Source organism: Ooceraea biroi, chromosome 4, assembly GCF_003672135.1.
Source record: "Ooceraea biroi isolate clonal line C1 chromosome 4, Obir_v5.4, whole genome shotgun sequence".
NCBI lineage: Eukaryota > Metazoa > Arthropoda > Insecta > Hymenoptera > Formicidae > Ooceraea > Ooceraea biroi.
The window spans coordinates 8,995,380-9,239,172 of record NC_039509.1 but is presented as its reverse complement, the minus strand read 5'-3'; the positions used below and the strand labels follow the sequence as shown (position 1 = coordinate 9,239,172).

The 243,793-nt window shown below is 37.5% G+C and overlaps 11 protein-coding genes, 5 long non-coding RNA genes and 2 pseudogenes across 41 annotated transcripts; 9 read left to right on the top strand and 9 right to left on the bottom strand.

Moving 5' to 3' along the window:
• Positions 1 to 8,621: 8,621 nt before the first annotated feature.
• LOC109610710 lies at positions 8,622 to 17,330 on the top strand. Its single transcript, XR_003406451.1, has 2 exons — positions 8,622 to 14,653; positions 15,078 to 17,330. It is a non-coding gene; the product is annotated as an uncharacterized LOC109610710 (long non-coding RNA).
• Positions 17,331 to 17,870: 540 nt separating this feature from the next.
• Positions 17,871 to 27,591, bottom strand: LOC105275105. Of its 5 annotated transcripts, none has more exons than XM_011331757.3 (6): positions 27,499 to 27,591; positions 23,033 to 23,298; positions 22,510 to 22,527; positions 20,928 to 21,035; positions 18,292 to 18,417; positions 17,871 to 18,038 (listed from the first exon to the last, which is right to left on the bottom strand). In XM_011331757.3, exons 2-6 carry the CDS (start codon positions 23,196 to 23,198, stop codon positions 17,950 to 17,952), a joined length of 507 nt encoding a protein of 168 aa, XP_011330059.1. In that variant the 5' UTR covers positions 23,199 to 23,298; positions 27,499 to 27,591; the 3' UTR covers positions 17,871 to 17,949. The 5 variants fall into 5 exon arrangements, with proteins under 5 accessions (XP_011330059.1, XP_026824850.1, XP_011330058.1 ...); XM_026969049.1 differs by lacking the exon at positions 27,499 to 27,591 and adding an exon at positions 26,155 to 26,542 and having other exon boundaries at positions 20,928 to 21,029; XM_011331756.3 differs by lacking the exon at positions 27,499 to 27,591 and adding an exon at positions 26,155 to 26,541.
• On the top strand, positions 26,490 to 27,487 carry LOC105275106. The gene is made up of 2 exons (XR_893177.3): positions 26,490 to 26,581; positions 26,908 to 27,487. It is a non-coding gene; the product is annotated as an uncharacterized LOC105275106 (long non-coding RNA).
• A 233-nt stretch (positions 27,592 to 27,824) lies between the features above and the next one.
• LOC109610709 lies at positions 27,825 to 29,886 on the top strand. Its single transcript, XR_002192989.2, has 2 exons — positions 27,825 to 27,929; positions 29,213 to 29,886. It is a non-coding gene; the product is annotated as an uncharacterized LOC109610709 (long non-coding RNA).
• Positions 29,887 to 35,713: 5,827 nt separating this feature from the next.
• Positions 35,714 to 52,830, bottom strand: LOC105275103. Of its 2 annotated transcripts, none has more exons than XM_011331754.3 (2): positions 51,650 to 52,830; positions 35,714 to 38,345 (listed from the first exon to the last, which is right to left on the bottom strand). In XM_011331754.3, the coding sequence occupies exons 1-2, from the start codon at positions 51,685 to 51,687 to the stop codon at positions 37,691 to 37,693; spliced, it is 693 nt and encodes a 230-aa protein (XP_011330056.1). In that variant the 5' UTR covers positions 51,688 to 52,830; the 3' UTR covers positions 35,714 to 37,690. The 2 variants fall into 2 exon arrangements, with proteins under 2 accessions (XP_011330056.1, XP_011330057.1); XM_011331755.3 differs by lacking the exon at positions 51,650 to 52,830 and adding an exon at positions 41,913 to 42,079.
• A 2,772-nt stretch (positions 52,831 to 55,602) lies between these two features.
• On the top strand, positions 55,603 to 56,673 carry LOC105275097 (transmembrane protein 70 homolog, mitochondrial). The gene is made up of 3 exons (XM_011331746.3): positions 55,603 to 55,854; positions 55,961 to 56,317; positions 56,422 to 56,673. Exons 1-3 carry the CDS (start codon positions 55,729 to 55,731, stop codon positions 56,653 to 56,655), a joined length of 717 nt encoding a protein of 238 aa, XP_011330048.1. The 5' UTR covers positions 55,603 to 55,728; the 3' UTR covers positions 56,656 to 56,673.
• On the bottom strand, positions 56,667 to 128,153 carry LOC105275101. Of its 3 annotated transcripts, XM_011331751.2 has the most exons (5): positions 127,540 to 128,153; positions 113,458 to 113,756; positions 113,304 to 113,372; positions 109,271 to 109,363; positions 100,750 to 100,860 (listed from the first exon to the last, which is right to left on the bottom strand). In XM_011331751.2, exons 1-5 carry the CDS (start codon positions 128,126 to 128,128, stop codon positions 100,810 to 100,812), a joined length of 1,101 nt encoding a protein of 366 aa, XP_011330053.2. In that variant the 5' UTR covers positions 128,129 to 128,153; the 3' UTR covers positions 100,750 to 100,809. The 3 variants fall into 3 exon arrangements, with proteins under 3 accessions (XP_026824844.1, XP_011330053.2, XP_011330052.2); XM_026969043.1 differs by lacking the exons at positions 100,750 to 100,860; positions 109,271 to 109,363 and adding an exon at positions 56,667 to 56,832; XM_011331750.3 differs by lacking the exon at positions 100,750 to 100,860 and having other exon boundaries at positions 108,697 to 109,363.
• Positions 72,834 to 74,320, bottom strand: LOC105275099. The gene is made up of 3 exons (XR_893175.3): positions 73,564 to 74,320; positions 73,221 to 73,455; positions 72,834 to 73,133 (listed from the first exon to the last, which is right to left on the bottom strand). It is a non-coding gene; the product is annotated as an uncharacterized LOC105275099 (long non-coding RNA).
• On the bottom strand, positions 86,109 to 86,875 carry LOC113561395. Its single transcript, XM_026969048.1, has one exon. It carries the CDS (start codon positions 86,846 to 86,848, stop codon positions 86,165 to 86,167), a length of 684 nt encoding a protein of 227 aa, XP_026824849.1. The 5' UTR covers positions 86,849 to 86,875; the 3' UTR covers positions 86,109 to 86,164.
• Positions 128,154 to 134,879: 6,726 nt separating the features above from the next.
• On the top strand, positions 134,880 to 193,181 carry LOC105283067 (protein ALP1-like). Of its 8 annotated transcripts, none has more exons than XR_894624.3 (6): positions 168,228 to 168,358; positions 168,709 to 168,973; positions 191,880 to 192,015; positions 192,091 to 192,343; positions 192,432 to 192,606; positions 192,742 to 193,181. XR_894624.3 is itself a non-coding variant. In XM_011345524.2 (5 exons), exons 1-4 carry the CDS (start codon positions 168,291 to 168,293, stop codon positions 192,303 to 192,305), a joined length of 684 nt encoding a protein of 227 aa, XP_011343826.2. In that variant the 5' UTR covers positions 168,228 to 168,290; the 3' UTR covers positions 192,306 to 192,343; positions 192,432 to 193,181. The 8 variants fall into 8 exon arrangements, 4 of the variants coding, with proteins under 4 accessions (XP_026824837.1, XP_011343826.2, XP_011343829.2 ...); XR_894623.3 differs by having other exon boundaries at positions 192,432 to 192,650; XR_002193564.2 differs by having other exon boundaries at positions 192,413 to 192,650.
• On the bottom strand, positions 143,576 to 160,545 carry LOC113561440 (annotated as a pseudogene).
• On the bottom strand, positions 162,041 to 165,068 carry LOC105283063 (ninjurin-1). Its single transcript, XM_011345517.3, has 2 exons — positions 164,385 to 165,068; positions 162,041 to 162,623 (listed from the first exon to the last, which is right to left on the bottom strand). The coding sequence occupies exons 1-2, from the start codon at positions 164,715 to 164,717 to the stop codon at positions 162,423 to 162,425; spliced, it is 534 nt and encodes a 177-aa protein (XP_011343819.1). The 5' UTR covers positions 164,718 to 165,068; the 3' UTR covers positions 162,041 to 162,422.
• LOC105283064 (mediator of RNA polymerase II transcription subunit 15-like) lies at positions 168,183 to 179,445 on the bottom strand. 6 transcript variants are annotated; one of them, XM_011345520.2, is made up of 3 exons: positions 178,345 to 179,445; positions 177,690 to 177,926; positions 168,183 to 168,277 (listed from the first exon to the last, which is right to left on the bottom strand). In XM_011345520.2, exons 1-3 carry the CDS (start codon positions 179,018 to 179,020, stop codon positions 168,273 to 168,275), a joined length of 918 nt encoding a protein of 305 aa, XP_011343822.2. In that variant the 5' UTR covers positions 179,021 to 179,445; the 3' UTR covers positions 168,183 to 168,272. The 6 variants fall into 6 exon arrangements, with proteins under 6 accessions (XP_011343822.2, XP_011343820.2, XP_026824847.1 ...); XM_011345518.2 differs by lacking the exon at positions 168,183 to 168,277 and adding an exon at positions 168,358 to 168,943; XM_026969046.1 differs by lacking the exon at positions 168,183 to 168,277 and adding an exon at positions 168,358 to 168,943 and having other exon boundaries at positions 178,378 to 179,442.
• Positions 179,486 to 180,116, top strand: LOC105283066. The gene is made up of 2 exons (XR_894622.3): positions 179,486 to 179,647; positions 179,724 to 180,116. It is a non-coding gene; the product is annotated as an uncharacterized LOC105283066 (long non-coding RNA).
• Positions 184,391 to 184,901, top strand: LOC113561810. The gene has a single exon (XM_026969052.1). It carries the CDS (start codon positions 184,415 to 184,417, stop codon positions 184,784 to 184,786), a length of 372 nt encoding a protein of 123 aa, XP_026824853.1. The 5' UTR covers positions 184,391 to 184,414; the 3' UTR covers positions 184,787 to 184,901.
• Positions 193,182 to 194,402: 1,221 nt separating the features above from the next.
• LOC105283093 (odorant receptor 85f) lies at positions 194,403 to 219,353 on the bottom strand. 7 transcript variants are annotated; one of them, XM_026969038.1, is made up of 7 exons: positions 218,282 to 219,340; positions 217,746 to 218,148; positions 217,361 to 217,667; positions 217,171 to 217,270; positions 195,096 to 195,203; positions 194,856 to 195,011; positions 194,403 to 194,769 (listed from the first exon to the last, which is right to left on the bottom strand). In XM_026969038.1, the coding sequence occupies exons 2-7, from the start codon at positions 218,134 to 218,136 to the stop codon at positions 194,719 to 194,721; spliced, it is 1,113 nt and encodes a 370-aa protein (XP_026824839.1). In that variant the 5' UTR covers positions 218,137 to 218,148; positions 218,282 to 219,340; the 3' UTR covers positions 194,403 to 194,718. The 7 variants fall into 7 exon arrangements, 6 of the variants coding, with proteins under 6 accessions (XP_026824839.1, XP_026824838.1, XP_026824840.1 ...); XM_026969037.1 differs by having other exon boundaries at positions 217,361 to 218,148; XM_026969039.1 differs by lacking the exon at positions 194,403 to 194,769 and having other exon boundaries at positions 194,905 to 195,011; positions 195,089 to 195,222; positions 217,361 to 218,148; positions 218,282 to 219,353.
• A 1,983-nt stretch (positions 219,354 to 221,336) lies between these two features.
• On the top strand, positions 221,337 to 224,090 carry LOC105283098. Its single transcript, XM_011345562.2, has one exon. The coding sequence runs from the start codon at positions 221,337 to 221,339 to the stop codon at positions 224,088 to 224,090; it is 2,754 nt and encodes a 917-aa protein (XP_011343864.2).
• A 2,416-nt stretch (positions 224,091 to 226,506) lies between these two features.
• LOC105283097 lies at positions 226,507 to 229,126 on the top strand (annotated as a pseudogene).
• Positions 229,127 to 243,793: the final 14,667 nt, after the last annotated feature.

Here is a 243,793-nt window from a genome sequence, read left to right as displayed (position 1 = left end):
CTTCACATATTTACGCACATGTCCCGTCGAAATCGACGTTCTTACATAATTCGCGCCTCTTATCCCCAATGGGATGGAACCATTTTGGTAGAATGTTGTTTCGCAAATTACATGCAGTTGCGTCACCAACCAATATCGACAGTTTCATGCAAATAAGATAGTCGATCATTATAAATATTTAAAGGATATCCACGCTTGACATCAAGCGCCGTAAATAGTCGCAGAAAACATTGTTTTAACTCCAAATGTAAATTTTGTATTCTGGCATTTGTATGTAGATTACGCGTTTTTTATTTCGGTTCTAGCAACTGAAAAGGGAGATGCCCATTTCGTTATCTTCTTTAAACATTGATTTTTTGTGATGCGCGAGCGACCTGTCAGGTATTTCCGGTATGCACGCGCGGCGATAAGTGGTCCTCGTACACGTGGAAAAATGTGCGAAAGACTCATGCAAAAAATAACTAGGTATCATGTTATATGTCATATGTCAGGTATTATAATATCATGTTTCATCGAATCGCCGGATGTAAGCTTTCTACCATTGAGTTACTAAAACAGCGCTGTTTACGCCATATTTGCAATTTCGCATCAAGTATAACGCAAAGTTGCAATACCTATTGCGCCTTTTTTTCAGTCTCAACACGATTATTTAAAACACGATTGTTTATCGTTTATTATTATTAACTTATTTACTCGATTTTCTGTTATTTCATTTTAATATTTACTAATCTCTATCGATATTTTTCGCGTGCGTGCATTTATCTCCTGGCATATTTATATGATACGCATATTTTTAAGATATATGTTAATATATCTATATATCTTTATATATAAATCTTTATTTATATATCTTAATATGGCTCTTGATTTATACATATTAAAAAGAAAAACAGGGAATCGCAATTGCAACTCCTACACTTTCACTTCTGTCGTGCCTCTGGTGCGCACATCAGAGGTCTTTCACGGAACGATAAAGCCACGTGTATGACCTCAACCACTCCTGCAATCCATTTTTCGCGAGAGTGTCCTGAACAGATCAGGGCTTTCGTACTGTATTACGTAATTAGATGTCCTCGTGTGATCATGTGTCAAAAGAGCACGAAAGTTACGGGGCCATTATTATTCTTCTCTTTCTCCGCCTTTTCCTCTGTCTTTTTCTTGTCTTCTATGTTTGCCAAGTTATCCGAGGAAGTATCCAGCGATCCTCGAGCGATACTCCTAATCAATATAATTGATTGATGTCGCTAGTTGTTTGCGCCAAAACTCCGAAGTATCAATATGTTATAAGAAGGATTATATGTATACACGTCGAAAGTAAGATAAACGTGATAATTTCACATGTTTTTATCATGTTCGAAATCTGAATTCGCCACTGATAGTCAATTTTTTGTTTTTTTCTCCGTTTGATCCTTTTTTTCGGCGGCGTAATGAAAATAAAATGCATGAAAACGATAAAATGCGATGTACAATCGAAGGCATAGATAAATTTGTCAATATTTAGACTTCAGAAGATTTCAAAAAATTCGGACTTCGATAAGCTGCCAAGATTCTGGTAAACAGATACAACTGAATGAAGTTTAAAAGTTCTCGTAGTTGCATCGACAGAGTTGACTCAACGAGTATTATGCAGGAATCTGTTTACTCCTTTCGTTTCAAAGTGCGCGGTTAGTCATTCCTGTTGCATAGATTTTGCTTTTGAATGATCCGCCGAAAAAGATTAATGTGCATTTTAGAATAATAATTTTTCTACAATCGATCGGCTTCTGCTAGCGCACTGGAACCTAATCAAGCGAAATTCGAGTTACGGAATTGCCACGAAGTTAGAATTTCTGGTGTCTGAGTTCGGCGATAAGCTGCACCGCTTTACCCGGAGGTGTAGTTCAAATCGATCATGTAATAATGGCTTAAGTTTACACCGATTGTTTAATACGCGTATCAAATAGTAAATAACTAGTAAATTCGTTTAGTCATTTGGCTCAAATGTATTATTTGATACGCGTATCAAACGATCAGTATAAACTAATGTGTAAACTAATGTGTAGGCTAATGTCCGCCGCAGTTCGCGATCGTGATGACATGTAAAAAGCGTTAATCCTTGAAATTTTGAAATGGTATCGTCGACAAATATGACCACGTATATTTCGAAATAAGAGAGTAGAACCAACGACATATATAAATAGACCAAGTAAACCTCAAAAAGTGAAAGCGGAAGTTGGCAGCGAGACTGAGTGAGAGAGCTGCTTTGCGTCTACTGCTCTCTTACTTCGATGTACACGAAGAGAGCAGTAGACGCAAAGCAGCTTTCTCAATCTCACTGCCAACTTCCGGTTAGGGTCTGCTGTAGAGAGAATGCTTGGTCTATTTATATATGTCGTTGAGTAGAACGATCATGTATGTATTGCATATGTATCGTATAACTATCTCGAAGAGCTATTATTCAAAAAATAAAGTCGGCATTCCCTTACACATGCGCATAAGGTCACACCTCCACCGAGGTTGTTCTTTGTCATCGGATGTTTTGTAACGATGATTGAATATGATGTATCGATAGCGGGCAGGCCGTCTCGCTTGGCAGGAAGATGTCTAGTTTTCTAACATTACATTTACAGCCGCGGCCGTCTCGCATAATAAATATGAACACTAAAGAAAAAACACTCTTGGCGCACGTGGCTCTTTGAGCGTGAAGAGACTCGACGCGACCTCAGCCGCATTTCTCTTATGCTCTCTCAGGATCTCGGAGGAAGGACGCGATTCCATGTCAGATATTGCCCCCACAACGGTGAATCCGTAAATTGATTCATTAATAGAATAAAAAAACGTGCATGTGCACGACGGCTGCTGCTGCTGGATTCTGTAACTCGTTAACTATCGCTATTTTTTATTAGCGATGATTTTCGGTAATGTTATGGACATCGTTAAATGATATCGATATAAGCGATTCTTTAAGTTAAAAATAACGTAATTTATCGATAACATATCGCGTTACTGAAAGTCGTTAGGCCTGATTCAGACAGGCTGCGTCAAGCGTCAAAGCAGCGAGCAAAAACCAATCAACGAAGCGATATTTTCTAAACATCAATGAATGGAGTGGAGTACTGACTTTATTTATGCGAAGTTATCTGGTGAAGTTTGATAAATGATATATATAAATGATATGATTATAGACTAAACTCCTATGATATCTGTGCTCTTGTACAAAAGGTCAATTTACAGAAGATAATTATAGAATCGCATATTATACCACGAGAAGAAGAGATATTGTTCTAACGTCAGTTTCTTGAAAACCTCATTTTTTGTACTACTGACTACTTGCTTGTGCATATTATATTTCACAATTCAAATTTACATTTGTTTTGTTAATTAATATTTTATTACTACTGCTAATTACATCTCACATGCCAGCTGGCATCTGAGTGAAATAAGTTTACTGAGTATCGATCGTGTAACTTCGAGTGAAACTTTTCATTTTTCACTTTCCACTCTATATCCATTTCGTGTGAACTTTTTCAATATTCACGCGATTACGTAACTCTGTTTCAGAAAAATTTCTCACTAATCACGCCGCGAGGGAATCGAACCAGGAATCTATTACGAAAGTTCATGAAACTTTCATCACGAATATTGAAGTATCGAGAAGAAGTGGCCTTGAAGTAGAAGATATTCATCGCGCGTAGGACGCGCGCATAAAACTTCATTACCTAACAAGGTTGAATTTGAAAGGTCCTTCCCCTTAGCTCCCATGAATATTGTCCGGCTGGCATTTCCGTATAATATTCTCGTAGTATACGTCAAATCTCCAATTGATGAGCCAAATCTCAAATTTGATGAGTCGATGTACGATGTATGAGCGACGGTATACGTGGGAATTCTTATGAAGAGACCCCAGCGTGTCCGGGATCGCCGGTACGACCTTGACTTTGCTCCGCCATGTTTTATCATATTATTATTCATATAATAACTTTGTTTATTGGCATAAATGCGCATATTCGACGCGCGTTTATCGTTCATTTAGCGCCGCTGAAATGTGAGTGTGCGGCCGTTCGCCGTCATCCGATATTGTCACTGACGTCACTGATGTGATGCGGTTCTTCAGTGAGGCCATTGGGACACCACGGCGGATTGCGTTGCTCGCGTTTCACCGCATTTTAATTATGAATTACTCACGCATAATAAATAGCAGGTTCCCATTGATCATTTGATTCACAGTATCGAATGTGATTTCTTTTGACTATATTTTAAATAGACATCTACAAACGTGCTTATATGTAAAAACGATTTATTAAAAACGATTAATGATTAAACAATCACAAAAGATGATAATCCTCATGCATGGTGACGATGCGGGACTTCGGGTTTCTCTCTCTCTTTCATACACTCACACACACATTATCAGTCTCACGGATAACCGGGTAGAGAAAGAGGTAGAGGAAGAGAGGAGGGAGGGAGACGTCGGGTTTATGCCATGAACTTTACGGCATTCAGCAATGTCTAGGCGCGGCCGGTCGCCAGCCGGTCGGGAACGTTTCAAGAACAGTCGCCATTTATCTACGGCTGTCGCAACGCAAAAGTGGGGGTGCACGTGGACTCAAAGTCTCGGGGCCCGACACGTGTACGACCTTGATGTTGACCCCTTCGCCAAAAGAGCACCTACCTCATGAGAGGAACGGTTTCATCTCGCCGAGTACCCGACGAATCATCGTGTCATTGCGACTCCTCCTGACCTCTATCGTGATGAAGACAAATTACTTCTGTCAGAAGTATTGATCGTCGCGACCAGGGTTGGCTCGTTAAGCTGTTAGAGCAGTTTTCTACATGTATAACACATGTATAATACATGTAAAACAGGTATTAAACCAGATATAATACGTATAAAACATGATACTTCATTCATTCATTAGACTTAACGTATTATACCTGCCCAATCCTGGTCGTGACTGATCGGATTTCTTGACAAAAAGGGAGAGAGGGAGAGAGGAGGGAAAGAGGCTTTAGGGAACGGGCTCAACTTCACATAATCTACCTGCGAGAACTGCTACTCACGTTACGCGGGAATATGATAGGGTTTTACCCATGTTTGCTGATGTTCTTCGAAGTTCGTTTGTAAAGCTAATATTAGATTTTCTTGATATTAATGTACTACGTATTATATTCTTATCACATTCTTTTCTTATCAGTTATATTGTCATAAATGTTTTTCCCTGGTAGAAATTTCGTGCATTTATTTAGTAGTTATTGAACAGTTTTGTTACATTCTGCCCAGTAATTGACGAGTAAAACTGTTGGGATCCCGATCAAGATGTAACGTTTTTCCTACAGTTACTGGCCACAAAAGATGCACAAAATCTGAACTCATTTACTGAACAAACACTAGACAAAGAAACTATTTAACCTATTACTAAGCAAGTTTACTGCTCATAAAATGGGCTTAGTAAAACTCTATCTAGTTTTTGTCCATTTCCTACACAGTATTGATACAATTTATGAGAATACAGTAATACTAGACAGTAACTGCTTGGGTGTCTAGAAAAACTGCACAGATTTCTGTCAGGGTTTATAATGCATTCTGTCCTAATAGGTGAAAATATTTTTCTCAGATTATTTCCACAGTTGCATTTTATTTTTATGACTTTTATTACTAATTACTCGTTGCGCAGATTTCTACAGTTGAAACCAAGTGTAAATTTTATTGTACATTTTACTGCTACTAATTACTGTTACTCGTAATTCTTGTTAATAATAATGTTGATATTTGTGATGTGCGATGGATTTATCCTTGCGCGAGACTTTTCAGGATAGCGCGATAATCGTCGCTGCAACAGCAATTGGCGATCAGTGTTCCCTGCAGGTACTGGCGTGCAGAAATCGGCAGTCTGCCAATCTGCATTGATAAGGTAAATTGTGATGAGACTCTGTGCAACAGCAAGCATCGTGCAACAATTTCTCTCCGCAATAGAGATAAACCGAACTGTTGTACAAAGGACACCTATAACAAAAATAGAAAACTTACTGATATTTCACGCACATGTATTATTTTAATTTATTATTAATAAATTTTAAAATAATATTTAATATGATACAGGGTGACCATTAGGATTGTGTTGAAAGTAAATGATTATTACTTCGCCACAAGTAAGCCGAACGAAATGAATCAAACGTCATTTTGTAGAGGAAACTTGTCAATTTTATTACCATACGTATAAAAAAAGTACATAATATTTAAATAATGGCAATACACATTTTAAAAAAGAGACAAAACTTTGCTTGCGCGCATGAGCTAATGGTAAATGTTTTCAAAATGTTGTCCATCGGAATCGACACAGAACTGCAACCGTTTTCGAAAACTTTGAAATACATTATCCAACATGACTACAGAAATGTTACGAATACATTTTCGAATGCTGTTTTCCAGTTCTTCGATATTTTTTGGTTGTTCAGCGTAACATTTGTCTTTGAGGTAACCCCAGAGGAAAAAATCACACGGGTTTAAATCGGGTGAGTAGGGAGGCCATTCCAGACCTCCATGAGCAAATTTTGGATATCCTAATCCAATTACCCTGTTGCCATAAACTTTATGGATCGATTCAAACACATCGCGAGTACGGTGTGGAGTCGCTCCATCTTGCATAAAATAAAATCTGCTTACTAATCCTCGTTTCTTTGCATAAGGAAAAAATTTATTCTCCAACAACTCTTTATAACTTTCACCGGTAACAGTTCCTTCAAAAAATTGCAGGTATACTCCTTTCACAGAAATCGCAGTCCACGCGGAGACTTTTTGGGGGGTGAAGAGGAACGGCAATCGACACATTTGGATTTTCTTTTCCCCAAAACCGATAATTTTGCTTATTGACATAACCGTTCAACCAAAAATGAGCTTCATCTGTAAAAATAATCTCTTTTTCATCGAGTTCCTCATTCTCAAACATGTCGATTATCACTTCGCAAAATTGAACCCATTTTTCCATCGCTTTCTTTGTCAGCAATTGATGTGTAGTGATTTTATAGGGATGCAGTTTAATGACATCTTTCACAATCTTTCGAAGAGTTTCTCGCTTCAAAGTCATAACCAGAGTTCGGACTTCGGTGCCGCTATCCCCACTCGAGGCGCCCGAGCGCCGCGAGAGACAGTGCCGACTACGTAGGTGGGGCAGCCTATCGACAGATGACTCATCTGCCTATAGGCTGCCCCACCTACGTAGTCGGCACTGTCTCTCGCGGCACTCGGGCGCCTCGAGTGGGGATAGCGGCACTGAAGTTCGAACTCTGGTCATAACCTGAGCAGCTTTTCGAATTGAGGAATTTGGATTTTCTTTGAAATATGCTTCGACATCATCAATTGTTTCGTCCGTTGTTAGGGTTGCACGAGATACCAAGACTAGTCTTGGTATTGTCTTGGTCTTGTCACACATTCCGAGACAAGATCAAGACGAGACTTTGTAATTAATTATCAAGACAATACCAAGACGAAAGTGTCGAGATTATTGATCTTGTCAAGATTCTTGGTTTTAAAAAAAGGTAAAATTAAATTAAAAGTTAGCAATATCTTTCCCAGTATGCTTTCCATTTGATGGTGTAATGTAATGAAAATCTAATGTTAATGACTGAAACTTCCAATTGTTATCTATAAAATGTATAGTAACTCCGTAATATGATTCAAAATTTGGCGCAGTCCAGCCATCAATTGTAAAAGAAAATTTACTTTCTCTTTCATAGCATTCTTTTAGGCATATTTATATTAGAATTTATTCTTCGAAAAAACTGTTGCGTCAATTCGTCATTGAAAAATGTAAACGGAAGTCTTTTGTAACTTCACACGTATAATATAACAAGCGAAAATCGCGTACATGTGAGCTCGGCTCTTGGGCTAGCTTGGAATAGCAGAAGAGGATAGATATATTATTTTTCTGTCTCCTACCAAGCGGGTAACGTTACATGTAAATACATATACAGGGTGTCCCAGACCTACCGTACCACCGGTTAATGGTAGATTCCTGAGGTGATTCTGAGACGAATGTTCCTCTTGCAAAATGTCGAGGGTGGCGTAGTTTCGGCGCTACGAAGGGTTGTAGTTATCTTATCCTTGTGTAGAATTTTCCCGCGTTCAGTGACGGTGGATCAAAGGGGTCCCGCGCATCGCGCACACTTCAATTTGATCTTAATTTTTCGCGGCTGTTCAAATTGAAGTGTGCGCGATGCGCGGGACTTCTTCGACCCACCGTCACTGAACGCGGGAAAATTCTACACAAGGATAGGATAACTACAACCCTTCGTAGCGCCGAAACTACGCCACCCTCGACATTTTGCAAGAGGAACATTCGTCTCAGAATCACCTCAGAAATCTACCATTAACCGTTGGTACGGTAGGTCTGGGACACCCTGTATATGTATTGTTTTGAGAAGAGTAGACAAATGACATAAATATATATAATTATGCCGTGGTGTCTCGTCCGGATGGATAAAGAACTGTGTAGTCATGCTTCTCTGACTGCATATCCAACAGAGGTTTAAAAATAAAAAATAAAATAGAAAAACGGAGCCCATTTTGCCCCGCCGCGCTGCGCACGGCCCGCGGCCCTGCGCGCGGTCCGCGGCGCTGCGCGTGCCCGTAACCTCATTGTGTTTTCTGTTCTTGCAGAGTCCACAGAGTTCGTTGTATTGTGTGTTTTTTCTTTCGTTTTTCTTCGTTCCTCGCCTTAGTATTGACCATGTCACGACATCAGAAGGAACGCTCACTGATTTCATCGAGGAATCGCATGCATACACATCAGGAAAGATCCCGTGAGCGTCAGCGGATTGTGTCCGCGATCCTAACCTCTCTCGAGGTTCGCCCGGTATTTCTCACATACAGATTGCATTACCTATTATTAATTAATGTTTGTTCTTTTCTCATACTGTGTCCATTGTCGCAATATTATATCGAATGTCGATATTTATCTGCTGATTTTGGGTGAGCATTTACGTCTTTTTTACTGACTATCTACCGCTTCCTGTTACCGGTATATATACACATGTATGATTAGTGTAGCAGTGATTAGTGCAGCATATGGCGCGTAAGGTGCGCACGAGGATCACCAAGCAGACTTATAGTCTCCGCGTCGTTATACGCGAGCGCTTTCTAACCTCGCAGAACTTCGCGGGATCTTCGCGGGATTTTCCTGTTCTACGCCTTGTGGCCGCTTGGTGCAAGCCGTGAGCAAAATTTTTCGCTTACGCAGTGTCGTAACTCCCCGACATCCAGCGAGGTGTCGAAGGATATTCAAAGACCGGCGAGTCTTGTCCCGCATACGGACTTTACGACACTCTCGGACGGGCCCGGCGAGGTATCCGTACCGTTGACTCTCTGAACGGAACGTAGACGAGCAGCCGGCCCTTGCTGGCCGAGGCGGCGACCTAGGTATGTCTCCTTGCCATAAGGAGATCATAACCGACTGCTCACTTCTACTGTGTTCCGCTTCTCTCTCCCTTTTTTTTCCTTCCCTTTTCAGTGACTGCCTCCCCGTTAGCGTTGGAGGACCTCACACTGTTACCGTTCTCGACCCTGTGGCCAGGGCGACGATCGGGCATGGCGGACCTGCGGAGTTTCAGGTCCAGGTCGGCTTCTCTCCATGAGAATAGCCTGCATCACCGTTACAGCATCGGGATTGTATATCTTCTGGGATGCTCTCGCAATCGTGGTATATTCCAGTCTTAGGGAAGGATTGAGGACTAACCTCTTCGGTGAGCGTGGCTTCTTTTAGCAGTGCACCGAAACCAGGCCGGAAAAGATATGGTAGATTTAATCAGCTCTTCTATGGCGACTGCTGGCTCTCGTCCAATGACAACCGCGGTTCATTCCGTCCGTGTGACTTTGAACTGTTGGGACAGTGACCTTACGGGGCTCTCGAAGGTCGGATCTCCGTCTCCAGATGTCAGTAGACGGAGAAAGCACTATCAGCAAAATGGAAGTATCCACTCGTTGGCGGAATACCTTGTTTCGTCTTTCTCAGACGACGAGGGTTGTTTCAGCACACCCTGTCTGACAGCCTCTACCACCGGCTCCCTTTTTTGACAACGGTCTTGCTCTTCGTGTTGACCCGCCGCCAAGCGCGTTCAGCAGTAAAGCGAGTGACGGGCAATCGGCTGGCCAAGCCGAATCAGATGTTTTCTGTTCCGCCAAGCATCCCCTTTAGCTTCTTCGACTTCACGGGTGAAATGATCTTCAGGTGACTCCAGTGGATCCACTTTTTCAATCGCAAGCGGCTATCGCTAATGGCTTGCAGAAACGGTTCGAGCGGCACCATCTATTATGCAGTGTCTCCGAAGGTGGCGAGTAACAGCCTTACCTGCAGGTTCGTCCACCAGCTTGTATCGCCCGACACGACTCGAACTTTCTCTCCGTGCAGTGTTACGATGGCAGGGACACAACAAACAGCCCCTCCGCGTAATGTATCCTTGCATCCCCAATCGAGGAAGGATTTTTTCATGGTGGGCCGCACCAGAAGGTCGGCTTCCTGCTCCTGAGTTCGCACCCGACACTACACCCGGCAGAGTCAACGGATTGTTTGACCGTCTGCACGAATCGAGAGCGAGAGATAACATCTGCTCTCAGCTATTCGGCTTACCGTCTATACGAGTTCCTTCTTCCGCTGTTCGATTCTTATCTGTCGGAATGGTCTCTGTCCGCGCGGAGAGCCGCTCACTGCATTGCGGATATTTAGCGGTTATGAGCCTTCGCTGATACTTATCACATTTGGCCTGTGAGCTATTGTCTTTTTGCGGAGGAATGCATTTCTTTTTAAAGTTACGCGAACTGAACGCATTCCGGTCTCCATCTTATATATGGAAGATTGACGTACTATAGCCTCAGGATGCTAAATTGTACGACATTGTGCATCTTGAACGCATCTCAGCTGGTATCGTTGCACTCCTCTTTTTCTCTGTTATTAGTAACGAGCTTTATGGTTTTGTCTCGTGGCCTGTCTACGACACCTTCCACTTTTCCTGCGACCGTCTGCCCCCTGGTTAGGGCATTGCGACGGAGGAATTCTCAATCCATCGTATTTTTACACGATTTTCGGCCTTTAGACGCTCTGGAAGAGGTCTATCGACGAAAGATGTCAGCCTTCTTGGATCTATTCTTCTTTTTGGGCGCCAAATGTAGCTTGGGTTGCAGCTACGATTCTATCTACCGATCTGCCAATGATACTGAATGTGTCATGAGATCCTCGGTGCTCTATCCGAGATTTCACACACATAATTGCTTGCTTCTAGCGATTTACCCTATTCCGTTTATGCGGCTCTATATGACCTGCTTCATTTCAAGACAGCCGAGAGGCAGAAGCTTTTGGTCCTGGAGACTCATTCTCAAACCTATGGCGTGTGGATGTCACCCTCCGGATATCTGAGTTCAGATTACAATCGGATTGGCGTTTTCTCTAACGTTATTTAGTGCGCTGCAGCTCGCTCTGGCTCCGAGGGTTCTCTGTTCTTTGATGTACCTTTAACGAGCTGGCGAGCTCCATAGAAGGTAACACCCCATGTGGATGGGTTTGGTGCTTCGGAACGGCTGTTCCTAGCACTTTTTACGTTCACGCTCTTGTGCTAATAGTGTGCTATGCTTTAGCGTATTTTGCCGCAGATTTTCAAGTCTGCAATATCACCGGAGATAGACGGAGATGGCGCGCACAGCGCAATACTTACTTTTCTCGTTTTTTATATTGCCTTCCTCGGCACTGTCATTACAGTCGCCGCATCAAGAGTTCCAGTCATCGATGCTGAGTTACTACTGCCGACTCGGGCGTCCAATCGGGCTGAGACAGCATTTAGTCTTCTCGTCGCAGAGTTGGTTGCATTAATAGCAACCGTGAAACGTTGAGGCTTCCTGGTTCTTCGCCCCTGATTTAGAAGCGATTGCTGTGTTTATCATATCTCGATAGTATGATCTGCCTCAATTACTGGGAACTCCATAGGACGTTCACCTTCACAGTGTGAAAGCAGATTCGTTTACGCGATATATTTGCCGATTCTTGCACTGTACTCTGCTATTGTATACTACTTATACTATATCTCTTGTTACGTCCCGACAAGTCTCCTTTTTCTTCCGGATTCCTTTTTTTTCATTTAACCGTCATATGCCGATATCACTGCCTTCAGACAAACTTTCTCTTTTATGATCCATCCCAAAATTCCTTTCCTAACAACCTCTCAAAGGACCAAGGTTGCACGCTTAGTCATCTTCCCCGACATAGCGCCTAACTTACACTTACTTAGACTTACACACGAGATATATTTTTATAGCATTTTAATTATAAGTAAATATTAAGCAGGTCGCGCGTCCTGGAGGCGAAGCGTGACCATATCTCTTGAATTGTTTTCTCATATATCGATATAGTCACTCTTCAAGGCTCGGTTTAAAACGATATGTCTATTGCATAATGTTAACGCACAGATTAACGATACCAATATTTGTATTCCCGTTGTTTAAAAACAAGATAAAATCATATATAAAATACCATAAGTATATATACGTATAAGAATCGTTAGAACTTTCGCGAAGATTCTGTAGGCCAAGAGCGGGGATTTGCGCGGGATCCTCCCTCTTTGTCTATGCCTGTTGCAGCCGTTTTCGAGATCTCCCATTGGCTAAAGAAAAATTCTGTTGCTCACGATTTTTGGTATAAAAGGAACCAACCAAGGTTCCTGGCTCTCTTCTCTTCCTGGTTCTCCACCGGCTCTCTTCACTCATATCGCGGTTAGAAAGAAGTACAGCAACGAGATCTCCAAAACAGCGTCAACGCGATCACAACTCAAGGTTCATATTTACTTCTCCCTCACTCTAAATTCATTCAACATTGTCGATTAATCAACTCGAATAAATCCAATATCTTAGTAATTAACTATCCAATTAGTAATTGAATCTCCGACTCTCACATTCCTTTTCCGACCATTTAAATTATCCTTAAATCGCAAAACGCACACGACTTGAGTCCCTGGGGTAAATTGCTTAAATGCATTGATTCCAAAAACTAAAATATTAACGTTACATCCCGTAACACTCTACTTCGATACAGTCTTTCTCGGTTGCCACACGCCCAATAATCTCATTCTATCTGTATCTGCGCCCGTTGGCCAAGTTGGCGTCTATATTTTCTTCTGTCTGTACCGCTGTTACTATGACACTAGTCCTTCTTCTAGCGCCAGGATCCGATCAATATGCTACTCTCTCACAGTCGTTATATCTCTGTTTATTGTTCGCTATGGGTCAAGCCGTCATTCGGATGCCGGACATTCGGATAATATCAGCCGCCAGTTGCGCGCAACTGCTATCTATTTTTCCCGGTTTTTTCCGTCGTCTGGATCTGTGTATTGTTCCTTTTGCTTGCGCTATATCTCGACTCCGCCAGGAATCTTCATACGGTCGATTATATTTCTTTACTCTATCCTGCGTGATAACAACTTATTATTATAAGACTATCATCACGAGCCTTTTGGATTTTGTTTTATCAAGAAATCTTTATGTTTCTTACTCCGAAATTTATGCCTCGTCATGAGGGCTAATTGTCTTGGTTCTTGTAGTTATTTCCGTCTCCCGTCTTTTCGTAAGACATACGGTTGGTTCCGACGTGTGGCACTTATCGGCCCTCCTGTATAACCCGTTCGCTCGTAAGCGGAATATCACTCAATTCGCGGTACTTCCTTGTCGTCCTGACCCAACGATGTCGCTCCGGCGGCACGAAAACGAGCGTGAGCAATGTTTTCGGTTTGTTTCCTTTTTCGTTACCGCAGCTACTTTGCTTGCAGATTGATCGTTCTTCTTATAATACTATTTTTATACCAGTCTCAGGAGTCTCCTATCGTAGACTGGTTATGACCCTTATTTGTCTGTTGCTGTTCTAATTCCTTTGGTTGGTTTTTTGCGCCCACAGGTGCGCCCAGTTCCTTTCTTTGGAGGATGTACAGGCTTTATAATGTACCTGCTTCCTTGGATTTTGTACCAAGCGTTATGATAATTTGGTACTTCTCGGCAAAGCGCGGTTTGAACATCTACACAGTTCTTTATCCATCCGGACGAGACACCACGGCATAATTGTACAATTAAACGAACTTACCAAGTGAAGTTCGATTGTAATTATGCCTGGTGTTTCGTCTGGATGAACTTTCCCCACCCAAAGCCTTTGGCTTCTTTCCTCCCTTTATATTAGGCGATTTGCCTCGCAACTTTGAAATAATGAGGTTACGGGCGCGCGCAGCGCGGCGGGGCAAAATGGGCCCCGTTTTTCTATTTTATTTTTTATTTTTAAAACTCTGTTGGATATGCAGTCAGAGAAGCATGACTACACAGTTCTTTATCCATCCGGACGAGACACCAGGCATAATTACAATCGAACTTCATTTGGTAAGTTCGTTTAATTGTACAATTATTTTCAATTATATTATAAAGAGTAACACGCCTTTTTTAGAATAAGATTATATTAAATATTATTGTAAATAATTTACAATACAATAACGGTTAAAATGCCTACTTACTGCCAAAGAAAGACTGATAGAATACATGAAGACAATACGTGACGTGCAGAGAAATGCGTCCGCAATCGGCTGAGATCAGCAAATAAGTGAGACCAAATTGAAAACAAGCCTACAACTTAGTCAAAACAAGATCATACATATCCGAAAGGTCCGTGTCTTTGTAAATAATTGTTGAGTATACAATTGTTAATATTTATTAACAATTGTTAGATAAAAATTGTTAATTTCGATTAATTGTTAAAATCGAGACAAGACAAGACAAGATTTTGGTCCAAAAATTCACTCAAGATCAAGACAAGATTAAAATTTTCAAGACCAACACAATATTTTCACGAATATTGTCTTGTCTTGGGTCTCGTGCAACCCTAGTCCGTTGTAATTGTTCGAGATGGACCGGGTAAATCATGTCTGCGATCATTCAAAGTGCCGTACGTTCTAAAATTATCAATAATTCTGCGAAAAATATTGAACAATAAATAAAATCTCAGATTAACAGCATAATGTTAAATTAGGATAGGTTAGTTTCGCGATTTCATACTTTCTGAGTATAGTTTCGCTTGAAACTTTTTTAGATCCATATTTACTACGAAATCCACGATACGCCTCGCAATAAGTTTTGCCTCTACTGTAAAAGCACTCAATAAGAAATACTTCTTCTTCGATGCTTAGAGCATTCATCGTGACTCGTAATTTGGCTTGTACAACGACTCAAATAAAATTGACGAATCTCAAGTACCAGACTCTAATGAGTAAAATGATCGCCGAAGTCAAGGAAGTGAAATATAAGCAGTTACTTTCAACACAATCCTAATGGTCACCCTGTAAAATTTTTCTAATTTCCATACTCATATTTCAGAATGTATTGATGTATCTATTTATGTCAACAATAATATTTTAATGTCGTTGTTACGTGTAGAATTAAGATTAATTATTTGACAACGTTAAAATATCAAATATCCGATATTATATGTCAATCATTTGAATATTTGAACCTTTCAAACCTTGACAATTTTAAATTCAACTTTATTCAAAAATGAAGTTTTATACGCATTCTACGCGCAGCAAATATTTTGAAGCCGACAGCTTTTCGATATTTTGCTACTCGTGATAAATGTAAACCGCATAACGTTTTTGCGAACTATATCGTTTGTATATGTACAACTTGTACCAAAGTCAGCAAATTTACGAGAAATTTACTTACTTTTGTGGTCTGTATCCTGGTGCGAATGAATAATTCCCTTGGAACTGTTTTGAAACTTCATTCAAAGCAAAGGCGTCAATAGTAAAGCTGCCCTTGATAAATGATCTGCCTGCTATTTTTCTCATGCTCGTCTGGAAGACACTCCCAGGGATTTTTATTAAACAATATCATTACTTAAGTTATAATATTTGTTAACTTTCAAAGAAAACCCTGTGTTATATATTCAATATTTAGAATTAAAAAATTGTAATCTGTAATATTACTATAATAAAATAATTTTTATACAAAACATTTATATTATTACGATTATTTATATTATTTTATAAATTGTAAATAAAATATAAAATATCTCTAAAGAAGTGAGAAATACTTAAAGTACTGTATTTCATTTTATCTATTATAATTAGAATTAAAAGTTTACAATCTGTATTGTTATAAAAAAATAATTTTTATCATCAAATCATTTTATCTAACATATTAGAAAATGTTTACTTAAAAGTACACAGTAACATCTGTTTCTTCAATATCTTTTTGTTATAGATTTTTCTCCTTTATAGCGTACAAGAAAAAATAATAATCTCTTTTTTGGGCACGATAATGTAATAATCAAATAAGCTACATGAATAATATAATAATCGGCGTACCTGATGCACCGGTTGAGCAGCAATGTAACAGAGCACCGATTCCAAGTAAAACTATCAGGAACGACAGTTTTAGCTGCAAAATCCAACAAACTCGAAGCTGCTCTCGACACGATTCGTACTTGCTATCAACACGACAGAGATTTTTCAGAGGAATGAGATCGCTTGCGACTCTTGCTTCGATTTCTTTCATAAAACCACACAACTTTTAGTCACGAATCTCGCCTTCGTTGTAGAACGCGGTCGATGTGTCCGTTACTCGTAACTGGTCGATGATCATCCTTCTCTTCCTATGTGCCGGCAAATAGAGAGAAAAAAAAGAAAAAATGCCGTCGCGGATGCTGATCTGGGATTCATGAAACAATTGCAAATTTCACAAATAATATATTTATAAATTTTGAAAAAAAGATCGTACCACAAAAAGAAACTTTATCTTGAGTAAAGAGGGGAATTCATTCGTTCTCTCATTAGTCTAGATAGATATTTTAATTTAAGTATTTCTAACTACGCATTTTTTTATATTAATATTATAAAATTTTATTAAGGATAAGTCTCTGTAAAGATTGACTTATATTCTTTCTTCACTTCGCAATAACATTTTTTTACTTTCTGTTATTTTGATTGCCATGTTGACATCACGAGAAAACTTGTCATCCAGAGGAATCTAAATTAGAATCTAAATTAGAAGGACTGTGCGCGTCAAATTGAGAAATGTAGGTCAGAACGAAGCGATAATTAGAAAGCCAAGAGAATCATTTTCCTACTGATCTACTTAAATCGTTTCTACCTAAATGACGCAGCGTTCGTGAAGTTCTTCATATAAAAAAAATTAGATATATTCACGTTTGAAGCATTTTATGATTTACACGTAGAATGTAATTTATGTCATCACTGTTGCATTCTCTAAATGCATTTCTACACCGCAGTTTGCGTGCGCATCACACTGATTATTTAATTAATAAAAGAATCTCGGCCTCCGTAAACATGTCTCTTATTTACCACGATTGCAACAAATACTGTCGTAATGCAATTAAATCTAGAACAATAGATAACGTGTCACAAACAGTCTTACTTTCCGCCACATCACGTCTCCTACCATTTAATTTTACATGACTTTTCTCTGCGAGCATAGTTTTAATTAAATAAATTTCGCAACGTATTTTGTAAGACTTGATAGAAATTAGTTGCATGTAATTACGATAATTTCTAGTTTAGAATTAAGATTATAAAGATTCGCGCCAAATATATTTACAGATACAGATGCTTATCGCAAGCATACATAATTAGAATGATTACAATATATAATTAATAATGATTACAAATAGCGATTGTCTTATTATTGAAAAACGTGCCTCAGAAAACTGTATATAAAATAATAAAATCATTAAATTTTTCTTGTTAAATCCGTTTATCTTACAGATTATTATAAAAAATCTTGTAAATTCGTTCTCCTAATTTAATTAAGTCTAATATTAGACTCTCGTCGATACGCTATAAGGATCAGCAGTATAAGTATCATTCGATCGATGGAAAAATAATTTATTAAAATAATCGGTATTATACAAAATATTTGGTATCATAAGTGTAGTTTTAGGTCAACGACTAATGTAATTTGAACACTGTTAAGATTGTCAGGAACTTCGTAAGATTTGTGCTGGTACGCGATCTCGCGCCGATCGCCAAATACTTCCCTGTAAAAAGAATTCGTCATTGATTACAAATAATTACAATATTAAAATAATGATTAAAACAATGTATGTACGAATAAAAATAATTACACGGCCACAGGATATTGCGAAGTCGCAAAGCGATCATCGCCGGATCCAATTAAAAAGTCGACACCGAGCGCGATAAAAAAGGTTTATAATTCTAGCACGGATCGAATGAGTACTTGTATACTTTTTATACATTTGATATTCCCGCATGGCACTTCCAGAAACTTACAGACGGAGGCCAGGTACGAGTGGCAACAGCAGTCCCGCAGTCTCGTATATTCCGCGTAGTTTCCAGCCTGCACTTTGCATTCCTCTGGTCCCACGCGACAAGTGTGCTCGACGAAGGGAAAGACATCTGAAACAATAGACAAATGAATCCGTGAATAGGACATCAAACGAGTAATTAATCATTATTAAGAAAATTCGAATCATTAAAGATTCTAAGATACATATGCATTTTCTATTATATTTGTAAAAAATAATAATTTATATATATATATATATATATATATATATATATGTTAATTAAGAACGATATTTTCTGCGTCAATCTTTTTCATAAAACTTATTATTTTTTACAAATTTTCAGAATTATCCCTAATAATAAATAATAAATCGCTATTGCTTCTCTCTCAATCTTTTAATTCAATATTACTTGATTAATTACGTTTGTTTAGTAGAATTGCGGCGAATTTTACCAAAGCAAAATTCGCTAATCTTGAAGTCTTTTAGAATGCTACATGTCGTCCGATGTAGCGGTAATTAACCGGTTTCGTACGTGGGTTGACGATTAATCTGTCTAACGTAGCGAGATAGCGACGGTTTCCGGATGCACTATCAGTTCCGGGGACGGCGATGCAACTGGAACGAGCAGCTTGAACGCTTGGCGATCTGGAGTTTTCGAGAGATGCACAAAAAGCGGACTATGATGGAAATCAGTCTCGAGGAGGAGGATATGACTGGTTCTCAATCGCTATGAGCGATTAGGATGAAGGAACCGGTGACTCACGAAGACGTGATCGAAAGGTGATTTAAGATTTCGGTATTCCACATGCGTGGCCGCTGCGTGCAACAATGCATCTTCGTGCGCCAGCAATGACGACGGACTTGATGCCTTGAATAAGGAGTGAGCGATAATACATACAAATGGTCGGCATTCGCTATCAGTATCTTCTATTCCAGAATCGAATGCTTATTTTTCTTGTATTTCAATAATATGATTAATTATACATAGAAGAACGTAAAGCGCAATCCCATGCTAATTTTCGAGAAGTCAGCAAGATGAATAATCCTTACTATTTATGTACATGTTGATGAAAAAGACACATTTAGTTATTTTGAAGATGATTCGATTCGATAACATTTATATTTACGTCTACGATACAAATCACCATTGAACCTTAACAGAAAGTATCTAGTAGATTGATGAATGATAGTTCTGCAAGGAGTTCGAGAAGCTCATGAAATAATCAAATAATCTGCTCGACGAATCGCACAAGTCACTCGATGGGTCCTGCTCGCACATTAACGCGTGGAGCGTTAAGATAATTCATTACGACGGGCGATGATTTTTTGAACAGGTGACTGCCCTTCCGTTCAGCTAAAGGAAGCCAGCCTCTCTTTGCGCATGAAAATAACTTCACTAAATGACTTTCATCGTGTGCCGAAATTTATCTATCCACAATTAAGCAAAACTAGAAACATTTAACAGTTAGATTTAAATGATTTAAATTTATATACATATAATTCTCGACTTTCTATCAGTCTTCTAAGCAAAGGTAAATTCTCTGAAAAAATCGAAGAGATATTTGTAACATGGACAATGGAACTTCATCGTTTCCACGAGGTCTCCCGAGGGGTAAATACGCGGTTCGTGTCTGTAACGGCACGTAACGCATCGACTAAAAATAATTGCGGTTACGTGGAACCGTGCGCGATTCGCGATACTATTGTGCAAATCGCGGAATTGCAGCAAATCGCTCGCGCGCGCTATCATTGCCGCTGCTCTAAATCCCCGTGAAGCAGCGTGTTGCACAACGCTCGCATGCTCGTCACGGCCGATCGTTCACGCACGAATTCGCCGACTGGAACCGACGTGGTTTTTGCCGATGTACGACTTGTCGCTCTGTGAACAAACGAAGGACGAGAGCGGAAAATGCGACTTCCGTCGCCGACGAAGGCTGAGCCGATTTCGATCGGCTCATTATTGCTAAATTATAGCGCATCGCTTCGGCAACACTTCATAAATAAGCTGCAGCAACTTGCACGCAACTTGCTTGACTCATCTAAAACGTATTATTTTTAAATAATATATACAATATATCAAAAAAGAAAAAATGATAGATAGAGAGAGAGAGAGAGAGAGAGAGAGAGAGAGAGAGAGAGAGAGAGAGAGAGACAGAGAGACAGAGAGACAGAGAGACAGAGAGACAGAGAGACAGAGAGACAGAGAGACAGAGAGACAGAGAGACAGAGAGACAGAGAGACAGAGAGACAGAGAGACAGAGAGACAGAGAGACAGAGAGACAGAGAGACAGAGAGACAGAGAGACAGAGAGACAGAGAGACAGAGAGACAGAGAGACAGAGAGACAGAGAGACAGAGAGACAGAGAGACAGAGAGACAGAGAGACAGAGAGACAGAGAGACAGAGAGACAGAGAGAGAGAGAGACAGAGAGACAGAGAGACAGAGAGACAGAGAGAGAGAGAGAGAGAGAGAGAGAGACAGAGAGAGAGAGAGAGAGAGACAGAGAGAGAGAGAGAGAGAGAGAGACAGAGAGAGAGAGAGACAGAGAGAGAGAGAGAGAGAGAGAGAGACAGAGACAGACAGACAGACAGACAGACAGATATTTGTTGAATCACTTACTGTTGTAGCCGCTGTCGCAGCAGCAGTGATCACTGATGACGCTTCCATTCTTGTAGTAAGTCATCTCGGAACTGGTGCAAGGCTTGCATCCTGGGATGGGTCCTGCGACTAGAAAAAACAATTAATTAAAAATAAAAAAGCAACGGATTACGCGTGCAGCTAAAGAGATCAAGCTGGCAAACAAAAGTTATTTCGGTACAGTACTCTTATGTATGTTGCAGGATGAGCAAAGTAAGGGGCACGAATCGAGCACCGTTCCTCGGATATACAAGAACTTCAACCGCTTATTAATTAAGGATCATACTTATTACTTTACTCTCTACGCTATCAACCGCGATTGAAATACATGACAATCGCGTCGAATCCGCGTCTCTGATTCACGTTAATTAGCCATCTCGAGGCTTTCTTACATAATCCTCTCTGAAATCGTGTCGCGGACGCTCGCGGATGCAAGCGGGCTATCTGCGTGCGATGATAGCAACGATAGCACCATAGATAGTATTAGCACCGATCGCGAAACGTCGTATAAATTATACAAGATGCGCAATCGCACAAGTCTCGCCTTTGGGGATCGAAGTCTGTGTTAAATCTAAAATCGCGATGAGCAACAGGTGTGCCGTATCCGCTGATGCGACGCTTGATGGAGCCTTCGTTAATAAAATTGATCGAATCGAAGGATGACACAGTGGGGGATGGAGTGGGGATGGTTTCACGCCGCACACTATCTATGTGTAATGTCGGTGCGTGGCGAAACTATCCCCACTCCATCCCCCATCTAATGCCACCGTATACTACCGTATCCCATTTCTGGCATCACTGGGATGATATTGACCGAGATGCGACTAATCGATTAAATTATAAAAATGCGGATCGACAGTTTCCAATTGCCGCGAATGACATCAGACGATAACCGTTCACTTCCTCAGTCATCCTCGGTTCAAATCCGTATCGTAATAAGAACCGCGTGGACGTGCTCGTTTTGCCTAATCGTTGATCAAGCGACGTCGTCAGGTGCTATACGATATAATATAACTGCATGACATTCATACATGCATAACTGCCTCGTACTGCAGGAAAAAGAAACGTGAAAAAGCACGATGTAGCACATGAGAAAAATCGCTGCGAAAAGCTGGAAAATTGAATTTGCAAGTTGGCATTAACGATAAAAAGTAAATAAAATTTAATGTTTTATCTCGATCCATCATGCTTGATAGTTGATAATTAGCAATGCTAATTCTGGCCTTAAAGTAAGTATGCAGAAACAATGCATGAAATTATATAACAATTTACTTTAAGAAATGATTCAAAAAATAATTGAAAAAGTGACTTTGATATCTACAGTTAAGCAAAGGTTGCTCTAAGAACTGAGTTCGTTGGCGAATTATTCAATCTAATTTCTCTGTTACTTTACTAAACAAAATTTTTTGCACGTTGAGTGTATATGAAAGAGCATGCGAGCTACAAAATTAGAATAGTACATGTGTGAAGGAAATCCGCATATGGTACTAAAATAGCATGCAATGCTCAGAATTCGCGTCTCGAAGCAGCGTGACTTCTCTGTGACAGAATCACTCATACGTACCTTTCTTGCCCATGCCGACTGGAGTGCGATTGACAAAAGAAAAATTTTGAGACGTCAATCGTACGATGCTGGTTAGATGGATCAAAGCAACTATTCTCGGCGGTAAGATAAATACATTTCGTGTCTCATAAGGACGCTTTATAGACTGGCCGTAGAAGTCGGACAAGAAGTCCGAAGAGTTAATGCGACGCTTTTAGCATCCGGACTAAATTGGAAAAGGTCACGTGCTATCGATGTTGTTGTAAGGGGTTGAGTCTTATTAAAAGACACCCTGTATTTCTAAGGCAATACGTAAACTTTAATTTCGATGTCCGAGCATGAAGCTCGTTGCCGATTGATTATTTTCTTAGATGCTAAACTTTTAAGATTACTCTTCAATGCGAGACAGTGTTATCTTCGTGTAAATAGAATAATATATATCGAGCACTGAGAAAAATTCTACCGACATACTTCTACTTAATTTCCTCATCTCTCTTATAGCAATTGAAATAAATTACTCGAGGGGAAAAAAATTCATTTTTACCAGGATATATTTCAAGTTTCTTCGCCTCAGCAAGTGCATCCTCGCGAAGCACTTCATGTTCGAGGACATACTCATCGTCGGGATGATGGTTCACGACTGTGACTGTCTCGAGATTGTCGAAGATCAGGAAGAGTGTCAGGATACCAATCGCACCGATGTCGGTCATGCTAGCATCGTCCCATTTCTCATCTTTGATGAGATTCGCTCTCTTCTCAATCGTCACGAACGGCTTCTGTCTCAGTTTTGCGTGGTGGATGCAATCATTTCTGTTGACAGACAAAATTATCGTCAAGTATAATTTAATGTAATTGTGCTGCAGAAAAATTGCTTATGTCTGATATAATTTTTAATTGGAAGAAATATTTCCAATCACAGTTTACAGTTGAATCTTTCCCTTAACATTTAATAATTTTAAGCAGAATCTAAGACATCTCGCAACAATCAATGATAATTATTAAATGTGTATAAGTATCTTGAGTAATAATAAAATTGGATACGTGAAAGCCTACTGTCTGCATTAAATGTATGTCCATTTTTATATCATATCCATGCATCGATCTTGGATGAAACAATGCAAAGGTAAGATCAATTGCGACTTGGAACTCTCTGTATGCTCCCCTTTCGGCATACGGAATTTCAGGCGGGATCCCGCACAATAAAATCACTGTCGCAACCGGAAGTGTACGGAAGATACAAAAGCAGACGCGACGACGCCGTCCAGGTGATAAAGATTGTACGGTAGAACTTTCAGTTACGTTATACAGAAATCCTGTTCTGACAAATGAAATCTGCCTGCTTGAAGGAAATCATTCACTGTCGTTTCATTAACTCTTTGCTACTCATTTCTTTAGTCTTTAAAATATTGAGACTTTTTATGTCGAGCACTACACACAACGATGCATCGCGCGAACAGCTCGCTCGATTCCATCGAGCAATCGTCAAGCTCGTTTCTTCAGTCGCATAATTAATCAATTATTACACCTGTTCTTAGTATACGGGATCGATACTCGTGTTAATATTCAAACCTGCACGCGGAAAAATACCAGCCGGCAGCGGTACTTTTGATATTGATCGCCTCGATTCGCCTACGGGGATGATTCATTCCCCTCTGGTCGTCGGACTTAATCCGGCGCACCTTCCCTCCCCTTCATCTCGGCTTGGAATCAGTTCGTTTTCCCGTTATTGATCATGAAAAACTTATTTTTTCCTTGAATATCTACTAAGAACGAAAACAAAGTAAGCAGTTCCCATGAAAAACTTATTTTTCAATTGAATATCTAGTAAGAACAAAAACGGAATAAGCAGTTTCCATGAATCCTTTATCCTTAAGACGATTAAAAAACGACTCTTCCGAATCTAATCTTACGGACAAACGATTTCATCATCGCAAAGCGATTTATATTGTCAATCAATATAACGATTAGAATAAATAATGTGAGATGTAAAGAATGCAAAGAATGCGATCGCGATGTAAAGAAGCCAGTGAATATAAGTGTTATAATAAATGATAAGCATCGTACGATATAATTACGATTGTTATATGATTATAAAATTTCACGGAATGCAAATCAGAATATTTCGCAAGTAATATTTGATTTTTCTGCAGTCGTTTATAGAAGTTCATGAGATTCATATCGAGAAAATCCAGCCAAACTCGTCTTCTTTGTTAGTTGTCTTTTCGATCTGATACGTTCAATAGGGTTTGCGATATTGTTTGTTATGAGCAGGCTAAAAATTGTATTGATGTAATCAGTTAACAGCTGCATTAGTCTCTTCCAACTTTACATTATTATCAACTAAATTCATAGCGGAAGCCGCTGCAGAGTATCAGACGTCGAATAGCTTGTGTATCTCCCGAGGATCTCAAATAAACGCGCAGTATAGCGTAAAAAGGCGGTAACGCTAGAATTCTGCTCGAGTTGCAAGCGTCGTGAGTCACGGAGTCTGATGATGACGGTCGGTCATTAATTAGAGTCAATTAAGGGCGACCAGCGCGAAACGTAAAACGTTTGTCTTGCCCTCCGAGACGAGAAGGTGGAATCCCGGTGTCTCTTCCTGTCGATCCTATCATACGCGTCGCCTTTATTACGTTGTACGTGTGGAAACCCGGCAAAGTGTACTTAACACGGGCGCGAAACGTAATTAAGAGCGTTTGACTTTTTAATGAGAGGCAGGATATGTTTCATCTAGTTTAGGAAATTGCGTCGCCTGAGTGCGCTTTGTCAAGGGACGCCGAGTGGAAGGCAGGAAGCGATATGTCGCGATATTTTAGAGATTAGAAAAAGTGTTCTATCAAGTTTAGTTAATTATTATTATTATAGAAATTATTAATTTGCCAGTAAATCATTAAAATTGCTCATATTATTTAAGTGATTAGTCGATCAATTCTGACAATAATCTCGATGTTCAGATAATCGTGTGATGTTTAGATAATCGTGTGAGATGTTATAAAACTTCTAACTTTAAGAAACTGCGCGTCAACGGGATTTGTTAGACTTTTAAAATAATAACTGTGTTTTAAATATGAGTAATTTTAGTTCATTATATCCTAGCTGTAATAAAGTGCAAAATAAAAAATCGTAAAATTTTATGTAATGCATTTCGATTAACTTAGTGGCATGGCCTCGAAATGCACACACACACACAAATCTTCATAATAATTGTTTATTTTGAGAAAATGTACTGTACTATACTAGAAAATAAGTAATTGAATTACGTATATAAAACGTTATTAGTCTACAAAACAAAAACAAGACAAAGGTCGTAGATTTATAAAAATCGTGAGTTAGTTCACTACTATCTCCTACATTTTATTTATACATCGGAAAATACGTTTAATCAGAAACCACGTGATCATAACTCTTATCACGTCTGGAAGTTCGTATCATGAAAAACTTATTTTTCAATTGAATATCTAGTAAGAACATAAACAGAATAAGCAGTTTCCATGAATCCTTTATCCTTAAGGTTAAAAAACGACTCTTCCGACTTTTCCGACTTATACGTCAAAAGATGTATCACAGGCAGCTCCATTTTCTTTTTGATTCGCACGCTCTTTCGGAAGGCTGACTGCAACAGACACTCAGTCTACAAATCACCGTTAAAAAAAATAAAACTCTCACCAGCATCTCACCGTGGGATGACTAGGAATAAAAAATCCAGGTACGTCAACCGTATTACTCAACATCACTCCTCGAGCACTTTGAGAAATTTTCACGTACAATCAATCGATGATTTCCAATGATATCTAAATTAGATGGAGAAACTGCACTTCAAGTTGTCTTCACCGCGCGCATCTAGCACAATTCATTCACTTTTCATGTCACATTCCATTCCCGCGTTCAACTTAATGTTAAATAATTAATGATGAGTCCGGTGTAATCAAACAGCAATGCGGACTAGCGTGTACAGAATGACATACGCCGTTCACTAATTAAGATCACGAGAGATCGCGGTGAACAAGCGACATTGGAAAAGCGCAGCGGACGGATGCACGATCCATCGTAGACAGCGGCTCACGTTGAACTGCGCTCTCGAGGGCTGAAAAGAGTAAGTAAACTTTAGTAAACCGCTTCACTGCACCACTTTCAAGAGTCGTCGCTGCTGTGCTGCCCCACGCTGCAAATTTTTAAATACGCTCCGGATGTGAAACATCCTTCTTCTTGATCTAACAATTCACGAAATGAGTAAAAACACATATTTCTACATTTTTTAATCGAAAATACTAAATGAAACGGTGCGTTGATGAAATCTCTCGAATGTATTATCATTTGCAAATTCACTGTCGTTTAATCACTCCAACTATTAACATAATTAAAATTTCATAGAAATCACGAAAGGATATTTTATCAACACCCCATTTTTTGTCTTTTCAGTGTTACGTCCAAACCACGTACCTCTCGCGTAAGAACGCGAGTCGAGCCGACAAGGTTAATTCTAGAAAAAGGTTAACGGCCGAAGCCACTCTTACACTTATTCCGAATAAAAGTCTGCTCGTTGGCCCTTTTTATGTAAGGGAATCGAATCCCTATTACATGGGATAGGACCTCGTGCGATTAATTGAGGGAAGAAAGGAGTAAATAAATTAAGCTTGAATTAACATAAAAAATTAAAAAAATGACTTTATTCAAACGGTCGAATGATGATTTGATAACCGTAAATTATACTCTTAACTCTCGGAAGTTATACATAATTGAAACGAAAGGTTATACAAATATAACTATAAAAATTGATACTTAGATTAATTATCAGTTAACTGGGACTCTTCGGCGACCGCAGTGTACGTTAATGATGGTGAAAGGGTTGATGGTACATCAGAAGAAAAAGGTGGAAGATGTGAAAAGAGTGGAAATGTGTAATTAAAAGGGAAGAAAAAAAACAAAGGAAGAGGCAAAAGTAAAACTGACAACCAGTCGGAAAGGCACAAAAAAAACAAATAAAAATAATCAATTTACAAAAAAACTTACTTTTAAAATGTCCAAACCAAATTGACAAATGAATGGAGAGTGGTGACTAGATCAGTGTGCTGCGGCTCCTCCGATTTGAGGTGGAACGAGTGGTTGTTCAATCGCACTGACTCTAAGTTCTGAGTGATGACTCTCGATATTTTGAATAATGACTTCACTTAATGTATTGAATTGAAATGGCAACTAGTGCGTCTGATCGTCTTGAAAGAAAACTAAAGAATGCTTCAGGGCGGTTTCTCTGCCCTTTTTATAAGATAGGAAAAATCGTGTAGGAGGGGATTCTTCTAGAACATTCGATGAAGGAAAACGCCCGAAGTTAGGTAACGGGAGGACACGTATAGCTAAAATCGAAGGGCCACCTTTGGACCTTAATAAGTGGCCGAGAGCGTGATCATGGTCATGGTGACGAAGTGCACGTGTTCACGACCAAGGTGACTCAACAGTCGTAGTGATAAGGTAGATGATGCGCTAACGTTCAGGGTTGCTGCAAGAAATGTTTGTTTAATGATCACGCGACGACCACATGTACTGCGTGCCTTACGGTTCCCGTAAGGTTCCCACTTGATATCGTGTGTTGGAAAAAATAAAATTCAATTAAAATTGTGCAACAACCGTGAGTGTCTTGGCTCAATAATGCGTGCGTGATAAGTAACACGCGGTAATTACTAAACGAATGTAACTCTATTATCTATTTCTTACGAAAGCAAGGGACTGTGGAGTCTGGACGTAACATCAGCTTTTCGAAAAATAGGATTTGACGTTAATTTTACTTTATCTGAACTGGCGAATGGATTGAATTCTGATTTAAGTACCCTGGTAGAAATCTGTGCAGTTTTTCTAGACACCCAAGCAGTTACTGTCTAGTATTACTGTATTCTCATAAATTGTATCAATACTGTGTAGGAAATGGACAAAAACTAGATAGAGTTTTACTAAGCCCATTTTATGAGCAGTAAACTTGCTTAGTAATAGGTTAAATAGTTTCTTTGTCTAGTGTTTGTTCAGTAAATGAGTTCAGATTTTGTGCATCTTTTGTGGCCAGTAACTGTAGGAAAAACGTTACATCTTGATCGGGATCCCAACAGTTTTACTCGTCAATTACTGGGCAGAATGTAACAAAACTGTTCAATAACTACTAAATAAATGCACGAAATTTCTACCAGGGTATCTCCGTATGTTATAAGAGTCCATCAGACTCTCATGCATGAAACCGGGGTGGTTTGCACGGAGATAGAGAAAGAGAGCACGTACGCGATGCTACCAAAATAGCGCCTCTTATTGTGCGCACGAAATAACATAAACGAGAGGGCCGCTGGTGTTATGTTGCAAATTCAACTTCGCGAAAGAGAGTTTAACAATGTTCGACTATGCGCCAAAGTGTACTTCGTTTCTATTAACAACATGAATAGCATAGTTTATTCTACCAAACTATTTGTATAATTTTTCATTCGGTTTATTAAAGTTTTTAATCTCGTGCCTTAAGTCTAACAGCGCGCTATAAAATAAACTCGACAAAGAAAATAAGAGGAATAGAAAAAAATATCTGAAAATAATATTTGATAATTATTTTACACGATGATGATTATTAAGCATGAAATATCAATGCAAAATATCAAATTAAAATTAGATTTTCATGCTTAATATCAATGCAAACATCAAATATGTAAACCTCAATTTTTCGCAGAAATTATAACTGCATTCTTTCCCATTTCAGTTTTACAAGAGGTACATCCGGAGTCGTAGGTGAGACGCCTTGTGTCGTCAACGGTCACTGCCGAGGCTGTGACGATGCGCACGCATACACGGGCGTATATTTTCCCCATTCAACCGTTGGCCCTACCTGCGAATGAATACGATGAATAATAGACAGAGCAAGCCTGCATGGATATTCACGTATATAAAGGAGTGATATGTATGCGACACGCATACTGGCGCAGACACACACCTAGCCATAGTGGAGATCTGTACATGGTGGTGAAGCCCGCAAGGGAGTTCGTTTTAAAGGCTCGGCTCTAAGGAGGATTCCCTTCACATTTGTTATTGATCCTGACAAGACTTCTTACTTTGCTCCAATCCTGATGAAAATAAGGCGATGGAATTTCTCTCAATATTCTCCTGTTTGCTCTTGCTCGGATTCTTTTCGAATTTTATTAGCAATGCGACATAATTGGACTATGTAAAATGTTTTTGTTATTGATCTGTATTATATGGTGGTGAAACATTGCAAGAAAGTTGGTTTTGAAGACTCAGCTCTGAGGAGGGTTTCCTTCAGGGTTTGTTATTGATCCTGCCGAGACTTCTTACTTCGCTCCAATCCTGATGAAGTTAAGGCGAAATTTCGCTGCATGTGTGATACATTGGAAGGTTCCACAATATAATTCTAATAACAGACTTTTTCTAATGACAGATAAATTCCCAGTCTTCCTGAATAGTCTTCAAATTCCATTTCCTTTTTAAAAACTATAACTATAGTTATAGGTAAGTACAGTTAAACTATGCTCTTTCGCATAAAGCTTCGATCCAGTTAAAGTCTTCCAAACAGAATCACAATCAATATTATTGTCGAAAACAGAATAGCAAGGACATAAAATATGATATTTGCGAAGATGAGATATTTACGTAGCTCTTGTAAGTTCGAACATCGTTTGTTTGAGGATACGTCAACCGAGCGAAAATTCATATTGATTTTGGAAGTCCTGCCGCCACTTGAGCAGCGATATCGACAAGGATACGTCTTAAGGGTCGACACTGTTTATTCAACAATTATTGCGTTTTTGGATCAAGGGTCGACAGGAATAACGAGCGATCTCCGGATTGATATTGGGGGGGGGGGGGGGGTCTCATATGGTGAACACGCGAAGCTACATCATGCTGCTATCCTTATCTCTTGCCATGCTTTTAAAGCTAGCATTCCGAGAAAGATATCAGAGAGTTTTTGCAATTAATGTTATTGATCGAAAGGCTAAACTGTGCTCAATAACGTGACTTTACCCAATAACGTCACTTTAGCGTTCATTATATCTGAAAAAACGGTAATTGCAAAAACCTATTACCGTGCGCGAAGAGATTGAGCTATAGGATGTCGTAAAAGTAATCTTAAAAATTTATGCTAAACACAAATACAATTTATTCGCCTCTACGTTTTCTGAGTTGAATGGATTTTCAACTCACCTACCCGCATCTCTCGTCTCATGACACAGTTACGTACGTGATAACGGCTCGACATGATAATGCGGCCGAAAATGCTAATTACACGGCGATTGCGTTCCTTTCATGGTTTGTATTCGCATTCCGCGTTTAAACGAACGCTGTTTAATTAATTCAGGCTGCGGCGCGATCGTTTTACCATAAGGCGAGCATCGAATCATCGATGCGCGTCACGCCTATAAATCGAACGTGTGGTGATGATTGGGGGAGTAAAACGTACGTATTTTATATTTATTGTGGGTGCGTCAGACGGCCCAACCCTATCACACTCCAGATATCCTTTGTTCCGACACACCTTGCGTGTACGTTCTTTGATAATGCTAAAACCATTTCCAATCTGTCCGCAATGTGATTTTGAAATCATTGATAAGAATAATTAATTGATAATGCTATTCAATTACATGGACCTGATTTGAAAAATATGATCGAACTATATACAGGGTGTCCCAGACCTACCGTACCAACGGTTAATGGTAGATTTCTGAGGTGATTCTGAGACGAATGTTCCTCTTGCAAAATGTCGAGGGTGGCGTAGTTTCGGCGCTACGAAGGGTTGTAGTTATCCTATCCTTGTGTAGAATTTTCCCGCGTTCAGTGACGGTGGGTCGAAGAAGTCCCGCGCATCGCGCACACTTCAATTTGAACAGCCGCGAAAAATTAAGATCAAATTGAAGTGTGCGCGATGCGCGGAACCCCTTCGACTCACCGTCACTGAACGCGGGAAATTCTACACAAGGATAGGATAACTACAACCCTTCGTAGTGTCGAAACTACGCCACCCTCGACATTTTGCAAGAGGAACATTCGTCTCAGAATCACCTCAGGAATCTACCATTAACTGGTAATACGGTAGGTCTGGGACACCCTGTATACACACCAACAATATTCATATCTTCGTGGATTGTAAGCAATAACGAAACGATGAAATATCCTATAAATAGATCTAAGAAAAAGTTTTTAAGCAAACTGCACAAAATATTTCAAATACTTCAAAAATGGTAAAATCAGAATATATGGAATAACAAAGAAACTATTTCTAAATTGTTAAAAATCATGAAAATAATGGAATATTAAACAGGTAGCTCTCGACATTATTTTGCAGATTTACAAATCTTTTATCTATGCTTTTGAAGATCTATGAGAAGAAGTGAGCTGCAAAGAAGTGAGCAGAGTAAATAAATGAAAAAAAGAAAGTCCGTTTTTTCCATAGACGTATAATATATAGACCGCGCGTTCGGCTTGGAAAGGCGTCACAGATTGAAAAGAGTTAGCATGCTTTGGATCACCATTCTGTCTTTGTCTAACAATGCAGAGTGGGGATCTCTTCTCGACAGTTCTCTATGTTGTTTCCCCACTCGAAGGGAGGGCGTCTCTCCCACTACGCGTCGTTAGAAGAAGACAGAATGGTGATCGTACAGAGGCTTTCTCTTTCTATTCTGTGACGCGCTCTAACTGCGGGAGACATAGGACCGCGCGGTTTATATATTATACGTCTATGGTTTTTTCAGATTAAAAGCGATTCGGAAACAAAATTCTGCCGAAACGTTCAACTACTCTTTCGAGATATTCCATGTATCTAATTTTCCTTCGAGATATTCCGTGTATATGATTTTCTTTTCGCGTTTTATTGTTTCAAAGACGCGTCTGCGCATTATTAATCGTTCCACATCCGTTTGTATTTGTTTCTCCACGTCGGGGAAAACGGACTCTCCGCGGCGCTGTACTGTTTCATTCCGTACAGCTCGGTTTATTTAATTTCGTCGGGTATTAAACAGTGAATAGACGAAAATGAACGTAGGCGATAGCACGCGCGCGCTACGCCATAAAGTGCCAATTAATTGCGCAACCTTCCCGGGATCGTCTCTTTCATGTCCCTTTTCCATCGATTCTGCCAGAAATATTTAAAAGAATAGAATAAAAAAATAACATATCCCAAAATGAACATTAATATTGTAAGTATAATGAATATTCAATATTCAATCTTAAAATACAACATGTTGACAAATTATTATATTATAAAACAATTTTATAAATTTATTTTATTCCAGATCTACATATATTATTAATATTTGCCAGATTTACATCTGTTTTTATTCAATCTCAGGCTAAAATATTATGCTTTCTTAATATCTCACAATGCAGCATCCGCGATGCGCTTATCTTGTTTTTTATCTATTTAAAAAGATCGCCAGAAATATTAAACACACTCACGCGCAGGTCACGGTTGACGATAGCGGGGAGGGGAACGTCGCGCTACGCCCATTGTTGGAACGCTGTAAAAACCAGCGTTGAAATCCATGCTGGCGTAAAGGTACTATTTCATGCTGTCGCTCGTCGCTCATTTTTAGCGTCAAAACAGATCACGTGATCAAAATTGACCATTAGCCAGCATTAATTTTAATCACGTGACCTGTTTTGACGCTAAAAATGAGCGACGAGCGACACAATGAACATTTACTTTAACGAAATAGGCGTAAAGCCTGTGATTGGCCTAGTTTCTTTACGCCATACGCCGGTACGCCGTACGCTGGCTCCATGGGACTTCACCTTCAGTCTTTCTGTTTTCGTCTCTTTCTAGCACATTACCATCCCATACAGCACAAGATCGTTCTATGATCATTCATAGAATAATATCGGAGAATGTTTAAAATATTCTTATATAATGCTTCAGAGTTTCTGTGAACCTTTCATGGAACATTTGAAGTAGACAAAAACTCACATTCTCTGAATGTTCTATAAATATTCTGTAGCATATTCTATGAACATTTTGCGTATGTTTATGGACTGTTTCTATATATACACTCTAAATAATAAGTGTTTGAAATTTCAAACACTTTCGTTGTCGCCGTATTCAAGATGTTTATTAATGTTTGACATTTCAAACATTTATAAGTGTTGGGTTTGTGGTTGGTATTTAATTATATTACACGCGCAAGGTGTTTGATTTTCTACTTAATTGAAATTTCCTGCAAATCAAATGTTTATATGTTTTAAGTCTAACGAATTTGTTAGCGCGTAGTGGATGAATTGGTTCCTAAAGCGAGAGATTACTGCATCTTAGTCCGACCATCAGATTATCAGATATTCCTAGTGTATCGCGATTTAATAAATACCTTATTAGGCAACTCTTGCTCGCGAGAAACTGCGCCGCGAGCGCCATCTGGTTTGTTGAAATTTTGTAAGAATTCAGTGCTTAAGTTTGTAAGTGTTTGTTTCATAAGTGTGTAATTAGAAAGTGTTTGAAATCTAATATAAATCTGTTTGACTTTCTAATAATCAAACACAAATTGTGTTTTATTTTGTTCCCGTTTAAAAATCGAACGTATATATCTGTTTAATTTGACTCATGTTTGATTTTAGCAAAACAATTTTAATATATATATAGCAATGTTTGATACAAAAGTGTTTGAAACTCAAACGCTTTTCCACTTGCGTTTGATAAGTCAAACATTATTTCTGCTTAAATGTGTATAATTCAAACACTTACGATGAAGCCATTTTTAGAGTGTATAGGATATTCTAGGAATATTGTGGGAAATATTATAAGAAATAAAATATTATAAGAATATTCATTGAAATATCATTAGAATATTCTGAGTACTTACCAAATAACAGACCAATAACATTTAGAACATTCGTGGAACTGTTTATGAATATTCTTTTCGAATATTCTCAGAATATATGGAAATCATGTTGTTAGAATATTCTCCGAATATTTTGTGCTGTATGAGTATTTACTTCAAAAAAGTCCAAAAGAAGAGAAGAAGAAAAGAGTACTGGATCGGTTTTCCGGATTATTTATAAGGTGATAACGCAAATGTTTCTTGCGAGAACGTCACGCCTGGCCTGGCCATCTATCGGTCGCTTGGTGAACCAGAGGCTGCCTGGGATATATGTTTTTAAACGTCGTAGAGATATTTCAGAGACGTCTTAAAAATATTTATGCTTTTCGATCAGGTATGAATAAAGATAGTCATGTGCAAATGTTGCACAGATATCTTTTTCAAAGAAAACTGTGATAAGAGTTATGAGATATCCTACAGATATTCTGTGAATATCTGAAAATAAAATATCTCAGATATGACTTAAAATTGTAGGCATATACATATGCGATTATGTCAGCTGATATATTTTGCTGTGTGGGATATCACGTATATCGAGGATTGTAACTATTTCTTTAATCTCACGGTCAATACCCTTTCCATTCGGAGAAGTATGTTTCATCAAAGTTAAACGCTTTTCTAGCAACAAGACACACAAACACACCCTATTGCAATATAAATTTAATACAAACTTATTAATTAATAAGTTTGTACTACCTAATCCTGGTGTGAATGTGTGTAATGCAAATTGCAAAATGAAAAGATACAAAATGAGAATTATACAAATATTATACAATCCATTCCTCAAATATTGTACATTAACAACAGGCATTATAAGTAATTACAATTAACATTCGGTTTAGGCCGCGCCTAAGTTTTTTGAATAAAATATTTGTATTAAATTTGCTTGCTTTATATTATATATTATTATCTCCTTTATTTCTTCTGAGTTTTATCTAGAAGTTCATTTTTGCATATTTTCTACTTGGTGCAATTTTTTTATTTCAGTATTTAAAAAAAAACATTTTTATGAAACCAAGATATGATTAAAACAGTTTTGTGAAGTTCGTTTTTGCGCATACATTCGGCGCCTTTTTTTACCTTTTTAAAAAAGGTAATTTTGTAATGATATCATTATACGACGTGCAGTAACTAAATCTATAAGCTATTCAAGCAAAATTCTATACTCTTCCCTTTATCACTTATGTGTTTCAACACGCATCAATCGTTAGAAATAGATGGGGGAAAAGTTCCATATTAAAATAAAAAAAGGAATAGAATGCCATCCTTTTGCACAGGTTTTTCGGAATCATTAAAGTGAACAAGTATCATTTAGCATAGCAATAGTAATAGCAAACAACAATTTGAAATACTCGCGTTTTTTTACCAATAATTACTACCAACTATCGATTTTTCCATCAATTTATTTACATAAGAATATCCAACATTGCCAATTGTTCAGTTACAATGATGATTCCGCGCAAAGAATGCATCAACTGCGATATCATCAACAGCGTTCATTAACTAATGGTTACTCTCTCTATACATGCGTTGATTACCATTTACGTAATTAATCACAATTTACGCAACTTTACATAAGTTCAGGAATTCTCAAATACTTCGGAATACCGAAGTAAAAGTTTTCGCATCCGGAATGTACCAAATGAGAGTGACGTCAATTATTGTTGTTGTCAAGCAGGATATCATATTATATTCGATTAACTGCTTTTATTTTCTTTATTTTTCATGATGATACACGTGATATTATTTGAGAATCCCTGCTTTAGGTATCTCGTGAGAATTACCAATCATGTAACTCGCGCACGGGAATGAATATAAAATTATTAACTTTACCGAGATAAATCATCTGTGTACGAGAGAACTGTAATCACAAAAGGCATAAAAAGGAAATACGAATATTTTAGAGGGCTCATCAAGGAAAATATTTTGTTCACTCGACAAAAAGAAAGCGCGTACAGATTTGATTGATCATATTTAGCCAAAATCGTTCGTACTGTACGTATATAATTTTTTGGAATGCGGCGAAATGTATTTCTAACAGGTATGGCACTATACGTATTATAATCACATGTATACTCTACACACTTTTATGCGCACATTGCATATATAAATGAAGAACAAAAACAAATATTATTTTAAATGTAGAAGAAACAAATGTCCAATAATACATATGTAGGACTAAAAAACACGTACCCTCTGAACAGTGTACCATTTATTACGAATTATATATATATATGTTGCCATCTTCTTTGTCACTTTAATAAATAATTTTGCACGTAACTTACAATATTCCTTCGCACATGATTTTTTTATCTTTTTTCTGTAATTTCTAGTCTCTCGTTTAAAAGATTTTTCGCCGTTCTTCTCGACGATTCGCCGCGAATGATCGGCATGCATTTGCAATTCGCATAACTTATGAATTAATATCGAGTTTGACAGTTTTTATTAACTTTACAAGCCATAGAAATAAATAATGGTAGCATTACGTATATATATTTACATGTCAATGTCAATCGCCGCTGCGACATCGAATATATGAATACATTCGATATACTAATAATACGCTCACAGAAGAAAAAGAGGAAGTTCGACAAAGTTTTCCGATGCGACATAATTTTCGTTTATCTATCAGCGCTCGTATGAATCAGCGGATACATAATTTGTACAACCTCACTTAACCGCGACTTGTTCCTTCGATGTAACTGTATTTACAATAATTTAAAGGTCTTCCACCATAATCCGAATACAGATCACTAGCCATGAGTGATGACTTACATAAATCACAAATCACATCCTATCGTGTAACAATGAATAACAATATATACAATACACGAGCTACTTCTCGGTGCGTTCTAATTCTGATATATTTTTCTCCATAATTTACACTTTTCTCTTTTTTCCTTTAAGGAAGGAGGGTTGAGAGATGTTTACGGATATCACGGATTTCGACTTTATTTGAGAATCGATAGGTTTTTGTTCACGAGCGCAACTTTACATAACCGACAATGACTTATCGCCTCCCGAATATACAATATGTATTATACCGAAACTACGTAACTTCATCTGTCCATAAACTCGGCATATGGACCCACATAACTTCCTCCTCGGAGAATGACACTCGGCGGCCCACACTCATCCGGGGGAAACTTGGGGCGATGTTCGTAATCTGTGTTCCATCACTCCGCGAGCTTCTACCCTGTGTGCCTGGCGAGGGTCCGCTGGGTTCTATAAAGCCAGCATAACAAAGTCCACGAAATTGACTACGAGGAAAACGCGCGGACGTCCGCACGCGATTTGACCAATTGATACGATCAATGCAAGGTGCAAGCGGCGATGACTATGGCGATGGCAGCGGTGGCAAATCAGACTTGCCCGCCCACGTCGGCCTGGTACCGCAACGTCAAATACTCGGCGGCCTCCGTCATGCGGGCGATGCTGCGGTGAAGACCCCGCAAATGACGTCTAAAGTTCTCGGCAGCGATGCTCGCAAGATTGGCGGGGCATTCCTCACCCTCGAGGCCGCTATCGATCTCGATACCGACTTCGGAGTCCGAATCCGACGTAGAGACGATCGAGGATGCGCTTTGCACGCTCTGCATTGATGTAGTGCTCGGGCAACGCACGTGACCCAGCCTGCCGCCGGCCACAGGATGATGATGGGTCAGCTCAGTAGACCCGGGACTACCGACCGGGTGACTCCTATTCAGCGCCTGCTCGTCCATCTGGATGCCACGCGTCGGTTCTTGCGACCACAGCAGTTCGGTCTTCATCTGATTGATGATGTTGTAGAGCCGGTATAGGTCAGTGTTGGCCAAAGTGTCCTTCACTGTGCTGCCGCGTTTGCCCTTCGTGCAGATCGCATCGCCCGCGTCACCTACGGACAAGTCCAGTAGGCGACTTGGCACCAAGATCGTGTCCTCCATCTCGCTTACAGTGCGCACGAACTTCTCCATGCTGTTCAGGATGCTGGCATTGCTGAACTCTGGCTCGTCATGCCGGGCAATCCTGCGCAGGCTTCTGCAAAGAGAGTTGCACGTTACTTTTTTTCGTTCTCTTGTTTCAAACAGATCGGACATTAGAAAAATTCCATTTTAGAAAATTAAAAATAAGTGCATTTGATACATCGTCGGTAGCGATGTTGGTCTTCAAGATCGACACGTATGAAAAGTTGTGTATTGATATATTAATAAATAAAAAGCTAAACGGCTGGAACCTATTCTTCAATTTCATTAATTATTCTTCTATTTCGTTAATAAAAATCCTTACATAGTTTCGTTGAAGATCGTTTTTGAAAAGAGAACTCAGTCAATTCGCTGCTTATGTGACAAAAGATATGCATCAATACTTGCATTTAAATAACTAAAATTTATGTTAACTATATTTGGACTGAGCATCTCCGTTACGTCGCGGAAATGCGTTGAATATTGCGTCGTAAGAACTGCGACGTTTCGATTATCTTGGACTGACATTGGCATATCGCTGGAAAACATATAAAATATCTGACAAGTAGGTGAATAAAGCGACCTTTGCTCGACGGCTTGATGATACTCGAAAAACATTACATATGGACAATTACTCCGAGTAATTCCCATTTTGACGTTACACCGTGGATGGAAATCTGGAGATTTCTCAAATGGCTAATTTGTATGCGTGCGATTATATGTGTCTGACAGGTGACGTAATGAGCGAGTATGATGTAATGTCGCACGAGAGTGACACTTTAAGACGAGCATCCGGTAATCAGTCCTGATTCTCGATTTTTACACGGTACAACTTTCGTGAATCGCCGATATATCCACGATTTGATATGATGATATCGACCTTTGTGTGTCTGCATATCTGTACAAAATTTCTCCTAAATCTGTCGGGCTAACTTGAACCAAGACACGCACTACCTATATCGCTCGTTATGTCGTCGTCATTGATCGGCCGGAACCGTTGATAATTGCTACATTTTGAGATAGTTACTTGAAAAGAACCGAAATTGTTGGTCGAAACGTTGTGACGGTGTTGTTTGTATTAGCCAATTCGATCGAGAATAAAGAGGATTGAATTGCTATATATTTCCCAAGAGGTGTAGAAACATTTGAAAACTGACATTTGAACGTGACAAGATAACAAATAGTTGTTTGTTATGTATCTAACGTAATTATCTGATATCGTGCTCGCGATTTCTCGTATTTGCGTTCGCATTGACATTGCGGATCTTTTTATAATTAACGCCAATCTTGATATATTATACAATAATATCCGAGACAAAATAACGAGGAAATTATATTGCGTATATTGTTCAAAAACAATCATACGTATAATCACCGATTGCATAATATTTATGCAGATTATCCTATTTATCGAGCACGGTCGTACTGCGACGAGAAATTTTCTATCGCATCGATATTTCTATTCCGGCATGGACGTACTTCAGCAAAGTTTATTCAATCATGCAAATAAATTCTTAAAAAGCAAATGTCTTACAGATAAAAGATGCGTGGAGTTTACATAATAAATGTGGCATCTATTATCTATGACGGAAGCAAAGACGGATCATACATATATACAGTATTGATAGTTGTTTAAATGAATTAGCTAGTTTAAATGAACGTAGTTAACGTTCCGAGAAGCAAAGAAACATTTACCTAGTTTTTTATTCAAATAGCAAACCATATGTTTAATCATACGTTGAAACGATATTCTTTCATTCATTGAATCAAATTATCAGCCATAAAGATATATCAGATAAGTATCGATATTTTATTTCGTGATTTCGTTCGAATATTATTGTCCTCCATACTATTTATTATTCGTGAGAGCTATATTTGGAAAAATTGCTTGCAAGAGATTCTGCAATAAGCTTGCAAAGATACAAATAATACAAATTATTATATTTCGAAAAAAATTGAAACGCAATTATCAGCAGAGAGTGAAAATATGATTGGAAAAATCGTTTGTAGATTTCGTTACTTGAATGATTTTTATTAACGAAACGATACTAGTGTGATGTGGGGAACCTATCGTACCAGCATGGACGACGAATTATGCATCAACTAACGGTCACTGAAACTTCGCGATAAAATGTCCGTCTTATGAATATTCGATTATACGCTTGGACTCTGTTGGTCGAATTCATGAAATTACTTTATATGTTAATCCGCGTCCCCACGTACGTAAGCACGCGCACGAAGTGGAAATTTACAACAAATTCACTGACAAGGCAAATTAGAAAAATGGAGAATCATGGAAAATTATAAGAACGGCATATCTACAATGTTAATTCGCCTTTATTTTTTGAACGGGAGATAAGGAAAACACTGCGCAATTTTATTTCTTTTTGTTTGCAAGGGTTAATTTGCGTGCACGATTCACGTTTACGTCGACGAGGTTTGCGCTCGAATCGAGAAGTATATTATTAAGTATATTATATATTATTTACGAGAATGCAACGCGCGATATGACGCGATATGGCGGGATTCGCGGTGACGACTCGTATATATCGCGCGCCTAACACTTTAAGGCCTTCGAGAGAAATAGGGTTCAATGAGGAAGATATTGTCATTCTAGTGTTCGATCGATTCTCGACTCATTAAGGACACGTGCCACAACGAAATTAAGTGAGGTGTCTCAGGTAACGGTGGTTAAAAATAGTTACTGTAATGTAGCGTTCCACTTACAACTATAGGCCTAGTCTGTCCTACTTGCGGTTCTGATCCAGCAGAGAAATCCAGTCCCCAAAATCGAGAGTTTCTCGTGGTTCGCTCGGTGCTTGTCAAGGGGAAATCGGTGTGCGTTCATCGATCTTAATGTTCTTTTTTTAAAAAGGAGATGTGGAGACAATTGTCTCCTCTATGGCGAAACTGATTATCGCATTGCGAGATTATTGAAAGTGGAGTCATAAAAGCCAATCAATTTAATAAAGATTTCGCAATCCGATTACTGCGTTTGGATACAAAGAAACAAAAAACAGGAAAAAGGAAAAAGAAATACAACCTTTAGTTGAAATTTTGATGGGGGGAATAACGTTGCCGAGAGCAACGCCGGAGAAAAGTCCGTGCTACTTTTCCGCAGATATTCTACTCGAGGTACCGTTCCGCATACCTTTTTTTTCTTGTGCCGCCGTCTCGTTTAGGGAAATGAGGAATCTGCTCCGAAGTAAGTCACGACCCGCCCGAGGCATCAGAGATCAGAGGCTAAATTCCTCAGCTAAAATCATCGATGATGACGATGTTCGCGATTCGATCGCGATCTCGAACGATCGTCTCACAACAAGACACTTTCTTAATGTTCGGTCCAGGGTCCCAATAAATAATCTCAATAAATGACGAATGCGAAAGAAATATTTTATGCCAACAATCATAACTACGTACATCAGCCTACTGCACTTCGCGTATCGGGTCTCTCATACCTCCTTATACTTACAAAGAAATTGTTACGAGACGAAACTGAATGATTTCACAGAGAGTACGTTGCGTAACAAGAACATGTTCGGGGATTAAAGAGGAAAAGAAACACGGTAGGCAATGTTGAAGCAATAATCACGTAGCACAGTAACGATCCTCACATTCGATTTGGATCCTGTATCGTACGTACCGCTTAGAATCCAACATTCTGCCTCTGAAGCAACGCTCCCTTGATACGAATTGAAGGATCGAGAGTTGTCGCGCGAGTCCGTCTGTGATCGCGTTAATCACCCACTTCACCCGGAGGACAGAGGTCTGTCTCGCTGATCGATGTCGACAGAGGGACAGAACCCCACGTACGTCTGTTAAGAAGGTATCTACGGAGACCCACACGGCGGTGGTCACTAATGAATATTCACGCGTGCAGTTTACATCTGCTACGCAAGACCCAGCGTGTTGACCCCGCGAGCGTTCGTATTATGTGATAATGTCGCGTGAGATCGGCAGCTTTATCATTGTTATCCGCTATACCTGCCCCTTGGAACTTGGATGATCGCGCGAATCAGTATTGATTCTTCAGTCACGTTTCTATCTATATTTTTCATTCCTGTTCCGCGTTTTCTTTTTTTGTCGCCAATTTTTTCGATATCAGTTGGCACACATGCCCACAGTCCTAACTGTACACATGCACAGGTCATCTCTGGATACTTGTTGCAAGGTTCTCTGTTGGAAAACGGGAAGAAACTTCTGCTGCTTCTTTTCTCTTCTATCTGCTTCTTAAAAAAACTACTCGATGATGACGATAATCGATATTACGATAATACGGTAACTCGGTAAGAGATTGGACGATTCAATTGGATGCCCGATAGTGACCTGTGGGATACCAATATCGCGGCGAGTGCCAGTCTAATATTACCCTACACATAAATCGCCAAGTCGTGGAGGAACAATGATATGAGACGAGTGTAAAAAAGAAAGCAGGTCAAAGCTAAAGGATCTCACTTTTTGCTAATTTAAAACACTGTATCATACACGCGCGCGCGCGCACGCACACACAAAAACGTATATTATACGTGACATTGTGCATGACGCCATTTCTCTACGCGCGTCAATCAGTATTTGCAATTTAACGACAACTCGCTAACGACGCGGAATTATTCCGTGGACTCTGAATTCTCAACATTTACATTCAATGAGATGTAAACATTTTTGCCGAGACTATCTGTCCGGTGCTTGCGTTCGTTGAATGTCATCAATGATAATTAAATCCGTGGAAATCGTGAATGTATAGTCGTGCAATCGGTGCAACGTTCGTTCAGTTTCCTGGACGAAAGAAAAAAGAAAAAAAAAGGAAAAACTTTAGTGTACTCGCAAAGTTTATTTGATCATATGATCACGTTTCTTTGAGTTGTTACTTAGAACGTTGTTAAAACAGACGTCATCTCACAGGAAAGAACACATTACATTAGATTAGATTGATTATACACACCTACTATGCATGTTGCAAATATGGATTTGGAAAAGCCCCAAAAACTAGACGTACTCTCTTAATCCTTGAATCAATAAAAATTTCGCTGAAATCTTCGGTAAAGATAAAAGGGTGCGTCTTCTATTAGCCAGGACTGATTGAAATCCGTACCGTCTATATAATATCTTGTAAGTCATAGCCCACTTTTCACATCGCTACCAGCTTCAATAAACTTTCTAAGACTTACGAGACACACGTAACGCTTTACCCCATCATTTCGCTGCTCTCTCTCGCAATGGTGTACCATCGGAGGAAATGCACGCGCTTTTATATCGCTATCCAAGAGTATCGAGGAGAAAAAGCTATCGACGTGGTTCGAGATAGCGTGCAGTTCCGCTGTATCTCGCTGACATTCCTAATGAAACTCTTTCATTTTTGCACGTTATATCGATTTACGATATTCGTGTTTTTTTCAATGTGTTTTCAGCTTATTCTTAATTTGCTTACGTAAGAAATTGACGTGAAAAGAAACTCAGAACTTTGACATGCATAGGAATTTACATTTAACGTTTTTCACTGCTCGACATGTTTTTCTCGTTCTTATCAACGTTTTGCTCTAATTTTATTAATATTAAATAAGTACTGTTACAAACGACGTTACGCATGCGCATAATTACAGTGTTTTTTGTATATTGTACGAGATCGTGGGGCAATACTTGAATCTTTGCAGGTTTAATATCAGGTGCGAGCCTGAAAAAGAAAAAAAAGAGAAGAAAGAGAACTACGAACCATTTATTGTTTATTGAAATCGCACGTAGTAACAATCGAATAGAGGATCGTACGCAATTATCATGTTGCTGGACATCTGTTATCTGGTCATGTCATATCGATAACACGTATCGCGTAATATTGCGTGCAGAAATGTGTCAATACTACGAAATTTTATAAATGCACGATGCAATATGTAAAACATATGTATTTAAATAAAATAAATATAAATTGACTATATTGTGCCATTTTCATTACGTTTGCTAGGAGTTTAACAACGTCTGAGTCTCATAGTGATATTTCATCTAACAGAAAAGTTCAGCTTATTCGAAAATACAGAAAGATATTGTCAAGTTTTTTAACATGAATTTATATATAAAAAGAAAAAAAGAAGAGAACTGGGAAGAGTAAACATTAAAACTGGCGTTCGGATAATTTGGCTATTTTATATCGTTTATTCTTCATTTCGATTAATGTTAACGATTAATAAAATACGCCAAATTCTCGTGTGCATTCTCATACAGATAATCTCTTCTACGAAAATTTTTAAATTAAAATACGTACTTGGATCCAAGCTTTATCCGAAACTTCATTTCTCTAACTAATTCAAGATCACAGAATTTTTCTGGACTGTAACGAATATCTGCTTAGTTTCCGCAACTTTGTTGCGATCGTCTCATCTATCGGTATGCACTGAAAAATTTTGCTCGAACAACAAAAACACGTAAAGATCATCGACCGCTTTCGCTGGCCGCTAATGAGATTTTCTTCGACATGCATATCCACGTCCGAGGTGCATTAAACCCGATTTGATCGCACTCGCCCGAAGGTTCTGGTGAATCTCGAAGTCAAGACAGTCGAGCTCGCGTAGATTGATCGACGGACACAACACTTGGATTTCTCACTGATGCTCGACGTTATGCCAGGACATTCCACGTTACGTCATACGCACGCGATTTAGTCTACCGAAAATTTATCGCAACGCGATTATTTCATGATCAATTTTCCAAGTAGCAACTATCTTATCTAAAAGAAGTCGATCTTGCTCATGATATTATAAAGAATAATACGATGATGGTGCACGCGTTCACACATTTAATTACACATACACGAGGCACAACTAATAATCCGTATTGGACTATTTTTCCAATCGAGTGTTCATCAGATACTGTCATTTTATTATCAATAAATATTTTTGATATAAAGATGTTATATTCTTAACTTCGCCAGTAAATTATTATTAACGTAATTAATAAAGTAGAGTTGGCTAAGACACCCGCACGGTATGAGGGAGGTCCCAGGTTCGGACCCTGGCTGAGGTGATATTTTTCACAGTGAATATTATTTATTTAAATTACTCCTTATTAGGTAGGATTGCTTTCTACCATAGGAAAAATGGCTGCGTTGTAAGACTGACAAATCCCGTTGGCGCGCAGTTACTTGTGTTAGATGTGTACATCTTACACTTGAAAATTTAATCTAAAACAACATCTAGATGAATGCCAGTTATGATCGAATAAATAAAGTCATCAATTAATTACATTAATAAATATTTTGTTGTTTTATCGTGCTTTTATTTTGTTTTCCTCGTTATTCTGTTTGCCTCTGCGCCGATCTGATGTACATATTACACGCACGCTAAATGAGTTTGATTTTGTTTTGGATACTAAATTACCTTCTCAGAAAAGATTTCTGATAATAAGATAAAAATATTCTCCATAAATTTTATCGTATCACAACCTCCTGCGGTATAAAAATAAAACAATAATAAGATACAATAAATAATTCATGTTCTCTTCTATCGAATTAAATAAGATTGACTTACTATCTTAAGATAAGAGTAACATGTATACATTTATAAGTTTATACATATATTCTTACATTTAGAATAAAACGTCATTCGATATTAAAGCGCATGACGCTAGCATTACAATATGTGACGCAAAACCGGCATAACGTCTTCTTCTTTATTTTATTCTAAATTTAAGACTTTTCCATTTAAGATTAAAATACTCCTTCTCTTAAGAATGAATATGATTGTCGCTATACCCTATCCTATTTTATGATAGACTGAAGAGTAATAGAATTGCATCCAGAAATCTTTTCTGTAGGTATAGATATCAGTTTATACATCGTATGCACTATATATATATATAACGTGTTGAAATAAATAACGTTCGATTATCAACCACTTATACAAAGCACATTAACATGCTTGCGATGTATGTTGTCCAATATTTATTTTGGAATGAGACGTTGTACTTTGGACGCATCTTGTGCAATACGATGCCGATAAAGAAAAAGAAATTCGCATAAATGAATCGTATCAGAATTAATGTAATTCGCATAGATTTATGGTTCGGTAATTTATGGTAAAGAATGCTCACAATTAGCGTAAGCCGTCCCTAATGTAATCGATTCTATTCTATTCTATTGATTCCTGCATCGAACTTGTCTCGAAACACGAAAATTATCGTACAGAAGACTTTTGTTCATTATCTTTTCGCACAATTCGATGATTATAAAGAAAGACAATTTGAGAATTTACGTGTTCAAATTCTATTGTAAACAGCAGGCTTTCACTCGCGCGAGTATCATTTGCCGCAATTACGAGACTTTAAAACACATTAAACGTCTTGAAACGTAATGTAATTGATTTTATATCTCGAGGAAAGAATTAAATTTTGTTGGAAATTCACTTATCTTATTCTTACAACAATCGAAGAAATGTTGGAAACTATTTTATTTTGTCTCTTCTTCCATCCCGTCTTGCGGATGGACGCACTTGAGCAAACATCTAATTTTTTTTTTAGAAAGATAATTGATTCCACAGGCAACTCTAAATTATCATCTGCTTTGTTTTCGAGACTTTGTATCTGTCGTTGGACATATGCATATAACGAATTTTGATTACCATACATAAAATCGCTTCAAGAGGAGTTTGCGTGTCATTCTCGATCAAGAATCATCTGAGAACGCAGGTCTCACGTGATCTCTCGTGACGAGCAACGATGCATTTAATGCACACGTCACCGACGGCTAGAAAAGAGAAATCGTGCATATGCGATTCACGTTAACCGATTACAGCGTGCGATCATCGTGCGACCGGATTGTGCGGCTGGCCGAATGAGTATCGAGTCTCAATGATTTTCTAAATGACTAAATATCCGCGCCATTGCTATTTCCAATTCTGCATTTTGACGTCGCGTATCGCGACGAAGAGAGAAAGGAGAAAGAGAAGGCAAAGTATCCGTGCGTTAGCAAACTGAGAAATTCGAACATCGTGATTCAATTTGATATTATATTAAAGCAATGTCAATGTCATTCTACATATTTGGCAGAGACTACTCGACGACCCTGATCAAAGTTCGCACATATCTGCCGCCGCCATCCTAATATCCATTATCGTCGATCATGTTGAATGCTATCATGAAAATTATTCAAGTGTCAAACACGTCTATTATTGCACGAATCTCTTCCTTTTTTCGTGGAGAAGAGGGGGGGAGGGGAATCATCGGATCATTCTTGGGCGAGTCTTGGCAATGATTTTGTACATTTTTGGAAGGTCATTAACTTGAATGTCAATTTGGACATGAATGCCAAAAATAGTACTGCAACGTCTGGTATCCGGACGAGTATGGTAATGACAAGTATGGTGTGACGTATCGGCTGTTTGAACCATCCGACCAGATGGATTATGCAACGTCGAAATGCGTGATTAATCGCTGAAACGTTTCTCCGCAAGGTCAACTTTTAACGCAAGAAATCATGCTTACGTAGACATCACTTTTCTGTGAACGTTTGCATGTCTCGGGAAAGCATGGTTGCGTACGTAGTGACGAAATCAAGTAAGAAACATGGTAAAACAGTTATCTTATCTAATTATTTTACAGTGACTCTCAAATGAGACGGTAAATCGCAAGCTTATATAACGCTTTCTCGATCATATTTGCTTCGTACATAGCGATACTATTTAGTTAGTACACGCAGCAGCAAATACGTTACCATGACATTTTTCTTTCGTACATTTCATAAGTCATTAAACATTATAGAAAAAAATCATTCAGGACTCTTCGACTCAGTTTTTCATGAGAAATATCACTGTGTAAATAGTGGGCGCGAATTAAATTACACCCTGTGCATATATCTTGCTATAATATATATTCATGATTTAAGAATGGGAAAATACGGCTAATCAGCGCGCACCTTGTACAATTATACGCTTTGCTGACGAATGTTAACCAAACAAATTGTCGATCATTGTACCGGGTCGAAGAGTCGTTCGGATAACCTCTTGATGCATCTTCTTCTTGACAAAGTCGTCGCTGGTACGATGATGCTCGCGGCAAGCACTCGAAAACAATTAGCGGTAATCCCAAGTGGACTTTATGTTTGAGACACGCACCATCCGCGTGATCACCAAGAATGGTTCGAGTGGATTGAAGTATCTTTCCGATCAATCGATGTTATTGGGCAGATTTATCGGTCGACCGATCGAGAACAGCGCATGTTGCTCGCGACAATCTCGCTTAATTCCCGATAAGACTAAGCACGCATCTCTCGTGTGCCGCCTTATGTTATGAGTTGCTTGATATTCGGTAAAACAAAGAAAGACTTCTGCTATCGCAGGAAATGTCGTCCTGATAATATGTTTTTGCTTTTCTAAAGAGATCGATTGCTAATTGCAAGAAAGAAAAAGCAAAATAGTCTATTATAACACACACACACGCACGCACGCATCATCATACAAACGCGCTAGCAAAATGTGAGCGACATTTACGCGCGATTCGCGTGCTTGATCGAATTTTCAATTCAGTATTTCATATAGCTGAAGTTACGATGAAGAAAATTCTAAAATATCGTCGTCAACTATCACTGTCCTGCAAAATATAATTTTCTAATGCTCATTCTTTTTTTTGGCTTTTGGATTGGGTTTACGTCGCGCGGTTACTCGATAGGCTCGTTACATACGCACAGTGCGTTATGATGTTTGGTATTGCAAGAAGACGATGCGGGTGGAGGCAAAACGGTCGCGGCAATGGTGTCACGGGTAAAGCCGCAGCTAATGCCAAACTTTCTACAGATGATGACTAAGATCGAAAGGTGGGACGTGCTTCGCGTAAAATCGCACCGTGATTCTCTCGAAATTCTCATCCCTCCGAGCACAACTTTACACGAGCGCAACTGTGCGTGTGACTGCGTAAGTGCTACATTCCTTTTGACATTTCCACTTTTTCTCATCTTCTTGATTTTCAATCGCTAGCCATAATGTATATAAAATAATCACAAATAATATAGTAAAATAGAATAATATATTATAGAAAGCACATTAAAATATAGATAGATATCTTTGTTCGACACAGAATCTCTCCCTCCCTCCCTCTCCCTCTCTCTCTCTCTCTCTCTCTCTCTCTATATATATATATATATATAAAGTCGTTAAGCAGGAAATAATCAAACTAAATATTAAAGAAAAAGAAATAAAAAAATACACACACACACAGGGTGTTTCTTATTCATCCACTAAGTACATAACGTTATTCTTTATGGAAAATGGAGTCGAAAAATCCTGAATTATTTTTTTCTGCCTATTATGCCTAATGAAAGAGATATTGGTTAAGTAAATTCCAGCTAATCAGCGCCGTCTTTTAGAAGTATACATGTTTGTGAGACGTGTACTTGATAGTGTGCACTCACGCATATCTCTTTCATTAAGCATCGCAGAGAAAAATAGTTCAGGACTTTTCGACTCAACTTTCCATAAGGAATAACACGGAATAATGTATTTACAATAGTGGACGGTAAATAAGAAACACTCGGTATATATATGTATATACCGTGTGTTTCAGAAATAGAATTTCATTAAAGAAATTGCTGGAAATCATTTCCTTCTGCATCAATGCAAGCCATCCGACTCTCATGGATTGAAGATCAAAGACGTTCAAAAATTCCTAGGGACATTTTAAGACTCTCGTTTATGATCCTCCTCCTAACTCCTGTTGCTACTTTTATACTATCATATTCGTGTGATAAAATATGAAATATTGCAGGAATTTTTGAACGTCTTCAACAATCTATGAGACCCCAATGTGAGACTTGCATTGATGCGTAAAGAAATTATTTCCAGCAATTTCTTTAATGAAACATTCTTTTTTTACCAGTTTGTTGTAAAAGTGTTTATAACTTGGAAATAAAGTATTTCCGGGCTCATACTGATATGACTTTTTCATCCTTACAATGAGTAAAATGTGCTCTTAAAGTTTGTCCACCTTTCTGTACACCTTGTATATTTTGTATATACACTTAACATATTTTATTTGATCCTTGCATAACATATATTGGTGGACCGTAAATTTTCAACTATGATTTTTTTAATTAATAAGTGACCGAAGGAATCGGAAATAGAACTTGGAAATGATATTGTAAAAGTAGGTGATCGTCATGTACTAGATGTACGAGAAACCTTTAATATTAATGAGTATAGTTATGTTATAGTATCTATATCATTTTCTGAGAGAGAGAGAGAGAGAGAGAGAAAAAGAGAGAGAGAGAGAGAGAGAGAGAGAGAGAGAGAGAGAGAGAGAGAGAGATGTAATGCTCAATATAATCTATGCTGCTATAATAAACAAAATGCTTTAATTACAAAAGGCTAATTGGATATCTTCGAGGAAATCGATAAAGACTAATTCGTCGATAAGATGACGTAATTAGATGAGTTGTTTCTGTCATAAAATGTACTTTTATCTTTTTCTTTGTTCTCTAGGCATGATATTTGTATGTAATAAGAATATATTGAAAGTTGCTTTTTACAGAATGTCAAAATTAAGTTGAAAAGATATTTAATGTTTTCGCATGGAAAAGTATGATGCCATATACGTAGATAATGCAATCATGCAACTTGGAATTATATACATATTTATTATAAATATATAAAATAACTATATAATTTGAAATGTAATTATATTTCAAGTTTTTAGATCACCTCCCCCCTCTCTCTCTCTCTGCGTACATAAATTTCGACGAAACGAGTGTTCGGCATTATTTATTAATCGGTTAACAAAATTAATACTATTTAATACTATTCTTTAATACTATTCTTCTCCTTCTTCCTTTTTTCTTCTTTGTTACACTTGATATATTTACTATAATTATGTATAATACGTAGTATATATGTTCACTACTTGAAAGTATACCATTGGACGGAGCTCCGTATTCGCACTTTAATCCATGCGTTTAATCCGAAAATGCTTGAACCGAAACTAGAATACATTAATATAACACCGAGATTTTGCATAGAAAGTTGTCTCAATATTTTCATCATTATATGGATGTAAATCTCGTGATTTGCTAACTCATGTCGCGACAGCGTGACCAACACTCGATTCTCGCATACGCGTGTCATAATCTCGTAAATGAAGTCGCGTAAATGGATGTATACGGTGGTGTATGATCGTACGTAGTGATTATATCACCACGATCATGTGCAATTTTATTTTGTTCGTCCATGTTGCTTAAAAATCGATCGTTCGTGTGCTCGCGTAAAGATACAGAAGATACGAATTTAAATAGAATTGTATCGAGCGTTCACGATATCCAGTTGCAGTTGAACGCATATAAAAGCGAAGCATATGTGCACGTATACAAACTAATAAATAAGTAATTATATATAAGTATATTATATAGATGAGTACCTGGCAGGATCGACGTTCGACATATCCCCGTAGTTCATTCTGCAATTCGACGTCGGGATGTGCACGAGCACGTAGCTGTCACTGGGAGAAAAGCGGAAACAGTCGGTCGTGTCGCGATTGTACGCCTAGAGATGGATGACAGATCGCGATCGCGATGGACGAGTTTTTCTAGGCACTTTTGACAACTCGAGTTTTCACCCCGTGCAAGAAGTGCGAGGCCTTCGAAACGGTGGAGGATCACGGCGTCGTCGGCCGTCGTCGTCGTTTGATCAACGAAGAGCTAACGAGAAGCTGCTGGATCAATGAAAAGCCACGCTCACGTACAGCGCATCGTGCACAACGGAACTGGTAGGTACTCTCGGCGCCGCGTAACCTCTCCTCTATGCTCCACCTACTGCACTTCTATCCTTTTCTTTTCTATTTTCTTTAGGCGTGTCGAGAGTGGAGGACGTCCAACGAACTTTTCTTTCTCTTATCACGCTGCTGAAACATGCGCCCAGTTAATAGACAACATGAAGCAGGTTACGGCGATGAGACGCGCTACAACAAAACGTACACCCGGCCTCACGCCTTACCGAGACGATCACGCGATAAACGGTGACAAAACGGCGCGCGCCACGCCACTCCGCTCCGCTCCGACCAGCTGGTCGTACTTTCCCCTACTTAGACATCACGTCGGACCACAATCCACGAGCGTGATTGGCTACCGCGGACCACGCGAGCTTCTCGTTTCCTCTCTGTCGGCATCGATGCGTGTCCTTCTTCTCCCTTTTCCGCATTCAGCACCGTACCCACACACGGTTATTTACGAGTAAGTTAATGTGTATGGTCCGATGCGCAACGATCCAATTTCCTCTGTGATATTTAACGATCGTGTTCTTCTCTCCATTTTTATTTACTTTATTCGTTTGCACAAACTAAACCGTACAAATCGATACTTCGCGTTTCTAGAGTGAGTTCCGGTGGATCGCGCACAGTGTTATCTTTGATAACAAAAATGCAGTGATCCCCTCTCACTGCGTAGTAGGGAGAAAAAAATAAATAAATAAAAACACCATAAAATATAATAAAATGAAATAAAGTAAAAATAAATAATTTCATTTATTCACGACCAATTCTGGCAAATTAACAATGGTAATCACAACGTTTCAACCGATATATTCGGTCATTTTCAAGTGACCATCAGTAATCACGGTCGCTTTCTAAAAAATATTACAAAAATATTATAAAAATAAATAAATACATAAGTCAAAAACAGAAAAAAATGAGGCGGAGATTTAATTTTTTGTATATCGGCAATACGTAATCGGCAGTCTTAATATGCATCCACAACATAAGTGACGTCATTTATCGTTATGCAAATAGATATATTTCTCACAATCGTATGGGTAATAAATAGGTACCCACACAGAACAAAATGTTCATTAAATATCTAATAAATATCTACATATCTATTTGATGTCCATATCTATTATGGATAACGTATCGATATTTAATAGATATACAAAATATCTATATCTCTAGAATAACTAGGGGGGATATCTCTTGGATATTTATATATTATTTATATATCCATATTCGCTAAGTAATTATTGAAGATATCTAGTAGATATTTACATATTATTCACATATCCATGTCTATTACGAAGCTATCAAAGATATCTATAAGATGTTATTTATATCCATGGTCCATGGAGATTCCCGCCTCTGATTCACCAAGCGACCGATAGATGGCCAGACCAGGCGTGACGTTCTCGCAAGAAACATTTGCGTTATCACCTTATAAATAACCATCCGGAAAACCGATCCAGTACTCTTTTCTTAATATTTCTTAATAAATCATGGTGACATTATAATCACATTTCTGTCATATAGTATTTCTGCAATCAAAATTCTGTTTATGTTATTTTGCAATTTTAGAGTCATGTTCCATTTATTGTCTTACACTAACGATATCTTGAATGGATATCCACGGAGAAATCCACTGAATATTAATATATATGCACTAGATATCTATTATATATATAAATATCCCGAGGATAGTGATGTAGATGTTCAATAGATATTGGTCTACATATCCCATGGATATTTATGCAACCTCGTATTGCGGACATTTGGATATTTAAGGCATGTCCACTGGCTGTTTCCTACATATTCATGGATATCCATATATCTACCAAAAATATCCAGTAGATATCTAATACAAATTATTTTCTGTGTGGATATGTTTCAACAATCTACTTTGTTCCTGTTAATTTCATCCCACATCTTAAAATTATCATTTTTCTTTTTATATTTCGTTAACGGTGCAACTACAAAACGAAGTGCTGTCATTTTTATATTCAGAACTTGAAAATCTTGAAAGTGGTGGGCAGAATTTAATACGTATATTCCTATCCATCACTTTCAAGATTTGTTAAGTTCTGAATACACAAAATAGTAGCATTTCGTTTATAGTTCTTCGCAGTTTTAAAAATAGTTTTTATTGTGATATGCATTTTGTCATTTAAATTTAGAGTAAGACATTTATAGATTTAAAAGTTGGCGAGATTGGCGCTGTTATAGTAGAGTTGTAAGGCGTGAACGCGGTTATACAATATTATTAGTCTTTTTGCTTGCAAGTGTATCTTTACTTTGAAGTTCTTTGTTAATTATAACAAAAATAAATCGAAGTGTAATTAAGTTATAAACTTTGAGTTTCAATATGCCACGAATCAAAGAACGTAAGTTTTGAACAACGAAGAAGCGAGAAGCAGAATAAAATGTAAAAGAGGAGAAGAATTGCGCACCTACAATTATAATAGTTTTGTTTGTAGTTTAACGCAAAAAAATTATAGCGCTTAGAAAATGCATTGAGATTGAGTTGGTTAGCAACTAACTTGAACAATAAGATAAAATAATTTTGATATAATATATGATATATGTCGATTCCGTTTGTAGTTGTTTGTACTGCTTTTACATTCGTTTGATGATATACGAAACATCAATAACGATGAGAGATGAAGTATTATAATTAACCAAATATTATACAAATATACAGGGTGTTCAAGTTTTATTGATTACACCCAAAAATTTTTATTTATGGTTCTAGAAAAATTTGAAATAATAAAATATATTTATTCTGATGAATGTAATGTAAAACTAAAATCATGTTATATTAATTCGCTTTACTCTTTATGTAACTTCCTTATCACTGTCATTATTTCGTATCTTTTTCTTTCAATTATATCTTTTTCTTCGAATAAATTTTTGTAACTTCTTTATCACTCAATATCTTGTTCTTTCAATAAATTATAATATACAGGATATCCTGTTTTATCTTCTTCTTTCAATATATTATACTATACAGGGAGTCCCATTTTATACAGAGTGTCCCATTTTAATTTACTATCACAAAAAACTTTATTTGTGATTCTAAAGAAACTTGAAATAATTGCTATTATCATTAATAGCCTAGTAGGTGTACTTCAGATAAAATATTCTTTGTATTAAGTATTAATACAAAGATTTGTGTTTGAATTTTGCTAAAAAAATCCGCACTTATTTTCCGGTTAATCCAATATTGAGCAATAGAGACAGTATTTTATTTTATTTTATTTTATTTTATTTTATTTATTACTATCCTTATTGTAAAATTTTAATAGTCTTGAATTAAATATGCAGCAGTATACTTAAAATAAAGAAAACAATTATTTGGCTTACCTTTGGATGGAAACAATTTGTTAGAAAGTTAGGAACAATAAAACAATGAATTCATAACCTCAATAACATGTGCTTATTTGTGCCTCCTTTTATTATTCGAAAACACTTTAGTGTTTATATTACCTTTTATCTCATTTTCTCTTCTTATCTCTCATTTTTTCTTATATTACTTCTCCAGCTGTAGCTGTTAGAATACTACGAAGTGCTAAATGGACGTTTAAAGTTGCAAATGCTTCGAAACATTCATAGCGCTAAGTGGACCGCAGATAAAGTTCAGTGGTTTTTATGACTGACTGTATTGAGTATTACGTGTATCAAAATGCCGTAAAAATTGCAAATTTTTATTTACAAATTTATTCTTGAAGTAATTCTTAAGGATGGCATTAATTATAAGAGCTTGTGCATTTGCCCAAAAGAAACTTTCAAGACTTACTTACTTTCAAGACTTCAATAATTGGAGTCCTGTTCTAACCTATATTACACACAACGGTTATAATCTTCAGGTTTGTTCAGTTTGTTAATCAGTTTAATTTGACTTTATGAAAAATATATTAGTCATGATAATTAGAACAATTTTGGTAACGTTAATCGATATTTATAATCTTTTAGAGATTTTCTGCAGCACATGATATAAGGTATTTATCAACAAATAATCAAGAAAGCTCTAAAAAAAGAGTTGAGATTTATTATGGAAGCTTAACAAGGCAAATTAAAGCTCTCAAGCTTTTCTCATTGTTGACATCCACTGGTGGCTTATTGGCTCAGCCGTTTCTTTATTTAAAAGCGATAGAAAGTGGTAATACAGGAGCTGTTTTAGGAATTTCTGCTTGTATTGGATTTTTGGCTGTGACTACTCCTTTTTTAATACATATAATAACGAAGAAATATGTAACGCACTTATATTATGATACGGAAGAAGACAAATATATTGCAAATACATACAGTTTATTTGCTCAGAAGAAGGAGGTATTTATATATGCTCACATACACACACACACACATTTCTGTTTTTTAAAATATATTTTTTACTTAAATATATTTTCCTGTAATAACAACAGATTATGTTTTAGATTACGTTTACACCAGAAGATGTAGTGGTACCAGATATAACTGGCATGTTCGCAAATTGTATTGTGAAGGGTACACCTTTATTTTTGGAACAAGGCTTTTTCTATGACTGCAATCATTATATCCGAATAATGGGATATGATAAACCAATAGATTTTAAATTGAATACTAATAATAATCTTAATCAAACCATTGCAGTAGATAGTAGATACAAAAATCATATGAATAAAAAATAATTACGGTGATATTGCAAACATATTGCATTTATTCCGTAAATTCCTTTTCTGCACATTTGCATACAATGAACAAAATTTTCATACATATAATACACTTTTATATTTATATAACAATGTAAATACAGGGTGTCCGATAAGTAACTTCTATCCCGAAAGAGGGTGGTAGATTGGGTCCAACTGAAAAGAAAAGTCTTATATCATTTTCTAAAATTCGCAATAATAACCGAGTTATTAACCGATTAATATTAATTAACATATAAGAGCGCGAGAAGCGAGAGGCCGGACTCAGTAGGTATTTACTTCTTAGATCTTCTAGCAACGACGGACGCGTCTGATAGCGAGAGACGGAGTAACGCGGCTGCGAGCGGTGAGCGGTGAGGGGCGAGCGGTGAACGGCGAGCGGCGAGCGATGCATGACATAATAATACTGCGCCGAAAAAAGTGTCCTTTCGGTGACAGCAAGATGATATGCTATCTTTTCCACACCACCTTGCGGTAGATAGCTTGGTGCGTTTTTTTTATAGTGGTTTCCCCGGTAGACCTAATCCACTCTCGTTATTTATCACTCTCGTTATTAATGATCATTAATGTAAAAGTTGCTCAAAATGCCTTCCTCCTGCTTGTACACAAAATTCGGCCCGATATGGCGCACAGCGCAACGCGCGACATTGTTCGAAGGACCGAATTTTTTTATGTGGAAAAGTACTAGGTGACGGGCGAAGCCCGTCTCCTCGTGCTCTTCCACCCAAGCATATACTTTCCCAGTATAAAAAATTAATAATATTAAAGTAAGAAAGTTTATATGTATTCTATAAAGGAGAATACACCTTTCTTTTTTATTACGCTTCTAAAATCACTTCGAAAAGCTTCATTATATTCCTTTATTTTATTCCGATACGAGACCGCCTCAATTTTGTGCGTACAAATTGCCAAAGTTTTGTAAAAAGCATTTTAACTGTACTTTTTGTGCAAATGGCAACATTGTTTCACTAGCAACTCCAGCATCACCTTAAAAAACTTATTTCCCAAACTCTAAAAGTAGTTTCTTAAACTTTCCCAAACGATTCCCAAATTATTGAAATGGAAAACAATGAGAAATATCAAAGATTATAAACGTTTTTCCATTATATAGCCTATAGTCCAACAGTCCCTAGATTCTGACTGCACGTCTGGTTGATGACTTTAAACTTGATTTTGAGGGAAAATCATTATTTCCCAAACTCTGAAAACATTATAAGCGTATTTCCCAAATGGTTTGGCGTTGAAAGAAACGAAAAAGAACGAAAAGATATTTGGAATGATGTCTGCTAACTATACGCTCAACTAATTTTCATTAATTATTAAAAAACTATTATTTCCCAAACTTTAAAAGTGGTTTCCTAAACTTTGCCATACAATTCCCAAACGATTGCAATAAAAAAATAAGATTTATCATATTTGTCTGCTAACTATACGGAGGTCCATATTCGAATGAAAATTATTTATTTATATTTAAAAAAGTAAATGTTTAATGAAAAGTTAATGAATTATAAATAATGTACAAACGATGTACAAACGATTAAGCACGATAAACACATAAATATGCAATAATTATAGCACAGCGGGGGGCTAACTATCATTCGTCTAGATACTAAAACTTTGTTATTTTTTTTTCAATTAACCAGAAATGTACAAATAATAAAAATTGTGGTACATTCATGTACAAACGATGTACAAACCGAATATACTAAGGGTGCCTTCCATTTCACGCATGGAACGCATAAAGTGCATAGAAAACCGTTCCGTTTTAGCTAATGCGCGCATTGGTGGCACATAAGATTCCCTAGATTCCTCCCACCTCTACCGCATCAAGCGCGCATCAGCTACTACAGCTCAGACTTGAAACAGTTAATACGCGCATGCGCAGATTGTCAATTTCGTATGGTGTATACATAATACACGTGCCTTTGATCAAGGACCTTTGATTTACATAGAAAATAAGAAAATGTTTGTTTTCGCACATCACAATTTCGTACCATAGCGGCATTTTATATTTAACACTTTATTAAAAAATGTTTATATATGTTCAAAGGTTTAACTAGTTTAGTTTTTAAAAAGTGCGTGCAAGATATATTTTGGTAAATATATACAATAACGGACCCAGCCTCAATGACCTTGACCTTGACATATATTGTAGAGGTCACCTCCCTGAGTGACCTTCAAGAGGTTTTAGCCGTCGCTCGTTGTTTATTAAAAAGTTATTAACAAAAGAAGTTTAATAATTTTGCACGAATTTTCAGCTGTCCACGCGAAGCAAGGACTTGAGTTTGACATATATTACAAAGGTCACCTTCCTGAATAACCCGCACTAGGTTTCACCCTTCGCTCGTTGTTTGTTAAAAAGTTATTAACAAAAATGTTTAATGAATAAAGCATAATTTTACGATACCATATACGTTTACGAAAGAGTATATTTGATGGAATTGTAGCTTTAAATCAGAAATAGGTTTGGGTTAAGTTATATTTTCCGAAACTGGAGCCCCGGACACATATGCTCGTTTTCAGCCCGCTTCGCGGGAGGGCGGGGGGCTTTGCCCCTCCCCCCGCCGGGATCCGTGGCGTGTATCAGGTGACCAAAATCTGCACGGTGAAATCTGTTACACTGGCCCCGGCGGGGGGGAGGGGCTTTGCCCCTCCACCCGCCCTCCCGCGAAGCGGGCTGAAAACGAGCGTATGTGTCCGGGGCTCCAGTTTCGGAAAATATAACCTAACCTAATCAGGTTAGGTTAAGTTAGGTTAGGTTAGGTTAAGTTAAAGCAGAGAATACTTTGTATTTAACTGTTTGTGCTTTTGGTTAAAGTGAAGAATACTTTGTACTTATATTAAAAGAAACTATTCTATATATTAACAATTCACTGCTTTAAATGACTTTCCTTTCTTCGTTCATATACATATTCGTCGTTTATATCTTTCAATATTCAAAATAACTACTATATTTTCGAAACTTCTTTTGTTAATAACTTTTTCATAAACAACGATCGACGACTAAAACCTAGTGCGGGTTATTCGGGAAGGTGACCTTTGTAATATATGTCAATATCATGTTCTTGCTTCACGTGGAGAGCTAAAAATTCGTGCGAAATCATTAAACTTTTTTTGTTAATAACTTTTTAATAAACAACGAGCGACCGCTAAAACCTTTTGAAGGTCACTCAGGAGGGTGACTTCTATAATATATGTCACGGTCAAGGTTATCGGGGCTGGGTCCGTTATTGTATATATATATAATAATAATAATGCTGTTATGTCATATTGCATAAAAACGGTTTATTAATAAAATAATACAGTTTTCCATTACATTCTTATTCTACAGTAATGTATTATGTAAATTAAATGCTGCAAGTTTTTAATTAACATTTGATATATATATATATATATATATATATATATATATATATTAAATATACCTGTAAGAATCAGTTGTAGCCATAAACCAGATGACAATGAGTAATTGTTTTTCTTCTGATATTGTTTTTCTTCCAGCTGATGCATTATTGATAGCACGTAATCCAGGACCAATTGTTCGAAGCACGACTTCGAAGATTGCAGGAAATATTCTAAAATATAGAAATTCAAGTAATGAAAGCCAATAAAAGATCAAAAAATAAATTTGTGCTGATTTACACTGCTACTTTTCTGTAGTGTATTATTATTCATATTATTTATGATTTATATTATTTGGAAAAAAACTTGTTCTCTTTTTTCATAAAAGATATGTAGGGCTACCATATATATATCGAGCATATATCGAGTATAAGTAAGTCGGCGAAGCACCAGAGAGCGATGCGTCATGACGTGAGCCGCGAATGCATAGCGTCGCAGTGAGTAATTGTAAGATGAGACTGCGAGTGAAGGAGTGAGAGAGAGTGAGTGAATTCCAAAAAGCGTTTTATCTAATCGAGCGATGCGGATGTTATAAGATGATAAAGAAAGAGTTGCAGAGCCGAACGGCAGAATCGATGAGAGAAGAGTCTAGCGAGAGACCCCGTGAGAGTAAGACCGTGCGAGAACGGAGAATCGGTTGCGTGTGGTGTGACGAGTCTTTATCTTGTATTAACATATATATCATTTTTATATTTCATGTCTACAACGTATATTACAAAAACTATATACTGACATACACTTATATAATTTTGTGCATGGAATACCACAGATATAATTATTATTCACCGAAAATGTTCCTTAAATATTGTTCTGGAATAGTTTGGAATAACTCGTTCCACATAATCTGTCAGTTTTCCTGTAGTTATCATTTCTCCACGTGTTTCTTGATCCATTAATATGGAATACAATATTTCTAATTCTGTATTCCAAGCTATGTCTTCATCTTCGTCCTCATTGCTAGATCCACTGCTATCATTTTCTAAACAGGCGCTAACTATTACCATTAATAGTTCCTTATTAATTTCGATAGTATTCATATTATCCATATTGTTTTGCATGAAACGCATGAAACGTTATTCCGTTTCAAACACTGTATCTGCGCGAATATGGAAACGGAACGAAATCAATGCGCGCATCGCATTGGTTGTGAACTATGCGCTCAATGCGTGAAACGGAAGGCACCCTGTGGCCATTTCAATGTGCACTGCGGGGGTTGAAAAACAGACAAATAGAATTAGGAAACCTTTATAGGTGCGACCGGAGCGACCGTGCCAAGTTCTGAGAGAAAATGGTCCAGCGTAGTCAACCCCGGAGTTGAGAAACGGTCGCGAAGGAGTGACTCGTGAGGCTGGTAGTTGCCCCATGAGCTCCTTCGCAGCGGCGGCTCGGTATCGAGTGCAACGGATGCATCGTCGTGCGACTGCACTGACTGGGTTGCGATCGCCCAAAATCCAGAAACGCTGGCGGAGGACAGAGAGCATTACTTGTACGCCACCGTGTAGTGTTTGACGATGGGTGTCTTCAAGAAGAAGTCGAGTGAAGGTTGAGTCCCTAGGCAGAAGGATAGGATGCTTAGTGTCGGGATCAATAAGAGCGTTCCTCAGCCGCCCGCCAACTCGAAGCAATCCAGCTGCATCTACAAAGGGAGCGAGACGAATTAGCGAATGAGAATTTGAGATATGCCTCGAGATAAAGTTTCGATTTCAGAAGTAAAATAAGCCGATTGTATCTGTTTTAACCAGAACAATTTCGTGTCATTCAGCTCAGAAGACGTCATCATGTGAGGTAGAAAGCTTGTCGACGAGGATCGCCGAAAGTGAGTTATTGACCTTTTGAGTCACGCGGTGACCCTGATAAGGCGAGGGAGTCTGGAGTATCTTTCCACCAGATCCCAGACTTCGAGTGGTTGTGACACCGCGAGATTGGCTTGGCGCGGCCTTTCCTCGAGGTCGTATGCAGGCGTATGCGATGGACTTGACGGCCACGATGTCGAGGGCTAAGAGAGCCAGGCTGAGCCGTGCCACCACAATGAATGCTCGGCGAGCTCTCGTGGCGACAGACCGCGAGAGGCGCAATCCGCCGGATTGTCGATGCCTGGAACGTGATGCCATCGTACCGATGGACCTAGCTCTTGTATGAAGGCGACTCGGTTGGCAACGAACTCCTTCCACCGCGACGGATGTCCGTTGATCCACGTTAGCGCGGTGCTTGAATCAGTCAACAAGTGCAGCGGCGTAGTGTCTGGAATGAGCGCTGATCGAACTTGAGTGGTCAATCTTGCGAGGAGAACGGCGGCTGACAGCTCCAGTCGTGGAATCGTGATGGTCTTGAGAGGAGCTACTTTGCTTTTAGCCGCAACGAGAGAGACTCGAACTTCTCAGTTCTCGTTCAGTATGTGGAGATAAACGACTGCACCCAGAGCGTGTTGAGATGCGTCGGAAAATCCGTGTAACTCGACGGCTACGGCGCGCGAAGAATGGCCAAGCCATCGCTGAACGACGAAGGTGCGGGTGGAGCACTCTGTCTCGGACTCTTTCCAGCGCTTATTCGGAATTTCCGGTACCTCATCGTCTTATCCTATTTTGAGTCTCCACAAGTCGTGTATCAAGATTTTCGCCACGATTGTGATCGGGGTGATCAAGCCGAGAGGATCGTAAATTTGAGCGATTCTTGACAAGACACTGCGCTTTGTGATCCGGTCCGACGAGGATGAGAATTTCACTCAAATGGCCAGGATATCGTCCGATGGTCGCCATGCGAGTCAGAGAGCCCAGGAGAAATCGTCGGATCCTATTTCGCGAGATGAAGCTGTGCTTTGTCGGTCGGCTGGAATGTCCTCGAGCACTGCTGGTGCGTTGGATGTCCATTTGTGGAGCGGGAAGCCACCCGCCATGAGAAGTCAATCTAGTTGCAACACCTCTCTAGCAAGCGACATGGTTTCATCGCCGGACAACACGTCGTCGACGTACATGTCTTCAAGCACTACTTCAGAAGCGACCGGATAACTAGAACGCTCGTCGTGTGCTAGTTGCCGCAGGATTTCCAGCGAGAGATATGGAGAACATACGAGGTCATACGTGACGGTGTTCAGCTCGTATATTAAGGCCGTGCCAGCGAGGCTCCAAAGAATTCGTTGGTAGCTACGATCCTCTGGATGCACCCGGATCTGTCTGAACATTTTGGAGATATCGGCGGTGAAGACGTAGGCGTGTAATCTCCATCTGAGCAGTACGTCGAAGATTTCTTTTTGCAGCTCCGGCCCTACAAGAAGACAATCGTTGAGAGACAAGTTGTTAAATGTGCGACACAAACCGTTGAAGACTACGCGGAGTCAGTAGTGGAACTACTCTCTTTCAATACTCCGTGATGCGGCAGGAAAAACGTGTGCGAATCGGTAGGAGAATTCGGTGCCACTGGAGACATGTGGCCGAGATCTTCATATTCGCGTAGGAACTCCGTATACAAGCGAGACATTGTTGGATTTGCTGCCAACAACGTTGTAACGTGACCAGTGCGCGAATCGCGGCGTAGTACGACGATCCGAGAGCTGGCCTGGCATCGCGAAACGGGAGTCGCACCACGTATCGACCTGACGAGGTGCGAGTGTGCATCGCGAGGAAATATGTTCTACAACGTTCTTCTTCTGCGGTAAGTTTTTGCTTTTTACTGGACGGAATTTCGTCCTGAGCCCAGAATTTCACGAGTATGTCTTTCAGCTCGTCATCCGGAACTCCGTGGAAGGCGTGGTTCACTTGGCTCCCGGTAAAAGGTTGCGAAGAGTCGTCTGTGGGTCCAAAGATGATTCACCCCAGTCGAGTATGCTGCGCCGTGGGCTGTCCAGCGAGATCCGGCACGAGGGATGGTTGTAGCAGCGACCCGATTACGTCTGCGCCGAGAACGATGTCTACTTTGACTGGTTTTGCGAATGCAGGATCTGTGAGTCCGAGATTCCGGATATGACTCCATACGTCCGTCGAAAGTGGAGTCGCGGGAATGCGTCCCGTGAGCGTAGGCAAGACAGCGCTGAGGTTCAACTCGAATGCGGGTTCCACGCAAGAGCGGATACGGAGCGAGACAATTCCACGGGTTGAGCCGCGAGCCGAAGCCGAGGATCGGAATAGCTGCACTCTTTCGTGGAAGCCGCAGAAATTGTGCGAGAGACTCGCGAATGAACGAAAGTTCTGAACCACAATCTATCAGTACTCGCGCCGATACGGGTTCTCCGTGTTCTGATACAAGCTGCACTTGAGCCGTCGGCAGCAGCGTTGGAGATCGTACAGAGCCTAAATTCGAGGCAGCGTGTAACGACGTAGCCCCGCTTGCCTCAGATTTAGTGGTTGTCCCGGAAGCGCGATTTGTATCGTTTTCGACCGAGGTAGCCGCGTTGCTCGGAACGGGATTCGGAGTTCCGAGATGGATCAATGTATGATGCTGTCCCTGGCAGACACGGCATCGTTTCAGTATGCGGCATTCCGTCAGTTTATGCGAACCGAGACAGTTATAGCACAGGCGCTTGGCGTTAACAATCTCGCGGCGATTGGTGATGGATTTAGCCGCGAATCTTAGACATCGCGCGATATAATGCTCTTCGTTACAAAGTGCACATTTGCCGGAAGAGACAGTCACGGCGTTCGCACGAGCAGATGGCTTGGACTTGGTTCCTGTTTTTCCGATACGTGAAGCTCTGTCGGAGACGCACGGTGCGACCATTTTGAAGGCTCGAGTTCGTCCGTCCAAAAATTCCTCGAGTTTGGTAAAGGCAGCGGGTTCGGTGGTTGTTCCTTGCTGTAATTCCCACGCTTTGCGGGAGTCGGGGTCCAAATGGCTGACGACGAAGTAGACAAGAAAGTAATCCCAATGCTCGACTGGCGCATCGAGGGATCGCAGGTAGCCGAGAGCCTCGTTCACGGTAGCGAGTAATTCTTTAAGATCTTCCGCGGATTTCCGAGTCAAGGTTTTTATCCCGAACAAAGAATCAAGGCACGAACAGATAAGAACACGCTTGTTATCATAACGGGATACTAGAGTGTCCCAAGCTCGATTAAAATTGTCCTCGGTGGCAGCGATGTTCGCAATGCGACGAGCGGCTTCCCTGTTTACATGATTTTTTAAGTAATGTAGTTTTTCGACGAATGGAATGTCTGAGTTATTAATAATCATCGACTGGAATAAGTCCCGGAAAGACGACCAGGACTTGTAATCTCCCGAGAATTTAGGAAGCGAGATTTTGGGTAGCGCTCTAGCGACGGTGCTACGAGAGCCCGACATGGAGGTATCCAAAGAATCACTTACCGCGGAATCGGACGCCGGAGTCTTACTGTCTTTCGTAATTCTAAAAGTTCGTCTTTGTTGGAGAAATACGCTGTTTCACACACGTCGTAGAAATCCTTCGAGAAATAGTCGTGTGCGGATAGCTCATCGATGCACGCGGCGACGAGAGCGGAGTGAGACTTTTGAAAAGTCTTCCAGCGTCCTTCCAACACTTCGAGGCGAGTAGCAATTGTAAGCGGAGTAATTTTAACCTTACCGCTTTTCTTGAAGTTGTCTACCGTATGGCTGCTTCGGTGATGAAGATCTCGCTGCGTTTTGACGGTAGCTTCGAACTTCACCATGATAGGCATTGAACAGATCAGGTAGCTGGATGAACTGCGTTGAGCGATGAAGAGAAGACTGCTGGATGCACGTGCCCGAGGAGAAGATGTGGAGGTTGCACACTGGTATTCACTATCACTCGCGAGAGAGAAAACTGAGAAATTCGAGATATACCTGCGGTCTTTCTCAGCGAATCACGAGAGATGACCGTTTAGATTTAGAGAATGTATCTGTTGTGGAGTGTCGAAATCCGGCTCGAAGGACCAAAATTTTAATGTATAGAGAGTTTTGTGCTGAGTTCGTGTCTTTATTGTAAATTGCTAAAGGAATTTTGTGAAATGTAAGAGCTCGTTTCTGAATAAATTTTGAGTGCTTTATTTCGAAATTTTAGATGTCCGCTACCGCCTGACTGTATTGATCGGTTGCTCGGTACGAAGTGAGAACAATATTTTCCGGGTTCTTGATCATTGTCTTGACGAGAATCGCGGACAAGCAATTCGTGGGTTTTCGTGATTGGAGCGAGTTGAACAAACACCGAGAGCGCGACAATAACACGTCGATATTGCGGATCGAACCGTTGCTTTAAAGAGCGATAGCTCCTTATAGATCTATCGACCTATCGCTAGAAAAACAGGGCAAATATTGAAGCGCGATAACTTACGACGAATTATCGGAACACTGTCAAATGGCCGTCCAAGAAGTGTGCCCCTACTACATGTCCATTCACTAATCCACACCATACGTTAAAAGACCATTGATGTTGATGCGGTATTTGCCTAAGCCAGTGGGGATTCTGATTAGACCAATAACGGTAATCATAACGATTTACTTGGCCTCGGTTATTAAAATTAGCTTCATCCGAAAACAGTACGTATGAAAAAAAAATTGGCATCTTGATTCATTTGTTGACGGGCCCATTGACAAAAGTGAAATCTACGACAGTGGTCATTATCATTCAACTCTTGATGCAGGGTAATGCGATATGGATGGAATTTATCTCAAATATCGCGATGCAGATGAACGTGGCACATTATGAAGACGTTCAATTTGTCTGAGGCTTGTATTAGGATTTAATGTAGCAACTCCTAACACACCAATTTCAAGGAGAGATGAAACTTGACGTCGACGACGACGTCGTTTTACATGACCATCCTTTACTCTTTGAACACAACGTTTAATTGTTTTATGATCTGGGTGTCTTCTTCCTTGGTGTCGCTCTGCATAAATGCGTGATGCCTGTCGAAAATTACCACCACTTGCTCCTAAGCAAAGGGCCATGTCTACAATTTCTTCGGAAAGAAAATCGGGCATTATAAAACTAATCAGAAATACAATTGTGGGAATGACCAAAATACAAAAATAAGATGTATCAGTGAGAGAAAGTGCACTAGGCGAATAGTAATATTTAGCGCCCTATGTCGATAAGAAATTCGTACTAGTAGCTCGGTGTACAGACGGGATCGTGTGATTACATAGGCTGTGCGCATATGCGTAAAATAGAACGCAGCCATAAACATCGCCTGTCGCTGTATGTTTGGTATGTGAGGAATCACATACACAAGTCACACGGAGACATTAACGCCGGCGTGCGTACACCGCGGAGAGGTTGAAGTACTGTCTATTGTCTCTTATTAGTAAACACTGTGAATTTCATTTCGAGCTACTAGTACTAGTACTGCTTAACACCCACCCCCACCCCCACACTCAAAATCGGCCCTTTTTAAGGCCATTATGATGTACAAATCCAACCGAGCAACCTCCTCGCGGAGTACATCGGGTAATGCGAATACCGGCGGTATGTCAACATTGAAGCTTCATATCTTTGGAACTGCTTGGGCAAAAAACAAAAGTAGGTAGTGTTTTGAAAACGTCTCGACAAGAGCTACAAGAATATGCAATAAAAAAGGGAGGGTTCCATTTAAGAAAACATCGATTACATTGACCTGACCTTGAAAAGGTCACTCAAGGTCAAGTACATATTTTCATCAGGTGGTCCCCTTCAAACGATACAACTTTTGTTCGAAACATTTTTCCGTATCTTCCATATTTTTCGAGATTTTTGCCTGCGGCATTTAAAATGGGACATCCTGTATAAGTATGTATAAATAAATAACATATCATATTAATCATCGCTTTTGTCATCGGTATAATATTTGTGTGCATGTAGAAAGATACAAATCGAAAACGATGAGTAATATCATATGTTCTTTACGTATATGAGGGCTGTATGATAAGTACTCGTGTTAGGGAAGGAAACGCATTTTTTTTACTTTTGTTTTATTTATTTCTCAACATAGTCTCCTTTCAGCTCGATACACTTAGTCCAGCGATATTCCAACTTTTTTAAGCCATCCAAAAAATATGATTTGTCGAACTCCGCAAAATAAGCCTCTGTTTCGGCGATGACTTCCTCGTTTGACGTGAACCGCTTTCCGCCAAGCCATTTTTTCATGTTTGGAAACAAAAAGAAATCGCATGGGACCAAATGTGGAGAATAGGGTGGATGAGGCAATTCGTAGCATAATTCGACCAGTTTTGCTATAGCGATTGTGGACGAGTGAGCTGGTGCGTTATCATGGTGAAAGAGCACTTTTTTCTTCGCCAAATGAAGCCGTTTTTTTTATCAATTCAGCGCTGAATCGGCCCAATAAATCAACATAGTAGTGCCCCGTGTCCTTCCCTTCTCCAAATAGTCGGTGAAGATGATGCCTCGCGAATCCCAAAAAAAGGTGACCATGACCTTTCCGGTCGGTGGAACCGCTTTCACCTTCTTTGGAGCAGGTTCGCTGCGTGAAGTCCATTGTTTTGACTGTTCTTTCATTTCTGGCGTGTAATGATGGATCCATGTTTCGTCAACAGTTACGAAACGCCGCAGAAACTCTTTCGGAATGCGCTTAAGGGGGCATATACACCTAGGAAGGTAAAAAAAATCGATTTTTGGATTTTTACATATTCATAATGTTTAATATTTCGAGAATGTCTTGTGCAAATTTCAGGTCAAAATTCCAAAAAATGACGAAGTTATTGCCTTGACCGTACATTGTTGGCGCGCCGCTGAGATGTTGTGGTTGGACCACGGCCCGTCCCTTCGGTTTCGTGTCTAGGTTTTTTGTGTTCTTCGGTATAACGGTATTGTATTGTCCCGCTGTAGCCTGTTTAGGCAACAGGAATGAAAGTTTTAATAATATAATTTGGAAAATAGACTCAAAAACAATGCACAGCGGTGCTATTATAGTAGAAATTGCTGCATACATAGCTGCTTGCATATTCAACAATGGTATGATTTCAATATTACAAATAATGAACATTATGGGCATCTCGGACCGAACGCACACCAGTATGCTGCGCGCGAAGATGATCGCCGCATAGCGCAAGCCGAGGCATGCGCGCAGGAACAGATGAAAGAAGCGCGAATACGTCGCCGACAACAAAATTTAGACGATATTGACATCGCATCTACTGCAGAGGACTTATATTATGGGCCTGGAATTGACGACTCTGTGCAAGTTAACAAACTTTCATGTTTTATTAACAAAAATATATGTTGAATATTCAAACGCGTTTTTTTCGAAACGACATTTTTCAAACTGATTCCAGAAATATCTCGAAAACCACTGAACCGATTTGTTTGAAATTTATAGGGGTTATTCTGCACATAATTATCTATCGCGTATCGTAGGGGTTTTTTTAGGACTCATAGTTTTTTTGGGAGAGTGAGAAAACGAACTGATTTTGTCTTAAGAATCGCTATGTTAAATTTAAACACCCACCATTTTGTCAAAAATCGATATTTTTGAAATCGGCTACGATACGCCAAAACTATTGTTATATATTTTTAATATTCTATGTCATTTTTTTGTTTCGGTTGATTTTTGACGAAGGTACATCTGGTACCGTTTTGGATGATTTTTTCTGGACTGCCTCTTCACGACGCCATATCTCCAACATTTTGCAATAATTTCTAATAAAAAAATCATGAAGCTTCTTCAAAGTGTATATTTTTAACTAAAAAAAACCACAATTCGATAACTCCAACAGTTTCCCAGAAAAATTCCAGAAAATTACCATATTTTCGGCCTCCTAGGTGTATATGCCCCCTTAAACATGTCCAAACAGTGCTCCGAAGTTGTCATGCGATTCCGTTTTTGCTCCACTGTGAGCAAACGCGGTACCCATCTCGCCGATAGCTTTCTCATGCCCAATTTTTTGTGATATTGTGTACGCGTTCAATTGAGATGTTTACAATGTCAGCAATCTCTTTGATCTTCACCCGGCGGTCTGCTAACACAATATCATGGATTTTGTTGACCATATCTTCCGTAGTCACCTCAATCGGACGGCTTGGGCGCTCTTCATCAAAAACGGATGTTCGGCCACGCTTGAATTCATTAAACCAATATCTAATGGTAGTCATCGAAGGTGCATGGTCCTTATAAACAGCATCCAAATTCACTTTGATTTCCTCACACGTCTTCCCATCCAAAAAAAGGAATCGAATCACTGACCAATATTGCTCTTTTTCCATGGTTGCAAACAAACACGAACTTGCCCACTTTCAACAGCTATCAAAACAAAACTACTCGATAAATGTTTAGTATTGTTACTATAATTCGTTTGTACCGTTTGTCTGCGTGTAACTCGCGCAGCGCGCCCGCAAGCGATTCGGGCATTTTCGGCCCGCCTCGGCTTAATTCGTTCGCCGTCGCGGTTCGCGAAGCTGTCGTCTTTTTGTTTTCGAGTCTAGTCCTTCGTTGCTGTGCCGTAAAAAGAGCACGATAACCTGTACGAGGTGATAAAGTGTTACGAGACGCATTGTATTCGGAAGAAGACTGTAAGGAAGGCTGCTATCGCCCGAAGGGATTCTTGGCTGTTCAATAAACAATTAATCAAATTAGAGAAGCAAGTTTCTCGACCACGCCGATCGCGAAAGACTCACGCCGCAGATCACCGCGTGGAGGCTTGCAAAGCCGTCATAACAATAAATCTGTCTGAAATTTTGACAGGTATTGTTCGAAAGATGGCGTTAAACGATGGTATACAGATTTTGCGTCAGTGGCGCTATCAGTCGTTAAACACGGATACTTATCATACAGCCCTCGTATATATGTATGTACAGTCTGTTCAACAAGGAAGTGTCGGTCATTATTTCGAAGAAAATCACCGCAGCGCCATCTGCTTTAGACTGTTTGAATCTTCAATCGATGCTCTTTTGCACAGTGTGTAGTAAACTAGTGCCTGCAGTTATCGTTAAGTTTAAGTTGTGTTTTCCAAAATGAGTGCGAAATATTTAAAACGCTATGGATTGGCCTGTATCGTCTCCGGATGCAAATCCGATTGAAAATGTTTGGTCCTTCATTAAAATGAAGCTTAGAGAAAAGCCAATTTTCACACTGAAGCAGCTATCATACAGGATTAGAAAAATATGGTGCTCTCTACCACTCCAATATGCTGAAAACCTGAAACCTGTTGAAAGTATGGCCGTAATTACGTAATTAAATGACGGCGATTGGATCAGCTATTAGGTAACTGTGCATTAGCAAATAACAACTATTTTTATTTTAAAGAAGCAACTTAACTCTAACATTTCTTGATTTCAAATTATGGCCGACACTTTCTTCTTGAACAGAGTGTATATGTAATCAAATTTAGTTTTCCGTAATAGTTTAGTAAACAAATCTACTATTTGTTTGTCACTCTGGCAAAATTCTACACTTAGTATTTTCTCTTTTAGTTTTTCGTGTATGAAATGGTATCTCACATCAATATGTTTCGATCTTCTATAGATTACATCGTTTTTTACAAGTTTTATCGCGCTCTGATTATCTATTTTCAAGTTCGCTTTTACCGTTTCATTCAACAATTCTTCGATCAATGATCTCAATTACAATTTCTTTACAACATTCGGCAGCCGCAATATATTCTGCTTCCGTACTTGATGTCGCTACTAATAAGCTTTTTTAATCTTTTTACATCTACATCCTTAAGGTAGCTGACAAGGAGACCTTACGACGTGGTACCAATCGATTTTGATATAATTCGTTGTAGCGATAGGTCGTCATACACAGTAATAGAGGGTGAACGGATAAGATGCAACACTCAAGCGTTTGCGAGTAATTGCGGTTTACAAATTGCGAGCGCATTATAGCGCGGCATAAGCAGTTGGCATAGAAAATTTCGTTGAAGAGTGCGTGGCGCAGCAGCCAGCATTCGGGACTCGTAGCGTCGACGTTGATGGTTCGAGTTCCGATGAGTGTTTTATTTTCAAAAAACGTTTTTTTATAGGAAAATACAATTATTACACCAAATAAATGTACATTACACGTATCAACCCACACAGCACACTTTATCTGAGAGATATCCCATAGATATCATTTTGGGATATCGCAATAGCCATAAGATATCCCAAGATGATCTCATTGTCAGTTATCTGTGGGATGTACAAAATATGCACAAGTGTCCGCCTAAAATCCGCCTAGGGGATATCCTACAGATATCGCAGACGATCCAGAGGATGTCCGAGTGATGCTATGAGATATCCTATACAGCACAAAAGTTCGAGAGACATCGAAGGGATGTCTTAAGGACATTTTATATCCTGTGGACATCCCTTCGACGTCCTTCGGACTTTTGTTTTGCTGTATGAGATGTAGCATTCAATATCGTATGTATAGATATTCCACATAGCACAGAGAGTTCAAAAAGAATTCATTTGTATGTCACAAATGCTAAGTTCATTTTCAGAAGCAAAAAGAATAGAAAAAATGTTATGGAGCGTAAAAGAATTATTTTTGCATCTGAAAATTAACTCACAATTTGTGACATACAAGTGAATTTTTTTATCTCTCTGTGCTATCTGGGATATCTAATATCTACGATATTGAATGCTACATAATAATACATTTCTGGCATTTCATAAAATAAAGAAGGGGATGATGATATATGAAAGAAGTTTACATTGCAGAATAAATGTTTATTTATATAATCAGTCTTTCAATGTAAAAATCGGCTGTAGAAGTATATATTAATCTTATATAATAGTAACAAATCTCTTTAAAAAAACATAAAGTTTACAATAACATAACTTTTCATTTATAAAAGGAAACTTTATAAACTTTATAAACATAACTCTTAACAGTACCTCTTAAAATTATTACAAGTTAATTTAATTACAAATTTCTAAGTGTTAAAAGTAAATAAAAAATTCTTGTAAGTTCTTGCAGCACAAAGAAAAACTTTAAACACATACCTCCGATATGACACGAAACATAAACATAATACAAAAAGTAATAAAATACGAAATAATACGAAAAGTAATAAAAGTAATATTGTTTATGGTCTTGCTGCTTCCTCATTGTCATTGTTCGAATGTCTTATGTATCTTTCTTTGGCATGTCTTAGCCAGTCTATAATACACTTTTTTATTCCCAGTAGAGTTGCATCATTATGCAACTGTATTATAATTGCTGAAAAATAAAATAATATCATTGTTTTATACTTTACTGAAAAAAACTGGATGATGTATATCTTTTTCAATTATATGTTAAACTTACACTCTACAATTTTGCGAAATGGTGATAATAATTGTTGCGGTTTAGAAGATGGTAGTGTTATAATTGTTCAACAAATAGTACAACATGTGCAGTTGAATGATTTTGTGATAATAGGAAAGAAGTTTGTACGAAAAACATATTTTTACACTACTCCTTGCACATCTAGTTTACTAGACACGTATGTCGTTTCAGAAATCGGAATCAGCGTTATCGCAAACTAGAATGTGGCTATTGTCTAAAGTAAAACGAAAATTTTTTAAAATACCATGTGGAAATGATAAATACGTTATCGTACCATTACTGCACAATGAAAATGATTAATTAATGATTGATTAAAGCTCACCTGTAACTTAACCTCGCTGCGAATTGTATAATATTGTTATCATTCAATTATTCACTTCACTTATTTCGCTTTCTCTCTCTCTCATACACACATACATCACGTACGCACATCACATACTTATTCTCTCTTACTCATTTAAATAATTCACTCCTGTACTCGATCACTCTCTCGCTGACTGTCAATCCCTTGTTCTTTCACTCGATCTATAACCATAACCTACAAAGGTCTAGATCATAGATCTTATATACCTGGATAGGCCTTTCCCTGTAGAGAGAAAGAGTGAGAACATGTCCATTCATCGTCCATCCTTCACTTTACAGTATACGAAACGCATGCGCGAAATGATGTATTAAAAATGGCCAACAGTTTGATTTCACGTATGTATCATGAATGTAACTTATAAAAGTGATTTATTCATTTGTTACGTCCAGAGCTCTATAAGCTCGAGGAAGGGCGCAACCAGACGTCACTTGAGGTTCTTTGGCACTTAGCCGCAGAGCCTCTAGTCGATCCGACCAATACACTCCGTTGTTTCTGGGTCAACGACCAAGGTCGATTTTACCCGTACAATTGAAACGGTCAGCTTGTCGGTCCCTTTTAGGTAAGGGAAATGAATCCCTATTACCAGGGATTGGACCCGTACGATTCGTTGCGAAAGGGAGAGATGGATACGAGGTGAATTGCAAATAAATTATTTCTCCTTTTTTATGAAGTATATAACATTATTTATTTCTAAATTTTCTTTGGAATTAACATTATAAATTTGGGTTAATTTTGATTAATAATTAAAACCTTAATTCAATTGAATTAAACACTAATTTGTATGTGTATATAAATGTGTAACTAAATTCTACGCGTTATGAGGAATAAATGATGGGTGGTTAATGAGAAAGGTTTGGATATATGATGCAGGGATCAATACAGGGTGTTCCCTGTTGCGAGTTATTAGAGGGATTACCGTGCTAGGTGATATATTGGTGATAGCACTCCTGAGAGCGGTTAAATCTATCGGTTCGGGACCAAGGACGAAAGCAAAAGGAGGAAGGGGAAGAGTGAATGAAGGGAAAGAATCTAAGATGCGCTCTCGCAGGGCTTCGAGCCCAGTCTCGTAGAGCTCTCTTAGTTCACCGAAGGAAGGGAAGGAAACGTCGATGATATCGTCAGGTAACGGGATGGGAGATACTGGTGGAGGTTCCGGGTATTCTTCGTGATCAGCTAGAAGGAGGTAGCGGTCGAATTCGGAAGGAGATGGGATGGGAGAATACCATTCAGGCAATACTTCTGGAAGAGTATCAATGGTGTATTGGAGAGGAGAGGGTGATTCGAAATATGATGACAAAGGTGAGTGCACAATTCCGCAGACAGTGCAGACGTTATCCGGGAGACGCGGTGTAAATTGAACTAAATTATTGGGTTGTTCGGAAAGTAATTTCGTTTTTCACAAAGCGATGTCGTTAGTCGCGTTCCTCGATACTTAACGGGGCAAATTCGTTTTATATTTTGACAACTGACATTTCAGACGTCATTTAGTATCTTATTGTGTTGCGATCTGTCAAGTAATTTTTGTTTGGCATCACATCAAACATGGAAAATCAAAGTGAGCATTTTCGTAATATTTTTGCTTTTTTACTACCGAAAGGGTAAAAATGCAGTGCAAGCGAGAATAAAATTGTGTGCCGTGTACGGAGAAGATGTATTGAGTGAACGTCAGTGTCAGAATTGGTTTTCGAAATTTCGTACTGGAAATTTCGATTTGAAAGATGTACCACGTTCAGGTCGGCCAATTAAAGCTGATGACGAGAAAATAAAGGCTCTGGTGGATGCAAACCGTCGCATAACAACACGCGAAATTGCTGAAAAGTTAAATTTATCGAATTCGACCGTTTACGATCATTTGAAACGCCTTGGATTCGTTTCAAAGCTCGATATTTGGGTTCCACACAATTTAAAGGAAATTGACTTGATTCGACGCATTACCATCTGCGATTCATCGTTGAAACGTGAAGAAAATGAACCATTTTTGAAGCGAATCATAACTGGAGATGAAAAATGGATTGTTTACAACAATGTTAAGCAAAAACGATCATGGTCCAGGCAAGATGAACCTGCTCAATCGACATCCAAGGCAGATATTCATCAAAAGAAGATCATGCTTTCTGTATGGTAAGATTGGAAGGGAATCGTATTTTTCGAGCTACTACCAAGCAACCAGACGATTGATTCGAAAGTGTGTTGTCGTCAGCTGGATGAATTGGATGCTGCCATCAAGCAGAAGCGATCAGAATTGGCGAATAGGAAAGGTGTCGTATTCCATCACGACAATGCCAGACCACACACAAGTTTGGTCACTCGCCAGAAGCTTTTACAGCTTGGATGGGATGTGCTACCACACTCACCATACTCTCCTGATCTGGCACCATCCGACTACCATTTGTTCCGGTCTCTACAAAATTCTTTGAACAATGTAAACTTCGATTCAAATGAAGGCGTCAAAAATCACTTGCTTCAATTTTTTGTCAATAAGGAGAAGGACTTCTATGAGCGTGGAATCTTAAAGTTGCCAGAAAGATGGCGAAAGGTAGTGGAACAAAATGGCCAACACATCACTGAATAAAATTTATTCTAAATATGAAAAAACCGCCTTTCATTTTTCCTTGAAAAAGCGAAATAACTTTCCGAACAACCCAATATCTTGCGCGTGATAAGCCTCTGATGTTTCAGGGGAAGCTGCCCCTTGGTTGTTCGTAAAATGTTCCGACAGCGAAGTTGCGTCTCCGCAGTTTAAATGAGGCACTTTAAAAAAAAAGGGGAGAAGGGAAGATAAAAACTTTTGCTCGCTATATAATAACTGAGAGTAGTAATCGGTGAAGAGGGAACCGTGGAGAGACTAAGAGTGGAAAAAGTAAAATCTGACTGCCGGTTTCGCTTACTTGTTCGCTGCAGGTACAATCTTCGGATGAGGTTGGAAAAATCGGCTCCGCCCTGAGAGTCAACCCGTCCGGAGGATCTTCCGTTACAGTGACACTGATTCTAATTGTCACGGCTTTCCGGACAGAAACGGGCTACTGGATCCAGACGAAGAGTTTAATAATTCGGATTGACGCGGCTTTCCGTGGTCGGAAGCGAAACTTTTCGGTCAGAGTAACGTACTACTGGATCCAGAAGAAGTGCAAAGAGAGCCTCCGGAGCGGATCACTCCCTTTATATAGGGCTAAAAGGCTTAGGGTGGGATATTTTTGATTCTGGGAATTGTTTTTTTTCATGAACCAGCGTCCTCGTTGTTTTAATAATTATTACTGCATCGTTGGACAGTTTTATGATAATTATTTTCGGGAAATCAAGTGCGGTGCTTGTGAAGACCACCCTGTGACACCCCGAATATGACAGTTCAGGCGTTAGTTACGTTAATTTGGATTTATTTATAACGAGTAACTGGTTCATGTGTGGCCATGAGTGCTCTAATTCTCGGTATTAAAGTTAGTCGAATAAATTTATGGCCTTCTTACGGGTGACACTTTTTAAGTGCCGCCTCTATTTTTCCCAGATTTGGAGCATTCTTCGTAGCTAAATATGCCTCATCTTTTAAGTGTTCCGGCGGTGTACAGGCGCCTCGTCTCTTGCCCCCCTTTGGTTCAAGTGGTTTCGTCATTCGTTTAGACATTTTTACGGTGGACACGTGGCCCCCCTGTACACCGCGTCCGCACTTATCGCCGCGTGTATAGAGATTCATTCAACTATTTAGATTTTCCTCGAAATGTATTATTCCTTCTGGGAGCAAGGAACCGTGGAGTCTACTGGACGTAACACATTTATCGATAAAATGACGATAAGATGTAAAGTATGCGGCAGATATATTGGAAAAAAAATGACAATACTTCTTTTCATTCGTAAGTACACACTTATAATAAACGGTTATGGTTAAAAATGTGATAAAAGTAATTGAAAATATTTAGACGTATATAAAGGATATGTATCTGCTTTGTGCTATAATCGGATTTAGAATAAGTAAAGTAAAAAATTCAGTTAATAAAGTTGTTTTCACTGAAATTATTACAGGTCACTCTCAGGGCCAAGATTTTTATTGTAATCACAGAAATCAGCTCATAAATCTTATTGTTTCTACTTACATAGACATAAGATTTCATCACATAGCACGTGAAAATAACGAAAAGCCAAATAAAATACGTACAAAATTAACTAAATTAATTTTATTTTCTCATGACTGATTCCTTGTAAAATCATCCCACAAAGTTTGATGTAAAAGTACGTACTACTATACGTTTATAGATACTATAAGTTAGAAATAGTATTTATATTATATTAATATTGTTTATATTATACTACTAAATAACATGCTAATGATATTTGCTATTATTTCTTTTCTCAATCATACATTAATTTTTATATCTTCTCTTGTTTCCTTTTCCCGGAAAAATAATTCCTTCCTTCTTACATCCCTATAAAATATCTCCAGGTATTCCACTTTCAATTTCCTTAATTCTGAAGTTTTATAATTATCTGTTTGTTTAATAACCGTAAAAGTCCTTGCCGCTTGATTTTTTATTATACTTGTTTTATTTATATTCTTTAATATATCATTTGATTATATTTCTAATGCTTCATCAGATATTACGTTCCTGCGCCTCCGCGCTTGCGCAGTCTTTCCTTTTCCAATAGGACAGAAAATATATTGCTCTCTCGCTCTGGCATCTCGGTCCCCGATTTTCATCAACAAGGCCTATCCAGGTATATAAGATCTATTTTTTTATTGGACAAAAAGGGGGGGGCCTTGGCAGCGCCATCCGGCCAGCTGGTGAACTACAAAGTCATTACAACGCCGATAATAGAGGTTTCTGCGTGCCTTAAACGCAGTAAAGTTTAAATGAAAAAAGGCACTAATAAGTAACATAATTAGAATTTAAGTACAAAGTAATGCTTAGAGTAAAGTAAGCGAAACAAAGCAAATTTAACAGAAATAGACTTTGGACATGTTTTTCGCAGTCGCGGCTACGACGCCCCTTACGTACCATAACTATAAATTAACATATTGCTTAAATTAATAGTCGCATAAATACTTTGGTCATTCTAGAATAACTTTCTAGCATGTATGTGTAACACTTAAGATTCATAATTATTATAAGCGTAACATTGGCTTAAACGTGAACAATTGCACGAATATGATGGCGCTGTTGGCAATTTCCTGAAGATTGAACATGTTATGATCGAGCCAAGCTCGATTAACGAAGGCCTTATTATTTCGCGATAACATACGACTAGTTTGTTCCTTTCCTTAGCCTAAAGTCGCAACTGCCCCTTTTAGTCGCCTCTTACGACAAGCAGGGGATACTGTGGGGGTATTCTAGCCCGCCCGCCACACGAGCAAACTACTGGTTAACGTTTGTTATATACGGCATGGGATAGATTCAATAAATTGCGCCATCGCAGCATATAAGATCTATTTTTTTTTTATTGAATATATGAAGGGGTACAGCCAGGAGGAACAAGCCTATTAATAGAAAGGCTAGACCGGTTCTAATCCACTTTTGGGGAGGGGGTAAGATCGGTCCCAACCCAGGTCGGTTCTGGGTCGGCGGGGGTCCTAACCCGAGGGAGGGGGTAAGATCGGTCCCAACCCACTTCGGTTCTGGGCCGGCGGTGGTCCAAACCCGAGGGAGGGTGAGAGTGAGGGGGTATGACGTTACGAAGGGTATGTTTTATTACCCTGTGGCACTTTCTATCTTTATTCTAGGAATTATTGTTTAAGATTATGTTCATGACCATGCGGTACTTTTGCTATTGAAGCGCAGACACTCGGCTGCTGGAATGTTTAACTCTGATTTTAATATATCGTAAGATAACGTTCAGCGGATAAGCTATGTGTAGTATAACATTTAAACTTTATTGTAACCTGCGTGGTTCAGGTGATTGAGTGAGTGGTCATATGGGTGGCCCGCCCCAGGTTCGATCCCGACATAGGTAAGTTATTTTACATTATATCTTAACAATCTCTTATAATAATAATATGAACATATTCTTATACGACTGCATTCTTTCAGGACTTTTTTTGCTCGGATGTACGTTCTGACATCCTACTGGCGCCAGCCGCGAAAATTGTCTAGACGTTTATCGCGATTCGCGATTGATTGAGTTCATAGCGAATCTCATCGAACATGAACGCTATGCAATTGTTCTCCAATACAGCACGCTTATTCGCTGTGGGGTTTTTTATCGTTAATTTACCCTCGACGTATAGAAAACTCTCACATGGTAACGTATACAAATCTTGATGTTGTATAGGTATTCGTATCTCATCGCTGTATCCAAACGTTGTGTTGGCATACGGATTGTACGTGTGAGTCTCGATTTTGACGGTGCGATCGTCAAAGATCGGTTTGCCCCTGATGTTGAGAATCTCTATCATTTTAGATATTTCGTACTGCGAAACCCAAAGATCTCAAAAATGCAACGTTCGATGCGGTGAGCTTCCTTCTTTTATCAAGTTGTCGAGTTGTATTATTATCACGCGATACCGTAACAGCAATTGACTTCTTCGGAAAAATATTACCTCTCACAAAATTGTCGTTTAACACGAGCATCACCAACGCTCCCACGTTCTGTTACTCTTGCCGCCGCCGCACGTGTAATCTGACGGTAATCTCCTCACCGCGAAAATCGAGTAGTCGTCCCTCTTGATCTACAACGCGTATCGTTAGCTCCGTAAAGCTCTTGACGATGATCGGAAGGTAAATGATCTGCGCAGGTGTTTCTGATATCTTATATCCTGGTGTCACCCTCGGCGAGAATTCATGTATCGTGTGCACGCGTCTGCCATTGCTGTATGCACCGGCAGTCACGCTGCATTCCACACGAATAATGTTTACATTCATTATTTTTATCGGTACATCCGATTCGTACCATTTTCCAGGTTGTAAGATACGATTCGCAGAGAATCCTAGCAGTGATCCTATGTTGTTAGGCTTGCTGAAATTCACTCTGTATGCGCACTTGATTTCACTCTTCATCGTGCTGTGATTAGCGCGCAGTACTCTCGAATAATCCTCATCATTGTCATCCTCTCGTTTCGTCAGATGCGTGACGCTGCGCCGTACACCATCGACGGGACGTTTCATACGTTGCGAGTGTATGAGCGTGCGTTTTAGATATTGGTTTATGATGTTCAATTCATATGATCCGTCGGGAATCGTAATCTCCTTATCATCATCACCATAGTAGAATTTATTGTTCGAAGCGTTCACGTTCGGTATCGTGTGATACGTTTCGAAGACAACCAGACCGAGTTCATAATCACCGTCACTCAAATCTATGGCTGGAAAGTAGTTTGCCGCGAGGATGCTACTCTTGCCTGTCAATGTAAACGTCAACGACGTGTTTCACAAAATGCAGAGAAAATACTGAACCACTGCACTGAATCGTCAAGCCTTAAATTCATCAACTGTCTGGAGAAACTGTAGACTCAATTGACCGCAAATTCTCTGATTATACTTCTGATAGGGTGTGCGGTTGTACTCGATCTTCACTGCATTGCCGCCAAGATATTGGACTAACTCCTTGGACGGTTGAAGATTACCGAAACTGTCGAAATATAGGACGCGGTCGCCTCTCTTTGCATACGCTACCCAATGAGTACCGGGGCCATCCGCATCATCCAAATTCACGATACCACTCTCATTTCGATGTACACCGCCCATCGGTAAAGAATTGCGCATGAAAACGCCGCGAAAGAAAGGCACGCGTATACGCCTTGCCAGTTGATCCAATTGTACGTTGGTGGTTACACCCATAGGCATCTTTAAGGCCTTTTTGACGTTTATTTTTTTCTTCTTCGTTACCGCGCCGTCCTCGTTTGTACGGGGCGAAATACAGTCCGCGACCTTTCATCGCACGATGGTGACGCTGCATTTCCTGCAGTTGACGCTGCACGGCTTTGCTATCGTTCACCGCTTTCGCAATCCCCGCTGCCCCGGCGGCCAACGATCCGAGCGTACCCAGCATCGGTAGAATTGGCAATACACCGCCGCGTTTCGCTATCGGAAGTATCCGTTTCTTCGTCGATCTTTTCTTCTTCGTCTTCTTCTTCGTCGTCCTCAGATCCATACCGAGCTTCGTCTTGGCCTTCATCGTTACCCAGACAGCCGTGAAGGCGGCTCTCTCTCCCGGAGTCGAATTCCTCGCGAAAATGCGTTCTCGCGCTCTCTTGGCGAGTATCTTGTCAACCGCGTGTCTCTCGGTGAGATCCTTACTCCGAGAATACTCTATGTTGTGCTCGCGGCACGCTGTATCCAACGGATTTATACCCGGATCACCTCTGGCTAACCGTTTCGCGAGTCGTGTACCCGGACCGCAAAACTGATAGCCGGGGATGTGCAGCTCGAAAGGAAGCGCGTTTATCGCACGATTCAGCAAACTTCCGCCTCTCACTGATTCGTTCGTCGCGAGCGCTGACATTCACCGCAATCCCTGATCAACGGTGCTGGACCGTCGATGTGCGTTCGTTGCCACGGTTGATTGTAATGTTCGTAACAACGGCGGTAAGTTTGCACCTCTGCATCCACCTTTATATGTTCCGAAAGCTTGTTCCACACGTGTTCGATATAGTCCTCGCACTCCCGCAACAGAATTACCTTTGGCACAAATTGCAACTGCTCAGCGGTTAAACCGAGTATATCGGAAGGACTCGTCAGCGTGACAAACATTTTGACACTGAGCGATCTGCGGTTTCACGCGCCTATAAATACGAGTGCGACTCCTCCACCTAGAAGTGACAAAATGAGATTCGTGCGGCAACCATTGACGATACGGGTTACAAACTGCGACGATAGATTACGACAGATGGGGGACAATGAGGCGATACGTAAACATGGTCTGATGCTGCCGACCACTATACGCGCGATTATCTGCGGTCCCTCGAACTGTGGTAAAACCAACGTTCTGATAAGCTTACTGGAAAGTCCGCACGGTGTACGTTTCGAGAACGTGTACGTGTACTCGAAGTCGTTACAACAGCCGAAATATCAGTACCTAGAGAATCTATTGACATCAATCGACGAAATCGGTTACTTTACGTTCTCCAATAACAGTGACATCATTCCACCGTGCGAGGCACGTCCAAACTCGATCTTCGTCTTCAATGATGTGGCGTGCGATAAGCAAGATACGGTGAGAGAATACTTTTCGATGGGACGTCACTCGAACGTCGACTTCTTCTATCTCTGTCAGACGTACGCGAGAATACCGAAACATCTTATACGCGACAACGCGAACCTGCTGATCCCATTCAAACAGGATGGTACCAACTTGAAACACGTGTACAATGATTATGTGAATACCGATATGCCGTACGGTGATTTTTGTTCATTGTGCCACAGTTGTTGGCAACGCGAGTATGGATTCTTAGTGATAGACAAGGATAGTGCGCTCACTAACGGGCGGTACAGAAGAGGATTTAACGAATTTGCGGTACCGCAGAGCGGTTAGTCGTTGTTGATATTCTGTCGGGGTGAAACGCGAGCGATCGACAATATAGTTGGGAGCAGTGATATTCGTGAGCGTGAAAAGATCGCGAGAGCGATTGAGAAAACGAGTGAATCAATCCGCAAGAAACATCGTGCTCTGAAGACCGGTATGATCGATGACGATATCGCTGTGAGAACACATCTCGGACCTATTATCGAACCGCTGCAAAAGATCGTTGACAACTCGAGCATACGTGCGGTCAAGGATGAGCCGGACGTGGCGGTTGAAGTACCCTACACCCCGAAGCGCGAGCCAGACGTAGGGCTTGAAATTCTACGCGCCCCGAAGCGTGAGAAGAAGATTGTGATAAGGAGTGGGATAAAGAGGAAACTAGTGGGTCACAAATCACATAAACAAAACAGCCTCGAACCGAATCGAGCGATACAGCGGATGCGTCAACGATAACCTCTACACCGCTTACGACGATTGGAACCATACAATCGCCGATGAATCTTCTAACCGATGACGAGAGCATTTTCGAAACCACGAACGAATCGTTCGCAACGTCCGTTCAACGAGAAGTGCAAACGCCAGAGGGTCAAGAAGTGTTGCGAACTCATTTGGGTTCGCTGAGTCAAAAGTATGTTGAGGCTGTCATACGCAGTGACAAAGACATAGATACCGTTTACGGAGTTTATTTGAGCAACGGTGGAATGAAGTTCGGTTGTAAGCCGTTCGATGTAGACCACGAAGATCACATAATTCTCGACAATGTTCGATACAAAGGTACACCTGGTCTGTACGAGCTGATTTTCAAGAGAATGCCCGATGACATCGTGTACTCGGATGATGATTTGGAAAAGTACAGGAGCATGCTGCTGGTGACGAACGCGTATAGACGCGATCACAGCGCGCGAGGTCAGGTAAAGAGTAACAGGGGACACAAGTATAAATACATAATCGCACCGTTACTACCAACTGAACCTAAGACGAAATCCGGAAGAGGATTACCCCGCGCTATGACACTGAACGACAATGCGATCGATTACGTGCACTGGGACGATCCCAACGAGCTGGTGGATCGCCTGCGATTGCTCAACGCTTCGCGTCAGGCTGGACACAACTCTCACGACAACGAGATGCTGTCGATCATCGAGGAACTTCGAGAAGCTGTCCTCATAATAAATTGACTCGTGTATCGTCAGAATGAATCAATCCGTCAACATCACTCGCATCGAACGTGTATCAAACGTGTATAAACGGCTCAGGAACGGCTTTCGAACGTGGGTGAACGGGTCAAGAACGAGTCAAAAACATGGAACGAACGAGAACGTAAGTTTTAAGAACGTGGAACGAACTTCGCGAGGCTGATATCATTATAAATTGAACGTACCATTGAGCACGTGAGTCAATCGAGCGGTGTTACTTGTAACGCGAAGATGACGATCAACGAGTCTGAAACGTTATTGCAGACGAGTGATAACATTGCTACGAAATCTAATATGGAGAAGAGCATCGATACTTTAAGAGTTAAACATGAAGAGCTCGAGAAAAAAATCATTGATATGCAGAAAAAAATCGCCATGTTAGATTTCTACCGAGACAATGCTGACCGGAAAATAGATAGAAGAGTCGCTGAATTAAATGAAAAAATAGATATGATGGATAAAAGATTCCCTACCGTCTACAGTACGCTTAGAAATCATGTGACAAACATCAACCATGAAACACGGGTAGGCTTCATTGCGGATTTGCAAAACGTTAACGCCCGTTTGGATTCATATCAAAAAGAATCTAACGATAGAACACGTGAGCAGGAAAAGATTAATGCAGCTCAAAAAGAATTTAACAATATGGTGCATGAGCAGAGAAAGGTCAATGTAGGAAACCTAACTGCAATGGAGAAAAACGTTTACTCGGTATGGGATGCTATAATGGAGCTCCGATCGAAGCATCCGAAAAATTAAATATAAACGCAACAGTGCAATGGAAAACAGCGTCATTACGAGCTGATTGGTCGATAGCTCTTCACTCTCTACGATATGACATCGGTGAAATCTGCTGTCAAAAGTTTCGAAAAGCGTCGACTCGTCGAAGAACTGCATGCACCAGCGAGAAGAAATTTCCCACGAAGACGGGTCATTGTGCGTGGATTTGACGATCTGTGGCAGGCTGACCTCGTTGAGATGCGTCCGTATTCTCATGTCAACAGAGGATACTATTATATACTTACTATCATCGACGTGCTGAGCAAGTACGCATGGGCCGTGCCGCTCAAGAGCAAAGGTGGAAGCGAGGTAGCTGCTACGATCGCCAGGATAATTCGAGAGAGCAAGAGATGTCCAAAAAACTTGCAAACCGACTAGGGAAAGGAATTTTACAATACCGATGTGCAACGACTCATGCGGAAACATAACATCAATCACTACTCCACGTATTCGGTGTTGAAGGCTTCGGTCATCGAGCGATTCAACCGAACGTTGAAGAATAACATGTGAAAGATGTTTATATTCAACGGAAATTACAAGTGGGTTGACGCGCTACTGCGCCTCGTTGCGGAGTACAACACCCGAAAACATCGAACGATTGGCATGCGACCCGCCGACGTTACTCCCGCGGACGTTGAGAGACTCTTGAGTACGGTGTACAGCGCGATAAAGATAGCGGGTCCAGCCAGGTTCAAAGTAGGCGACTCGGTACGCGTCAGCAAGTACAAGACGATCTTTGAAAAGGGTTACACACCAAATTGGACCACCGAGGTTTTAAAATCATCAAAGTGCAACATACCAATCCCGAGACCTATATACTTGAGGATTATCGTGGAAAATCTATCTCTGGAGCGTTCTACGAGCATGAGTTGCATCGCGCGAAGTATCCGAACGTGTATCTCGTGGAGAAAGTACTGCGCAGGAGAGGTGACAAGGTCTACGTGAAGTGGTTGGGATTCGATGGATCGCACAATTCATGGATACACAAAGACAATGCTGTTTAATACATTTATTTCTTTCTTCACAAACATAAGGATATATAACAATATGATGTATACAATATATGAAAATATAAGAAAATACAATGAAATACAACTCTTTATTATTATTATTATTATTATTATCCTATGATACATATTTTATAACGGTATGTGGTAATGTCCCCATGGTAAGGTGTTTGTAGACTTAGGTACGATGTATCGTTTATCGTCATGCGGACTCAGAGCGATTTTCGTCTCGCGAACGGTGTACACGTTATGCAGCTTTGACTGTATACGGGATTGATCTCGAGTCATTTCTATGAGATCTTTCAAACACTGCATATAATCGTCGAACGTTATTGTTCGTGCGACTACATTGGTCTTAATACCTTTCACTTTCTTCGTATCTTTTTTACCGTCTACCTTCAAAGCATACATTTTCGCTCTAAGTCTAACGAATGCGGTCATTATCGCGCCGTTGTTCTCGTCTTTCATTAAACCTGGCACTTTTTTGTTCATGCGCGGAATATTGTACATGTTGTCGGGCGCGTAATCACTCGCGTCGAATCTCGGAATGTCGCGTTTCATTTGATCGTATACGTCCTCACATTCGATATGGGAAATTAAACTATCGGTATCAGTGTACACAACTTTGCATTTATCATGATAAAGAGGTAACATGTACTCGTGATGAAACTCATACAAATAGACTTTGGATATGTCGAGGATGCACATACCCACGTAGATCGGTTTGTTGAATTTCACCTCGAGCTTACGCATTTCGATCGTGACCAGGTTTTCCGAAAAGACGCTCCGACTATGGAAATTCGGTTTAGCGATCATCGCCTCCGCGCCGTACCTTCCGTTCCATTATGTTACAAGGTTAACATCAACATGTTTGCGCACGTTCTCCATGGTTTTTCCAAATACCGCGTTGTTCATTAGTTTATATAAATTTTTCTCAAAATCGTTTTTAGCAGCGGTTCTAAATCGCGTATTCAGTTCGATGTACTCGCGGAGCCATGGAGATTGTGTAAATTCTAAGATGCGATGAATTTTTGTGACGTGAAGACCGTGACGCGTACACTGTTGCAAGTTGCGGTAATGAATGACGTACCGCTTCTTGTCGCATAAAGTTGCGAGCAACTTATCCTGCCGACTGCCCGGCGGCTTATCACGCATCGGACAGAACGGTAGGTCGGCGTGCGCGTCGTGGAGATGCTGCGGATACTCGAGATCGACTTCGAATACGTATCCTTTTGACGAATCGGGAGCGATAGCGTTCACGTTGAAATTGGAAATATCATTGACCCATCGAAAATCGGCATAGGGCCAGTGGCTGACACATCGCCCAACCGTATAAATTATTAACATCAAAATACATGAGATAAGATGAAGGTTTCGATGGATTATACGATTGCATGTACTTATTGTTGGCTTGTGCGTACCTGTGCGAACATTGGCTCAGGCCGCCGCGTATACCGCGTTCTATGAACATGACCATATCAATATCGGTAAGGAGTTCGAAATTTATACGCGTATGTTTGAGCATCGCGTCCCATGTAAAACCGGGCAAAGTGTAATAATACGCGGGATCAAGACCGTAACTGTTGATGCAACTATCGTGGAAATTTTCGAATACGTCGGCCAACAACAAGACATCCGTTTTTAGATATAGGTCGCTGTACTCGCCGAGCGTTCGAATGGCGAACCGTTGCCACACGTTGACAGCGTGCGCGTAATCGCTCTCGGATACCGTATTACCGGTTAGCGAATTGTAAAACGATTCGCGTGGGGGTAGGCGAGTATCCTCCAACTGTTCGGCGCAATCCACATATTCGTATGGGAACACACCCTTTCGCGTAAGTAAATCAAAGTCGTCGGTAGAGAGGTGCGCAAATTCGGACCGTACGATCTGAGTTTTTCTTTATTCAAAAATGATGACAATTTATCCAGACTGCTATTCAGAAATCTTAACGAATCGATGAACCGCAATTGCACGTGGTTACGCCATTTTTTGTCATCTGACTCGTTAACGTGTTTTGTAAAGGAAATATATTTTTCTTTGTTTATTGGTAATACATCAACATTGCCCTCGAACGCGGTAGCTATTTCTTTAATGATAAAATGCGCGTCGTAGTCGGATAAATTATGAAACACTATCGGAATGGTATAAGAATCTTTGTAATTTAAATTGCAATTAGAACGTGCGGGACCTCTGTACCGACCGGTGAGATGACAATGATCGCGTACTCGCGTGCCGTCTGACGCAAACGGTTTCTCACAGATATGTCAATGTGTTGCACTATTAAATTTTTCACGCTATTCATATCGCGCTGTGCCATTCTATTATTACAGATGATAATTTATTTTTTGCCTATTTGTGTTTTTGCTGTGTACGTTAACTATTATTATGTATAAAATGAATGAAACAATATGAAACAATTCTTTAGTTGTTTAATTAGATTTATTACGAATACTCGTTTCTTCGTTATCTCCTACTGTGGAAAATCATAATGAAAAAAAGAGACTGTTACCAAGTAACCAAGTAGCCAAGTAACGAGCCGATAAGATTGGTGCGGACAGCATACGTATATGTATAAGGGTGTCTCCAATTATTTCTCAAAAATATATTTTCGGAATTTTATAACTTTGTTATATATGGTTGAATTTGGCGTAAAATAAGTTTTATTGTAGTTGCAAAAAGATTTTAAAATTTCCAAAAAAGGGTGAGTGGTGGGGGTATTTAAAACAATTTAAAATTTTTGAAAAATCTGTATATACAGATATAAAAGTTGTATGGCTATCCTAGATCTGTATACAACTTTTATTCGAAACATTTTTTCGTATCTCTCATCCTTTCGACGATATTCGCTTAGAAAGAAAAAATCCGAATTTTTTGAAGGGATGTTTCCACCCCTAAAAGTGAATATCAGCCCCAACAGAAAATTGTTTCCTTATTAGGTCCATCTACTCTATATTTATGCAAAGTTTCAGATTTTTTTGAATTTCACAGTTGCCGATGTTCCCTTGTTAGTCATATTGAAACCAACTTGAAACTTTATTGCCAAAACGTAAGACCAAAACACTTTATTGCCACCACCAATTTTAGTGTACGGTTGAGGTTACATCTCTAGATAGCAGCGACGCATGGTGACGATAGCACGAGTGACAAACTGCTTCGTTAAGCTGACTTGCCCCACCACTGAGATTTGGCCTCCTTGCTAAACCTGTATGTAAGACCGTGACCTAGTATACCTTCCCACAATAGCGTATTTTACACCGATTGTTTAATACGCGTATTAAATAGTAAATAACTAGTGCATCCGTTTAGTCATTGGCTGATTAGCTCAAATGTACTATTTGATACGCGTATCAAACGATTGGTGTAAACTAGGCTAATATCCTATAGAATATATATAGAAACAGTCCATAAACATACGCAAAATGTTCATAGAATATACTACAGAATATTTATAGAACATTCAGAGAATGTGAGTTTTTGTCTACTTCAAATGTTCCATGGAAGGTTCACAGAAACTCTGAAGCATTATATGAGAATATTCTAAACATTCTCCGATATTATTCTATGAATGATCATAGAACGATCTTGTGCTGTATGGGTTTACTTTCCAAACGGAAAAAAATCGAAAATTACAGTTATCATATGAGCTTGTTGGCGAATGTCGTATAATAATAAAAATTTGGCACTGTGTACATACCATAGACGTATAATATATAGACTGTGCGGTCCTATGTCTCCCGCAGTTAGAGCGCGTCACAGAATAGAGAGAGAAAGCCTCTGTACGATCACCATTCTGTCTTCTTCTAACGACGCGTAGTGGAAGAGACGCCCTCCCTTCGAGTGGGGAAACAGCATAGAGAACTGTCGAGAAGGGATCCCCACTCTGCATCGTTAGACAAAGACAGAATGGTGATCCAAAGCATGCTGACTCTTTTCAATCTGTGACGCCTTTCCAAGCCGAATGCGCGGTCTATATATTATACGTCTATGGTACATACGAATTGACTATCATCCACACTGAGGACACAATAAACGAATACGAGGATGCTTTTAGAAGTGAATTTAGAAATGTAATAAAAAAGATTCATTTCTTTGAAAAGTATGTGTCTGCAATCATGGCCAAGCAACGGCAGATATGCCTTCTGTATATCCGTGTGACGCACACAATGACCGACTCCGTCTATCGGTAAGGTAGAGGGTCGGTAATGAGTAATGGGTCGGTAACGGCATATAGCACGATCACGATAAAGAATATTTTTTAATATATATACAGGGTGAGTCTTAACGACTGTCTCAATGTTTTACCATGAGATATAGGTTACCGACTGCAACTCTAATATCGGCACGCCACAGAGATGGCAGTTGCTTGGATCTACTGTAGCGAGTGTATTGTTTATTTAATTGTTATGCTACATTTAAGATAGTTTTAACGTACGAGGAACTATGAAAACACTTCGGTTTAGGTGAAAATATATAAAGATACTGACTTTATTTAATACAGACTAGAACTGATTACTTAATGCACGTGTGACTTATAGCGCGAGCAATTAGCTTCTGATTGTGCTCTGATTCCTCCAAAGCTCTCAATCTCGATTTTCGTGTTGCCCTCTCATTAATCGGACTAGTTCTGCCTTGTACTCCTTAGATGCCGCCACAATACTCCTCCCCGAGGGCGTATCCCGTTTGCACACGGAACAATTGCACACCGCACGATTGCACACGTTGTATTGCACACTGTTCTATTGGACACAGCACGATTGTACACCGCACGATTGGCCACCGCACGATTGCGCACGCACATTGCACGATTGGACACCGCACTATTAGACACCGCACGGATAAACTTCCGAAAAGCTCCCACACCCGATTTACATATCCTTTGGTGAAAATGCTTGAAATGACTCAAAATGAATACCCTTAAATGGATTTGTACCGACAAAAAGGATAAAGGCATAAAAAGTTCAAATAAAATAATACGTAGTGATTGAATATTTTCAGCTGGATTTCTGTAGATGTACGGTTTTCTATGCATCATTATATATTTCTACATGAACTTCTAATGTGTTTATTGTGTATCTCGGATGTTTTTTGTACGGTACGGAAAATAAAGACATATCAGGCACACTGTATCCACGCATGTACTGTGCAAAATAAACAACAGGGGATGGGTTGGGTTAGGTTAGACTTTTTGGAAGTGGAGCCCCCCGCAGGGGGGCGGAACACACTGTATCCACGCATGTACTTTGCAAAATAAAAAACAGGGTTGGGTTGCTTCGTCTTGCAAAGGAGTAATATTAGTTTCAACTTTTTAAGCCTTTATCCTTCTTGTCGTTAAAAATCCATTTAAGGGTATTCATTTTGAGTCATTTTAAGCATTTTCACCAAAGAATATGTAAATCGGGTGTGGGAGCTTTTCGGAAGTTTATCCGTGCGGTGTCTAATAGTGCGGTGTCCAATCGTGCAATGTGCGTGCGCAATCGTGCGGTGGCCAATCGTGCGGTGTACAATCGTGCTGTGTCCAATAGAACAGTGTGCAATACAACGTGTGCAATATTGCGTGTGCAATCGTGCGGTGTGCAATCGTGCGGTGTGCAATCGTTCCGTGTGCAAATGGAGGCGACCCCTCCCCGAGTGCCTAATTCCTCACTTTAGGCGCGAAATTTGACCTGCTTCCGAAAGTACGTTCTTGGCTGGTCCGGCCTGGAGGTGGAAGGTTGGTCGAGTCTATTCGAATCATCCCATGCAGTCTCACATTCCGCAAATGTCTCTGTGAATGCTGGTTTTAACCTCTCGATTGGAATATTGACAGCTTCCTCTCTTAAGCGAATCTGAAACAAAGAATCAGAAACTCTCCGAAGGATTTGATAAGGTCCTTCATATGGCGACTCCAGGGGTCCTCTCGTTTTGTTGACTCGTAGGAATACATGTGTACACGTGTCCAATTCCTTATGTACAAATGCTCTTCTCTTTATATGATGTGCTGTTGGCGTTGCCGTCACATCTTTCATCCGTTCCCTGAGTCTCTCGGCAAAACGTGTATGCTTGTGCTCTTGGATCTTCGTTAATTTCGAAATAATCTGCTGGCAATCTTAACGTTGTACCGTAAACTAATTCCGCTGCTGTAGCCTTGATGTCTTCTTTTAAACTTGTACGTAAACCCAAAAGTACTATTGGTAATGCTTGAATCCAGTTTTTATCTTGATGACAACGAATGGCGTTTTTTAGAGATCTATGCCACCTTTCTACAATTCCATTAGACTCTGGATGGTAAGCTGCTGTACGCATTCGTTTGCTTCCTATTAATTTCATAAGCGAGTTGAAAAGTTGCGATCCAAATTGTTTTCCTTGATTCGTTGTAATTGTCGCAAGACTTCCGAAACGTGCTATCCAACCATTTAATATTGTTTCTGCTACAGTGTCTGCTGCAATATTTTGAACAGGAACCGCTTCCGGCCATCTTGTAAATCGATCGATTATTATGTGGAGACCGTGCAGCGATTATCGCCGTTTAAATCGCATCACGGTACCGGATAAGTACCCTATTCCTCATAAGCCAAAAGTGTTCGATTTGCTACCTAAGAATTCAGACCGCTCTGGAGGGGGGTAGTATGGCAATCGCCATAACCAAAGCGACGGCAGCGCCGCCAACCAATAGGAGCGTACTTACAGATGTCCAATTTAGCTAGTAGTAGGTTAGAGGATATGTTGAGAGAAAAAAAGAAGACTGTTAACTTGTAACGAATTCGCGCCAAAAAAAGAAGAGAGTTCAGTTTCGTTTTGTACCAGAGACATAGTATTACAATAATAAAGAGTTAAAAGTTATTTTCGCGATCATTAATCGTCCCGAAGAACACCGCTACAATACCGTGATGTACAGGCAAGTGAAAAATGTATTCAAATCACAAATATCGCACGGAGAAAAATAATTTAGATGCACATAGTATATTTTATGCTGTTTTAAGTAAATTTTGTAAAGTTATTGTATGAATAGCAATACCATTTGTTAAGAATACTAATTTTATTGAAAACTAATTTCGTTGAATTAGCAAAAAGTGTTTACTGTAAAACTAAAATGAACTATAAAAATAAAATAATTTCTGTTCTACGTTCTGCTGTAATGTTGAATAATTTTATTAAGTTATAATATTATATTATCTTATAATAGAGAAATTTGTCGTTATTACATCAAATATGCAACATTAGTAACAACAGCAGTTTCATTGCAACAGTAAAATTATTTTTTTTCGTGCGTATTATTGAAACTATACATAAAATAAATAAAATAAAATGTGGCGTACATAAAATCAGTGATGCCATGTGATTTCATGCAAATTGTTCTCTCGCCCGAGCTCTAGATATTACAAGAGTAGCGCAAACGTTTGATCTTGCCGATGTTGCCATGTTGGACCTATCACCTTGGCGTCCAATGAGAAGACAGAGTCACTTGTAACCTAACATAAAACTGCACCTGCAGTTAGGTCCAACATGGCGGGGTTTGCGCTACTCTTGTAAATATCTAGAGCTCTAGCCCGAGCGAGACTGAGACATTATGCTCCCAAATGCACGAAATCAAGCATCACTGTAAATATGAACATAAAAAATTAACATAAAAATAAGAAATGTTTGCATGCTGTTATAACTTTACGATGGACTTCCACACCACCCTTGAGGTTCCACTAATGGCACGTTAGTTTTTTTAACATTTTTTATTTTTATGTTAATTTTTTATGTTCATATTTACAGTGATGCCTGATTTCGTGCATTTGGGAGCATACTGTCTCAGTCTCGCTCGGGCGAGAGAACAATTTGCATGAAATCACATGGCATCACTGATTTTATGTACGCCACATTTTATTTTATTTATTTTATGTATAGTTTCAATAATACGCACGAAAAAAAATAATTTTACTGTTGCAATGAAACTGCTGTTGTTACTAATGTTGCATATTTGATGTAATAACGACAAATTTCTCTATTATAAGATAATATAATATTATAACTTAATAAAATTATTCAACATTACAGCAGAACGTAGAACAGAAATTATTTTATTTTTATAGTTCATTTTAGTTTTACAGTAAACACTTTTTGCTAATTCAACGAAATTAGTTTTCAATAAAATTAGTATTCTTAACAAATGGTATTGCTATTCATACAATAACTTTACAAAATTTACTTAAAACAGCATAAAATATACTATGTGCATCTAAATTATTTTTCTCCTTGCGACCGTTTCTCAACTCCGGGGTTGACTACGCTGGACCATTTTCTCTCAGAACTTGGCACGGTCGCTCCGGTCGCACCTATAAAGGTTTCCTAATTCTATTTGTCTGTTTTTCAACCCCCGCAGTGCACATTGAAATGGCCACAGGGTGCCTTCCGTTTCACGCATTGAGCGCATAGTTCACAACCAATGCGATGCGCGCATTGATTTCGTTCCGTTTCCATATTCGCGCAGATACAGTGTTTGAAACGGAATAACGTTTCATGCGTTTCATGCAAAACAATATGGATAATATGAATACTATCGAAATTAATAAGGAACTATTAATGGTAATAGTTAGCGCCTGTTTAGAAAATGATAGCAGTGGATCTAGCAATGAGGACGAAGATGAAGACATAGCTTGGAATACAGAATTAGAAATATTGTATTCCATATTAATGGATCAAGAAACACGTGGAGAAATGATAACTACAGGAAAACTGACAGATTATGTGGAACGAGTTATTCCAAACTATTCCAGAACAATATTTAAGGAACATTTTCGGTGAATAATAATTATATCTGTGGTATTCCATGCACAAAATTATATAAGTGTATGTCAGTATATAGTTTTTGTAATATACGTTGTAGACATGAAATATAAAAATGATATATATGTTAATACAAGATAAAGACTCGTCACACCACCCGCAACCGATTCTCCGTTCTCGCACGGTCTTACTCTCACGGGGTCTCTCGCTAGACTCTTCTCTCATCGATTCTGCCGTTCGGCTCTGCAACTCTTTCTTTATCATCTTATAACATCCGCATCGCTCGATTAGATAAAACGCTTTTTGGAATTCACTCACTCTCTCTCACTCCTTCACTCGCAGTCTCATCTTACAATTACTCACTGCGACGCTATGCATTCGCGGCTCACGTCATGACGCATCGCTCTCTGGTGCTTCGCCGACTTACTTATACTCGATATATGCTCGATATATATATGGTAGCCCTACATATCTTTTATGAAAAAAGAGAACAAGTTTTTTTCCAAATAATATAAATCATAAATAATATGAATAATAATACACTACAGAAAAGTAGCAGTGTAAATCAGCACAAATTTATTTTTTGATCTTTTATTGGCTTTCATTACTTGAATTTCTATATTTTAGAATATTTCCTGCAATCTTCGAAGTCGTGCTTCGAACAATTGGTCCTGGATTACGTGCTATCAATAATGCATCAGCTGGAAGAAAAACAATATCAGAAGAAAAACAATTACTCATTGTCATCTGGTTTATGGCTACAACTGATTCTTACAGGTATATTTAATATATATATATATATATATATATATATATATATATATATCAAATGTTAATTAAAAACTTGCAGCATTTAATTTACATAATACATTACTGTAGAATAAGAATGTAATGGAAAACTGTATTATTTTATTAATAAACCGTTTTTATGCAATATGACATAACAGCATTATTATTATTATATATATATACAATAACGGACCCAGCCCCGATAACCTTGACCGTGACATATATTATAGAAGTCACCCTCCTGAGTGACCTTCAAAAGGTTTTAGCGGTCGCTCGTTGTTTATTAAAAAGTTATTAACAAAAAAAGTTTAATGATTTCGCACGAATTTTTAGCTCTCCACGTGAAGCAAGAACATGATATTGACATATATTACAAAGGTCACCTTCCCGAATAACCCGCACTAGGTTTTAGTCGTCGATCGTTGTTTATGAAAAAGTTATTAACAAAAGAAGTTTCGAAAATATAGTAGTTATTTTGAATATTGAAAGATATAAACGACGAATATGTATATGAACGAAGAAAGGAAAGTCATTTAAAGCAGTGAATTGTTAATATATAGAATAGTTTCTTTTAATATAAGTACAAAGTATTCTTCACTTTAACCAAAAGCACAAACAGTTAAATACAAAGTATTCTCTGCTTTAACTTAACCTAACCTAACCTAACTTAACCTAACCTGATTAGGTTAGGTTATATTTTCCGAAACTGGAGCCCCGGACACATACGCTCGTTTTCAGCCCGCTTCGCGGGAGGGCGGGTGGAGGGGCAAAGCCCCTCCCCCCCGCCGGGGCCAGTGTAACAGATTTCACCGTGCAGATTTTGGTCACCTGATACACGCCACGGATCCCGGCGGGGGGAGGGGCAAAGCCCCCCGCCCTCCCGCGAAGCGGGCTGAAAACGAGCATATGTGTCCGGGGCTCCAGTTTCGGAAAATATAACTTAACCCAAACCTATTTCTGATTTAAAGCTACAATTCCATCAAATATACTCTTTCGTAAACGTATATGGTATCGTAAAATTATGCTTTATTCATTAAACATTTTTGTTAATAACTTTTTAACAAACAACGAGCGAAGGGTGAAACCTAGTGCGGGTTATTCAGGAAGGTGACCTTTGTAATATATGTAAAACTCAAGTCCTTGCTTCGCGTGGACAGCTGAAAATTCGTGCAAAATTATTAAACTTCTTTTGTTAATAACTTTTTAATAAACAACGAGCGACGGCTAAAACCTCTTGAAGGTCACTCAGGGAGGTGACCTCTACAATATATGTCAAGGTCAAGGTCATTGAGGCTGGGTCCGTTATTGTATATATTTACCAAAATATATCTTGCACGCACTTTTTAAAAACTAAACTAGTTAAACCTTTGAACATATATAAACATTTTTTAATAAAGTGTTAAATATAAAATGCCGCTATGGTACGAAATTGTGATGTGCGAAAACAAACATTTTCTTATTTTCTATGTAAATCAAAGGTCCTTGATCAAAGGCACGTGTATTATGTATACACCATACGAAATTGACAATCTGCGCATGCGCGTATTAACTGTTTCAAGTCTGAGCTGTAGTAGCTGATGCGCGCTTGATGCGGTAGAGGTGGGAGGAATCTAGGGAATCTTATGTGCCACCAATGCGCGCATTAGCTAAAACGGAACGGTTTTCTATGCACTTTATGCGTTCCATGCGTGAAACGGAAGGCACCCACAGACTACTTAGCACAAGGGTTCCTGGCCGCTAACAAACGGTTCGCTGGTCGTCGCGGCGTACCGGCCTCGTTAATCAGCGATTGTGGTACAAATTTTGTTGGTGCTAATGCAGAACTCAGTCGCTTATTTGACGCTGCCTCGTCCGAATTCGCAGAAATCGCCAACACTCTGGCGTCCAATCGCACAGAGTGGCGCTTCAATCCTCCCGCTGCTCCTCATTTCGGAGGGAAATGGGAAGCAGCGGTAAAATCGGTCAAGTTCCACCTACGAAGATTAATCGGAGATACATCACTGACGTACGAGGAGTTCAACATCGTCCTAATACAAATTGAAGCTATCCTAAATTCACAGCCACTCTGCCCGTTATCCGACGATCCTGCAGACCTTGAAGCATTAACTCCCGCTCACTTTCTTGTAGGTAGTTCTCTTATGATGACTCCGGAGCCGTCTTTAGAAACAGAGCCAGCATCACGATTATCCCGATGGCAACTTCTTCAGTAAATTACACAACGCTTCTGGAGACAATGGACGCGGGAATATCTGCAGAGGCTTTAAGCGATCACGAAATGGCAACAACCCTCTCGCCAAATCTCCATCGGCTCGCTTGTCCTACTAATAGACGAACGATTGCCTCCGACCAAATGGCCACTCGGACGAATCACCCAGACGCACACGGGAACTGACGAACTGATTGGCGTTGTGACAGTTCGCACGGCGACTTCCACTTTCAAACGACCCATTGTAAAATTATGTCCGCTACCTATTAAGACTTAATTTCACGTTTAGTGTTTTTTATCAAATCTATACTAATTTTACTCTTAGTTTTTTTTTGTATTTTATTTGATCAAAGGTTTGTAATTTTTTCATTCTCTTTGTCATACACGAATGCGATAAGTAGTTAATAATGTTAAAGGGCTTATCGAGAAGTGATTATTTCGGATTCATTTCGGCATTGCGTCCGCAATACCGAGGCGGGCGGAATGTTCCGACAATTCGTCGTAAGTTATCGCGCTTCAATATTCGCCCTGTTTTTCTAGCGATAGGTCGATAGATCTATAAAGAGCTATCGCTCTTTAAAGCAGCGGTTCGATCCGCAATATCGACATGTTATTGTCGCGCTCTCGGTGTTTGTTCAACTCGCTCCAATCACGAAAACCCACAAATTGTTTGTCCGCGATTCTCGTCAAGACAATGATCAAGAACCCGGAAAATATTGTTCTCACTTCGTACCGAGCAACCGATCAGTACAGCCAGGCGGTAGCGGACATCTAAAATTTCGAAATAAAGCACTCAAAATTTTTCGGAAACGAGCTCTTACATTTCACAAAATTACCTTAGCAATTTACAATAAGGACACGAACTCAGCACAAAACTTTCTATACAGACAGCTAACCGTTATAACAACTTTCTTTAAAATGAATCTCTCTTTTGGAGAATGTTGATTTGCACACAAGACAACACCTATGGTTTCAGCAGGATGGCACACCTGCACATAGTGCTCGCGCTGTTCGTAGAACGCTGAATAACGTTTTTTCGAAACGGCTGGCTTGGCATAGAATTTCCACCACGTTCACCATACTTGATCGTTTTGGATTTTTTTCTATGGGGCTATTTGAAAAATGTTATTTATCAAGTTGAGCCTACGACACCCGGAGATATGAAACGTCGTATTGTGGAAACATGTCGAAATATCTCAGCATTAACATTCCAGAGGATAGAGAACAATTTTCGAAATCGGGTGAACTTATGCATTGAAGCAAACGGCCAAGCATTTGACATCTATTGGCCTAATTTACATCTACCATTTCTGCTTAACGCCCACACCCACACACAAACACACACACATATACACCACACACGTACACGCACATGCACACGCACACGCACACGCACGCACGCACACACACACACACACACACACAATCGGTCCTTTTTAGGGCCACTATGATGTATAAATCCGACCGAGCAACCTCCTCGCGGTGTACATCGGGTAATGCGAATGCCGGCAGTATGTCAACATTGAAGTTTTATATCTTGAGAACTGCTTGGGCAAAAAACAAAAGTAGGTAGTTTTGAAAACGTCTCGACAAGAGCTACAAGAATATGTAATAAAAATGGGGGGATTCCATTAAAGAAAACATCGATCACATTGACCTGACCTTGAAAAGGTTACTCAAGGTCAAGTACATATTTTCATCATGTGGTCCCCTTCAAACCATATAACTTTTGTTCGAAACATTTTTCCGTATCTTCCATATTTTTCGAAATTTTTGCCTGGGACATTTAAAATGGGACACCTGTATACATTTATAACTATACAGGGTGTCCCAGACCTACCGTATAAGCCGTGAATGGTAGATTCCTGAGTTTATTTGGAGACGAAAATTCTAATGCCCAAATGTCGAGGGTGCTATAGTTTTTAAACGGGAAATGTTTAAAGTTTACCAATAAGCTTGTCAAAATTCCGCGCGCTCAGGGACATCACACATCAAAAGGGCCCTTCCACATCACTTCACTCAACTCGATAGAAACATGTTAATGTGTTCGAATGTTAACTCGAAATTATTATTCACTTTATTTCTTTGTACACTGTTCACAAGACCGACGAATATCAGGATGATAATAGTTTCTAAATTATACGGAAACGCGATGCGCGTCGAACTTTCAAAGCATTCGTGCGAAGCGTGCAATGAATAAATGACGTTTCTTCTGTGATGAGAATCACGTCGTAATTGATCTTTCTACATTCTGGATGTACTCGAGCGCAGCACGATACTTGTTCCTTTAAATAAATTAATAAATTAGTAAAAAATATTGCCAACTATGTTAATATTTTCTTTTCCTATAAAGTTTTTTCTTTAGCGACATTTCATGCAGAAAACCATGCAGAAAACTTCATACCGATCGTATAGATTTTCTCTCATCACAGAAGAAACGTCATTTATTCGTTGCACGCTTCGCACGAGTGCTTTGAAAGTTCGACGCGCATCGCGTTTCCGTATGACAATGTAGAAATTATTATTATGCTGATATTCGTCGGTCTTGTGAACAGTGTACAAAAAATAAAGTGAATAATAATTTCGAGTTAACACTCGAACACATTAACATGTTTCTATCGAGTTGAGTAAAGTGATGTGGAAGGGCCCTTTTGATGTGTGATGTCCCTGAACGCGCGAAATTTTGATAAGCTTATTGGTAAACTTTAAACCTTTCCCGTTTAAAAACTATAGCACCCTCGACATTTTGGCATTAGAATTTTCGTCTCCAAATGAACTCAGGAATCTACCATTCACGGCTTATACGGTAGGTCTGGGACACCCTGTATGTACCGATAAAAGAGATTTGAAAAAATTACATCTTTTTTACTTAATAATTGTTATTTAAAACATCATTCTTATTGGCTCATCCTGTACTAATAATGTTTAAAATGGAATTAAGGTAAAAAAGATTGATTATTGGCAAACATATTTTGGCATTAAGTTAATTCTTTATTTAATATTATCCTTCCTTAAAGTCATCATCCAAGTTCAATGTATCGATGATGCTAGGATTACATACATCAGTATAACGCCAAATGCCTATATAAGAAATATATTAATATATTAATAAATAAATTTTGTGTGTGTGTGTGTGTGTGTATGTAGGGTGTACGGTGTAGGGCGTAGGGTGTAGGGTGTAGGGTGCCTCATTTTAATCAATTTGAATTTCTGTCTTGAATTTTTCCGAAATTTCATGCAAGATATCGAAATCCTGTTATTATGAGGTTGTTTATGGAGAGGGATAAATTTTGGTTGAAAAACTTTAACCTTGAACGCAGGCATCAAAGTCAAATAAAGGTCAACTTTAGTTTTTTAAATGGCAACATAGTTTTCTAAACACTACGCATGTAGTACTTCTCATTGTCAATTCAACGCACTATGATTCAAGATCGTCGAAGTTCAAATGCCTCGAGAAATCCATAATTTGATGCAACAAAACTCAAATCGATTATAATTTTATTGTCACGTAGTAAACTCTTTGAAATTTCAAGGCAGTTTCCTCATCGTTCAAAGCATCAGAAATTCGCACAATTTTCTAAAAATTAGTCGTGTAATAATTTACGGCATTAAAGCCATCCTCATCGTGTGATTATCGATTGCAGAGGAAGCGCGAGACCAAGTTTCAGGTAAATTTTGGAAAATCTGTACCCTCAAGAGAGCTTTTAAGAATACCTTTTTTACATTAGAGATAAGGCGATCAACTTTAATATACAGGCTCAGTATTTGTTCGCATACACAGTGAAGACCATGTGCAACGCAAGTCAAATGTGTTACTTTTGGGTAAAATGTCTGTATTGCTTGGGGTGCTTTTATCATATACGGCGCAGCATCTAAAGAGCAAATAAAGAGTAAAATCAAGTCTTTATCAAAACTTTCGGCCACGATTTTGATAGAATCATCGAAAAGTCATGCAATGGTGTTTTGATTTACTTTATCCAGGATTACAGTATTTAACAAGTATTTTCACTCAACTCTTCAGAATCCAAAATACCAATTGTTGTGATTTTTAATTGAATAGACAGCAGGTTGCGATTACAAAGTAACTTTATTAGACAAAGGACTATACGTGTGTGCTATACGACGGCTCAAGCAAGAGTGAGCTTACTTTGGGCGTAAGGATATCACGAATATGATCGGCGCATGATCAGTTTATCGATCTAGATATTCTAGATTATTCGGGAATAATCGATAGCTGTCGTCATATCCGTTGAGCCTACAGCCGGGAAACATAGACAATATTATTCGACTCTTAAGTTCTTTCATTCAAGCTCTCTCTCTCACTCATTCGCATCACACGTATTTACACACATTCGTTCGACTTATATGTAAGATTCCTGAAGCGCGAATAAACATACTTATTTAACACCAATAATGACATATTCATCTGTCAGTTGCGTCCGTAGTCTCATTGATTGACAGCCACAAAAAATGATTTTTGACGCAGCTTTTGATGTTCTCAATGGTCGCTTTATAAGATCTTTTAACATTGACATATAGAATGGACCGCTGATCGCAGTAGTGAGGGGACTAATCATGTTTGGAGAGGCAGACAACTGGAGACACTTCCGTCTCTGTAATACCATACTGTAATACCGCGGTAGCCAATCAGGCTTTACAAGAAAGAGACGGAAGTGTCTCCAGTTGTCTGCCTGTCACTCCAAACATGATTGGTCCCTCCACCACTGCGATCAGCGGTCCGTTCTATATGTCGATGTCTTTTATACGAAGCTATTTATACGAAGAGTGGTCTTCGATGTTACTTTATGTTACGTATACTTTTCTAAGACACAAAGTTTTGATTTCGCATTTTATGACGGTATATCCGCAGAAATAAGAGCACTACACAAATCTTTTATGAATTGAATATTGTTCATCTTAGAAATGGAAGATTCTCCAAAGAGTTGCTGTGTACTTCTTATCGCTTCATTCTTGTTAGCAAGCTCAATATGTTTTTTACTTGTCAGGTATTTTACTGTAAATATTTTCTCAGCTGATATAACTTTATTGCATATTTTGCAGAAAAGAACCGCCATCAGATTTGAATAATGGAAATTCACACACATATTGCGACAATCTGTTTGAAATTGATGTCTTTATTTTTGGCATAATCTATAAACAATTTGAAAATTGAATATGATTTACAATTTTAATTGAATTTTTTATAAACTTATTTTTGCCATTTATTTACAAACACAAAAACAATATCAGTAAATTAGCACTTTTGTATATGAATATTGTAGGATGTCGAATTCGGTGTTTACCAGTTATTATTCGTGTGGGGAAGATATTTGCGAGGAGATCAGCGTTCGCGAGGAAGGGGGTGTTTGTCGAATTCGGTATTGTCGCAGGGTCGCGAACAAAGCAGTCAAGAGAGAGAGAGAGTCTCGAACTGTCATGTAGTAAAGTTGTTGCGAGTCAAGCGTGTTACGAACAGAGTATTGCGAGCGAGCGAGTGCGATTCGGCGAGTAGCGAGAGTGTAAAAAACAAGCACCGCGTGCCGGAGTGTGGTACCGTTGGTGTGCTGTACTTTTATTGTATTATATTTGCATTAAACTAATAGACTGTGAACTACAAATCTGCCTACCGCTCTACCCTAACAACGAACATACTATAATATTAAGGAAGTAGCTATAGCGTAGTGTTCTCATCGCGTCGAGGATTTCTATCTTCTATCTCCTACGATAGAGATCGGCAGCTGAACGCCGAAACAATTGAAAGTGATAACGAGTTTTCTATTCCTAGCATATTAAAAAAAGCTGCCTCTCGGTGCATACTAGTGCGCGGCGCGTGATTTAAAAATTACCAATCTAGTCAATTCTTTTATCAGTCGAAACAAAAAGATATGCCACAGCATAATTTTATTTTAATTATCCTGTTTATTACCAACTTAGGAAAAATAATAGAAAAAAAGAATTTAAATCAGGAAACAATGTGAAATGTAAAAAATTGGTAAAATATGTAAATATTATGCACAAATGGGTGAAATATGCAAAACTATGCACTTATGGATGAAATATGTAACAATACTATAGCATATATGGCTTCAAATGCACAGTTTTTTCTGAAACGCATTTATATGTAATTAATTTCTTTATTAATCAAATAAAAAAATATATTCTCTAGCATATTTTAGTTGCCCTGGTGATAAATGAATGATAAGTGATGAGTGGTGTGAAACTTATATCTCCTTAATATTCGCGAAACAGTTGATGACAGTCGAAATATTGTGGATGATATTTATTTTGCGGAGAGTAATGTGGCCTCTATAGCGCCTAACAGTGCGAGCTCAGTAATTTCGGATGATCCTGGTCGTGTATGTATATGGATTCTATTTATTCTAGAAGTCTTAAGCAATTTCGAATTACAGTGTGATTTGAATGGCACCTATTAGGATATCAGTCGGAATACAAGCGCGCAGCTGCCTTTCCCGTTCATCTAAAATGAACAACATATCCACTATTTTATTTGGTGTGCAATGTGCCATTGTAATATTAAATCAGAATAAAGGAATATAAATGCCGGTAAACAAAATCAAATTCGAGTTCAACTTCTCGGTGTAGCTTCTTAAATAGCCTAACTGGAAATTTCTTATCACTGAGTATTTGTGTGCGGCTGTGACCGTCTAGCAGTACTGCCACTACAGCACAACTGATATAAGCTTCTTATACTTGATCCTCAGACTTGATATTATAAACTCGTGTTTGATCATTCGTCCTTCGACGACATTAGATCATAGTGCCTTGAATTAGTAATGAGAAGGACTACATGTATAACTTTTTAGAAAGCTATGTTTCCATTTAAAAAAATTAAGTTGCTTTTTATTTGACACCTCCGTCCAAGTTCAATTTTTTAACCTTAAATTTCCCCCAATAACCTCGTCAAAATCGGATTTTGATATTTTGCATGATTTCGGAGAAATTCAAGAGGATTTATTAAAATGGGACACTCTATACATATAAGGTGTCTCATTTTAAATGGCCAAACTTGAAATATGAATTAGAACCTCAAAACAAAAAACAATTTCCTTTGGAAGTATATTCGCAAACGCTTCGTTCAAGAAATATCGATTTCTGAAATTGCAGACATATAGGAATGAATGTCGAAATATGGACCCCACAAAATTGCACACCACAAAGTTGGACACCGTTCATTTGGACACAAAAAAGTTGCACACCGTTAAGTTATACACCATAATCTAACCTAATCTAACCTAAACTAACCTGCAATTTCGCGGTGTCTAACTTTTTTGTGTTCAAATGAATGGGAGTGTCCCGTTTGACCACGTTAATATTGGACACAGGCCAATCAAATTGCTTACTTTGGTTGAGTTGGGTTAAATTTGACTAATTGTATTGGCTGTGTCCAATATTAATGTGGTCAATCGGGTGCCACCCCAAATGAACGGTGTCCAACTTTACAGTATTCAACTTTATGGTGTGCAAATTTTTTGTGTCGAATGGTGTCCATCTGCACTATGTCCAATGTTAAACCATGTGCAAAGTTTCGTGTCTAATTGTACTGTACCAAAATGCACCGCTCCCCAATTCGTGAACAATATTTTCAACACAACAAGTATTTTTAGTATAATATGTGATTAGGAATAATGGGCAATATTTTAATTGGACTACATTTTCTATCAACTCATTTGAATGCAAACAGATTTTTCGAATTTTTGAACAATGAATTTTATGATATTTTGAAAAACATTCCGTTGAATATAAGAGAGAACTTTTTTTGTTTTTAGCTACTAAATTCATATTTCAAGTTTCATCATTTAATCCAGGGGTATAATTTACACATATATTAGGTGTGTGTATAAGTTTCCAGCGTTTCTTATGGAAAATGAAAATTACGTTTTTAGAAAATGGTATACAAATCTTAATCATCAAAGTATTTTCCCTAACTCTCTATCACTTTAGCCTTTATAAATCAGGTAGCTTTCGTATTCCCTGCTCAAAGAAGGATTGAGGTTTAGAGACGATGAAGTTGTCGATGCAATTTTTGATATTATCGATGTTTGCAAAGCGCTGGCCAGAAAGTGTGTGCTATAGAGATCTAAACAGATGATAATCTGAAGGAGCGAGATCAGATGAATATGCTGAATGTGGGAGAACTTCCCAGCCCAGGTCGAAGATTGTTTGTTTTGTCGTTAAAGTGACATGTGGACGAGTATTGTCATGCAATAATATGACAATATGTCGCTTTCCTTGGCCAGTAAACGGTCGTTTCTCCTCGATTTTGTCGCTCAAACGGAGCAATTGATTGCTGTAGCGTTCGGCATTGATGGTTTCACCAGGCGTTAGCAATTCGTAATAGAGCACGCCCTTCATATCCCACCAGATGCACAACAATATCTTTTTGCCATGGATATTCGTTCTAGCGACGGAAGTGGACGGCTGACCTGGATTTACCCACGATTTTCGACATTTAGGGTTATCGTAGTAAACCCACTTTTCATCTTCTGTTACGATTTTCCACAGGAAAGACTTTCTTTTATGGCGAGAAGTGACACGCAAGTGTTCAGATGATTCTCGATGTTGCGTTCTGTAAGCTCGTGGAACCCATTTACCAGCTTTCTGGATCTTACCAAGTGCATGCAGACGATTGTCGAATGGTCAACTCCAAGCTTCTCACCCAGTTCCTTAGTTATTTGGTACGGATCTTCTTCGAGTAGTGCTTTCAGATTATCGTTTTCAAATTCTTGAGGTCCTCCACTTCTTGGCTTGTCCTTTAGGTCGAAATCTCCCTTCTTGAACTTGGCAAACCATTCACCGTACTTGTACCAACTGTCCTGCCCGTATGCTTCGTCGATTGTTTTTTTGACTTCTGCAGCAGACTTTCCAAGGTTGAAAAGGAATAGCATGCAATGTCAAACGTGTATCCTGTCGGCAGCCATGACTAATGAACTATGAACTCGTTTTATTGAGAAACTAGATATCAATCTATGTAATCCCACTTAGTTTTCTTACTCTCTCTTCCCAGATAGCTTTACTCAGATGTTCAAAGGTAGCGCTGAAAACTTATGCACACACCTAATAATTATAGTATATATAATTAATAATTAATAAAAATTAATTAGTATGTAATTAATAATTAATAAATAAATTTATTTGGTAATTATGCATAATAGGGGAGCCAGCCCCGATGACCTTGACATTGACATATGTTATAAAGGTCACCCTCCTGAGTAACCTTCAGAAGGTTTTAGCTGGCGGTCATTGTTTATTAAAAAGTTATTAACAAAAGAAGTTTCGAAAATGTAGTAGATATTTTGAAGTCATTTAAAGCAGTGAATCGTTAATATATAGAATAGTTTCTTTTAATATAAGTACAAATTATTCTCTGCTTTAACCTAACCTAACCAAACCTAACCTAACCTAACCTAACCCAACCTTTGTTAGGTTATATTTTACGAAAGTGGAGCCTCGGGCACATACGTTCGTTTTCTGCCCGCTTCGCGGGAGGGCTGGGGGCAGGGGCTTCGCCCCTCCCCCCCGCCGAAGTCAGTGTAACAGATTTCACCGTACAGATTTTGATCACGTGGTACACGGCACGGATCCCGGTGGGGGAGGGGCGAAGCCAGGGTAGGGTAGGTTAGGTTAGGTTAGGTTAGGTTTTTGTCAAGAAACCTCAAGAATAAAGATATAAACAATTTTTATTTAATTTAAGTTTATTCATAAGCTAGAAATGCATAGAAATTAATCTTTCACGTATTAAATGTTAATCGTACGACAACCTGTCCTATACTGGCTCATTCTATTAGCTGAATTCAGAGGAATGTAGAAAAGGTAAACACAACATAATATCAGCGCACAATATAGTAATACAAACACGTATACTCTATATAAGGTGTCAAATACACAAATATATAAACTAATTTGAACTCTGTACGGTGAAATCTGTTACACTGGCTCCGGCGGGGGTGAGGGGCGAAGCCCCTGCCTCCCGCCCTCCCGCGAAGCGGGCTGTGAAAGAGCGTAGATAGCTGAAAATTTGTGCAAAATTATTAAACTTCTTTGGTTATTAATTTTTTAATAAACAATGACCGCCGGCTAAAACCTTCTGAAGGTCACTCAGGAGGGTGACCTCTATAACATATGTCAAGGTCAAGGTCATCGGGGCTGGCTCCCCTATTATGCATAATTACCATTTATTTATTTATTTAGCTACAATGTGCGCCATTGCATTACATTACCATTTACCACCTTAGTGATAATTTCATATTTCCTATTTTTTAGTAAATTCATCTATCCTCTCTCCCTTTCTCATAAAAAAAATTAAATAGCACTTTAACTTTTTTAACTTCTATTACAATCCAATATATTTGTACACAAAAATTGAAAAAATTTTATAAATTCATGAATAAAGTATTTTAAAAATATTAAATGTTTGAATAATGTGGTTATCATATCATACTAATATAATAAAAAGGTAAAGTTTGTTCCATTGTTCGGGGTAATCTCAGAAACTATTAAACCGATTTGAAAAATTCTTTCACTGGTGGATAGCTTAGATCTTCCTGAGTAACATAGACTATGTACAATCGTCTTGCAACTTCTAAAAATGTGCGCGTCACAAAATACGTTCTTTATACTTTATATTTTCCAAATATACCGAGCGCACGAAGCGCGCGAGGAGCAAGCGCCAGCTAGTGCTATTATAAAGTGCATTAGAAACACTGAATCTTTTGTTTGAAGCAATTTTTGGTAATTCTTCGGACTAAGGGATCTCGCTCCAATTACCTTGAGCTTGATACATGTTATAGAGGTCATCCTCCTGAGTGACCTTCAGAAGGTTTTAGCTAGCAGTCATTTCAGCAAATGTCTTTTACTTTTTGTTATATTGCAGCAAATTCAAGATTAATAAAAATGGAGTGAAATGGACATTTCTTTATGTTTTCTTTCCAATTCTAATTAAGAACTATATGTATACATATTTCTTATTATATTTTTGTAACAATTTGAAAGTTATGCCAATTACGCTCTTTCTTGACAGATTATAAAAACAAATAATTAAAAAATTTTAGATTCTTCGTAAAAATAACAAACTAATTGTAATATTTACATAAATACAAAAAACATGATAGAAGCAAATAAATCATAAAGAATGTTAAGCATCGGAGTTCGAACTTCGGTGCCGCTATCCCCACCAGGCGCTTGAACGCCGCAAAAGATAGTGCCGATGATGCTAGTGGACCGGCCTATCGACAGATGGGGCATCGTCTATTTTGACAGATAGACGCCAAAGTTTTAAGTTCGACAATTTATGTTAATAATTTATTTCTCATTGTTACAAATGTAACAAATAAAGCATGTTTCTGCTCTACGCGGCAGTTCCGTATCTGGCGATAGGCCGCTCTGCCGACATAGTCCACACTGTCTCTCGCGGTGCTTGGGCATCTGGAGTGAGGATAGCGACACCGAAGTCCGAATTCTGTATAATCATTACCGAAAATATAAATCGGCTGTCCAAATTAAACAAGTCACAGATTCTAACACGTAATGGATGCGTTCGAAGGAACACTCCTAATTCGATTGCTTCCTAAAAAATTAATATTAAATTTTCACAAGTTAAGCTTAAAGAGTTAAATAAATAACAATAGATCTTATTTTTTCTTCAATTTCAATGAGATCATTATGTTACATTAAATATTTACAAATATTTGTATGATGTTTAATATGCATGCATGCACGCATACACACATACACGGTGTGTTCAAAAGTTCCCAGACTGATACAATGAAAACTCGAACTCCATAGATGAAAATTTTATGATTTAATTCTGCACATCTCCCTTCTCACCACACACTCAGTAGAGCCGTTGAAAGACCTTAGAAAACTCCTGAGAAATCTGATTTAAATGCTCTGTCACAACACATTAAATCACTTTCATCTTCATAGCGAATTCCTTTCATCGCCAATTCGATTTTGGGGAACAAAAAAGTCTGCAGGTGTCAAATTGGCGAGTACGATCACAGTAGAATAAGAAAGAAGTATAAGAAAGTAGTATAAGAAAGAACAATAGGTTGACTCCGTCTCGGTCTCTTTGATCTTTGTAGAAACCATCCAATGTTGTTGATTGTGCGAGCGCGGTTTAGGTTGAATAACAGAAACTGTTTGGCACTTGCAAATAACAGTGTGTGTCAAATGTTTTTGCAATGTTTGAATAAATTGTGAAATAATAAATAATAAATGTAAATGTAAAATATTTAATAACTGAGAACTATCAATATTAGAATTTGAAAAAAATATACCAATGATTGTTTCCAAGAATGGCATATCCTTCTTGTTGGGTGCAGTGGCGAACAGGATAAAGGCAAAAAGGAATCGTACAAACGCGAACGAGTAATATGTTTAAACGAACGGTTTATTCTGTTGTAACGGTCGGCCGTAGAACGTACAATACGCGCAGCGGCGCAGGGCCGTACAATATGTGTTCCGAGATACTCGCGATTTCTAATTCATCGCCAACACTTCTGACTTGAATTACAGCCACATTACATGCAGATAAACATTATTCAGTACATATGTTATCCAACTCTATACAGGGTGTCTCATAACTCTGTTACCACCGGTTAATGGCGTATAGTTTGGACTTAGCTGAGTCGAAAAGTCCTGTACCATTTTGCGATTTTCGCAATAATAACTGAGTTATTAAACCCGATTAAAGTAACCGAATGAGAGCGCGGCTCGTGCAGCGAGGCCGTCGGTAGGAAGGCCGCGCGCTCGTGGTTGGTTACGGCACAGTGAGGCAGCGGTGCCAGAAAGCGTGCTTTGTAGCATGCGATGAGGGTGGAGTGGGAATGGTCTCGCGAATCGTCGCATGCTTTCTGTCATCACTGAATAGAGAGTGTGTGGCGCGCCTCAGTGATGCCGTCGAGAGTCCACATTTAAAAAACATTAATCTGGGGATCTTTTGAACACACCATATATATATACAGGGTGTCCCAGGTTTTAACCGACAAACTGCGGGAGCATATTCTACTAGTGGAAATAAGAAAAAATTCTTATATCGAGTTTGCTTAGAAATGCTTTATTACAAAGTTATAAACCAATATTGAAAAGAAATATGAGATAAGTAACAACGGATTTTTTCACAAAAATAAAAATTATGTACGCAATGATTTAGTGACGCATTTCAAAATGTTGTCCTTGCACATCGATACAAGCTAGACATCGACGTAGTACAGAATTTGTTACAGTACGACATTCCTGAAAATTTTGTTGCATCTCAGTAACTGAATTAGTAATTCGTTGCTTTAAATCTATCTGGTACTCTCCTGTTAGGAAATCTACGTTGATACTCTCGTACGGCAGCTCGTGCATTTCCGTCACAGAATCCGTACACGAAATGAATATCAGTGTATTCCTCATTTGAAAACACTTTTGGCATTCTGATAGTAATTGCTAGTTCACAAGACGATTGAAATCTAACAGCTACTGTTGTGAAAGTAACAATCATACTGAATCGTTTCAACATAGTGAACATGAATACATGTGAATACACATAACATAAACATCTTTGACCTTCCAAATTCTACACTATGTTCCGTTGTTACTTATCTCATATTTCTTTTCAATATTGGTTTATAACTTTGTAATAAAGCATTTCTAAGCAAACTCGATATAAGAATTTTTTCTTATTTCCACTAGTAGAATATGCTCCCGCAGTTTGTCGGTTAAAACCCGGGACACCCTGTATATACAGGGTGTTTCCTAAGTAAGTAGACAAACTTAAGGAAGATATTCCTTAGCTTATTTTAAGAAGAAAAGGTCATATAAACATATGTCCTAAACTGCTTTGTTTTCCAAAAAAAGTACATCACTGTTTTCGTTCACTTTTCGTTTATTATAGAACAGTTTGTGTTATTGCAAATGAAACAAATGAAAAACTTTTTGATTGGTCCTGTCTTTCTTCCCTTGAAACTTAACGGTGCTTCGTATCTACATTTTCTTGAAGATGAGCTACCTTTGGAAGATATTCCACTCATGCTCAGAAATAGAATGTGGTTTATGCATGATGGCGCTCCACCCCACTTTAGCTTAACAGTTCGTCAATTTTTGAACAGGAAGTTTGCCAATCGATGGATCGGTCGAGGTACTCAAAGACCAAACCATTTATGGCCTGCAAGATCCCCAGACTTAATCCAGTAGATTTTTTTCTATGGGGACAGCTTAAATCTTTAGTTTACGCTACACCTATTCAAAATGAAGAAGATCTCAGAAATCGCATAATAGATGGATGTGAAAGAATACGTAACACTCCAGGTATTTTTGAGCGTGTACGTCAATCAATGGAAAGGAGAGTTGAGGCGTGTATCATGGCTGCAGGTGGACATTTTCAGCAGTTACTGTGATGTTATTTTTCTTTTTAGTTACTATTTTCTTTTTCGTTATAATTTTTCTTTTTGGTTACTATTGTTTTTCATTTGTTTCATTTGCAATAACACAAACTGTTCTATAATAAACGAAAAGTGAACGAAAACAGTGATGTACTTTTTTTTGGAAAACAAAGCAGTTTAGGACATATGTTTACATGGCCTTTTCTTCTTAAAATAAGCCAAGGAATATCCTCCTTAAGTTTGTCTACTTACTTAGGAAACACCCTGTATATATATTTTCGTTAAAACAAGTTTTTTAAATTGTTAACACACATTTCTTCAAGGTTGGACGATTTATTTTAATTAGGGATGTGCCGGATAGTGAATTCGCCGGATAACCGGATACCGGATAATTCGGTACTTATTGTTAACGGATAACCGGATAACCGGATATTATCCGGCAATTACGCGAAAAATTAAAAAAATTGATTTAATTATGTTTTACATTAAGAAAGGATTATAATTAAAGTTATATATACATTTTACTTATTTCGCACACAATTGACTATATTATATTGATATTATTGATGATATGAACCATTTGAACTATTTTTGAAGCAAATGCAGCAAGCGCTTGCTTGTTCTTTTAGTTGCACATGTTTTATTCCTACAGAGCACAATGTGGTAATACAAAATTCGCTTGGTAATAGCAGCCCTGACGTATCGACATGATTTACCTGTTGGGTCGATATCAATCATCATTATCGATCCAATATAATCGGTAAGTCATATCGATACGTCAGTACTCCTATTACTAACCGAACATTTGCACTGCATTGTTTTATGGCTCGGACTTTTATCAATGTATCTTTTACGCGATTATATACGTTTCGAATTCGATTTTATGTATTATTAATTTATTATTTATTTAAACTTAAAATTTTTAATATAATTAATTAATTACCATTCAATTGGATGAAAAATGGTCGAATACGCCGGATAGCCGGATAGCTAATCATTATCCGGCTATCCGGCCGGATAGTAAAAAAGTAGTCGAATAGACCGGATACCGGATACTTGCCGGATATCCGGCACATCCCTAATTTTAATATACTAATATGACAAATTTTATATAATATTTTATTTTCTATTTATACTCACGGTGCAGGATTTGATGTATTTAAATGAGAATGCTTGTACTGAATATACTGTCTCTGCTAATGCATTTGCCTGCAAAAGTTTTATGGACATTAGAAAAATCATTGTGTTAAATTTTATTTATTGGCATTCACTGCATCTCACAGTTCTAACATACCTGATCGCATGTCAGATGAGAAACACGACTAATAGCGATAATTTGAAGTGTTAATTGCACAAGTATAATACATCGAACGCAAATTAGCAACGTGTTATTTACTCCGTAAAGTATAGTAAAGATGAATGTTAAAATATCTATTAACAAGCATGAAATCCAACAAAGCAACTGTATATTATAATAAGAAGTGAGATAGTTTGTTGCATTTGTGAGACAGCAATGCAATCGTTGAAGATTCGGAAGTGTAAGACGCTTGGCATGTAGTCCAGATACACCGATATCAATGTTCACACCTATCCCTATATATAAATACATATATAATTTTAATTTGTTAAGATTATATTATTTCTATTATAAAAATAATATTATATAATACCATTTGTCCAAAAATAGTTTAAAAAGCTTATCCCATTTACTAAATACTACATATTAAATTTATTACATTTACTGGATTATTTATTTACTAAATCTTATTATACATCTTTATTATAACATATATTAATTTCCTTCAAACGAATGATTATATAGTGTCTGCATTTGAGAATCATGATTAATATTTTATTAAGTTGAGTTACAAGACAATTCATGAAAATGTTCCCTTCTGATTTTGATGAAGTTAAAATATATTGTAACGTAAATTAAAACAGGAGACACGTATTTTTTATACATATTCATACGTATTTTTAAAGGGTAAAATCTCTGAAAAAATTGGTTTTTGTTTGGAGCATATATCATCGAAATTAAAAACTTTTGAAAAACTTTTATCATAAAAACTGAATTATTTCTCATAAAAACTGAATTATTTCAAAAGCACTTGAATACACAATGATATTTCTAGATTTCTGGAAAATGTCATAACTTTTACACATCCCCACCACTCATTATATTTTTTAAACATAAAAGTTCTATTTTAATCAAATAAAAAGATATTTTATGCCGACTACAAACATGCATAACAATGTCACATTCCCAAAGATGGATTTTTCAAAAAATAAATGGAAAAAGAGTGGTGCAATTGAACACGTTGCAAATGGACACGGTGCAAATGCACATGAAATTTTACCGTTATACCGTTCAGTTGGATACTATTCATTTGGACACACGAAAGTTGTATACCGCTTGTAAGTTGCACACCATTTATTTACACACTATTCAAAATTAGGTTAGGTTTATACAGGATGTCCCATTTTATATTTGTCAGTCAAATATTGCGATATTCGTTGTTTCAGAGACAAATGTTTCAAACAAAAGTTGTATGGCTTCGAGGGGGCAAGATGATGATATTATCACTTTAATTGCAGATAGCGTCACTTTAGAGATTTTATCATGACGGCCATTTTTTTCTCAAAATGGAAGTTGTAGCTGACAATGAGATGAATACAATGGTTTTTTGTTTTTTGCAATTGGATCATTTTTCAGTGAGTTACAGCGATCCAAAGTATAATACTGTATAATTTAAGTAAAAAGCTTCCATCTCCATACAGTGTGCGTATTTTGTGACTCCAAACCATCCTCCACCTCTGTGTGTGTGTGTACGCGGGCGCGCGTGTGCTGCGTGTATGTTGTTCCTATCCGTTATCCTGTCCTGGACTGATTCTGTTTGATAGTTAACCAGCTCCAAACTTATTGACACGCATTTTGCCGTTCTTATCATTACCTAGGATGAACGACGTGCACGTGACGAGGCTTTCATCAAGCTTTGGGGTGTTTGATTTACGTAAATCCCCTTACTTCTCACGATTCAGGGTGCTTGATTAGCGTGAGTCCCCTTGCCTCTCACGATTTTTTATAAACATATTACAAAAGATGTTCAAAGATGTTGTTCCATTTTCTTGAACACATAAATGCGATTCTTTGCTCACAACGGCTAACAATTTCTAATAATACGGCCCGTGGTATGTTTGTACAAGCAGTTTCGATACTCTGAATCATGTCTTCTCGAGTTGTGATTGACATTTAAAAAATGTCGTGTACGAGCGCAAACCCACATCTCGAGAAGATATGATTCAGAGAATCGAAACTGCTTGTACAAACATACCACGGGCCGTATTATTAGAAATTGTTAGCCGTTGTGAGCAAAGAATCGCATTTATGTGTTCAAGAAAATGGAACAACATCTTTGAACATCTTTTGTAATATGTTTATAAAAAATCGTGAGAGGCAAGGGGACTCACGCTAATCAAGCACCCTGAATCGTGAGAAGTAAGGGGATTTACGTAAATCAAACACCCCAAAGCTTGATGAAAGCCTCGTCACGTGCACGTCGTTCATCCTAGGTAATGATAAGAACGGCAAAATGCGTGTCAATAAGTTTGGAGCTGGTTAACTATCAAACAGAATCAGTCCAGGACAGGATAACGGATAGGAACAACATACACGCAGCACACGCGCGCCCGCGTACACACACACACAGAGGTGGAGGATGGTTTGGAGTCACAAAATACGCACACTGTATGGAGATGGAAGCTTTTTACTTAAATTATACAGTATTATACTTTGGATCGCTGTAACTCACTGAAAAATGATCCAATTGCAAAAAACAAAAAACCATTGTATTCATCTCATTGTCAGCTACAACTTCCATTTTGAGAAAAAAATGGCCGTCATGATAAAATCTCTAAAGTGGCGCTATCTGCAATTAAAGTGATAATATCATCATCTTGCCCCCTCGAAGCCATACAACTTTTGTTTGAAACATTTTTCTCTGAAACGACGTCATATCGAAATATTTGACTAACAAATATAAAATGGGATACCCTGTATATACATTATATATTATATACAGGGTGTCCCATTTTAAAGGATCCACTCAAATTTCTCAGAAACATTGCGTTAAATCGAAAAATGTTTCAGACAAAAGATGTTTGGTTCGAAGGGGGACATAAGATGGTGCCATTGGTTTGACCTTGAATAGTCGTTTGAAGGTCACGTAAAGGGCACTTCTAATTTTTTAAATTGAAACCCCAACTGTCTATTGCAGATTCTGATTCTCCATCGAAAAGTAAGTAACTTTTGTTCGAAACAGTTTTTTAAAAATGCCCTCCTTATCCCGAAAACTCAGGTTCAATCTTTGGCGGACCAATGATAATAACTCACTTTATAATAGACATTGAAGTTTTTTCTTTAGTATTTTACTGTTTACCGCCGGCATTAGCATTATCCAAGGTGTACCGCGTGGAGGTTGCACGGTCGAATTTACACCTCTTGTGTGTTCGGAGAATGTTCCAGCCAATCAAGGCAAGACCCGAGTGTGATCCGGCCAATCAAGACAAGACCTGAGTATGATGAGTTGAGCGTAAATGAATGATTAGATTCAATAATAAGTAAGAATCAATGGTTAGCAGACTGCATTCCGAAACCGATCGAAGAAAATATCATGTAGCGTTGAAAAAGGCTGATCAATTAATGCAGTCTGCTAACCATTGATTCTTACTTATTATTGAATCTAATCATTCATTTACGCTCAAACTCATCATACTCAGGTCTTGCCTTGATTGGCCGGATCACTCTCGGGTCTTGCCTTGATTGGCTGGAACATTCTCCGAACACACAAGAGGTGTAAATTCGACCGTGCAACCTCCACGCGGTACACCTTGGATAATGCTAATGCCGGCGGTAAACAGTAAAATACTAAAGAAAAAACTTCAATGTCTATTATAAAGTGAGTTATTATCATTGGTCCGCCTAAGGTTAAACCTGAGTTTTCGGGATAAGGAGGGCGTTTTAAAAAAACTGTTTCGAACAAAAGTTACTTATGCTCCTTACCTTCGCCAGTAAAATAAATAGAACGAAAGCGTAATTAGTCGACCAAACTGGCAGTGTATTTAAAAAACTAAATACACAACGTTTCGACCATTGGTTCTGGTCCTCTTTAGGTGTAAAAAATATCTAAAAATTCGTATAATTGTAATATAAACCATGTAAAATACAACACAATACGCACAGAAATCAATAACTTACAATTTTTCTAATCCAAAGGTTATATAATAACTTATAAACAACAAACAACTAACATTCGAGATCACTCTCCCGTTGTCAGCATAAAGGAAAAGAACACGTCCGTGGCATTCGAAGACAAACAATACAATGGCACAGCGTCTAAGTAATTCGAATGATGTTATCGTATATCTCCGGCAAGCTGTCCGTGTCATTTTGAAGGTTGATCGAACCGCTATGTTTTTTGATGAGAAACATCTCGGCAATCTCTCTCTGGTAAATCTACCGATTAACGTACCCACCTCCTATCACCTTGTCCTTGACATATATTATAGAGGTCACCTCTCTGAGTAACATGCAAGTTTTAACCGTCGGTCGTTGTTTAATAAAAAGTTATTAACAAAAGAAGTTTAATGATTTTGCACGAATTTTCAGCTGTCCACGATAAGCAAAAGAAGTTTCGAAAATATAGTAGTTATTTTGAATATTGAAAGACATAAACGACGAATATGAACGAAGGAAGGAAAGTGATTTAACCTAACCTAACCTAACCTAACCTGGTTAGGTTAGGTTAGGTTATATTTTCCGAAACTGGAGCCTCGGACAAATACGCTCGGTTTCAGCCCGCTTCGCGGGAGGGCGAGAGGGAGGGGCGAAGCCAGAACCAGTGTAACAGATTTTGATCACTTGGTATCACGGCACGGAACCCGGCGGGGGGGGGGATGGGCGAAGCCCCTCCCCCCGCCCTCCCGCGAAGCGGGCTGAAAAACGAGCGTATATGTGTCCGGGGCTCCAGTTTCGGAAAATATAATCTAATCCAAACCTATTTCTGATTTAAAAGTAAAATTCCATCAAATATACTCTTTCGTAAACGTATATGATATCGTAGAATTATGCTCTATTCATTAAACTGTTTTGTTAATAACTTTTTAACAAACAACGAGCGACGGGTGAAACCTAGTGCGGGTTATTCAGGAAGATGACTTTTGTAATATATGTCAAACTCAAGTCCTTGCTTCACGTGGACAGCTGAAAATTCGTGCAAAATCATTAAACTTCTTTTGTTAATAACTTTTTATTAAACAACGACCGACGGTTACAACTTGCACAATGTTACTCAGAGAGGTGACCTCTATAATACAGGGTGTCTCGATGACCCCGTGCCACCCGTTAATGACGTGTAGTTTGGACTTAGCTGAATAGAAAAGTCGTATGTCATTTTGCGATTTTCTCAATATTAACGGAGATATTAATTACAATAACAAGGACGCGCGGTCCTTGTTATTGTCAGTATCTAAGACACTCATTCTCCCTCACCGCGCACCGCCCGCCCAGCTCGCGATGTATCAATGAGCCCTCCTACCGACCTATCTCTCTGCACGTACCGCCCTCATTCACTTATATTCATTAATTAATAACTCCGTTAATATTGCGAAAATCGCAAAATGACATAGGACTTTTCTATTCAGGTAAGTCCAAACTACACGTCATTAACGGGTAGCACGGGGTCATCGAGACACCCTGTATATGTCAAGGACAAGGTGATAGGAGGTGGGTACGTTAATCGGTAGATTTACCAGAGAGAGATTGCCGAGATGTTTCTCATCAAAAAACATAGCGGTTCGATCAACCTTCAAAATGACACGGACAGCTTGCCGGAGATATACGATAACATCATTCGAATTACTTAGACGCTGTGCCATTGTATTGTTTGTCTTCGAATGCCACGGACGTGTTCTTTTCCTTTATGCTGACAACGGGAGAGTGATCTCGAATGTTAGTTGTTTGTTGTTTATAAGTTATTATATAACCTTTGGATTAGACAAATTATAAGTTATTGATTTCTGTGCATACATTGTGTTGTGTTTTACATAGTTTATATCAAGCAACGCGGTAGCGTCGCGACGCCAAGTACATAATCAAAAATAAGGTTCCGAACAATGAGAGTCACTGTATAATATCGAGTGTTACCAATTTCATTGCATAAACGTCGCGCGCTACCAAGTAGCTTATTTGCAATTCATGCCATTTGACAGGTCATATCAACTTATGATTAAAATATCTCAGGAATTAAAGCCGTAATCAAAAATCTAACGGCACTTGTATAATAAAATGTGAGTGCGAGCTTTCGATCGCGACCAGTTCGATTAAGATTGGTGCAGTCAATCCTGAGATATTATAATAGTACGTTAGAATCGTGACGTTCCGTTTTCCGTATTCTGGTTCAGACTCACGTACGTATGTTCGCACATACACATGCAAAGCGATTTTGTCCCTCAAGCTGCTGTTCACACATGCATGATTTAATTTATTATGAATTAAAAATGATTTTAATAATACATGGGAAATGTTTTATTTTACGATAAAGATATAAATCGCAAATACTATAAAAACTGTGATACATAGGAAATGTTTTATTTCAGGAATTGTTTTATTTATAAAGACATAAATTGCAAGTAATTACAAACAACATCATCAACGACGACGACGACGACGTTGCACCACGTCGACGACGGCGACAACGACGACGATGACGTTGCACCATGTCGACGACGACGACGTTGCACCACGTCGATAACGACGACGACGATGGCGACGATGACATTGATGTGGTGCAACGTCGTCGTCGTCGTCGATGTGGTGCAACGTCGTCGTCGTTGTTGTCGCCGTCATCGACGTGGTGCAACGTTATCGTCGTCGTCGTTAACGTGGTGCAATGTCATCGTTGTCGTCAACGTGGTGCAACGTCGTCATCGTCATCGACGTGATGCAACGTCATCGTCGTCGTCGTCGTTCGTCGTCGTCGTCGTCGATGTGGTGCAACGTCGTCGTTGTTGTTGTCGCCGTCATCGATGTAGTGCAACGTCATATTAGTTAGTGAGAAAGGGATTGATTGCATCAATAGCACGAATTTCATTGCATAACGTCGAGCGCTACCACATTCATTGCATAAAATTAAAAACTCGTAAAAATGATTTACGTGAAAGTAAAGTTATATTGTTAAAGTTATAATAAAAAACATTGTAAATCACATAGAGAAATTTTGTTAGCAAAACAGAAAAAAGTATAAAATATATAAAAATAATTTACATTATATAAAAATCAAAAGATTATTCTTAATAAAGCTTATTACAAATAGCATCGGAACGATGTACGTGTTAGCATGCAAAATAATTGATAATAAAACATAAAAAGAGATTATGTAATACTAATTATATGTTCAAAAGAATGTAAAACTAAAATATAGTCAAATTTTAAAAATTTACAAAAAAGTGAGATCCCTAAAAAACCTTTTTAAAAAAAGAAAAAATATATACGCCAAGTACATAAAAACTCCCAACTTGTCAAAACTCAAAACTAAATATGAAATCAATAATTAACTAGCCAAGTATCTAGAAGCAGTTTGAGTATTTTACCCAAACGTTTTCCATGCATACTTTTTTATCGCATGACGACATTGAAGTACTTGGCGTGCCCGAATCGCAGTGGTCATGTATTCTTGTATTTTTGTACAATATCTTGATTTGTATTGTATCTTCATGATTTTCAATAATGACTCGCAAATGATTTTGTGTCTCTTATAGGTAGGACAGGACGTTTTAATGTGATTCGGGCACGCCACCAATGGCACCATCTTATGTCCCCCTTCGAACCAAACAACTTTTGTTTGAAACATTTTTCGATTTAACGCAGTGTTTCTGAGAAAGAGTGGATCCTGTAAAACGGGACACCCTGTATATAACATGCTAGGGAAATTTAGACGACGGATTCGCGTTTAGCATACTAATAACCCACCTATTTTTATTGTCGGTGTGCGATTTTGTTACGGATTTATGATTAACGATTTGTATGGTTTGTATTGATATCGATAGTAGCGACACATATATTAGCGTTATGTATTAATGTTTAAGTTGTTCATAGTTGTGTTTCTACTATGTGATGTCTTTCTTTAGTTAGTTATTTTATGGTTCCTTTTGTTCGTACAGTTTCTCAGTAATGGCTACTTTCGAAATACACGTTTGTCTTGCGAGTTAATACGAATTCTAATTTAAAATCCTCACCTACGGCTCACGCACTGTTCTACATTGGTTATGGGCCCAGAGGTTGCCGATTGTGAGTGATTTTTATTCTTTTTCGAAAGCGAAAGTAAACTTTCTTCTTTGGTGTAAATAGAAGTATAACGGATAACATGGCCGCGACAAACGCATTTCTGCCCATTACAAGATTGAAGGGTCGAGAAAATTATCTCACATGGAAGATAGCCATGGAGAACTTATTGAATATCGATGGCCTGTGGAATTCGGTGCTCGGAACTGAGACGAACACGGAGAAGATAGCGAAAGCTAAAGTGAAAATAGTGTTGAGTGTGGACGAATCGTTGTACATCCACGTGGCGCAAACGACCACGGCGCAAGAGGCATGGAAGAATTTGAGCAAAGCGTTCGAAGATACCGGGCTTACTCGTAAAGTGGGCTTGCTGAGAAAAATCACAACGACAAGACTTGATAATTGCGAATCCATGGAGAAATATGTTAACGAGATCATGTCCGCTGCACATCAGTTAACAGTCATCGGATTTGAAATCAATCAAGAATGGCTCGGAACGGTCCTATTGGCGGGCCTCCCAGAACATTATCAACCAATGATTATGGCGCTTGAAAGTTCCGGCATGGTAATAACCGGCGATCCAGTGAAAGCAAAGTTACTACAAGAATCGAATTGTCCCGATAAATCGAAATCAATGGTTAGCAAGGACTCGGCCTATCACGTGAAGCGGCAAGCAAGAGGTACGAAATATAAGTCACGACCGAAAGAGGTTAAGTGTTGGACATGCGGTAAGCAAGGACATATTTCCAATGAATGCAATGATAGAAGAAAAGAAGAAAAGGACAATAAAGACATGAAGCGACACGAGCGCGAGAAGAAGAGTGAAATGAATGCAAAGGTGGCGTTCATTACCAGAAGTTCTTCAGCCAATGCGGACGCTGGATGGATCATAGATTCTGCAGCTTCTGTGCACATGTCACCAAATAAGGATTTGTTTGATACCCTTGACACGCAGAATCAATCGGAAGTAATTATTGCAGACAACAAAAGATTAGTTCGAGGTAAAGGTGAAATAATAATACCTGTATCGATAGATGGAGATATTCGTGAAATAACGGTGCGAGACGTGTTACGTGCCTACACTCGATATAAACTTATTATCAGTAAGAAAAATAACTGAGAAGGGTTATACAGTAACGTTTAGTAAAGATATGTGCAAAATATCGGACATTGACGGTAATGTAGTGACGCTCGCAAAACCGGTGAACAACATTTATAAAGTGATACAGCTCGTTGACACAGCATATAATTGCAGAGACAATAGCACCAACATGTGGCACAGACGACTCGGACATATGAATACCGAAAGCATGAAGTTGTTACGAGACAAGCATGCGCGCGGTTTGGACTTTGCAGATCCGGACGGAGATTCGTGTGAAGTATGTTTGCGAGGCAAGTTCGCGAGACAACCATTTTCCAAGAAAACTGGATATAGAAAAGGAATATCAAGGCCTTTAGAATTGGTTTACTCGGATATATGCGGACCAATGGAGGAAACGTCCATCGGAGGTTCAAGATATTTTATTTTATTCGTTGACGATCATACAAGAAAGTTAAGTATCTATTTTCTGAAAAGAAAAGATGAAGCTTTGGAGGCGTTCAAAACTTATAAAGCTTATGTTGAAAAGAACACAAGTTATCGGATTAAGGCGTTGAGGTTCGATAATGACCGTGAATACGTGAATGAAGAGTTTGGACGATTTCTTCGACAGAAAGGCATACGGCATCAGCTAACGATCTCGTACACATCGCAGCAAAATGGCTTAGCGGAGCGCTGCAATCGAACCGTGGTGGAAAAGGCGCGTTGTCTGTTGGAAGATCTGCCGAAGAAAGTTTGGGCAGAAGCTTGTTCGACGGCGGTGTACTTAATCAATCGTTCACCTGCGAAAGGATTACAAGGACGGACCCCTCACGAATTTTGGTCAAAAGAAAAACCAAATCTATCGCATCTGAAGGTTTTCGGCTATAAAGCTGTGGCGTATATACCTAAGGAGCAACGACGTAAATGGGACGAAAAGGCGAAGCTCTGTTTGTTTGTAGGGTATTTGGAGCATACGAAAGGATACCGATTATATGATGAGAAAGCAAACAAGGTATTCCGGAGCAGAGACATAGTATTATTTGAAGACAAAGCAACTGAAACGAAGCATTTAATACTACCTACAAATCGACCCGAAATTGACGATGGGGCTAGTGAAGCAGAGGATTCCAGTGAGTCAGAAGATAATTTTGAGACGCCAGACAACGAAGAAGCATCCATATTTGTGGACGAAAGGTCAGGTGACACGGATGAAGACACAGTTGAATTAACAGATGATGGCGACCTGAATCATGATAAACCCAACGTAGAGTTGGAACGTCGTCGTAGTAGTCGAGTGCCGAAGCCAAGAAAATGGCCAGATTACGTGACGTATAAGGTATCAGCAGAATTTACAAATGAAGAACCAACAACCGTTGAAGATGCACTAAATGGCCCTCACGCTGATCAATGGTGGACAGCGATGAAGGTGGAACTTGATGCATTAGCACAAAACGAAACGTGGGAACTGTGCACACCACCCAAAGACAAAAAGATTTTGAAAACACGATGGATATTTAAAATCAAAAACAACCCTCAGGATGGATCACAACGATTTAAGGCGAGATTGGTGGCCAGAGGTTACGAACAAATACCGGGGGTGGACTATCATGAGACATTTTGCCCGGCAGTTAGATGGAGTACATTGCGATGTTTATTTGCATTGGCAGCCAAAGAGGACTACGATATTCCGGGGAGGATCCGACCATTTGGATGTAGTGACGGCCTTTTTGAATGACAAACTGGACGAAGAAGTGTACATTGAGCAACTGGAGGGACTTAAGAAGATAGGAAGCAAAGGCCAAGTTTACAGACTCAAGAAAGCGCTTTACAGTCTTAAGCAAGGGGCGCAAGCCTGGAACAGAAGGCTAGATAAAGCGTTGCGGAAACTAGGATTCGAACGGTCACAAGTGGATCCAGGTTTATACATAAGAAAGGAAGGTGATAAAAGGGTTGCGTACATCGCTACGTATGTAGACGACTTACTTTTATTTACAAACTAGCTGGCGCTTGTTCCTCGCGCGCTTCGCGCGCTCGATATATTTGGAAAATATAAAGCATAAAGAACGTATTTTTTTGCGACGCGCACATTTTTAGAAGTTGCAAGACGATTGCACATAGCCTATGTTACTCAGGAAGATCTAAATTATCCACCAGTGAAAAATTTTTTCAAATCGGTTTAGTAGTTTCTGAGATTACCGCGAACAATGGAACAAACTTTACCTCTTTATATATTAGTATAGATATAGATAATCGAAGTTTGAAACGATTAATAATAAATAAACTTGAAATGGAATTTAAGATGAGAAATTTGGGTCCGGTTTCGCGAATTTTAAGTATTACGTACGTAGAGATAGAGATAAGAGAGAGTTAGTACTTGATCAAAAGGATTATATCGAGGAAATTTTGAAAAAGTTTCATATGAAAGATTGTAATCCAGTTAAAATACCGTTAGATCCGAATCAAATATTGTCGAAAGACATGAAACAGGAAGAGAAATTTCAATCTAGCGAAATGAAAAAGGTCCCGTATAAAGAATTGCTTGGTAGTATTATGTACGCATATGTAGCTACACGACCCGATTTAGGTTGTGCGATAAGTACGTTAAGTAAATTTGCGGAGAATCCAGGTAAACCACACTGGGATGCATTAAAACGGGTATTACGTTATTTAAAGGGGACAAAAGATTACCAGTTAAAGTATGGTAAATCTGGTATCTTAAAACTGGTTGGTTATAGCGATGCGAGTTGGGCCGGAGACCCAGACAATCGTCGCTCTACGAGTGGTTATATTTTCTTATTAGGTGATAGTGCAATATCTTGGTGCTCTAAACAACAACGGTAGCACTTTCAACGACTGAATCTGAATATATGGCGATAACACTAGCATGTCAAGAAGTGTTGTGGTTGAAAGAATTATTGAAAGAAATAAATAGCTCGTGCGTTGGTACTCCAATAAAGTTATTTTCAGACAGCCAAAGTGCAATAAAGCTTATACATTCAAATAATTATCGTGCTAGATCGAAGCATATCGATACGAAATATAATTTTGTGAGAGAGAATGTATCGCGTAAAGTGATAGATTTATTGCATGTATGCAGTGGCGAAATGTTAGCGGATGCACTTACAAAGCCAGTAATAAACGATAAGCATACGTATTGTAATGTTAATGTAGGATTAAGTGAATGATATAAGTTGGTTGTTAATCGTTACGATCTCAAGTGGGGGATTGGTGGTATGCGATTTCGTTACGGATTTATGATTAACGATTTATATGGTTTGTATTAATATCGATAGTAGCGACACATATATTAGATAGCGTTATGTATTAATGCTTAAGTTGTTCATGGTTGTGTTTCTACTAAGTGATATGTCTTTCTGTAGTTAGTTATTTTATGGTTCCTTTTGTTCGTACAGTTCCTCAATAATGGCTACTTTCGAAATTGTTGTATGTGTGCAATTTGAATCATTTGAGTTTAGCGCCAGATAAATGGTTATTTTAGTTTTAGTATTAGGCTAGGGAAGAGAAAAGCTTTTCTAGTTATTTTTGTGTTGTGCGCGCAGGAAGTAAGTTTAGGTTTGTAACACTGTGTCTTGTTCGCTTCCGATGCAAAGTCTCGCATCACGCTTTACTGCTCGTGAAATACGTATCGTTTTCGTTAATAATAAGTTATATCATTTGCTATTAAATACAGTCAGTTTTTAGTTTATTCACACGGTGCTCGAACGCATATATTACGAACATTAACAGAAGTACACGTTTGTCTTGCGAGCTAATACGAGTTCTAATTTAAAATCCTCACCTACGGCTCACGCACTGTTCTACAATTTTGATGCTGGGTTATAAAAGTTGTTGACCTGTGTATTTCGATCCATTAAATTTTGATATATTTCGCAAATCAATTGAATCCATCCTATATGCACTGAAAAACACACAAGGTTCACTAATCTCTATGAATGTCCGACAAAAACGAGCGTCAAGTATAAATGCACTTCTTCAGGCGTTGCCTGGACCCATAACTTTAGGGTGACACAAAATCACGCTTATTATAAGTGCAAATGTTTATTAGAAGTCTTACAGACAACGTCAGACATAAAACTGTATAAAAGTATAGATTATTGAGTGTTTTAAAATAAATCAAGGGTGAAAAATGATGTATAGGTAACATGCATTGCGAGCCGTCTTCGCGGGCGATACCATATAATAACTAAAGCAAAAACACAACTACTAATTTCACCGCGTATCTTATCATGTATTATAACTACGCACGCGTATTTAGCTTAAAAACACCATCCCTTACTAAAAGAAAAAGCTCGATAAACCAATCTCAACAAGTTTGTTTCAATAAATAATAACTATTCAACAAAATAACATTATACAATATATGAATGACGTATTACTATTAGTTTATATAGCTTTTCTACAAAGATCATGCAAAGCACGAAAAAGCCAGTAGCTTTTGGATGTGCGGCTATGGATAGCGAGCGTATAAAGATATTTCTACCTATTTTTCAACAAATCCATCTTTTAGGATGTGACATTGATATATATGGTTAAATTCTCTATAAGATACAGTTTTATTTTTATTTTAAAATAAAATTTTTTATTAGAAAACGAAATAGTAAGTGATTGAGACTATATTAAAAATTATGACATTCTCAAAAATTTGGAAATGTCATTATGTTTTTGAAACTATTCAATTTTTATAAGAAAAGTTTCTTCTTTCATAATTTCGATGATATATGCTCCAAACAAAAAACAAAGAGATTTTTTTTAAAGAGATGTTTCACCCTCTAAAAATGTGTATGACCACGTATAAAAAATATATACGTGTCTCTTATTTTGCTCTACATTAAAACATATTTCAAGCTCATTAAAATCAGAAAGGCATATTTCCGTGAGTTTCCTCGTTAGTTGATTTGAAATCAAGCTTATTGATGATTCAATCAATGATAGAATACCAGCCAGTTCACAACACAGTCCATTGAGGCGATGAAATCTATGTCGCAATGCGTTATATAAGAAGCAAAATTTTGCGATTTCTATTGAAAATGTGGAGCGTGTTATGCATTGTATCACAATTATATGCAAAGCCATTTGAGGTACGGCAAGTTTCCTTAATACACCAAACACACTCCAAGTAATAATGATCACCATCATAAAGAAATACTGTGTATAATGGTTTATTTGTACGTTATTAATGCTCCAATGATAATGCCGCGTTAAGTCGTCAAATTTACAAGCGGCTGCAACGGCACGTTCGAATTCTATATGTCGCAGACACGATAACAATATTGACAAGATTATGTAGATACTTTGGCTGTATTGATTAATACGTTGCAGAGTACAACCTACGATCATCGCGTTTTTGGCAATGCAGCTGCTAACATCAGTTGCATAATATGCCATAACGCAATGTAAGCTGCACATGGTCAACGAATACACTAACAATAGATGAAAATGTTTTAGTATCGATCGCTCGTTAATTGTATGTGGATGACAACCGTAGAAACGCGACGCGTATAACAACCATCGACAGTTTTCCAGCATGGTTTTACAAGAACTAACTTTACTGCGCTGATTCGCACTTTGCCATACTAATGATTAGATAAAGTGCAGATAAATTTCTTTATTACCTCAAATGCGATCGATAAAGTAATAATAGTAATTTGTTTCTGTATCGTACCCTAGATCTTTCACAGATATAATATATAATGACCATAAGACTATAGCATATCTTTTTTAACTATTAAGTTCTTTTCTTCGGAAATTATTTTAGTAATTTAAGTCAATCGATTAGATGAAAGAGAAGAAAGATATTTTACGATTTTCTTTCTTTTTGCTATATAACTGACTGATTATATTAAAATATACTCGTCCAAATAATGTCATACAAGGTGTGTCCGAAAAGTAATGAGACTAAAAATATACTGGACCTAAGGGTGTTTGTACGGAGATCGTGACGCAAGGTCACAGCTATCACGATCCCATGTAGACGACGAAACTCACCCTAACCTCGTACTAACACTCGTTGAGTCCGTGCACTAGTTTTTGTGGACCCCGGTCATTGACCCTCGTCGTGAGAAAAATGGAGGCTAACATAGAAAAACGTTACGCAATTAAATTTTGTGTTAAACTCGGTAAATCAACGACGGAAACCATGGAAATGTTGAAGAAAGCATACGGCAGTGATTCCATGTCAAAAGCACAAATTTTCCGTTGGCACAAAACGTTCAAAGACGGTCGGGAAAGTGTCGAAGATGAACCCCGTTCAGGACGTCCTTCCACTACAACAACTGAAGAAAATGTGAATGCTATTTTGTCCGTACTGAACTGTGATCGTCGGATGAATGTGAGAATGATCGCAGAAGAGGTGGGAATCGGTAAAACAATCGTTCATGAAATTATAACGGAAAAATTGCACATGCGAAAAATTTGTGCCAAACTCGTTCCCAAAAATTTGGGCGCTGATCAGATGGAACACCGTTTGCTCACAAGCCAGGAAATGTTGGACCGTTTGACGAATGAACCCGATTTCCTCGGAAAAGTGATCACAGGAGATGAAACATGGGCGTTTGAGTATGACCCCGAAACAAAAAGGCAAAGTGCTGAATGGCACACAAGTCAATCACCTCGTCCCAAAAAAACTCGAATGAGCAAATCAAAAATCAAAACGATGCTGATTGTTTTCTTTGATTGTCGTGGAATCATCCACAAGGAATTCGTACCACAGGGCCAAACTGTTAATCAAGCGTTTTATCGGGACGTTTTGGAACGGTTGAGAAAAAGGGTTGTGCGTGTGCGTCGTGAAATCGCACAATCATGGATCCTCCATCACGACAACGCTCCAAGTCACACGTCTTTGCTTGTGAGAGAGTTTCTCAATGGAAAATCAATTACCGTTCTCCCCCACCCACCTTACAGCCCGGACTTGGCCCCGTGCGACTTTTTTCTCTTCCCGAAGTTGAAATCTCACTTGAAGGGAAAACATTTCAGGACCATTGAGAATATTCAGAAAGCCGTGACCGACGCCCTAAACAGCCTGACGGAAAATGACTTCATTCATTGCTACAACGAATGGAAGAATCGTTGGGAGCGGTGTGTGCGCTCCCAAGGGTCATACTTTGAGGGAGATAATATTAATTTGTAATTTTTTTCAATACACGATTTTTAAAAAAAATCAGTCTCATTACTTTCCGGACATACCTCGTATGTCAATGCATAATACTTATTACATTGTAACTTACATTTATAATAATCAGATCGAAACGTATACGATTCGTTGACTTTAATGATAGTTATCTTCATTGTTATTAAACTTTTATGACACAATAAAATAAAAAATAATGATACACAATAGCAATAAAGAACAAAATAATGTTATTTCTATTGTATCTTTATCATTATTATTGTTTTATTCAAAATTGTTGTGCTTTATATACTTTATATATTATGTAATATTATTATATATCTACTGTATTATAATACATAAACATATTCTATAGATCGCTAATGACTTTTTCATATAATTTCTGAAGGAGAATTCTCTAAATTAGAGGTTTAGAATTTAGAAATTTAGATTAATTAGATCATCGCGATCGCAATGCGCGGATTTTCAAGATTTCACCACGGGTGGCGCGCCTAGCAAACGCAAGACTATCACGAGACAATCGCAGATCAATCGCGAACAAGAAAACGTGCAATTTATTCGAATAAAAAAATTGAAGAAATTCTGTTGCACCACGATAACGTGCAGCCACATGTCGCGCAAGCTGTCTCCCAATTTTTAAAGGCTAAGAAAATTAACACATTCCTCATCCTCTGTACAGCCCGAATTTGGCATCATAACTTTTGGTTGTTACTAGAAGTCAAAAAGAAGATTAAAGGACGAAAGTTTAGCGAGAATGTAAAAGAAGTTGTAAAAGTAGGTGGCGCAATGCAAACAACTTTCCAAAGATGAATTTCGTCTTCTAAAAGTAGATAACGCTGGGAAAAGTTGCACTTAATGGGAATTATTTTGAAGAGAAACATGTGAATTTAGATTAAAAATTTTTTGTATTTTTTAGCATTTGTCTCATTACTTTTTGGACCGCCCTCGTATATAATATAAACACTTATATTTCAATTATATTAATTCATTTCCATTATATTCAATTAAATATATATTATAGGTACTTGCAAAATTCGTAAGGTCTCAAATAGATGGCTATAGCAACTTAATAATTAATTTAATAATTTTTTAAGTAGCTAAGTTTATATCGCCAGGCAAAATATAATAATAACAATCCTTCCTTCCAACCAATCTGGCAAAATTTTATTGATGTTACGTACACAACGTTTCGGCCGACGATTCGACCCTTATCAAGTGTATCAACTTTCAATATAAAATCTTAAGTCATTTGCTGTGAACAATTACAAGGAAACTTAAAAGAAATAAACGTACAAAAACAAAAATAAATACATTATGTGACTTACTGACTAAAAATAACTTTTAAGATAACGCACAACAGATGTTCATGACCAACAATACATTCTCACATCACTGAAGCTAGCAAACAAGTGGCAAGCACGAGGTAATGCTATTTGTGTTTTTGAGAAGTGTGTCGTAAACAACAGGTAGATTATCAGTATCTCTTTGTAAATTTATCGAGTTAGTGTGTCTTTTAATAAAGAACATTTCGGCAATCTCTCTTCTCCTAAGATGACTCTCATGGTGCAAAATATTAACATTTTGCCAGTTAAAATCGTGGTTAGTTAAAAGTCTATGTTTACGGACCACAGAGTGATTGCTGTCATGCTTTTTAATATCTGACATATGTTCCCTTATACGCGTGTTTAAATGTCGTTTGGTCTGTCCAATATAACAGGCGTCACAGTGCAAACAATTAATTTTATATACAATTCCAGTTTTTAGGCCGTTAACGGTCGCATCCTTGCCACGCTTTACAATAATATCAAGTTTATTGGAAACAGTATATACAGTATTCAGCTGATAGTGTCTTAACAATCGTCTGATATTGTCACATAAATCTTTTACATAAGGAATGGTAATAAAATTGTATCTAGTATCAGGGTCAATTCTGCAAGCAACGTCATTATATCCAACATGATTATTTCTGCAAGCAACGTCTTTGTAATGAATCTCTTTAAGTCGTTTCGTAATCTGTTTGTCAATGAAATCTAAAGGATAACAGTTATTTAATAAAATGGAGCGTACCAATTCAATATTAAACATATGAAATCTCTTGTGAGATAAATGTATAGCCCTATCAACTAAACCTGTGATAACATTAATCTTATATTGTAGCGGGTGGTTGGAAAAATAATTAGTGTAATGGCCCGAAAACGTAGGTTTACGATACCAGTTGGTTATCAATTTACCATTCTCTCTGATTACCGTGGTGTCTAAGAAATTAATAGAGTTGTTGTGCTCTATCTCAAATGTGAAGTTTAATCTATGGTGATAATCATTGAAAATCCTAAGTACATCGTCAATTTTACTGTTAGAAAGTATGGTGAAAATATCATCGACATATCTGTAGAAAACCTTAATATCAAAATTAAGCGCCTCAATACAATATGTCTCAAGATCATCCATAACTATGTCGGCTAAGATGACAAAGGGGAGCCCATAGGACATCCAAAAGTCTGTTCAAAGAATTGTCCGTTAAAAGTAAAACTGGTTGAGCTCAAAATTAGGTCTATGGCATATAAAAACTGTTGCAAATGAAATTTAGTATTAACACTAATCACATTCCATCTTTTTTCAATACCCTTCTTAACGAGATCCTTAAGAATATTTGTAAAAAGAGCAGTGACATCCAACGATATCAATGACTCAGAAGGCTCAATCTCTATATTTTGGATTTTCTTGACAAATGTCCAACTATCCAATATGTAAGAAGCTAGCTTCGGAATGGACTCAGATAGAATTTTATGAAAAAAGTACGATATATTGTACAATGGACTCCTAATAGTCGAGACAATGATACGTAACGGGTAACCAGCTTTATGAATCTTATGGCGAATTCGGTTGATGTACACTCGCTCCGTGCCAGTGGCAACTTTTTGTTACTAGGTGCACGTTCTCGAAATGCATATAGTTTTGAGTGCGACTATTTGCGCTGACCTATGACCTAGGAGCAATTACTTGACTGACCCAACATAGAAGTAGCACTAAATTAGGCTAGAGCAATCTAATCGAATACATTTGTATTAGCACACGTTTTCAGTGCACTACCAACCGAACACTAAATACCGAAAGGAGGCACTGTCGTATAACAGCGTCAATAATATTTCATATCCACGCTGTGATTTCGTATCACGCACATTTATTGTGTATCAGTACAGCAACTGTCTTTTTCTCGGTCGGCTGAGATCGTATACTTCGGGGTAATTATAGCGCTTAGGGGCCTTCGCCCTGTATCACCTGCGGACTGGTGTGCGACAACGCCTGGAGCCTTGACTCTGGGTCGCGACTTATTCGGACACGTACTCTCGATATATACACCTTAAAGGTTCAAGATGAACTGAACTGTTCCTTGGAAATCTGTTTATTGACGATTCCTTGGTGATGCTAACAACCGTTCGAGACTGACGGATTCGAGTGTATCTTTTGTTCTATAAATAATGAGAGAATACGAGAGAGTGACCGATCGAATGGGCAATGGAGATTGAAATTTATACGTGTGTGTACGTGAGCGTGTATGTGTCCGAATAGACCAGTCAAGCTGTCATGCATGACGAAAATCGCTTTATGTATGCACGCATCTACGCGACAAGCACACTCAGTGCGCACTAGTGCATCCAATCGAATTTGCCATTAGGTAAACCATAGCATCTAGGTAAATTACCATTAGTAATATGTAAATGTTTGTACGTGCGTTCATCAATAAGTCCAAGGTTAAGCCAGGATTTAATAAGTACATTGATACTGTTGGTTAACCGTTTAAGTGGATCCTTGTCAAGTAATTTGTAAGTATCTTCGTCATTTAGTATGTCTGTCATTTGACTCATGTAAGCAGATTTATCCATAATAACTGTAACAGCATCTTTATCAGCCTTCGTCACCATCACATCATCGTTCTCTTTTATGAATCTTTTACGAAAGTTTTAGAAATATAATTATCTGTGTAACAAATATGATATCCATAATTTAAAACTTTTTGTAATAAATTAACAATAGAGCTCCGAGTTGAGTCAATCATATCATTCGATAATTTGAGGCATCTCCATTCAAAATTCTTGATTACATTTAAAACTACGTTCACACGGTCATGTTTGTTAAAACTACCAACTGGTAACGCAAATCCATCACCTAAGCTAAGAAAGTTTAGTATTTCGTCAGGAATACTCTTATTACTAATGTTAACAATCCAGTTGCTTCTGTCATTATTTAAGAAAATTCTACATGGGTTCTGTTTTTAAAACGTACGTCGAATTTCTTTATTAACTTTAACTTTGTATTCCTGTTATGCTTCAAAATTCTGTTGTGATTCAATCTAAAAAACGACCTCACCAAATCCACAGGTAAACACAATAATGGTTCCATTTCAATGTCTCTAATCTTCCTACGTAAAAATGTCAAGTTCTGATTAACGTCTTTAATCTCTAAATTCAATAATGTGCGTTTATATCGTTGTTTAAAAATCTCAAATTTATAGTTCGCATGCCTTAATAAGTTTTTCCTTTAAGTTATTTTTTAGTTTTTAAATGTTGGCCATACTTGATCAAAATTGATAGTTGACAATTCATAGCTCCAAACAAAATGTCACATTTAACGCGATTAAAGATGGAACTAAATAAAGTTCATCTTCGTCATTGCATGCTTTATCACTTTAATCGAAGCAAAATTACTGCAACATCTAAAAGATTTAGATCTAAAAGATCTGATTTGTAAGAATCGTAGAGAGAATATTGCATCTGCTTCCTATCTGTAAGAAGTGGTTTAAAAAAGGTTTATTAGGTTAGATCATTACGATGTCATCGATAAACTACGTTCTGGTCCAAAGATGGAGAATAACGAATTGGAAACATTACTCAACAAAAACTTCCAAACATTAAACTAATTTGGATAAACCTTAAGAAAAGGGGAAGCATATCTCCTATGACCTTGACCTTGGCATATGTTGTTAAGGTCACCCTCCTGAGTGACCTTCAAAAGGTTTTAGCCGGCGCTCATTGTTTGTTAAAAAGTTATTAACAAAAAGGTTTATGAATAGAGCATAATTTTACGATACCATATACGTTTACGAAAGAATATATTTGATGGAATTTTAGCTTTAAATCAGAAATAAGCGATGCCCCACCCCCCGCCCTCCCGCGAAGCGAGCTGAAAAACGAACTTATATGTCCGGGGCGCCAGTTTCGGAAAATATAACCTAACCTAACCTAAACCTATTTCTGATTTAAAGCTAAAATATACTCTGTCGTCCCAGATAACATAATATTCTATGAATATTCTATATAGCTTCGAATATACTTCTTTGAGAATATTCTCAAAGAAATCATCCATACACATTTGTAGAATATCCTTGTTTATAAAGAATAGTCTATAAATCTGCCCACAACATTTCAAATATCAGCAATACGAATATATCCTTTACATATTCTATAAATGTTCACAGAATATTTAAATGTATTGAAAATGTAGATGGCGTTCAGAAAGCACAGGAAATACCAACTCATAACCTAATCTCTTTTTCGTTTCACTTTCACGTGGAACACTGGCGAATTACCATACAAATTGGCGGCAATTAAATTATTTTACGTGTTCGTATATAGTATTCATTTTGCAAGTGTTCAAGTACTATTAATCCAAAGGTAAGTTTAGATTAAAATTAATAAGAAAATTTCTTAGTAAAACTAATAAATATTATCATTTTCTCACATTATATGTCGGCTTAATGATAAATTTTCTAACCTTGTCTGCACTCATTTGGTTTTTTAGGTTTAGTCGAGTCGAAATACATTTTATTACGAGCAATACATTATATTACGGAGTCTGTATTTTAAAGTAAAGAGAATAATGAAACGTAGTAAAGCAACTTTTTATAGAAATGTCAAACGAGGAACCACAACATGTTTAACATTATCGCAGGAAAATTGTGATAATTCTAAAGATGACTGTATAACTAATAACGATTTAATAACAAAAAATATAGATTTCCAATGTAGTACTACCTATAATAAAACAGACAATTTTAATTGTAAAGATAGCTTTAATATTTTACATGACTTATATAGCCAATCCTCTGATAACTCTGATAATATTATTGAAAGTGATATTCCAATATCACAGCAGAATATAGAACATCAAAATGTACATCAAAATAATAATTTTATTAATGGACTACGATCATGGACAATATCTTACAATATTTCACATAACGCTTTACGAAGTTTATTAAGTTTATTAAAATCAGAAACAAATATTTCTTTGCCTCAAGACCCCAGAACTTTACTTTGTACTCCTCAACATATAGTCTACAAATCTGTAGATTCTTGCAAGTATGTACATATGGGAATTCAATTCGCTGTTGAAAATTTACTTAATTTGTTAGAGAAACGACCAAAGGAAATAAATTTATTTATTAATATTGATGGTTTGCCTCTCAGCAAAAGTTCCAATAGTCAGATATATCCGATATTATGCTCAATATCTGAATATCCTTGATATGTATCTGTTATAGGAATATATCACGGTTATAAAAAACCGAATAATGTCAATATGTTTTTACAAGACTTTACAGAAGAAGCTATAAAGTTATCAAAAGATGGTTTTACTTATAATAATCGTACTATACCATTTGCAATTAAAGCATTTATTTGTGATGCCCCAGCAAAAGCACTCATTACTTTTTGCAAAAGCCACACTGGATTTTTTGCATGTACTAAGTGCATGCAAAAAGGAAAATATATAAAAGCCAGAGTGTGTTATCCTAAAATAGATTATTGTGAGAGAACGGATGAAAATTTCCGTAATAGAATGCAACCTGAACATCATACAGGAGCATCAATTTTAGAAATAATACCTTCCATTAACATGGTAAAAAGTTTTCCTCTAGACTACATGCATTTGATATGTCTTGGTGTAGTAAAAAAATTAATAAATATATGGCTTTCTAGACCTATTTCACATAGATTATCAAAAACAAACGTACAACATATTTCAAGTTATCTCATTGAAATAAGATCTTGCATTCCATCGGATTTTGTACGAAAGACTCGATCTTTAGATGATGTTGCACGCTGGAAAGCAACTGAATGCAGATTATTTTTATTATACTGTGGTCCAATTGTTTTAAAAAATATCTTATCATCTGAAAAATATTTACATTTTATTTCTTTACACATTGCTATTAGAATTTTAATTAATGCTAATTTGTATACAAAGTATTTAGAATACGCACACTCATTATTAAAATATTTTGTAAAGCAATTTAAAGTCATTTATGGAACAGAATACATTTCACACAATGTACATGAATTAATTCATGTTGTTGATAACTGTAGAGTTTTTGGACCTTTAGATCTTTACAGTGCGTTTCCTTTTGAAAATTATATGCAATATTTAAAACGATTAATCCGAACATCTCATGATCCATTAGCGCAACTTGTTAATCGTATTCATGAATCTCAAAATATACTAATAACTAAACCATCAAAAGAAATAAAATTGCAAATGGTACAAGAACATCATGTAGGACCTTTACCTACGGAACATTTTTCTGCTCAATTTAAAAAGTTGATTATTAATAATATATCTTTCAGTACACATTTTGGAGATAATTGCTGTTATTTAAAAGATAAGAGTATTGTATTAATAGAAAATTTTGCTATAAAAGATAATAAGTACTACTTCATTGGAAAAAAATTTATCAATGTAACAAGTTTTATTTCTGAACCTTTTCAATCTTCAATGTTAGATATATTTTTAGTACATGTGCTCGGAGAATTATCAATGTCATTAATAGAAGATATTGCAAACAAAATGATAATTTTGCCACATACTAATAATACTTATGTTGTGCTTCCTCTTCTTCATACATTGTGTTAACAATGAGAATATAGATTATAAAATATACAGAAAGAATATAAAATAGTCAAACAATACTTTGCCCAATGGAGTGGACCGTAGTACATTTTATAGAAGAAGATTTAGTCGAAGCTGTACCAGTAGCATGGCTGCTGGATGATTTGTGTCATTGGCCACCATACAGGGGCAAAAAATTAATTCACGCTGTCGCTGTATGTGAGAAACCAGTATTTGGTTCATGGCCATTATTTAAAATTCGAAAATTGGGAAATGAATGTACTTATGGTAAGTGATATTTGATATAAAAATTTAATCAATATATTTAGATTATGCCGCCAGAGCAAAATTAATAAGACTTCTTCTTCCAACGACCAAAACTGGCTATCTTTATTCAAAAATTAAGCACACAACGTTTCGACCACCATTCGTGGTCCTTATCAAGTGTGTTACAAATTATATGTCATTTTCTAAAAATATCAAAATTAAATTAATAAAGACACGGAAATAAAAATAAAAATAAGCAATAGATAACACTTACTGGTAGAAAATGACACCGCAAAAATAAAAATTTAATTTGTCATAAAATGTTTAGTTTTTTGTTTTATTTCTCTTTCTTTTATAATAAGTTTTCACATATAGTTGTATCTTTTATTATAGATACTTAATAAAAGCAAGAGAAAAGGCAAGTATAGCAGAAGACACATCAGATTTGACATCAGATATTGAAGCAAAAAGAATTCGGAAAAAGAAAAAATATCTTTATGATACAAACGAATCACAAGAGGCGTTAATTAATGAAAGCCCATCGGATGATGAAGTACATTCAGCAAATGTTCCTGTTCTACCTGATTCTGACAACAAAAGTAAGTTTTTTAAATTCATATTAAAGAAAATATTTTGTTTGTATATATGTATGTATGTACACACACACACACACACACACACACACACACACACACACACACACACACACACACACACACACACACACACACACACACAGAGAAAACGAGTTAAAATAAGTAAAGCAATCCTCTAACTATGATTTTTACTATATCTATACTATATCTAACTATGATCCTTTAACTATGATTTTTGCAATAATTAATTTATTATTTATTGAGAAATTAATTTTAAGAATCTGCAAATAAATATATGCATTACATTGAAAAAATTACAAAATTACAAAACTTTCATTCAATTTAGCTCGAGCAGATTTCTATCTGCTCACGAAAGATGATCCATTCTACGTATTTTACAAATGAAATAAAAAATAAATCTGTTTTAGAAAAAGATGTTAATAAACGCATGACTCCGCAATTACCTACATGTGAAATAACAAACAAAGGAAAGAATGTTTCTAATCTCGATAAAAAAATATATAAAAAAACAAATACATCTTTTATTAGTATAAATAATGCACAAGATGTTTCATCTACTGAAACTTCATCGGACAATGAAGTTGGATATTCTGCACAGTTTCCTATTGTACCTGATGATCATACAGGTGTGCTTTTATTAAGATGGCCTTCAAAGGGTCTTTGTTTTCATTGAAATAAGTTTACGTCACTATTTATTTTCATCGATGTATCCGTTTGAAGAACAAGTTGATCCTCATTTATGAGGAATGTCAAAATCAAAACATTCCGACAAAACATACTAATAAAGCGTCATTTCGTACATCTTTTAAACGTAAATTTTATTTAATATAAAAATGTATTTTTTATCGTTTTCATTTACATTTAATCTTGTTCAATAATTTTGTGTTATGAGTTCCGTACTTGTTTTAAGCTCCTCTATAAAATTATGGAAAAAAAACATACCGAACCTATTAAAAAAAATGAAGGTGACCTTGATATCTTAGAAGCGCCTCCACCAGGACAAAAATTATTATCGCCGTATGTTAACCCCCTTCGTACCGTATAATTTTGATTACATAAATTTTCCTCTGGACCTTATAAATTCGAAGATATTTAAGGTGGTAATAGTTATTGCCCCACCCTGTATATACAGGATGTCCCAGAATTCGCGGATACGGAATGCACAGTATGATTGTCTGTACCAATAGAAACAAGTTTTTCCTCTGGCAAAATTACGTCTGAACACTACTTTTTAAACAATAGCAATTTTAAGCTAAGCAATGAGCGCTCTGGGTTACGCGTGAATCAGGAGCGGCACGCGTACGGTGTTCATGGCGCATGAGAGCGTCTACGCTATTTTACTATTTCACGAAAGATTTTGTAAGAACAATGTATGAAATCTAAATATCGCTATTTTGATTATAACTTACGTAATAAGAGAACATTTTTTAATCAATATCATTGAAGTAAAGACTGAAAGTAAAATAAATAAATTAGATAATATTTTAGTGAATAATTTTGTGAATAATTGTTCTAACGTTTTAAAAATGTTTGTGGCCCTGAAAAGGGCCGATTACATATTTTAGAGCATATGCTCGAAATGCAGGCCTTCCATTTGTATACACATATTTGCTCTGCGGATAAGATTTTGTGTATACAAATGGAAGGCCTGCATTTCGAGCATATGCTCTAAAATATGTAATCGGCCCTTTTCAGGGCCACAAACATTTTTAAAACGTTAGAACAATTATTCACAAAATTATTCACTAAAATATTATCTAATTTATTTATTTTACTTTCAGTCTTTACTTCAATGATATTGATTAAAAAATGTTCTCTTATTACGTAAGTTATAATCAAAATAGCGATATTTAGATTTCATACATTGTTCTTACAAAATCTTTCGTGAAATAGTAAAATAGCGTAGACGCTCTCATGCGCCATGAACACCGTACGCGTGCCGCTCCTGATTCACGCGTAACCCAGAGCGCTCATTGCTTAGCTTAAAATTGCTATTGTTTAAAAAGTAGTGTTCAGACGTAATTTTGCCAGAGGAAAAACTTGTTTCTATTGGTACAGACAATCATACTGTGCATTCCGTATCCGCGAATTCTGGGACACCCTGTATATTAGGTGTTCCGGTTAGTTTTGAGGGATTAATATAGATGGGTATAGCTACAAATCTATTAGCGATATTTTGAAGTTGGTACGTCATTGTACAACTTGAACATAGCTACAAATAATGTGACACATGGCATCGCATTCGTGTAACATAACCACACTTTTTGTGCGATCGAAAATGGAGCGTAGTAAAGAGCATTTTCGTCATTTACTGCTTTATTGCTTCGATTCGAAGAAAACGGCTGCCGAAGCTCACCGATTTATCTCAGAAACATATTCTGAGTCTGCTCCATCGATTAAAACATGCGAGTACTGGTATCGGCGATTTCGGCGTGATGATTTTGATTTGAAAGACAAAGAACGTTCCGGTCAACCAAAAAAATTCGAAGATGCTGAACTGCAGGCATTACTGGATGAAAACTCAGCTCAAACGCTTCAAGAACTAGCTGAAGCATTAAATGTTGGCAAATCAAACGTTTCAGATCGTTTACACGCAATGGGGAAGATTCAAAAAGAAGGCAAATGGGTTCCACATGAATTATCGGAATTGGCAATTCAAAATCGACTAACCATTTGCACTTCATTGCTTTCTCGGCACAAAAAGAAGCAGTTTTTATATCAAATTATAACTGGAGACGAAAACTGGATCTACTATGATAATCCTAAGTGTAGAAAGTCATGGATAAGTCCAGGCCAATCATCGACATCAACTCCGAAACGCAACATCCACGGAAGTATGGTGTTATTGTGCATTTGTATATGTGGTGGGACATGAAAGGTGTTGTGTATTATGAATTATTAAAACCGAATCAAACCGTCACTGCTGAGCTTATCAGCAACAATTAAACGATCTGAATCGTGCTTTGAGCCAGAAACGTCCACTAATAGCGCAACGAAAACGCAAAGTGATTTTGTTGCACGATAATGCTCGACCATATGTGGCAAAAACTGTTAAGGATACATTATCGGCACTTAATTGGGAAGTCCTACCACACGCCGCGTATTCACCAGACTGTGCTCCTTCCGATTATCATTTATTCCGATCCATGCAGCACGGCCTTGCTGACCAGCACTTCACATCATATTAAGAAATTAAAAAATGGCTTGATAAGTGGATTGCCTCGAAGGACGAACATTTCTTTTATCGCGGAATTCACTTGTTGTCCTAAAAGTGGGAAAAAGTTATAACTAACAATGGAAAATATTTTAAATAAAATATAACTTAACGTCTTTTTACAATAAACGTGTTTGTTTTTGCAAAAAATCCCTCAAAATTAACCGGAACACCTAATATATCTTATATACAGGATGAGCCATTTTAAACAGTCCAGTTGAATATGTCGAAAACCGAGTCCGATAGAACAAAATGTTTTAGATGAAATTTGTAGGATTCCGAGGGGGTCAAAAGGTGGAGACCTTGTGATTTTACCAAGGTCAGTTTTCGAGGACATATGAAGATCAACTTTGGTTTTTTAAATGGAAACTAGTATTTTTTATTGCATATTTGAAAAGATTATCGAATTTTGCATAAGAAATATTTATGACTTGTTTGAGCTATGTCTAACAGTTTAGCAGTTATTCAGGCATGATGAATTTTTCTATTAAATTCTACCACAAATAACGCGGGCGCGGATGTTTGTGTTTGTCCATTCTTAGCGATACCCAGAGTCAACGACGAGGACGTGATGGATATCTGATCCCATTAGGGTGCTTGATTACCGTGAGTCCTCTTGCCTCTCACGATTAGATATGGAACTAACTGTTCAATAGATGTTCAAAAACATCTCCTTCTCTTCTCGCACATAGATTAACTCGCATTTTAAAACATCAATAGTGCGCAATAAGACTTCACGTGAAATGTTATAGCAAACAGTACGTATTCTGTTTTTCATGTCATCTTTCGTGGTTGCTGGTCGAGCATAAACGCAATTTTTAATGAAGCTCCATAAAAAAATCAGGAGACATTAAATCTGGCGATCGTGGTGGCCATAATATCGGTCCATTTCGGTCTATCCATCGATTGGAAAATGCATGATTTAAATATGCACGTACTTTTGATGTGCATAATGTGGTGGCGCGCCATCGTGCTGATACCAGAGTCGTTGTCTGGTATCTAAATCAACAGTTTCCAATAAAATGGGTAATTCGTTTCGTAGAAAATGGAGATATACCTCGGAATTTAACGTTCCTTCAAAAAAATAAGGTCCTATAAGGTAGCCATTCACAATTCCGCATCAAACATTTAAGCGCCACTGATGTTGAATATATTAAATAACATATATATATTGAAAAATATTCTTAATAAATTTTATATTATTATTATTTATTATTTAGCTTTAACAATATATAGTATATATACATAAATATATATGTATGTATATACTACCCAGACAGCACAATGACGTTATAAAAACGTATTAAAAATATACGTATGGACGTATCGTACGTATTTAAAATGTCCAGATTAGAGCCTCAGATATCTTTAGGACATTTTAAAGATATCCAGTGTTACTTTTCTGGACAACCAAAAGATGTCCATTTTAAGGACTAAACGGACCAAAATTGGACCTGTATCGAACATTGAACGAATATTTTACAGTAGGTAGATAGGTAGGTAGGTAGTGTATATTGTCCATTTTTAATGTAAATTGAAGTCAACTTGTTAGCAACTTATTAATTGCAAAAACATTATAACTCCTACTAACAAATTAAATTCTTAATATAGCATTAATATAGCTTTTAATATAGAGGAAAGTCCCCGATTATGAGATACCATATCGATTTTGCCGAATGTAAGGAAATCTATAGGCAGAATTTAAAAATGTAATACGTTATTTTGAAGGGAATTTAATAAGCTTTAAGTTGGTAAAATGAAAAATCTAATTTAAATATTATTTTTTCTGAAAATTAAAAAAATTTGAAAAAAGAGCTTTATATTATATATATTCTTATTATATTTAGCAGTTTTTTATTATTTATTATATTATATAAAGTAAAAGTGTTTAGTATAAAGTATCGTTTTTATAATATATTTTATTATTATATTATGTTCTCAGTTTGCCTCCCTCAGCAGCTCTTCTTAACCACCCTTGGATATATTTTTCCACTTCCTTTGTGTTTTTACAATATCCTCCTTTTTTTGATGCACCTATTTAAAATGATATCATTATTAAAATCAAACATGCAATTACTTAATTTATGACAATTATACAATTTATAAATACTAAACAAAATGTTGAGCTTCGTGTATGATTATATGTAAATACTTTGTATCACTGAGTAATTGCTATTTTTTTATAACTAAGTATATGATATGCATGTGTGATGCATGCAGGCACTCACAGGCACGTTATTTTTTGTAATAAATGTGATAGAGATGACTATGCATATTTTAGCTTCCATTAAATTAATTTTTGTTTGAAATTTTTATTTGAAACTTTTCTGAAATGTAATACTCACTTATTAAAAGTTTGCAAATGTTGAGATTACAGAACGCTTTTTTCTTTTTTCTCCCAAAAAACTATATTTATCTGCAAGTTCATTCGTTAACATCATCGATGAAGTTCTTCTAATAAATTCATATCCATTATTTCCTCCTATTTGTTCCAACTCATTTATCTAAAAAAAATAAATTTGCTTACAAACAAAATGTAATTAAAAAGGCAAAATAGCATATTTTATATGTAAAAATCTTAATTGTTAGAAGTACGAAAAAGAGAAAAAGAGAGAGAGTTATTTAACTTAATTAATTTTAATATGTGATGAACTTAATTAATTTTAAATTAATGTCCATTAAAATTAATTACTTATTACTTACATTAATTAATTAAAATGTATTTACAGGGTATTCGATAATGACTCTATCAACAATGCTCATGTAATAGTAGAATATGTTGAATTGAATTGAAACTAGATGATATAATGTTGCTATTATGCTCAGAGGTCTCCGCATATTGTTGCACGTATCTAAGGCGCGCAATATGCATTTTAATTTGCTACTCTTAATTACTCTTCAATTGATTACTCTTTAATTATTGTAGAGATCGCAAAACGACATAGGACTTTTCGATTTAACTCATACTCGTGTTGATGGAATCATTGCCGGACATCCTGTATACATTATACACACGCACAATATAAATTATTTTTAAAATAAAGAAAATGCAGTGATATTATGGCTTTTAAGTTAAACGTTAATTACCGCTTTAGTAATTTCATCATTCTCTAGAATAGATTCCACTGTCTGAAGATCTTCTTCAGTTTGAAGTGGAAACTTTAGATCTTTATTATTAAATATTGAAATTATTTGTTCCTTTTCTTTGATATTTGTTTGCTGAAAATTATTGTTTAGTTGCAATTTCATCAAGAGACACGGTAGTGTCTCGCGCCAAGTATATGCGCAGCGAGACCGACCGTGTACTGTTACGCGACGCGACGTTTTCAGAGACACTCAGATTATTAGATCTCAATAACCGCTGATCCGATCAACTTCTAAGTAGGCTCAATGGATAGCTTGGGGTCGAACGTAGATATACTAGGAGAGTTCTGGACCACTTTTCGGGAGGGGGTAAGATAGGGCCTAACCCAGGTCGGTTCTGAGTCGGCGGCGGCGGTCCAAACTGGGGGCGAGGGGGGTATGACGTCACGAATGGTATGTTGCGGCACTTTTCTATCTATATTCTAGGAATTATTGTTTACGATTATGTTTATGACTCTGTGGCACTAACGCTATTTGAGCGCCGATACCCGGCTGCTGAAATGCTTGATATCTTATTATAATAATAATACATCGTAAGATAACGTCCGGCGGATAAGCTAAGTGTAGTGTAATGTTTAAACCTTATCTTAACCTGTGTGGCTCAGGTGATTTTGCATACAACGTTGGTCAATGGGTTGTACTGAACCAGGTTCGATCCTGACATAGGTAAGTATTTTTACATTATATTTTAACAATATCATATCATTATAATAATATGACCATATTCTTATACGACTGTATTCTTTCAGGACTTTTTTTGCTCGGATGTACGTTATGACATCATACTGGGTCCGGCGCCTCATAAACGCACTCCAGCGCGCGCGCCTACACACACACACACACACACACACACACACACACACACACACACACACACACACACACAAATGACGGTTCGAAAAGTATCAGGTATACTTTATCGGTAAAAGCGAACGGGAAAAAAGGAAATATAAATGGAAAAAGGAAGTAAAAAATGACAACATGTTTTATAGATAACATATTTTATTTTTATGTTGAGACCACCAATTGAATATATTACCATTAAATACATTCTGCAAAGCACAATGTGTTTCTAACAACGCAAAGTATGTATAACTTATTTAGAGATTGTACGTCTTAGGTGATTTTGTGTACAACGTTGATCAATGGACTATATTCAACCAGGCGATCGTGTATGATGAGACAGTAGGCTGTAGTATTCGCGGATACATTCTCCTTGCACTCAAATTCCAATCGTACGTCCACGGTGGCACTCTTGACAGACTCGCTCTGTCGCTAACAATCGATGACGACGAAGGGGCCGCAAGATCCAAATTTGTCGATAGGAAGAAGCACCTCATCATGATTGCCTCGATAATACGATTTGTAAAACCGCGCGGACATATCATACAGGATGGCGTATCTCTTCTTGCCGAAATCGAGGTTTAATTCGTCGTATGGATAAAATTCCGAGTTTAGATAAAGTTTCACGTTAGTTAATTTGCAATCGTCGAATCGAGTTATCGATCTTGTTATGTTATTCTTGCGACCAGTCTGCAACGCAAAGATGACGTATCGCGGCTTCTCGAGTTGCGTTGTTGCCTTGATGGTCCACGAATGCGTAGTCGTGCTCTGCAACAGAGGAAATTTTTGCAGATCCCACGATCGGAAACCCATGTTGAGGTATAGTCCGCTCTCCAAGATTCGTAGCATCGACAGCTTATTTATCTCGTTCAGTAACACATGCGGCATTCGCCACTGTACTTTAAGTAATTCAATCTCAGGCTGGATCTTGACATCTCCCAGTAGACTATTGTTGTCGTTGCGCGATCGTATCAGAATCAACTCGTGACGAGCGTTGATCACCACGTTTTTGTAATCCTCGCAAAATCCCAGCAGCATGCTAAGCGGTACGCAAAAGTTGAAGTGGTCCTCTTTGCCGTTTGAAAAATTCACGATATCCCATCCAGCATTCTTCAACATCCCATTCCTTGATGCCGTCAGAGATACATAGTTTTTCAGAGTGAAGGTTATTCCAACGTTTCTGCTGCGATCAATGTCCACACCGTTGAGTTCGTAGCGGATCTCATCGAACATGAACGCTACGCAATTGTTCGCTAATACCACATGCTTATTCGCTGCGGGTTTCTTTATCGTTAATTTACCCTCGACGTAGAGAAAACTCTTGCATGGTAACGTGTACAGATCCTGTTACTGTATGGGTATTCTTATCTCGTCGCTGTGTCCGAACGTCGTGTTGGCGAACCGGTTGTACGTGTGAGTCTCGATCTTGACGATGCGATCGTCGAAAACCGGTTCATCACCAATATTCAAAATGTCAATCATTTTTCGTGATTAGATATTTCGTATTCTGAATTCCAAAAATTTTAAAAATTCAACGTTCGATGCGGTGAGCTTCTTCTTCTTGGTGCTACCGGATGATTGGATGTAAGCGAATGTTGGTCTCGTAAAGATTGCGTTATTTCTCGCTTGCTTCGCTCCGCTCAATACGAGCATCTCACGTTATCGGCGTCGCACGTGCAATCTGACCGTGATCTCTTCTCCACGAAAGTCGAGCAATCGGCCGGCTTGGTCGGCAACGCGTATCGTTAGATCCGTAATGCTCCGTGCGATAATTGGCAGGTAAATGATCTGTCGCGGCCTTTCCGATATCTTATATCCCGATGACACGCTCGGTGAAAATTCGTGTATCGTGTGCACGCGCGTACCGTTGCTGTACGCACCCGCGGTCATGTTACACTCTACGCGGATAATGTTCACGTTAATGATGTTGATCGACGTGTCCGATTCGTACCATTTTTGTGGTTGCAATATACGCTTCGACGAGAATCCCAGCAGCGATTCAATGTTGTTTAGTTTGCTAAAATTTATTCTGTAAGCGCATTTGATTTCACTCCTCATCGTATTGTGATTAGCACGAAGCACTATCGGTGATTCTTCATCTGCGATCTTGTTGTTGTTACGGTGTTTGCCATCGTTGAGATGAACCGTGTGACGTTTCTGTGAAATTGCACGTTCCAAAAACTCGTTTATGTCTCGCAGTTCGTACGCTCCCTCGGGAATCGTAATCTCCGTGTCGTCTTCGCCAAAGTAGAATTTATTGTTCGAAGCGTTCACGTTCGGTATCATGTTATAAGTCTCAAAGTCCGGTAGACCGAGCTCGTAATCACCATCGCTCAAATCTATGGCTGGAAAGTAGTTTACCGCGAGAGTATTAGTCTTGCCGGCCAGCGTAAGTGTCAGCGACATGATGGAGAAACCATCCAACGAATACTGAGTGCCGATCGCGAAATGTTGAGATTTAAATTCATATTGATCATCGACCGTCTGAAGAAACCTTAGGCATATCTGTCCGCGGATGCTCTGATTATATGGCTCAGGAATGGCTATTGAACGGCTATCAAACAGCTAACGAACGACTTTCGAACAGCTAATGAACAGGTCTCGAACATGTATCAAACGTGTATAAACGGCTCAACAACAGCTTTCGAACGTGTACGAACAGCTAATAAACAGGTCTCGAACGTGTATCAAACGTGTATAAACGGCTCAGGAACGGCTTTTGAACGCTGGTGAACGGGTCAAGAACGAGTCAAGAACGAGTCAAGAACATGGAACGAACGAGAACGCAAGTTTTAAGAACGTAGAACGAACGTGTATCGAACGTGTTTGAACGTGTTTGAACGTGGAACGAACGTGTTTAAACGTGGAACGAACGTGTTTGAACGTGTATCGAACGTGGAACGAACGTGTATCGAACGTGGAACGACCGTGTATCGAACGTGGAACGACCGTGTATCGAACGTGGAACGAACGTGTATCGAACGTGGAACGACCGTGTATCGAACGTGGAACGGACGTGTTTGAACGTGTATCGAACATATACCGAACGGGTCAGAAACGGTAACGAGCAGCTTCTGGTTCAGTACAACCCATTGACCAACGTTGTATGCAAAATCACCTGAGCCACACAGGTTACGATAAGGTTTAAACATTACACTACACTTAGCTTATCCGCCAGACGTTATCTTACGATATATTATTATTATTATAAGATATCAAGCATTCCAGCAGCCGGGTATCGGCGCTCAAATAGCATTAGTGCCACAGAGTCATAAACATAATCATAAACAATAAATCCTAGACTGTAGATAGAAAAGTGCCGCAACATACCATTCGTGACATCATACCCCCCCCCCCCCTCGCCCCCGGTTTAGACCGCCGCCGCCGACTCAGAACCGACCTGGGTTAGGCCCTATCTTACCCCCTCCCGAAAAGTGGTCCAGAACTCTCCTAGTATATCTACTGTCGAATTATGTAATAAAAGTGTTTTCATTTTTCTTCTACGTGCCCTACGAGCGGAGATATGGCGATACAAAGTCTGAAATTGGCAAATTTCACTTAAGAACCGTCGTTATCATCGTCGTTTGTACAGTTTGTTCTTCTCATCGAGATAGCAGCAGCTCCGTTTCCTCTGTAGCGTTAGCACGTGTGGAAATTTAGCAAGAACTCAATGTAATTGATAATAATAGTTTTTATTGAGATCGCTCGCGTACACTCGTATAAGCTTGTGTGTGGTTTGGAGGTTTCTGACGAACTGTGTAACAGTAATAAGATAACTGAGTAACAAAGGCGAGACTTCGCGCCAAGGAAGTTAAAACAAGCTAGGAGTATATAAAGTCTAGATAGACAACTGAACTGAAAATGTAATACAAAAGGTGTAAATATAATGTTACCAAATCCCTACAATACTCCCCTCTGAGAGAATAAAAAAATTAATGACTCGAAGGTAAACAAAATTGCACTCGTTTCTTCTTTGGTCCGGGATATTGGCGTGGTCCGTCGGCTCGTTCCTCGGTCCGTCCTGTGCTGCTTGCTGGGGTTGTCTGTGAACTGGGCGAACCGATACTGGACTGGTTGTCGGTTTGTGAATTAACGGTTTGTTGTAATCCCTGGTGGGTTGACTCTGCTGCCTCGGTAACTTCGGTAGTAGCGAGATGTGCAGGCTTCAATCGTTCGACTGTCAAATTAGTCGGCAGACCGTTGATGTCGACAGTAAAGAGTCGATCGTTAATTCTCTCGATGACACGGTGTGGACCTGAATATGGGTTGTCCAAAGTTTCCTTGCGTGTACCTTCTTGACGAACAAAGACGTGGGTACACGTATACAAATCTTTAAAATAGAAAGTCTTTTTGCGGCCATGATGTGCTGTTGAAGTAGGCTTCAATGTCCGCATATGTACGCGAAAATCTTCCAAAAAGGAATGTGGATCGTGCGGCAAGTCTTCGTGTGTAAAGAATTCTCCGGGTATTCGAAGAGTTGTCCCATATAGATATTCTGCTGGCGAAACTTTAAGGTCTTCTTTATAACATGTTCGAAGACCTAGAAGTACAACAGGAAGTACTTCTATCCACTTCTGGTTATTGTGGCACTTGATTGCTGTTTTTAATGTTCGGTGCCATCGTTCGATGAGTCCGTTTGAAGCTGGATGATACGCTGTAGTACGGATCCTCTTTCCTCCAACCAGCTGAACTAGGGCTGCAATGAGTTTGCTCTCGAATTCTGATCCTTGGTCTGTCGTGATGATTTTAGATGTGCCAAAGCGAGAAATCCAATGGATAAAAAAAGCTTTAGCAACTGTTTCTGCTTGGTGATTTTTGATTGCGATGGCTTCCGGCCACCGCGAAAATTTATCGATCATAGTGAGGCAATATGTGTATCCTTCACTAGGAATCATTGGTCCAATGATGTCGATGTGTACGTGGTCGAAACGTGAATCTGTGTGTGGAAATGTCTCCGGTTGTAGATTGACGTGACGGCCAATCTTTGCGCGTTGACATTGCAGGCAAGTCTTGGCCCAATCTCTGATGTCTTTCCTCATTGATGGCCAGACGTATCGTTCTCCGATGATCTGCGCAGTGATTTTGCCACTCGGATGGTTTAAGTCATGAAATGCATTGAAAACTTGACGTCGAAATGATGTAGGCACGAATGGTCGGATGTCGTGCGCTAAAACGTCACAGTAGAGTGCCTGATGATCGGGACCAAAAGTAAGTCTTTGAAACTTCAATGATGTTTGGTTGTTGTTGAGGAGTGCGGCAAGCTCTTAATCCTCCAGTTGAGCTTTCGACAAATCCTCGAAATTAATGATTGATGGAAGTCGGAATGCATCTATTCTCGAGAGTGTCGGCAACTGTATTCTCTTGTCCTTTGATGTAAGTAATCCTTGTAGTAAATTGTCCGATTAGATTGAGTTGACGGAGTTGAATGGGAGAAGCCTTATCTGACTTCTACGAAAATGCATACGTCAGTGGCTTGTGATTCGTTCGAATTTCGATATCAGCGTAGCTTTCAATCAAGGGTCGGAAAAAGCTTGATTGCATGATAAATGGCTGTTAATTCCCTGTCGTAGGTACTATACTTAGTTTGTGCTGTAGAGAACTTTCGTGAAAAGAACGCTAATGGGTTCCAGTCGGTATTATTAGTAGATTGCTCTAACACTGCGCCCATAGCTATTTCTGATGCGTCCGTCGTCAATCGCATCTTGGCGTTAGGTGCTGAATGTATTAATAAAGTTGCGTTGGCCAGTTGCTGTTTCACCTTCTCGAAAGCTTCGAGGGCTTCCGTAGTCCATTCGATTTGTCGTTTATCGTTCTTCTTGCTGTCCTTAAGATACTTATTTAACGGAATCTGCGTCTCTGCAGTGTTTGGGATAAAACGATGATAAAAATCAATTGCCCCTAAAAATCTGCGAAGTCCTTGGACTATTTGAGGTCTCTCAAAGTCGAGTATTGTTTTGACTTTGCTCGGCAATGGTGTGGATCCGCTGCTAGAGATCTTGTATCCTAAGAATTCCACCGACTCTGCTTCAAAAGTGCATTTGTCGGCGTTGATACGTAATCCGTGATCTCTCAATCGACCGAATATAATTCGTAAATATTGTCGATGTTCTTCTAAGGACGAAGAAGCGACGAGAAAATCGTCGATGTAGGGAAAGACGAAATCGAGTCCTGCCAAAACCTGGTTGATAAATCGTTGGAATGTTTGGGCTGCGTTACGGAGACCAAATAGCATTACCAAAAACTCGAAAAGACCAAATGGTGTTGTGACTGCTGTTTTGGGAATGTCTTCATCAGCCACGGGTATTTGATGATATGCTCGAGATAGATCAATTGTGGAAAATACAGTCTTTCCATGTAATATTGATGAAAAATCATGAATGTATGTGATTGGATATCTGTCGGGTAGTGTTTGTGCGTTCAACCGACGATAATTACCACACGGACGCCAACTGCCATCTTCCTTTTTGACCATGTGAAGGGGACTAGCCCATTGGCTGTTCGATGGTCGGCAATAACCTTGATCTATCATAAACTGAAATTCAACTTTTGCTACTTTCAACCTTTCCGGGTGAAGATGTCGCGGTCGCTCAAATATTGGCTGTCCGAACGTCTCTATGTGATGTTTGACGGTGTGCTGAGGTTTTATAATGACAGTGGAAGATTTGGTGAGGTCCGAAAATTCCGTGAGGATGTCGGCCATGGGAGTATTCTTGTTGAAACTAGATATTTCAGTGCACGGTGCCTTGTCCACTTGCAATTTGACTGTAAATCCCGTTTCCTTATCTTTGAGTGTCCGTGAACGAAGATTCAACGTAAAATTGTGTTGATACAACATATCGGCTCCTAGGATAGCGTATAGTACTTGCGCGATGAAGCAAAGACAACGGATCGGTCTGCGAAGTCCGAAATCTAATAACATTGCTCGTTCGCCATAGGTGTTAATGCGTGAGCCGTTGGCGGCATACAATGTGCCTTTAACGCAATTGGTTGGATCTGAAGGACGTGGTGGGACGACTGAGACTTCCGCCCCTGTATCGATCAGGAAACGAAGTCAGATTGTTTGTCAACTATAAACGGTCGGCGAGAAGAGTTGCTACTGTCGATTATCGCCGAGGCTAACGACGGCTGCGTTAGTTTTCCGACATTTGTTTGTCAATTTTTCCTATCGGCCATTCGCACGGTTCGGTACATTTCTTCGCCATTTTTCCGAACTGTCTGTGGTAATAGCAGACTTTTGGTTTGCGCGATCGACTACGCGTCTGTTTTGAATGCGCACTGGTGCGCGTGCGCGAATGCGAACGCGGACGAGAATATGAACGAGATGTTGGCTCATGACGCGCCTTCAACTTATTCAATTGTTTCGTGAGTTCCGCTATTTTATTGGCAAGATCGTGTTCCGGCTGTTGAATTGCCACTAGTTCACGATTATCGTCTGGTGGTCGCTGTTCCATTATTTTATCGGCTAATGCGTTAACGTCTCCGGGAACGATTTGTAGTATCATGCGCACGTCGCTTGGAAGATATTCCAAAAATAAAGTTTTGAAATCCTCGTCATCGATTCTTCCAGGGCCGGCCAGAGATCTCATTTCCGCGAGTAGTCGCGAAGATTTTTTTATCTTTGACGGATAAGCCGGATAGCAATTTCCGCAGTTCTTGTCCTCGCATTAAAGAATAATGTTCTACGAGTAACATCTTTAATGATTGGTATCGGTGAGCTGAGGGAAGTCCCGCAATCGCGCTACACATGCTCTCGTAAACGTCGTCGTCGAGACTAGATACCAATGCGGTGAATTTGTCCGCTTCCGATGTCTTCCGTTCGCAAAATTCATTTTCAGCGATCTCGAACCATGCACGCACGTTGGTGGTAGATTTAAATTTGCGTAACGTTACCTTGTATTCGGTATAACATCGATAAGTTGCGTTACCAGTGTGCGGCATTTCGGGTGGAAAGTAATGATACCGCAGTTCGGGCAACACCTGGGTTGTGGTTCTCGAGGTTATTGCTTCCGCCTGTTGATTTTCCATCGCGGGAGCGAAGTAATTTTGTTGCTGAGAGGTTTCACCAAGATAGTGGCCTTGCCGGTCCTTCTTCGCGGCTTCACCACTATGGCTGCCGTTATCCAGTTCGATGAGGCTGCTTTCAAGTTGTTCTGCGGCCTTCGTTTCTTCTCTGGGTTGCTCTCCTGGTTTACTTTTATTAGGAGAGTGCACCACACTCATGTTTCTCGCAGGAACTTCCGCGGGGTTGTATGAGAATCCCGATCTCAATGTGCTATTATTGTTCATAGACCCGGTCACGCGTTCTGCGTTTCTTGTCGGCAAAAACACGGTAATGACACGAATGCGTTTGCACAACATGAGCAAGTTTTTACGACACAAGCGAATTGCGACCTCCACTCAAGTGCGACGTTACGAAAAATGTCTTTTGTCGCGATCACGTCGGGGTCACCAGTTGTAGCGTTAGCACGTGTGGAAATTTAGCAAGAACTCAATGTAATTGATAATAATAGTTTTTATTGAGATCGCTCGCGTACACTCATATAAGCTTGTGTGTGGTTTGGAGGTTTCTGACGAACTGTGTAACAGTAATAAGATAACTGAGTAACAAAGGCGAGATTTCGCGCCAAGGAAGTTAAAACAAGCTAGGAGTATATAAAGTCTAGATAGACAACTGAACTGAAAATGTAATGCGGTGTAATACAAAAGGTGTAAATATAATGTTACCAAATCCCTACACCTCGCGTGCGCCAGATAGCATGTACAGTCATAGGCACAGAGGTTGCGACACTTTTTTTTAACTGAGTTTATAAAACGTAATCAAATTCAGGATGCGAATCACTGTGACACGCACATGTAACTGTGTTACACATGTATACGCAAATTTGACAACTTCATAATCGTTCATCGAGTAGGCGCGCGTCACAGTGATTCGCATCCTGAATTTGATTGCGTGTTCGTAAACTCATTTAAAAAAAAGTGTCGCAACCTCCGTGCCTGTGACTGTACATATACCAACCGGCGGAGATGCTGTTGGTATATCCGTGCGACTCACACATAACGATCATATGTAGAGGCTCTACATTAGAAAACTCTAACTTATCAATCCGACCGTCATGTGTAAGTCACATATATAGTCGAATATACGGACAGCATCTCCGCCGGTCGGTGTACGACAACTGTACGACGCGATGTAGTGCAAGAAGTTGGAGTGAGAAAAGATATATTTGCGAGAGAACGAGTGAGTGAGAGAGCGAAAGAGCGAGTGAATGAGAGAGCGGGAGAGGGAGAGAGCGAGTGAATGAGAGAGCGAGTGAGTGAGAGAGCGAGAGGGCGAGAGAGCGAGTGAATGAGAGAGCGAGAGGGCGTGAGTGAGAAGACCACGTCGACGACGACGACGACTACGACGACGACGAGGAGGAGGAGGAGGAGGAGCTCAAAGCAATACCAGCTTCAGCGTTTGAAAAGTGTTTTGAGGACTTAAGCGTTGGCACATGTGTATTGCATCCGATGGGGCCTATTTTAAAGGTGACAAAATCAATATTGATGAATAAACAAGTAATTTATGTTTTATTAACTAATTCCGGATACTTTTTTTACAGAATGTATATTTATATTTATTTATTAAACGACGGGGTAAACTCTTTTTTCTTGCATATATTGACTTCTGTGCATAAATATACTTAATCTAATTTCATATTTTATAAACATGTAAGTTAATACTTTTAAAAACCTTGACTGACAGGACTATGGATTTCATCTCCTCATATATTATAAAAAAGACTAACATACTTCACACTACAAAATGTGTAAAATCACAACAAAATTACCTTTTTTAAAAAAGGTACAAAAAAAGCGCCAAGTATACGCGCCTGAAGTTCTTTCAAAAAAGGACTCCACAAAACTAATGATATGAACAAATTGCGCCAACTCCAATAGATATTTACGCATAATAATGACAGGAAATGTTATCATCTTACAGTTAATGTTATGTGGTAGTTTCTTTACTTAAAAAAATATTAAACCAAGTAATATGTACCTTTATATTCTCATTCAATGATCCTATCCAATCCAAGCGATAGTAGTTCTAATTGTCTTTAAATATTATTATTTTATAGTATTTTTCAAAACAATTTATGAAATCCTCAAATTGCGCCAATTGCAAAGAGGATGTATTACCTCGAAAATTAATTATTGTACAACAATTTAAAAAAACCAAGTCGTAGTATCTTACCAATTACAAAGAGAATATATGTATATATTGTCTTGAAAATTTGTTATACAACTACTTTCAAAAAATATAAAACTTTGATTGATTAAATAATATTTAATGCAAAATACTTAACGCTGCTAGACCTCGCCAGCGCCTAGCATCTCGTCTGCGCTCCTTACACGCCTACTAAAGCTCAAGCCGTTTGTTTACATATCAAATTCATATAAAAAGAAGTTTAACAAATTTCACGCGTTTAATACTAAAGGCTAAACTTAATACTAAATACTAAACGCTGAAAGAGAGATTTCTTGTAATATTCGGTCTAGCAGCGCCAAGTATTTTGCATTAAATATTATTTAATCAATCAAAGTTTTATATTTTTTGAAAGTAGTTGTATAACAAATTTTCAAGACAATATATACATATATTCTCTTTGTAATTGGTAAGATACTACCTGTTCCGAAATAAAGAATTAGAATTTATGTGAACGAATTTCGTCTTATTCGAATATCTCAAAAGTCGCGATAACAGGCTGGTGTTCGACCAAAAAGCGACAAATAAGTTGTTTGCGCGATCGAAGATCACCTCCAAACAGTAGCTCGCCGAGATTCGCGGGTTTTTCGGGACCTCACTCCTAGCATTTCGACAACACAAGGTATCGACCAACCGATCAACGGTCTAAGTTTTGAACGTGTTTGTCACGATATTTGCCCAAATGATCCAAGGGCTTAAAAAGGGGAGCGTGTCTCAGGAATTCAGATTCGAGTTCAGTCAGCGATTAAGTGAAGTCAGTCTCTCGGTCACGTCGCGTCGCGAACAAAATCCAGTCTCGGCCAACCATCATTGTCTCTCGCCGTTGAGCCGCTCTCTCGTTCGCCGTCCGACGCGATTAACGCTTTCTTTCGATCATCGGTCAGTGCGTGCCTATTGTACGAACCGCAGCCGATTCATTATTCTACTATTCTCTACTTTCGGACGAACTGTCACAGTCGTACGTCGGTGTGTGCCTGCCAAATCGCGATCGAAAACCCGCGAGCAAGATTTCCGCTACACCGACGAGGCGCCGCGGTCAAGATCTCCGCCTGCGCCTTCGCTGGGACGATTATTTATTAAATAAATATAAATATATATAATTCGACCCCAAGCTATCCATTGAGCCTACTTAGAAGTTGATCCGTTCAGTGGTTATTGAGATCTAATAAATTGAGTGTCTGCGAAAGCGTCGCTTCGCATAAAAGAGTCACGGTGCGGTCTCGCTGCGCGTATACTTGGCGCGAGACACTACCGTGTCTCTTGATTTATTCGTATAAAAATATCTGCTTAATATTATTATGTCCTTTATTTTTTAACATCAAAGGCTAGTATTCATAGTCCGTTCTTATTTCCAGACGATTTGAAGTAATGTCTTAAGATGCTAATACGACTATGTGATTGGTTTCAAATATCTTATGATTGCACTTAAGATGGTCTTAAATCAGAATCAACAATGAATATCGGCCAAAGAGTAATAATAAAGTAATAGATTTTCTGGTTTGCATAAATATCCATTGTAGTTGGCGCAATTTGTTCATATCATTAGTTTTGTAGAGTCCTTTTTTGAAAGAATTTCGTGCGCGTATACTTGGCGCTTTTTTGTACCTTTTTTAAAAAGGTAATTTTGTTGTGATTTCTTTTACTTCAGATAATATTTCAGTAACCACACTTCGTATCAAGTAATTCTGGGCCACTAAATTCTTAATAGTTTTTTTCTGAAAATATTATTTTAATTTATATTTAGGCCTAATCTACAACGTGCTTTTTACTTTTTGTTTTCTGCGTTTTGCCTCTTGCTTCTTTGTCTTTCACGTACTAAAATAGTGTGTGAAAGATAAAGAAGCAAGAGGCAAAGAACACATTGTAGATTAGATTTTAAATGTTTTTAGTAATGTCATTACACACACACGCGCGCGCGCGCGCGCGTACGTTGCATATATGTACACGTGCGCGTGTGTGTATTAGGACGGAGCGAATTTCCCAAAAGTTTTCAAATCGAATAGTAATAGTGCGGAAAAGTTGCTACTCATCAGGACGATCACAAGGAAAAAAAATTTTGAAATCGGACAATATCTTGAGGTCGCGCATCGCGTTCAAAGTTTCGAAAATTCGACAAAACTTGAACATTTTTCGGAATTTTGGCAGAGTGCCCAAATGTTGTCAGAATGCGATCAAATTCGGTTTGTGGCACTACTAAGGTACCAACTTTCGATAAAAAAACATCGCCATGAGGGTAGCTGCCCCAGAGTCGGGGAGAGGGGTGCTTTTTGTAGAAAACAGCCGAAATTAAGTGCTGCGTCAGAAGACAAAACGATAGTACTAACGACACGTTAATCAAGCGATCGAAAGTCAAAATTCTTTTGCCCCTACCCCCCGCCCTCCCTTTTTCCGACCGACCACCGGCTGCCCGTCGAGGGGCGAGGGGGGAGCTAGTGTCCGTCACCGGTCGATGAGCTGAAGCCTGCAGCCTGCGGCGCGATTCGGCCTAGCGGTTGATTTATTGGTTCTCATGCGCTGAGACTTTTTTGTTGCTTTGCAAGCTACAACTTGGCGCTTGTGATCTCAGCATAGCTGAGACGTAAAGCTAGAGTCAACGGTTGTTTGCAACTACTTGTCCTCTAATACCAGTATTTGTTCAGCTTAGGTGATTCCACTTGTTGGCTTTATTGCATCATGTCAAAACTCACCCGGCAGAATACAGTCTGTCCATTCTTTGGACAACCCAAACCATTAAGCCCTAATTGTCTTCCATCCATTGCTGATATTCTGAGTCAGAATATTTAGAAAATTGAGAAAAATAAAAAAATTAAAAATTAAAAAAAAACAAAAAAAAAGAAACTCTAAAACGTCCATCTCCACGTGGTTAGAGTTGGGCAATGTTAAACATTAACGGCTAACGGACGAAACCTCTTGGCGTATCACATGGAAATATAAACACTTTTTTTCTTCGCTATTTCTCGTCAATTTACAGCTTCATCGAAAATATATTGGGAGAACTAGAGCATATTTCTGACGTAATTTTCTCCGAATAAGATTAGAATAAGATTTTGGCATAAAAATTTAGAAAAAATACAATTTTGCAGTAAATTGTTTAAATAATTTTGTTTAAACAAACTGATTTTGCAAATCTAACTTGATATTCGTAATCAGCAATGTCAAAAACACCTAAAATAGTATGAATTCTACTGGATTGAAATTCCAGAAGCGAGTAATAACAGAAAAACTGATTAGTTTTTAAATATTTTGGCGGCCATCTTGGATCTGTCATCTTTGAAGTTACAAATTACGTTGAAACATGATCTACAGTAATGAGCTCAACAATTGGTAACGTTTCAAGTGTCAGAAACCTCGATATTTCGAACTTTATTAGATTATTTACAATAAATCAGTATTTTTCGAAAATTTCCTCATATAAACGTCATTTTAGGACAATCACGCGATTTTTCGAAAAACAAAAAAAATTCGTCGTTAAAGTTCAACTATTTTATGCACCGATAGTTGAATCTAGAAGTGGATTTCAACCCTTTTTCTGTACAAGAAAAAACATTTAGAAAAAGTCTTCAATTTTTGGTGTTTTTTTATTTTTAATACGCCATTTTTTTCTGAGGCACGGAGGCTCAATTTTGACCTCGGAATTCGAAAGAGCACACCCAAAAATAGTAAGAATCATTGTTTTGGTAAAAATATGCTTCGTGATTCTTTCCGAGAATGAGGCTGGAAAATAAGCAAAGAATTCAAGCTTGTTGAGCGTTAATGGGGTTAGCACTAATCAAAATATCTCAGAGATTGTGCGCAAGCGGTCAATAAATGGTCTGTGCGCTTTTGTCCATTGTTCAAATACACTATTCTATTATGGTACCATTCATCTTGAACCTCACACTTTTCACAGGAAAATAATCCATTATGTCCGATGGTGCACTTCACGAAAGGTCTCGCTGGAGCATCACAAATAAAGTTACGTATAGAGATATCATAGATATACCATTAAACCATTCAAGGAAAGTTCCTCCATCTCTTGAACAAATTTATCTAAAAACTGTTCTAATGTTGAAGACTACGAGTCTGCACCATAGTAAACACTAATAATGAAAAGCTCATAAGTTTTGTTAGCCAAGGATCCTAGAATCGGCCAAAAATGCGATTTTGCACATTTATCCAAAGGCAATTAATTTATGTTGATATCAAATCTTATTTGTCCATTAATATTTAAATATTCTTGAGTCAAAAGGGAATCAAGGTTTCTTTTTATTCCCTTGTACCAAATGTGTTCATTATCTATGTTAGACACTACCGTGATCGTAGGTGTATGTAGCAAGGTTACAGATGCTTAGGAAGCTCTGGATGTACTTTGCGTAAAATACTTAATAAACTGTTCACTTTCCTTTTTGAGACACCGCGAGAAGCTCAGGCTGATAGACTCGTACATAAATATAAAGTTACATCAAACTCGTCTGAGTCACTATCAGTGCTGTTTATCATGGAATCCTGTGTCTCTTCCATTGAATGTGCACTATTGTCATCATCTGCAATTACCTCCTCAGAGTGACTGTCTTCTTCTATCTGGTCTTGTTCAATCTGGTCTTGTTCAAATTCCTCTTTCTGCATATCATAACATGCCCATCTGAATCGTACAAACGTACAACCTCCTCTTCATGTAAACTCGAATTATGAGATAGCTCAGATGATGTATTTGATCGATTTTGCTTTCATTTATAAAATGCTTATGGTGTACGAATCATTTACGTTTTTAATGTTTTTTTTATATAGATTATCATTCGCGACATTGCACAGCCATGTCAGAATTTTATAATAAATGAAAAAGTAGACAAAATAAAATATATAGAAATATATAAAAATATACAAAAACTATTGTTATATGTTTCATTACACATAAATAACTGCAAAATACAATAAAACCGCATAATAAATCATTATTTATGTAATAAGTTATTTTTTAAAGAATAAAAAAATGTAATTGAACGGAAAGAAAAAAATCTGGAAGATAAAAAAGATTGTCACAACGCGGTCTCGAAACCAACTTGCGCGGATGGCAAACTGCGACGTGTGCACTTAACCACTATAGGCTATCGCGCTTCATGCCGTATTTTAGTTATCCATTGTATTTTCCTTACAGCTGGAAAATGCTCACATTTAGATGCAACTTTCTCAGAAATTAAGGCCCACATACACCCAAAATCTCTAACATGGTTTATACTTTTAATCTCGCCTTTCGAATGCACTCATGGATGGCTTATTCGAAAGTAGAGTTAGCAGTTTGCGGCATTTCCTTCTGCACTTTCTTTTGTAGCCAATTTTAACTGACGTCATCTTGTTAAGATATTTTGTTGCACAGCTTTCATATTTATCTAGTTTTTTAAGTTGTTGTACTGATCTTTTTAATTAATCAAGATATGTTAAGAAGAAAAGAACAAACACGGATGGAAAGTTTAGTTATTCGGCCTTAACTGGCAATATATTTGATCAAATAATCACAACGTTTCGACCCTTGGTTCGGGTCCTCCTCAGGTGATATTAATACAATCAGACATTAACTCGCTATGTCACATAGTACAAAACGTTCACAGATAAATAATAGATAAACACCGAAGCAATCATGTCGCAAAGTAAAAGGTAAAAAATTCTTTCCAGTGTAACAACTGAACGATAAAATAAAAAAAGTCAAGTCACATATAGAAGACAAACACTGCTCGGTAAACTTTTCAATGTCGCGTTCTTTTCTTCTTTTATTGGACTGGCGAAGATAAAGTTTTCAACATCAAGATCATATTTATAATATGTTAAGTTAATAGTATTATGAAAAGCAATCAATATATACGAAACATATTATAGTTATAAATTACATAATTCTGTTCTTTTCAAGGATATTGTTGCACAGATTCTTTTCTCTCTAACTTTTTCCTATGCGGCATTTTTTTTATTTTAAGTTTTTAAATCTTTTAATTTTTTTAGAAGGATTAGTCTTTATTTTTTTTAAAATTGCCCTATATTTCTTTTAGTATTTCGACAAAAATTTTTTTCGAAAGATGTATAATTCTTGCCACTATATTTTTGTTTGGATATAATAATATATAAGACTCTTATTTTTTATTACATGGAAACAATTTATTATACACATACAATACAATGTCTTTTCTTTGATTACAATCGTAAGTTCAACAGATTTTAATACACGAAAGATATTATTAATAGACACTAAATCATAAAGATTATAATATACAACAAATTTCTTTTAGAAACAGGAAATTAGATGTTTTAAAACTTCTAGAAATGTGATTAATTAATTCATTAGAAAATCTCTAAGCATATCTAATCTCGAAATAAGTCCAGACTAGATTAGATATAAGCAAGCACTTGGCCAAGTGCTCTCTCTCTCTCTCTCTCTCTCTTTTCCTTTTATTTTTCCTCTTTTTCTTTCTCTATCTCTTGCCTGCTTAGCTAGGACAAAATATTATAAATATTATCTACCTGTTGGTAGAAATCATGACCGGAAGTGGTTCAGTACTTGGAACAGTTATGCTAAATGCAGCTATAAATACATTAATGATTGTTATGAGGAAGACTCCCACTACGACATAATTGTTAATTTTCTGAGCATTAACAGATTTTGATTTGCCTTTTATGTCGAATCGACCCTTGAAAATTAAACTAATCCCAACGGCGACCTAAAATCATAATTTTAAAACAATTTTTCAACAATTTATCTCAATTAATGTGCAAATAATAATAAATTTAAAATTACGGTAACAAAAATCTGGCAGTTACAAATTTTTTAACATTACGCTAATATTCTTATATCACGAGATGTAAAAGTAAGATATTGATACGATTGATTAAAAAGCATATATGGTATATTTGATTTAAATATTGTTTAATTATTTTTTCAACAAGAAAAAATTTAGAAATTTTTAGACAAACATTAGTTTATTCTAAAATGTTTTTCTAATGATTTAATCTTTTAATATTTAACTGGATTTCTATATTTGATTGAAAATTATTTTTTTCTTATCCTCAAAGATAACATGTATAATTGTTTAAATGGAATGAGATTAGTTTAAATACTTATAAATAAGCCACATTTTTTTACAAAATATTAAATATTTAAAACGAAATACAAAATAATATTTAAGTGAAAATTTTCTTTCTAAGCCTTACTGTTTTTTAAGGTTTTTTGTATTGATTCAAGCTAATAAAAATGATAAGTTATAATAATGAATAAGGAATATAACTTCGTAAAATAAACCATATGTAGCAAAAAATGGCAACAAATAATGCATATCCAAGTAAAATATCCTAGGAAAAGATATACATCCAAGAGTGTATTCTTACGAGTTTCTATAAAGAAAGAATGCAGCAAAAGCATACTAATTAAAGATTCTTTTCTTGACGGTAATATTGAATTATACAATGTGTGCATGTGCGATTCTACGTTTCAAAAAGGATATTTTTACTTGAGCAACCATTAACATTCCAAAAATTCAACGCTTCAGAGTTTATAAAAAATTTATTATAGTTACCACCAACCAAATTTAAAGACTTTGTATTAATTTATTTCATAACAATAATCTTGTGGAAGTAAACTGAACAGAAAAGTGAAATCATATTTTAAAGTAATAATTGTACTCGATAAAAAACATATATATATATATATATACGTGATCAAAACGTCGTGTAATATATATTAATCAATTTGCCAGTTCGGTCGAGAGAAAAGGAATACTTTCATTGATTCATCCTGGCGATAGAAACTTATTAATTTGAGTAATTTTGTTATTTATTATTATTTTTATTATTTTATTAAAAAACACATTCTCATTTTTACAAGAATAGAGAAGCGAGTATATTATAAAATAAAAATCCAATAATGGCATCTTATAGGCTTCAATCTTCAAACTGAAAAAATTCTATTTGTATAATGATTTTTCGTGGAAACAGTCTCATTCAAATTTCGCTAAGTTTTGTCTACAATTTCTTCATCATATTTTTTCAACAGTATAATTATATTGATACGTTTCATTTCCTAAATGACTTTAATTAGAAGCAAATATTATTTTTAAAACTTGAGGGTTTCCCGCTGTTAGTTATACAATTTGAAGGATTTAACTTGCAATCTTGCAAAATATAGAATTCTTTTTCTGTCACTTTGATTCCTTTTCCTTTATTTTTTGGAATCAAAATGGCAAAAAATGCAGCTAAATTATAGTATAAACATTGGTTGTAATCGCTAACGAAAGCATAACAGTAATTAAAAAGTGTCTTGAAATAAAAGAGTTAATAAAAATCGATTTAAACATTTCCAAAAATAGTCATTTGTAAAAACTAAGTATTCTTATTTGCATAAAATGATTTTCTATCAAGTTTTTTTAGTTTTCCTAATATACAATTGTCATCAATAAATCAGTAAACATTGTCTGATAATGTATTACCTGTAATGAGAGGCTAATAGCAATCAAAATCATGATGAGATAAAAAGTCGGACTATTTCGTTGATATTCAATAAGATATCTCAATTGATTTGCATTAGCTGTTATAAGTGCGACATCCATCATACCCTGCGCCACAGTTTTTTTGGCCGCGAAGCTATTCACTTGTTTTGCAGTATAATTCGGACTTCTTTTGTCTGTGGTATCAATGGATTCTTGGATAACACCTGGCTCATTTATTACGACATTCTCATCCGTATTCATTTTAATGAATGTGGGCAACGAACGATTTGCCATGTCCTCGATTATTTCTATCTTAACGGATGTATCATCCATTCTCTTGCCAAACTGATTTTCGTCTCTTCCACGATTTTGCACACACCAATTCAAACACCGTTGTCACTATTTCAAATTGACAAAAGCACATATGATTTCTCGTGATAAAGAACGTCCTCGTAATGCGATCAGTACGCATCAGTATCAAGTACGCATCTGAAATCATTTTACGTTTCTCGGAACGCGCGCGTGCAGGAAAGAGAGGACGAGAAGAGAAAGAGAAAGGGAGAGAGAAAGAGAGAGAAAGAGAGAGAAGCTAAGATTAGATCGAAAATCACTGATAAATTTTCTCAGACAATAAAATAATAGATGTTTATTCTTTGAATAGTTATATATATAATTCCTACTTTATTATATATATATATATATATATATTATATTATATTATAGTGTATAGTATATCTATTGTAAATACTATTATAAGAATATATTTTAGTTCGAAAAGCGATATTGAAATATTAAAAGGTATTTTTTTCATATAAAAGTTATTTTATCTAAAAATATTTTTTTAAGCCACTGTAAAATATCAATATTTTAGCTATAATTTAAAAAAAATTGTTTGTACACTAGTTTCTGTCGGCCAAAAATAAAAAAAGTAGTTTTTATTTTTATATATACACAAATAATAAAAACTACTTTTTTATTTTTATTCTCAGCAAGTGAATGAAAGATCAAATATTCATGTGACACGTCAACACATGACGTATGTGCGAAAATCGTTTCTAAACTAATTGACGTAAGCGACATGCGAAACTTCTTATACAGGGTGTCCGGCATGAAGCGGACCAACGATCGTGAGCTGGTAGAGCACAGTGAACTGAAAAGAAAAGTCCTGTACCACTTTGCAATTTTCGCAATAATTATCGAGTAATTAATTATTAAAAATTATCATATTAAGCCGGCCTACCGCCAAATATAAGTGCGCGGCGAGATGTGATCGTCTAGCGATCGTGGTTGCTAGGTGCGTGGGGCGGTTACATACTAAGTTTGTTACATACTTCGCGATCATACTTCGTTACCATATGACATTTGCCATATTTTTCTCTTTGCATATGTCAATGTATTAAAAACAGATTCGATATTTCCAAAAAACTTACTCTTTTAAAAAACAAAGACAAAAATACATGAAGTACACGCGCTATGGATTATGTGAATCTATTTTTCTACAAAAACTGATATTAAAAATTTGCATCAATTAAAAAAATATTTTATGGAAATTAAAACTTACATAACAACAACCGAATTGTTAAATTGCAAGAATATAACTATTTTACGGATTAATGTTAGTATGTACAATATTAATCTTGTTTATATTCTCACGAAACGTGTTATGCCAGTGACATCCGTTTCTACTCAAGCTAACACAAATTATGACGGAAGAGTTTAGACCACAAGCAGTAATGATAAAAAACTTTATCGTAATCTATATTTAACTAGCACTCTCTGACCGGAACTAAGAAACCACAAATCATTATTTCACGAAATTTACTTGATTATTTCACAGTTGCACAAATAAATAATTAAATTAGAGAAAGAGAATAATTATATGTAATATATTTAATTCAGGTCTACTAATATTACATTAATAACATGGAAATTATGGAAAAAACTTTTACGATGTATATTATTATTTTTCTAAGCATTAAAAAACTTAAATTTGCTTCTATGTCAAATTATTTTCAACAATTAAATCGATAACAATGGCCAAAAACGTGAGAATAGTTTATGATTATTCCAAGTTCTGTATTTTAATAAACTATTATAAGTTATATACGCTAGTGGCTTTTCATTCAATATCGACAATGTCAAACGTGATTACGTAAATCGGTATTCGACAATACACTGTTCGAACGTTGATCTCCATACACGACAGAGAATGTGGATACAACTAGACGGGTCATTGTTTATCGAAATTCTAACTTCCGGTCTGAAATTTTTTTTTAATGAGACATGGTATTTTTTATTACGGATTCGGATTCTACGCGAGAAAACATGCAACTTTTGTCTGAAACATTTTTCCGAAAAATGTCATCTTATGTCCTTAAAATGATCTTCAAGATGAGTTTTGAGGACATTTTAAGGACATAAGATGACATTTTTCGGAAAAATGTTTCAAACAAAAGTTACTTACTTTTCGATGGAGAATAAGAATCTGCAATAAAAAGTTGGGGTTTCAATTTAAGAAATAGAAGGTGATCTTCGCGTGACCTTCAAACGACTATTCAAGGTCAAACCAATGGTATCATCTTATGTCCCCCTCGAAATCGTGACATGTCTGTCTGAAACATTTTTTCGTATCACTTTTAGTTTTTTAAAAAATCGACTGTATAAATTAAAATGGGCCACCCTGTATATGACATTTTTTAAGAGATTAATTTTTATTTGATTAGCTGTGACTGGTAAAGTTTTACTTGGCGCCATTTTCCGATATCATATTTTTATAGATTTATATACATTTGTTTAATAAGTTAATTTTTACTTGGTTAATTATATATATATATATATACATTTGTATAATAGATTAATTTTTATTTGGTTGGTTGTGACTGGCGTGTGTACTTGGCGCCTTTTTCCCCTTTTTTCAAAAAAGGTAATTTTTGTGAGATATTAATTTTTTTATTATAATCGAATGTCAACACCCAGTATATTGTAATTAATTATCGGAATACAAAAAGTTTAATTTATCATGTCAAATATTTCTGGAATCACAAATACAAGTTTTTCGGGTTTTTCGGTTGGTCAATAAAAATCGGACACCCTATATATTACAACCAAAAGTCGACACCCAGTATATTATAAAATCGCAAATACAATTTTTTCGCTTGGTCATTAAAAGTTGGACACCCTATATATTATAATCAAAAGTCGACACTCAGTATCAATATAATTACTCATCGGAAAAAATAAAGTTTAATCTATCGTGTCAAATTTTTCTAGAATAACAAATACAAGTTTTTCGGGTTGGTCAATTAAAATCGAACACCCTATATATTATAATCAAAAGTCGACACCTAGTATATAAATCATCAGAAAATATAAAGTTTAATCTCTCGTGTCAAATTTTTCTAGAATCTCACAGTTACAAGTTTTTCAAGTTGGTCAATTAAAATCGGACACCCTTTATATTATAATCGAAAGTCGACACCCAGTATATTATAATTAATCATCGTCTTAAGCTGGAGACACAATGCGAGGCGATAGTGATAGGAACAGGGGAATAGCAATAGAATAGAAATAGTAATAGAAATTATCGCTACCCAATACACAATGGCGCGATAGGAATAAAAGCCAACCAATCAGAAAGCGAGTAGTCAACTGCGTTACATAACCCCATCGACATATAGAATGAACTGCGCATCGCGGTACCAAAGCTCGCGCCCGCTGTAGAAAAGGAAGTACTATATGATAGGCCTATGTCTGTCCTTTGTTGCTAGCAGCTCATTGGGAAGTTTGTCCCCACCAGAATTTTTGTAATAACGTAGCGTTAAATTCAGCACCTGCTCACTCGTGATTGATACTCGACTCGTTCTATCGCATTATTGTGCTTCCGTTTGTTCAACCTATTTAACAATAATGGGTGTGAAATGTGTGATATGTAAGACCAGTTATAACAAGAAGGAAAAGAATGTACAACTGCATCAGTAAGTACATTTTATCTTGTATGAAACATTGTTATAATTTATAATATACTTTCTTAACGTGTTATAAAGCTGTAATTATATACATTTTTGCATAGCGTTTGTTAAATATACATATAAACTATATGTGATATGATACAATAAGTGCGTGTAATAGTATTTAATATCAATTATGAAGTAAAATTATGAAAAGTGAGGTTAGATTATGTAGTTGCGTTTTACATACAAGGGACATTTTGAACATCCATTATTTTAGATATATTTTAAATATTTTTTATTAAATATTTTATAACAAAAAAAAAACATTGAATTATACAAAATAATAAGTATTATATTAATTATCTTTTTTTCAGAGTTCCACAAAAGGACGACATAATGAAATTATGGCTATCAGTACTAAATATGGAACATATGAATCAAAACGCAAAACTTTGTTCAAAACACTTTACAGAACAGGATTTCAACATAAGTGTAGTTGGAGAAAAAAAGTATTTAAAACCTGATGCAGTCCCATCTAGAAATCAATGGAAAGATGAGAAAAACATTGATTGTAACAACTCTAACGAAGAGAGCATACAGCATACAACACTGCAACATAAAACATACATCTTTAAAAAGGTAATATTAGTTAAACTATATATGTGTGTGTGTGTGTTACAATAAAATGTTTGTTTATGCGTATAAAAATACTATGTATAACATATTAGGTTCTATATCAAGCGACGCGGTAGCGTCGCGACGCCAAGTACATAATCAAAAAAAGGTTCCGAACAATGAGAGTCACTGTATAATATCGAGTGTTACCAATTTCATTGCATAAACGTCGCGCGCTACCAAGTAGCTTATCTGCAATTCATGCCATTTGACAGGTCATATCAACTTATGATTAAAATATCTCAGGAATTAAAGCCGTAATCAAAAATCTAACGGCACTTGTATAATAAAATGTGAATGCGAGCTTTCGATCGCGACCAATTTGAATAAGATTGGTGCAGTCAATCCTGAGATATTATATTCGTACGTTAGAATCGTGACGTTTCGTTTTCCGTATTCTGGTTCAGACTCACGTACATATGTTCGCACATATACATGCAAAGCGATTTTGTCCCTCAAGTTGCTGTTCACACATGCATGATTTAATTTATTATTTATTAAAAATGATTTTAATAATGATGTTGCATGACGACGACGACGACGACGACGACACGACGACGATGTTGCACTACGACGACGACGACGACGACGACGGAGACGGAGACGGAGACAAGATTTGGATACAAAATGTTTTCCTGATTTATATCCATATGGTGTAAATGGACAGCATGAAGATAGATGTGTCCGGATAACTGATTTCGAATATATTAAATTAAGACTTATGTCAGAACACTCGGAATTTCGGACAAATCCACAATTTCTTTTCTATTCATTACATGATAACAATATGCGACAATTAAATGCTGGCATATTTCATAAACTGAATGTTACTGATCCTCGTGAAAAGTATACAGCTGCTACTTATTTGGAGCAATTATCTAACCAGCAGCTTGAATCTAACTTAAGTACTATATTTTCTAAGTTACGAAATACAGAACAATATTGGAGAATACCTAGAGGCAATTTGCGTTGTATGATAAATAATTACGGACCTGCTACTTGGTTTCTTACTCTTAGTCCATGTGAATGGTTATGGACCGATTTGATAGAATATCTTCGAGAAATAAATGAACCAATTGCCAATGGAAAATCTGCAAACGAGCTTATTGCATTCGATCCTGTATCAACTTCGAGATTCATAGATAATAAATTCGCTCTTTCACGAGTAACTACGTTGAGTGGATTGCACCTTATAAATTTTGATCCCTCTTCTGTAAAAGCAACTGAGTTAGCTATAATAGAATATAACAGATTAAGAACACAATACAGGTCAGATCTTGTACATATTAATATTTTGAAACCACGTGTTCACAAGGTTCGTGATACAATTTTGGCAATATCAAAAAATGTCTTGGAATGTCAAGTTAATGATAACGATATTAATGATTATACTTTATGGCATATAAGAGGACTTCCAAATGTTGATAATACATCTTGCTATGCTAATGTTTCAATTCAATGTGTGCTTCATTATTCTACTCTCAGAAAATTGTTGTTTCGTCTTGAACATACGAATATTATAAGACAATTTATTGATTGTTACGTGTCAAACGATAACATTATTAATATAATGGCAATACGGCAATTGGCAGGACATCAATATCTTGAAAAGATTCAACAAGATGTTAGTGAGTTTATTATACATCTTATTAATAACATTGATAATATAAAGAGAGTAATCGAGCACCAATTAAACATAACTTTACGATGTAAAGTATGCAATTATACAAACACAAAAATGTATACAAATTATATATTATTGCTCCAATTACCTGACAATTTAAAAAAATCAACTTTACAAGAATTAATACAATATAGTTTTTCACGCTGGAATAATGTGGAAAAAATATGTACTAATTGTGGTGCTACTTCTATACTTGCAAAGACTGATATAAGTATAACAGGAAGTGTTATCATCTTACAGTTATTGTTATTTAAAATTAGTGATACAAAAATTATTAAAATAACAGATTTAAAAATTAAAGGTGTACCTACGGAAAAGATCTCTATTAGTGCGAATATATATAAAATTATTAGTGGAATTTTTCATGAAGGTAAAAGTACAATTGATGGACATTATACAAACATAGTACGTGCTAAAGGTACCGAATGGCAATTAATAAATGATTCGAAAGTACAAAAGTGCAGTTGGCCTCGAAATGCTAAAAATGCATATATTTTTGCAGAAAAAATATAAATAAAAAATTTTTGCAAAAAGCAATGAGATCCCATTAAAAAAACCTTATAAAGGTGAAAAAAGTACGCCAAGTACATAAAAAATCTCACCTTGTACGCAACAAAAAGTGTAAAATGCTATTTATAAAAATCAAAACTAAATATGAAATCAATAGTTAACTAGCCAAGTACCTCGAAGCAATTCAGTTTGAGTATTTTATCCAAATGTTTTCCATGCATACTCTCTTATCACATAACGACATTGAAGTACTTGGCGTGCCCAGGTCGCATTAAAACATATTGTCCTAACTATAATCTGTACTTTACATGTAAATTATGTGTGTCGGCTAAGTAATGAAAAAAGATATTTGTAATCACTTTCTTAGTCTGCAAAACTGTAAATGTGTTTATTTTAATATTTCCAACTAACAAGATTTATGAGTCATTATTGAAAATCAAGATACAAAATACAGTAAAAATCAAGATGCTGTACAAATTTATAAGAATGTTATAAGATATTTAGAAGAACACTTGACCACTGCAATCCGGGCACGCCAAGTACTTCAATGTCGTTATGTGATAAGAGAGTATGCATGGAAAACATTTGGATAAAATATTCAAACTGCATTGCTTCGAGATACTTGGCTAGTTAACTATTGATTTCATATTTAGTTTTGATTTTTATAAATAGCACTTTACACTTTTGTTTCGTACAAGGTGAGAGTTTTTATGTACTTGGCGTACTTTTTTCACCTTTATAAGGTTTTTTTAATGGGATTATAATATATACAGTTATGATATTGTAGACAGATATATATATATATATATATATATATATATAGATGTATGAGCAATAAATATAATCAGATATATACAAATATGTATATCAAATATTTTAATTTTTTTATTTATTACCTATAATATAATATTAATATAAATAATAAAAATTGTAATAATGTGTGTATTGCGTATATTATATGTATATATGCAATAAATAATAAATACAATAAAAATAAGTTAATAAAACTACACACACAAGTAAAGTAGTTTTATATAATAGTTAACATATTTTTCTACTTTTTTCCACTATTGCATTTTTAAAATATTTGTTTTTATATAGTTACGTATAAGCAATACATAAACTTATATTGATTATTTATATTATTATATTTTTTATTTCGCACTTGTACAATTCCATTACTAATGTATATCTTATTAATCTAACTAATCTATATCTTATTATTTATTTATAAAGTTCTATATATAGCACTTATGTATAGAACTTTATAAATAATTAATACTTTACAATAAATAATAAATAATTAAATACTTAATAAAATATCAATTTGTAATACAATAGTACACGTACAAAAATATAAATATCAATATAATAATATAAATCATGAATATAAATTTATCTATTGTTTATACATGAATATATTAAAACAAATATTTGTAAAATACAATAGTAGAAAAATAATTAACTATATCATTAAAAACAAAAATTGTGCGCAGGGTTCGCAACTTTATTGCGACGGCCTGCAAGAAGGGAGACAGACATAGGCCTATCATATAGTACCTCCTTTTCTACATGTTACGGTTTTAGCAGGTTATACACAATACAAGACACACAGTGGACTCCTGAGAGGTAAAATCAGCCGTGAGGATTATAATATACTTTATTGAATACTTGAATGTAAGATTATAATGAAAAGAAAAACTATGTTGCACGTTACTCAAGCGTGCGAACTCGAACGAAATCGTTCTTCTGTCTGAGAAGAAAACGCGCGAATCGTTGACAAAAGAAAAAACCGCGCATGCGTACAATTCACTAAATAAATACGCGTGACTCAAACACGAACTAAATATTATTCATACATCCTCAACACTCCCACCTTTTGAGTGTTGGAAGTCGCGTACTTAATAATAACAAACATAAAATATACTTATACGCATTACATATCCTTACAAAACAAACCCATCGCGGATAATAATCTATTAAAATTCTTTTTCGGTAAGGCCTTTGTAAATATATCCGCCAATTGATCATTTGTACATACATACATTACATCGATTTCACGACTATCGTATTTTTCTCTGATAAAATGAAATTTTATGTCAATGTGTTTTGTCCGAGAATGGAACTCGGAGTTTTTCACGAATTTAATAGCTGATTGATTATCAACATATATCGTAGTTGGATTATCATAAATGTAACCTAAATCACATAATAATTTTCGTATCCACACAGATTCTTTAACTGCTAAACACGCCGCTATATACTCTGCCTCTGCAGTACTAAGGGTTACGCAATTTTGTCTTTTTGATGTCCATGTAATTGGACCGTTCGATAACTTAAAAACATAGCCACTGGTCGATCTACGAGTATCTATATCTGCAGCGTAATCTGAATCCGAATAACCTATTAAATCTAAAATTTCACATTTCGAATATCTTATTCCCATATATTTTGTGCAAGACAAATATCGCATAATCCTTTTCACTGCATTCCAGTGCTGGTCCTTGTATTTATTTAAATACCTGCTGACTACACCTACAGCGTACGCAATATCCGGTCGTGATACAAACGATAAAAATAACAAAGCGCCTACTGCCTCACGATATGGTACTCTAAGCTTCGATTCCTCTTCTACATTAACAACCTGTAGTTTTACATGTGGATCTGCAGGGATTGATAAAGATTTCGCATCTGTCATATTATATGACATTAATATACGCTCGATATATAATGTCTGGCTAATACATATCGAATTCTCTTTACGATTCCGTTTTATTTCCATACCTAAAAAATATTCGGAATTTCCAATCATAATTTCAAATACGTCTTGTATTTGTCTTAAAACATCACTTATTAAACTTTCATTTGTGGCTATAATGAGACCATCATCAATATATAACGCAATTATTACCTTGCCTCGCTCATCTAATCGAATGTACACACACGGGTCAGCTGTTGATTTTTTAAAATTAATACTTTTTAAAAAAATATCAAATTTCTCGTTCCAGCATCTCGCTGACTGTTTTAACCTGTACAATGCTTTACGCAATTTACAAACCATTTTTTTATTTTGTATTTTTAAACCATCTGGTACTTGCATATAAATTTCTTCTCGTAAATCTCCGTTAATAAAAGCTGTTTTCACATCAAATTGTCCGATTTCTAAATTTTCTTGTACGGCTATTGCTAAAAGAACTCGTATTGAATCATAACGGACCACCGGTGAAAATATTTCTTTATAATCTAATCCTTCTTTTTGTGTATAACCTTTAGCGCAAAGGCGTGCTTTGTATCTTATTTGATTTGTGCTTGGGTTTTCCTTAATTTTGAACACCCATTTGCATCCTATAACCTTTTTGTTTACAGGTAAAGGTGATAATTCCCATGTCTCATTTATTTCATGTGCTTTAAGCTCTTCAGCAATTGCGGTTTTCCAATTGGCTGAATCTTCACTCTGTATTGCTTCTAAGTAAGTCTTTGGTTCCACATAAGATACAAAGCATGCCGCATAACGACTTGGAGTCTTAATGCTCTTCCGATCTCTTAATTCATATTTCTTTGAAATAACTGGCTCGGTTTCATCGCTCGCATTTTCACAATCTAAAAAGTCATTGTCATCTGCCGTTTGATCATTAATTAAATCTTTATCGTCGTTAATCGCCTCGTCTTTTATAGTAATAACAGGACCGCTGTCCATTTCTGATTTTACATCTTCATCATTTTTGTTAAATACTACATCACGTGAAACAATGACATTATCAACATTAGGGTCGTATAATCTGTAATTCTGTGAATCACCTTGATACCCTACTAAAATACATTTTCTCGATTTAGTGTCAAATTTCTTGCGAAATTCTTTTGGAATATGTGCATATGTAACGCTTCCAAAAATCCTAATATGCGCTAAGTCTGGTTTCTGTTGTGTCCGTAATTCGAACGGAATTTTATCACGTGACATTGATGAAACGCACCTGTTTAAAATATATACCGCTGTATTTATTGCCTCTGCCCATAACCTATGAGGCACTTTCTTCGCAAGCATCATTGTTCGAGCACATTCAATTATAGTACGCATCTCGCGTTCAGCTCGCCCGTTTTGTTGATGTACGTAAGGTGTTGATGTCTCGAACTTTATTCCATGTGACGATAAATAATTCATCATTTCTTTATTACGAAATTCCGTACCGTTATCACACCTAAAAACTTTTATGTGATATCCAAATTTATTATAAAAAGCAATTTCAAACTCTTTAAAATATTTAAAAGTATCGCTTTTATGTTTCAAAAAATACACAGTACGAAAACACGAATGATCATCTTTAAGTAACAAAAAATATTTCGAACCTCCCACCGAATCCGTGGGCATAGGACCACACAAATCTGCGTGAATTAAATCACCTATTTTGGCCCTTTTAACTCTTACTGTCTTATTAAATGATAATTTATGTTGCTTCCCAAAAACACAACACTCACAAAAAGAAGCATCATAATTATTCATCTTTATACCGGTTATTCGATTGTTATCAATCATTTCACGTAACACTTTACAGTTAATGTGCCCGAGTCTACGATGCCATAAGGTTAAATCATCCTTTGCAACAACATTCGCAACCTCATTCTTCACAATTACCTTAAACATCAATTTATATAAATTATTTCTCTCACGCTTTCCATAAGCTACTAAATTATCCTTTGAATAAATGAAAACGTTATCTAAAATAAAACGCAAATCAAAACCTTTCTGAGTGATTATACCAGTTGAAAATAAATTATTCTTTAAACTGGGTACATACAAAACATCATCAATGCGACCGTCTATCCACTTTCCATTTACACATTTTTGGATATATACAGGGTGTCCCGGGTTTTAACCGACAAACTGCGGGAGCATATTCTACTAGTGGAAATAAGAAAAAATTCTTATATCGAGTTTGCTTAGAAATGCTTTATTACAAAGTTATAAACCAATATTGAAAAGAAATATGAGATAAGTAACAACGGATTTTTTCACAAAAATAAAAATTATCTACGCAATGATTTAGTGACGCATTTCAAAATGTTGTCCTTGCACATCGATACAAGCTAGACATCGACGTAGTACAGAATTTGTTACAGTACGACATTCCTGAAAATTTTGTTGCATCTCAGTAACTGAATTAGTAATTCGTTGCTTTAAATCTTCAAGCGAGATTACTTCTGTACTGTAAACTTTATTTTTTAAAGTTCCCCATAAATAAAAATCAAGAGGCGTTAAATCGGGCGATCTTGGAGGCCAGAAAACCGGTCCTCCTCGACCAATCCGCCTATGAGCATAATGTTTATCTAACCAGTTTCTAACTTGTCTAGCATAGTGCGATGGACAACCGTCTAACTGTATCCAGCTGTTTTGGCAAAACTGCAGTGGCACATTTTCCATCAAAATTGGTAAATCGTTTGATAGGAATCTTCGAAAAGATTCTCCGTTCAATCGGTCAGGTAAAAAGAACGGACCAATAAGCCGGTCATGAAGTATACCCATCCAAACATTACATCGAAATTCGTGTTGAAAGTTTCTTTGTTTGGTAGTATGTGGATTATTATGAGCCATGGCTATTATGAGAATTGAATATGCCTCGTCTTGTAAAGGTCACTTCATCTGTCCATAATATCATTGATGAGAAAAGATTGTCCCTTTCTACTGCATTCACATACCAGTTACAAAATTCGACTCGTTTCTGATAATCGATTGGAAGTAATTCTTGTACAGGTGTGTAATGATATGCGCATCTGTCATCAGCACGCAACGTTCTCCAAATAGTGTTTTGTGATATCTACAGTTGAGCTGAAGCACGTCGAACACTTTGTGTAGGAGTATTATCAAAAAGATTTAAGATTCTTTCCGAGCGTCGTCGGTGTCTTAGAGCTGAACGAACATCATCATATTCATTCATAGATCGAAATGAACCCAAATTACGTAATTGCAAATGGGTATTACTAAACACAGAACTATCTGGTACTCTCCTGTTAGGAAATCTACGTTGATACTCTCGTACGGCAGCTCGTGCATTTCCGTCACAGAATCCGTACACGAAATGAATATCAGTGGATTCCTCATTTGAAAACACTTTTGACATTCTGATAGTAATTGCTAGTTCACACGACGATTGAAATCTAACAGCTACTGTTGTGAAAGTAACAATCATACTGAATCGTTTCAACATAGTGAACATGAATACATGTGAATACACATAACATAAACATCTTCGACCTTCCAAATTCTACACTATGTTCCGTTGTTACTTATCTCATATTCCTTTTCAATATTGGTTTATAACTTTGTAATAAAGCATTTCTAAGCAAACTCGATATAAGAATTTTTTCTTATTTCCACTAGTAGAATATGCTCCCGCAGTTTGTCGGTTAAAACCCGGGACACCCTGTATATGTAAAGTAAAATAATAACATAAATAAATAATATTATGAAAAATAAAAATAAGTATGTAATACCTTGTTTCTGCGGCTGTTGCTGCTGCTGCTGTTGCAACTGCTCTTGCTGCTGTTGCTGCTGCTCCTGCTGCTGTTGCTGCTGCCCCTGCTGATGCAACAGAAATTGCAACTGCCGCTGCATTATTTCTTGTTGTTGTTGTTGTTGATGCTGCTTCACCAAATACTGTAACAGTTGCATATTTGCAGCAGCAGGGGGTTGGTCCTCCAGCAGCATTTGCTCCACATCTTTCGTTATTTCTTTAAAAATAAATATATTTTATTTACAATATAAATACAATATATATTGTATTTATATTGTAAATAAAATATATAATGCCTCGTCCCTTCACTTCGCACACTGAATTGTCGCCCAAACAAACCGATTCGCTTATCTCGACAAAATCACTAAACCAATTTCGCTGAAAAGACATATGTCTGCTAGCTCCGCTATCTAATAACCAAGAATTTTTAATATCCGCGTTTAAAACGCTATTTTCGATTTCTGTAACTAAAAATGCACCATGTTCATCGCGACTAAATTTACTTTTACTTGATGTTAAACTTTGACAAGCAATATCAGACTTATCTCTATTTAAATCTTTTTTCTTAAAACAATCTTTTGCATAATGTCCCAACTTGTGACAAAAGTAACGTTCTATATCTTTCTTATTCTTACTTTTACGCGTGCTCGTACTATCGAATTTCTTACTAATTTTAAATTTATCGCCTCTTTTTCCGGTGCTTGTTGTGACGAGTGCCTCTGCCTTCGCATCCGTGACTGTCAGCCGTTGTTCCTCCTTTATCACTCGCTCGATCAAATTTGCACGTGTTTGATTTTCCACAAGAACACTGTCCCACGCGGTGACCAGTGGGTTGAATCTTTCAGGAAGCGTCATCAAAATTTTGGTGTTGATGGCTATGTCGGACAACGCCTCTCCTACATCGTTCAACTGTCGAGCCAGATTCTCGATCTTGGATACATGTTGCATTACTGTCTCGTTAGCGCCCATTCGACACTCGTAAAAACGTGACAAAAGTATAGATTTATTAGCAGCACTGCGTTGCTCGTATATATTACTTAACTTTTGCCACATTTCATTTGCCGTTTGGCAAGAAATGAGATACTCTAATTGTGCGAACTCCATCGAAGAAGCAAGAATGCATTTGGCTTTCGCATTCTTAGAAACCCAGTTTGTGTGTATAGGGTCGTCTTCCGCAGGTCTCACTAAAGACCCCTTCACAATCTCCTTGCAGCCGCAAGTTTCGAAAACTGCTAACATTTGGAACTTCCATAATTGGAACTTTGTCCCGTTAAACTTTGTAATATTCCTTAAATCAAAGGAATCGCCCATGGTCGAGAAAGAATGTCTCCGTTGATCACCACGGCAAAATATGTTCGTCTTTATCACCTCTTGCCGGTTCGACAAAATAACCTCTCACGTAACCTCTTACTGCGCTCGTAGCCCTGGGCCCATAACCTGTTACGGTTTTAGCAGGTTATACACAATACAAGACACACAGTGGACTCCTGAGAGGTAAAATCAGCCGTGAGGATGATAATACACTTTATTGAATACTTGAACGTAAGATTATAATGAAAAGAAAAACTATGTTGCACGTTACTCAAGCGTGTGAACTCGAACGAAATCGTTCTTCTGTCTGAGAAGAAAACGCGCGAATCGTTGACAAAAGAAAAAACCGCGCATGCGTACAATTCACTAAATAAATACGCGTGACTCAAACACGAACTAAATATTATTCATACATCCTCAACACTACAACGAGCGCGAGCTTTGGTACCGCGATGCGCAGTCCATTCTATATGTCGATGCATAACCCTAAAGTTGAAGACGCTATCAAGTCTGCCCGGAACGAACCCAAAAGAAAAGTGAAATCGTCAAAACATTTAAATTCATTGATTGTGCAAGTTTTCAGATTAAATATACTTTGTGTTAAGTTAAATATACCAATACTAATTGGTAAGTACTTCTGAAAAATATTCATATAAGTATACATTTATCCTGTGTGTTACATTTTAACGAATATTCGTTTTAGGTTAACTTGTGATGGAACATGAAGAATTGATATTTATATGTACAATGCAAATAGCTGTGCTAGCATTGTACGCCGCATGGAAGGCTGAAAAAAGCAAGCATTGGAAAAATCGCCGATGGCATGTACGTCCCATAAATACAAGACGAGCGGAGCGTGGCGATTTCGCAACTCTATTTTCGGAATTGAAAAAAGACTCGGATCTCTTCTTCTGGTACACAAGAATGGATGTGCCCACATTTTATGAATTGCTCCGACTAGTGAGTTTGCATTTGCAAAAAAGGAGTATAAGACCATCGATAAATCCAGAACAGCGTCTCGCAATTACATTGAGATAAATATATATTTATATACATATTTATTTCAAATAATAGACTATCTATATCAACTATTAGATAAAAAAATTAGAATTAAGTATAGAATAAGTTTAACTACATTTGTACACATGTGTATTTCAGCGAGTTGTTATGTAATTTAGAGTTTAAGGAAATTATTGTAATCTTTAGATTATTTAAATACTAAGACAATTTTTCATTCGGTTTAGCAGCGCCAAGTATTTTGAAAAGAACACTTATTTGTATTAATAAATATATTTCTATGTATTAAAATATTTATTCGTATAAAAATATCTGCTTAATATTATTATGTCCTTTATTTTTTAATCTCAAAGGCTAGTATTCATAGTCCATTCTTATTTCTAGACGATCTGAAGTAATATCCTAAGATGCTAATACGACTGTGTGATTGGTTTCAAATATCTTATAATTGTACTTAAGATGGTCTTAAATCAGAATTAACAATGAATATCGGCCAAAGAGTAATAATAAAGTAATAGATTTTCTGGTTTGCATAAATACCCATTGTAGTTGGCGCAATTTGTTCATATCATTAGTTTTGTAGAGTCCTTTTTTGAAAGAACTTCAGGCGCGTATACTTGGCGCTTTTTTTGTACCTTTTTTAAAAAGGTAATTTTGTTGTGATTTCACACATTTTGTAGTGTAAAGTATGTTATTCTTTTTGATAATATATGAGGAGATAAAAGCCATAGTCCTGTCAGTCAAGGTTTTTAAAAGTATTAACTTACATGTTTCCTATTTTAAAAGAGGCGTGTTAACTTCATGAAGTTCTTCTTTATCTAATAGTTTGAGAGGCTTTGTTCTCCCCCCCCCCCCCGTGGCCAGTGTAACAAATTTCAGTGTGATACACGATTGTTTTATATTATACTATAATAGAAGACGTTCAGACACGTATTACGGCGGGGGGGAGGAGCTTTGCCTCCCCCCCCCCGCCCTCCACGAAGCGGGCAGAAAACTATGCGTGATACTTTTTTGGTTAATAACTTTTTAACAACAACGAGCAACACATGAAACCTTCTGCATGTTACTTGGTGAGACGATCTGTGTAATATATGTCAACTTCAAGTCCTTGCTTCGTGTGAAAAGTCGAAGATCCATACGAAATCACTGAATTTATTTTGTTTATAACTTTTTAATAAACAATGAGCGACGGCTAAAACCTTTTGAAGGTCACTCAGGAGGGTGACCTTTATAATATATGTCAAGGTCAAAGTCATCCGAGGGTGCTTCGTTAAACTATATAATTACCAAATATATTATTAAACTATTAATTTTGTTACAGATATTTAGCAACAGGGGACCAAATGCTATCTGTGGCTCTAGCCTACAGAGTAGGAGAGTCCACAGCTCATATGATCGTGAAAGAAACATGCGCCGTTATAGCAAAAGTTTTAATGCCACTCTACATGAAACCTCCCTTAGAAGAACAATGGAAAGAGATCTGCGCACAGTTTTTAGGTTTGTGGAATTTGCCAAATTGTGCCGGCGCGATCGATGGCAAACACATAACCATACAGGCACCTCCGAACTCTGGATCTATATATATAAATTATAAGAAGACATTTAGTATAGTGCTGATGGCCGCTTGTGATGCCAGATATCGATTTACATTGTTTGATGTGGGGGCATATGGCAGCGATAGTGATGGAGGAATTTTGTCGCGATCAGCTTTCGGAAAAGCTTTATACGAAGGTACACTTAATTTGCCAAGAGGAACAGCGCGTCTACCAGGAAGTGATAAGGAAACGCCTTGCTATTTTGTTGGCGACGAAGCCTTCAAAATGTCGATGAACCTCATGCGACCTTATCCAGGAAAGGCTTTAAATGACCAGAAAAGAATTTTCAATTATCGCCTGTCACAAGCCAGAAGAACAATAGAGAATACATTTGGTATCCTTGCAGCCAGATGGAGGATACTTCGAAGACCAATTTCCGCTGGGCCAGACGTTGTCGACAAATTTGTGCTAGCAGCAATGTGTTTGCACAATTTTTTAAAAGTAAAAAACGACGTAAAAAGCAGCAAAGATATTGCTCTCCTCAGTTTGTTGATAGAGAGATTGAAAGACAAATAATTGAAGGAGAATGGCGCCAAGTATCAGGGAATGACCATTTAAGACCCATCGGAAGATGTGGAGCACATAGAGCTACGAGAGAAGCTTACTCAATGCGAGATACTCTTTCGTCATACTTTATGACAGCTGCTGGCAAAGTTCCATGGCAAGACGAATATATACATCAAGGTCTACATCATGATGCGAGTTGAAATTCTGCCTTTTCTGCATATATATTTTTTATAAGATAAAATAAAATATTTTTGTTATTATTAAATTTGCCATTGCCGTATGAATTAGTTTAAATACCGATTGTGCCAAATAGTAACAATACTAATGTGTATTAAGTTTTGATACTTTGATAAATAAATAACCTGGAGATTTTTCATAAAACATTTATTATAGTATTCATTGAAGTTACAACTTTATAAAGTTATATTAAGTTCAAGTTTATTAAGTTATATTAAGTTCAAGTTCTAACCGCTAATGTGCCCATGAAAAATCTAACGAGAGAACAGGAAGTAGCATACCATAGCGCGACGCACTGTCATATCTGCAAAGAGCCATTCGCGCAAGACGAGACGCGAGTACGCGATCATTGCCATCTGACCGGTCGGTACAGAGGTCCTGCGCATTCAAATTGTAATCTAAATTATAAAGAGTCCTATACTATTCCGATAGTATTTCACAATTTATTCGGCTACAATTCACATTTTATCATCAAAGAATTGGCTAGTAATTTCAAGGGCACAATTGAGCTACTACCGATTACAAAAGAAAAGTATATTTCGTTTACCAAAAATGTTAACGAGGCAGATGCAGTATTTCGGAACCACGTAAAATTGCGCTTTATTGATTCGTTACGATTTCTGAGTAGTAGTCTGGATAGATTGGCATCGTTTCTCAGCAAAGACAAACTCAAAATTTTACGATCAGAATTCTCTAATTTATCAATCGAGGATTTCGACCTATTGACACGAAAAGGCGTCTTCCCGTACGAGTACGTGGATTGTGTCGAAAAGTTGCAAGATACCCGCTTACCACCGCGAGAATCATTCTACAGTTCCTTAACGGGTGACACGATATTCGAGAGCGATTACGCGCACGCCGAGAACATCTGGCAGCGGTTCGCCATTCAAACGTTAGACGAATACAGCGACTTGTATTTGAAAACCGACGTATTATTATTGGTCGACATTTTTGAAAATTTTCACGACAGTTGTATCACGAGTTATGGTCTCGATGCGGCATATTACTATACGCTACCGGGCTTCACGTGGGACGCAATGCTCAAGCATACACGTATAAATTTTGAACTGCTCACCGATATCGATATGGTTATGTTCATAGAATGCGGCATACGCGGCGGCCTAAGTCAGTGTTCAAACAGGTACGCCCGTGCCAACAATAAATACATGGAGTCGTACGATCCATCGAAACCATCGTCGTACTTGACGTACTTTGACGTTAATAATTTATACGGTTGGGCAATGTCTCAACCTCTGCCCTATGCAGATTTTCAATGGGTCGACGACGTCTCGGACTTCGACGTGAACACTATCGCTCCTGATTCGTCCACCGGTTACATTCTCGAGATCGATCTCGAATATCCACAGTATCTGCACGATGCGCACACTGACCTACCATTCTGTCCAACGCGTGATAAACCGCCGAGCAAGCGGCAGGACAAGTTGCTCGCAACGTTATATGATAAGGAACGTTACGTGATACGCTATCGCAACCTGCAGCAGTGTACGCGTCACGGTCTGCGGATAACAAAAATTCATCGCGTATTACAATTCGCGCAATCCACATGGCATCGTAGGTACATTGAACTCAATACACATTTTTGAATGCGCGCGAGCAACGATTTCGAAAAAAATTTGTACAAATTGATGAATAACGCAGTATTTGGAAAAACTATGGAAAATATACGCAATCATATGGATGTAAAGCTTGTAACGAAATGGAACGGAAGGTACGGTGCGGAGGCACTGATCGCTAAACCAAATTTCCATAGCCGGAGCGTCCTTTCGGAAAACCTGGTCGCGATTGAACTGCGCAAATTCCAGGTGAAATTCAACAAACCAATCTACGTGGGTATGTGCATACTCGACATATCCAAGACGTGTTTGTACGAATTTCATCACGAGTATATGGTACCTCTTTATCGCGACAAATGCAAGATCATGTACACGGATACGGATAGTTTAATTTACCATATCGAGTGCGACAACGTGTACGAGCAAATAAAACATGATGTTACGAGGTCGATAATGCGTATGGAATGCCGCCACTCGCAAATAAAAAGGTACCCGGTTTGATGAAGGACGAAAACAACGGCGCGATAATGACAGAGTTCGTCGGGCTTAGAGCGAAGATGTACGCTGTGAGAGTGGTCGGTAGGAAAGACACCAAAAAAGCGAAAGGTGTCAAGAGTAATGTCGTATCGAAGACGATAACATTTGAAGACTACACGCGGTGTCTGAAAGATCATACGGAAGTGACGCGACGCCAATCATGCATAAGATCAAAATTGCATGAGGTGTACACTGTCTCAGAGCCGAAAATCGCTCTAAGTCCGTACGACGATAAGCGTTATGGTATAGCCGGTTCTAACGACACGTTACCATGGGGACATTATCGGATACCATTGTAAATAGTGTGTACTTAGCGCAGATAGGAAATGCAGGTTTTGTAATGTTCATGTAATATTGTATATATTTTTTGTCGTAGATATTCCACTACAATACGAAATATATTTCTAAACTACATTGTCCTTGTGTATCCATGAATTGTGCGAATCATCGAATCCCAACCATTTTACGTAAACCTCGGCACCTTTCCTGCGTAACACCTTTTCCACGAGATATATGTCCGGATTAGCAACGCGATGCAATTCGTGTTCGTAGAATCCTCCGGCGATTGGCTCGCCGCGCGAATCCTCGATGAGATAGGTCACGGGATTAGTCGTCTGCACCTTGATGATTCTGAATACCTCGGTCGTCCAGTTTGGCGTGTAGCCCTTGTCGAAGACCGTCTTGTACTTGCTGACGCGTACCGAGTCACCTACTGTGAATCGCGCCGGGGCTGCAATCTTTACGTTGCTGTACACCGTGGCCAAGAGTTTATCTGCGATCTTGGGCGTTACATCGATGGGTCTCATACCGATCGTCCGATGTTTTCGCGCGTTGTATTTTGCGACGAGCTGCTGTAGTTCGTCGATCTATCTATAGTTTCCATTGAGCGTAAACATTTTCCACATGTCGTTCTTTAGCGTACGATTGAACCGTTCCACGACCGAGGCTTTCATGGGTGAATACGTAGAATAGTGATTGATATCATGTTTCATCAGGAGCCGCTGCACGTCAGCATTGTAGAATTCCTTTCCTCTGTCAGTATGCAAATTGTTTGGACACTTCCATCCTTTCGAAATAGCTTTGCAAACGCATCGGCTGTCTCGCTCCCGCATTTACTCTTGAGTGGTACGGCCCATGCATACTTGCTCAACACGTCTATAATTGTGAGTATATAATTGTAGCCTTTGTTGAAACGTGAGTACGGACGCATCTCCACTATGTCAGCTTGCCACAGGTCATCGTATCCGCGGACTATGACGCGTCTTCGTGGAAAAGTTCTTCTCGCCGAAGCATGCAGTTCCTCGACGAGTCGCCGTTTCTCGGAACTGACAATCTTTTTACGTCCATCGGATTTTCGCGATCTCATGTTTTAGCGATACAATCAACGACTGTTAGACGTGTAGTTATATGTCTCAAACTGTTTATAAACGTTCGACGCCTTTCCAGAGCCGTTCTTGCCCCGTTCGTCGCTGTTCCAGTCCTGTTCGTCACCGTTCCAGATTCGTTCTTAAGTCGTTCGTGAGCCGTTCGACACTGTTCGTTATCCGTTCGTTGCCGTTCTATTAGTCGTTTCTGATGCAGTAGTAGTCGCCAGCAGGAGGCGAAGTTCCTTTATCGCAGCCCATAACGCTTGCGTGTCCTTCTCGAACGCAATACTCAGATTCCTCTCAAATTCTGCATGTTGATTCCACGATATTTTAACATACTGTTCCACGTATAGTTTGTTGACAGCGTCGGTATCAGCCTCGGGCTGTGCTACACGACGAATTTTGCGCGACTGTGCGTCAAAATCAGCAGCGTGGCGACACAATGCGTTTGCACGTACGTAGTTTCTCACTACTCCACTGAACTGATAATACGGATTGTTCATCGGTGCCTCCCTTCGTTCAAGTAATACACCAAACTTGTTGATTGGCATGTTGGTGCACACGATCGACTGATTCGTTTCATTGATGTACCATTTAATTTATAATGAGACCTGCCTCGCGAAGTTCTTCGATAATCGACAGAATCTTATTATCGTGGGCGTTATTTCCCGCTTGGTGCGAAGCTTCGAGCAATCGCAGACGATCGACCAGTTCATTGGAATCGTTCCAGTGCACGTAATCGATCATATTGTCGTTTAGTGTCACATTGTCGTTTAATGTCACAGCGCGAGGGAATCCTCTTCCAGATCGCTTCTTAGGTACGATTGGCAGTAACGGTGCGATTACGCAGTTGTACTTGTAACCCTTGTTGCTCTTTACTTGACCATGCGCGATGTGTTTGCGTCTATGCGCATTCGTCGTCAGCAGCATGCTCTTGTACGTTTGCAAATCATTAATCGTGTACATGGCTTTGTTAGGACATTTCATGAAGATCAGTTTGTAAAGACCGGGTGTACCGATGTATCGCACGCCGTCGACAAATATGTTATCACGGGTGTCCACGTCGAAACGTTTATTATCGAACATCATTCCATCCTAACCGAGATAAACGCCGTACACGTTATCTATGCCGCTCTCTCGATCACCGCTCAGGACAGGGCTTATGTATTGTTGTCCTAGCGGACCTAGCTGACTGTACAGAATATCTCGACCCTTCGGTGTTTGCAGCGTGTAATGAACAGAAGTTCGTAGCGATTCGTTCGTGGTTTCGAAATCTTCATCGGAAGAGATTTCGATCGTGGACCGTTCAAACGGTTGTGGCGCTACTTTCATCGGGGTAGAGGTTGTCATGTTGAATGGAACTCGTTTTCGCTTGGGCGGTGACATTCTCAGTGATGCGCCCAACGAGTTTCCTCTTATTATTATGTACCACATTAATCTCACTCTGCGGGGATAATGTTTCACTCTCTGTATCTTCGGTATTGCTCATCGGTTCGTCTTTCTATATGAGCGGGCTAGATGTATCGTCTGTGGTATTATCGACAAGCTTCGGCAGAGGCCCGATGATCGGTCTAAAGTGTCTCTCCAACGCGGCATCTTCCACCATCTTGCCAGTCTTTAGAGCGCGATGCTTCTTGCGGATCGAATCACTGGTTTTCGCAATTTCCTTCACCATCTTCTCACGCGCTTGAATATCTGTATCGTCAGTGAACGTCGCCATGTCGTAACGGGGTACGGACGGTTCACCGAATACGTATTAACGATGACTAACCACTTTATGGTATCGCAAACTCATTAAATCCGTTTCTATACCACCCATTAGTGATCGCGCTGTCCTTGTCTATCACTACGAAACCGTATTTGCGTTGCCAACACTGCGACACAACGCGCCAAAATTATCGGTAAAACTGAAGGAGACGGGTCCTCCTCACCGATTTCCTTCTGACTTTGTAGAAATGTATATTTTGGTCCTAAAAAAAGATTGCGAGAAGGAAAATCGTCGCTCTCAAGTAGAACCAAAGTTACAGCTTACTGAAAAATGACAGTTTCGAGGTTAGGAAATCTGTCATACCGACGGTGTACAGGGACGCAGAGTGACTGGACATGCGTAGATTAATTTCTATAATGGCATATTCAGTTGAACAACTAAATAATAATCCTTGGCTTGCGGTTCAAGATGTTGGTAATGCGAATAATACATGGCCCAAATTTATTCGAAAAATGTTTTGGGATAAAAATTTGAAGGATCACAATCGAATGATTATCGTAAATTTTGCATATATAAATGCAATTTCTAAAATGCTATCTATCTACTTTGTAGGAATTTGGACGACTTCGACGCAGCCGTGTATACAGTTATAGCGTTTGTTTTAAAGAGATGTTGGATCTCAATTTTAATCCAATAAACAAATTTTAAAGTTAAATATATTCTTTTGCAATTTTTACTTTCGATTAAAGTAGAGAATAATTTCTATTTAACTGTTTGATTTTGGTTAAAGCAGAGAATACTGTGTATTTAATTATTTGTGCCTTTAGTTATTTACTTTAACGATTCGATTTACATTAACATTTCACTGCTTTAAACAATTTGATGTAATATACATGCACAACGCGCATGCTCGGTCAGTGTGTTCAGTACATTCTAAGTAGTATGGTAAGGGAGAGTTCTGATCCAGGGGCTCCGAGGGGGGTGCGGGGCGGGGGGGGGGGTTTCTGGGCGCGGGGGTATGACGTCACACGGGGAAAGGGATCTCTGGGCGCGGGGGTATGACGTCACGCGGGGGGGGTCTCTGGGCGCGGGGGTATGACGTCACGCGGGGGTGGGGGGGCCTCTGGGTCCGGCGGTATGACGTCACGGGGGGGGGGGGTCCGCTAACTCAGGACCTCCGAGGGGGGTGCGGGGAGGGGGAGGGGGTCCGCTAACTCAGGGGCTCCGAGGGGGGGTCTCTAGACGCGGGGTAGGACGTTAAGGGGGGGACACGCGGGTCTTCGAGCGCCGGTACCAGTCAAAGGGATGTTTATGTAAACAGACTACTAGGAACACCATGATATTGTTTTACATAAGCGATAAGAAAATTGCAAGCGCCAGTACCCCGGCTGCTATTAATTACGACAAAGACGTTACCGCGCGTGAGATAGACGATAGATAAAAAAATCCGTTAAAAATTCTTCGGGGCGCCGGTACCCGGATTCTAACCCATGGGGCTCAGAGGGGATGCGGGGAGGGGCGGGTGTCCTCTCAAGTGTCCTCCGGCACGTCTGGGTCTTCAACTGTCGGCTGCAGTCAAAGAATGTGGCCGCAGGGTGGAAAGAGACGGAGATGTCATATAATCAAACGGAAGTTAGTTGCAAGCGCCGATACCCCGGCTGCTACCAATTGCGACAAAGACGTTACCGCGCGTGAGAATGTGTAACAGATAAAAAATCTAGTTACGCGATTCTTCGAACGCCGGCTGCGGTCAAAGAGATGTTTAGGTAAACAGATTCCCAGGAACGAACCATGAGATGGTATTATCGAAGCGATAAAGGGTGATATCAATATGCGGCCGCAGGGTGGAAAGAGACGAAGATGTCATATAATTAAGATAGGTTACCGGTAATCACATATTATAGTATAAGTCTGAAAGAGTTGTACCACAAATTATTGTCTGACAATTCATACGACTTTATTCTATATTCATGACATTTGTATTCTGTAATAATTTCATGTAAAGCTACGCAAATTTCATATTCGTAATATGCAGTGTAACTTATTAATTTTATTTTGCAAAATATACAAAAACGCTAAGTCGATTTTCAATAAGTAAATCATGATGCTCAGAAATGGTCTTGTAAGAGCAATTCTCAAATATCGTATAATGTTTATCATAGCAATTTATGCATACAGTTAGCCAATTTTCTATTTCATAATAACTAACAGATTTTGCACAATTTAGTAATGAAATTCCTTCCAAATGATCCACTATCCGAGGTCTATTAGTTATAAAAGTATATTAACAACCCATGAAAAATGTTTAAGAAAGAGCAAGTGGTATTATTGTAATCTCATTATTACGCATGCGAAAGAGGGTTGGATCATGTAAGTAAAAAATGCTTTGATTTCTAAATTCCAAATATTGAGTTAATGATTGATAAGTGCGGAAACAATATCGACAACCGTGAAATGAGGCGTAAATTTATTCACATTAGTAAAGTAACGAACGTTTTCCTTCACAACTTTAAGCACTTTCTCTTATTTATTTTCAGATCGGTCCTTATTTCTTGCCGCCCCGTTTAACTGGGGAAATTTATACGAATTTTCTACAAAATGAGTTACCTGCTCTTCTCGAAGATGTTCCTCTCCGAGTAAGAGCAGAACTCATATTCCAGCACGACGGAGCTCCCGCACATTTTTCGCGACGGGCACGCAATTTTTTAAACGCGCATTATCCGGACAAATGGATGGGTCGAGGTAGCCCAATCATTTGGCCGGCGCGATCGCCAGACCTAAATGTTTTGGATTATTTTTTGTGGGGTCACATTAAAAATTTAGTAGAACACCGGCGTGATGGTACACAAGCAGAGATGCGAGAAGCAATTCTCGAAGCTTTTAATACCATCACACCGGAAATGGCGTATCGCGCGACGCGCAACATTACTCGAAGGACCGAACTCTGTTTACAAGAACGAGGAAGGCACTTCGAACAATTATTACATTAAGTAATGACAGTGGATTAGGCCTACTGGGGAGACCACTTAAAAAAAGCGCGCCATGCTATCTACCTCAAGGTGATGGGGAAACGATAGCAATTTCTCCAAAAATAATTGAAACATGTAAGAGTGACAATCGCGAGTGCGTAGCGGCTATCGACGCGAGCGTTGACGTCGTGCGGGGAGACGTGAGAGCGGCGCGCTATCCTTCTCCTCGCCGCGCGCCGCGCGCCGCCCACCGCCCGCCGCGCGCCAGGCAGGCAACGACCCACTGGGCCGTGCTCTACTCTTCCGCGCGCTGTCATTCGAACAACTTTAACATTTTATAACTCCGTTATTATTGCGAATATCGCAGATAGCTATAGCGTTCGAGAAAGAAACAGCAGATTACATGTCTGCGTTCTTCTACTGTCCGAACGCAGCCGAACAGTCGAGCGTTCACGTACACGGCTGCTCGCTTGTGTACGTATCCCCTCCACATGCTGTAGCATGCTGTAAGCGGTTCGAAACTGGCATCCCTGCTCATTATTTATGGGTGTACGGTACATGGGTCCAAGGTTTATGGATCCATAGGCTTAGGGTTCGTTAGTTGAGTTTGTGGGGTAATAGGTTCATGGTTTATAGCTCTATGATTCATGATTTATGGTCTTATAAGATCACCTTATTGCACAACCTTTAGCAGAGGCAATAATACGGTTTCTAGCATTTTGAGGTTAGGATATCTAGGAATTCTGACATGCAATGTGAATTTTGAGATAGAATTTGGTTTCAGCGAGCAAAATTACCCTGACAACTGCGCTCACTCCAAATGCGAAAAAGCCAAAGTCTCACATGGTTATGTAATTATTTATTAATTGTTATAAATAAGTGTTCAAATGAATTTGGGCCGTTATAAACAGTCATAAGTTGCATGTTTTGGCCAACACTGACTCTCTGCACAGTTTCAGGCGAATCGGTTTCTGACAGTTGGGTAGTGTTACTTGTAAGTTGACACAGGGAGAACAACAATAATTTAAGGATATTATGGTAAGCTAGCTATTATGGTTGATTGTCCAAACTTGCGGAGCAACTAGTCTCACGTGAGGTGTTCTGGAGTAAACTCATCTACGGACCTGCAAACGACTCTTTCCTCGTGTATCACAAAACGGTTCTTAAGGTGTCTTTCACCATTGTTAGATTATCTGGAAAAAATTTATGAGATTCATATCAGTCTACATATTTCGAGGATATACTGTAAATTATTTGAGCATCATTAATTCGATACTTTGGCTGCTAGGACTTGAAATTCTACAACGCATTTATGTTTTCACATAGTCTACTATATGTGCTTTTCCAGGACAAGACGTGTTACGAGCTGCAGCTCAAGTGTCAGTACTTCCTGCAGATGCAGGCGATGGTGGTTTACGGTGGTCGGCGTCTGACGTCGCGCAAGGCGTCCAAGGTCTTCAACAGTACCGATTACATGGCGTACGGTAAGATACTAGAGATTATTCTCATCCTCGGCGAATAGCTCATCATTGTTTCCCTTGGTCTCCCGTCTAGTCCAGTTGTAGTCGGGATAACCAACGAAAGAAGTGACCTTTCATTGAAGCCGACATCGGGAGACATTCTCGCAGGTGCGACGTACCCAAGTCGGTTTTCACGTGCGTCGCATGAACTGTCATTGCGGGGATGTCAAGACACGTCTGGTTTGGTCGGCAAGCAGCGACTCCAGCATGTACAATGTCACCTGGCGAGAGAAATCCTCACGAAAAAGGTCTAGAACGTCGGCGGAAATCCGTCGCCTGGAAGGTGGTGCAGGTACAGTATCAGACCGCCATCGCTTCAATTATTGTATTATATAGTTTCATTGAGCATTCCTCCCCTCAGATGAAATTTAATTTCTCAGACGTCGCACTACGACCTGCGGCAGCTGCGAAACGACTGCACGTACAGCGCAAATATGCGAAACATGCGAGAGTGCGGCGGAAATGACGACCACGGCATCAGCATAGAGTTCTTCGCGACCGGATGTCGGGACGATCAGAAATAGCGGAAGCACCCGCGACGAAAGACCATGAGATGTAAGACGACATCGTCGAGGTCCAAGAGACACTTTTCCGATCTGGTTGTAATATAACTTCATCCGCACAATAAAGAATGTCAAGTATAATATCTATATAATTCATTAAAAAGTGGCATTATGTTCGATATTGCAGAATATTCCCAATGCCATGGACATCATTCCAGAGCGCGGAAGATTGCCGATCGACGCAATCGTATTTTCTTACTTTTCATCCTGATGCTGAATAAAATGTAAATTTTTTTTCTTTAAAAAGAATGAATTTTAATAAGGAAGTAAAAGTATAATAGATTGATAATGTTACGTGTACGCTTTGATAATACACAAATCTGAATTTACGTAGATTTAGTCTGTACGAATAAGTTATGTTTTTATAAAGTCAGGGTTATTGACACATCTTATTTGTTCGACTTCTGCAGAATAAACTGACGATATTTATTCTATTACAAGAATATGGTGTAACTGATTTTATGTGATTTATATTTTTATGAGCTATAAAGTGATTTTTATAAAAATCCGTTTATGTTACTTGTCATTCGCTATCACAAGAAAATATATACAAGTTTGCAGATTGTTTTTATTCAAGGTTGTAACTATTGATTCCTTTTCGTTACTTTAACTATAAGGTTCGGGGCTCGAGATACGAACAAGAGGATGGTGACGAACGATTATCCGTTTCAAATAAACATATTCAAATTCCATGAGCAGATGAGAATAATTATATTTCGGTTATATAATATAGGTAATCGAGGAAATCATCGAACAAGTCGTATTATTATTCACAATAAAAGTGCGGAAATCATATTATTAATCGAGTTATTGTCCAATACATAAACGCGCGGAAATTTTGTTTCAATTCATAGAAATACTCATCTGAGTTATCGAATAGACCGGAGCGCCTGATCCCTCGTTGGCTTTTTCACCTGCTTCAGGGTCCTTTGACTCGGAAATTGATCTCTCGTGTTTGCTGAGAGCGTGCTGTTCAATCGGTTATCAACCAAGTCCACTCCTTTCCAGGATACGGCGTCATTTATGATACTCGTTGCGAGTCTCGTCACAATCTCGATATTCCGATGGAATAGAATCCAACTGGCTGTCCAAAAATGGCTGATATTTCGTTGATGTAAAATTGCTGAGAATGATGTTGTCTTCTCAGGACCCCGAAACGAAAGAGGACGTGGCAGGCGATTACGCTCCTTTTATCACTATCGATCGACGATCGATATACATGCGCAGATAGGACTATTCGTCTCGCATGCGCCGTAAAACGATTAGACCGTGCTGTCATAGGCCGTACTGGCGCGCGTTATACAAATAATTCTCGTGTCGAATAGACTCACGTCTTACAAGGTATAAGTGTAAGAAATGGATGCTGCTATAAACGTCACTTTATCTTGTCATAAATAGAATTTTTATTTCTCTCTTTACTTTTCTAAAATCTATATGCTATACTAGTTACTAGCGGATCCTGATGTCGATAAAGGGAGGGGTTTTGACAAAATTATTTGGTTTAATATTTTTTTTAGTAGTTCTTAGTAGTTCACGCTTAGCTTTTACTTCAGGATCAACGACGAGGATGTGGTGACACTTCTGATCCCATTTAATTTTTTTATAAATTATTTTCAAACAAATTCAGCAAAACTGATTTCTTTATTTGAAAGGGGGGGAGTTTAACTCGAAAACCACCCCTCAGGATCCGCCAGTGATACTAGTAATTTACATACAATTTGATGTCTTGAGTAGAAAATATCAGGAGTGGTGAGCTTTTGGGAATCTCGTAAATTATAAGAGCTCGTGTGCGAATGAAGTGAACAAAACTATTTATTTAGTCGATACCACAATTGAGAAAACTTTTCCAACGTATAACGATTTTAATCGAACAAAACAAAAGAAACTTTCTTTTATTCTGCGCATACGCTAACGCTCAAATACAAGAATATCAACTAGCATGCGCACGTAAGATGTATCACACATGTATCAAAACTATCACCCTCTTTACATTCTTATACTTTGCGTGAAGTGCGCCAAGCTTCAAACTCGGTTTCGGATTCAATATGATGCATATGCTAAATCTATCATTAAGCAGTTTATCATATAGCAGCTTTGTCATATTTTAATTAGTTCTTAACAACAGTAGCGCGATTGAATACGATTGATTCAAGATCTAAGGCATTATTAAGAAATTTCGATCAAATTATAAATACTTTAAGATGCAAATGCAATATTAAATATGTGAATATAAAAACTCACCGTCATAAACGAGGACAGAGACATATTGTATCTTTCGAACATTGCAATTTTCGGTTCTATATTATTAGCCATTATTATAAATATCAACATGCGTTTTATGGGTACACTAAATCGATACCATCCCTCGTGAAATGCTTGATCCGTCAATTCAGTACTCTAAATATTATAGAACAATAATACGTAATTTTCATTTCATGTATAGAAAACTACATGTGTAGAAAGCTATGCATTACAGTTTACCGCATCCAACAATTGTTGCATACAAGAACAAACAATGTAGAGCTGTATTATTCCGCCCATTGCGTACGTAATGAAAATAAATCCTTCGAACGCACCGATATGCGGTATCTAAAGTTTCACAAAGATACTTTGGCACTATATTGTTAATTGTATTAATACAAGCAAAACTATAATAGTATTGATAAAGGACTTGGTTAGATAGCGTACATGTGTATGGTTGTGTAAGCGTGGCGTACTATAATTAAGTTACATTAAGATTGGTTTGCGATAAGATTTGGTTGTGAATAGGTAAGAACCCAGACAGCACACAGATATCCGAAAGACATCCATAAGATGTCCTTCAAAGATATTGAGGATATCTACAGACCATCTGTTTTACATTCTTTGGACATTCTAGGGACGTCCATGGTATATCTGTTTATGAAATTGGTGTACATGCTTTAATTCTTAAATATGTTCATAGGAAATCCGATGGACGTTCTGTGAACGTGATAAAGGGAGACATCCGGAATTATTAAAAGGATGAATCCACTCTCTAAATTTCTTGGAGTGGAATCTCCCTCTTTTGGAATGATATTTCACTCCAAGCAATAATGAAAACTGCCAGTAAAATCGTTTTGTAAATGTCGCTTGAACTAATATCAGTGATGGGGCGCCGGAATCAGGAAGGGAAACCGCTGTGCACGGCGTCGACTATTTCAGCATCGGCGTTCAAAAGAAGAGAAGAAGAACAGAGTGCTGAATCGATTTTCCGGATGGTTATTTGTAGGGTGATAACGCAAATGTTTCTTGCGAGAACATCACGCCTGGCCTGGCCATCCATCGGTCGCTTGGTGAATCAGAGGCGGGAAACGGGAAGACGATTTCACTCCAAGTTAGAATGAAGAATAGCATATGGATATACAAACATGTCCATTTTGGGATAGTCCTACAATGTTCACAAATGTATAGCCTATGGATATCTGTATAAGGTTCATGGATATCCCGACAAGAAATGGACACAAAACGGATGTCCATAGGATATCCTGTGCTGTCTGAGAAGTAGTATAAGATAAAGGTCTGGAACACAGAGAAATAAGGAGGTAAGTGGAGTTAGAATGCTATAGCGATTAGTGGGTGATACGTAGGAGGTCCGGATTTAAGGTTAGGTCTAGTAACGAGGCGAGAAATGGATAAACATAAGAAGGATAAGATTGGAAGGAAGGGTGATCAAGATGAGAAAAGAGGTAGGTGGGATAGTGATAAAGATAAGGGAGATAAAATTTCTAAAAAGGCCACCTTTAAAGACTCAAAGGAAGAGGAGGATAGAAAATAGAAAGAGGTTATGGTGGGTAATGAAGAGTAGGAATGGAGACATGGAAAGCGGATATCAAGGTGGAGTTGGGAAATATGAAGAAAGTTTGGATAGATAGGATTGAGGAGCTGGAGAAAAGGATCGAAGATGTGGAAAAAGAGTTAATAGTGTGGAGAAAGATACGGGGAAGAAGAGAAGGGGAAGTAGAGAATGTAGAGGGATTTAAGAGAGATAGTGAGAAAAGTTTTAGCGAGGTAGGAGGAAGAAGCAGTTGATACAATACAATGAACAGTAGAGGAGGATCATGTGGAAGCTTGGATAGCTACAGTGAAGGATTTAGTGATAGAGAAATAAGTAGGATAAAGAAAATTTTGAAAATTAAAGAGAAAGAAGACAGGAGAAATAATATAGTTATAAAAGATATGATAATGGAAGGAGAGGTCACAAAGGAAAGGATAGAGAATCTACTAAGAGGAGACGGCTACAGAGGACAACGGAGTTGTTCGATGCCCTTTGGTAGGATGGTAGTCTGATATGTCCTTTTCCTAAATCCAAGTCCGCAGCTTCCAACTTGGCCTTATTTTCAAGAAAATCCCGTTTAAAGTCTGTCGTGTAACTTATATGTATATCGGCAATCGTAGACGTATCATCACAACAGCGAGCAGCCGAGCAGACAACGTCCTAACGTACGGGAGTACCGAGCGGTTAGCCATACCCCTCGGTCACATTGTGAGAGCGAGCACAGTTTCGAAGTTTTTTTCGAAGTTTTGTACACAGATTCTCAACCAGGGCTCCTGCGCCTCGATTGAGGTACATCTTCGCCCTTCAAAACCGTGCAGGTGATAACAAAAAAAGAGCGAATTAAAAGAATGTCGGCGAGGAAGGAAGACCTAACCTCAAACATAACCTCGGCCATCGCGGCCGATGAAACATTACAAGATGTTTCGACTGCAATAAAATCTAAAATCCAGTCACAAGTGAACAAAAACCTCAAAAAACAATGGCGAAACGTTAAACCAAACCTCAACGCGGCTAGACGTAAAACTACGTATACTAGCAACCCAGAAAATACGCAGCCAAGTAGCCCGGAACAATAAGAGGCAAATTTCATATGCCCATCCGACAACATTTCCACAGTAAGGAAGGAAATGGAACCAGGAACGAGTAAGGGAGCGCAATTTACACCCTCTCCCTCTTCTCAGAATTATGAGACACACATTCCTTTGGTAAGCACGAAGAATAGATTTGATCCTCTGAACCTCATATCTTCGGAGTCTGTTAATGATATGGATACAGAGGATGAGACCAACCTCTCCTTTATCAATTCATTAAAACAGAAGAATAATAACCGAAAAGTACAACATACAGAGAATACACAACAAACAAGTCACACCACTAACAGCAATCAGTCACACGCGGAACACATGCAATCAAAGAGAAGTTTCAAAGGACGGCCGCCGCCCATTCATATATTTTTTCAAGAACCTAAAGATACCTGGAGACTTACCAAAGAAATCACAGGAGATCACAGATTTCATATCAAAAGAATTAACGAAACTAAACATGTGTTATTACTTGAGGATATTCATAATTTCCACAAAGTTAAAAAGGCCCTGATGGAAGCAAACACAAACTTTTATTCTTTTACCCCAAAAGAAGAAAAAATATATACGTATTTACTCAAAGGCATCGATCCATCCTTCGAACTGCAAGAAGTTTTAGAAGAGCTAAAAAGTAAAAATATGGAGAATTTAGACGTCATTAAAATATCAAGATTTACCACAAAAAAGTCACTGGCAGACAACAGGATATTACCATGTATGCTGATACAACTCTCGCCACACAGTATACCGAATCAACTTTATAAAATCAAGACGATTTGCAACCAAGTTATTCGATGGGAAAAACTGAGAAGAAGAGACGTCATCCAATGTAGACGTTGCCAGAGGATCAGTCATTCAGCAGCAAATTGTAACCTGAAGTTTAGATGCGTTAAATGTAAAGGTAACCATAATCCAGGAGAATGCGATATAAAAACAGATAATGTGAATGAGTTATTTTGCGTTAACTGTAATAAAGAAGGTCACCCGGCATCGTATAGAGGCTGTCCTAGAATTTTGGAGTTAAAAAATCAGCTAGAACAGAAAATCTCATTGAATAAAAGTAATAGAAAGAAAAAAATTAGAGAGCATAAATAATTATATTAATTCAAACATTTCATTTGCAGATAAAGTTAAATCTCAAAATAACCCATTTACTAAGACGTCAACAGCGCAAAATAGTTCAAAGCATAATACAATCCAGAAGAATAACAGTAATGACAATTTTATGAATATGTTCGCACAATATGATCAACGATTAAATAACTTGGAAAAAGTAATAGATCAAATCATGGTGCGCTTAGACAAAATAACATCTTGCTTAGAAAAAGCATTTAACTCTAATAAGACAGAATCATGGATATAAAGGCCAAAGAAAATCCGAGCTTTAAAATAATCGCTTTGAATATAAACTCGTTAATTAGTAATTACAAAAGAATTCAACTTTTGGAGATGCTCAATAGGAAGAAACCGGATTTAACGTTATTAAATGAAACTAAACTTAATTATAAACATACATTATTTTTTAAGGATTATAATATTATTCGGGACGACAGACTTGAAAAAAAAAGGAGGCGGAACGGCCATTATTATTAAAAAGGACTTTAATTTTTTGCGGGTTACCCGCGATTTTTCTTCAACGTGTTTAGAGAAATCAATTATTTTAATCCCGCTTAAAAATAATAAAAAGTTATATATTATTTCAGTATATGCCAGGAAGGGACGTCAATCTGATTTTTTGGCAGAATTAACCGAGTTATTTACGAAACTAAATTTAGATAACCCCTTAAATTATTATATTATTGCAGGAGATTTCAATGCAAACCATACGGATTGGAAAAATACCTCCATTAATGAGAGAGGAACAGCTTTGAAAAACTGGGTGGATGATAACGTGATCCAATTCAAGTTAAAAGTATACGGTTCAGTCATCCCATCATATCCTCGTGGCAATTCTTTCATCGATTTGGTATTAATTGATGCAAGAATTAGTATTTTATTTCAGTCAGAACATCAAGAGCTTGCCTCTTTTGCTTTTGATAGCGACCATAGGGCTCTCCTTTTCCAAGTTAGATTAAATAACGATGAAATAAACTTAAGAGATCAAAACATAGTTAATAATTTTAATTTCAATAAGGCTAATTGGAAAAAGTTTCAAAAAACATTAAATAATCACAAATTAGATATTTCTAATAATAGAAATTTATCAATCACTGAGATTGAGACGATGTGACGCAGCTATCGCTACGCCACGACCGTCGTACACGGCCCCACCGAGCGCCACTGCCCCACCGAGCACCGCGACCCCCGGACCACGGGTCTGGGGGTATATAAGCGCGATCCGCGAGACCACCGACCACCATTCCTCGGCCAGAGCTCTCTAACTCTGGCCTTCCTAAGCCTGCACGTTGAGCAGCCGATCCGCATAAGCCTGCACGTTGAGCAGCCACTCCGCCTAAGTCTGCACGCTGAACAGCATTCCTAAGCCTACGTGTTGAGCAGCACTCCGTCCGAGCCTGCATGTTGAGCAGCGCCTCCGCCTAAGTCTGCAGGTTGAGCAGCCCGCCCCGCCTAAGCCTGCATGGTGAGCAGCAACCCGACCGCCTAGCCGCGACTCCGCATTATACGCCGATTCCGCACCTCCGCATTCCGCGACTCCGCGTTGTATCCGAATTACTCGCCGATTCCGCGACTCCGAATTGTACGCCGATTCCGCAACTCCGCATTCCGCGACTCCGCGACAACCTCCGACCCCGTAGCGTTAAGACCGCGTAGACGTAAGTAAGAGTATGCAATAAAGGATAGTATTCTGTTATATCCACACCTCCGGACTTATCAATCAACTACCTCCCTGTCGCCACAGTTCGCCGACCCTTGGACACTCGCGAGCTGTCCGCTCACTCGTGATACGTTACAACATTTTTAATTGAACTTACATCGCAAATTAAGAAGGCAATGGATATTTCCATTCCAAGATTTAAATCACAAAACTCTACGGATAAATATTATAATAATAAAATCCATAATTTAAAAAAATATAAGAATTTTGTTCGTAAGTATTATAATCATTTACGCAGAACACAACGTGGTTACAGCGATGAATTTTATTTTGTTAAGTTTCTATTGGACAAGGTATCAAAGGCTCTAAAACTAGAGATATCAAGATTAGTAAATGATTATTGGACAAACAGAATAAGTAACATATCTCATGGAAACTCTAAGCGCATGTTTCCAGAAATCAATAAGATATTTCGGAGCAAAAAACAAGGTGACCTCCCTCCTTTAAAGATTCCAAATGACAAGAATGATTTATTCATTAAAGCAGATATAGACATAACTAATCTCCCAAATGATTCTGCAGGTAACGTAGTAATTTCGGATGAATTTCAGAAATTAAATATTTTAGGCGCGCATTTTTCTTTAAGTAATATACAAAACAATTCTTACGGTAAGCCGCAATTAAATCAAATAATTAAACGCGATACGGAGGAAATTAAAAATATGGCAACACAAGACGTTTTGAATAAGGTCACTATTTGTGAGTTTCATGATAGAAACCTTACGGACGCTCCAAACGTACCGAATTTAATACCTTTATATTTTACAAATACGAAATCTCTGGCAATAAAAATTAGAAAATTAAATAATCAAAAATCGGCCGGTAAAGATGAAATTCCGAATATTGTATTAAAACAAATTCCCATGAAAATAATCAGGGATTATGCAATTATTTTTAATAATATGCTAAATTATTCTTATTTCCCTAGGATCTGGAAAGAAGCAAAAGTAATTCCAATTTTAAAAAAGAATAAAGACAGTGCTTTAACAGCTAGCTACAGACCCATCAGTCTGTTACCAAATATAAGTAAAGTCTATGAAAAAGTAATTAACGATGCTTTATCCGCTTTTTGCATAGACCACGGAATTATACCTGAAAATCAATACGGTTTCCGTCCTCGTCACTCTACCATTCATGCAATAAACAAGTTAGTGTCAGATATTCAATGGGCACTCCACAAAAACAACTGCTTAGGAGCCTGTCTTATAGATCTCGAAAAAGCCTTCGACACGGTATGGCTCGAAGGTTTAATATTTAAATTAAAGAGAAAAACTTTTCCAAGTTATTTAATTAAATTAATTTGGAACATGATTTCGGATAGATCCTTTGTCATAGATGTTAAGGGTACGCGATCTAATAGGATTTTCACCTTAGACAACGGTTTACAACAAGGCACCATTACCGCCCCATTTTTTAAAAATATATATACGTCTGATATTCTCAAGTTATTTGGGCCGCAAAATACCAATTGCTCTTTATTGGCTTACGCGGACGACATGATTGTTTATACACATCATCGAAAACCAACTGTAGTACAAAATCTTTTACAATCAGCTATTAATAAAATTTTTGATTATTATCATACTTGGAAATTTTAAGTAAACATAGATAAATGTGAGACAATTTTATTTCGTCCATCTTTAAAAAATGCTAATAATTATATTACTCGACAATATAAGAATTTTTATTTAACAGCCAATGGACCAGAGAGTCAGATAATAAAGCACAATAAGGAAGTAAAGTACTTAGGCGTTATACTTGACGAAAGATTATTATTTAATATCCATGTAGAAACGCAAAAGGCGAAGAAAGTAGTCATAAGTCTTGGAAGATTATTTTATTCTAATGTTCTTAATAGTAAAGTTAAGTTAATCTGTTATCAATTGTTAATCCGTCCCATCATAGCGTACGGTTGTCAGATTTGGTATAATATCAGCGCATCACAAATGGAAAAGATACGAATTTTTGAACGTAAATGTCTCTGAGCTTGTCTCGGGATATATAGATCACAAAGTTCTAATTTTCAGAAATACATTAGAAATAAGATCATTTACGATTTGGCTGATATTTCCAGATTCGATAACTTTATTATTACATTAATTAGGGATTATTTCGTAGAATCTGCAACTATTAGAGAAATTAGTCTCATTTTTCCAATCTCTTATCCCAACATAGAATATATTGTAAATACGCTGGCATCTGGCCACATCCCACCAGAGACTTTTATTTATTTAGATTCCAGGGGATTGATTCAAGACAAATATAATATACCAATTTTTTATCATTTTTCTAGACATAAAAATAAAGAAACGAATCAATCTTCCTATTAATATAGATAGCAAAAACAACCTGGATGTGTTCAGATACAATATGGATATTCCAGAAAGAGACTGTTTAGATACATATTTTCAAAATATAGATAAATATTGGTGGAACATACGCCTGCGCAATATCCCATTTAATACGGGATAACAATAATTCTATAAGATTTTGATTACATTTATCGCGTTGATGTATATATTTATTTAATGTTAGTTTAGTTCGTATGCGTTAAATTTCTTTTTGTTTTGTTAATTAATCATTAAGCTTAGATTCTTAGGTTCATCACAAGTTTGTTATATGTATATAGTTTATTTATTGTTTTCCTAAATTTCACGATAAAAAGTACGCTAGTTTTTTCATTCAGGATCCTTTTTCTAGCAATATATCAAGAGACACGGTAGTGTCTCGCGCCAAGTATACGCGCAGCGAGACCGCACCGTGACTCTTTTACGCGAAGCGACGCTTTCGCAGACACTCAGATTATTAGATCTCAATAACCGCTGAACGGATCAACTTCTAAGTAGGCTCAATGGATAGCTTGGGGTCGAATTATATAATAAAAGTGTTTTTATTTTTCTTGTACATGCCCTACGAGCGGAGATATGGCGATGCAATCTGAAAAAGTCTGAAATTGGAAAATTTCATTTAAGAAACGTCGTCATCGTCGTCAAATGTACAGTCCGTTCTTTTTCGTCGAGATGGCAGCAGCTCCGTTTATACCGACCGGCGGAGATGCTGTTGGTATATCCGTGTGACTCACATATAACAATCATGTAGAGGCTCTATATTAGAAAACTCTAACTTATCGACCCGACCGTCATAAGTTACACGGATATACGGACAGCATCTCCGCCGGTCGGTGTACGACAAGTGTACGACGCGATGTAGTGCAAGAAGTTGGAGTGAGAAAAGATATATTTGCGAGAGAACGAGTGAGTGAGTGAGTGAGTGAGCGAGAGGGCGAGTGAGTGAGAGGGCGAGAGAGAGAGAGAGTGAATGAGAGAGCGAAAGAGGTAGTGAATGAGAGAGCGAGTGAGTGAGAGAGCGAGAAGGCGAGAGAGCGAGTGAATGAGAGAGCGAGAGGGCGAGAGAGCGACTGATATAATGTCTATGGCCGGTATTCATAGTCGGACCTTATATTTAAGACCGTCTTAAGCTTATCTGCAGATGCTGTATAGATCATTTCATTGGCTACGCAGTATCTGAAGATACACTTAAGACGGTCTTAAATATAAGATCCGATTATGAATACCGGCCTATGCGTGCAGCGCATAGTGATCCGAGAGCGAGACATCAGTGCCATCAGTGGGTCTCGAACCCTCGTCTCGTGAGAGTTACGTATTGTAATCCGGTAAGTATATTCAGTTTAGCGGCCTCATTAAGCTCTTTCGAGACAATTTACACGAAACGAAAGAATCTGGTAGAAAAAAGCGTCGCTCTGCCCCGCAAAGCGGGATATTAATCGTTAAAGTTGATCACTTTTCAGGTTAGGAAATCTGTCAAATACATTACTAAATATAATGACAGGTTTCCTACTTAAAAAGTGGTCTACTTTAATGAGTGATATCTTGCTTCGCGGGGCAAATCGACGCTTTTTTTTGCCTAATTCTTTCGTTTCGCGCAAACCGTCTCGAAAGAGCTTAATGAGGCCGCTAAGGAATACTTACTGGATTACAATATGTAACTCAACTTTCTTTTCAGATCGGGAGTATCTCTTATGTCCATAATAATTGTATACACTAATTTGTGAAAAAGCGCGATTAGACAGTTTTATACGTCTTTGAAGCTGGCATAACGTTCTACGAATATCGACAAAATATTAAAAGTTCTAATAGCACTTTTCATAGTTCTACAGTTCTTGATAACAGTTCTTGATAAAAATTAAAAAGAGTTCCGCATTCCTTCTATTGAAAAATCAAAATTGAAAAAATGTCGTGCTAACCTCGCGAATCTAGCACGACACTCTCCCCTCTAAAGTACTAAAACGCGTGAAAAATTATTCTTTTGACTATAGTTCCCGATAGTTCTAATCGAGATTCATACATATATACAATTTCAGATCGATATTCCACCAATTAACAATTTTTGAATAATTTGTTACATCTGCGTTCAGCACGATACTTAAGCAACACTACTCAAGTGCCACGCGCCGATTTTGATAAGCTTTGAATATGTTGTTGTCTAGGTCAAAATATGAGACACGTATTTGTTTATATGGGCCCGTATCGCTATTAAGGGGGTGAAACACCCTCTTGAAAAAAAATCGGTTTTTATATTTCTTGGCGAATACCGTGGAAACAATAAAAAATATAAAAAAAAGTTTCAAGTAAAAGTTTTATGGCTTCTAATGTACTTCATAACAGTGCAATTAGATTTTTCGAAAATGTCATATTTTTCGACATCCCTCCCCCCCTCAATTTTTCAAAAATGTTTAAATTTATCTTTCAATAAAACTTAAAGCATATTTAATGTCAAATTCGACCATATATGATAAAGTCATATTCTGAAAACGCATTTTTCAAAAAAAAGCTAAAAGTACCTCTATATCGCTATATACGCGCCCCACCTGTATTTGCGTTTTTAATACGTTAGTTACTTTTGGCGAGTTTTTTCACAATCTCACACAGATAACAATGAAGTCGGGAGATTACTTTTAATAAACTTTTAAAAATATTGAAAATTTTTTAAAAAATTTAAAAATATTGAAAAAGTTTTTAAACAATTGAAAATTTCTTGCCAGTTTTACGTTGACCATTTCTGGGTCCGGCAGAGAGTGAGAACCTAACTTATTTTGTTTATTAAAAGTAATCTCCCGACTTCATTGTTAACTCTGTGAGATTGTGAAAAAACTCGCCAAAAGTAACTAGCGTATTAAAAACGCAAATACAGGTGGGGCGCGTATATAGCGATATAGAGGTACTTTTAGCTTTTTTTTGAAAAATGCGTTTTCAGAATATGACTTTATCATATATGGTCGAATTTGACATTAAATATGCTTTAAGTTTTATTGAAAGATAAATTTAAACATTTTTGAAAAATTGAGGGGGGGAGGGATGTCGAAAAATATGACATTTTCGAAAAATCTAATTGCACTGTTATGAAGTACATTAGAAGCCATAAAACTTTTACTTGAAACTTTTTTTTATATTTTTTATTGTTTCCACGGTATTCGCCAAGAAATATAAAAACCGATTTTTTTTCAAGAGGGTGTTTCACCCCCTTAATAGCGATACGGGCCCATATAAACAAATACGTGTCTCATATTTTGACCTAGACAACAACATATTCAAAGCTTATCAAAATCGGCGCGTGGCACTTGAGTAGTGTTGCTTAAGTATCGTGCTGAACGCAGATGTAACAAATTATTCAAAAATTGTTAATTGGTGGAATATCGATCTGAAATTGTATATATGTATGAATCTCGATTAGAACTATCGGGAACTATAGTCAAAAGAATAATTTTTCACGCGTTTTAGTACTTTAGAGGGGAGAGTGTCGTGCTAGATTCGCGAGGTTAGCACGACATTTTTTCAATTTTGATTTTTCAATAGAAGGAATGCGGAACTCTTTTTAATTTTTATCAAGAACTGTTATCAAGAACTGTAGAACTATGAAAAGTGCTATTAGAACTTTTAAAATTTTGTCGATATTTGTAGAACGTCGTGCCAGTTTCACAGACGACATTTTTATTGTGTCATTGTATTATATATAACTACAAAAATGCATGATATCTCGATAAAATTACCTTTTTCAAAAAAAAAGTAAAAAAGGGCGCCAAGTAAGCGAGTGGTATGTGCTCGAAAAAACCAATGTGGTAGTTTCTTTAATTAAAAAAAATATTAAACCAAGTAATATGTACCTTTTATATTCTCATTCAATGATCCTATTCCAATCCAAGCAATAGTAGTTCTAATTGTCTTTAAATATTATTATTTTATAGTATTTTGTAAACAATTTATGAAATCCTCAAATTGCGCCAATTGCAAAGAGGATGTATTACCTCGAAAATTAATTATTGTACAACAATTTAAAAAAAACCAAGTGGTAGTATCTTACCAATTACAAAGAGAATCTATCTATATATATAAAATCCCTATTCTGTCGTTGAATTGATCGGGTACTTCCCGACATGCTAGAAACACCAAATTTCGCATGATGATAAGGGTTCACTCCCAGGTAATGAGAAAATTCTTGAAATCTTTAATTTCGGTCCAGGGACTACCTGGCGTAGACAGGCTAATTTAGTAGTGAAAAATTACGGCAAAATGTTGCTTGGGTTTTACATGGTTTTCAAAATACAGACAATGTTTCATGTTATGCAAATGCAGCATTACAATGTCTAATTTAAGTCCCATTTAAGTCCCATTAGAAAACAATTGTTTAATTGTAATAAATTAGATGTTTTAAAAATGTTAATGCATAGATATGAAAATGGAATGTGCAATTTGAATACATATGCAGTACGGCAATATTTAGGAGAACCGTTTTCAATAAATGTAAAACGTGATGTGTTTGAGTTTCTTACAATCCTGTTCACTAAATATGATTGTATAAGACAACTGGTAGAGCATCAAGTAACTTCTACTAGTCGATGTAAATCTTGTGATTATACAAAGGAATTTACTTGTAACGATGTAGTTATTTCAATACCTATTAACAATTTGGGAAAAAAAGCTATACTCTTAATGATTTATTAAATGTTACAGTTTCACATTGGTGTGAATCTGATGGGTCATGCGAACAGTGTACAGGAAATGATATTTTGTTTAAGAACGAATTAACAGTAACGAAAGATATAGTTATTATTCGTTTAGTATTATTTTCATCTCAAGATGATAAAATGGTGAAAGCAATACGTAAATTTACTATATGTACTATTTCTACAACTAAAGTTTTAATAGCTAGACAAACGTATAAGCTTATGAATGCTATATTTCATAGTGGTTTATGTATTGAGGATGGTCATTACACGAGTATATGTAGAGAAGGAATGTCCAGTAATTGGACTGAAGCTGATGATGCACAAATTAAAAAAAGACAATGGCCTAGAGGTGCTAAAGATATTTATATATTATTCTTACAAAAACTTGATAGTACATAAAGTATATATCAGCTCCCGTATATATACAAGGATCGCTTTGCGCCCGTATATATACAAGGATACAAGGTCGCTTTGCGCCCATACAGGGTTGGTGAGAGTAAAAGAAGTGTTGCATAGTTGCAAAATTATACTGTAATAAAGTAAGTAACTAATAATTTAGTGCGAAATATCATTTTGCTGATAATAAATGTTATTAATGCCGTTAATAAAACGAAGAAAAAAAGAACTCTGCAAAAGTAATATCACAATAAAATTACCTTTTTAAAAAAAGGTACAAAAAAGGCGCCAAGTATACGTGCGCGAAGAAAAAAAAACTCTACAAAAGTAATGATATCACAACAAAATTACCTTTTTAAAAAAAGGTACAAAAAAGGCGCCAAGTATACGCGCGCGAAGAAACAAAGAACTCTACAAAAGTAATGATGTCAAACCATTGCGCCAACTATAAAAATGGGTATTTATGCAAATCAGAAAATCTATTATTTTATTATTATGTATACAACATCCTATTCCAATCCAAGCGTTGTTTTAATTCTCTTTAAATATTATTATAGTATTTTTTCACAAAAATGTATGAAACTTCAAATTGCGCCAAGTGCAGAGACAATGTATCGAAAATTAATTATTTTACTATTTAAAAAACTCAAGCGGTAGTATTCTTATCAATTAGAAAGAGAATATATGTATATATTGTTTTGAAAAATTATTGTTGTACTACTTTTAAAAAATAAAAAGTGATACATATCTTTTTATTGTCACTCTTCCTCTTCCAATCCAAGTGGTAGTAGCGTTCATTTATCACTTGGATTTTAATTTGTTTGAATTCTAATGGAAGGAATAGAAAATGTAATAGAAAAGAATAAAAGAGGTTACAGTACAAAATGTAAAAAAAATAATATTTAGTTAGTGCAAAAAACTTGGCGCTGCTAGACCGAGTAATACGAGAAATGCTTTTCTCTCTTTCATCGTTTAAGGCCCAATTTCTTCACCTCTCGATAACTTTATCCAAAAGATATCTCGTAGAATCAGTTTTCTTCACCTTTGTAATCTGACAGAATATGGTAATTTATAATAACATTCTAGACACTTTGTGTCAAAAGTGAGTAGTATGAAGAATAGCTATCCGTTAAATACGTAATCAGAGGTTTCAATAAAGAAAACAAATTTTTAGTTATCTGGAAGATAGCTATTGAGAGGTATGAAGAAACTGGGCATAATAGTAGGTGTGTATGTTCTCTCTCTTTCTCTCTCTCTCTCTCTCTCTCTCTCTCTCCATCTATCTATCTTTCATCATTAAATGTAAGCTGTTTGTCATATTTAGATTAGATTTAAGTTTTATATATAATAATATAATAAGCGCTTATGCATGCGTAAAATTTCTTGGATTTCAGTTTTATATCTGAACGAGCAGCTTGAGGTTTTATATAAAGTGCATGCGTGCGTTAAGGGGCGGTAGCGAGATCTAGCAGCGCCAAGTTTTTTGTACTAACTAAATATTATTTTGTTTACATTTTGTACTGTAACCTCTTTTATTCTTTTCTACTACGTTTTCTATTCCTTCCATTAGAATTCAAACAAATTAAAATCCAAGTGATAAATGAACGCTACTACCACTTGGATTGGAAGAGAAAGAGTGACAATAAAAAGATATGTATCACTTTTTATTTTTTAAAAGTAGTACAACATTAATTTTTCAAAACAATATATACATATATTCTCTTTCTAATTGATAAGAATATACTACCGCTTGAGTTTTTTAAATAGTAAAATAATTAATTTTCGATACATTGTCTCTGCACTTGGCGCAATTTGAAGTTTCATGCATTTTTGTGAAAAAATACTATAATAATATTTAAAGAGAATTAAAACAACGCTTGGATTGGAATAGGATGTTGTATACATAATAATAAAATAATAGATTTTCTGATTTGCATAAATACCCATTTTTATAGTTGGCGCAATGGTTTGACATCATTACTTTTGTAGAGTTCTTTGTTTCTTCGCGCGCGTATACTTGGCGCCTTTTTTGTACCTTTTTTTAAAAAGGTAATTTTGTTGTGATATAAGTTACACGACAGACTTTAAACGGGATTTTCTTGAAAATACGACCAAGTTGAAAGCTGCGGTCTTGGATTTAGGAAAAGGACATATCAAACTACCATTCTACCAAAGGGCATCGAACAACTCCGTTGTCCTCTGCAGCCGTCTCCTAAACGATAAACTATAAGTAGTGGTGAAGGTTATAAGAGCTTGGAAGAGTGGTAAGGTAATTGTGGTCACGCTTTCCGATGAAGAAGGTAAAAAAGAGGTAATGAAACATAAAAAGAAATTGAAGGAAGGAAAATTATTTATTGAAAATCTAACATGGAAGGAAAGAAAGATTCAGGAAAAAATTCATAAATAAATTAAAGAAGAGAAAACGAAGTGAAAAGAGCAGAGTGGATTTGCAAGGGTTAAAATAGATGGAAAATGTGTAAAATAGGAAGAGATTGAGCAGGATGTACGAAGGAAAGAAAAAGATGGGAGTAGAAAAAGATGGGGAAAGAAAATGATGATAAGGAAAGAAGGGGAAAAGAAAAAGATAAGGAGCAGGTTTTCGGGATGACCAAGAAGTAGAGGAGAAGGTAAAGAAAGAGAATAAAGGGCAGAGAATAACAAAGAAAGGAGACTCTTGTTTTGGAATATTGCGGGAATATAGAATAAAAATAAAAGTTGAAGATATATAAAGAAATTCGATTTTATAAGCTTATGTGAAACTTGGGTTGAAGAAAAAGGATGGAACAATTTAAAAAGGAGGTTGCCAGACATTCATGTATGGAGTTGCTGTTTTGCGCAGAGAATAAAAAAGAAAGTTAGGGTTAAGAGAGGTTTCTTAATAGGTTTAAAGAAAGGCTGGAGTGTGGAGTTTAAACATAGATACAGAAATTGTGAATGGTGTTGTTTTAAATAAGTTAAGATTTGAGGATGAGCGAGACAAGTTATCAATATATAAGTCTAAGGTAGGAAATCAGAGAGAGGAAATAATAAGGAAGGTGATGAATGAGGAAGGAGAGGAAGCGATAATTAATTATAGGAGACGACTTCAATGTTCAAATTGAAGAGGAAGGAGGTAGAGAGCAGGTGGGTTTGGAATTAGGACGAAGGAGTAAAGGTAAGATGATAGGGAATGAAGAAAGGAACTTCATAAATTTAATAGATGAAATGGGAAGATATATTTTAAATGGATCGATGCATGGAGACAAAGAAGGAGAGTTTACTTACATAGGACTGAGAGGGAATAGGGTTATAGATTATGTCATTGTAAACGAGATAGGAATGGAATTGGTAAAGAAATTTGTAGTAGAGGATAGAGTGGATTCTGATCATATGCAGTTGGTTGTAACAATAGAAGTAAGAGATAAGAAAACGAAAACGGGCAGAGATGATGAAGAACAAAGATTTGCTGGGATAAAGAGGACGAAGAGAATATAAGGAATATACGGAGATGTATTGCTGGACTGAAGGAGAGGCAGAAGAGGTACAGTCGGAGGCGAAATGGGAAATGTTAAAGGAAATTATAAATGGATCACTAATAAGGAAAGAAGTCACTGGTAAGAGAAAGGAAATCAGGGAAAAGACTGGTGGGACAAAAGCTGCGCTAGAGATAAGAGAAAGGTAAAACGGTTGCTCAGGAAATGAAAGGAAGGAAAGAAGTGCAGAGAGGAGTACTTAGAAGAAAAAAGGAGGTGGATGGAGCTTCTAAAAGAAAAACAAAAAATGAGGAAAGAGAAAGAAGAGAAGGAGCTACGGGAGCTAAGGAACGAAGTGGAGATATGGAAATTTATTAATAAGAAACGAGGAAAGGAAAAGGATTTAAGAAACAATATAGGTAAGCCGGAATGGGAGATGTATTTTAAGAAGCTACAAGATATAGAATTAATATACAAGATATAGAAGAGGATAGGAGAATTGAAGATAAAGGAATGGAGAAAGAAGAATACGGATATGAAAGGAAAGAAGAAAATAATGAAGAGGATAGCGAAGGTTGGGAAAGCGAAGTAAAAAAAGAGGATATCTGTACAGTAGTGAAGAGCTTAAAGAAAAGCAAGGCAGCTGGAGTAGACGGTATTCTAAACGAAGCATGGCTCTATGGAGGATGTACGATAAGAGAGAGTTTGGTGAACTTTATGAAATTAATCTGGAAGGAGGGAGTGATTCCGAAGGAATGGAAGACAAGCGTGATGATGCCTGTATATAAGAAAGGAGATCAAGAGAAGGTAGAGAATTACAGAGGCATCTCGCTGTTATGTTCAGGATATAAGATCTACACGGAATTACTGAGACAAAGGTTGGAAGAGGAAATAGAGAAGAAGAATTTAATTCCAGACAGTCAGGCAGGATTCAAAATAGGTAAAGGAACTATAGATAATATTTTTATCTTGAACCACATAGTGCAGAGAGAGAAAGAAGAAATGGATAGTAAGGTCTACAAATTCTTCATGAATTTAAAGGCTGCCTTTGATAGTGTCAAGAGGGATGTATTATGGAGTATACTTGAGGAACAAGGAATAAACATATAGCTGGTGAGAAGAGTGAAGAAACTTTACGAAGGCACGGAGATTATAGTCAGGACAAAGGACGGATTGACCAATGGCTTCCAGACTACGTTAGGTGTAAGACAAGGTTGCGTTTTGAGTCTTGCGCTTTTTAATCTATATATAGTGGACATAGATAGGGATATGAAAAAAGAGGAATAGGCGGGATTAGAATAGGCAAGAAAAGAATTTGGTTATTAGCGTACGCGGACGATGTTGTATTAATTACAAAAAAATAGAGACGCTTTGTTAGACGTGATGGCTACGTTAAGAGAATATCTGAGAAAGAGGCAATTGGTATTAAACGTAGAAAAATCGAAGGTGCTTGTTTTTAATAGGAAAAGAAAAGAAAAAAAGATAAATGAAAATGGGAAGGATAAGGGATAGAGGAGGTGGATACTTTTAAATACTTAGGTTTCATGTTCAATAGGTTTGAGGATTACAGAGAGCATATAAAGGAATTGAGTAAAAAAGGAAGGATAGCAGCAAATATGGAATTTGGGTGAAAGAATTTGCAAGGATGACTTCAGTAGGCGGTGGAAATTAAATATTTGGTAAGCAGTATATTGTATATCATATGTTGAAATTTGGGGATGGGAAGAGAAGAAAGAAGTGGAAAAAGTCATGATGGATTATCTCAGGTGAGTGTTTAGGCTAGATTTTTGCACGCCAAGATATCAAGAGACACGGTAGTGTCTCGCGCCAAGTATACGCGCAGCGAGACCGCACCGTGACTCTTTTACGCGAAGCGACGCTGTCGCAGACACTCAGATTATTAGATCTCAATAACCGCTGAACGAATCAACTTCTAAGTAGACTCAATGGATAGCTTGGGGTCGAATTATATAATAAAAGTGTTTTTATTTTTCTTATACGTGCCCTACAAGCGGAGATATGGCGATGCAAAGTCTGAAATTGGAAAATTTCATTTAACAAACGTCGTCATCGTCATTTGTACAGTCCGTTCTTTTTCATCGAGATGGCAGCAGCTCCGTTTATACTATGGCGTATCTTCACCAAGGCGTATTCGTACAAAATTAATCCGCGATGGAATAACTCAACATGTAAACGTATTTGAACAATAAATATTTTAATGAACCAAACGAACAATAGTATGTTATAAAAATACACCATTACAAAGCAATTAATGAAATGACTGAAGCGATAGAAGGACGGGAACCGAATGCGCATCGTGAAACCGATAAGACAAACAATTTCTAATTAACAAAATTCATTTATTATAAACAACGACCGTTGCCATGAGCTTTTAACAAGTTAAATTTGTCACGTAACGCCTGGCGATAAAACTCGCGATTATTCCGGCAGATGGCCGTCGCGACGCTCCGAACCGCTACAATACCGACCGGCGGAGATGCTGTTGGTATATGCGTGTGACTCACACATAACAATCATATGTAGATTTATTATACAATACAGGTCTCATTTTAATATTTTTACTATATAGGGTATCTCGCTCTATCTTATTTTTTTTATTATACAGGGTGTCGACTTTGGATTATAATATATAAGGTGTCCGATTTTAATTGATCAACCCGAAAAATTTGTAGTTATTATTCTAGAAAAATTTGACGCGATAAGTTAAACTTTATTTATTCCGATGATTAATTATAATATACTGGGTGTCCACTTTTTATTATAATATATCGGGTGTCCGATTATAATTGACCAAACCGAAAAACTTGTATCTCTATGTCGAGAAAAATTTGATAAAGTAAACATTATTTATTTCGATAATTAAAATATAAAAATAAAATCTGCTAAACTATATTACTTCGCTTTCCTCTTTTAATTTCCATATCACTCAATTATATTATAACTTACAGGTCTCATTTTAAAATATAGGGTATCTCACACTACCTTATTATATTATACAGGGTGTCGACTTTTGATTATAATATATAGGGTGGCCGATTTTAATTGATCAACCCGAAAAACTTGTAGTTATTATTCTAGAAAAATTTGACGCGATAAATTAAACTTTATTTATTCCGATGATTAATTATAATATACTGGGTGTCCACTTTTTATTATAATATATAGGGTGCCCTATTATAATTGACCAAACCGAAAAACTTGTATCTCTATGTCGAGAAAAATTTGATAAAGTAAACATTATTTATTTCGATAATTAAAATATAAAAATAAAATCTGCTAAACTATATTACTTCGCTTTCCTCTTTTAATTTCCATATCACTCAATTATATTATAACTTACAGGTCTCATTTTAAAATATAGGGTATCTCACACTACCTTATTATATTATACAGGGTGTCGACTTTTGACTATAATATATAGGGTGTCCGATTATAATTGACCAAATCGAAAAACTTGTATCTCTGTTTCGAAAAAAATTTGACACGATAAAGTAAACGTTATTTATTCCGATGATAAAAATGTGAAAATAACATCTGCTAAGCTATATTAATTCGCTTTCCTCTTTTACCTTCCTTATCACTCAAGTATTTCAAGAGATACGGTAGTGTCTCGCGCCAAGTATATGCGCAGCGAGACCGACCGTGTACTGTTACGCGACGCGACGTTTCAGAGACGCTTAAATTATCGGATCTCAGTAACGGCTGATCCGATCGACTTCTAAGTAGACTCAATGGATAGCTTGGGGTCGAATTATGCAATAAAAGTGTTTTCGTTTTTCTCCTACGTGCCCTACAAGCGGAGATATGGCGATGCAAAGTCTGAAATTGGCAAATTTTCGCTTAAGAAACGTCGTTATCATCGTCGTTTGTACAGTTCGTTCTTTTCAACGAAATGGCAGCAGCTAATATCGGTTTTCTCGCGTGCGCCAGAGGTGCGAGATAACATGTACGGATGTACGACGCGAGTTGCAGTTCAGTTGATGCTTCAGATGCTTCAAAGAAAAGGGATAGAAAATGTTCTGAAACACTTGAAGCTGCAACACCACGTCGACGACGACGATGACGTCATTGCACCACGTCGACGACGACGTTGCACCACGTCGACGACAACGACGACGACGTTACGCCACGTCGACGACGACAACGACAATGACGACGACGACGACGATGTTGCACCACGTCGACGACGACGTTGCACCACGTCGACAACGAAGACGACGCAGACGACGACGATGTTACACCACGTCGACAACGACGACGACAACGACAACGACGTCGTTATACCACGTCGACGACGACGACGACGACGTTGCACCACGTCGATGACGATAGAGAGTAAGAGAGCGAGAGAGCAGGAGGGCAAGAGAGCGAGTGAATGAGAGAGCGAGAGGGCGAGAGAGCGAGTGCTATGCGTGCGCTATTGTATTTTTCAATATTAATAATGTTTTCGAATAATAATATTCATCTATTATTTATTATATAATAAATACCACAAATCCTATTCTAAAAAAGGTGTTAAAGGTGTTATATTTATTTCATCGTGTTTCATCAATATACAAATTTGACAGAATTGACAGCTGCCGTTTTCACGTTCCTAAGAAATAATAAATAAAATTGTCAATATAACTGCACTGACAGCTACTATGACAATCTGACATTTGCAACACGAAGTTCAAGTCACACGAAGTTCGAGCCAAGCGAAAGAACCGATCAGCATCGCGGAAAGGAGGCCTCAACTATTCGATAAAAAAGAACTTCACGAAGTTAACACGCCTCTTTTAGAATAAAAACATGTAAGTTAATACTTTTAAAACTTGACTGACAGGACTATGGCTTTTATCTCCTCATATATTATAAAAAAGAATAACATACTTTACACTACAAAATGTGTGAAATCACAATAAAATTACCTTTTTTAAAAAAGGTACAAAAAAAGCGCCAAGTATACGCGCCTGAAGTTCTTTCATATCATAACGAGAGAACTGGGGATAGAGAAATTAAAAGTGAGGTGGGGAATAAGAGCCAAAAGATTTGAAGAAAAAATCAGAAAAAGAGAGGATAAGGACTGGATTAAAATGTACTGGATGGAGAAGAAAAGGAAAGGGTGGGCGGATCAATTTGGTAGAGAGAGGGAGCGGTATTATAATAGAAACGGCTGGGGAATTTTGGCTAATGAATTAAGTTGTAGTGAGGGAAGTAGTTTAGAAAAGGAGTTGATTAGGAGAGAAAAAGACATTCAGCTTCAGTTTAGAGGAAGAAAAAATTAGGGAGGCAAAATATAATAAGATATATAAGGAGATTCGATGGGCGGGGGTTAGTCCAAGGTATTTAAGGCAGGAAAATATAGTAAGAAAAGGTTTCGGAGCGGGAATTCGAGCGTTGGTACGAGTGAGGTGTGGGAATATGGAAGAATATAACAAATACTGGGTTGAAAGAGGAGGAAAGGAGATGTCTGATGTAGAATGGATGAAGATACTTTGGAACATTTTGTGAAGGAATGCGATAAGACAAGAGAATGATTTAATGAGTTGGGGAATAGTGTAGAGGCAAGATTGAAAAGGATCAGAGATGAAGAGTTAAGTGGAATGAAAGATAAAGTTTTACGAACATTTTGGAAGGAAAAAAAAGCTGAGGAACAGAGAAAAGAAAAAGATAAATGAAAAATCTAGGAAAGATCCAGGTATTGAGACTTGAAGCATTACAGAAGGAGGAATATAGGAGGAGGTTTAGATATGGTATGTACAATAGATAGGTACAAATTTTAGGTAGATTGTATAGTAGTTATAGCGTTATTATTGTTACCGTTAGTGTCGATGTGAATGTGAGTGGAATGCAAGGTATGAGTGAGGCTAAGGTTTTTCGTTGTAAACCAAGTCCCTACTTCTTGGTGTATCTGAAGTAGCAATAAATGTTTACTACTAATAGTATTGATAAAAAGTTGTTACTCACTGAAATCACCATGATGACGATACAGCAAAATCGGAAAACGTTATTTAAATACATTATGCTCAGATTCGAAGACAGCAATTCTCTTAGCAGGAACGTCATGCTGAAATGAAATGCACAAAAGTAATATTTTAAATACAAAACATGCAAAATTCGCTAAGCGATCACCCAGCCTGAACAACTATCAATTTACTGAAGGACCGCGTTGTGTTGCTGGCATATAATTTTAATTTTCTTCTTCGCGTACTGATTCATGTCGTAACTTTTCGCTTCGCTGGCATCATCGCAATTGTTCTGTGCCCCTTGAAATATCATTGCCAGTTTTAACGCGGTGTACTTGTACTGCGCTGTTATCAATAGTATCAGATGTGTCATGTAGCTGTCCACGCTGACTTTCTTTATGAAAATGTATACGCTGCTAGTCATCACCAAGAGACTTCCCGCTACGAAAGTTGTGATGGAAAATGGCTCCTTGGAAAAGATCACCGGCATCCGGTAATCTATGTAGAAGAAAACGTTTCTGTGAAAGACCAACGAAAATGGAACTACGGTCCACATAAAGACAGATGCCGTGCCACCTATCAGGTAGAACTTGAAGGGTGCCTTTATCGGTTTGAAGATCCCTATCACGATGTTCCTCATTATCTCATCCTTGGTGCGCAGAATATCGTTTAGGTTCTGAATCAGTTGCTGTATCAATCCCCTACGTGTCTGAATTCGCACGACTATGAAGACCACCTCGATAGTTATTGCGAGGCCGATCAAACCGTCTTTCAACGCCCGCTCCTTCGGCACTAGAATGCATCCGCGGATTAGCACGCACATTTGGACTAGCTCGAGCAACCACAGTAGAATGCTGTAAATCTTCCAGAGTACAGGAAATGACGTGTCATCGGCGGTCATCGGGAACAGATTGCCCGAAATAAAGTTTATCCAAACGTTTAGAGGATTTACATTTTGGAAGTCCATGCTCTTGCTTTTCTGTGATAGAGAACAAGAAATAGGTAAAATTTAATTAATTAATTAAATGACAAAGATGTATTCATTTCATGTAACAAGCGTTCATCCTTAATGACAAAGATCTAGAAAAAATATACAAACGTTTGCATTTTACCTCTGTTTCACATTCAAACTATCACTGTCAAGATGAATAGCTGCTCGTGAATCTTAAGCTATTTATTATTTATTCTTCTGGAATTGATACCTTTCTCGTTTTCTATTAATATATATGTACCGCAGTATGATTGATATGGGGTACAATAACCAGAGCGATGATCTTCTCAGAGAATGACAATTGCATGTGTCACCCATCCTATAATCATTGCTTGGCTATATCGCAGATTAATTAACATTAACAATAGCACGAATTTCTTGCTGTATAATAATTTATACAGTATATCCTTTGTTATACTATCGTTCGAAAGAAAGTAAAGACATCCGCAAATTGCCATCCGCGATGAAAATGGATGATCTTTTGAAATATCTTCTTTATTACATTTACCATGAAGATTACAGAGTAAGACTATAAAATCCTTTACATTTAGTGCTGAACTAGTAGTCATTATCTTATGATGTGTCATTGATCGGTGCAGAATATCAGGAACTAAGAAAGTTAGTATCTGATGATGTCTGTTCGAACCATCTCGAAAGATGAAAACATTTTACGATAAACTAGTATAATATTGGCATACTAATATTACATATTTTAGTGCATCTCACAGGATGATATTTGAAAAGTGTAAGTTATTTCTTTTTTCAAGACTATTCTAAATAAGATTTTCGTAATATATTTTATTATAATATATAGTATTTTTGTCAACCCAACTGGCAACTTTATTGTTGTTCTGTACACAACGTTTCGACCATTGGTTTTAGTCCTTATCAAGTGAATTACAGGTTGTCTTTTTCTAAAAATCATCATTAAACAATATCACATACCGCAAATGTTACAATCTTTGGAAAAGAAAAAAAAATTACAAAACCTTAATAACCACATTTACTGTCAAAAGATTATAATATCATTTGCCGCTAATGTTGCTTTCATTAAAAACTAAAATTGAAAAACCTTGATAAACACATTTACTGCCAAGATAAGACACTAATGAAATAGCACAGTGCATGAAGAGAACACGTCAGCGCATGGTGGTGATCAGCAAATAACTGGAGTCTCGGGAACAAAGCTAGATGTTTTTCAAAATACTATCATAAATAGATGGTAGGTTTTCGGCGTCCTTTTGTAGGTTGATTGTTCCTACCTCACGTTTAATAAATATCATTTCCGCGATCTCCCTTTTACGTAGGTATTTTTCTCAGTGAAGAACGTTGACCCCTGCCCAATCAAAATTATGTACATTACTCGCTCTATGTTTGCTGACCACTGACCACCCAGGCAGCAACGTCACGTGATTTTCACGTTGATAAGTAGTGATTATCGGTCCTAGACGTCATGTATCCAATAACTGACGTTTAAGATACGTGAATATTCTAACGTAATAATAACGTCAATTTGAAGACGTTTATAATACGTTTTAAATGGTCATTTTCAAATTAAAAAAGAATGTTTTTTATATATAAATTATCTACATCTTTTTACAACTCGTCAACTGAAAATATTAAAAAATTACTATATTATGATATTAATGAATACTTTTTGTCATAAAGGGTATTAATAATATTTCATTAATTATCGTAGCACATATATATATATATATATATATATATCAAGTAATAAAAATTTCTAGAAGACGTTTTAAAAACGTTATAAAGACCTGAAATCGTCCTATTTTTTCAGACATCTTTGAAACGTTTTTAAGATATCATTTAGAAACTTTTGTTACCTGGTATATAAGTTTTTTTTATACATTATATAAAAATGTACATGTGTATTGAAAATGATAGATTTATTCGCATTCGATTTTCTCATTCTTGCTTTCTCCAGTATTTGAATATGCATCTGTTTTGTTCTAAGGTTGCGTTTCGATATTCACTGTCAGTACTGAAAATCTATAGTGTATGTCACGTGAACTATAGATTTTCAGTACTGGCAGTGAATATCGGAACGCAGCCTAAGTACGAAAAGTGCTAAAAATTATACAAATAACAAATGAACAAACGTGCGCTTGCGTAATGCAGCACGCCGTACGTGTATATCATATCGTTAATATTTAACATCGCTTTCTCAACTGGTAAATTACTTATTTGTAGAGAGCGGTTTTATTCTGTGTTTTGTTACGTGAATCAATTTACGCTTTGCTTGTTGGTAAGTATCTAATACGAGTATATTATCATTATTTAATAGTTAAAAATATTTCTAACGGGACTTAAGTTCTCATAACCTATAATTTGCTAAAATGTAAACTTCCGCGCGATGTGAATGCGGAGCAGAATCAGAGGACATAGACCATGTGGTGTTTAGATGTGGGAAGTACGATGACGAAAGGATAGAGATGAGAAGGAAATTAGAGGTTAGCGAAGTTAGGGATTGTGTGAGTGTGTGGAAGTGGCTTAAAGAACGCAACTGGAAGGCGATGAGAATAGTATATACGTTTTTTAATAAGATAAATAAAATAGTATAGTGGAGTGTGTCCATTAATATTGACAGAGCTGAGAAAATCTTTAAATAGATTAAAGGCTCTTTAAACATCTCTTAAAAAAAACAAAAATGTAAACTGATAGCTTGCTTTCTTTTTTAACAAAAGTGTTTTCAAATTTTATACATATGTTTTAATTGTATATGAAAGATATTTGCGGAGCAATCCGTAGGATTGCGCTAGCGGCCTAACAGCTGATCATAGAGACGGCGCCGGAGCGGTCCGATCGCGCCGTAAACGCGCGTGCTCCGAAGTAACCGGAAGTGACGCCGAAATCGAGAAGGTTCGAGCAGAGGATCGTAGTCGTGACGATCCGCCGAATTCGTCACTCTCCCGCGTGAAGGGAACCAAGCACCACGGAGTTCTCGAGAGTCGCGCCGATAAGTCGAACTGTATCCAAATATATTGAAGTGTACGAAAAAGAATAAAGTCGAATATTTACAATTTAAAGTAATCAAGTCGAATTCCTTACAATTTAATTCAGAAGTGGGATCAGGATCTCGTAGCCTGATCGTCGATCGTCGCGACTGTGTCGGAGCAACCGCGCTCGGAGTGAGTAAGTGTTAGAGCAACAGCTGTATGGGGCGAACTCCGCCAGCTCAGAAGAAGATGCAGCCGGCTACGGAAGCGGCACTAGAGAACGCCACGTTGGAGCGGCTCCAGGAGGAGGCGATACGGTTTAAGATCCCTATCTCTGAAGACCGTGAGGCGCTCATGAAAGCTATTCGGGCGCATCTCGACAAATGCGGACCGACGAACCTCCTAGAAGAGGGACAGGCGGCTGGAGGGCATCATCCCCGGCCGGGAGGAAGGTGCGATTCAGCACCAACGTCGAACGTGTCGTTGGTCGACGCGCTGCAAGGGGCACTGACACAGATATCGGCCGCTTTTGAGCAGCAGCAACGTTCCATCATGGAGCGGCAGCGTAAATTCATCGAGGGGCAACAAGCGTTGATGTCTCAGATGATGACGCAGTGGTCACTCCAGACGAGCACAAGTGGAAATGTGCGAGTGGACGGCGGTGAGACAGCGAGCAGCAGTCACATTGGCTCGTCCTCGGCGCCGCACCAGACGCAAAGGACCCTGACCGGTAAACCGACGGAAGGCCTCCCTATGGGTAACGTCGTCAACTGGCTGGCCTCGCAGATTCCAGAATACGGAGGGTCGGCCGAGGAAAATGTCGAAGCCTGGATAAAAAGAGTGAATAAAGTAGCTCAGATACATGCAGCAACGGAAGGTGTCACTCTTTTAGCAGCCTCCAGTAAGTTAGTGGGCGCCGCACGAAAATGGTACGACCTTCAGACGGGAAATACCATTGAGTCGTGGTCATACCTTCAGCGGGATCTTACGAAGATTTTCTTGCGAAGGATTCCGTTCTATAAACAGCTGCAGAAAGTCGAGAGTCGAAGGTGGAGTCACACAAAAGAGTCCTTCGATGAGTACGTGATCGCCAAATTGGAGCTGATCCATCCGCTGAATTTGCCGGTGAAGGACACGATCCACCTGCTGATCGGCGGAATCGCCTCTACCTCCATGAGGGCGGTAGCGTTATCTGTAGCGGACGACACCTTGGACGGGTTTTTGGACCGAATGCGGACCATCACGGAGGGTACTACGGAGACCGAGAAAAGACAGGCAAGTACGGTCCACTCAGCTCAGAAGAAGGCCCCATGGCAGAAGGAAGAAACCTGCAGGAACTGCGGCAAAAAGGGTCACACGTACACGGCCTGCAAAGGGGAGCCTATCTGTTTTTATTGCAAGGCGAAAGGTCATCGTCAGTACGAGTGCCCAACGATAAAACAGAAGGACGCGAGAGCGGCGGTACTACAACGGCCAACGGCGGCGGTGGCAGAGGAGACCCCTGTTCAGGATGTGGCGGCGGTGATGGCACCAGAGGCGGAGTCGAGCTTGGTAACATCTGATCCGTATGTGAGAGTTACGTCGCTCGCGGGACATGATTGTAATTTATCCGCGTTAATCAACACCGGAAGCCCTGTATCGTTCATTAAGTACGACTCGTATAAGCGATATATAGAACCGTCGGCAAAAAAGATGAATACGGTGACACGTAGATTGCGTAATTTAAGCGGCGAAACTTTGCGAGTGTTAGGGTTGGTGCGCGCGCCCGTAACTCTTGGTTTATTGGGGAACAAGAAGTTCGAAATGGTATTATATGTGATTGACGGAAAGATGATGGAAGGGGATATGATAATTGGTCGAGAATTTTTGCAAAATGAAAGAATTACTTTTATTTACAAGTCGGAGTCGGATACAGATGATTTGAACGTGGCGATACGTTTATTCGAGAATCTTCCCCTAAATGTCGTTGAAGATTCAAAAGAAGAGTCTCTCGAGCAGCTCTTGGAATCCACGGAAATCGATTTCGATAATCACGTTAAAGCCGGGCTGAAAAAACTAATAACAGACATACAGAATAGGAATGTTTCCCCAATAGACGATGGATACACCGTCAAAGTCCATTTGAAGGACGAAACGGTATACGCGTACGCGCCACGACGTATCGCGTACGGGGAACGTATACAATTGAGGGAGATTACCGATGATCTGTTGCGTCGGGGAATTATCCAGCCCAGCAGATCGCCGTACTGCGCCCACGTTATTCCTGTGAAAAAGAAAAACGGAAAGATTAGACTGTGCGTCGACCTGAGACCACTTAATAGCCGCGTAGTAAAACAAAAGTATCCGTTTACGCGAATTGAAAACTCCCTAGCGACCCTGAGTAACAAACAGGTATTTTCACTGCTTGATTTGAAAGATAGTTTCCACCAAATAAAGGTTCACAAGGACAGCGCACAATACTTCTCGTTCGCGATCCCGGACAGGCAGTTCGAGTATGTATGTTTACCGTTTGGTTACTCGGAATCGCCGGCCGAGTTTCAGAAGCGGATTAAAGACATTCTTGATACATTGATCCGGCAGGACAAAATAAGAGTATACGTCGACGATGTGTTGATACCTACAGAAACGGTCGAAGAGAATTTATCTATTCTGAGCGAGGTATTAGTCCTCTTGAAAAGCTACGGTTTTGAACTGAACTATGCGAAGTGTCAGTTTTTGAAACGCTCGGTGGAATTTTTAGGATACGTCATTGAGGACGGAAAAATAACGTTGAGCCCACGACACACCACCGCGGTTAGAGATTTTAGGCAACCAAGAACGGTTACTGAAGTTCAGCAATTCCTTGGGCTTGCCAGCTATTTTCGTAAATTTATTAGAGACTTTTCATTAAAGGCTAAGCCATTGCATAACTTACTGAAAAAAACGTCGACTTTGTTTTTGATTCCGAATGTACGAAAGCGTTCGAGCGACTAAAAGAGGAACTGGCATCGTCTCCGGTACTCGCGTTGTACGATCCATCGGCCGAGACCGAACTACATACGGATGCGTGTAGCAAAGGATTAGGTGCAATTTTGACCCAAAAGCAAAAGAATAGTTCGTGGTCTCCGGTCGCGTACTATAGCCAATCGACGAATCGGGCCGAGTCTAACTACCACTCTTTCGAACTCGAAATGCTAGCGATTGTGAAAGCCGTAGAACGGTTTCGCATTTATTTATACGGGATTGATTTCACCATTATCACGGACTGTAACGCGTTAGTTTACGCGGTAAATAAAGCGAACCTCAATCCTAGGATAGCCAGATGAACTCTCGCGTTGCAAGGTTATCGATTCAGAATGGTCCATCGATCAGGGAAACGGATGCCTCATGTGGATGCACTCAGTCGTAACGTTTGCTACGTTAACGCACTGCCACTGGAACGAGAGCTGGAATTTCGGCAGCTCTCCGACCCTAGGATTAAAAGTATAGCGAGCGAATTAGAAATTAAGGATAGTGATAAGTTTGAGCTCATTAATGGTTTAGTTTATAAGAAATGTGACAATGGACCTAAATTTATGATACCGGAAAGTATGATCCCCAGCGTCCTCCGCACGTATCACGACGAGCTCGCTCATGTCGGCACAGAAAAGGTCTATCAAGGCATCGCAGTCAATTATTGGTTCCCGTCCATGCGTAGCCGCATACATCAATACATAAAGAACTGCTTTACTTGCCTGATGGCGAACGAAGCGTCGAATCGATGGGAGGGCGAGACGAACTTGTACCCTGCGCCTAAAGCACCGATGGAAATCGTCCATGTGGATCACTTTGGGCCACTGCAAGAATCACCGGATGGTTATCGGCATATCTTAGTTGCGGTAGACGCGTTCACGAGATTCACCTGGTTGTTTCCAGTAAAGTCGACTACGTCGAAAGAAGTAATACAAAACTTACGGTCTTTGTTTCAGACTTTCGGAAATCCCACGGAACTAGTCTCCGACAGAGGCACCGCGTTCTCCTCCAGCGAATTTAAAAATTGGGTAGACGGCCGCAGAGTACGTCACCGAATGGTCGCTGTTGCAGCCCCGTGGGCGAATGGACTCGTGGAGCGGGTTAACCGGTTTCTAAAAAGCTCGTTGTCAAAATTAGTAGAGACGCCGGCATCTTGGAAAGAAGATCTCGGAACGGTTCAATATCTAATTAACAACAGTTACCACGCGGTCACGAAGTCCAGCCCCGCAAAACTCCTGTTGGGATATGAACAGCGTAACCATACGGATTTTTCTTTCGCGGAATTCGTTAAAAGTCTAGCTGAAATAGAATCGGATCTTGTTAACGAACGATGCGCCGCGCGAGATCGTGTGTCACAAGCCACTGATCTAGTTAGAAAATACAATAAAATCTACCATGACAATCGATTCAAAAAACCGTCCATATACGAAGAAGGAAATTACGTTTTAATAAGAGATACCAGAGTGAATCCCGGTGAAAGCTCTAAGTTAAAAGCCAAGTATAAAGGGCCGTATGTGATCGCGAAATGTCTTGGCAACAACCGTTACGTTGTTAAGGACATACCCGGCTTTAATATTACGGCTAGACCGTACAATTCTATCCTATCGTCGGATAAGCTCAAGCCGTCGATAAAGGAAATTTGTCCACCGGCCAGCAATTAATAAGTTAAGTTAATTTTCGTTTCGAAAGATAGCTAAAGATATACGAAGTTTATGTTTCTCGATACTTTATCTCGTTATGACTAAAAAGATTATTATTTCAGTTAATTATTACATTATAGCGAAATCTAATAAGATTATTATTTCAGTTAATTGTTACATTATAACGGAATCTTTATGTGATACGGAAACAGGCGAACTCTTTACTCTTAAGGAAATGTGTATCGAGCAAAGACGGTAAAGCGTAATATAAAGAAAGTGTCAACCTACCTTGGCGGCGAGAAAATTTGTAGAACATCGGCTGGAATCACTGTTGCATCGAATAATTGTTGACCTCGAGACGAGGCGAATGTCAGAACGGCCGAGCTGAAAGATATTTGCGGAGCAATCCGTAGGATTGCGCTAGCGGCCTAACAGCTGATCATAGAGACGGCGCCGGAGCGGTCCGATCGCGCCGTAAACGCGCGTGCTCCGAAGTAACCGGAAGTGACGCCGAAATCGAGAAGGTTCGAGCAAAGGATCGTAGTCGTGACGATCCGCCGAATTCGTCACTCTCCCGCGTGAAGGGAACCAAGCACCACGGAGTTCTCGAGAGTCGCGCCGATAAGTCGAACTGTATCCAAATATATTGAAGTGTACGAAAAAGAATAAAGTCGAATATTTACAATTTAAAGTAATCAAGTTGAATTCCTTACATATATTTTTAAAACCACATCGTTTGCTATTTCAAAAAGTATAATACTGTTTACTATATTATTTGTACCTAAAATTTCTAGGTTTAACGACATTTATTTGTAGCAATGTCGTTCACAGGAATTGAATTTACAGATGATAGTGGTGGTGGTGTTGCTCTTGTAAGCAGTCAGTGGCTAACACCACGTAAACAGGAAGTGTTCTGGCCGCCTTACAAATTCCAGTCTCAATGTGATAAAGCTATTAAAAAAGGCATAGTCCCAGAGTAAGACGGTTCTTGGAAAATTTATAAAATTAAACGCTGTTTTTTTGAAACAGGTAAAGTATGAATTATGAAATTTTGTATGAAATACTTATTTTAATATATGTGCAATTGTATTATAGATGACTATAGTAAAGCACAAAGCAAAATAAAGCAAGCACAGATAACTTCTGATTGTCAAAGTGAGATTGATGACATTTTGCCATTAAGGAGGATAATTCGTAAACCAAAAAGGTTAGCACAGGACGACGACAGCAGTGATGATGAGGACAATGCTCTATCAGAGAAGAATAAATTTCCACCACCACCAAAGATTGTCGCATTAAATGACAAAGCCAATGAAAAACAATTATTACCTTCATTATCACGTAAGTTAGATGTATTAATATAATTAGTTATGTTAGTTATATATTAGTTAGTATTTTATTTATTATATATTAATTAGTTATATATTAATATGATAATGATGTTACAGTATTGTGCTTAAGTACATAAATAATTTTGATAATTGTGTTTATATTAAGAAATGCTTACTCTGATTTTAACATCACAAAATGCAAACATCTATTCTTTTGTTTACTTTTGTTTATTCACAGTTGAAGCATAAAAGTGAGAAAGATAAATTGACATTGAAGACAAATATCGACAGACAGAAAAAAACATTATTTTACAAGTTACTCATAGTAAATAAATGAATAGACTGTATAGTATTTAAATGATGTTCAAAATAACTATTTACACATAATTCACATATACTTTTTAGAGACTTTAAAAAGCGTCCACCAAATTGCAACACCTGGTACATCGAACTCTTGTAATAGTGATCCTCCGATATTGTACAGTAATATTTCATCTGATTCGGAACATAGCGTTAGATCGTCTTTGAATAATGTTCCAACTACTTCAACTGTAGTTGAAACTAACTTTCAAGATCGTTTCCACTGTCATGGTATAGGTAAAACTGAAATTATTTGTGAAGAACTTTGCGATTTTAATTATCATATTAACGTATATTATATTTTTTTCAGTTATAAAGAAAATATTTTCCCTCCTTGTCGACATTAAGGAACAAAATAACAAGATATTGTCATTACTTAACGAAAAACAAGTAACTTCAAATACTTTAGCTCACAATCAGTTTAGATTACAAGACTTGCCAGTAAATTTACCCTTATCGACCCAAGCAGATTTGGATATTTTAGAAACTTATCTAAAAAACAGTCAAAATGTATCTACTATGGTAAATAGTTATTATTAAATCAGTACTTATGTTATTTCTTACACAAGTGTATTAATACAAGTTTTAACATTACAGTGTTCATATTTAGCTACTTTAGGTGGCAGAGATATTACATCCAAAACTAACAGAATTTTAAAGTATCTTTTAACAGATAAAGTAGCTTCTAATTACAGTTTTTATGGTAAACGGATGAATAAAAGTCCATTTTCTTCCTTAAAATGCTGCAGTGTTGTACTTCGTAAGTATTTCTTTTTCATAGAATTTAAAAGAGTTTTATTATATAGTACATTTCCTTACAACTACGATTCGCATAGAAATTTTATAATGTTTATTATAAAATTATTTTATTATACATTTAATTAATTATTAGCTAAAACATCTAATAAGATTGTGCTAATATTATTAAATAAAAAAATTATGAGCATACAATTGCTTTATTCGCATGGTTATCATTAATATTTGACAGTTCTAAACTATTAAATATAAAATAAAAATATATTAATATTGTTATAAAAAATTATATAAAATTATATAAAATTTATATAAAATTAATAATTATTAGTAACATTGGAACAGTTTTAATAGACCTTTAGCTAATATTACTTACACAATATGAAATTTCTATGCCGCGCAGTTCTAAGGAAAAATACTGTATATTACTCATATATTTAATACAAGTTTTTGTTATTATAGAATCGGTAAAGTCTACATCAAGTCACACAGAAAAGGAAATTGAAGATGTGATTAAGGTATGGCTTAAACACGCACCTCAACGTATAAAAATTCGCAATATTACAAATAAAACTACTGAACACGATTAAGTAAAATTATATTAATATTAAGTAAATTGTTGTATTCTCTGCCATTATCGCACCGAAATTTGCTTATTTTTGCGTTATGGTAACTTGAAGCCATTTTTACATATAATTTGAAATAACGAAGTACTTCAGTTTTACTTTTTAATATGTATACTGCACAAAAATGCGTGAAATCATCATAACATGATTCACTATGATTCCGTTGATCATTTGAGTCAGTTTAAGCCCGTTTTATGTGACTTAGAATTTGCGTGAAGAGACAATGGATGAGTTAAGTTTGTGTTGCATATACTTTTGAATGTATACAACTTGTTTCATATAATTTTTGGATTAATTGTGAATGCATCTTGTATATAATTTTTGGATATTGCACTGACAACATCCATTTTTGAACAAATACTAAATAAATTGCATTGATTTCATATCCATTTGTGAACAATTCACTTTTCAATAAATAATGATATACTTGGCTAATTGCATTAATTTCATGTATATTTTTGAAGAAATAAATTTTCATAATACACTTTTTTAGAAAGGTTCAATATCATGTGAAAACGTTGAGTAAATCTGCAGACCATGCTTTTTCAAAATTCATTACTTTTTCTTTACAAGAAATGGAAGAGTCGGAACGTAGTATAAGGAGAAACAATATTTCAAGATCTCACTGCACCACTCGATCAATTATTGTAATAAGATGTTTTTTTAATTTTAAAACATTCTTTCAACTTAATTACGAAGGTTTTTTATTCATTTTGTTTTTTTCATTTTTTATTTATGAGAGTTATTGATATTGTTTGAGAACACGCGAGTCGGCTGGTAGGTTCGCGGTGAGATGGACGATTACAACGGGCACAAAGAAATGACTCGCGGTGCGTGTAATTTATGAGTTGTCTTTTATTGTATAAAACAGAAAATGTACACTATTTACATAGGCGATGCACGGTGACTGCGCGAATACGGTACACACGGCACGGCACGTCGTATGATAACGTCTTTGTCTCTGGTAGAGAAGGCTCAAGAAGCCTCGCGATCGCGGCACACGTGCACCGCACGTGGTCGCCTGAGAAGCACACGGGCTTTTCCGATATTATTGATACGTAGAGCGCCGCGGATGAGTGGCCACTGCGTTCTATTAACGCCCGAGAATTGCACTAATCACTTTCATGAGCCGTACAACTAAACTATGCACTAAACTAGCCTAGTGAGACGAGTGCGCACTTTGGTGTTAGCCCATGGCTGGTGTCACGTACAGAGTCCGCGTACAGAGCGAGACGACGCCCGTGAAGACGAAGTAGCCCGACCGGGGGCGCGGTAAGACGACGCGACGCGATCGCGACCGATAGGTGACGTCATCTCGCGGATCGATGATCGATTCCGCAACAAATATATATGTATTTCTTTATCAGTAACAGATCGATCTTTTTTAATTTATTCTGTGTTCAAGTTTAACCAAAGATGTACTTAAAGTTTTCGTTGAGAATGTAAATGCTTAAATGGCAAATTATTATATGCATTTTTATTTTATTGAAACTAGCGTCCAAGCTAGTTAAAAATATTAAAACATGTTGAGTTATTGTAATCTTAATATAAAAAATTATTAAGTGTTATTTTTATTATTACAATCGGTAACGTAGTTTAAGAAAATTTTGTAATAAAATGTTATCAATAAATTTTGTCAATAAAATTTTTCAATAAAAGTATATTATCATGTTTTAATAATGAATAAAACAATTATACAATTATGTTAAATTATGTTTTGGCCAATATTGTCATGGATGATCTGGAAACGTACTGTTTGTCACAACTTAAATTCAGTATTTCATGCTTTTATAAATACGTGGATGACATTTTCGCTATTCTTCCGAAAGCGCAGCTTTCCGAAGTACTTAACGTTTTCAATAATTACCATCCTTGGTTATCATTCACGTATGAATTGGAATGTAATGACACTTTGAGTTTTTTAAATACGACGGTTTACAGAGAAGAGGGATCACTTATGACCAATTGGTATCGTAAGCCAACTTTTTCAGGTCGGTACATTTAACTTCTTTTTTAGTCACCCTTTAAAATATAAAATCAACACGATTGTAAACTTTGTTGACCACGCTATTTTATTAGCAGACAGTCGTTTCCACGAAGCAAATATTAAAATTGTTGAAGACATCTTGACCAACAATTGTTTTCCCATTAAATTGATTAAAAAAGTTGTTAAACAATTTAGACGGGTTAGGGAACTGAGTTTGCGTGCTCGAGACAATGTTGAGACATCCCAAAATACAGTTACAGGACAAAAATAGTTACAGGAGGCCGTTTATTGCGATCCCGTATTGCAGGCCCTACAGAGATGAGATTAACAGAATTCTACGTGATAGCGAGTTTGATGTAGCACATACGGTACTTAAAAGGCTTGGTTGCGTTATACGTAAAGGCAAAGACAGATTACAACAGCACAAACGGACGAATGTAGTTTATCAAATTGATTGCAATGATTGTGACGCGGTGTATGTGGGACAGACCAAAAGAAGTTTGAAGACTAGGGTTGGTGAGCACAGACGAAATATTAATGAGTTTTCTTAACAATACTCAGTAGTTACAGAACACCGTCTTTCATGTGGCCATGACTTCGATTGGTCTAACCCCACGGTTTTACACACTGAGAAACATTGGCGCAAAAGACACATAGCTGAAATGTTTTTTATTAAAAGATCGGACAATGCAATCAATTTACAAACCGATACGGAAAATTTGAACACTGTGTATGATGGTCTTGGTTTCCGGACTGTTTTTGATCCTTGAAGTGTGTTTTTGTTTTGCTTCGACGCACAGTTTCTCACTTGCCTTTATTCGATCTAGACGTGCTTTGCAACGTGTCTTACTTCTGTATTGGCCTTTGTGTAGACTAATTTTTTGTTGTGAGTATTGTAATTTTTTAATTTTTGTGATTTCTTTCCTTGTAATTGCGTTTGTAATTTTAGATGTACATTATTTAATACATTCATACGTAAGTTATACGGCAAAGAAATAAAATAAATAGGCGTGAATGGACATTATCTGCGAGCAATCAATGCATAAAAATTATATATATACAATATACATTTATTCCTATGTTTGCAAAAATGCAAAGAATGTAAAGAATACAAGCAGTATGAAAGAAAGAATATCATAACGGGTAATTATAAATATAGTGAAGGAGAGAAGCGAGAACGTGAAATGAAATATTCCAAAAGCATGAAACAACGATCGACTGATTAGAAAGAGACTGAATGACTGCGAGAGTGAATGAGAGACAGAAAGAGCGAGCGATGAAATGCAAGTAAGCACCAAAACTCTTGTAGAGGTTTACTTTCAAGATTTGGAAGAACAATCCCGGTAAAAAATTTTTTATAGATCATCATATAAAACTATACGTAATTATGTATCAAATATGTCCATATATGTCCATACATACTTCCTTTCTCTTGTATAATTTCCGATCACATATATGTAGAACAAGTAATAAGAAAAATAATTGAAAAATAAGTAGAAAAGTAATTTGCGCATTGTCTTTTTGTAAAATTGTGATTTTGTATAATTATGAGATAATATTTTATACATCATCATATATAATCGTATATAACATGTTTCTATATATATAGATAATATCAATAATAATAATTCCGCCAGATAACTTTTGTATTACACTTGCCAGAATTGTCGAACAATAAATATCTTTTGTAATTAAAGTTATCTGGCGGAATTATTATTATTGATATTGATACAACACCATGGACTTAAATAGGGTGTCTAACATTGCAAGGAATGGATTTTACGGATTTATTTATATTTGCACTTGAGAAGGGCCCGAATTGGGGTCGAAACGTCGTGCTTTTGTATTACACTTGCCAGAATTGTCGAACAATAAATACCTTTTGTATATATAGATAATATTTATACATCATCATATATAATCGTATATAATATGTTTCTATATATAGAAATATGTTATATACGATTATATATGATGATGATAAAATATTATCTCACAATTATACAAAATAACAATTTTACAAAAAGACAATGCGCAAATTACTTTTCTACTTATTTTTCAATTATTTTTCTTATTATTTGTTCTACATATATGAGAAATTATACAAGAGAAAGGAAGTATGTATGGACATGTATGGACATATTTGATACATAATTTTATATGTTTCTATATAATTACGTACAGTTTTATAAGATGATATATAAAAAATTTTTTACCGGGTATTGATTTATGAATTGCAACAATTCATAATTCGGGCCCCTAAAAATCATAATCCGACCCTGGCGAGGCGCGAAGAAGCCAAAACGAGCAATAGAGCGAGCATGCAATCAAGTGAAAGTAGACACATATGTGTGGCGACATGTATGTATAATACTTCACACACATGAACAGACGAAGATAATGCTGCCGTGCTAGCAGATTGTGGCGCCATCTCTCGTAAGATCCGGCACCTACTTTTGTACGAATTACTGCTCTTTTTTATCATCTCCATCTGTATTTGAGGTTATAAAATTTACATTACTAATATCTTTTTTTCTAGGCTTTTAATCTTAGTTCTAATTACATAATATTTGTCTTAAATGTTGTCCCTAGAGGGCGGCAGTCTTATTTGGTATATATATTTGTAGATTTTCTTGTATTCAGTCAATATTGTTGTCAGGTGACAGCTCTACATGCCAAGACAAAATGCTATTTTTACTTTTTTTCGTTTTGCCTATAAAGTTGAGTGTCGCCCTCGTCATTTTTCTGCGTACTTTAATCGTGTGGAAGAATTTTGCAATTTTGTAAAGCAAATTCAAAGATATTCGTAATATAAAATATCGGTTAATATAAAATGTCCCTAGCCACTCCAGCATCCCCTTAAGAGCTGATAAATTGTATCAACATATATGGCTGCATACAACACGTTTCCTGGGTGATTTCTTGATACCGTGCGATGGTTTGTATTCGTTATTGGATCATTTGTAATAATTTCTTCTCTTTGCGTCATTTTTGCGCGGTATACATCTTGTATGAAAAAAAAGCAATGGTAGTAATGATAAAAGAATGCAACATTTAAAATCATATTACCATAAAAACTTATAAATGAATATGTACTTTTTTATACATTTCGGAAAAATTGGTCATTTTTCATAGCTACAATTCTAGTCTCGTAGAAAATATGTGCTTTGGCTGTTTCTGCTGTGGGTATTTTAAAACATAAACTTTCATAGTCTCCCGCGAAAAAAGAAGAAAGTTTGTTGCTTGGATTCCGTCGATCAATTGTCGCTTTATTGTTTTCGTGTTTCAATTGTTTAAAAAGCTTCATGTCTCACTTCGATCCTGTGCATGTCGTGAAACGTGATAGAAAGTGCGATCAACATGGCTCACAATTTCACAAATAATGAGATGTGCGACATGATTTTTCTGTACGCTATGTGCGAGCGACGATCGAGGGAAACTGCGAAAATTTATGCTCGTAGATACCCAAAGCAAATACAACCACATCACTCATTTTTTATGAGACTCGAGTCGCGGCTGCGAACAAATGGTCAATTTAGACCTATTAAGCGGACAGGTACATATTTAGTTATAAGATCTTCTAATAATATTATTTTAAATATTGTGTCTTTAATCGTTACTTTTATACTTCGTATAGGACGACCACGGCGTATAGATACTGCACCGATTTTGCAAATGGTCACTGACGACCCTAATATCAGCACACGAGTCGTCGCGCGGTATCAAAGTGCCTCCCAAGCAACAGTGTGCAGGGCTTTAAAGTTGGCTCACTTCCATCCTTACAAGATAAGGCTGACTCAAGAGCTGCATGCAAATGATGAACTTCGCAGATTGAGGTATTGTCGGTGGTTTCTTGATGTGAGTGAGGAAAATTACTATTTTTCCAAGTACATTCTGTTTTCAGACGAATGCACTTTCCAGAATAATGGCAATGTCAACCGCCATAACTCACATTACTGGGTCACCGAAAATCCTCACTGGATGCAGCAAGCGCATACGCAAGTCAGGTGGTCAGTGAACGTTTGGGCGGGCATTCTCGGTGATAACATCATTGAACCATATTTCATTGATGGTAACGTCAATGGTAACGAATACCGGAGATTTCTCAACAATGAACTTGTTGCCTTGTTGGATAATGTGCCGCTGGAATTGCGTATGAATATGTGGTTCCAGCAAGATGGCCATCCTGCACATACTGCTAAGGCAACGAGGGAATTATTAAATGAGAAATTCGGTAACCGTTGGATCGGACTTCATGGTCCCCGAGAATGGCCACCACGTTCACCAGACCTTACACAATTGGACTTTTTTTGTGGGGTCATATAAAGCAGCAAATTTATACAACGCAACCTGTCAGCGTTGAAGATCTGAAGGACAGAATTGTACGTGTTTCCCGTGCAATAAGTCCTTAGACCTTGCAACGGGTGCGTTGCGCGCTCTTGAAAAGGGCCAGATTTTGTGAGAGGATGGAGGGGGGCCACTTTGAGCACCTGTTAAAATAATATTTTGATATATTGATGACATGTTGCGCACGGCCACACGTTGATGTTTTTTGTCTACGTGTGCTCTTACGCAACATGACTTCAATATATCTATTATTTGCGCTTTGCTCGAAAATAGGTCTAAAACAGTGGTACGATAGGGCTCCAGGTGAAGGTCCACTTAAAAAAAATCGAACGTGCCATTGGTGGTACTTCAAGAGTGGTGCGGAAATCCACCGTTAGTATTTTTTATATTTAAAAATTATTATAATATTTTTATATAGCTATACAGTCTGCTGTACAATTTGTTTACAGAAAAGTAAAATTATGCATGATTTATAAGAAAATAATAGAATATTTTTGTATTATTTCTACCCCGCTACCCCCGAAATGTTCCGCGTAGGCATGACAAGAAATTTCCACCAAGTAATGTCATTAATAACTCATTATTTATAAAAAAATCGTATATAAAGATACACAAGATTCATGCGGTAGATTATACAATAATAAAAAATCACGTTAAGCAAACTACGTAAAAAAATATATTGTGGATGTATTTGAGAAGTATGCATGCATGGCACATACATCAATTGACCCCCTAATCTTTTACATACCTGTACATTACCAGACGCACAGTCGATCCAAGCGGCTGACATCTATGGATCGATCGATTCATCGTATCTGCTGCGGTCAGTAACCCATCTTCCATGGTAAAACGTTGTCGCAGGAATTAAGATTCACCTATACCCATATAGCACAAAATATTCGGAGAATATTCTAACAACATAATTTCCATATATTCTGAGAATATTCGAAAAGAATATTCGTGAACAGTTCCACAAATGTTCTAAATGTTATTGGTATATTATTTGGTAAGTATACTCAGAATATTCTAATGATATTTAAATTAATATTCTTATAATATTTTATTTCGTTTGTTATGTATCTAAATATTCCTATAACGTCCTACGAACTTTTCTATATAAAAATAACATTAATCGACTTATCAGGTCACACTTTTTATTCATTCCGTATTGTGATGCATTTCGTAGTATTTTCGTTTCATGTTATTTTATATTGAAATGTTACGTAGAATTATATTTCAGTTAAATATTTCAGTTTATAAAAGTAATTATTTCAGTTTTCAGTTTAATCTTAGTATAAAGAACATTGCATTAAGATTTTAATAGAAACAATATATTGTTAAAAACTTAGAGGTTTTTCGTATTACCTGAGCTAAAGTGTACTTATCGTATATGTACCGATTTCATGTCCATTTTTTATACTCCATTTGCACACGATTTTATTTTATTATATTATATATAATTAAATATATAATTATATTAAGATTAGAAATTATTCGCCAGGCAGTTCAATTCAAGTAAATTATCATCGCGTTTTCCTGGCAATGTCTGATGTCGACACCACGCGTAAGGTGTTTATATGGTCTGTTGCGAGAGGATATCATCACACGCCCCAAGTGGTCGAATTGGAAAGACGCCCGCACGGAATGAGGGAGGTTCCGGGTTCGAATCCTGGCGTGGGGTGGTATTTTTTCGCAACAAAATACTGTTAATTACTGATTCTTCATTAATTATTGAGTCTTATTTTTAATTGTTTCGTTCCGGGAAAAGAAGTTACTACGTTATAAAGTCTAACGATATGTTAGCGCGTAATTGGGGGCGGGGGGGAATAAGGGAGTAAATAACTGCATTATGTCTAACGAATTGTTGGCATGCAGCTAATACAAATAATTCTGTCCGTCCATCAGACATTGCCAGGAAAACGCGGTGATAATTTACATAATTATATTAAATAAAATCTATATATTATTTACATCTATACATTTTGTCCATTACCTAGTATACTTTCCCACAATATTCCTAGAATATCCTATAGAATATCCTATAGAATATATATAGAAACAGTCCATAAACATACGCACAATGTTCATAGAATATGCTACAAAATATTTATAGAACATTCAGAGAATGTGAGTTTTTGTCTTCAAATGTTCCATGGAAGGTTTACAGAAACTCTGAAGCATTATATGAGAATATTCTAAACATTCTCCGATATTATTCTATGAATGATCATAGAACGATCTTGTGCTGTATGAGTCTGCTCGTAGGGCACATAGCGAAAAAATAAGATCTTTTTCTTATGCAAATCATACCCAAGCTATCGATTGAGCCTACTTAGAACTTGATCAATTCACCCGTTATTGAGATCTGATAATTTCGGGTACTCGCAGCTCGCCGACTTGCGTAAATTCACGGTGCGGTCTTGCGCTATGCGTTTACTTGATATCTATGACATTCTCAACTTTCTTTTAATTTTTGAGTTGTAGTACTCTCTAAGTGCAAATTTTCTCCATGTGCGTATCCTTTCTAGTAAATAAAAGACTACTCCTTAGGTCACAGTATATAATACATCTTTCGTTAATTATATATATATATATATATATATATATATATATATATATAATTCATTGCAAAATGATATCCGAGAGACATCGAAGGGATGTCTAAAGGACATTTTATATCCTGTGGACATCCCTACGACGTCCTTTAGACTTTTGTGCGTGATGATATCCTGACATGGGGATATCCTGCAGATATCCTGTCGATATCACGCGATACGAAGATTTCAGTAGGATATCGTAAGGATATCCTTTTGGGATATCCTAGATGCTACTTACTTGGATATCTCTGTGATTGTACTAGTAAATCTGCGACAATTTGGGATATCCTCAGGATAAAGTGTGCTGTGTGGATATAGATTGTTTCCTAGAGCACCAACTGACAGGGCCTCCATAATAGAATATCAAGCGACGTGATAGCATACATAAAAAAAATACAATATAGCCGCATGAGAAATAGCGCCGTTTGATACGACACTGGCGCCTCGAGGCGCTATGAAGTAAATGCACTAACCTTTATTGGAATTTCATATTAGTGCAGATGTATGAACATATAAATATATACATTTTCACTTATCTTATTATGCTATGCTTGCTTCAAAAAATATCAAAAATAATTTAAGAATTAATAAATATAATAAGTTAATAAGTATAACAGTTTTCTTAGTGTCTTTCTCATATATTGGATCGGTGCTATAGACCAAAAGTTTCTGCATAGTCCACTTTCTATAATATCTGCTGTATTTTTGCAATCACCAATTAAATGCGACAAACATAAGTAGAAGCTCTTACACTGTAATAATTGCTATCGTTAAACGCTATTTAAAGAGTAAGACCAAATGATCATCTGGTCCAAGAAAAGTGGACTAGCAGCAAATTACGCGCGTAATGAGAACGAATAAGTTCACGGTTCGAAAGACTCGTTAACATCGAGTTCGAATTGAAGATTGTCCTTATGGAAAGCGATACAAGAGCAAAACTTCTCAGTTAAAGAAAGTACCAGCGTTTTGTGCGCATTTTTAAACTTACAATTGAAGAATTTACGAAACTGGATTTTATTATAACTGTTCAGTCTCGTCTTCGGGTTTTGAACCCTCAAACAAGATTGCGAGCTTGCTACTCTCCGCACGTGCCCACCGGCGATCTGTTGTTCCTTTCGGGGAGCGATGCGGTCGAGACACACGTCTCTGGTAAATATGCAGTATAACGCTCTCCCCTCCAATTTTCCTGTAATTTTGTAAATATGTGTATTTTTATGCGTAGAATATATTCTGAGAAGGAAAATCGTCGCATCTCAAGTCCCGTTTTTTTCCTTTTAATTTTAAAGGTTTTTAACGTCGATAAATAGGAAAATGATAATTTAATAATAATTTATGACTGCGCATGTTCATTTAGTTTGTTTATCTTCTGCGCATCATTTATGTCATTTATGAATTAAGCATGAGTTATTCAGTCGAACAACTTAATAATAATCCTTAGTTAAGTGTTCAAGATGTAGTGAGAGATGCCAAAACATGGCCAAAATTTATACGTAAAATGTTTTGGAATCGCAATTTAACTGATCATAATAGAATGATATTAGTTAATTTCGCATATTTAAATGCTATTTTGAAGGAATTTTTACACGACATTTTATCATTTACCTTAAAAAGAGCATATACAACAACTCGAAGACGCGAAATAAAAGATAGATTTAAATATTTAAATCATGAGGTAATTTTATTAACCTTAACCGCTAATTAACAAATTAATTGAATTAATAGAGGAGAATCCCCTATTATGAGATATACTCCTAATATGAGATAATGGGGTTTCTGCTAAACTAGTGAGCACTATCTGTTAGTTCCACCATGAACTTATTACTCTTGATGTAAAATGTATTTAGTGAAAAATTCATTGTTCATTATTGCGTTTAGCCTTTACAAGAAAAGGTGGTAAATATTAATAATAACGGAGGACGCCCCGATGACCTTGATTTTGATATATATTGTCAAGATTACCCTCCTGAGTGACCTTTAAAAGATTTTAGCCGTCGCTCGTTATTTATTAAAAAGTTATTAACAAAAGAAGTTTAATGATTTTGCACGAATTTTCAGCTATCTACGCGAAGTGAGGACTTGATCTTGATATATATTATACAGATTATACTTCCGAGTAATCTGCAGAAGATTTTAGCCGTCGCCCGTTGTTTGTTAAAAAATTATTAACAAAAAAGTTTAATGAATAAAACATAATTTTATGATACCATATACGTTTACAAAAGAGTATATTTGATGGAATTTTAGCTTTAAATCAGAAATAGGTTTGAGTTAGGTTATATTTTCCGAAGTTGGAGCCCCGGACACATACGCTCGGTTTTCAGCCCGCTTCGCGGGAGGGCAGGAAGGGAGGGGCTTCGCCCCTCCCCCCGCCGAGATCCGTGCCGTGTACCAAGTGATCACAATCTGTGTGAAATTTGTTACACTGCTCCGGCGGGGGGGGGGGGACGAAGCCCCTGTCCCCCGCCCTCCCGCGAAGCGGGCTGAAAACGATGCCGATACTAGAGAGGATCAAGGGAGAGTGTGGCCGATGTAGGGACTCATCGCTGATTGGCTCCGCCATATTGAGAACACTTCCGCTATTTTCATATATATAGATATACATTTGTATGTGCGCAATGGTTCTCTATGCTATTTGACAGGTAAATATTCGGTTCAATCTATTTAATATTAATGAAATATTAGAAAATTGTTTACTAAAAGACAAACAAATAAAAGGTTAACTGTAAAAGTAAACATAACTTTTATGAAATGGTATTTTATATTATTTTGACAGTTAATATTAATAATAATTATTCTAGTAAGACGATGGCAATGCATATTCGTACAAAATAAGAGTTACATATGTTTTGAGAATTATAATCTGTTCGTTCCTTTATGTTACTTGAGTAAAGTACAATTGTATTTGATTTTATATTTGATTTTGTTTTTTATAAGAGTTGTTATAAGAGTTTTTTTATAAGAGTGCATATATTTTATAAAGTATAATCTGTTACCGTGTTATTTGCATTTGTTGGAAAATATATGTAGCATATTTTAAATTAAATTTCTAAAATCTATATCTATATATATGTAAGCCAAATACCACTCACTCACTCACTGACTCATCAATGTGAAGTCCGAACCACTGCACCTATTAACTTGAAATTTTAAGGGTATATTCCTACTATCACGTAAGTGCTCACTAAGGAAGAGTTTTTCGAAATTCCACCCCTAACGGATGAGAATGTGTAAAATGTATTTTTATTTAATTCTACACATAAATATCGCGGGCGAAGCCGGGACGGGGGATGCTAGTAAATAATAAATTGCAAAATATAATCTTTTCATCACTACATATTCCTTCCAAATAGTAAAAGCATCATTAGAGAATCTGTAGTATTGACACATTGTCTATATTTAAAGAGATACGTGACGATTTATTTCATTATGGACACGATTCGATGGATAAAGATCATGCATATTCTATTCAACGATTTTCTCTAATATTTGGAGGCTAAGTATTAACATGTATAATATTTACTCTTTAGTAGAATGTTACTGACACGATTATATTACTTCTTTACATAACATTTTGCATTCTTTCGCATTTACAATACATATACGGTTTCGAAAGTCGCGCTTAATTCAATCTCATTGTTCTCAACATGGCGGCTTCCGGCTAATTGGCCACACTCTCCCTTGACCCTCTCTAGTCGATACCATCCCACACCGCTCCCTATATCATTTGTCCGAGTTGCCTGACGTATAAGTACATCATAACAAATCCTTCTAAGGAAAACGAGCGTATGTGTCCGGGGCTCCACTTTCGGAAAATGTAACCTAAGCCAATCCTATTTCTGATTTAAAGCTAAAATTTCATCAAAAATACTCTTTCGTAAACGTATATGGTATCGTAAAATTATGCTTTATTTATTAAACTTTTTTGTTAATAACTTTTTAACAAACAACGAGCGGCGGGTGAAACCTAATGCGGGTTATTCGGGAAGGCGACCTTTGTAATATATGTCAAACTCAAGTTCTTGCTTCGCGTGAACAACTAAAAATTCATGCAAAATTATTAAACTTCTTTTGTTAATAACTATTTAATAAACAAGGAGCGACGGCTAAAACCTTTTGAAGGTCACTCAGGAGAGTGACCTCTATAATATATGCCACCGTCAAGGTCATTGGGGCGTCCTTCGTTATTGTCAATATTTACCGAAAAGGTTTGTGAAATTGTATACATGTCAAAGTAACTTGAGGTTAGTCTTTAAACCTTGTTTATTATATAATAAAGAAATGGTTGGCAATATATTCAGTATGCAATGATAGAGTAGAATCGTAGTAACAGGAAAATACGCAATTTGTTGAATTGCTTAATTGTAGAGGTTAGATTTCATGATCGCGGAACCGCTAGGCGTGTGGCTCGTATAATTAAATATTCAGGGTACTCTTAATATGAGATAATTATTGCTCGAATATGAAGAGTATGTAGTGTATTAAAAAGAAAGAAAATACTACTTAAGGTTAAAGAAAAGTTAATACGAATTTATATTACGAATTTTTGTTTATTTAATTTTTATAGAATCTGACTATGGAGGTTAGAGAAACGAGGATGCATCGACAGTGGAATCGTGAAGATTTGGCGAAGGCTGTGGCAGCAGTATTTTTATAAAACTATCTAATAAAGTTTTTTAATTGCAATACTGATGTATTTTGCACTTTTAACATCGATTTCTCAAGGTATCTTATATTAGGAGCACACTTTCTCGATCCTGCGTAAAGCTCTTTTTTCTCTTTTTTAAAGAAAATTTTTTTAATTTTCAGAAAAAATAATATTTAAATTAGATTTTTCATTTCACCAACCTAAAGCTTATTAAATTCTCTTCAAGATAACGTATTACATTTTTAAATTCTGCCTATAGATTTCCTTACATTCGGCAAAATCGATATGGTATCTCATAATCGGGAACTTTCTTCTATTTATTAAATAGTTTTCCAAATTTATAGGAATTTGGACAACGACGTAGCCGTGTTTATAGTTACAGTGTATATTTCAAAGAAATGTTGGATTTAAACTTTAATCTATATAAAAAGAATTAAAGAGAAGTAAATTTTGAAGCACTAATTATTCTCTGCTATAATTTAAATTATATAAGAAGATAATTTACTTTTAATTAAAGCAAAGAAATTAAAGAATTAAAGCAAAAAATGTTTATAATTATGTTTTGAAATTTATTTTACAGATGTTGAAGGATATAATTCGTCAATTATTTTAAAAAATTGTACAATTCTTTCATTAAAATTAAATCTTCTTTTAAAACTAAACTCTGCTAAATAACCAATAATGAGATCCCTCTAAAAAACCTTACAAAGGTAAAAGAATACGTCAAGTACATAAAAAAGCAAAAAAATATGATGAAATCCATAGTTAACTAGCCAAGTACCTAGAAGCAATTCAGTTTGAGGATTTGTAATTTGAAATAATACTTGGCGTGCCCGGGTCGCATTGGACATGCATTCTTTTAAATTTGTACTGCCTTGAGTATTTTCACTAATGACTCGTAAATCTTTGTATTTGGTAATATTAAAACAAATACGGTTACAGTTTTGCACATTAGCGGAGTGATTATAAATATCCCTTTTCATTACTCACTCAATACAAATAATTTACACATACAGTTTATACAAAGTATAGGTAGGACGTACGTTTTAATGCGACCCGGGCACACCAAGTATTATTTCAAATTACAAATCCTCAAACTGAATTGCTTCTAGGTACTTGGCTAGTTAACTATGGATTTCATCATATTTTTTGCTTTTTTATGTACTTGGCGTATTCTTTTACCTTTGTAAGGTTTTTTAGAGGGATCTCGTAACTTTTTGTAAAACTTTTTTATATTTCATTAATTTTTTATGTTTTTATAGAAAAGTACATAAAAATAAAAAATAAAGTACCGAACAATGAGAGTCACTTCATAAACATCGAGCGTTACCAAGTTCAGTGCATAGACGTCAAGCGCTACCGTATAGCTTATCTGAAATTCATATCATTTGACATGTCA

Coding starts and splice junctions, on each gene's coding strand:
- LOC105275105 (XM_011331757.3), bottom strand. CDS start 23,198: ATGACCGACATCGGTGCGATTGGTATCCTGACACTCTTCCTGATCTTC. Junction 18,418..20,927: donor CTGCGACAGCGGCTACAACA/GTAAGTGATTCA, acceptor CTATTGTTTCAG/ATGTCTTTCCCTTCGTCGAG. Junction 18,039..18,291: donor CTCGTACCTGGCCTCCGTCT/GTAAGTTTCTGG, acceptor TTCTTTTTACAG/GGAAGTATTTGGCGATCGGC.
- LOC105275103 (XM_011331754.3), bottom strand. CDS start 51,687: ATGAACTACGGGGATATGTCGAACGTCGATCCTGCCAG. Junction 38,346..51,649: donor TCGAACGTCGATCCTGCCAG/GTACTCATCTAT, acceptor CTCTCTTTGCAG/AAGCCTGCGCAGGATTGCCC.
- LOC105275097 (XM_011331746.3), top strand. CDS start 55,729: ATGGCATTAATTATAAGAGCTTGTGCATTTGCCCAAAAGAAACTTTCA. Junction 55,855..55,960: donor ACAACGGTTATAATCTTCAG/GTTTGTTCAGTT, acceptor ATAATCTTTTAG/AGATTTTCTGCAGCACATGA. Junction 56,318..56,421: donor TATTTGCTCAGAAGAAGGAG/GTATTTATATAT, acceptor ATTATGTTTTAG/ATTACGTTTACACCAGAAGA.
- LOC113561395 (XM_026969048.1), bottom strand. CDS start 86,848: ATGATCGCTAAACCGAATTTCCATAGTCGGAGCGTCTTTTCGGAAAAC.
- LOC105275101 (XM_011331750.3), bottom strand. CDS start 128,128: ATGCTGGAAAACTGTCGATGGTTGTTATACGCGTCGCGTTTCTACGGT. Junction 113,757..127,539: donor ACTGTGTTGTGAACTGGCTG/GTATTCTATCAT, acceptor ATTTATATATAG/GGATAGGTGTGAACATTGAT. Junction 113,373..113,457: donor CTCATCTGACATGCGATCAG/GTATGTTAGAAC, acceptor AAACTTTTGCAG/GCAAATGCATTAGCAGAGAC.
- LOC105283063 (XM_011345517.3), bottom strand. CDS start 164,717: ATGGATGATACATCCGTTAAGATAGAAATAATCGAGGACATGGCAAAT. Junction 162,624..164,384: donor CTATTAGCCTCTCATTACAG/GTAATACATTAT, acceptor TTATGATTTTAG/GTCGCCGTTGGGATTAGTTT.
- LOC105283067 (XM_026969035.1), top strand. CDS start 168,858: ATGCAGTCCCATCTAGAAATCAATGGAAAGATGAGAAAAACATTGATT. Junction 168,974..181,358: donor AAACATACATCTTTAAAAAG/GTAATATTAGTT, acceptor ATTTTGTTACAG/ATATTTAGCAACAGGGGACC.
- LOC105283064 (XM_011345518.2), bottom strand. CDS start 179,020: ATGGGCGATTCCTTTGATTTAAGGAATATTACAAAGTTTAACGGGACA. Junction 177,927..178,344: donor TAGTACGAGCACGCGTAAAA/GTAAGAATAAGA, acceptor TTATTTTTAAAG/AAATAACGAAAGATGTGGAG. Junction 168,944..177,689: donor GCAACAGCCGCAGAAACAAG/GTATTACATACT, acceptor TTTATGTTGCAG/TGTTGTATGCTGTATGCTCT.
- LOC113561810 (XM_026969052.1), top strand. CDS start 184,415: ATGCCGCCACTCGCAAATAAAAAGGTACCCGGTTTGATGAAGGACGAA.
- LOC105283093 (XM_026969037.1), bottom strand. CDS start 218,136: ATGGACTTCCAAAATGTAAATCCTCTAAACGTTTGGATAAACTTTATT. Junction 217,271..217,360: donor CAACACAACGCGGTCCTTCA/GTAAATTGATAG, acceptor ATTTCATTTCAG/CATGACGTTCCTGCTAAGAG. Junction 194,770..194,855: donor CTCTGTCCTCGTTTATGACG/GTGAGTTTTTAT, acceptor ATAATGCCTTAG/ATCTTGAATCAATCGTATTC.
- LOC105283098 (XM_011345562.2), top strand. CDS start 221,337: ATGGGGCGAACTCCGCCAGCTCAGAAGAAGATGCAGCCGGCTACGGAA.